Genomic DNA, 288358 nt, shown 5'->3' on the forward strand with positions numbered 1-288358 from the left:
CAGCAGAAGACAGTCCCCTAGGACACTGGGGCCTCCACCGGTGTCCTTCATGTGTATTCTAGTGTCTAAGACGAACCACAGATGCTAACAGTTAAGGAACTAGACCTGCAGCAGCAGGATAAGGAGTTGAAGTAAAATAAAAATAGATGGGAGAAGGGGAGGTGCCTCTGGGAGGAAGGTCCCTCAACACCTAATGCAAAATATGAGAAACGGGTAACTCTCTGCCTGATGATGAGGGAATGAGGGCAAACATGCTGGCTGACATCACCTGCAGGTGATGGGCAGTTTTCAGTGCTGAAATCTAATGAAGTCAGACCTGGCTGGATCTTGCAGGTGTTTGTCCCCTTGAGAGAGGACTGTGTCTTGACAGGAGGACATCAAAGTGTCCCGCAATGGGGATGCCAAGAGTATTCATTAGGGCAGAGGAGCCAGGGCTCCAGCCATCTGTTCCATGCTCTGACAGGAAGGGGTCTGCATTTAATCCATTCTGCCACAGTTTGATAGATTAATGGAACAGAGAATGGGGTGAAGGACTTGCCAAGAAAAACTGAATGCTGAGGCATTCCAACTGCTGGTGTGCCCCCCCCCCCCACTCTTACATGGTGGTTTCCCTGTTTAGGTGGATCACTGTGGGTATATACCACCATCTAACCAATTCACTCCCAAGGGGGAACAGTACAATTTCAACCCCCTCAAGTGGAGCCAAGGTTCATTTCAGAGGGTTTTTTTTTTTTCCAGATGTACTGGGCTTTGTATTTACAAGGGCTCTGAAGGACATAAGGCCAGACATGACAGACTAGTCCTCCTAGATGCAGAGTAATACATACTGCATCAACCAGGGCTGGGATGAGCTCTTGTATATCTAAATTTGTGGCAAGAGACACAAATTCCTGTCTCATTAGAGAGACTGTGGGGAGTCTGGGATTGTCATTGTGACCTGGTCTCTTCTAAGGCTGCACAAAGACAAGAAACTGTCTCAACAGGGAAAGATTTAAGAGTGTGCTTAGACCCTCTGGGGTGGGCATCCACAAGTATTTGGGTGAATTTGGCCTTAAATTCTTGTGTGACTGCAGTAGCGGACACTAACAAAGTGGGGAATTTAGCCAATTTGACAAAGCTAGAGGGGTACTCTGATGAGCTAGACCCTAAAACCATTAAGTAGCTGAATAACAACAGGCACAGAGCAGAGGTCCCTGGAATCATTAGGGGTGTTTGAACTGTGGTCACTGGTTTCTGTAGGACTGCCCCTCAGTATCTAGCTACAGACTTGTTGTGGCGATGCATTTAAGCTCAGGGTACATTACAAAGCCTCAGATATACACAAACCCAGGCCAGGGGTAACCAAGGTCACTGTAGAAAGGCAGTAGGAACATGCCTGAGATTCACATGTCCCTTATGCAAACCATGGGCAGCAATGGGGCTGGGGGGATGCTTAACGGCCGGAAAAAAAGTGCACAATACGCACAAGACATTCCACCCATGGAATGTTGTCAGAGCTCAGTGTATCATCGTTAAATCCTTTCTGTTGTAAAACCAGTGGTGTAAATGAGGGAGCTCCTGGTGGTCAGCCCTCTTTTCACTGATTTGATTCTTCAGAGAAATTGATGGCTCTGGACATACTATATAAATCACTCTGCAACAATTTTGTTACCAGAACAATCTGGATAACTGACATGTTTGAAACCTGCTAAAGTCACTATATTGTAAGGAACCTTGATTAGAAGTTTCTTACTGAAATCAGGCTACCACAAAACAATTAGACTTTCCTTTGAAAAGCTGAAAATGATGTCTGTCCTCGTAGGACACTAGTAAAACAACTGCAGCCTGCGGGGTAGAGGAAGGATTCTCTTAAGGGCTGTACACACCTGACGAAAATCGGACGAAATATCCTACGATTTTTCTCTGTCTTCTCAGCGTTCATAACCGTTTTTAGTTGACAGTGCATAAATGTTCACGATTTTTCTTTTTTTTTGGCACATTTGTTCCTAGACTTCCGGGTTGTCAGCAACTTCAGATCATGCGCAGTCTTTCGTATCCGATTTTTCACAGACATACTGCATACACATTAAATGAAAATCTGTAGTCTGGGGATGGACGAAAAAGTTTTTGGTGTTTGTCCCTCCGTTTTTTTCCGTTCAAAATGTCGGCATCGGCTGCTGAAAGTTGTGTACACACTAGGCGAAAATCGGACGATTTTACCTCGGATGGGAATTTTTGGCCGATTTTCTACTAAGGTGTACCCCACTTTAGGCTGATTTTTTTGTTTGCCAATGTCCAATCCACCTGTAGGCAGCAGTATATGGCTTCCGGTGTTCTTCAATTGACCAGAAAGAAAAAATAATTATTCCACCTGCCAGCATCTATCAAAACTGAAATACATTTTGTGAAGTAAACCTTTAAGTCTCACATGAAATATTGTAAAACATAACAATGGTGCAATAGGAAAAGATAACAGAATAAAATAAAAAACAAAGCAAAGGCCTTTATTTAAAGTATAATGTCACCTTTCTTATGCAGGGCAAAGTGAACATGTGTCTTCAAGGCCCCCCTATATGTACTGTATCTTACTATCTTATCTCTCTCTGGTGCTTCCTCCTTTGCAGCTGGCACTGAAATGAATGGTGTCTGTGACTCCAAAAAGCAATGGTATTATTCTTTCAGTCATGTGGCAGTGCTTGTACCTGTCATATGCTTTTCTATACCCTGAAGTGCAGGGTAAGGTGGAGTCACTAGTAAGAGGAGTATAATGTGATTGCACACTGTAATGTTATACAATAACCAATGAGAAAGATACATAGTAGGCTGACTACAGAGAGCTAGGGAATTGCATCGTCTTGCTTCCCACAGGTTACTGTATTTTAATGCTCTAAGGCTAAGCATCATGCTGTGAGACTAAGGGTTGTTCCTAAAGCAACTATGTATGTAGTTATAAAAAGCAGGAGGGCCTAAAAACATTAACATTTACAACAATGTATGACGCACTTGAATCAGAAAATGTATACAGTTACATTAAATAAATAAATAAGATCTGGGCATTGCCACCTGAGCACCCATTATTACAGCTTAAGTGCATGAGTTGTCAGTCTTTGAATGCTTTTCTGGACCACATTTAAAGTCCTAGTTCCTAGTGTAAGGCACACCATGGCAGTAGAAACAGGCCTAGACTGGCCACATGGCCCTTTGCAGATTTTCACCTTTTGTTATTCATCTTCAGCTGCACCTGTAGAAAGAGATGCAAAGCACCTGTTTAAGTGCAACTCCACTTTCTGAGTACAAACATTTAGAATTGCACCTGGCAACTATATTTAAAGATAGTTAATTACGTTATCAAGTGTTCTCTGAGCCTAGTTTTCTGCCAGCTGAAAAGCAGATTTAAAAGGAAAAGTTAAGGCCCCTATAGATGGCTCAACCTTTGGCCAATCCCTGCTGAATCAGCCAAACTCTGAGCCGTGGGTCGCCCTGCAAGCACCATCTGCCTTGCAAACTGTCAAAATACCTGAACAGCCACTGCATCTGAATGGATGCTGCCGCTATTTGGCCAACAATTTTCCACCAAACTTTTTCAATTAAGGAATTTCAAGTGGGAGGCAGCCGACAGGGAAGCTGGGCATTAGGTAAGTAAGACTGCTGTTCCTGATCCCCTAGGCCTAAACAATCAATTGCAGTTCAGGATCAGACCCACAGTTTGGCAACACTACTGTATTCAAGCAGCCGTGGCTCTTTCTGTGTCACTAACCCAGGGAAAGTATACAGTGAAGTAATAGGTCCTCCTTTGCATCCTTGTTACAAGTCATTGACTTGAGGCAAAAAGCAGTTTAATAAAAATTCTGCACTAGCAGCCTACTTTTTTATTACAAATAAACTAAAGCAATACTGACTCCAAGCCTGGTTAACAAATCAAAACAACTTAATCTTTAGGGTGGAGTCCTTGTGGTGTAAAATAGAAGAGGAAACACCAATTTTAGAGGACCTAATTACAGAACAAATACAACTTAAAGTGGTTGTAAACCTCAGACATGTAACATGAATAAAGAATATCCTTCTATGGTGTGTACTCGTCTCAACAGTACTGTCATTTCTGTCTGTTGCTTTGTTCCTCTGCTATCTGCATGAATCACTTCTGAAAAGTTTTCCTGGCACCAAGAGAAAATCGCTGACAGGGGAGGGATCTCCAGCTGCCTGACAGCCTTAGCTCTGTTCCTGTGTAAAGAGAGGTGTGTCCCTTCCCTCCAATGAGCTGCCAGAGCTTTCCTCTCTGAGCTTTGCAGTGTGTAATTTCAGCTCTCTGCCCCCTATTTTCTTTACAGCGCAGACAAGCTTTAAAAATTCTGCACTTTGAATGGATATAAAGAAGAGAAGACTGCAGAAAAAAATGTACAACTTATGTAGGAGGATTCATTTAATCTCTGTGTAGCATCTGAGGCCAGTCACTTCACTGGGTATGTAAGGGTGCACAACCACTTTAAATCTACAGAAATCTATCTTGAAACGCTTACAGAGTACAAAATATTTTTATTTATTTAAAGTTGAACTTTAGTCAGAAAATTAAGTCTTGCTAGATCACTTCAGGCTAAATAAGTATTTGATCCCCTGCAGATTTTGAAAGTTTGCCCACTTACGAAGAAAGGAAGGGTCTTCCTATGCTTAAGGTGTTCAACGGGATTGGGAAAACCACCGCATTCCATGCCGACTCCCTACTGGCGCACATATCTGTAATCCCTAAGGAGGGTAAGGACCCTGCGGCGTGTGGGAGCTACAGGCCGATATCCCTGTTGAATTCCGACCTCAAGCTGTTTACTAAAATGGTGGCATCTAGGCTGCAGCCTCTTCTCCCTGGCCTGGTCCATTTGGACCAGGTCGGGTTTATATCCACCAGAGAAGCCAGGGACAACACCATCAGAGCCCTGAACTTGATCCATCATGCTAAGGTCTCCGGCGTCCCGACAGTGTTTTTGAGCACGGACGCCGAGAAAGCCTTTGACAGGGTGAGCTGGCCTTTTATGACTGGGGTGCTGGAGCGCCTTGGTGTCGGCCGTCGTATGTTGGCTTGGATCATGAGCGTTTACACTTGCCCGCGTGCGAGGGTTAAGGCGAATGGGGTTTTCTCGACGCCTTTTTCCATCTTCAATGGCACTAGGCAGGGGTGCCCCCTCTCGCCCCTGTTGTTTGCCCTTTCCTTGGAACCCTTTCTTTCCAGGGTTCGCCTTAATGCTGATATTGCTGGGCTGTCCGTGGGTGCAGTCTCCCATAAAATATCGGCCTATGCGGACGACCTCCTCTTTTCCTTAACCAACCCTGTGATATCCCTGCCGAATTTGCTCCGCGAATTCAATCTCTACGGGGTAGTGTCCAATTTTAAAATCAATTACCACAAATCAGAGGCGATGGGGATCTCTTTACCACCTCAGATACTGGACTCTCTCAGCCACAGTTTCTCTTTCAAGTGGACTTCGTCGGCCCTGAAGTATTTAGGGACCCGAATGCCGCCCAATCCAACGGACGTTTTCCGGCTGAACTTTCCACCTCTTCTGGCTACGGTACGGGCCCTCCTGAGTAAATGGTCCGCTGGCTTACATTCTTGGTTTGGCCGCTGTAATATCCTAAAGATGTCAATACTGCCGAAGTTCTTGTTTCTGTTTCAGGCCCTCCCGGTTTTGATCCCTGCCGCCTTTTTTAAGCAAGTGAACGCAGTCTTTACCGAATTCATTTGGGCTGGACGTCGCCCCCGACTCCGGGGATCGATCCTTACAATGCCGAAGTCGTATGGAGGTGTGGCGGCCCCCGACGTCAAAAGATATTATCAGGCAGCTCATCTGACCCGTCTGGTAGACTGGTGCAGACATCCCCACCTGAAACTCTGGGTGACTCTTGAGGCATCCCAATGCTCGATACATCTTCCGGGCGCCCCGTGGCACATAGCGTCAGTGCCGCTTGCCGTCAGCCGTCATCCTGTGATCGGCCCGACTCTCAAGGTCTGTGCCGCGGCTCTCGCGGTGGGAGACTCCCGGAAGATAGCCTCGCCCATGTTCCCGGTTTTGGGTAACCGAGCCTTTCCATCGGGATGTGACGACGGCCGATTCCGGGCCTTGCTGGAGCTGGGGAACTTCCGAGTGTCGCACTTCGGTTCTGGAGGCTCTTGGCCCTCCCTCACCCAGCTGACGGCACCGGGGGGCCGTTTTGAGTTGACCCGGTGGCAGGCTCTACAGTTGTTACACTTCCTCCGGGACCTGGGCCCACGGTCCGCCTTCGAGAGGCCTTTAACGGCTTTGGAGGCCCTTTTTACTCACGACACCCCCCTTCCGCACGCTTTATCCCTGATCTATGCCCTGCTTTCGGAACCCCGGGGTGACTTTGTTCTTCCCGGCATCCTGAAATGGGAGCAGGAGTTGCAGAGGACTTTTACACTGACTCAACGTCGGAATATTGTTCGCTTCTCTCTGAAGTCTTCTATCTGTACGCGTCTCCAGGAGGTGAACTATAAGATTTTGATGCACTGGTATTATACCCCGTCGCGAATAGCGAGTTTCTTCCCGGAAGCATCAGACAGATGCTGGCGATGCCGTGCGGATCGTGGGACGATGTTGCATGTCTTCTGGAGCTGTCCGGTCCTGAACGACTTTTGGAGGCGGGTTAAGGAGATCTCCCAACGCATGACCGACTTTGTACTCAGCGATGACCCTGCGCTCTTCCTCCTCCATTGCTCCTCCATCAAGCCTGAACATTATAAGAAGTCCATCCTCCGCCACCTCTTTAACGCAGCGAAGGCCTGCATTGGGGCCTGTTGGAAATCCGCCGCCCCGTCGTCCATGCGGCTCTGGCTATCCAAAATCAAGCAGATTTGTGACTTTGAGGACCTGGTGCTGACCTCGCAGGGCAGGAGGGAACTCTACTCAGCTACATGGGGATATTGGAACGTGTTTGTCCTGTCGGACGAGGGCAGAGCGCTCCTGGACTCCTACTGATCACTCTTTCTGGCCCTCAGGGCCACTGCCTCGCACGGGGCCCGCTGACCATTGTCCTTCTACCATCCTCCTTTCCCCCCTTTTCTCCCCTCTTCTCCGATCTGTTGTCTATTTCTCTCTGAGGGCTCAGCGATGGACGCTAGGCAGGTCTTACGTTTAAGAGTTTATTATCCCCTTCTATCTCCACCCTGGCCCCTCTTCTTTCTCCTCCCCCTGCTGTCAAGTGTCCCCTTCTCTCTACCCCACCCCATCATTGTCCCCCTTGTATCTTTGTACCCTTTCCTAATGTGTTGTATGCTCACCTTTTCTGACATTGCTTTGAGGCAAGCTACTCTCCACTGTTTACAAAACTGTTGGGATTACGCTACACGTTGGCCGTTTGCTCTAGTAGATCTCTACATGTTCTTATATGTTATGAACGGACCTGCTGTCTATTTACCCTGTTTGAGTAATTCGGGTTTGTTGACATTTTGCATCCACCTTTCTCACCCATACTGTTTTGTGTATTGACTCTGTACGCTACAACACATCTGTATCTGTATAATGATGTATCGCTTGTACTCATGTTTTCTCTTTTACGTTTCATAATAAAAAAGAATTTGAAAAAAAGAAAGGAAGGGTCTATCAATTTTATCATAGGCGTATTTTAAAGTGGTTGTAAACCCCGTTTATGAAATTTGAGCTAAGCACATATATCTGTAGAATTTACTTCTTTCTCTCCAAAGCTCGAACTGCAGTTTCTCTCTGGTGCTTCGTTCTTCTGTTATAAGCATGAGTGACTTCTGACAAGAGTCGTGAGATAACAGTAGCTGAAAAGTTGTGTCAGGGAGGGTGCTTAGAGGGAGATTAGTAGTATTCCTAATACAGCTCTGCGCCTTCCTTCCTCCTCTGCCTACATGGAGGGGGTGTGTCCCTTTCCTCCAATCAGCTCTCACACAGTGTAAGTCCAGTATCCCCACCCACTCCTATGTGCTGCTGAAAGACATGATCTGCACTTTCTAAAGAGTAAAGAAAGGGAAAGACAGCAGATATACAAGTAAAACTTATGTAGGAAGATTTGTTTAATCTGTGTATCATCTGAGGCTATTCACTTCACTGGGTATATGTGAGAGTTTACAACCAATTTATGGACCACCCCACATACATTTACTGCGCCAGGGGGGCCCTTAACCGCAAAATCACGTACCTGTACGTGATTTTGCTTTATTTTTCTAGGAGGCGTGCGCGAGTTGCCGGAGCAACGCTCTTGCTGTGATTGAACACAGTGGGAGCCAATCAGCAGGTTCAGCGGCCGCGATGGCTGCCAGACACCTGCAATTGTTCAGGAGAATGACAGAACAGCGGTCTGCCTATGTAAACAAGGCAGACCACTGTTCTGTCAGACAGGAAGAGAGAGATCTTGTGTTCCTACTTATCAGGAACACAGATCCTCTCTCTTCCTGCAGTCAGTCCATTCCCTCCAGTTACAAAGCACTCCCTGTGAGCACACTTAACCCCTTGATTGCCCTTGTTAACCCCTTCCCTGCCAGTATCATTTATATAGTAACAGTGCATATTTTTAGCACTGATCACTGTATTGTCACCGGTCCCCAAAAAGTGTCAGATTTGTCTGCTGCAATATCAGTCCCACTAAACGTCGCTGGTCACCGCCATTACTAATAAAAATAAAAAGTCCATAAATCTAGACCAAAGTTTGTAAACGCTATAACTTTTGCGCAAACTGATCAATATATGCTTTTTTGGGTTTTTTTTTTACCACAAATATGTAGCAGAATACAAATTGGCCTAAACTGATAAAGAAATTGGATTTTTAAAAAAAAATTTGGGATGTGTTTTATAGCAGAAAGTAAAAAATATTGTTTTTTTTTTTTTCAAAATTATCGGCTTTTTTTGTTTATAGCCCAAAAAATAAAAACCGCAGAGGTTATCAAATACCACCAAAAGAAAGCTCTATTTGTGGGGGAAAAAGGGCATCAATTTTATTTGGGTACACGACCGCGCAATTGTCAGTTAAAGCAACGCAGTGCCGTATGGCACAAAATGGCCTGGTCATTAAGGGGGTAACCCCCTAGTAACCTTCCGGAGCTGTAGTGGTTAAATGTTCGAGACAGAATATCAACCAAAAATCCTGAAAAAACACATGATACAAATTGAGTTGCAGTTCAGTGAGTAAAATAAGAATTTGATCCCCTACCAACCAACAATAATTCTGGCTCCCACAGACTGGCTACTTCTGATCCCTGGTCCCGCCTCCATGGAAAGTATCTGCCTAGGTAGTGTCCAGTAACTTCGCCCCATGATAATTAGAACTAAGGACACGGAAGACATACACCCAGGTACCCGCCTAAGAAGTAGTCTGATGCCTCACACCCTATTTTTCTTCCGTTTAAAAAACGGAACGGATGCAAAATCGGATGTCAGCGGTGTCATCCGCTGACATCCACAATCCCCATAGACATACATTATGTCCGTATATCATCCGCAAACGGATGGGATGATATGCGGACATATGGAGCGGATGACACAAATGTCATCCGTGTCCGTAAAAATAAAAAAAAAAAGTGCCGGAGCGGAAGAAAAAATTCGGAGCGCCCGCGTGAAAGAGGCCTAAGTCTTTTTGGTGCCTGATTTAACAAAATCAAACATCACCAGCAGACCTCCAGTCCAAATCACTATCTTCTGTATTGTCACGGAAGTGAAAATCTGTGAATCAAATGTCCCCTGGCACTTGATGCCTTAATAAAGGGTGTGATAACAAAATGCACACTGAGCAGCAGAAAATGCAGTATGTGTGGTCAATTTAAAGGGTAATTACTTGTGATTACATTACCTTGTCATGCTGTAGTTTGTCTGATGGCTGTTGGTTTAAAGGTTCCTTGGCATAAGGCGATATCGTGTCAGAAGAAACTGGTGACACCGAATCTGGACTGTAACTATCTCCATTACATGGAAAGGCCTTTCCTGACCATACAGCAAAACCATGACTTGCAGATCTAGATATACAAAAAAATACATCTACAAATCTGCCAAATGAGAAGACGGTTCTTCACAGTTTATAAAGGTCTAAATTGGACTGCTAACCTGCTCTTCTTGGGCCATTTGTTCTGTTGCCAAAATGACCAGCGGGTCTTTTCTCTCTGCTCATACTTCTCATGTCGACGAGAATATGCATCATCTGATAAATCTTCCAGCTGGAACAAAAATACAAAATAATCTCCATAGTATAGCAGGTCCCTGCCAATGATGAACCATAACCACACAGCAAATATTAGTTTGTTATACATTGTAAACAATGCTATGACTAGCTAAACCAGTTTTGTTGTACCTGTAGTACACAAAATACATAAACTGGCAAAAGTAAAACAAACTGGCCAATTAAAACTGGGCATATGATGAACAATTGAATATGTAAAAGGAAATTTCCAGTGCAAACTGCATGTCAAAAAACAGCAGATCTAAAGATATAGACAGCTGAAGTTATATGTAAATTTTGATTTACCTTGTAATAAAATTGAAAGGGCAAGTGTCATGTTGAGGTTTTATGAGAAAATTAGAGAACTGCACTTCATTTCAGCTGCTAGTTATTGTGGATCTACTGCTTTCTTTAACATGGGGTTTTACTGAACGTACCCCTGGAACTGGGAAAACCAGACACTATTAGCATCAATTCCACATTTTTAAAATTAAGATTCTCTGGTAAAAGCAAATGCGTGCTTTAAATCTTAAAGACTCTGAATTTCTGTCCTGTTAGTGCAGTTAAACAAATACACAATAGCTGAGCACCTATCTTACATTGGCATGAGACTGAGAAGCTAAAATGTACTCTAATAACATGGTAAACATTGCTAACTGATGAATGAACACTTACCTCTATATCAGGAGGAGCTTCCAGAGGTTGATAGACCATCTCCTTAAAACTACAGGTAAAAAAAAAAAAAAAAGTGGGGCTATATTTGATTTATTTGGTTTCAGTTGATTTCTTTTTTTTTTTAATAATTGACAATTTTTATTAAGTTTTAAATTTCTAAATACAAAAGGAAATACACAAATAGACAGAGAGTAAACACTGAATTACCAAGAGCAGTCTGTCACAGTTAATGTATACTAGTACTCTCCAGTATTGTAGTGAGGCTCCAATTCTACAGCCAAATTCAGCAAACATATCAAGTATAGACTCTTGGGGAGCAGGCAAGTTACATATATATAGGCTTTATAGTCATTATACATGGGAGCAGTTCCAGGGATTGCAGGCCCAAGAGGGTATGTCGGATGCTCATTGGATACACAAAATGGGGATAATCCAATGTGAAAGCAAAAAGAACAAGGAAGAAAGGGGAGTGAAAGGAAGGAAGGAAGAAAGAAAGGCTTCTCACCTCTGGGTCTGCAAAAGGTCAGGCTCTCGAGCCGAGATAGAACTCATACTCCAAGGCAATCTCTCCTGAGATGCCAGGGCTCCCAGACCGCTCGATGGGGATCTGTCTTATTTGCCAGTCACCCCATCATAGACTCCATAATCTCTATATCTTTGATCCTAGCATAAAGCTCTAATTAGGTTGGTGGGTTAGTTCTCTTCCATTGAAGGGCTATCAGGCATCTGGCCACCGTCAATATTTGACTAACCAGTTTTTTAGCTAGGCCAGGAAGTTTAGCAGGAAGTAGTCCTAAAAGGTAAGTTTTTGGGAGGAGGGAGATGTCAACCTCGAAAAGTCAGTGGAGGAGGTCCCGGGCCGAGCGCCAAAAAGTTTGCAAAATTGGGCACTGCCAGTAAATATGGAGTAAGGTACCTAAGTCTCTGTAACACCTCCAGCAGCGACCCGAGGATGACGGGTATATGGCATGTAGACGGGAAGGTATCATGTACCAAAAAAAATAACACTTTATATGTATTTTCTTTGTAAAGAGTGCAGATAGAGCTCTTAGCTGCCTGAGACCATATCATTTGCCATTGGGCAGTGGTAAGTTCCTCCCCAAGAGCTTGTTCCCATTTGCTCATATAGCTATGTTTGCCCTGAATGTCCATGTTGTACGAATTTAATATTTTATAGATGTCTGTTGTTAAACCTTTCTGTGAAGAACCAGAAAGGATTAAATGTTCGAATGGGGATAGTTTAGAGAACTAGAGATTGGGGGGAAAAGTCAATGCATAGTGGCATATTTGGAGATAGCCAAAGAAAGCGATGTGGGGGAGGTCATATTTCTCCCTAAGTTCCTTCAATGTTAGTAGCTTTCTCGACACCGGATTTACCAGATTACCATAGTGGAAGAGATTTCTCTGCAACCATGGAGAAATCATCTGGTGGGTCAAGCTATCTGGAAACTTGGGGTTGTAGAGGAAGGCTGTCAATAAAGAGGCTTCAGATTGCAGGGAGTGAATATTCCTTAGCTGTCGCCAAATATTGCATAATAAAGCCATGGTGTGCAGGAGAGAGGCAGAGGGTATATTGGCTTCAGTATTCCATAATAAATTGTTCGAATGAATCGGGGCTAGCCAAAGTTGATCTTTCTCTATCGCTCATTGACAGACGTAGTCTTCTTGATTCTCAAGAGCTGGGTTATGTTGTCTCCGCAGGAGTAGGACTAGGCAGAAAGACAAAACGTTCTGGCTCCACCTTAGGGGCAGTCCCTGAGGGTATATCCTCCCTCTCTCTGCTACAGGGAATCAGTTTTTTTTCTGTCTAGTCAGGAGTAAGGACCTAAGTTCCTTGCTGGGATCTTTTGGTCCTGGCAAGACTTTTTTCTTTAGAAAAAGACATTTTTTAGGTAGTTTTTCTCCAGTGTTTTTCCTGTGAGATCTTCAAGCAAAAATGCCGGACTGGGCGACACTTGTGGTCACCCCAGCCGGCCTACGAGCGCGCGCAGACCATGGCATTGCGCTTGGTCGGCCGCGACACATTCAAGTAAGTATGCGGGGCCGGGCGACGGGCTGGATGTTGAGATCCAGTGGTCACCCCGGTTTCTGCCTACGAGCGCGTGCAGACCAGAGCTCCGCGCTGGGTCAGCCGCGACGGAGTCCCAGTGGAGGGACTGACCTTGCGAGTTAAAAGTCTCGCTTGGACGCCAGGAACCAGAGAGTCGAGGCGTCCGGAGTGGTCCACAACCCCCCACCCCGGTGGAGAGGGTATTGTGAAGAGAGGGTGCCTGTCGGTTCGGTATGGTGAGTAAACGTTCCCTTTTTTTCTTTCCTCATTATGAGGCAGTATGAATTATGGGCCCCTCCATATATGGTCAGTATATATCTGATACTAATAAGTCCCCCTTGTAATACAGCATGTGTTTGTGGGAAGTGGACTTGGTTTGAGAGCTAACACTCTACCCAGCAGACTGTAACATTACAGCAGACATAGGAGGTATAATCCTACCTTATTTGTAGTGTATCTCCTGTAGATCCATATATCGCCTCTTAGCAGAGATGCAGGTGGATGTGCTGGGAAAACGATTTCGGCGGTCCGCCGCCATTTTGCCGTAGACCAAGTGCATGTATGTCCTCAGGTCACGCCGGCCGCCATGTTTTTGGAGTCTTATGTCTCTTCTATGGGGGCGGCCATGTTTCGTGAGCCCAGCTACCTCGTGGAGAGCTGGGAACGCCGGAAGGCGTACACAGGGGGCGGAGCCACGTCCTTCTACCCGGGAAAAAGCAACAGCTCCTTCCAGTCTGTAAAAGACAGACGCTGACTGCAGTTGGTTGGAAACTTCACTGCATCGGTTGGTGAGCCTTGGGGGTCCCTCTCTCTCTCTCTCTGGGATCGAGAAGCAGGTACTCTGAGGGGCGCTATTGCGCTAGGGGGAGACACACAAAAAAAAAAAAAAAAAGAAAATTTTTTTGTTTTTGCTGGCAAAGGTGTCCTGAATTAACATGGACCCTGCCACTCATGTATCTCCTCCGGATCCCCTCGAGGGGTCTGCAGGATCCTCCAGCACCCCACTGACAATTGAATCATTGTCAGCTATTATGGAAACTTTTGTGTCCCGGGTGGAAGTGGCTTGTCAGGGACAGGGCGCAAGAAAGCGACCCCCGCCTAACCCCTTATTATCTGAAACCTCGGATTCAGACTCTGAGCCTATTTCTGCAGTTGCAGGTACTTCATCTGGGATTGGTGTCTCGGGTCCTGTCTCTTCAGACAGCGAGGAGGATGTTTCGGCATCAGCCATAGCCCGAGAGGAAGCGTTGGTAAACGCACTCATTGTATCTGTTCAAGAAACCTTAAGATTACAGGGTATTCCATCGGAAATAGCTGAAACTGAAATCCCTTTTGGGACTAAAAAACGCATCAAAGTGGCGAAGGTTTTTCCATTGCCCAAATGTTTTGGCAATCCAATCGAAGAAGAATGGCGTCTGCCAAAACGCACTTTTACTATTTCTAAACGCATTAACAGGCGTTATCCGTTTGAGGAAACCCTCATTAAGAAATGGACAGAACCACCTGTGGTGGATTCACCAATTGCTAGATTGAATAAAGCCACGGTTATTCCTCTAGAAGACGCTCCGTCTTTTAAAGATCCAGTGGATCGCAAGATAGAAGCTATGTCTCGCACCATGTTTTCCTTGATTGGATCAGCTTTCAGACCTATAATAGCTATTGGTCTGGTTTCGCAGGCTGTAACTGAATGGACCAAGTGGTTACGCCGGGACTTAGAAGAGGTCCCTCAGGCGGTATCAGATTTGTTGGAACAAATGATACAGGGGTTACAGTTTGTGTGTGATGCGGCGTTAGACGCCACTCCATTATTGGCGCGAGCATCAGTCTCAGCAGTGGTTCTCAGGCGTACACTGTGGCTAAAAGGTTGGTTAGCCGACCAAGGTTCCAAAAAAGCATTGGCTAATATCCCCTTTTTAGGAGAGCGTCTATTTGGAGCCAACCTAGATGAGATCATTAAGGATCTCACGAGTGGAAAGAGCACCTTTTTACCACAAAATTTTAAAGGTAAAGGAACTCGTCAAAGACGAGGGCCTTCTTTTTCTGCTCACAAGAGGTTTTTTCGTCCCGCGGGTGAAAAAATTAAGTCCTCCAAAGCTCCTGCAGGAGGCGTCAGGGGTCGTTGGTCGGGCAAGCAAAAGCCCGCCCCCTCCAGACCTGAAGATAAACCGTCCAAAGCCTGAAGGTGCGCCCCCACCCATAACTGGGGTGGGGGGACGTCTTCGCCGGTTCCCGGATCCATGGCTTTCCAGAATCCCGGACAAATGGGTTTGCGAAGTCATAAGGTCAGGGTACAAGATCGAGTTTCGATCTCTCCCACCGGCGCGATTCTTCCCTTCCAATATCCGACTATCCCCGGATCGTTTAGAAGATCTGCGGAGATCAGATTTACTACAACAAGGAGTGGTAGTCCACGTTCCTTGGACAGAACGTTTTCAAGGGTTTTATTCAAACCTATTTACAATACCCAGGAAAGAGGGCAAAGTGCGTCCAATTCTGGACTTAAGGGCACTCAATTCTTTTGTCAACATAAGAAGATTCAGAATGGAGTCCATTCGCACAGTAGCAGCCTTCCTGCATCCAGGGGATGTCCTAGCGTCCATAGACATCAAGGACGCATATCTTCACATTCCCATTTTCGCAGGACATCAGCGGTTTCTACGCTTTTCCGTAGAAGAGAACCACTATCAGTTTGTGGCGTTACCTTTCGGTCTCGCCACGGCTCCGCGGGTCTTCACGAAGGTGTTGGCCCCAATGTTGGCACTTCTGCGCCAAAGAGGCATATCGATTCTTGGTTACCTAGACGATCTTCTGCTTCATGCAGAGTCTCCTCAGACCTTGCTACAAAACATAGAAATTACTATGATTTCTTTACAGGAATTCGGGTGGCTGGTGAACCAGCAAAAGTCATTTCTGGTTCCCACCCAGAGGCTCGAATATCTGGGTCTAATTCTAGACACAGTCAGGACAAGAGTTTTCCTTCCGGTAGGGAAACTCCGAAAGATTCAATCAGCAGTCCAGTTGTTACTGTCCAACAGCTGGTCTTCCCTTCGGACTTGCATGAGGGTTCTGGGGTTGATGGTGGCTTCCTTCGAAGCAGTCCCATTTGCCCAGTCCCATACCCGAATTCTTCAGCAAGAGATTCTTCTCAGATGGAATCGGAATCCGGAATCCCTGGACAATCAGATCCGATTGAGCAAACAGACCAGAGAGTCTCTGGTCTGGTGGCTTCGGTCTCCGATGCTCAGCCAGGGAAAGTCATTTCTGCCAATATATTGGACGATAGTGACCACGGATGCCAGTCTATCCGGATGGGGAGGAATTCTCGGTCAGTTATCTGTCCAGGGACTTTGGTCCCCGGAAGAATCCAGGTTACCGATAAATGTATTGGAACTGAGAGCGATCAGACTTTGTCTGATTCACTGGACCGAGCAGCTCCAGGGCAGCCCGGTTCGGATCCAGTCGGACAATGCCACGGCCGTGGCTTATGTCAATCACCAGGGGGGCACCAAGAGTGTCCGAGCGGCCAAAGAAGTGGCTTGCATTCTTCGCTGGGCGGAACGATTTGTTCCAGCGATCTCTGCGGTGTTCATTCCGGGGGGTGGAAAATTGGCAGGCAGATTATCTCAGCCGTCAGACTCTGGATCAGGGGGAATGGTCCCTCCATCCAGAAGTTTTCCACCAGTTGTGCCTACGGTGGGGCACCCCGGATGTGGATCTGTTGGCATCACGATTCAACAGGAAAGTTCAGAGATTCGTGGCTCGCTCCCGCGATCCTCTAGCAGAAACCGCAGACGCACTGATCGCCCCGTGGGGGCAATACCAGCTAATGTATGCCTTCCCTCCTCTCGCGTTACTGCCAAGACTTCTTCGCAGGATAGAGGAGGAAGGAATTCCAGTAATTCTGGTAGCTCCGGACTGGCCTCGTCGAGCTTGGTACGCCGACGTGGTCAGACTGGTGGCGGACGTCCCGTGGAGACTTCCTCTCAGGGAGGACCTACTGTCTCAGGGACCGATCTTCCGTCCTGCTTTACGATTGCTGGCTTTAACGGCCTGGCTATTGAGACCCAGGTGCTGAAGGACAAAGGTTTGTCAGCTTCAGTTATTCCTACTCTAGTTGAAGCAAGGAAAGCGACTTCCAGAAAGATTTATCATCGCACATGGAAGTCCTACATTGCATGGTGTGAACCTTTGGGGTTCCGTCCTCGGTCTTATTCGATTAGTCGAATATTAGCTTTTCTGCAACAAGGGGTTGAGCAGAAACTGGCCTTGAGTACTATCAAGGGTCAGGTCTCAGCATTAGCTATCTTCTTTCAGAAGCCTGTGGCTACTCATTCCTTGGTGCGGAATTTCATCCAGGGGGTGCGACATCTGGCTCCGCCAGTGCACGTGCCGTTACCCCCCTGGGATCTTAATTTAGTGTTGTCGGTTCTTCAGAAACCTCCCTTTGAAGATATTAGGGAGATTCCTCTACCTACGTTGTCCCAGAAGGTGGCCTTCTTGGTGGCTATTACTTCTGCACGCAGGGTGTCAGAACTGGCCGCATTATCTTGTCGTTCACCATATCTGGTGGTTCATAGAGATAAGGTGGTTCTTCGTCCGAATCCATCCTTCCTACCAAAAGTGGTTTCAGAATTTCATCTGAATGAAGAAATTGTGTTACCTTCCCTGTGTCCTAAGCCCAGTCATCCTCGGGAGTTTGCTTTACACTCCTTGGATGTGGTCCGGGCGATCAGGGTATACTTGAAAACGACAGACTCGTTTCGCAAGACGGATTCACTTTTTGTGATCCCGGATGGACCCAAAAAGGGGTTGCCTGCATCTGCCGCGACCATTTCCAGATGGATCAGACAGACGGTAGTACAGGCTTATTCTATTAAGGGTCGGGAGCCCCCGTTCCCTGTTAAGGCGCACTCCACTCGGGCGCTTAGTGCGTCATGGGCCTTTCGCCATCAGGCGTCAGTGGTCCAGGTGTGCAAGGCGGCTACCTGGTCGTCGGTGCATACCTTTACAAAACATTATAAAGTTGATGTAATGGCATCGTCTGATGCCTCGTTTGGCCGCAAGGTTTTGCAGGCCGCAATTTGAGGAGACCAGTGGTCTACCTCGAGGGTTTTTTCCGTTGGAAATTTTTCTTTTAGTCTCATTCTTTGTTTATAATGAGCCTTTAAAACTTCTAGTTTGGCACCGGTTGGGCCTTCTAGATTGGATTTGATTTTGTCAATCCCACCCCTCATTTGTGGCACTGCTTCTGGATGTCCCAGCTCTTGAGAATCAAGAAGACTACGTCTGTCAATGAGCGATAGAGAAAAATGGATTTTTGTAAGATCTTACCGTAAAATCCTTTTCTCTTAAGCTCATTGACAGACGTAGTACCCGCCCCTCTATCATTGAGTTGGGTTGGGTTAAATTCTCTGTTACTGCTTTAGAACAGAATTGATTCCCTGTAGCAGAGAGAGGGAGGATATACCCTCAGGGACTGCCCCTAAGGTGGAGCCAGAACGTTTTGTCTTTCTGCCTAGTCCTACTCCTGCGGAGACAACATAACCCAGCTCTTGAGAATCAAGAAGACTACGTCTGTCAATGAGCTTAAGAGAAAAGGATTTTACGGTAAGATCTTACAAAAATCCATTTATTTCCATCGATTATACGCTGGGAGGGTGGTCTATGAGGCTATAGCCCTTAATTGAGCAGTGTGGTAATAGCGCATAAGGTTAGGGAAGGCCAATCCCCCTTCATATCTAGAGGCAAACAAGACAGAGCAAGCTATTCTGTGTTGTTTATACTTCCATACAAAATGTATAAGATCTACCTGAAGCCTCCTGAGCTGAGCCAGGGGAATAGGTGCCAGTATAGTCAGGAAACAGTACAAGATCTTAGGCGAGATTGTCATCTTAATCAAAGCTATCCTACCCAGCCGTGAGATCCGATAATGTCTCCATTTGGCTAGGGAGGATCTAATAGACGTGAATAGGGGATTTAGTTTATAAAAAGAGTCGTATCGGGACGTGATGGAAGTCCCTAGATATTTGATAGCAGTGGTTTTCCAGGTATAAGGAAAGTTGAGTAGCAAGGCCTCCGATTTAGAGGGGTTAACCTTATACCCAGATAAGGATCCAAACTCATCTAATAGCTTATGAAGGTTGGGAAGGGTTATTTGGGGGCGTGTTAAAGTAAGGAGGACATCATCCGCAAATGGAGAGATCTTAAACTTGCGTCCCCTGATCGAGACCCCGCGGACATTGGAATCCTGACAAATCTCAGCTGCCAGGGGTTCGATGCATAACGCAAAAAGTGGAGAGAGCAGACATCCCTGCCGCATACCATTTGAGATAGTAAAGGAGGGAGAAGCTGCTAGCAGGGTTTTAATAGAGGCAGAAGGAGACGCATATAAAGGGTTAATGGCTCTAAGAAATTGCCCCCGAAAGCCAAGCTGCTCAAGGGTTATGAACAACAAAGGCTAGCCGAGCCTATTGAAAGTTCAGTTGATTTGTAAAGGCAATAGACAATACTTTGGTATATGTGTAGTCAAAATGGATACAGAGACTAGTCTAGCTAAGGTAACTATGAATAAATGAACCCAATACTTTTTTTTAAATCAGATTTTATTTTGTTTTTCTTCATAATTACAAAAATTTAGGAAACATAAACCATTACACAATATAATAGATCCATAGAGAGAGAGAGAGAAAGGGAAAAGAAAAAAAAAATCCTAACTAAAAAAAAAAAAGAGCATACCTAAAAACCAACACGATTAACAGAGTAAATGATAAATGGCATAATATAAACTTGCATTGCGCATTAATTTTTAAAACAATTTTTGAACTATTATTATTATTTTTTTTCTTTCTATTTGCTGGCTGATATGCCCCTCCCATTACACACAGGGGGAGGGTGGGAGGAGAAACGGGTGTCGGTTCGCTTGGCAGGTCCAGTATAAAACTAGCCTGGCTAAAAGATGGATTAGGTCTGAAGAAGGGAGCGTGTCTCCCGAAACGCGTTAGCAGTCCAACGATAGGGACTACTACCTCCACATGTGTGGACTCATTCTATGAGATATATGTTTTTAATTTCTGAGAGATACAAATTTCTAAAGGTGTCCAAGAGCAATGCACCAGGTGTTTGCACCTCCTTTTCTCTCTTTCTATGCACTTCTGATTGGAGTCCCCTGCCTGAGGAGAGCAGCACGCCTGTTATTCCCATTGGAGTGAGCGCTTGGGAGTTAAAGTTGTTTGCATTGCGCCGACTTTGGATATGTGCCCTGCACTAAGTGATCAACGTAGCCAAGTAAGCATGAAAAGTTGATCCACTAAAAAGAATAACATCTAGAAGCCCTTTAAGCCCACAACATCCACCCAATACCCAATAGGTGTACCAGAGACCCCCAAATTACCACATCTGGGACAGGCCGGGGTCAGATCTTAACCCAACAGCACACAAAAAGTCTGGGGTCCTGTACAGCCTATGAAGAATAAAAAGCTGGGTTAGCCAGTGAGGAGAGAGTAAGAAAAGGGGCCCCCGAGAATTATCTCCCAAGCATGGTTCGAAACTGGCCCAAAATCCTGTTCACACTTTGCACAACAAGCCAATGTGACTTTATGTAAAAAGTTCCCCAATAGGGCCAAATAGGTGACTGAAATGAGGCCCTTCGTGGAACCCAATACTTAAAGTCTATCTAAACCCCAAAACAAAAATGCAATATATCACAGCTTACAAGATGTGGTGTGGTGCTGCAATATATTTTTTTCCTTTTTCACCAGCTGTTTCTGCCAGTAACACATTTCCTATCCTAGGGTGACAATGCTCACTTTGTGTATTGTATCTGTGGAGGAAAGATGTTGTCAGCCTGGGCAGTTCTCCTGATTTGGACTACAAACTCCTCCTCACTTCCACTAGGGTGTTCTTTGTTGTTCACAGAAGGTAGCTTGGAAAACAGATCACTTGGATTTCTATATGGATTCAAAGCATTTGAAGTTGTGGGGACACTAAGGATAAACAGGTGTTTTTCTGTACAAAAATTGTACTCCACACAGACCCAGCCTCTCCTGAAGCAGTCCCCAGCCTTTGGTCTGCAATGGTGCCTATACTGGTAGGAGCCTCTATCTGTGGATCTTTTTTTGGGCAGAAAGTTTGGTATTAGTGCCACGCCTGTTGTATTTCTTCCCAGCACTTCTCCATTACAGATTTCATATGCAGACTGTTATCCGTTGTTAGCTATGTATTTTGGTTATGCATGTTATCTGGCTGCAACAAGTGCCTCACTTCTGGTTTTAGTGAGTTATTTCTGGCTCATGTTCTGTAGCTTAATACCCTTAAAGTGACCCACATCTGTTTTGTGGGTCACTTTGATGTGGGAGCCTGATGCATACAAGGGAGCGTCATCTTAGATGCCTGTCTGGCTATGCTGTCCTCGGGAGGATTTGTGCGCGCACCCCTGCTGTTATTGATGTAAGAGGGTATATTGATATAAAAGGGGGAACTGATGTAAGGAAGGGCTCTGATATAAAGGGGGAACTGATGTAAAGGAGGATACTAATGAAAGGTAGGGCATTGATATGAGGCAGGATTCTGATGTGAGGGGGAATTTTAAAGTAATGAGTAGGGATGATCGAACGGTTCGGGTCAATCATCGGTTCGACCCGAACATTGGCTGTTCGAAATTCGGCCGAATTCCGAACTTTTTGCGGTAAAAGTTCGGAATTCGGCAACCAGAAGCGCCCAAAATGCAATGGGACAGGAACTGGGCTTTAAAAGCCTGTGATTGGACCAGAAACGTCAGGAAAAGCCAATTGAGGGGGCAGGAGTATGCTAGGAATGTGATTGGAGTGACTAGGGGGTCCAGAGGCCAATCAGTAGTGAATACGCCCCCCAGTATATAACATAGCCCCTCCAAATCTCTAGCACTGTAATACAGGGGTTGTGGAAGAGAGTGGAAGCAGTTCTGTTACTCCTGCTGCAAAAGTGTCATTTAGCAATTATTAGTGTGAGGAAAGGGATATCTAGTGTAGTTAGGGTACTATATACCACTATAGTTAGATTCAAAAATCTAGTTTCTGTAGGGAAAGTGTTAAGTGTCAGGGTGACCGTAATGTAGTTTAGGGTGAACTGACTCTGACTGCTATGCCAGGGTGCCAAACTCATCCATGTCAGGGTGACTGCCAGAAGAGAAAGATCATTTGTCTTAGAATTATTAATATAGCAGGGTTGTGGCTCCGCCTCCTGTCACACCTGGGCGTTTTTGTTTCAGGCGTTTATTGGGCTTTTTTGTGGACGTCTTTGGAGGCAGGCATGACATCTGAACTTCTGTGTAGGGGTATATATACACACACACATATATGTGTATATACAGTGGGTACGGAAAGTATTCAGACCCCCTTACATTTTTCACTCTTTGTTATATTGCAGCCATTTGCTAAAATCATTTAAGTTCATTCTTCTTCCTCATGAATGTACACATAGCACCCCATACTGACAGAAAAACACAGAATTGTTTACATTGTTGCAGATTTATTAAAAAAGAAACTGAAATATCACATGGTCCTAAGTATTCAGACCCTTTGCTCAGTATTTAGTAGAAGCCCCCTTTTGATCTAATACAGCCAGGAGTCTTTTTGGGAAAGATGCAACAAGTCTTTCACACCTGGATTTGGGGATCCTCTGCCATTCCTCCTTGCAGATCCTCTCCAGTTCTGTCAGGTTGGATGGTAAACGTTGGTGGACAGCCATTTTTAGGTCTCTCCAGAGATGCTCAATTGGGTTTAAGTCAGGGCTCTGGCTGGGCCATTCAAGAACAGTCACGGAGTTGTTGTGAAGCCACTCCTTTGTTATTTTAGCTGTGTGCTTAGGGTCATTGTCTTGTTGGAAGGTAAACCTTCGGCCCAGTCTGAGGTCCAGAGCACTCTGGAGAAGGTTTTTGTCCAGGATATCCCTGTACTTGGCCGCATTCATCTTTCCCTCGATTGCAACCAGTTGTCCTGTCCATGCAGCTGAAAAACACCCCCACAGCATGATGCTGCCACCACCATGCTTCACTGTTGGGACTGTATTGGACAGGCGATGAGTAGTGCCTGGTTTTCTCCACACATACCGCTTAGAATTAAGGCCAAAAAGTTCTATTTTGGTCTCATCAGACCAGAGAATTGTATTTCTCACCATCTTGGAGTCCTTCAGGTGTTTTTTAGCAAACTCCATGTGGGCTTTCATGTGTCTTACACTGAGGAGAGGCTTCTGTCTGGCCACTCTGCCATAAAGCCCCGACTGGTGGAGGGCTGCAGTGATGGTTGACTTTCTACAACTTTCTCCCATCTCCTGACTGCATCTCTGGAGCTCAGCCACAGTGATCTTTGGGTTCTTCTTTACCTCTCTCACCAAGGCTCTTCTCCCCCGATAGTTCAGTTTGGCCAGACGGCCAGCTCTAGGAAGGGTTCTGGTCGTCCCAAACGTCTTCCATTTGAGGATTATGGAGGCCACTGTGCTCTTAGGAAACTTAAGTGCAGCAGAAATCTTTTTGTAACCTTGGCCAGATGTGTGCCTTGCCACAATTCTGTCTCTGAGCTCTTCAGGCAGTTCCTTTGACCTCATGATTCTCATTTGCTCTGACATGCATTGTGATCTGGAAGGTCTTATATAGACAGGTGTGTGGCTTTCCTAATCAAGTCCAATCAGTATAATCAAACACAGCTGGACTCAAATGAAGGTGTAGAACCATCTCAAGGATGATCAGAAGAAATGGAAAGCACCTGAGTTAAATATATGAGTGTCACAGCAAAGGGTCTGAATACTTAGGACCACGTGATATTTCAGTTTTTCTTTTTTAATAAATCTGCAACAATGTCAACAATTCTGTGTTTTTCTGTCAGTATGGGGTGCTATGTGTACATTCATGAGGAAGAAGAATGAACTTAAATGATTTTAGCAAATGGCTGCAATATAACAAAGAGTGAAAAATGTAAGGGGGTCTGAATACTTTCCGTACCCACTGTATACACATACACACATATAGGTTTTAAAAGGAGCGGAACCCCATCCATGCGCTAATTAAATAATTTGCAGGGATAGGGTTCCGCTCCTTTCACACCTATATGTGTGCATGTGTATATATATATATATATATATATATACATATATGTGTGTGTGTGTATATATACCCCTACACAGAAGTTCAGATGTCATGCCTGCCTCCAAAGACGCCCAAAAAATGCCCAATAAACGCCTGAAAAAAACACACCTGGGCGTTTTTGTTGCAGGCGTTTATTGGGCATTTTTTGGGCATCTTTGGAGGCAGGCATGACATCTGAACTTCTGTGTAGGGGTATATATACACACACACACATATATATGTATATATACACATACACACATATAGGTGTGAAAGGAGCAGAACCATATCCCTGAAAATTATTTAATTAGCGTATGGATAGGGTTCAGCTCCTTTTAAAACCTATATGTGTGTATCTGTATATATACATATATGTGTGTGTGTATATATACCCCTACACAGAAGTTCAGATGTCATGCCTGCCTCCAAAGACGCCCAAAAAATGCCCAATAAACGCCTCAAACAAAAACGCCCAGGTGTGAAAGGAGCGGAGCCACATCCCTGCTCTACTAAAAATTCTAAGAAAAATTATCTTTATTTTTCTGGTTCTGGACATGCTACAGAGCTGAAACTTCACAGGTGCACTTTTTAGACCCCCCCCCAGACACTAAATCCAAAGAAATCTCTTTTTTTTTTCAATAATTTTTTCAATAATTGGCTCTCTATCAAAAACGACAATTTTTAAGAACTTTTTTTGTGTGATTAATAGTCCCTGGGGCATGACCCAGAACCCTAGGCACTTTTTAGGGGGCAATTATTGGGTTTTAGGGCTTCAAAATGGTGTTTTTTGATTACTGAAGTTCGGGTCCCATTGATTTCAATGGGGTTCTGGAATCCGGACCCGAACTTTCGGGAAGTTCGGGTGTTCTGGTCGAACCAAACTTTTCAAAAGTTTGATCATCCCTAGTAATGAGGTGCTCTGAAGCAGGGGGACATTGATACCATATAATAATATTTTAAAAAAATAAAATTGTAAAAAATCATAAACTACCGACACTGTCCTCCTCTAATAGGTAAGAGGGTAGGATTGTGGGGCTGGTTGCGGGCTTTGAAAGGAAACTTCTTTTGCTACTGCAGGGTAAGAGAGTAAAATTTGGGTAAGTATATAGTTCCTCTTAGAATGCAGTGTTTCAAACAACCTAATTTCTTTTACTCCTTCCTGAGGTGATTGTAGCCATATCACTGCACTTTCAACCAAAACAACTGCTTATTGTCTGTGATACTTTTTTTTTTATATGAACATTCATATTTTCAACACAAACTTTCAGAGTTTACCCCCATCTTCTAAGGTCCAAGCAGTACGAATACACAAAGTTACAGAAGAATGTTAACATTCTCAGTACTCAATTTTGCTATACAGCAGACCAGACCACCCAAGTACTTAGTCTTAAGTAAACTACCTCTAGATTCACATGCATACCCTCCAGATCTGATAGGTCTCAGCACAGGGGTCACATATGTTCCCCCCTCCAAAGGGAAACACTATTATGAGTCTCCTCACTGCCATACACAACCTAGTCACAGGGCTTGTTGGGCGTGCAGTGGAATCCCATTACCAGCCAAACTGGTTTGCGAGGAGTGCTTTGCAAAACTTACTAGAACTCAGGAGACAGAAAGCAGAGAAGTGTTCTCATCTCATTCTCATAGTCATTCACTAGATTGTCAAGGAGTCAGTGGTGGCTTCATCATCAAAACAACCTGCTGACACAACAGGCTTGACCCCTGAATTACAATCTTCAGAGCAGGATAATGATGCATTATCAGATGAGGCAATGGCTACAAATATAGCCTTTTTGGGCTTTGATTTCACCCTAGTAACTGCACTCATTACTGCGATTAAAAAAGCAGTTCGTATGGAAGATCCAGTGAAAGCCCCAGAGAAGAAAACAAACAGCTTCTTTTCCTCTAAAGAATGAAATTAGCGATCTGATGCACAAACAGTACACAAAAGTGGCTAAGAAGTCAGCACTCTGAAATAGCCTGTCTAAACTATATCCTTTGAAGAAGTCAGACATCCTAGACTAATCTCCGATCAAGCAAAAGGGGGCAATTGTAGCCCAGTCATAGCATTGGCCTTTGTTTCAAAATCTCTAAGAGCCTGGACAGAAAACATCAAAGCCACTCTAACCAACCTAGTACATGCCAACCAGATAATTTCTGCTCTTGAGGAACTCAAATTAGCAGAGAACCTTTTGGCATTGGCTTCTATAGACACAATAGGATGGTCAGCTAGAGCAATGTCACACAGGAGTTGTTTCAAGCTTGTTTCAAGCTTGATTACTACACAGATGTGGAAAAAATACACAAAGGACACTATGGGTTGTAGGTATAAAACATTTTTTAGAGCTGGTCTTTCTGTGAAACTGCATGTACAATTATTCTGTGTGACTGGGGACAAATACAAATGCTATTAGACTATTTTCACTCTAGGTCAAATGTTATTCTTCATACAGAACACAAAATAGAGTGAATCCAGAAAATACCACATTATAGCCATTAATAGAGTGGATGGTCATGGTAAATAAGCATTTGTTTAACTCAACTTAAGGCCTAACTCCAGCGTTGCTATCAGTTTGAATACCTTAAGCCAAATTGGCTTAAACACAATATTACCTTTACTAAGAATTGTACTAACTGTTAGTGCTTTATTAACTGTATGTAGCATTAGCTACATACAATATACTGTGCTGTGATCTGACAGCTGCACAGGGACGTCCTGTCCTGTTTCCTGAACAAAATTGAGGCAGACTTTTCTTTTTGTACAATCAATATCAGTTGTATCAATCAGTACCTGGCTTCCTCGGACTGAGGTAGAGAGGCAGGCAGATGGCATCACAATCTTCACCTTAGCCAATCAAAGGAAGACTTGTATTTCTTCATAAATACAAGGCTTCTTGTCAATTGCTAAGCAGAACTTTTGTTCCAGGAGACAGGACGGGAAGTCCTGCTGTCGAAACACAGCATCGTATGCTGTATTTAGATATTGCCAGATACAGTTTAAGACTCCATTCACACTAGCGCGACTTGTCAGGCGACCTGGTCGCCTGACAAGTCGCGGTCGGTCGCCCGCCATTGAATAGTACAGGACCCGTTCTAATAGGAGCGACACAAGTCGCTCCGACTTAGAAAAAGGGTCCTGTACTACTTTGGGGCGACCTGGAGGCGACTTGCATTGACTTCAATTATATGAAGTCCGTGCAAGTTGCGCCGAGGTCGCGGTGCACTTCACAGGTCGCCCCAGCAAGTCGTGTCGCCCCTGTCTGAATGGGGTCTAAACAGCACTAACAGCAGATGCATCTATTAGTAAAGTCAATAGCTTGTTTGAGCCAGGTTGGCCCAAATAAACTATTTAAAATCTGGAGTTAGGCTTTAAAGGAACAAGCTCCAAATGTTTTATTATTTTTCTGCATTTCAAGAATAAAGGGAAAAATCCTTTCCTTTTATTAAAGAAAAACTAAATCCAAGAACAAATGTGTAATATTCAGAAGCTTACTAGTCCACAGATGTGGTATCTGCATTTTCTTTTTTTAGGCAAGTTTTTTTTTTGTTTTTTAGAAAGTAAAGAAAATACCTGCTATTCCTGCTGTTAATACAGTGTGTTTGTTTTGTTTTCTGTTGAGCTGACAGAAATTGACCATTTCTCTTTTTTTTCTGTTAAACTACAAATTCCATCATTCTCCATGGAGATGAACAAAGGTAGACATGTTTAAAGTTTAGCCTCCAAGAACAGGAAGTATGTTATTCACAGTATTACAAAGTAAATATAAAGGAAAAAAAAAATGAATAAAGAAAGCTAATGCAGCCACCAAATCGAAGGAATATATTACAGTTTTGTGTTTAGATATGTTTTCCCTCTTCAGTTGATCCATTGCTACAGATCAGGTACATGGCAACAGGAATTTTGCACACAACACGTCATGAGATTTCAGCTTAACTTTTTTAGCCTGGGTATCAAAATAAATGGAACAAATTAATTGACTTCAATAGGCAAGAACTATACAGTGGGGAAAATAAATATTTGATCCCCTGCAGATTTTGTAAGTTTGCCCACTTACAAAGAAATGAAGGGTCTATCATTTTCATCATAGGTGTATTTTAAATGATAGAGGCAGAACATCAACCAAAAATCCAGAAAAAAACACAATACAAATATTATAAATTGAGTTGCAGTTCAGTGAGTAAAATAAGTATTTGATCCCCCCCCCCCCCCAAAAAAAAAAAAACACTTGGTGGAGAAACCCTTGTTGGAAAGCACAGGGGTAAGTTGTTTCTTGTAGTTGGTTTGCACATGTCTCAGGAGGGATTTTGATCCACTCTCCCTTACAGATCTGTAAATCCTTCAGGTTTCTTGGCTGTCTCTTGGCAACACAAAGTTCCCGCTCCCTTCATTAATTTTCTATAGGATTAAGGTCTAGAGACTGGCTAGGCCACTCCATGACCTTAATGTGATCTTAAGCCACTCTTTTTTTGCCTTGGTGGTATGTTTTGGGTCATTGTCATGCTGAAAGACCCATCCGTGACCCATCTTCAGTGTTCTGGTTAAGGGAAGAAGGTTCTCATCCATGATTTTACAATACATGGCCCCGTCCATTGGCCCCTCAATGTGGCAAAGTCGGCATGTACCTTTAGCAGAGAAACCGCTCCAAAGCATAATGTTTCCATCTCCGTGCTTGACTGTAGGGATAGCATTCTTAGGGTCATAGTCCGCATTTTTCTTACTCCAAACACGGTGAGTCAAGTTAATGCCAAAGAGCTCAATTTTGTTCTCATCTGACTACAGCACTTTCTCCCAATCCTTCCCTGAATCATTTAGATGTTTATTGGCAAGCTTCAGACAGGCCTGTACATGTGCCTTCTTGAGGAGGAGGACCTTGTGGGTGCTGCAGGATTTCAATACATGGTGGCATATTGTCTTGCCAATGGTTTGTTTAGTGACTGTGATCCCAACTGTCTTGAGATCATTCACAAGCTCCTCCCGTACAGTTCTGGGCTTATCCCTAATTTTTCTCTTGATCATCCTTACCCCATGAGGCGAAATCTTGCATGGAAATCCAGACCGAGGGCGATCGATGGGTATTTTGTATTTTTTCTATTTGCAAATAACCACTCCAACAGTTGTCTCCTTCTCACCAAGCTTCTTGATGATGGTCTTGTAGCCCATTCCAGCCTTGTGCAGGTGTATAATCTTTGGTCTTGCCCATGATGGGGAGGTTTGAATGGAGGAAAGGTTCCGTGGACAGGTGTCTTTTATACACGTAACAAGTTGTTGTTAGGAGCACCTTCCTAAATTGACAGGACTAATCTGTGTACCACATGAGCACATACTGTAGCCAGTCTGTTGGAGCCAGAATTATTTTTGGTTGATAGGGAATCAAACACTTTTTTGTACATACCGTACTTATTTTACTCACTGAACTGCAACTCAATTTATAAAATTTGTGTCGTGTTTTTTTTCTGGATATTTGGTTTATATTCTGTCTCTATCATTTAAAATACACCTATGACAACAGTTATAGACTCTTCATTTCTTTGTAAGTGGGCAAACTTACAAAATCTGCGTGAGATTAAATAATTATTTTCGCTACTGTACTTCTGCTTCATGTACATGTAAGCGCTCACACATGGAGCTTTGTCAACAGACAAAGCTCCGCAGGGAAGAAAGAAATGAGGGGAGCGATCAACAATGATAAAATAATTCAATAGAGTATCTAAAGCAGAACACAAATGTAACAAGAGAGACAATATACAAAGAACAGCAAACTATCAAGGTGACCTGACAGAGTTAAAGAAACCACATCTAAACCACTAGTCAGTGGGTCTAAATACAGTTAGCCAGCAATAGGGCCCTGCATCTCCTACTTGAGTGCTAACTCTTCCACACGAGAAAGAAAAAAGTAAAGGGTGCAAGGCCGACTCTCTCCACAGAAACTTTAAACTCCAATACCATCAGCAGGGTCATTATTAAACAAGTGGTCAAAGGGCCTCATCACTACCAATGATCCTGATGCGTCTTCTTAAAGCCTGGCGAGGGGGTAAGGTTATACGCACAGGGGTGTTAGAAAAAAACTGCAGCTTTCTCCCTTCCTGGAGTCCATAGCAGTAGCATCGCAAAGTACCTTTGGTGACGCAGTCTCTGGCAGGCACAATGCAGCAACAGCCACTGATGAGCACAACACAGCAATTTTACTCCTGGTGGTTATATTTTTCCCCTTCTTGCTCTGCCCCCTCACTTTTGGCACCCTGGAAAATTATGTTTTTTGCTCTCCTGCTGCTCCTTCCCAGGAAGCTGTGTCAGTGTGAAGACTACATCTCCTATCAGCCCCAGTTCCTCCCAGTAGGCTGGATTTTGTCATTGCCAAGAGGCACAGAAATCCATATCCTCTTCCTCTGTGTCCCCCAGGTGGTAGGTGGGGCTTAATCTGGCTGTGCACAGGCCTCTAGTGACAGTGAGGGAAGAACAAAGACAATGTAATCAGGACTACACACAGATTGTGATTAACTGTACCTGGGCGTGAGGATTTCTTTGTACTGAAGTTTCTCCAATTTATTAGGTGCCACCAGATTCATGGGAATAACAATGTTATCAATGTCATATGAACTCCCGCTTCTAAGTCTTCGTCTTGTCCCACTGACCACAATACTTGGGTGCCGGGTCTGCAATATAAAGTGCAAAAACAAAACTAGGTTTGTGTTTGTACCTAAAGAGATTTTAGAAAAAATTATTGCTGTGTTTTGAATCATATGCCATACCTCTCAACAGTCTCAGATTGTGCAGGAAAGTCCTGCTTTGCTTTTAACCCTAAATCCTCCAGTCCTATGTACAGAAGTTGTGTTCCGCATCAAACTGCTTTGCGGTTACTTTAATTACTGCAGCAGATCCCTGCCGTTTGAGCTCCACCCACTCTGTGCACTGGGGGGGGGGTAACTATGTGTTACAGCAGTCCTGCCCAGTCATGGCTTGGTGGGAGGAGATACACAGGGTGAGCCAACTGGTCCTGTCTTGCCTGTGACTGGTTCACTGCATACAACTCCTCCCACTAAGCCAGGAACGGGAGGGCCAACTGTAACACAAGTTAGGCTTTATGTACACTACCATGTCCTATCAGCACAGAGCACTGCTGCAGCCAACGCATGCTGAAGTTTGTAACTATGGTGGTCAGTGTTGGGGGTAACCAGTCAAAAAGTAACTGATTACAGTAACTACATTACTTTTTTTGGTAACGAAGTAAAGTAACTAGTTACAATACTAATATTGGTAACTACACTACTTTACTAGGCTATAGGAGGTAACTACACTACTTTATTAGGCTATAGGAACGCGCTTTCCTGCGTTACCCAAGCCGTGCGATACAATCGTTATTTCGAAGAATAGAGAGGGATGAAGTTTAGGACTTTTTGTTGCACTTTATGTTTTATTCTGTTTTTTCAGGTTTTGTTCTCATGTTTCCCAAAGCCTGTGTTTATACAATAAACTCTATGCAGAAAGAGTGTCATGTATCTTCTTCTACACGGTCAATTAAGAAAGAGTAAAGTAAAGTAATAAGTAGTGAAGTTACTTTTCAAATGCAGTAACTAGTAAAGTAATCTCATTACAATTTACAGAAGTAACTAGTAACTAGTTACATTTTTTGAGTAACTACCCCAACACTGATGGTGGTGAATTGAAGCTGAACTCCAGGTATGATCTTTATTGCAAAGTTATATTGTTCCATCTTGGCACAATGTAAGTGTGGATACCCCATTACCGGGGGGCACACAGCCAATTAGGTATGCTGCATGCAAATGCAAATCTATGAAGTGAATTTACTGGCTGAAATGTTTTAGACCTTTTGGTCTCAACATAGAATGGAATGTGAATGTTTTCATCAATAATGGGTAATGTCTATTTATTTTGTTTTTTAAATTGAATATTTATATGGTTTATACCTGTTTCTCATTCTTGAATTTAATTCTGGACATAAATTGTATATTCCCCTTTTTATTTTTTATTTATTTAAATTTTATTTTTTTAAAGTTTTGATCTAATCATTATGTATTATATATATTGAGATCAGTCTTGACTATAGTACAGGTGGTTTCTGGCCACAAGATGTCGCTATTGTGATTTGACTTCCGTTGCTGATGTTTTTTAATATAACTATTTTAATATTCACCTAGATTTGGTCAGCTCTATCAATTATTATATTTTTTGGTGCATATTATTGTCTTTTCATGCAGCCCAATTTGGGTTATGAATTACTCATTATGTTTACATAGCGTGGGCGAATGTGATTTCCCAATCGGTAGTTGTTGGTTCAGCTGCTTTTTCATTTGGAATGCATTTTTCAGGAGGCCGATTCATTTCCGGCCCCAATCATATATAAAGACATTGTACGCATGCAGAACCATGCTCCTGATGATGTCTGTATGATGAAATGCTTTCGGAGGAGTCGGTTTTGCATGCACAGAGGTCGGCCATTTTGTGGGTCTGAAACATTTCCATTGTATTGCGGTTTACAGGCGATATTTGCTGTCCGATTGCTGAGTGTTATTCTGTGATTATCAATAAATTGTGAACTAACTTACTACACTATGAGGCTCTCCTGCGGATTTATTTTGATCCCTATGTGCCAAAACTTTGGATGTGGATGAGCATATATTGATTATGATTGATCCAGATCTAAGGCTGTGTGATCCTTGTTAAATCACACAATGAGCATTTGACCATTATGGAAATAGTGGTCCACCTTATGTGGTAAGGGTCAGTGTGTTCATCAGTGTAGGTGGAGGATTGGATTTGGCACCTTAATGTGAATCATACATCTTGGTGGAGGATCTAGTCTGGCATTTTGATATGAACTTTACACCTTTGGACTTTTTACTTTTCCTATTTTTCCTATATGGATTTCTTTTGAAGCGCTGCATTTTGCAATATATAGTAGGTGTAGACTGCTTTCCCTAGTATAATGGAATCAGAGATTTTCCTGTGTTTAATAAGTTTGGGGTCAGAGTTGTTCTATACTGACCTATTCCGTACAGTGGAATAGAAATGTAAATAGTTCAAGTCTAATTTCTTCCCCCTTTATCAGAGAGATCAACTTTGCCACTTCCTCCCAAAACAGGCAGATCTTAGGGCAAGAACACCATATATGCCCATGTGTTTCTCGATCTCCACAATCTCTCCAGCAGAGGGTTGAGTTTGACGTGAACATCGCATGCAATTTTACTGCTGTATAATACCATAGAGTAAAGAGTTTAAAATTTACCTCCGCTATTCTGCATTAAGTGGCGGACATGTAAGAGAGTTGTATAGCCTTCTCTTTTTGTTTATCTGCAAGTCTAATTTGCAAGTCTGTTTCCCAACGGGCTTTATAATCTGGGAAGCGCGGATTTTGCAGTGGAGCTTTATAAAAAAAAGTGAAATACAGTGCTGTGGTGGGTCTTTATGTTGCATAATTGCTTCGATAGGGTTCAATCCATTTAAGCTGTATACACACTATACAACTTTTATTGTTAGATTTCCTTTAAATTTACCTTCAATTATGTAGTGCAAGGGCCTGCCTGATTGCATACAAATTGAAAGTGTTTAGGTTTGACCTCATATTATATGGTTTGGTAAATCTAAAGGAAAAAATCCCACCCACCGATAATGGGGTACTTTGACGCAGTGGTGGGCTTGAGCACGATATGGCCATATGGTGGAACTAAATCCCCATTTTTATTTATGGATGGTCTCCATATTTGATAGTCATTTCTTTTACATGGTTGCGCTATTCTTTTTTAATATACATGTTGCTTGGTCCATAGCTCCACCGGCTTTAGATATACATGTTCAGGGTTTGTTCCCCCAATTTTTTGCTTGTTTATTATGTAGTGCAAGGGCCTGCCTGATTGCATACAAATTGAAAGTGTTTAGGTTTGACCTCATATTATATGGTTTGGTAAATCTAAAGGAAAAAATCTAAAGACAATTGTATAGTGTGTATGGCCCTTAAGAGAGCGAATAGGTTGCGGAAGACTCTGAATAAACTGAGACAGCTGTGCATATCTCCATTGAGCTATAAATGTTGGCCGATCTACTTTGCATATGGACCTTAATGGTTTAATCTTGCAGTCCTTTATCCACCATCCTAGTTAACCAGTGTTGTTGCTTCAGACCTCTGCTTCCTGACGTCACTTATTTTATAAAGAAGAAAGGAGTGTCTGGGGATGAACTGTAAAAGCCTTATTTGTGTTAGAAGTTGAGCTACTGGACTTGGTATTACACAAGCCATGTTCCAAATAAGCGGCCTTCCATTGAAAATATGTGCAACAGTTTTGGGACAGAAGGGGGGGGTGGTAATTTAAGAACATTTACTAAAACTGGAGAAGACTGAATCTTGAGCAGCTGTGCATTGTATCCAATCTGAGAGAAAGAGGAAAAAAAGTGCTGTAAATTAGGAATGCTTTTTTTTTTTTTTTTTTTTTAGGAATAGAAGTGCTGCTAGTTTATTTTTATCAATTAACAAAATGGAAAGTAAATGAACAGACGGGAATCCAATGGACTGATGAGTTCAAATTTGAATTATTTGGCTGTAGCAAAAGGCAGTTTGTTCATGAAGCGCCGGAGAGTGGCACAATAATGAATGTCTGCAGGAAACAGTGAAGCACGGTGGAGGTTCCTTGCACAGTTGGGACTGCATTTCTGCAAATACAGTTGAAGACTTGGATCAATGATGTCCTCAATGCTGAGAAATACAGGCAGATACTTCCATCACGCCATACCATCAGGGAGGCCTGCGATTTGCCCCAAATCTCTTCTGCAGCAGGGCAACAACCCCAAACATACAGCCAATGTCATTAGGAACTATCTTCAGTGTAAAGAACAAGGAATCATGGAAGTGATGGTTTGGCCCCCACAGAGCCCTGATCTCAACATCATCAAGTCTGTCTGGGATTTCATGAAGAGACAGAAGGATTTGAGGCAGCCTACATCCATAGATGATCTGTGGTTAGTTCTCCAAGATGTTTGGAACAACCTACTTGTGGAGTTCTTTCAAAAACTGTGTGCAAGTGTACTTAGAAGAATTGATGCTGTTTTGAAGGCAAAGGGTGAAATCCAAATCAAACATTAATTTGGTTTGGATTTCTCTTTTGTTCATTTACTTTCCATTTTGTTCATTTATAAAAAATAAACTTAACACGTCTATATTTCTGAAAGCATTCCTAATTTACAGCATTTTTTCACACAGTACTGTGTGTGTATATGTATATATATATATATATATATATATATATACAGTGGGTACGGAAAGTATTCAGACCCCCTTAAATTTTTCACTCTTTGTTATATTGCAGCCATTTGCTAAAATCATTTAAGTTCATTCTTCTTCCTCATGAATGTACACATAGCACCCCATACTGACAGAAAAACACAGAATTGTTGACATTGTTGCAGATTTATTAAAAAAGAAAAACTGAAATATCACATGGTCCTAAGTATTCAGACCCTTTGCTCAGTATTTAGTAGAAGCCCCCTTTTGATCTAATACAGCCAGGAGTCTTTTTGGGAAAGATGCAACAAGTCTTTCACACCTGGATTTGGGGATCCTCTGCCATTCCTCCTTGCAGATCCTCTCCAGTTCTGTCAGGTTGGATGGTAAACGTTGGTGGACAGCCATTTTTAGGTCTCTCCAGAGATGCTCAATTGGGTTTAAGTCAGGGCTCTGGCTGGGCCATTCAAGAACAGTCACGGAGTTGTTGTGAAGCCACTCCTTCGTTATTTTAGCTGTGTGCTTAGGGTCATTGTCTTGTTGGAAGGTAAACCTTCGGCCCAGTCTGAGGTCCAGAGCACTATGGAGAAGGTTTTTGTCCAGGATATCCCTGTACTTGGCCGCATTCATCTTTCCTTCGATTGCAACCAGTCGTCCTGTCCCTGCAGCTGAAAAACACCCCCACAGCATGATGCTGCCACCACCATGCTTCACTGTTGGGACTGTATTGGACAGGTGATGAGCAGTGCCTGGTTTTCTCCACACATACCGCTTAGAATTAAGGCCAAAAAGTTTTATTTTGGTCTCATCAGACCAGAGAATCTTATTTCTCACCATCTTGGAGTCCTTCAGGTGTTTTTTAGCAAACTCCATGCGGCTTTCAAGTGTCTTACACTGAGGAGAGGCTTCCGTCGGGCCACTCTGCCATAAAGCCCCGACTGGTGGAGGGCTGCAGTGATGGTTGACTTTCTACAACTTTCTCCCATCTCCTGACTGCATCTCTGGAGCTCAGCCACAGTGATCTTTGGGTTCTTCTTTACCTCTCTCACCAAGGCTCTTCTCCCCAGATAGCTCAGTTTGGCCGGACGGCCAGCTCTAGGAAGGGTTCTGGTCGTCCCAAACGTCTTCCATTTGAGGATTATGGAGGCCACTGTGCTCTTAGGAACCTTAAGTGCAGCAGAAATCTTTTTGTAACCTTGGCCAGATCTGTGCCTTGCCACAATTCTGTCTCTGAGCTCTTCAGGCAGTTCCTTTGACCTCATGATTCTCATTTGCTCTGACATGCATTGTGATCTGGAAGGTCTTATATAGACAGGTGTGTGGCTTTCCTAATCAAGTCCAATCAGTATAATCAAACACAGCTGGACTCAAGTGGAGGTGTAGAACCATCTCAAGGATGATCAGAAGAAATGGAAAGCACCTGAGTTAAATATATGAGTGTCACAGCAAAGGGTCTGAATACTTAGGACCATGTGATATTTCAGTTTTTCTTTTTTAATAAATCTGCAACAATGTCAACAATTCTGTGTTTTTCTGTCAGTATGGGGTGCTATGTGTACATTCATGAGGAAGAAGAATAAACTTAAATGATTTTAGCAAATGGCTGCAATATAACAAAGAGTGAAAAATGTAAGGGGGTCTGAAAACTTTCCGTACCCACTGTATATATACAGTGGGTACGGAAAGTATTCATACCCCCTTAAATTTTTCACTCTTTGTTATATTGCAGCCATTTGCTAAAATCATTTAAGTTCATTCTTCTTCCTCATGAATGTACACATAGCACCCCATACTGACAGAAAAACACAGAATTGTTGACATTGTTGCAGATTTATTAAAAAAGAAAAACTGAAATATCACATGGTCCTAAGTATTCAGACCCTTTGCTCAGTATTTAGTAGAAGCCCCCTTTTGATCTAATACAGCCAGGAGTCTTTTTGGGAAAGATGCAACAAGTCTTTCACACCTGGATTTGGGGATCCTCTGCCATTCCTTCTTGCAGATCCTCTCCAGTTCTGTCAGGTTGGATGGTAAACGTTGGTGGACAGCCATTTTTAGGTCTCTCCAGAGATGCTCAATTGGGTTTAAGTCAGGGCTCTGGCTGGGCCATTCAAGAACAGTCACGAAGTTGTTGTGAAGCCACTCCTTCGTTATTTTAGCTGTGTCCTTAGGGTCATTGTCTTGTTGGAAGGTAAACCTTCGGCCCAGTCTGAGGTCCAGAGCACTCTGGAGAAGGTTTTTGTCCAGGATATCCCTGTACTTGGCCGCATTCATCTTTCCCTCGATTGCAACCAGTCATCCTGTCCCTGCAGCTGAAAAACACCCCCACAGCATGATGCTGCCACCACCATGCTTCACTGTTGGGACTGTATTGGACAGGTGATGAGCAGTGCCTGGTTTTCTCCACACATACCACTTAGAATTAAGGCCAAAAAGTTCTATTTTGGTCTCATCAGACCAGAGAATCTTATTTCTCACCATCTTGGAGTCCTTCAGGTGTTTTTTAGCAAACTCCATGCGGGCTTTCATGTGTCTTACACTGAGGAGAGGCTTCCGTCGGGCCACTCTGCCATAAAGCCCCGACTGGTGGAGGGCTGCAGTGATGGTTGACTTTCTACAACTTTCTCCCATCTCCTGACTGCATCTCTGGAGCTCAGCCACAGTGATCTTTGGGTTCTTCTTTTCCTCTCTCACCAAGGCTCTTCTCCCCCGATAGCTCAGTTTGGCCGGACGGCCAGCTCTAGGAAGGGTTCTGGTCATCCCAAACATCTTCCATTTGAGGATTATGGAGGCCACTGTGCTCTTAGGAACCTTAAGTGCAGCAGAAATCTTTTTGTAACCTTGGCCAGATCTGTGCCTTGCCACAATTCTGTCTCTGAGCTCTTCAGGCAGTTCCTTTGACCTCATGATTCTCATTTGCTCTGACATGCATTGTGATCTGGAAGGTCTTATATAGACAGGTGTGTGGCTTTCCTAATCAAGTCCAATCAGTATAATCAAACACAGCTGGACTCAAATGAAGGTGTAGAACCATCTCAAGGATGATCAGAAGAAATGGAAAGCACCTGAGTTAAATATACGAGTGTCACAGAAAAGGGTCTGAATACTTAGGACCATGTGATATTTCAGTTTTTCTGTCAGTATGGGGTGCTATGTGTACATTCATGAGGAAGAAAAATGAACTTAAATGATTTTAGCAAATGGCTGCAATATAACAAAGAGTGAAAAATTTAAGGGGGTCTGAATACTTTCCGTACCCACTGTATATATATATATATATATATATATATATATATATATATATATATATATACACACACACACACACACACACACACACACACACACACACACACACACACACACACACACACACACACACACACACACACACACACACACACACACAGAGTGTATGAACATATACACACACACACAGATAAAAAGACTATCTCTATAGGAGGAAATAAAGACTGTATGTGCGTAGGCCCCAATAAAAGATGGTTTCCACTGGGTATAACTTATAGCCCCTCAAATACTAGAATACAAACAATGCCTTAAAGGGGTTTTATACTTTTTACTCTGTTAAAATTTCAGCTTTGGACTCTGCATAACCTATGTAATAAATCCTTTACTACCTGCAATGAAAACACATTCAGTGGTTGTCAAGAGAATTACCTGTGAGGAAGATTTCTGAGACGTTGGTGTCATACTGATATCTTCAGAGGAGGAAAGACTTGTGAAGTCCTTAAACTGGCTAGAAAACCCCTGAAAATAGATAGAGTTGTTCTTTCTTTAAGAATGTGGAGGTATCTTACATAAAACTAGAGTTCTGCTTTAACCTTTTCAATGCCACAAACATAATACATGTGTCCACAGTAGCGGGAGTTGTGCACGTACTACATGTAAATTTCACAAGTTGACTGCTGACTGTACAGGATTGTTTCTACGTATACCCCCAAAGTGGGCATTGTGTTCCATTAGCTTCAGAATGTTCACAGCAAAATGCTATCACATAGGAGGCTTGGCTTTGCCCCCCCCCCAAAAATAAAAACACCTCCACTCCACATCCATGTAAAGAAACGCATCAAGGTTTGGGGGCGCCTAGTAGGGAAAAAAAAAAAAGCTTGTGCTAGCCACTAACACTGGAGTGAGAGCAATAATTCTAGAAACATAACTTATGTTTAAAGTATGGGTAAAGGTAGTTATACCTTTATGTCAGTGACAGGGATAAAGTATAACTGCCCCTACCCTTAGCCTCCCCCCCCCCTATCTCTCTATTCTCCTCTCTCTCCTCCTGTTACTTCTTTCCTCCTCGTTTGCCCCCCCCCCCCTTCGACCTTTCTTTCATCTTTCTTATTTCACCTCCATAAAAGCAAGCGAGGGAAGTGCTGGACCTGTTATTAACATGCTGTTGGTGTATACAATAATGCTTTCTTCTATGTTTCTGTTTGTTTTGACATTTACACTACTTGTGTATTGTTCGAGATGTCTCCCTTTCCCTGCTTCAATAAAAACTTATATTTGAAAAAAAAGTGTAACTGCACCCTTATAGCAGACTACACACCCTATAGAACTGAATAGAGAGAGTATACTTTGCATGCGTGGACCCCATTGGAAGGTGCAACCCACTAGGTATACTTTGGGGTGGTATACTTTTATAATTTTTTTTCTATGGTGATTTCAGCTTTAGACCCTGCGTGAACCGTGTGTTCAACTTTTTATTATTTGCAGTGAAACACTGGTGGTATTGCTGATAATACTCACATTCAAAAACTGTCAAGGGGATTACCTGCAAGGAAGATTTCTGAGAAATTGGTGTTGTCGTACTTGTATGATTATCTTCAGCTTGTGCAGCATTGTTAAAGGTGTTTAAAGTCACTGTGTTATGAAAAAAAATAGACAGCGGTTTAATTTATGAAATGTTCTATATTCAGACTAGACTTTTTGTGCTCCTATACTCCCCACATATTAATTTTCTTTAAATTCTACAAACCCACACAGTCTATAACTATGATAGGCTGTGCTACTGACCAGTAGGAATGGTGGAAAGGGTGGGCAACTTTAAGGTTCTACTGCTCTCTACTGTTAGCTGCTAGTATCACAGTGTTATGTATAATTATGTATTAGCACTTAGCAGAAGAGAATGGACTTGTAAAATCACCAGCCTGCCCATAAGACCCATAAAAAAAAAAAAAAAAAAAAAAAAGAATACAAGTGCAACTGCACCAAACATTATACTTATCCATAGTGAGAAAAATAGGAATTTCAACTTACTGGTAAATTCCTTATCTTGGAGTGTGGTGCAGGATACAGGACTGATATTCATAAACCATTGTTTCGATTCTGCTACCTTCAGGTGATCGGACACTTGCAACAACTTTTGCTAGGGTCAACCCTAGCGCATGTCCATTTAACCCTGCCTACCCTGTGAGGCTCCAGTTTTTTAGAAAACAATAAGGAGTAATCAAAACTCAGAGGGGTGGGACCTATGTCCTGTGCTGTACTCAAAGATAAGGAATTTATAGGTAAGTCAACAATCCTATTATCTTAATTGTACAAGACCGGTATTCATAGACCCTGGGACGTACCCAAGCAATAAAAATGAGGGATGGGCAACAACATAGCAATATAAAACTGCCAACAGGCCCACAAACAACATAAGGGTTTTATAATGTTTAGGATTAAATGTTTAAGGGTTAAGGGTTTAATGTTTGAGTATAACCTCACATCAAACATCCCAGTATATGCTGGAGTGACAATCTTCCATGATACAGATAATCTAAGCCTATGATTTCCAGCCCAAGGTCCAATGTTAAAGATACAATCTGATGGCTATCAGTTCCTGAATGTTCATGGGGGGGATCCTGTAGGGACCATGTCCCCTGAACAGTCAGGGGTCAGTCAAGTTGTAAGCTCTGCAAGACACCCATCTTTTCTGTGAAGGAATGCTTTTCTCAAATCCAGGGCATTACTGGAGATCTGCCATGCTAGGGATATCTTTACTTGCCTGGATATAAGCATTGGGTGACCAAAAAATATATATGCCTATTCCATGTCTTAAGGGTGTTGGCTTGATGGGTTCTAGTGTAAAACTGGGTAGAGGGAACTGCTTCAAAGGCGGTCATTATGAAGCCCAGAACCCTGATGCAGAAGAAAATTGAGGTGTGTTTTCTCCTCAATTTTCTTTACTCAAGATTGAGGAAGGCAATTTTCTCCTGAGGTAGGAAGGTTCTGGATTGGGCTGTGTCCAAGACTAGGCCCAGGTAATCCAGACAATGTGAGGGCTAGAGAGCAGACTTGAAAATGTTGATTATCCAGTCAAAGGTATGAAGGAACTTAATAGTCTTCTGCACTTTGGCAGACAAAGTTGCAACTGAGGATTCCTTCAGTGGGAGGTCATCCTGGTAACCTGTGACATGAATGCACTGAGCAAATAAGGCCTTTACGAGGGCTTCAAAATGCCTGTGAGCCAAATCCTTAAAGGAGGGAACATCCTTAATAGGAACTGTAAGGTGTTCACTGAGAACTGAAATGGTAGAATCCACAACTGGGATAGACTATTTATTTTTTAAATCCTTTTCCAGCTTAGGAGTATAACCCTTTGTAGGATTAAGTCAGTCCCAAAGTGCACTCTGTGCTTGTATTAGAAAAGTCATTTTAGACTTGTCCAGCCTCTTAGTAGCCATAGGGGTTGTTAGGATAGTATGCATCAATTAGTGTGTCCACTTTGGAAAGCATGAGATGCAAAGCCATAACCTGTAGCTTATAAGCTTTTGGGGAACATAAATCCTCCACTGCCACCACAACAGAAACATGTCCTTAGTAATTTCCTCTATATCTTCAGGTAAGGAGGTTCTACCACTGAATCCTAAACGGTCAGAAAAAAAAGGAGGACGTGTAGCATTTCAGACCTATGGAAAACTAAGGTTCTAGAAGTGCCACAAAATACAAATATAGTGACAGAGAAATCTGCTTTTGTCACACAGGCTTCATGGTGTGTAGCTGATAGGGAGCCAGAGTCAGATGACGGGAGTGGTTTCATAATAGGATATTGCTTTGGGATACCGGTGTTCTGTGTTTCCTGTAGGCTGTGGAAAGCAATTTGGCCCTTTTGTCCCAGCTTGCTTGCACCTGTGAGCCTTCATTACTGTTAGGGGATCCCCAGTGTTTTTTTTTATGTTTAGAGAAGAAGCTACTATATGCCAGGCGTTGACCGAGTTCCTGTGGCTGTGTTTCTATAGAAGATGGCTGTGGGAATGCAGCATTTTCCTGCGTGTGTTCACAGCAGAACAGGTGAGAAACACATCATCTGATTTAAGAGGCACGAGGCAATTATCTCATCCTTCTGAGGCTTAGTCCAGATAGGAGGGGGGAAAAAAGCTAATTTTAATAGGGCTTGTTAGTTTAATAGTGTTAGAGACAAAATGTTAGTGGTTGTCACAATAAAGTTAAAAACACAGAAAACCTCTACCTGCTAAACCGCATAGTGTGCTATGCCCTGCAGACAGTGTTGATTAATTCCAGGAAACAGAATCTATAAACAGGGAAACCCTTTCTTACTTTATTCTTGAAGCTGAATCTTTTAGGGTCCAGGCTTTGCTCATCACAGTGGGCATACCCCCGAAGGGGTCTTCGGGGTCTGGGAACCATACAAATGAATTATGGCCCTGGACCTGTATAACACCCTGCAGTTAACTTCAAACATTGCACTTCTTTCTTGCCAAGGTAAAGGACTAACATCCCTATCGCCCAAAGCAAACATTACAGGATGTCCTCACAGAATGAGGTTCAAGTATGGTCCCTGAAGTACACACCAAGGGCGACAGATCTTGAAATGGCTTGGTAGCTCAAGGCAATAAGCAATGAGATTGTTGATAAAAAATTCAGATAAAAAAACTTCAACAGTTAACCTCCCTGGCGGTATGATTGTTTCGGATTTTAGGTGCTGAAAGCAGTACCATTATTTTGCATGTAATTCTTAATGATGAGCAGCCCAAACCAACTATTTATATATGTTTTTTTTTTTTACTGTGCGTTCTTCTTTATAACAACTTGGTTATGATAAAGTTTGAAACACAAAATCATAAATTATAATATAATAAATAAGTTAAAGTATGTATAATAAATAACTATAAATAAGTTAAAGTATGTATGTATATATAGAAATATGTATACATATATTTTATATATATATATATATACACACACATATACATATATATATATATATATATATATACATATATATATATATATATATATATATATATATATATATATATATATATATATATACATACATACATACACACATATATATATATATATATATATATATATATATATATATATATATATATATATATATATATATATATATATATATTATATAAAGTACAGTAAAACTGCAGGAAAGGGCACTTGGGGGCAAACTAATGTCAATTTATTTTATTTTGTATTGTAATCAGTGTGTTTGTGTGTATAACTTTTTGAATTTGTCGCCGGTTCCACCCCCTGCGAGCGTCACGTCGCAGGAGACGGAAGCCGGGGCTCACAAGCATCGGGCGGAAGATCCGGCCGCCGCACACTGCCAGGATACATCGCTGGATCCCAGGGACAAGGTAAGTAACCCCTCTTTCAGGATCCAGCGATGCTCCTGGCGGTACCCCGAGTGTGGCTCGGGGTTACCGCTAATTGCACTGAAATTTAACCCCGAGCCACACTTGGGAATACCGCTAAGGAGGTTAAAAAAAATCCTATTTATAATCACCTAAGGACATTAGAAAAAAACTGTAGCCTCACCGAGTTAGCGTGGTTATATAGGTATGCTCTAGGGGTGGCCTGAGCAAAAGTTTTTTCCAGTGTCCAATCACCTGAAGGTAACAGCATATAACCCATGATCTATGAAGACCAGTTCTGTGTCCTTTACTGTACAATTAAGATAAAAACTTTGCCTTTGGCTCTACTTTAAGAATGAATTATTCCAAAATGTCTGCAGCTACATTAATTAGAGAGAGCTTATTTTATATTTGATATAATAATTTTAAAATTATGCAAACACTTTAATTTCCATAGCCTGGCTACAGATTCTCTTTAACCCCTTCACACTGACCTAACATATACACCCTCATGGAAGTGGGCTTTTTTCTGTGGGGTCACATATATGCGTATCTCCCTTTCAGAGACCAGGGTCTCACTGAGAGCTCCGGGCACCGTACTTACGATCGGGACCCAAAACTCCTGATTTCCAGGTCAACTGATCACTGTGGTAGCCTCTGATTGGCTACCACAGTGGTCAGTCAATGTGAAGCCCGCCCCTGTGTTTCTCTCTCTATGAATAGAGGAGAGAGATACATAGTATCTCTTTCTCCTTGCAGAGAGAAAAAAAAGTTGGTGTAAAATTAATAAATAAATTAAAAAAAAAAAACATAAGGAAAAAATACCTAGTCAAAGTTTGATCTACAGTGGGTCAGTGCCAGGGTTAGTGGTTGGGTCAAAGGTCAGGGTCATTATATTTTTTAATTAGTATCAGTGTCAGTGTGTTTTAGGTAGGACAAAAAAAAGGAAAGAAGCAAAACGCGCACTATTTTTTCTGAGCTATACTACGTGTACAAACCACAAATAACATACACATTTTTGGTATCACTGCGATCATTTGGAGCAGGAGAATTAGGTTTGGATTGTTCTTTGGTGGTAGGTTATGGTAGTAACCAGAAATATACAGCTAAATACATTTTTTTTCTATAATGAGCCAGTTTTCCTTGATTAAAAAAAAAAAAAATCAGGAGCTATCCATAACCATTTACCACCAAAGGAAAGCCCAATTTGTCCTGGAAAAAAATAAACAAGGTATAATCCACCTGGATGTACATATAGTTGTGATGATCTGTACGATTTTACTAACACATGTCAAAGTTGCAAAATTGTGCTTAGGCTTTAAGATTTGTTTTACCCTTAGGCGTGAAGGGGTTAATGTTACATTGCTTATGCTTAGGAAAGTACAAAGTTATTTTTTTTTTTTATTTTTTTTTGGTGCAGTGCTTGTTGAATCCCCTGTGAACAAAGTGAACCGTGAAATCACAGCACACATAAAAGTGCAAAGTATGTAAAAATGGCCAGAGATGTATAGTAACGAAGTAGAACTACTTAAGTACTGTACTTAAGTACCGAAATGCGGTATCTGTACTTTCCTAGAGTAGAATTTTTTTCTCCTACTTCTACTTTACTACATTTTTTCGATGATTTCGATACTTCTACTCCGATATTTTTTTTTTGTGCTGCATCGTTACTTTTCTCTGCCTTTCCCTTTTTCTTTTTTGTTTGGTTTCCCTCCTTACTGCTCTCTCCTACTCTTTCAATTATCCTCCCAATACTGCCTTCCCCCCTCCCCTCCCCTTTTCTATAGGAAGGCAAAGGTAAAGATACCCCCCTTTTTCATGGGTACCTGGTCTCTGGCCATTTGGGTAGCGTTGTTCAGCTCCAGGCTTCTGCTGGGCCAGCGTGGAGTGCTCCCACATGCGCCTCTCGGCGCTCTGACATGTGTGGCGGCCTTTGGCCACTCCGCTCCTCCCCTCCTTGTCTCCATTCGCTGACGTCTCAGCGCTGGGAGGCGGGGATTCTGGTGGCCGCGCAGTAGAGGCACGTGCGCATGCGCAGTGCGATCGAGGCACTGGCGGCCATCTTGGTTAAGGGAAACATGGGGGGGTCTCTGATGTAAGGGGGGGCTTTGTGTGGGCGGTCTCTGATGTAAGGGGGCTCTGTGTGGGGGGTCTCTGATGTAAGGGGGGTCTCTGATGTAAGGGGGGCTCTGTGTGGGAGGGCTCTGATGTAAGGGGGACTCTGTGTGGGAGGGCTCTGATGTGGGAGGCTCTGATGTAAGGGGAGCTCTGTGTGGAGGGGCTCTGATGTAGGGGGAGCTCTGTGGGGGGCTCTATGGGGGGGGCTCTGATGTAAGGGGGCTCTGTGGGGATGGTCTCTGATGTAAGGGGGCTCTGTGTTGGGGTCTCTGGATGTAAGGGGGGCTTTGTGTGAGGGGTCTCTAAAGTAAGGGGGCTTTGTGTGTGGGGTCTCTGATGTAAGGGGGGCTCTGTGTGGGGGGTCTCTGATGTAAAGGGGCTTTGTGTGGGGGGTCTTTGATGTAAGGGGGTTCTGTATGGGGGGTCTCTGATGTAAGGGGGTGCTGTGTGGGGGGTCTTTGATGTAAGGAGGCTCTGTGTGGGGGGTCTCTGGTGTAAGGGGGCTCTGTGTGGGGGTCCTGATGTAAGGGGGCTCTGTGTGGGGGTCTCTGATGTAAGGGGTCTCTGTGTGGGGGATCTCTGATGTGTGGGGGTCTCTGATGTAAGGGGGCTCTGTGTGGGGGGGTCTCTGATGTAAGGGGGACTCTGTGTGGGAGGGCTCTGATGTGGGGGGCTCTGATGTAAGGGTAGCTCTGTGTGGAGGGGCTCTGATGTAAGGGGAGCTCTGTGTGGAGGGGCTCTATGGGGGGGGGGCTCTGATGTAAGGGGGGCTCTGTGGGGATGGTCTCTGATGTAAGGGGGCTCTGTGTTGGGGTCTCTGATGTAAGGGGGGCTTTGTGTGAGGGGTCTCTAAAGTAAGGGGGCTTTGTGTGGGGATGGTCTCTGATATAAGGGGGCTCTGTGTTGGGGTCCCTGATGTAAGGGGGGCTTTGTGTGGGGGGCTCTGATGTAAGGGGGCTCTGTGGGGGGGGGGTCTCTGATGTAAGGGGAGCTCTGTGTGGGGGGGGTCTCTGATGTAAGCGGGCTCTGTGTGGGGGGTCTTTGATGTAAGGGGGGCTCTGTGTGGGGGGTCTCTGATGTAAAGGGGGGCTCTTTGTGGGGGCTGGGGGGTCTCTGCTGTAAGGGTGCTCTGTGTGGGGGGTCTCTGATGTAAGTGGGGCCTCTGTGGGGGGTTTCTGTTGTAAGGGGGCTCCGTTGGGGGTTTTCTGTTGTAAGAGGGGCTCCGTTGGGGGGTCTCTGATGTAAGGGGGGTCTCTAATGTAAGGGGGGCTAAGTTTGTAGTGATCATAAAAAAGAAAAGTCAAATGAAGTGCAAAAAAAGTGCAAGAAAAAATGTGCAGGGCGCTGTTTTGTCACATATATATATTTGCAGATTCACAATATTTTGAACTTTTTATTGACTTAGATTTCATACACTCTTCCTTTATTTCATTATTGGAATATATTGTTGTATATCACATTGGTTTATATATGATTTTGCGCACCAATAAGCTGTGGAGAAAAAAAAAAAAACAGGCAGGGAAGAGAAGGAGGGATGCTTTAAAAGGGGAAGGGAGGGACATACTTTATCTGTTTTTTGTTTACAAAAAGTTACAGCCTAAGGAATTGTGATTGTCCTTTAGGTTAATCATTTGAATAAATCATTTGAAATAATAAAAAACAAAATGATGTTCAAACTTTTGACTTCTTTCTTTAATAACTACATAACACAGTACTTCTACTTCTACTTTCAGTACTTGAGTAGAATTTTTTTGTTTCAAAACTACTGGTACTTTTTACTTTTAGTACTTAAGTAGCAATTTTTTTGAAAAAACTACTTGCAATACTTAAGTAAAAAAAATGTTGAATACTTTAGTACTTCCACTTAAGTAACTTTTTCTGCGAGCACTTCCACTTCTACTTAAGTCACTTTTTGATCGAGCACTTGTACTTTTACTCAGGTAGAAATTTCGAGTACTTTATACAAGTCTGGAAATGGCCTTCTCGCCCTAATCTCGCTGGGGTGCAAGGCTCCTGACAAAGTACTCCATGGTCTCCCTAGCCCTTGTTTGTACTTGTTGAGGGGCTCTTTTGAAGAGAGACCCCTCCAGTTGGGGAGAGGTAAATGACCTGAAGGCCACAGAACTTCGCCCTGGGAACCTGCACTCTCCATGTCTCTATGCATAATATGCATCAACAACAAACGCATACGCAGTATAAAGTGCTCACGATTAATAGTTAAAAGTTGCCTTTACAGATAAATGCTACATCTATGACAACACAGTAATAGAAATATTTACCCAAATCATTCACCCTTGCACTGCTCCTTTCATCCTTAAGCGGGTCATAGAAAGACTCTGGAGTAGCACTAGCTGGAGAACAATTGTTCGTATCTAGAGGCAAAATCAAATAAATAGGAGACAGAAAAGAAGAAAAATTCTGGTACAGGCATGCACCAGGCACATTCTGTATACCGGTATTCCATTGTACACTGGGATAATTCAAATATGCCCTGCAGAAACCAATTAAATGCATCATGTGTAACCTTAACCTACTGCCTTGTGTTTGTCTTTGAACGTCATTACCCAAAGAAATGATACTCCCTTTAAGGTTCAGTGAACCTAGCTAGTAATCATAACTTACAGGCACATGAACTTTAATGGCATCCCAGTCTTAGTCCATAGGTTCAATATTGAGTTGGCCCACCCCTTGCAGCTATAACAGCTTCAACTCTTCTGAGAAGGCTGTCCACAAGGTTTAGGAGTGTGTCTATGGGAATGTTTGACCATTCTTCCAGAAGCGTATTTGTGAGGTCAGGCACTGATGTGGATGAGAAGGCCTGGCTTGCAGTGTCCTCTCTAATACATCTCAAAGGTGTTCTATCAGGTTGAAGTCAGGACACTATGCAGGCCAGTCAGTTCCCCCACCCCAAACTCGCTCATCCATGTCTTTATGGACCTTGCTTTGTGTACGGGTCGAAATTATTTGGTGGAGAGGGGATTATGATGTGGGGTTGTTTTTCAGGGGTTTGGCTTGGACCCCTAGTTCCAGTGAAGGAAACTCTTAAGGTGTCAGCCTACCAAGACATTTTGGACAATTTCATGCTCCCAACTTGTGGGAACAGTTTTGGGATGGCCCCTTCCTTTTTCCACGTGACTGTGCACCAGTGAACAAAGCAAGATCCATAAAGACATGGATGAGCGAGTTTGGGGTGGAGGAACTTGACTGGCCTGTACAGAGTCCTGACCTCAACCCGATAGAACACCTTTGGGATAATATAGTGTGGAGACTGCGAGACAGGCCTTCTCATCCAACATCAGTGCCTGACCTCACAAATGCGCTTCTGGAAGAATAGCCAAACATTCCCGTAGACACACTCCTAAACCTTGTAGACAGCCTTCCCAGATGAGCTGAAGCTTTTATAGCTGCAAAGAGTGGGCCAACTGAATATTGAACCCTACGGACTAAGACTGGGGTGGCTTTAAAGTTCATGTGCGTGTAAAGGCGGGCATCCCGATGCTTTTGACAATATAATGCATACAGATACTATAAAACAATTCACAGAACTGGTTCCAAAATAATTATAATTATTATTCAATATCCTATTGAATTCATTAGTTTAATACACTGGCAAAATGGTTGAACCAGCAGAAGAGTAGTGATAGGTGCCAAGCAAACCAAATCAAAAGTGTATGAAGCAGCTTTGAGGGACCTCATGAAAGATGATTAGAGGGACCTCATGAAAGATTCATGGAAGCTGCCATTGATGAACTCTCCTTTTGAGAATGCTAGTTCCCTGGCAGTTATGGTGTTATTTTGGCTTTGTGGCTGTTTGAGTTGCTTACCCAGAGCAAGGCCAGAGATGAAGATTATTTGATATTTTTCTGACACTTAGTCACAGCATGCTTGCTCTGGGTCTAATGCAAAAGTACTTAAAATTGTATTACACCCAAAACCAAAAATGTTATATATTGCATCTCATCAATCACTAGATGTGGTGGCAGCATTCGTTTTTTATTTATTAGGCTAGGCGCACATATATGCGGGTACAGGAATGTGTAAACATCCCACACATTCCTGCACCCGTAGGCAAAACGCACTGCTATATTTTTCTGGTTGGGTAATGTAGTATGGCACATGAGAGAAGAGGCCCACACTATTATCGGTTGCCGGTTTCCTTCCTCTGCAGACTTGCCAATTAACATCATATGCCTCATATTTCGCATGTGCCATACTGGAGGGGGACACAGAGTGCAGAGATTGGGGAAACTGTGTTAGAAGGAGGTAGGTAAGTCTTTTAATTTTAATAAAGCTCCCCACAACACAAACACAAACGCACGGATCTGATGCACACTGTACAAGAATGACGACACTAACACATATTAGATTCATTCTGGTTATATTCAAGATATTATAAAGTTTAAAGGAGAAATAAGGCCTATAGTATGGGCCCTACTTCCCCTATGGGTCATGGGAGTGTACTTCATTGTGCACTCTGTGACTCGTTTTCAGCAGACAGCAGGCTATCTTCGCTGTCAGCTGACATTACTCAACTGGTCTAGGCTGTGGATCCAACCCAACTTTAATGTCGGGTTCCACCTAGATGCCTGAATCGGAAGTTGGCTCAGCCTTGTCAGCGAGCTGCAGGGAGACTAAGCCAGCTGCCCCTGCCCCCTGCACAGCCCAGTGCTTCAGTCACCGGCTCTCTGCTCATTGAAGATTGAGAACTGAGTGATCAGCAGGGTTCAATCCCTCAGTTCCCTGTATTAGAGGTGGCGGGGGACAGATGCAGCATTGAACCAATGCTAGCTACATCCACCTAGGTGGGTATAATGGTTTGTTTATTTCAATTCCTAAACTAAGTAAAATAAATCTGACTGCACAAACTCCTTAAGATCTATATCAATCATGTACTGCCAGGGCCTGCTTGACTGGAAACGAATTGGATAGTTTAGGAAGTTCCACATATTACACAATTTTGGTAGATCTAAAGAAGATTGCAACATATACGGTAAGCTTTATAGGTGAGGGGATGCGGTTAAGAAGCTCTAACACCAGTCCCACTGCTGTAACATTGTGTGTTACAAAATCTGAGGTTTGGTACTTCACTAAGCAAAGCACTGGTGATGGTACATGTAAATCTTTGGCTTTGAGCTTTTTTTTCTGTGGTTATTGTAAGCCAGCTCCATCCCCTTTGTAATGTGTAGAAGTAAAGCTATGACCTTTCATATAAGCATCTGAGGACACAACCAAAAGCAGCAGGCACCTTACAAGCTTCCCCCAACCAGATGTTTGCCCCTGCAAGATGCAATGATGTCCCCTCCACTTATATTGCCCCACAGGGATGCAGACTGTATACTATATTGACTAATTTGTGGTGACAACTTATCCGGACTCCTGACTGGTCCCTAAAAACAAAACCAATTACCCCAAGGTAACTGACTCTGCAATTGGACCGGTGGCCTGAAGTGGCCTTGTTTGCCATAGAAATGTCAACTAGCCAAACCTTCAGCGTCTTTGCAGGAATATTATTTAGTATGGCAGGTGGCATCTTTACAGAAAAACGCATCAGATTGCTGTTCACAAGCGATGAGAGGCTGACATTCATCAAAATGAAATACTGGATAACCCATGACTTTCTAATGCCGAGCTGAGGCTCTGTGCATTCATTCAGACACGGAACTGCTGTTCTACCCTGCCCCCTCTCTCTCCCGATTGGCTAACTGAGTTTGATTGACAGCAGCAGGAGCCAATGGCGCCGCTGCTGTGTCTCAGCCAATCAGGAGAGAGTCCCAGATGGACATCGCTGGATAGAGAGGGGGGCTCAGGTAAGTATTAAGGGGGCTGAGAGGGGCTTCTGCACACAGAAGGCTTTTTATCTTAATGCATTAAGATAAAAATTATTCTGACTTTACAACCCCTTTAACCGCTTGCCGACCGCCGCAAGTAGATATACTGCGGCGGTCAGCCCCGGCCAGGCAAAGTGACGTATATATACGTCACTAGCCTGTGACCGGCTTGTGAGCCAATAGCAGGCCCGGCTCGTTCACTGAGGAGTCCGTGCGTGTGACCGGCGGACCCGATGTCCGCCGGTCACACTACGATCGTCGGTAGAGAGGGAGAAAGGCGAGCGGCTTATGTAAACAAGCCGCCTGTCATTCTCCCCTGTGTAAAAATGGAGATCAGACGGTTCTACTATGTAGAACCGTTTATCTCTGTTTTTACAATAGTAGACATGTCCCATCACAGTTAGAAGCACGCCCCTAGGACACACTTAACCCCTCCCTCTCCAATACAGTTAACCCCTTCCCTGCCAGTGTAATTTTTACAGTAACAGTGCATATGTATAGCACTGATTACTGCAGTAATCTCACTGGTAACCCCAAAAGTGTCAAAAATGTCAGTCAAGGGTCCGATCTGTCCGCCGCAATGTCGCAGTCCCGCAAAAAAAAAAAAATCGCAGATCGCCGCCATTACTCGTTAAAAAAAAAAACACCAAAAATGACAAAAATCTTTCCCTTTGTTAGTAAACGCAATAACTTTTGCGCAAACAAATCAAAATACGCTTTTTGTGATTTTTTTTACCAAACATATGTAGCATAAAACAAATTGGCCTAAAATGTTAAAAAATTTTGATTTTTACATTTATTTTTTTGGGAATTTCATTTAAAAAAAATGTGAAAAATATTGTTATTTTTGCAAAATTTACGCTCTTTTTTTGTTTATAGCGCATGATCAAAAAATCGCACAGGTGATCAAATACCACCAAAAGAAAGCTCTGTTTGTGGGAAAAAAAGGACGTCAAATTAGTTTAGGTACAGCGTCGCACGACCGCGCAATTGTCCGTTAAAGTCACGCAGTATAAAAACGCAAAAAAAACCCTGGTCAGGAAGGGGGTAAAATCTTCCGGGGCTTAAGTGGTTAAGAAAAAGACAAAAAGACCATAGCCACTACCACCAAATGTTTCTGCAAATGCTCTTACAGCTAAAACACTCCATTACCTTCATTTTATCATCTTCACAATGTACTAGTCTAGGCACAATCCAGAAAACATGCAGAATGTTGAGAGATTGAAAAGTTCTAATCCTTTTCCCACCTACTATGCTCCCCCACACACAGAAATCACAGAAAAGTCTGCAAAACCAAATTTTTGTGAAATCTGCAATTTGTGGGTTGAATATCCTCTTGAGCTAAATGTGTCAGAGCAACTGTTTGCTCTATGGCATTCCTTCAATTATTACTAGTTAATAAAAAATGGGCTTGTCATGTATTCTTCACAGTTTACACTTGTAAAAGGAAATCTGTTAAATTAATTTAATGTAGAAAACCCTTATTCATTGTAGTGCAGGAGGCCATTCACACTAAATTCCCAGAAATCAGCTGAATGACAGTTGCTCAAAGACCAAAGTTTACTGCGATTTACCTTTCTCTTGTTAAACAAAAACCCAACACAGTGCATGCATTGTTTTCTAAGTGGCACAGCTGAGTGCTGGGGAGTTTTCTTGTGTTGTGCACTTACGGTCAAATGGCCCTCTCACATGACATTTCTTGGTTATATATTGACTGAGTCATTTGCCAGCATTTCTCTTTGCAGTGTTTGGTCTTAGCTGTCCTGAGTGAACTTGTACAGAGGACAAGGTTAACGTCCAGACAGTGGCGGAGCTAGACTTTTAAAACAGGGGTGGCAAAGGGGGGGCAAGGTATTATTTTGGGGGGTCAATATATAAAGTGTCGTTTAGTGTCAGATTTGTCCACCGCAATGTCGCAGTCCCTCTAATAATCGCTGATCGCTGCCATTACTAGTAAAAACAAATTTAAAAAATAAAAAGTTCCATAGTTTGTAGATGTAATAACTTTTTTGCAAACCAATCAAAATACACTTTTACAAAAAATATGTGGCAGAATACATATTAGCCTAAATCTATGAAAATAGGGGGAGCTGTAAAGCACTGTGGGGAGCTGAAGAGTCCTGGGGGAGGGGGGGGGGGCTAAAGAGCACTGGTGGGGGGGGGGGGCCTGAAGAGCTCTGGGGGGTACTGGAAAGGGGGGTGTAAAGTATGCATTTATTAGATACAGAGCAGAAAAATACATCCACATCAGCAGTTCTATGGCACATCATTCTTTGTCAGTTAAACACTCTGACCTATACATATCTGTGAACACTTGCAGATTAATATGTGCACAATGTTCTAGGTATATTGGGGACAGTGGCGGCTGGTGCTCAAAAATGTTAGGGGGGCGCAAACAGAAAAATGTAATAGGCATTGCTTTGCGGCAAAAAACGCTGTAAAAAATTGCGTGACTTTGAGGTCGCAAAAGTGAGAAACGGGCCTTCAGTAATTAAGGTATAGTGTGCCCCCTTTCAATGCAGTGACCAGCGTACATGCCCCCTTCAATGCAGTGACCAGCGTACATGCCCCCTTCAATGCAGTGACCAGCGTACATGCCCCCTTCAATGCAGAGACCAGCAGACATGCCCCCTTCAATGCAGAGATCAGCGTATATGCCCCCTTCAATGCAGAGATCAGTGTATATGCCCCCTTCAATGCAGAGATCAGCATACATGCCCTGAATGCAGTGACCAGCATACATGCCCCCAATGCAGAGACCAGCATACATGCCCCCTTCAATGCAGTGACCAGCGTACATGCCCCCTTCAATGCAGTGACCAGCGTACATGCCCCCTTCAATGCAGTGACCAGCGTACATTCCCCCTTCAATGCAGAGATCAGCGTACATGCCCCCTTCAATGCAGAGATCAGCGTACATGCCCCCTTCAATGCAGAGATCAGCGTACATGCCCCCTTCAATGCAGTGACCAGCGTACATTCCCCCTTCAATGCAGTTACCAGCGTACATGCCCCCTTCAATGCAGAGATCAGCGTACATGCCCCCTTCAATGCAGAGATCAGCGTACATGCCCCCTTCAATGCAGTGACCAGCGTACATTCCCCCTTCAATGCAGTGACCAGCGTACATGCCCCCTTCAATGCAGAGATCAGCGTACATGCCTCCTTCAATGCAGAGATCAGCATACATGCCCCCAATGCAGAGACCAGCATACATGCCCCCAATGCAGTGACCAGCATACATGCCCGCAATGCAGTGACCAGCATACATGCCCCCAATGCAGCGACCAGCATACATGCCCCCAATGCAGCGACCAGCATACATGCCCCCAATGCAGCGACCAGCATACATGCCCCCAATGCAGCGACCAGCGTACATGCCCCCAATGCAGTGACCAGCGTACATGCCCCCAATGCAGTGACCAGCGTACATGCCCCCAATGCAGAGATCAGCGTGCGTGCCCCCTTACCTACCTGGAGCGGCAGCGGGCGGCTTCTTCTCAGTCCCGGTGACCGGCGGCGCGTCTCCACGAGTCCTTCCAGCAGCAGCGGCTTCTTCTGAGTACCGGTGACCGGCGGCGCGTCTCCATGAGTCCTTCCGCCTCCTCCTCGGCTAATGGCAAGGGGTTTGTCTTGTGGCCAATCAAGAAGCGCGTATCGGAAGCGCTTCCTGATTGGCCAGGAGTTGGATCGGTGTGAAAATAGCGAATTTTCATTCGCTATTGTCACGCAATGGGTGGGCTCGGGATGCACTGCTCTGCGCCCCGGGTCCACCCTTTGCATCGCCCTATTAGAGCCTCTGGCTCTAATCAGGTGATGCAAAAAAAAAAATCCTATTGAACGCCCCTGCATGCAGATTAGGGGGCTGGACGCATGGATGGGGGGGGGCGGCGCCCCTGCGCCCCCCTCAGGCACTAACCTTCTTCCTCCTCCCCCCTCAGGCACTAACCTTCTTCCTCCTCCTTCCCCCCCCCCTCGGGCACTCACCTTCTTCTTCCCCCCCCTCTCAGGCACTCACCTTCTTCCTCCTCCCCCCCCTCAGGCACTCACCTTCTTACTCCTCCCCCCCCCCCCTCAGGCACTCACCTTCTTCTCCCCCCCCCCTCAGGCACTCACCTTCTTCTCCCCCCCCTCAGGCACTCACCTTCTTCTTCCTCCCCCCTCTCAGGCACTCACCTTCTTCTCCCCCCCCCCTCAGGCACTCACCTTCTTCTCCCCCCCCTCAGGCACTCACCTTCTTCTTCTTCCTCCCCCCCCATCAGGCACTCACCTTCTTCCTCCCCCCCCTCCGGCACTCACCTTCTTCCTCCTCCCTCCCCCTCAGGCACTCACATTCTCCCCCCCCCCTCGGGCACTCACATTCTTCCTCCTCCCTCCCCCTCAGGCACTCACATCCCCCCCCCCTCGGGCACTCACATTCTTCCTTCTTTCCCCCCCTCCCCCCTCAGGCACTCACATTCTTCTTCCTTCGGCTCTCAGCTGAGCTGAGCAGCGCTGCAGCCAGAAGAAGACGGAGGGGGGTGGAGGCGGAGCCAATGCTAGGCGGCAAGGGGAGGAATTTGAAATCCTCCTCCGCTCGTCATGTGACAGCAGAAGAGGTTCTCGGAGCGGAGGAGGATTTCAAATTCCTCTCCTTGCCGCCTAGCATTGGCTCCGCCTCCACCCCCCTCCGTCTTCTTCTGGCTGCAGCGCTGCTCAGCTCAGCTGAGAGCCGAAGGAAGTAGGAGCAATGCAATGGCATATTTGACACTCGGGGCGGGGGCAGGCAAATAACTTAAAACGATGACGATCCACACACGAGACCCGGGACTTTTTGGTTGGCACACTCGGGGCTGAAGCTCCGTTCAGCCCCCCCTGCCGACACCACTGGCTGTGTAAGTGGCAGGAGTCCGGTCTTCCCTGCTCTCCATCCGCCTCCCTCCGCAGCTCCCGGCCGTACGGCGATCCCCTGCCCTGTGATTCCTCCGCTGCCATGCACCCGGCCACCCGCCCAGGATTGGGGTGGCAACAGGGGTGGCAAGGACTTCTTCTGGGGTGACAATTGCCACCCCAGCTAACCCTCTGGCTCCGCCACTGCGTCCAGACAAACATTTTTCTAAATGTAGTCATTTATTCATAGGTACTAGTGTGCCTCTTTCTACCGTTTAGAGTTGGAACCACACTTCCATAGGATAACTTTATACAAGTCAAAAATTGTGACTGTGCTATGCATAATAAATAGAAAGCAGCCTTTATCAACCAGGGTGCCCAAGCACCCTGGGGCCCATTGAGGTATCTTCAGGTGTGCCTTAGCAAAAGGTCTAAAAGTTGCCTAAAAATTGTATAAAAGCCTGCGAGTGGAACAAGCCTGTCTTTTAGTTACACAAAGCCACAGATTTTTATTGTGCACCATTACGAATGTCTAGCAACAGGCGTCCTATCAACCAATGACATAATCAGTAAATAAGCAGAATGATGGTTGCCTGCTCAGCATCCTTGTTTGACCCTCCCCTGCCTCTCTCCATCAGCGCTGGGGTCACATTAGCCGAGTGATGGAGAAAAACCGAGGGAGAAGAGAAACATCGGACTACTAGTTAGTACCAGTGTTCAAAAGTATATTTGCTTTGGTAGAATAAATCACCTCTAAGGCTGGGTGTGCTACGTGTGTGGATGTTGCTGCATTATGTAAAACTATTCGAATTTTTTTTAAATTTTTGAATGGTGTGCCCTGAGACTGTCCATAATTTTAAAAGATGCCTTGACTGAAAAAAAGATTGAGAAACACTGCCCTAAAGAACAGTTCTTACATGATCCAATATAAAAATTCATATACTTTTTAACCGAACCGCCGACCCACACTGTACTTGTGGTCTTCCGTCAGTATACTGCTTCCGTGCAGTCATGAACATATTTCCCAGATTTTCCCAGCCACCCTCATACAAAGCTAGCCAACAACCTAGCTTGTTCAAGTTTTGGAGCCTTCTCCTTTATTGAACAGTTTCACACTCAATTTATACACACATGAGCACACCCACTCCTGATCAAATTACTACACACAGGTCAGGGGTTGCCTGATTACATTATTCTATGCAGATGAAGTTGTATACAGAAACAGAATTAACCTGAACTAATTATCTGGCCATCTGGACAGAACAATGTGAGGTCATTAACATTTAACAATGGGACAGGCAGACTTAACACAATCCACATTCCATCTCAATAGATAGACAATAGGACAAGACTGCCAATGACAGTCTGTCCGTCTACATTGAAACACATGGAATACACATCTAGGTGTCATACACTCCATGGCAACAAACCACAGGTCTCACAGTGCAAAGTGGGATCAAATCTCCACATTTCTTGAGAGACACCGTTGACAAATATCACTCTCCCATCTGAAGACATCTAAACCATTCTCTCAGCGTCCGCCAAGTATCTGTCCCTCACTCCCAGTGACAGCGAACATCGTCACATACTTCATATGTGCTATTTCATCCAAAAACACAGCAGTCATAACAAATATCAATAAGGTGAAAAAAATAAAAATTTGAGGCACAACTGGAATTATTTTATTCACCTTATTTATGGATGTGGGAACACATACTGTCTGCAGCCACCCGCACATTTATTATTTTTAGATTGTAGCGTGGTTTATAGAACTGTTTTCACTTCAATTGAACAAATATCAAAACTCAATATTCCAAAAGAATTAAATAAATAATAATACATTGCGGTCGGTAAAGTGTACGGTGTTATCGAAATTTCATAATATATATTAAAGTGTCCAATGCAGTAAAAGTCCATCCACAAAGCGCTTTAATCAAAGTGTATAATCTTCCCATCCACTTTATATTATTTATTTATTCTTTGGGAATATAGAGTATTGATATTTGTTATTAATTTTGGGGTTTTGGGATGAATAAGCAAATATGTAGCATATAAACTTATTTAATGGATCATGCAAGAGCTGTCCTTTAGGGTTATTAAGCATAGCAGGGTCACAATTTTTCCTTATACGTTTTTGGGAGCACTATTTACTTTTAATGACTCAGCTATGGATTACATTAAGATAAGGTTTTTGATTTTCCATGTGGCACAGACTTAAAGTAGAACTATAGGCAAAACTTTTTTTTTTTTCATTTTAGATAGAACAAGGGAGGGTTATAATCCAGTGCAGAATTTTTTTTCGGCATCTGGGTCCCACTGCGGAGATTTCCCTTCACTTCCTGTCCCACAGCCAAACAGGAAGTAAGAAGAAATCTCTGCAAATTAAGATAATTCCTTGGGGGCCCCCAGGTCACCATAATTAGTGTCCTCATTGGAAGATTTCCCTCTATTACTTTTCTGGGGACAACCTAAAATTTGAGATTTTCTTTTAACTTTCACTTTCAATGATAATGGTAAACAGGACAAATAGAGAGGGGGACACAGACAGCAGTAAAGACTAACAAGTGTTCTAATCCATAAAGTTTTAGTTATACTTTAATTTGAGTATTTGATAACTTTATGTGACTTCCAAATACATTTATCAATGCAGTACCTTTAAAGTGGTAGTAAACTCTGTACTACTACTTGTACCTACAGGTAAGCCTATAATAAGGCTTACCTGTAGGTACTGTGAACGTGCACAGTTTAGGAGATATTCAGTGTGCATGCAGCTGTAGACACCGGTGCCGGACCTTCAGAGCCTGTGCTGGAAACGGCGGTTCCCGCATGCATGTGCGGGTGTGACATCATTACGCCCCTGGCCACTCATGTAGCTGGAGGCTGTAGCTGGAGGCCACGAACCCAGAAGGAAGACAGGGGGAAGATGTCAGCCATCTCATTGTTGACATTTCGGCGCTGGAGAGCTTCGCTCTAAGGTAAGTTTCTCATAATGTGCTAGTATGCTATTTTTTAGATCATTAGTGGTTTACCGCTTTAAGAACAGCTACAGCTAAATGGCAGGCAAAACTTTGGCACTACCACATAGAGCTGAAGCTTGCCTGACGAGGCAACCCATCACACGGATAAGCCAAATGGGAATTGGAGAGAGTGGAACATAGACGCAAGCTTTGACACTACCCGGAAGCAGAGTTTCGACTGTTAGTCCATATCTACAAGCTACATTTTTCTTAAGCCGCTACAGGTGCCTGCACTTTTTATCCATTTCAAAATAACTAAGGAAAGTTGTGAAAGGTTTTAAAAAGTTAAACCATTTTAAAATGAGAAAGAAAATTAGGATCCATCTAAATAAAATGAAATATCTGAGCAGACTTACAGTAAGGGTGGTGAGTGGTGTCCACATCATCTCCTCTAATTTCTCTGTTCTTCAGCAAAGCACCAAGGTATAAATGAAGAGGAAGGTCTGGAAGACAAATTATTTTACTTAAACAAAAAAAATACACATGCATCTTTACCATCACAAAACATAAAAGTAGAACTACGGCCTCCCATTAAAAAGTGTACTTGAGCACCTAAGTATATAGACATTTACAGTTTTCTCTTAGTCCCAGAAATACTTGTTAAGCTCTGCCAATAAAGTCCACCTAACGCAGCTTCCTGTGATGGTGTGGCAACAATGCTGCACTGCTCCTAAATTCAGAGCAGCGTTGTCCCTCTCATGTAGGCTGTTCCTGCTTTTACTACAGTGGGTTTAAAAATTGTTGCAGGGGGCGTAGCCATCAATATGGACACTGCTGATTCACAAGTCTGTAGCTTGTCATTTGCACCTGGCCACACCTAGTCCTGCCCATTGCTTTCTGGATATTGTTCAATAAAGTGGATGTTAACTTCCATCACTGACTTTTACCTATAGGTAAACCTATAATAAGGTTTACCTATAGGTAGTGTTAATATCTTCTAAATGTGCACTGTTTAGGAGATATTTACTGTACATGCAGCCAGTGACATCACTGGAGCATGAGCTCTGAAGGAATGGCCATCCGTGCTGTTCCTTCAGAGCCCTGTGCCATAAATGGCAGCTCCGGTGTGCATGCGCGGCAATGCATACTAGCACATTGCAGATTTATCTTGCAGGATAAAAAAAAAGCATTCAGCAGTTTACATCTGCTTTAAATCCATTCTTATTCCTGAATTTCTCCTTTTTCCCCTATCTTCCATTTGTTTGGAACGAACAGTGCACGTTAGTTGTGGTTATAGGCACTATACACACTATAAATCCCCAAAGTTCATAGTTCTAGTCCATCTCGGGAGTGAAAAAAAAAGAGAGTGGCTACGTTTCTAAATATAGTGGGACCATGGACAACAAACAATGGCACCCTCTAACAGGAAGACCAATCACATTCGCAAAAAAAAAAAAAAAAAAAAAAAGGAATTTGGAGAAGGCTGAAAGAAATAGAAGATACTTTTCTGAGTTAGGAATACAGACTTGAATACAGGTTTGTTTGTTTTTTTTAATTTTAAAGGTGCCCGTGTATCACATAGTAACTGGATTTGTTAGTCGTTTGGACTGTCTGGAGCCTTTAGTTTCATTTTAAACTGGGCATATACAATATCTCACAAACGTGAGTACACCCCTCACATTTTTGTAAATATTTTATTATATCTTTTCATGTGACAACACTGAAGAAATGACACTTTGCTACAATCTAAAGTAGTGAGTGTACAGCTTGTATAACAGTGTAAATTTGCTGTCCCATCAAAATAACTCAACACACAGCCATTAATGTCTAAACCACTGGCAACAAAAGTGAGTACACCCCTAAGTGTCCAAATTGGGCCCAAAGTGTCAATATTTTGTGTGGCCACCATTATTTTCCAGCACTGCCTTAACCCTCTTGGGCATGGAGTTCACCAAAGCTTCACAGGTTGTCACTGGAATCCTCTTCTACTCCTCCATGACAACATCACAGAGCTGGTGGATGTTAGAGACCTTGTGCTCCTCCACTTTCAGTTTGAGGATGCCCCACAGATGCTCAATAGGGTTTAGGTCTGGAGACATGCTTGGCCAATCCATCACCTTTACCCTCAGCTTCTTTAGCAAGGAAGTGGTCGTCTTGGAGGTGTTTTTGGGGTTGTTATTATGTTGAAATACTGCCCTGCGGGCCAGTCTCCGAAGGGAGGGGATCATGCTCTGCTTCAGTATGTCACAGTACATGTTGGCATTCATGGTTCCCTCAATAAACTGTAGCTCCCCAGTCAGGGCCGGACTGGCCTATCGGGATACCGGGAAATTTCCCGATGGGCCGCCGGCCATGGGGCCGCTTTAAGACCCGGCCGCCCGCAGCGCCGCTTTAAGACCAGGCTGCCCGCAGCGCCGCTTTAAGACCCGGCTGCCCGCAGCGCTGCTTTAAGACCCGGCTGCCCGCAGCGCCGCTTTAAGCATTGGCGGCCGCTGCATTGATTGGGGCCGCTCGCCGGTCGCCGGCGCCGCTGACAATGGTTGGCCACTGCAGGCATGCACTGCCCCGCCCCCCGCTGGGCTCCATCTCTCCTACGTCAGCTGCTGTGAGCGGCGTGACGTCACGAGGCGGCTGCCCCTGCGCGGCGGATCGGCGGCGGTGCATGAGCTGAGGCGAGCTGTGGCTGGCGCGGCTGCTGAAGAATGTCTCTCACGGCGCCGACAAGGATGGTCCATCCTCCTGTGAAACAGACGAGACGTCATGCGCCACATGTGATGTGATCGCAGGTGAGGGGGCTTACTAAGGGGTCTGTAGTGGGAGGGGCTTACTAAGGGGTCTGTAGTGGGAGGGGCTTATTAAGGGGTCTGTAGTGGGAGGGGCTTACTAAGGGGTCTGTAGTGGGAGGGGCTTACTGAGGGGTCTGTACTGGGAGGGGGGCTTACTAAGGGGTCTGTAGTGGGAGCGGGGCTTACTAGGGGGTCTGTACTGGTAGGGGGGCTTACTGGGGGGTCTGTACTGGGAGGGGGGCTTACTGGGGGGTCTGTAGTGGGAGGGGGGCATGTACTGGTAGGGGGGCTTACTAAGGGGTCTGTAGTGGGAGGGGGGCTTACTGGGGGGTCTGTAGTGGGAGGGGGGCTTACTGGGGGGTCTGTACTGGGAGGGGGGCTTACTAAGGGGTCTGTTTGTACTGGGAGGGAGGCTTACTAAGGGGTCTGTACTGGGAGGGGGGCTTACTAAGGGGTCTGTAGTGGAGGGGCTTACTAAGGGGTCTGTAGTGGAGGGGCTTACTAAGGGGTCTGTAGTGGGAGGGGGGCTTACTGGGGGGTCTGTACTGGGAGGGGGGCTTACTGAGGGGTCTGTACTGGGAGGGGGGCTTACTGAGGGGTCTGTACTGGGAGGGGGGCTTACTGAGGGGTCTGTACTGGGAGGGGGACTTACTGAGGGGTCTGTACTGGGAGGGGGGCTTACTGGGGGGTCTGTACTGGGAGGGGGCTTACTGAGGGGTCTGTACTGAGAGGGGGGCTTGCTGGGGGGTCTGTACTGAGAGGGGGGCTTGCTGGGGGGTCTGTACTGAGAGGGGGGCTTGCTGGGGGTCTGTAGTGGGAGGGGGGCTTGCTGGGGGGGTCTGTACTGGGAGGGGGACTTACTGAGGGGTCTGTACTGGGAGGGGGGCTTACTGAGGGGTCTGTACTGGGAGGGGGGCTTACTGGGGGGTCTGTACTGGGTGGGGGCTTACTGAGGGGTCTGTACTGGGAGGGGGGCTTGCTGGGGGGTCTGTACTGGGAGGGGGGCTTACTGGGGGGTCTGTACTGGGAGGGGGGCTTGCTGGGGGGTCTGTACTGGGAGGGGGGCTTGCTGGGGGGTCTGTACTGGGAGGGGGGCTTACTGGGGGGTCTGTACTGGGAGGGGGGCTTGCTGACGGGTCTGTATTGTATTAGGGATAGGGGGGAAAGAGCATTGTATTAGGGGGAGGGGGGGGTCAGCATTTTATAAGGGGGAGGGGCCGGGGGAACAGCATTTTATTAGGGGGAGGGAGGGTCAGCATTGTATTAGGGGGAGGGACGTTGCGCTGAAAATGATGTTGCGCTGAAAATGACGTTGCGCTGGTATAATGACGCAATGCTATGGTGCTGGTATGTCTTTTTTTCCAGTGCTGGTTTTCATACCCAGTCCGGCCCTGTCCCCAGTGCCGGCAGCACTCATGCAGCCCCAGACCATGACACTCCCACCCCCATGCTTGACTGTAGGCAAGACACACTTGTGTTTGTGCTCCTCACCTGTTTGCCGGCACATAGGCTTGACACTATCTGAACCAAATAAGTTTATCTTGGTCTCATCAGACCACAGGACATATAGTTCCAGTAATCCATGTCTTTAGTCTGCTTGTCTTCAGCAATCTGTTTGCAGGCTTTCTTGTGCATCATCTTTAGAAGAGGCTTCCTTCTGGGAAGACAGCCATGCAGACCAATTTGATGCACTGTGCAGCGTATGGTCTAAGCACTGACAGGCTAACCCCTCCACCCCTTCAACCTCTGCAGCAATGCTGGCAGCACTCATACATCTATTTCCCAAAGACAACATCTGGATATGGCGAGACATGTTCTGAGTGCAACCTCTCCTGTTAATTCTCTGCATGGTCTTGGCCACTGTGCTGCAGCTCAGTTTCAGGGTCTTGGCAAACTTCTCATAGCCTGGGGCAGTGGTGGCGAACCTTGGCACCCCAGATGTTTTGGAACTACATTTCCCATGATGCTCATGCACTCTGTAGTGTAGTTGAGCATCATGGGGAATTTAGTTTCAAAACATCTGGGGTGCCAATGTTCTCCATCACTGGCCTAGGGCATCTTTATGTAGAGAAAAATGTATTTTTCTTAGATCGTTTAGAGAGTGCTTTGCAATGAGGTGCCATGTTGAACTTCCAGTGACCAGTATGAGAGAGTGAGAGTGATAACACCAAATTTAACACACCTGCTCCCCATTCACACCTGAGACCTTGTAACACTAACGAGTCACATGACACCGGGGAGGAAAAAAAGGCTAAGGTGTACTTACTTTTGTTGCCAGAGGTTTAGACATTAATGGCTGTGTGTTGAGTTATTTTGAGGGGACAGCAAATTTACACTGTTATACAAGCTATAAACTCACTACTTTACATTGTAGCAAAGTGTCATTTCTTCAGTGTTGTCACATGAAAAGATATTATAAAATATTTACAAAAATGTGAGGGGTGTACTCACTTTTGTGAAATACTGTAAATTAGTGAATTATCAGATGAACAGATACTATTCAACTGCCTCGCAATGTATTTTGGTCCTGTTTTCCCCCTAAACAGGAGAGCCTTATCCTAGGTTCACATCTCTACGTTTTGTGCTGGTGCGTTAGTGCAGGTAAAGCAGGCCCTTAATTTACACCGATGGGAAACACGGGAAAAAGCCCTTGACCCTTTTTCCAAAACGCACCAGCAGGGCAGGTGCATGAAACCAAAACACTTTAAGATTTCCAATGTGCGGGGGTGCCTTTTAAAATTAATAGCAGCCCTGCGGGTCAGGAACCTGGCATCCAGTGTTCCTGGGCACATCTCCAGTTTTATTATTTTTAAAGAAGTTTATCATTGTGGGAAGCACACTTACTTGGGACTATGGCTGTCATGTGTTCTTTTCTCAAAGCTTCTTTGTTTCCCTACAAAACTGTGTGAAAGCATTTTTCATACAGAGAACATCCGTGCTTTTCAGAAGCATAACGGTGCCGAAACATCACCTCACATTGTCCTGAGGGGTTTGATAGAACTATATTTCCCATGACCACTTGCAAGGAGGAGCAAGTGAGGTTGAGAAGCAGATAGCCACAACTAAGGGATGAGATTCAATGTCTCTGTCCCACCTAGTCAGGAGCAGTTAGGGAGATGAGAGCACAGTGCTGATTGGCACATTGTTCTGTAGTCCACATGTGGGGCAGCCAGCTGGGACAGCCCATTACTAGTTATTACATTAACCTCCATGGCAGTATGATTATGTCAGGAATTATGTACCAAAAGCGGTACAATTTTTTGATATTTATAATTTATAATATATATATTATAAAATATAAATATTATATTAATAATAAATATATTATAAATTATATTATAAATTATAATTTCTTATAATATATATATAATATATATATAATATATATAATATAATTGACCATTTATAATATTTGATATTTTTCTGATACTAAGGTGATACAGTGTAATCCTCTCAGATTACATTGTATCACCTCCTTTTTATGTGTCTGTGTTGGTTCAACATTTGAATTTCCCTCCCAGTTCCGCTCCCATGCACCATTGCTGCTGCAGGGAACGGAACCAGGAAGTCATCAGAGCGACGGACGGCGCGGTGGGGATCTCGGTGGCGATCACAGCAATGGGAGATCATCGCTGGATCGCCAGGAGAAGGTAAGGAACCCTGCTGCAGGCTCTGCACATCTACCCCGACCGTGACTCGGGGATACCGATCCTAGCATGAAAAAACCACCCCGAGTCACGCTCGGGGTTACCGCTAAGGGAGTTAAGGCTGTATTTATGGCAGGTTCACTAGGTCTTTTTTTAAAACAGGAATATGGCTTCGTTCACATGTGGCACATTACATCATACACTAATGCAAAGCCGCATTTACCCACATATGGTGTACCCGAGATCAGTGCATCCCCATGCAGGCAGTCCTATTCATGTCAATTGAGACGCAACGTCTGTGCAGCCACTGCATTCCAAATGACGTCAACCTGAACTGCCTGCAGAGGGATGCACAGAACACTTGTGTACCCCATGTGGGTAAACATGGCCTTCGCACAGGAATACACCCCATGTGAGCAAGGCCTAACGGTTAGGGAGGAAATTACAGGGGGCATATTGAGGCTGATTTACGAAAACTGGAGAATGCAAAATCTGGTGCAGCTCTGCATAGAAAGCAATTAGCTTCCAGGTCTTTATGTCAAAGCTTAACCACTTTACCGCTGAGTACCGTAGTACTACTGCGGCAAAGTGGCTCTTGTAGGTCTGACGACGTAGACCTATGTCGCCAGACTCCTCCCCCTGTAGGCGGCGCTCGCGCGCCGCCGGAGGCGCGCTCCCACTGTTTTCATTCACAGCGGGAGTCGGGCCAGGGGAGGAGCGGCGGCGATCGCCGCTGCTCTGCCCCGATCGTCGGGGAATCCAGTTTGGAGATCCGCCCGCCTGTGTAAACAGAGCGGGCGGATCTCCTAAGTGACAGGGAGTGACAGATCGGAGTGTTCAGCATAGCTGAACATCCGATCTGTCCCTGGCTCACTCAGTCACCTCCCCCCCCACACGTTAGTAAGCACCAGGCATACATTAACCCCTCCCTCTCCAATAAAATTAACCCCTTCCCTGCCAGTGTCATTTTTACAGTAACAGTGCATATTTATAGCACTGATTACTGCAGTAATGTCACTGGTACCCCCAAAAGTGTCAAAAATGTCAGTCAAGGGTCCGATCTGTCCACCGCAATGTTGCAGTCCCGCAAAAAAAAATCGCAGATCGCCGCCATTACTCGTTAAAAAAAAAAACACCAAAAATGACATAAATCTTTCCCTTAGTTAGTAAACGCAATAACTTTTGCGCAAACCAATCAAAATACGCTTATTGCAATTTTTTTTACCAAACATGGGTAACAGAAAACAAATTGGCCAAAAATTAAAAAAAAAATTGGTTTTTACATCTTTTTTGGGGGGAATTTCATATAAAAAAATGTTAAAAATATTGTTATTTTTTCAAAATAAACGCTATTTTTTTGTTTATAGCGCAAAAAGTAAAAATCGCACAGGTGATCAAACACCACCAAAAGAAAGCTCTGTTTGTGGGAAAAGAAGGACGTAAATTTCGTTTGGGTACGGCGTAGCATGACCGCGCAATTGTCAGTTAAATTCGCACAGCGCCGAATCGCAAAAAGTGGCCCAGACGTAAGACAGCAAAATGCTCTAGTGGTAAAGTGGTTAATTGAACAAGCTGAAGTTAGAAGCTGATTGGCTACAATGCAGAGCTGCACCAGATTTTTCACTCTCCAGTTATAGTGAAACACATATTTTATATAGATGCGTTACACACAGAGTGATATATTTCAAGCATTTCTTTCTTTTATATTTGATGATTATGGCTTACAGCTAGTGAAAACCCAAAATTCAGTATCTCAGAAAATTAGAATATTACATAAGACCAATAGAAAAACGATTTTTAATACAGTTGGCTTTCTAAAAAGTATGTCCATGTACAGTATAGTATGCACTCTTAATAATACTTGGCCAAGGCTCTTTTTGCATGAATTACTGCATCAATGCGGTGTGGCATGGAGGAGATCAGCCTGTGGCACTGCTGAGCTGTTATGGAAGCCCAGGTGGCTTTGATAGTTCGTCTGTATTGTTGGGTCTGGTGTCTCTCATTTTCCTATTGACAATACCCCACAGATTCTCTATGGGGTTTAGGTCAAGCAAGTTTGCTGGCCAGTCAAGCACAGTGATACCATGATCATTAAACCAGGTATTGGTACTTTTGACAGTGTAGGCAGGTGCCAAGTCCTGCTGAAAAATGAAATCAGTATCTCCACAAAGCTGGTCATTTTGCTTTTTAAATGTTTTGCTTTTTAATTCTATTTTAAACTGAATAGGTTGCTTTACAAGGTGAGGGTTTACATATACTTTAAATTAAAGTGGATGTAAACCCTCACATATACCCAGTGAAGTGAATAGCCTCAGATGATACACAGAGATGAAACAAATCTCCCTACATACGTTTTACATGTATATCTGCTGTCTTCAGCTTGCTATATTCTTTAGAAAGTGCACATTGTGTTAGAGATTTTTTCTTTGTGTTCAGCACTGGGTGTGGAGTCTTGACATACACTGTGTGACAGCTGATTGGAGAAAAGAAACACCCCCCTCCATATAGGCAAAGGAAGGAAGGAATGTGCAGAGCTGTGCTGTGAATAGACCAGCTCTCTGCTAATCTTTTTAGAGCGCCATCCCCAACACAAATGTCAGGCTGGTTTTATCTTGGTTGTCGGAGAACTTGTCAGAAGTGATCATGCTCATAACAAAAGAAAGGAGCAGCAGAAAGACACAGGACTTAGGGCTTTGGAGAGAGATAAGAAAACACTAGAGATATATGTGCCCAGGTTAAATTTCATAAAATCAGGTTTATATCTACTTGAAATTAAGTTAATTAAAAAAAACTGACAAGGAAGGCATTTAAAAAAATAAAAAACTGTAAATGGGTAGCAGGGGTGGGAAAATTTTACACGCTCGGAATGCATACAGAATGAATTGCTCATATAAACATCTCTGCTAGTTCTAAACTGAGCTGTTGGCCTTTGTTCTTTTATTTTTACACATCAGTGTTAGATCTCTGACATATACAGTAGATCATTACATTTTCTCCATACTGAAGGGAACAACCTGCAATAGAAATATGAAAGTGTTCTTACCAGATGGCAATGACAAGACGGGATGGAAATGCGGTTCTATCTCACACACATTGCTTTTCACTAATACAGGTTTCTGCAGCTTGTCACAACAGGTCCAGGTAGAGTGGTGGTTTGAGGTTTGCAGTGACTCATTACAACAATAAACAGCTTTGTGGGAGAGCATAGCCTGCAGCAATCAGATCGTAACCACGTTAGCTTCAGGGAAACATGCAACCAACATAATCTAAACAGTCAAAACCACTTAAATGTTTAAACTAAATGGAACATTTTAAAGTATCTCCAGAAGTTAGAAGCAGATAAACAATGTTATACGATACATTCAGCACCACACTCCAAATCTGAGTCGTTAAACATAACTATAAAAAAATAAAGTAAAAGTAATCCGGTCACAATTCTAAGCATAGGATGAAAAAATGCATTCGTGGGGATACCTTTAATAAAAACTGCATTTCAAAATTATCAGTAGATCCAGATATATAGAAAGCTGAACTTTACGCACTTTTCCTGTAAAAGTTTAGGTTGGCCCTGCCTAAGCAAAAAAGAAGATATAACTGGTACCTTCATCATGCTATACAGCATGGATGGATAATTCTCCTGCTGCAGCCATTGTATTTGCACAGCCGGCACCAGTCAGAATGCCCAAACAGCTGCTGTAACTGACTGGATGCAGCCACTGTTCAGCCAAAGTGTTGTTGTTCAGCTCCTTCGATTTTTTATTTCAAAGAATGTTGCACTGGAGGGTGGCAAATGGTCCACCCAAGGAGCTAACTCAGGCTGGTTGATCAGGAACCACGTATAGCTAGCTTAAATTGATTGTAAAGGCACACGCTTTTTTACCTTCATGGATTCCATCCATGAAGGTAAAAAACGTTCTGTTTGCATCAGCCTCACCTAATACTTACCCAAGCCCCCTCTCCATCCAGTGCTGTCCACAAGAGCCTTGCCTCTCTGGGGACTCACACTCCCGATTGGCTATTGGCAGCAGCGGGAGCCAATGGCTGTCAATCAGAAGGAGGGGGTGGGGCCAAACTGCGGCTCTGTGTGTGAATGGACACACAGAGCAGCGTCTTGATGCGGTGCCCCCATAGCAAGCTACTTGCTGTGGGGGCACCCAACAGGAGAGAGGAGCCAGGAGCGCTGGCGTGGGACCCGATAAGACGAGGATCCAGGCTGTTCTGTGCAAAACCACTGCACAGAGCAGGTAAGTATAACATGCTTATGATTTTTTTGGGAAAAAAAAGCGTTACAAATCACTTTAAAGCTGAAATTTAGGTATGGTTTGTTTAGCTTAGTTAAACTGGTCAAGCATGATGGACCTATGTAATTATGCATATACCATACCGGTGGGATTCCCGTGGAAGCTGGAAAAACCTGAAGTGGTGCTGTTACTACAGCGATTGCCACCAAGCAGCTGTACTGCTGCATAGTAACCACAGGGGGTCACCTGGGTTGCATGCATACAGAACGCCTTGCATTTTTCTCAATGAATGTAAGGAGTTCTCTGATTAAATGAGGTGGAGAGGCGGGGAGGTGACCTAACAATCTCCACCTCGTCTATTCAGAGAATGCTTTGCAATCATTGTGAAAAATGCAAGGAGTACTGTGAATGGTTCCCTTGCCAAGCAAGTGACTCCCTGTGTTCACTATGTAGTGGGGCAGTCGCTCAGCAAGGGACCCAAATATGACAACAAACATTGCAGTAGCAGCACCTACTACAATGATCTCCAGTTCCAATAGGCATCTCACAGGTATGGCACATACATACTTACATTGGTCCAAGCTGGAAAATCTAGACATGGGATTTGGCTTTAATTGATCCACTGGCAGGCACCGAGCACAGAATTGGGCTTTAAATCAATTTATTATTTATATTCATATCTAAATAGCTCCTATAACAACTCAAGAAACGTCACATTTTTCACTGCTGAAAAAAACGTGATTGCAGATTTTCAGTTACTGCACAGGAATTGTGATACGTATGTGGCCTCCCGTACTCACAAATTACAGCTAAATATAGAAACAATGAGGGAATTTATAAAGTAGAGTGAATCAGTTATTTGTTCAGGTTAAACTGTGAATCATTTATCAATGTATTTTCAGCATTTCCCGGATCTGCACCATAGGCTCAAGCCTTTTATCCCAAAGTTCAGAACATTGAAGCATTTCTGCATATATCTGCAGTATCACAGCACCTGTCATTTTATTCTCTTTATACTATTTATATCCACCGGGGGGGGGGGGGGGGGGTGCATCTTAAAAACTTAAGACAGTATTACAGAATGTCGTTTATCAGCAACCATATTAATCAACATTTCCCTAAGGGATGGTTGCACATTAAAAAAAAAAGTTCCAACTGTTTTTCTTTACTTCTGCATAAACTGTGTAGAGGTCCTTTATGAACTATACAAGTTGAAGCCAAACTCCTGGAGTTAGAAAAAAAAATACCCTTACAGTTCCCCCCCTGCATTGGAAGGTTTAAAATGCCCTTTAAGTCTAAGGAGGAGATGAAACAGCTCTAATACTTACCATACCCACAGCTCTGGCTGGCTCAAGCGCTGTCCTCTTTCTCTGCCTGGTACTCTGGGTGGTCCCTCAATGTCATCACCTACAATGCAGGGCTATTAACCCTGTATTGTATGTGGTGGGGGCGAGCATGTGTCAACAGCGTAAGCGGCTTAGAGAGGCATCTCCGGGGAACTGATCACAATGCTGAAGCGCAGAATAAAGCAAGTATTTCTCCTTATTCCTGTACCCCCAGACCAGCGTTGCCAACCTACTAGAATTAAATATACTGACATGACACCCAGGTTTCAGTAAATTTTTACTGGCACTGCTACATTTTTACTGCCATTTCTAAAAGTTACAAAAATGGGATTTTTGACTTACCGTAAAATCCATTTCTCTAAAGTTCATTGACAGACACAGCTCCTGATCTTCTTAACCATTGGGTTATACTGCCCCCAACGGGAGTAGGACACTAGGCAGAAAAAAGTCTGACTACGCCTATAGGCAGTCCCAGGGGATATACTCCCTCTCTACTATAGGTAATCAGTTTTGTTACAAGCAGTGTCAGAGGAATTACAACTCCACAGCGTGGTGGGTGCAGTGTCCATTAATAAACATCAGAGAAAGGATTTTACAGTAAATCAAATATCCCATTTTCTCTTTCGTCCATTGACAAGCACAGCTCCTGATCTTCTTAACCACTGGGATGTCCAAAAGCAGTGTTAAACATGCGGGGTGGGAACAACGAAAAAGAAACTCCCAAGGCTGACTATAGCCAACCAGGTAAACAGGTGCTCAACCAAAACAACTGGGGCTCACCTGAAAAAAACAATACATCCTCAAAGAGGACACAATCCTAAACAGCAGCCTGCAAAAACCTTGCGGCCAAAGGAAGCATCCGCAGATGCCAACGCATCCACTTTATAGAACTTTGTGAAAGTGTGCACCGACGACCAGGTGTCTGCCTTGCAAACCTGCGTCATTGACGCCTGATGACGTAAGGCCAGGAGGCACTATGCGCCTAAGTAGAATGTGCCTTGACAGAGAGAGATGAGGAACCTGACACTTGATAGAATAGACCTGAACCACCGTTTGTTCGATTCATCTGGAAATGGTCACAGAGGAAGAGGACAACCCTTTCCAAGGCCCATCTGTGAGCACAAATAGTGAGTCTGACTTCCTAAAAGACTCTGTAGCTGCCGAGTACAACCTAATTGCCCAGACCACATCCAAAGCATGCAAAGCAATTTTCTTCGGATGTTTTGGCCTGGGACACAGAGAAGGCAACACAAAGTTTTTATGCAAATGAAAATAAGAGACAACTTGAGGAAGGAATGATGGACAGTGGCGAAGAACCACCTTTTCTCTGTGAACCACCAAGGTGAACGACAGGATAACACTGCCAATTCCGACACCCTGCGTGCAGAGGTGAAAGCCACCAAAAAGGCCACCTTCAGGGACAATGTAAGCAGGGGAATCGCTGGAAGATTCTCTAAAGGAGGCTTCTGGAAGACAGAGCACCAAATTGAGGTCCCAAGGCAGCAACAGAGTCCGCACTGGAGGGGTCAAGTGCCTAACTCCCTGAACAAAAGTATGTACCAGGGAGTATGTGGCCAAGGACCATTAAAAGAAGACAGCTAAGGCTGAGACCTGACCCTTGATAGTACTTAAGGCCAGTTTCTGCTCAACCCCCCCCCCCCCCCCATTGAAGGAGGGTCAAGATCCGAGCCACCGAAAAAGAGCAAGGATGAACCCCAAGAGCCACACAATGTTCGTCTTCCTTGTACGATGGTAGATCTTCCTAGAAGTAGATTTCTTAGCTTTTACCAGCGTTGGAATCACAGACTCAGTCAAAACCTCTATCCAACAGCACCTGGAGTTCAACAGCCAAGTCGTCAAAGTCAGCCACTGTAAAGAGGATGGAAGATTGGTACTTGGGACAGCAGATTCCCCCTGAGAGGAAGCTTCCAAGGAACGTTGGCGACCAGCCACACAAGATCGGCGTACCAAGCCCGGCGAGGCCAGTCCAGGGCCACTAAGATGACCGGAATACCTTCTGCCTCGATCCTGCCTTGGCAGAAGCTTGGGAGGAGGGAAGGCATAAATCAGATGATACTGACCCCACGGGGCCACCAGCGCATCTGTGGAGTCCACCAGAGAATCCCTTCACGAGCCACTAACCCCTGCACCTTTCTGTTGAGCCAAGACGCCAACAGATCCACCTTGGGGATGCCCCAATGGAGACACAACTGATATAACACCTCTGAATGAAGGGACCACTCCCCTTGCTCCAACGCCTGCCGACTGAGGTAATCCGCCTGCCAGTTTTCCACCTCTGGAATGTGTACAGCGTTGAGGGCTGGAACAAACCAGTCTGCCCACTTTAGAATACCGGCTACCTCCAGAGCGGCCAGGACACTTCTATAACCCCCTGGTTATTGACATAAGCCACGGCCGTGGCATTGTCCGATTGAATGTGCACTGACATCTCTGAAGACAGTCTGATCGCTCAGAGTTCCAAGACATTGTTGAGTAGTCTGGACTCTTCCAGTGTCCAGATCCCCTGAACAGAATTTTTGCAGAGGACACCTTCCCAGCAAGGGAAGAAAGGATTTGCCCAGCCGAAGCGCCGGAGAACTAAGCAACCATATCAAGGACTCTTTTGTTCCTCAAGCTCAGCCAGGTCTGATTGTCCAGAGACTGCAATTTCTTGTCCCATTTAGCCAGAATCTCCCTTGCAGGGGCCTTGTATGGAACTGTGCATACGGAACATCCTTGAAGGTAGACACCATCAGGCCCAGCACCCGCAGGCAAGTCCGGAGGGATGACCATCTGCTGGACAGCAGGAGACAAATTGCAGCCTGCAGTTTCTGGGAGTTTGTCCAGAGGAAGGAGCACTCTGGCTAAGGCCGAGTCCAAAGTCAGACCCAGGTAGTCCAGCTTTGTGGACGGAACCAGAGCAGAATCCTGAAAATTTAGAATCCAGCCAAACGCCCTCAAAGTTCATATGGTGATTTCCAGGTTTTCCACCAGAGCAGGTTACAAGTAAACAGGTTGGAGTAAAAACTCCTGAAAACTTTCCAAAGTCGGAACCGGGACAATCATCCTTTGAAGTAAAAGGTCTTGCACCGCCCCAAAAAGAACCTGTAAGGAGACTGGGGACAGTCGCACGTTTGAAGGAAGAACCTTACCGCAGAGTAAAAACGAAACTCAATCTTGTAGCAGGACCGTATGACCTCGTGGACCTACTTGTCTTGTACCAGGGAAGTCCACGGGTCTGGGAACGAACCAGCGAAGACATCCCCCACCCCATATACGGGTGAGGGCGCACCTTTCAGCTGAAGGGGCCTTGTCCGCTGGTCTGGAGAAGCCCGCTCTTGACTTGCCAGACCAAGTTCACTTGGATCCTGCAGAGGAGGCCCCAAAGAGCTTCGATCCCTTGTCAATCGACCCTGAGGGGCGAAAAAACTTCTTATGACCCGAGAAGGGCCCGCATCTACGACGAAGGTCCTTGCCCTTAGTAAACAGAACAGGATATATGGTAATCCGTAGTGGGCCTCAAAAGTACTGGAACATATTATATGCCTAGTCACCCAATTGTGTATGGTGGCACAGCTAGGACTAGAGAAAAAGCATAGAGTAACCGTTGGTATATATAATAATGCAAAAACAAAAATTGTGGTAGTGATCCAACATGGAGCACTCCCACGGAAAGCCAACTAAGGATACTCGAGCAAGGAAATTAGTGCAAAACGGTAAATTTTATTTAGGCACTTGTGCCAATAAAAAATGAGAAAAAAAGATTAAATACAAGGCAATGGAGAGATACACTGTTTGGACATTGTTAAAAAAAACATGTAATAAAAAGTGGCATAAGACACATGTAACAGTAGAGACTGGAGCCGGTCAATACCGGATGAGGATGATCTAGTAATATTTCTGGACTGGCTAATACACTCAAGGGTGAATAAAGACAAGAAAACCAGATACTAGTATATATCTCATACGTGACCTCACATACCACCAGACATGTATCGAACAATGAGCTCGGTACGGTTGCCAGGTGGTATGTAATGACCTATGGATGCATCGAATAGCACAATGGAAAACGTACTTGGATGGAAATTGATGAAAGTAAATGACCCACTGTTACTGGGTGAAACTCACAGCACATCCATGTGGGTATATACACGGGGCACGGAAGATTGTGCAGTCCTCTCAAAACGGAGATGTGTGTGCCCTTAGTAGCCTGCGGAAGAAAGGTACTCACCCCCCCTGTGAGACCTTTATTGATGTCATCCAGGGTAGCACCAAACAGGCGATCTCCTTGAAAGATTTTTTAGAAGTCTGGTCCGCAGACCAGCATTTGAGCCAAAAGGCATGCCAAAGGACTGCTGCCGAAACAGACAGCCGAGCCACTAGGGGAGCAGCATCCAAAGTGACATCACAGATAAACTGCAGCCCCGAGACCAGCTGGTCCGCCATTTCAGCAAAGGCAGGGGTGAGCTACATCCCCTCTAGGTCACAACGCAAAAGCTTAGCCCATTTGGTCTGCGACACCAGGGCAATGGTGAATATCAGCCTCAATCCTGAACCAGTCAGGGTGTACATATTGTGGGCCACAGCCTCCGCCTTCCTGTCAGCCAGGTCCGTAAAGACCAGGGGCTCTTCAACTGGAATCATGGTTGCCTTGTTTAATCTGGAAACCGGAGGGTCCACCACCGGTGGAACAGTCTACTTCTTAAGAAGGGACTACTCATTGGGGTATCGCCTAGCAACTCACTCAGGGGCCCCAAGGGGATGCTTTGGTCAACCATTCTGTCAAAGTAGGAGGAGAAAGGGAAATCCTTTGCCGCTCTGGATGGCTTTAGAGTGCAAAAGGGAACCTGCACCTCCGTTGCAGCTGCGTCCTCCAACTTTAAGCCTCAAGTACAGATACAATCAATGCGTCCACCAGCGCCTTTTCATGCGCAGTTGCAGAAGTGGAGGATTCAGGGCACGTGGTCGCAGATCCAGCAGGGTGACCCACGTCCATGGCGGCCGAATAAGATTCAGGAGCTGAAGAGACAGATGAAGCAGGGAAAGGCGGGGTGCTTTATGCCAGCCCATCACCCAAAAGCCACCTCTACCCGGGATACAAAAGACTCCAGGAGTCAGCACCAGGGGATGAGGAGGGGCTCCCACGGCCAAAAAAACTCCGCCCAGAAGGCTCCATAGACAGGGCCCCTGCTGTTTTCTATGGCAGACCACCGCAAAATGGGCACTAGACTACACAAACATGGCCGCCGTGCATTGGCATTTTGGCTACTACAAAATGGCGGCCAGACGAGGCACCACAAGCCTCCCAGGGACCCAGGCCTGAAGGACAGGCCCAGGCAGGACGAGGGACCCTGGCAGAACCCCCACCAGGTATAGCCCCCCCCGCACAGCCAATTGTCCGGTCACCGGTGGCGCACCCCCCCACCCCATTGCCAGCATAGAGCCCTGCCTCCACCCCAGAAGGTGGACCAGTCCACCCACACAGCCCCAGCATAAGTGGATTGGGGAACAGATGAAGGGGGTGCCTGACGGGAAGGAGGGGAAGCTGGGGGTCCGACTGTCCCATGGAGGGGCCCACATCCACCCCAAAACCCTCCAGGGGGAGAGGGAGGGACAGCTACTCATCATATCAGGAACCAGGCAGGCAGCGCTCCAGACAGAACCCCTCGCCATCGAAATGGGTGGCTGTTGGCCAGTGTTGGGGCAGTTACTCAAAAAAATGTAACTAGTTACTAGTTGTTAGTTACTTCTGTAAATTGTAACGAGATTACTTTACTAGTTACTGCATTTGAAAAGTAACTTCACTACTTATTACTTTACCTTCCTTTTTCCTAATTGACCGTGTAGAAGAAGATACATGACACTATTTCTGCATAGAGTTTATTGTATAAACACAGGCTTTGAGAAACATGAGAACAAAACCTGAAAAAACAGAATAAAACATAAAGTGCAACATAAAGTCATAAACTTCATCCCTCTCTATTCTTTGAAATAACAATTGTATCGCACGGCTTGGGTAACGCACGAAAGCGCTTTCCTATAGCCTAGTAAAGTAGTGTAGTTACCTCCTATAGCCTAGTAAAGTAGTGTAGTTACCAATATTAATATTGTAACTAGTTACGTTACTTCGTTACCAAAAAAATTATTGTAGCTACTGTAATCCGTTACTTTGTAACTCGTTACCCCAACACTGCTGTTGGCCAGGAGGAACGCTGCGACTCGGGCCAAGACTCGTATGCAACCTCGCACGACATTTAACTCGAGGGCCAGCCCCCGTCCGGTAAGGCTATGACTCAGCCGCATAGCGCGGAGCTGAGGTCTGGGTGCGCTCCCTGGTCAGACTGGGATGACCATTGGATCTAGATTATCCAGCCCATCGCCCAGTCTGGCACTTGATTGTAGATCTCACAGGAAAAAAACAGGAAAAAAAAATCTATCTAAAAAGAAAAAAATTGCCAGGACCAGAGATCCCAGCAAGGAACTAGGTCCTTACTCCTGACTAGGCAGAAAAAAACTGAGTACCTATAGCAGAGAGAGGGAGTATACCCCCTGGGACTGCCCAAAGGCATGGTCAGATTTTTTTTCTGCCTAGTGTCCTACTCCTGTAGGGGGCAGTATAACCCAATGGTTAAGAAGATCAGGAGCGGTGTCCGTCAATGAATGGAAGAGTAATTACAGTTTTAAATGCAAATTTCAGTATGTAGGCTACAAACAAGTATGCAATCAGAATGTGATTTAAGTTAGATATTAACAAAAAAAACTTTTTTTTTTTTTTTTTTTCGATATAGTAAGTAAGAAGCTTAGGCACAAGACTCTGAAGGACAAGAAATTAGAATGGGCAGGCACACACAAATGGCTCCCTTGCACCATGACATCACATGACACCTCCGCCAGACCCACCTCTTGCCGGTGCTGCCTGAACACACTGTAGCAGGCATGAATGGTCTTGGCCGGCTTTGGACTGGAACTGTGTATGTGCAGTTCCGAGCCGAGCATCACACCATATTTTTTTACTGGCAACCTTTTCCTGCTACTGGCATTTACTGGGAAAAAAAGTGCCCTTTTTTACTGGCTGCCAGTAAAAATACTGACGGTTGGCAACACTGCCCTAGACACAATGAGCATTTACACCTGCAATATGAAGGGGCCCACTACCTAACTAGGTATTTTCACTCCTGGTGGGAATGGAGCAGAAAAGGAGTGAAGGGGAGGGGAGTATAAGCTGCTGCAGGGACAGGCACTAAAGTGAACCTGGTGTTTGTCCTGCAGGAGCAAAAGCACAAGCTCATTTTAATGTTAAAACAAGATAATGAACTGTTGGATAGATGAACTAAGGAATGAGCGTTTGTATCTAGAGAAACTACAGTGACAGAATTTAATTTGTATGGTGGAAGAATTTGTAAAGTGGCTAAGCATAGTTGAGGCTTGTAAGTAGGAGACCTGGCAGACATAAAATGTAAAGTGTCCCCGGCATTAGAACAAGAAGATTAAAAAATGTTGGGTTATGAATATTTATACCCTGCACTCAAACCACTAGGAGCTTTATAGCCAGGGGGGTGGGCTGGGAGAGGATATATTTGAGTGTAACCTTGTGAAGCTCTCCTCCCCCCCAGGCCCCTGCCTTGGGGAGGGTATATGTTGGATGTCTAGACCTTTTAGGCCTGCTGCCTAAGGCAACCATGTGCTGCAACAGGCCAGAGTCCAGGGCCTAGGCTCACAATGTCTAACTGAATAAGGTCATGCCTGGGGGAGAGGAACTCTGCCTGAAAAAATTAACCATGGAGTAACTTTGGCTGGGATAGTTGGGACCTCGTCTCCAGTATATTGTCTTGTCTGAGAGTTTTCTACATCAGCTACTCTACAGCCAGGAGTTTGAACTCACAAGATGCCCAGCTGACTTAAAGCTTCTTTACCTGTGAAGGCTGACAGTATGTTTCATCCCTTTTTTTTCCACAATTACCAGAATGTTCTGTGACCTCAGGGGTTTCCTGTGCCCTAACCTTCTCTCCCCCCAAGCTGCTAAAAAAAATTATCTGTGAGCAAAGGATCAATTGTGTCAATTAACTCAATTCATTGGTCACCATAGCTGGGTAGGTAGGTGCTATGGGACAACTAAGGAACTGTTTAAGTCTTGACAGTCTAGGAGGACAGATACAATCAGCAGCTACTTCGAGGGTGAGCACTACACTTAGGAGAGTTCATACCCTTATTATGGCATGTGCAGGCCCATATCAGAAAATTTTGACAATCAGTTCATTGGCTTCATGGGTGATCTCTCACTGGCTTCTTCTTCTAAAAAAACACATCTGCCCTGGAAATCAGCATCATCTGAGCCAGGAAGAAAAGACATCATGGATATGGTAGCCTGGCATTCTAAAAGATGACCGATAGATCACCTCCAATTACGATAAACTCCAGTCTGCACTTAAATTTACTCTGGTTGCACTATAGACTATTCTAGTTGTTCGGTGTGGGTAGAATAGGCTTCTCTGTAGAGGAGGGTTTTAGGGATCGTCTAAAAGCTAATAGAGTAGGAGATAATCAGACAGATCAGGGTAAGGAGTTCCATAGGATTGGGGAGGCTCTGGTAAAGTCCTGGAGGTGAGCATGGGAGGAGGTGACGAGGGAGTAGAGAGCAGGAGGTTTTGAGAGGAACGAAGAGAGCGATTAGCCTGGATCACTTTTAGCAGATGCCAAATAGTCCACAAGAAAAAAACTATATAGGTGGGTTATGGCAGCTAGCTGTGTGCTGTCTCTATGGAAAACCCACAGTGCTCTGGGAATCCTATGTTAATAATGAATGCTGTATTATTCGTAAAACAATTTTATATAAATAGTGTAAAAACAAATGCGAAATACAGATTTAAAATCTTATTTAAAAATAAGCCTAGTTCAGACTTACTGTGCATCCAGAGCCAAGCCTATAAAGATTTCTCTTGTAATACAGTTGTAGAGGTCTGGTACGGGCTGAACTGCCCCCAAAAGTGGAGGGAGCTTTGGCATAGATACTCTTCCTTTCCTTTTTCGCCTGCTTCTGACCGAGTCCATTGAACAAAGATTCTGGCTTGTGCACTGGTGTTCTGAAAGAAAAGAAACCCTTGTGAAAATAAGAATGCAAAAATGCACCTTAAATATGAAGCTTACTTCACGAGATTGTCTTTTTCATACATGATAATTTGTTGAAATAATGCAAACCTGCTAGCTCTTGGAAATGCAGCTGCTCCATATTCACGGTTGGGAGATTTAACACAGGGCTTAGGAGATAGAGTGACTGGGAAAGAGGTCATCAGACTACTAACCATTTCTGTCAGCTGAGCACTCTGCAAGACAAGGAGAAGATAAATAATCATTGGCTGCGTCATTTGCTTGCAAGGGGTCATCATTTTTTTGCTGTTGCGTTAGATACAGTTTAAAAAAATCAGATGGGCTCCACAGGGACACAAGGACTGATAGGAAGAATAAAGCTGATCACACAATAGTGGAATTTCGAAGGAAGGTTCATACAAAAAGTCTTTACACTTGATGACTTGATAAATGTTGTTTGAAAGTTCTTCAACATTCCATTTGCTTTTAATTATTCATTTTCTAATGAATATAATTTGCTTTTAATTATTAATTTTGTAATGAATATAATTTCCCAAACAAAAATCACATTCACTGTTAGAAATTCGTTCAAATTTTTTTTCCTCTTGTTTGTTCCAATATTATTATTTTACTATTATTATACAGGATTTATATAGCGCCAACAGTTTGCGCATCGCTTTACAATATGAAGGAAGACAATACAGTTACAATACAATTCAATACAGGAGGAATTAGAGGGCCCTGCTCGTTAGAGCTTACAATCTAGAAAGGAGGGTCAAGTGAAACAAAAGGCAATAACTGGGGGATGAGCTGATGGAGAAAATGGAAGTACAGTTGTTAGGTGCGGGTAGGATAGGCTTCTCTGAAGAGGAGGGTTTTCAGGGATCATCTAAAAGTTAATAGAGTAGGAGATTATCGGACAGATTGGGGAAAGGAGTTCCAAAGGATTGGAGAGGCTCTGGAAAAGTCCTGGAGGCAAGCATGGGAGGATGTGACGAGGGAGCTAGAGAGCAGGAGGTCTTGAGAGGAACGAAGAGAGTGATTAGGTTGGTATTTTGAGACTATGCTAGTGATGTAGCTGGGGGCTAAATTGTGGACAGCTTTGCAAGTTGTTGTTAGGATTTTGAATTTAATTAGTTGGGTGAGCGGAAGCCAGTGGAGGGATTGACAGAGAGGAGTAGCGGACACTGAGCAATTGGTAAGATGGATGAGTCTGGCGGCAGCATTCATGATGGATTGAAGGGGGGATAGCCTGTGTAGAGGTAAGCCAATGAGAAGGGAATTGCAGTAGTCGAGGCGTGAGATGACCAGGGAGTGAACTAGGAGCTTTGTTGTGTCATTGGTTAGTGCAGAATATTTTCCTCACTGTGGTCGAAAACAGACATTGATTGGACCCCACTAACGATTCGAAAATCGAATGAATGAAGGTTTTTGAACAAAAATTCTTCTAGTGTATGGCTGCTTCTGCTCTGTTGTTACCTTTGAAATTTTTAGGCTAGAACACAGTAGAAAGCGTATTGTGTGCAGGAACCAATAACGTTCAAGTCTCAAATAACCTTTTTTAGCAATCATAGCTAGCATTGACATAACAAATCTCTTTGCACTGCTTCTGAATAAACATGCAAACTATGCAATTCCATATGCAGCAAATTATCTATAACAAGAAAGAAGCAATGTTCTATTTTGGTGAAAATCACAGTCTAAAGCAAAATCTGCTGTGTGACCACTGACGGAGTGAAGTAAATGGAAATACACACACACTAAATATAGCGCAGTAATTGTGACCACACACAAACTCTCTACCCTTTTCCTTGTGCCAACTCCACTTGCCAGCTCTTGTCTGTTATAGAAGTTTTTAACAGGCATGCATTTTTTTTTTCTTTATCTTGACCTTTTTATCTCTCAAAGAAAAAATGCTACATTTGAAATTAGCCGTTTTTGTGTTCTATTATGTTTAAGAGAAAATACTGGGTTTTCCTTTAGCACACATTTCAATGTGAACTTGAGCTTTACCCATGTAGGAACAGTTATCACCTTTAATAGCCAAAAAAAAGCCTCCTCTGTGTGCCTTTCTGGTGTTACTAAACCCAGGAGCCTGCATTCACTATGTCTGGTCTCCCAAAGTACACAGAACATTGAAATGCAATAGATTTAGAAAATACAAACTACTCAATACCTTTTCTTATCAGCAGTTAGAGCAGTCTTGTGACCTCTATTAGTTTCTGATTAAAGCTTGCAGGAGGAGATTTCATTGTCCTGTGATTGTCCTATAAAACTGCAGGACCCCTGACCCTCTGTCGGGACAGTGCTGATTGGCCCTCTGCTGATGCACTCCGCCCAACAAAAAAAAAAAAAACACCAAACTGAGCATGTGCAGCTTATCCCCTGGCCTATGTTCTATCAGGAGATGGTTTAGAGATGTTGAAAGAAGGGGAGGAACAGAGAAGACAGGATTAAACAACCTTTTTGCACAATGCAGTGGATTAAGCCCTTAGGTTCCACATGGAGTATAACAAGCATGCTTTACTGCATATACATATAGACTGATTTAACTGTTGTGGGTTTAGTAACACTTCAACTTTGTTATAATGACTTAATTTAACATACCAGGGCAGTTTGCGGCAGTTCACTACAGTGTGCTATATTGTACGTTTTATTGCTCATGAGCATACATTAAGGCAGCCCTGCGAACCAAAAATCAGACCTGCAGCAAGTTTGGTCAATACAGCTCACTGCAACCTGCAGTATTGTGCTACATTGCAGCAGTATTGGAAATTTGCATTGGGGTGCTAGTCACTATGAGTGGTACCACAGTCCACCAACATATGCAGCACGCGTTTCCATGTGAACCATTTACAAAAACTTGGAGCAACGCTCAAAACACGTCAAGACTGCAGTCCAAAGCACAGGTCAGGTGCCGACGTTCAAACAAACTCATCTATCCTAGCTGAATGCAATTGTAAGGCAGAAGGTGGAAACACCACACACACTGGTAACCCAGCCACTATATATAGAAAGAAAGATATAGCTTAAGCCTAAATTCCTCCTGGCTATGCTCCACTGACATGTCTCGCCCTGCCTACAGGGCTTATTCATAGAGATCTCTTGAAATTTTAAGTGGCTGACTGGTGAAAAGCATCCTTCTAGGATGGCCTCAGTGCTGCCAGTAACTGAAAGATATCCGATTTTTTTTGTGGAACAGTTCAGCTGAGGAGGACAAGGCACAGAGATCTCCAAAGTGCTCATGACTGTAGGTTTAGGTTTCTTCATCAGGCATGGTAAATAAGTGTGGACAGATTAAAAAAAAAACACATTTCATTTATTTTAGATTGTAAGCTCTCATGGCAGGGCCCTCCTAACCCTCTTGTGTTGAATTTTATTGTAAGTATGCTCTCTCTCTTTATTTTGTAAAACGCTGCAAAAACTGTTAGTGCAGTTCTGAATACTAATATTAATATTAAAACATTTGGGTTTATTACAAACTCTTGAATGTAATTTTAAACAGTTCATCAATCTGTCTTTGTACTAACCTCCTGTAATCCCCCCCCCCCACCCATTCAGCATTCAAACTGTGAGAGAAATGGGCATCACTATTAGCCAATCAGACTTTACTACATCGGTGTGAATCCAACAAGCTTAACTTACTGATTGGAGGAAGCATAGAACTGATTTCAACAGTGATCTGTGGGTTTTTCCCTATGAAATCAAAACTCGCGTTGCTCTAATTACAACTACAAAAGCTTGTGTTGCTCTAATTACATTGAGGAAATTTAAATAGTCAACTCCTTGTGTACTGTCTGGAAGCCTGTTTTACAGTGAGTTGAAAAAGTATTCATAACCCTTAAAATGTTCCACGTTTTGTCATGTTACAACCAAAACGTAAATGAATTTTATTGGGATTTTGTGTGTATTCAACCCCCTTACTCTGATACCCCTAACTAAATTCTATATACATATATATATATATATATATATATATATATATATATATATATATATATATATAATATAGTGGAACAATTGCCTTCAGAGGTCACCTAATTAGTAAAAAGGGTCCACCTGTGTGAAGCCCTCAGAGGTTTGTTAGAGAACCTTAGAGAACAAACAGCTTCATGAAGGCCAAGGACCACACCAGACAGGTCAGATAAAGAAGTTTAAAGCAGGGTTAGGTTATAAAAAAAATATCCCAAGGTTTGAACATCTCATGGAGCACTGTTCAATCCATCATCTGAAAATGGAATGATTATGGCACAACTGCAAACCTACCAAGACATGGCCATCCACCTAAACAGGCCAGGCAAGGAGAGCATTAATCAGAGAAGCAGCCAAAAAGGCCCATGGTAACTCTGAAGGCTTTGCAGAGATCCACAGCTCAGGTGGGAGAAACAGTCCACAGGAAACCTATTAGTGGTGCACTCCACAAACTTGGCCTTTATGGAAGAGCGGCAAGAAGAAGGCCATTGTTGAAAGAAAGCCATAAGATGTCCGGTTTGCAGTTTGCGAGAAGCCATGTGGGGGACACAGCAAACATGTTGAAGAAGGTGCTCTGGTACGATGAGACCAAAATTGAACTTTTTGGCCTAATAGCAAAACGCTATGTGTGGTGGAAAACTAACACGGCACATAACCCTAAACACACCACCCCCACCCACCGAGAAACATGGTGGTGACAGCATCATGTTGTGCGGATGCTTTTCTTGAGCAAGGACAGGGAAGCTAATCAAAGTTGGTGGGAAGATGGATGGAGCCAAATACATGGCAATCTTAAAAGAGAACCTGTTAGTGTCTGCAAAAGACTTGAGACTGGGGCGGAGATTCACCTAAAGCAAGACAACTGCCCTAAACACACAGCCAGAGCTACAATGGAATGGTTTAGATCAAAGCATATTCATGTGTTAGAGTGGCCCAGTCAATGTCCAGACCTAAATCCAAGTGAGAATCTGTGGTAAGACTTGAAAATTGCTGTCCGCAGACGCTCTCCATACAATCTTCGGAGCTTGAGCTATTTTGTAAACAAGAATGGGCAAAATTTTCAATCTCCAGATGTGCAAAGCTGATAAAGACATACCCAAAAAGATTTGCAGCTGTAATTGCAGTGAAAGGTGGTTCTACAAAGTATTGACTCAGGTAGGGTGAATACAAATGCACGCCACACTTTTCAGATATTTATTTGTAAAAAATTTCCTTCCACTTCACAATTATGTGCCACTTTGTGTTTTCTATCCCATAAAATCCCAATAAAATACATTTACGTTTTTGGTTGTAACATGACAAAATGTAGAAAATTTCAAGGGGTATAAATACTTTTTCAGGGCACTGTAGCTTATAAAATTGGCTGAACCAAATTACACATTTTTTTTTTCTTTTTAAAAGGAAACCAAAGAAAGAAGGGCAAAAAACGTATAGCGAGAGCACAGAAACCTGCTGGTTGCATCCCTGGGGCAGAATTTTATACATACACTATATTACCAAAAGTATTGGGGCGCCTGCCTTTACACGCACATAAAATGTAATGGCATCCCAGTCTTAGTCCATAGGGTTCAATATTGAGTTTGCCCACCCTTTTCAGTTATAACAGGTTCAGCTCTTCTGGGAAGGCTGTTCACAAAGTTTAGGAGTGTGTCTATGGGAATGTTTGACCATTTTTCCAGAAACGCATTTGTGAGGTCAGGCACTGATGTGGACGAGAAGGCCTGGCTCACAGTCGCCGGTCTAATGCATCCCAAGGTTGTTCTATCAGGTTGAGATCCGGGTGAGGACTGGACTCTGTGCAGGCCAGTCAGGTTTCTCCACCCCAAACTCGCTCATCCATGTCTTAATGGACCTTGCTTTGTGCACTGGTCCAAATCATTTGGTGGAGGAGGGATTATGGTGTGGGATTGTTTTTCAGGGGTTGGGCTTGGCCCCTTAGTTCCAGTGAAGGGAACGCTTAAGGCGTCAGCATACCAAGACATTTTGGACAATTTCATGCTCCCAACTTTGTGGGAACAGTTTGGGGATGGCCCCTTCCTGTTCCAACATGACTGCGCACCAGTGCACAAAGCAAGGTCGATAAAGACATGGTTGAGCGGGTTTGGAGTGGAGGAACTTGACTGGCCTGCACAGAGTCCTGACCTCAACCCAATAGAACACCTTTGAGATGAATTTGAGCAGAGACTGCGAGCCAGGCCTTCTCTGACCTTACAAATTCGCTTCTGGAAAAATGGTCAGAAATTCCCATAGACACACTCCTAAACCTTGTGGACAGCCTTCCCAGAAGAGTTGAAGCTAGTATAGCTGCAAGTGGTGGGCCAACTCAATATTGAACCCCATGGACTAAGACTGGGATGCCATTAAAGTTCATGTGCGTGTAAATGCAGGCGTCCCAATACATTTGGTAATATAGTGTTCATAACACACTCAGAACAAATAACTGGCTGCAAGGTCTTCTTTCTGGACAAGGTGCCTCAAATATTCCTGCTTCTATTATAGCCCCCAACATTATTTTCTTCCTAAGAATTTGTCACTTGGCAATTGACTTTTCTGTTAATTAACAACATAACTTTTGGCATGCATCATATACATTATACCAAAGGAAATGTATAACCGTAGAATTTATGAAGCAGATTTCAAAGCGGAAGAATCCAGTTATGAGTACCAGTTTAACCATTTTGCCCATTAGGAAACCCTGATGTAGATCTATGACCTGTGTAAATAAATGACATTCCTTGGTTCCACAGCATTGACTGGGAACAACTAACTCACTCAGCTCCTATTTGTAAGATCACTCAACTATAGCTACAAAGCTCAGCAAAAGGTCATTAATCTGCAAAACTAGTAATTCAGTGAAAACGCTCTGCTCTTGCCCCGGTAGTCTGCCAACCTGCACTTACTTTGAAACAGAATTTTTAAAAAATCAAAGGGAAATGTGAAATCCCCACACCACACTGCACATAGCAGATGGTTACGGCTCACCTCAAAACCCAGAGGTCACACTTCCAAGAAATATGGGGGAAAATAAAATAATGGTAGGACTGTCCCAATGTTGCACCTGTGTTCTCATTAAGTTGTCCTAAACTGTTTATTGAGCAGGTCACAAAAATACTGTTTCTTGACCACTAAAAAAAAAAAATAAAATAGATGCTTTTGTGTTAAAATGGACAACGTATACCACTGACACAAAATGAAATAGGATTAAAGATTAGCGTAGCCCTGGCCAGCAGCCCTTAAATAAGATGGAGCTACACAGTCTGGGCATTGTACCTGCACCTCATCGTGCCCCTCTGTCTCCCGATGCTGGATAGAACAGTGCTGTCTCGAGAAGCGCGCAGAAGGGAGGATCCCCCCACTGGACCACGGAGAATGGTGGCTGGAGGAGTGCTACAAAAAGGAAAGTGGGGAACTGGACTTTGCTGGTGTGGGGTATGAGGAGTTGAGAGCCTGTGATGAAGGGAACCATAAGGCAGCTGTGAGAGTGGACAGCACAGCTGCATAAAGATAGCACAGGTGAAAGGCAGAGCAACAAAAGACAACCACAAACAGACTGAAATACCACATCACAGAGAACCACAAAGGTTTCAGAAGATCTTGTGTTTTATTTTCAATATCAATATATTGGGACAATGTAAACTTTAAGGGCATTAGATCCCTTGCCATAGAAAGAGTGCCTCCAACTTAGCTATCCATTGGTACTGGCTATCCATTGTTCATTGGATCCATTTATCATCATGGCAACAGCATCAAGTCCAATCCTCGTGTCACTATGGCAATTGGGGAGAGATCCCTCTGTTGACTGCAACTAATCCCTCAATTGCCATGTATAAGGGACAGTGATCTTTCTAAGTTTTTGATCAGCATTGGGAGTTGAGATAATCCCTCCATCACAACAACATTTTGAAGGAAACTGGACCATGACCAGCTTCTTGATCACCAAGGCAAATTTATCAACCTCTCCATCACTATGGCAAGACCATTGACATCTCTTTTTGTCATAGTAATTGAACTAACTTTTTTTTTTTCTCTCCCCTGCCGTTGCCGAGATACAATGTCTTATCCCCACTCTCACTTTTCAGATGGTCCCCCACTTTGCAAGATCCCTGTGAGCATCCTCGGGGAAAAAATAGAGATGGGAGTGCCTGACAATCCCTAGTCACCCTAGATACTTGGAAATAGAGAGATCTTTCAAGTACCTTCACCATTAGAAGCTCCTTTGGTCACCATTCAGAACTGTCTAGACTGGTGCACCTGTGAAAATTCTTGTTTGTTCCTTGTTATGAGATGAAATAGAACACCTTAATTGAGACCGGTGCATACATAATCGTTGGCTGCAATTTTCTTTGGACACAGTCGCGTTGCGGTGAGTATGATGTGCAGTTGCCACTCTCCACATTATTTTAATGCATAATGCTTTTGTAACAATAAGTATGTACATGGATTGTTTGAAATGCACATTCCTCAATTTGATGTTATCTTATATCCATAATCATATCTTGCAGATGTAACTGTGGCTGGTGCATGCTCAATAAAATTACCCTGAAGAAGGAATCATTTCCAGATTCCGAAACATGTTGGGATGTTCTTTGCTGCATTGTTATTCAGTGGTTATACCCCAACACTGTCATACACGCGACAGACCTGAGCACAACCACCTACATTGTGCTATTATGTCACATGCTTTTATATATGTGTGTTGCCACCATATGTATAAAATGTTTGATGTACTATTTTAAAACTTTGTTTAAATAAATTATATATTTTTACCTTACTTTTCTCTCTACGTTTCATACTGACTGATCAGCTCTGTCCACCCAAATTCCCCAGGGACACTTTTCCTTTGTTTTTCCATAGCAATTGAACTAATACCAATCCTTCTATCTCCATGCCAAATGGGGCTAATGCCTCTGCTTCTTTGGCAGCCAAATGGTGACCGGTGCCTTTGCTGCCAAGACAAGGATAAACATCTCCCTTATTGCTATGGGAGTTTGACAAACCCCTCTACTGCTATGGCATCCCTGTTGAAACCTTGGTTTCCATGCCAAAATAGCTATGACCGATCCCTCATTGACCATAGCACTTGAACACTGACCAATCTCTCAATTACCATATCAAACAGAACTAAGACAAATCCCTCTGTTGCCATATCAACAGGGCGGGAGTGAATAACTACACTGCTAATGGCCAAATGCTTGCCTTTTTTTTTTTTTACTATGTTCATGTAATTTGTGCACTAAAAGCATTGTACAGAATATCTGGAGCCATGCTTTTTCTACCTATATCAGCAACCCCCAAAATGGACTTACACATTTCACAGGCATCAGTCACCATGGCAACAAATGAATGATCAATTCCTCTATCACAATTGCAATAGGGGCAGATCCCCTTGTCAAAAAAAAGACCAATCCCTCTATAGCCATGGCAATGAATCTGGGCCAGATTCCTACATCACCAAGGCACATGAACTGCAACTGATCCCTCTATTGGTGTGGAAATGGTGCTAATTTCTCTGTCACCATGGCAACAGTGCCATGACAAAGCCCTCTATCATCATGGCAATCATATGTATCCCATTCCATTACCATGGCAACCCTTCCATTCCTATAACAAAAGATGCAGCTTTCCCAATCACCATGTAGTTGTGCAAACACATCCATCCCTAAATTGAAGATCCCTCCATTGCCATAGCATGGGTCTAATCTGCTTTATTATCTTGTTGACAGAGGGACTAGTGGCAGTTCAACAGCCATGACAACAAAATAATTGTTCATGGTTTTGTTGGTATAGTAACAGAAGGCACAAACCCCTTCATTGGCATAGGCCCCATCACTCTGACGTTACTGCAAAGGCACTGTCACCATGCCAGGATAACACCACCATTCTATCACCACCAGTCTATCAGTTTCTCCATGTATATTATTATTAATAACCTACATCAAAATATATTAATACTGATCAAGAATAAAATAACCTGTAGGTATAAAGGTAGTTGTGAAAAAAAGAGAAACACAACAATTGTATATCTTATTCTTTTCTTCCTACATATTATTTAAACAAGATTGGAACTTCTTAGACTCTGAGACCACATAAAGCTACATCCTGTTTCCTAAGAGTGTTCAGTACACAAATCATAGCCCAGATCTGAGTGATTAGCCCTGACCTGTTGCTCACAGCTTAATTTATTTTACTGTTTTCTACCACTATTCCTATTTCTAATCGCTAGTCCACTTCCTGTGTGCTATAAAAAGAGATTGTGACTTCCATTTTAACGACTGAAGGATTCTGCTGTCAGGACTGAACATAGTGAGCTGCTGTATGCTCAACTTCCCAGATCTGGAATTTTGCACTGCATCTCTGACAGGTACCCAGCAAACACATGGTTCCTTTAGCAGTGCCCACATTGCTACACATTCTCTGCAGCCCTGTGTTGCAGTTTTCCTTTTCGATCCACAACCCGGCTATACTCACTGTTCCCTTGGTAGTGTCCACATCATTACATCAGTGTTAATTTTGGCAGCAAATTTCAATTTAGTTTTAGTCTTAGTCTTAGGATTAAAATGGCATTTTAGTTTTAGTCCCATTTTAGTCTTCTGCAAGTGTTTTCGTTTTAGTCGTATTTAGTCTACTAAAACTCGAGTACATTTTAGTCGACTAAAACATCTTACATTATAGTCGACTAAAACTCATTTTAGTCATCTAAATGGTCATGGTCAGGTCAGAGAGGAGGCATGTAATGCTGCTGCCTGCAGTCAGTGCAGTGAGTGCACACAGTGCTGCTCAGAGTGCTGGATGGGGGTCTCAGGTTTAAGGGTGGTCTCTGGTCTGACTCTGAACTGAAGTTGTTGAACAGGATGGGCCGGGCGGGCCTCAGCGGCCTATATGCACGCACACAGTCCTGGATGGATGGCGGAATCGGATGCCAGTGGTGACTGGTAAGTGGTCTGAGGGGACTCAGGGAGGCAGTAATAGCAGGCCAGACGCCACACAGGCGGAGCTCTGTGAAAACCGGAAGTTGGGTAAACGTCCCTGCCTCACATTCTCGTTTAGTTTTCGTTCATTAACGAAAACGGATTTGATTTTCGTCATAGTTGTCGTCATTTGACGAAAATGTGCTATACTTTGCGTCTCGTTTTCGTCAGTTGAAAAATGCCAGTGACGAAAGCGGTGACGAAAACGTTTTCGTTGACGAAATTAACACTGCTGTAAACACCATTGGCTGTAATGTCATTGCACATATTACCTGAATATATTACCAATATTAAATATTAGGGAAAAATATAAGAAAAGCCTTTTTCTTAATTGTTTAGTTTTCAGCAGCTTAGTAGATGCTCCTCACTTATGCGTATGCGGTGGTGCAATACATGTTTAAACTTTAATGTGCTGTTATTACATGCTTTGGATGAAATTGTGTTGCTGATATAGAAATGGCCAGCAGAGGAGTGTTAATTTTGATGATGTCAATTTCTTATTTAGTCGTATAGTTTAGTTTTAGTCGTATTTTAGTCTTAAGACTAAAATGCCATTTTAGTTTTAGTCGTATTTTAGTCATCTGAATTGTTTTAGTTTTAGTCGTATTTTAGTCGACTAAAATTGTGTTAATTTAGTTGACGAAAACGTATTAGTCGGTTTTAGTCGATGAAATTAACACTGCATTACATACTCTGTGCACCCCTAGATCTCAGCCGTCCCCATACAGTTTACACTGGCATCTGTTGTAGCTCTCTTAACACTATCTACAATTCCTTCTCTCAAAAGGTCCTAACCCACTGTCTATACTTTTTTCTTTGACAGCTTTTTACATACTGTTCACACCTTCTATTGCTCAGCCACCTCCTGGGTCTATAATATAGACTCCAAATGCCAGCACCGGTTCACATCCACCTCCACCCTAAACTCTCTCTAAAATAATTGTTTTCCACTTACTGTAAAATATTTTTCCTGAAATCTATTGAGGGACATAGGACATTTGGGTTATGCTGGCCCTTTAGGAGGTGTGGACAAAAAAAAAGGTTATGCCAGCACAACTCGCTTCCACACATTATGCTTCAGTTTTGCAGTTTAGCAGTACACAAGGCCATAACACAAAGAGACAGGACCTGTGTCCTCAATGGACGCCAAGACAAAGATTTTATATAAAGTACAAAAATCTTTTTTTTAATTGTCTATTGAAGAAGGTGGGAATTCTCAGACAAGGATGTGGAAATCCTACCACAAAGAGATATGAAGGAATCAATGCCTGCTAGAAAAAAAAAGTGAGAAAGCAAATATAAAAATGACCATGACCAGAAAACACACCGAGGCATAACCTGGTGTTCTCGATCAGGACAGTACCACTAAGAGAAAACTGCTACCTGAAAGGATGGTGGAAATTAACTAATACCATAGAGCACAACGAATCATCTACCATTCAGAAAACAGGTGCAGCAACAAACAAGAGAAAACATAGACCAACAGCTTTAGGTGGTCAACAAAATAGGATGTATACTGCCGTTTTGGGTTCTTTTTTTTATAATTTGGTTTTGTTTTGTTTTTTGATTTCTGTTTCATGTTATTTTGCCTTGTCTCAATTTATTTATAATTTTTGGTTTGTTCTGTTCTGCTGGCAGACTATGCAGTTTCTGGACATCCCCTCAATGACGTCATGTCTGGTTAGACCATTATATGGCTTCTGGATGTAGCATCAATCTTACAGGCTGACACATCTTCCAGACCTGGGCTGTCCGTGTCCAAGTGCCATCTTGGTGCCCCCTTGGGTGCTGATTGTTTAGACAATGGCAGTTGGAAAGGAAATGACCATGGGGAACGCTGTGGACATATTTTTTCTGGAACTAATTTCCGGCTCCGCCCACGGAATCAGGACGGTCCTCAAAAACACCCCAGGCACCATATTTAAACCCTATTCTGGAATTATTGGCATTTCAATGCCCTCAGTTCAAGGGGGACCACATTTTATCTGGTGATATATGACCCTAGGTGAGATATTTTTATAGGACATCTACTTTTGGGACTTATCTTGGGTAAAAATTTGGGGTTATCTGCATGAGACACATACTTTTTTTCTTTTGGTCGCTTCTTTCTAGATTTATTTTTTTATGCCCTGGATTGAATACATATATGCATTGTATATATTAATAGACATTTCTTAACCACTCTTTCTTTACAGGAGTGGATATTTATTGCCTCCAATCTTTTTGGATTTTTTTTTCTGAGTTAATAGGCGAAGTTTAGAGATATATACTGTATCTTTAGCTATTCCCCCATGTAGATCTTTATCATAAATTTAAGGGCGTATTAGTAAATATATATCCCATTATTTGTTTGAATTTATTGCAGTTACGCTTGGTGATTAGGCTCTCCAGGGGTACCTTTACCATGGGCTGCCAGGCGACAATGTCCTACCAGGACTGGATGGGGCATTTGCCACATTACGAAACGGTAAGGGATGGCTCGTGGTTTTTTTTTTCTTTTTTTTTTTTTTCTATGAGGACAGCAATTTTTTATGATTGTTATGGTTTTATTGGTTTATGTGTATGTATTAATGGCTGTAATTTTTTCCTTGTTCTTTTTTCTCTTTATAGTATGTATCATAATTTATTAGACAAATCTGATAATACATTTTTCTGATGAAGTGGGGTTCTGCGGAAAATCTACATTATGGCGGATGTATATCGCTGAATAAATTTTCAATCCCGTGCTTCTTAATGTGCGCTGACACTCGTGCATGAATACTTGAAGTTCCGGTTCCTATAAGGTTAGGGGTTGGAGCAGGGCAGGAGTGCAGAGAGCGGGAGCAGAAGAAGGAGGTGTCTTCTTTATGCATATGTCAGCACTGACCAGGCAGGAACACGTGGCTGAATCAAAAGGTGAGCACTTACAGCAGCTCTCTGCCTCCCCTCTGCACTGTGCTTCGGCGGCTCTATGTGAGTCTTGTAGCTGCAGCATTGCAGAGTGCTGGAGGGGCAGAGAGCTGCCAGAGCACGTGGCTGGAGGTCAGAGATGTGGCGGGTAAGGGGGGGGGGGGTGAACAGAGCTGGCGAGCTGGCAGGGGCACATGGCTCTATTCGGGCATGAGAGCTGCAGGAGGCACAGAGCTGGCATGGACATATAGCACATGGCTGAATCAGGAGGTGAGAGCTGCCAGCCAAAGCACATGGAGTTATGTCATGCCTGATAGCTGGATGGCTTGAGAGGGGAGACTTTTGAAGAGCACATGGCTGGATTAGGAGGGAAATGCCTTACAGCTGCAGTGAGATCCTCTGTATGTGTAAGGCAGCAGTGAATAATACAGATGGGGGGGAGGGGTTAAGAAGAGAGATGGAGCATGTGTCTGAAGCGACAGGTGGTGATGCAGAGAGGGGGGGGGGCACACAGCTGGATCAGACTGAATTTTGATCCCCCTTTTTGCATTCAGCACTGTCATACACACTCATACAGGATGTCACCTCCTGATCCAGCCACATGCTCCCCCTCTCTTCACTCCTCTCTGGTGCTGCCCTCTGATTTCACAGAAGCCACAACTACAGAGGAAGTATCAGGTTTCAATGGTTGCTGTCAGTGCATATTGAAAACTACATTGGGAAGATATGTAACCACCACAATAATGATTTGCGACGGAACCCCTGGGGACTTTTGCTAATGCTGTCAATTAGTGCACTGTTCCCCACTGGTCCTCGTCGCCTGTCTGAGTGCACGCAGTGGACAGAACAGCAACAACTCTTGCAAGTACTATGTTGACGTCAACCTCTTCTGCCCTGTACTGATTCCCTGTGCTCTGCCCTGGTGACCCCCCAAACAAAATGGCTCAAGGTCCAATGTGGCGTTTTGTGAGGAGAAGGAGTGAGGTACAAGAGGATAGTATACCTTCATCCACTACAGAAAATTCTGATAAGGCTACTGAGGAAGAATTACAACATTTTGAGTACTTTGCATGCACCAGCACAGTGCTTGACAACCCAAAAAGTCAGCCTTTACAGTGAAAGTTACCTAACTATGGGTTTACCATGGACAGGTGATCCATATTGTCCCATTCCATTGTGCATTATCTGTGGCAAACAACTTACAAATACAGCAATGGCTCCAACAAAACTGAAAATACACTTTACTACAAACCATGGCCATTTGGTATCTAAAGGTGCCGATTATTTCAAACAGCTATTGGAATCTCAAAACAAGCACAGATTTTGTTAAAAAAAAGTCTCTATTAGTAAAAAAGCACAGGAAGCAAGCTATTTGGTGGCAGAAATGATTGCCCAGAAAAGAAAAAAATCACACAGTTGGTAAAAATATAATAATGCCAGGACGTAACATTATTGTAAATCACATGCTAGGAGCAGCTGCAGTAAAGGAAATTGAAAAGGTTCCAGTCTCAGACAGTACAATAAGTTGGCATATTGATGACTTCACATGATGTTGACGAGGTCTTGTGTGATATCCTTAAAAAAAAAAAAACATCTTCTCTATCCAGGCTGATGAGTCCACTGATATCACCAATGCATGCCATCTTGTAGCATTTGTACGATTTAAAAATAGCGGTGAAATACTTTTTCTGCTGCAAAGAGCTGCCTGAAACAACCAAGGGTCAAGATATATTTCATATTTTGTCTGCCTATCTGGAATCACAAGGCCTGCCCTGGAATGGTTGTGTTGGAATCTGTACTGATGGTGCCCCATCAATGGTTGGCTCCATGAAAGGTGAACTTTATTAAACAAAGACTAGTTCACTCAAGAATGTTTCAAAAGCTTTGTGAAAGCATTAAGAAGGACCACGTAAATCTCCTGCTACATACAAAAATCAGGTGGCTTAGCAGAGGGCGAGTTCTCCACAGAGTGAGCTGAAAGAAGAACTAAAGGAGTACTTTCAAGAAAATAGGCCAGATTTTGCAGAGTGCTTTGAAGATAAAAAATGGCTGCAGAAACCGGCATACTTAGCTGACATTTTTAATCACATGAACCTGCTGAACAAGTCTCTGCAAGGTTCTGGAGAAAATATCCTGACTTCAAGTGACAAGATACTTGGATTCAAAAGTAAACTGAATCTTTGGAAAAGCCATGTTGCTAAAGGAAATCTGGAAATGTTTCCTCTGTTGCTTGGCCTTGGAAGTGAGGAAGGATACCAGCAAGTTTCAAGTCTAATTGAAAGCCACCTGGATGTACTGCAGAGCAAAATGGAATATCATTTTCCTTCTCTTTCAACACAAATTTATGATTGGGGGAGGAAACCTTTCTCTGAGTCTTCTATTCAGTTCGAGAACTTACATTTAAAAGAACAGGAAGAAATTTGTGATTTGCAGGCTGATCGTAGCCTGAGCATGAGGTTTGATAATGTATCCAAATCAAATTCTGGATTTTAGCCAAAGAAGAGTATCCTACCCTTTACAGAAAGGCATTGAATGTTTTGCTGCATCTTTCTACTTCCTACACGTGTGAGAAAACTATTTCCTGTTTAACAAGCATCAAGAGCAAGGAATGAAATTTTTTAATTTTAATTGAAGACGAAATTTCTGTGTGCTTATCTCAAGTTTGACCCAGAATTGAGCATCTGTGCAGAAAACAGCAAGCCCAGATTTTTTTTTTTTTTTTACAATATTTACTCTTTCAAATTATTTAATAGAATCTATTATTTGATACTGTTTTTTTTTTTTCTTAATTTTTTTTAGGGGTTCCCCGAGATCTCAAACTTTTTGCAAAGGGTTCCCCGAAGGCAAAAATGTTGAGAAACACTGCACAAGCAATGCAGCCCACTCCATCCCTCCTCCTCCATGCCCACTTACCCGCTAAACACAATGGGGGTGGATATTACATGTAGCCCAATGGAGGCTTCACCTCCCTCTTATTTTAAGACACCGGCTGGAGGGGCATGACACAGCCTCTAACTGGCCGAAATCCACCCACACCATGGTATTGCCAAAAAATAATACAGATTTTATTTTAAATATATATTTGTATGACAATTTAAAACAGTTTATTGAGAATTTATTTTTACTCTGCATTTTAAAGGCAGTTTTTTTATTTTGAACATGTGACCAGCAGCAGGGGACTAGAAGCTCCTCCTGCTTAGGTTTCCCTATAGAAAGGCTGTGAAAGATCTGGGTCATGTGACAGCTGTATATCAATTATGAAAACGGTACCTGATGTTTTTTTTTTTTATTAAAGAATTACAATGCCATCATCCATATACCAAAATAGAAAGGACAATGCAAATTAACAATTTGTGTTTAGTATCACTTTAACACTGCTTAGCAGAGGAAAAGTTTTGGAGTTTTAAGAAAAAGGCAAGTAAAATATAAGCAGCATTATTTTAGTTCTGCTATTTAAATGAGAACATGTAACAATTTTAAAGTAGGTGTGATGCCAATTTGGCTGCAAAAGTGAAAACACACTCTAAATGGAACTCCTTTAACCCTTAGTGCCGGTTCACACTACGTCGCTCCGACTTAGGGGGCGACCTGTGAAGTCGCGTGCAGCGCGACTTCGGCGCGACTTGCATGGACTTCATGAAATGAATGTCTATGCAAGTCGCCTCCAGGTCGCCCCGAAGTAGTACAGGACCCTTTTTCTAAGTCGGAGCGACTTGTGTCGCTCCTATTAGAACCGGTCCTGTACTACACTATGGGAGCGACGGTGCACGACTTGTCAGGCTGACCAAGTCGCCTGACAAGTTGTACCAGTGTGAATGGACACTAAGGAAAAGAAGATTAGATAAACAAGAAATGTTTAAGCAAAAGTATTCTGTTTACAATTGGAGGCTTAAGGAAACATCCTTAACCCTTGAGTCCAGGGAGAGGTCAGTCCATAATGTGAAGGGTTTACCTGGGGAAAAAGTCATCTCCCAAGATATATACAGGCATACGACAGTCCTCCAGCAGCATATGTATATGGAGAAGAGGAAGGAAGGTAGCAAACCTAAACCCCTATAAAGCCCCTTTCACACATACGGTCTGAAATGATGCCCCATGCAACTCTATGGGGCAGCGGATGTCAGTAGAGACATGTCAGCTGACATCCGATCCGATCCTGTCTGTCCAATCTGGACGGATGGAAACCCTATTTTCCATCCGTCTGGCGGATCGGATGAGAACGGACAGGTGGTCCGTTCTCATCCGATTCCCCCATAGAGAACAGCGGGGATCTGACACGTCCGTCTCTGCACACAGAGCGGAGATGGAGCTGTCATCCGCCTGCTCAGCGGGGATCGGCGGATCAATCCCCCGCTGAGCAGAACGGCTCCGTCGACGGAACGGAGCCATGTGAAAGGGGCCTAAAAGTTTAACTAAAGACAAAACCTTTTTTTTTTTTTTTTTTTTCGTTTTGGATACAACAGAGAGGGATTAGAACACCTGCCAGTTTGTTTACTTAACGCGTTTGTTACTCCAACACTTTATATTCCTGATATGTGGCTGCTGTACCATGTATGTGTATGAGAAAGTATCCTGTTCTCTTTATGTGAAATCCCTGATGTTCCTACCAGTCCCTCTGCTTTCCTGTTAAAAAACTAACCACACTAAGCAGGAGAACACACCATGGTCAGTTCTCTAGCTATGCTGGGAACTCTGTGTGCTCTCCAATGATCAGACTTGTCCTGACATCCCCCTACTACACAGTAATTCACTGGGAAGCTCGGTGTGCTGCTGCTTCTCCTGCTCCCAACTCTTATGCAGCTGAGAACAGAGGGAATGTGATCATTTTAAAAAAAATAAAAAAGGTATTTATAATGTATTTTTATATCAATTCAAAATAATGTTTTGCCTTTTATTTCTATTTTAAAATGAATGGGTTGTTTTACAAGGTGATCGTTTACAATCACTTTAAAGAATAAGAGTTTATTAGTTTTCAAATATAAAATACAGACACAGAGAGTGCTGGTTCACACTGCCGCTACCACTAAAGTAGCGTCGCTTCCAGCGCGACTTTGACGCGATTTTGACGCGACTTTGGCGCGACTTTGACGCGACTTTGGCGCGACTTAGCGCGACTTTGACGCGACCTAATCGCGAGGCAACTTTTTATTTGGCCAATCACAATCTGATGTCTTGTGACCTAATTTCCTTTTCCTGTGTTTTTTTTTTTACATATTTCCTTTTTCCCATGTGTGCAGTGTTGTGTGTCTCACATAGCTTTGTTTGTCTGTCCAGAAACGTAAAAAAAAAAAAAGAGCTTTTTTCCTATAATTTTTAAGAAGCACATGCCTCCAAAGACACCCAAAAAATGCCCGTAAAATGTCTGCAAGAAAAAAAGCCAGCCGCAGAGAAGCCGTATTCCTGAAAATATAGTAAAAATGCTGTTTTTTAGGGGTTCTGGACATGCTACAGAGCTGAAAATTGACAGGTACACTTTTTAGACCCCCCAGACACTAAATAAAAAAAATGACATGCCTGCCTAAAAAAATGCCCGCTAAATGCCTGCAAGAAAAAAAGACAGCTGGTAAGACACTACAAAAAATTATAAGAAAAATGATTTTTTTTTAGGGGTTCTGGACATGCTACATAGCTGAAACTTGACAGGGACACTTTTTTGACCCCCCAGACACTAAATCCAGAAAATGACATGCCTGCCTAAAAAAATGCCCGCTAAATGTCTGCAAGAAAAAAAGCCAGCCGCAGAGAAGCCGTATTCCTGAAAATATAGTAAAAATGCTGTTTTTTAGGGGTTCTGGACATGCTACAGAGCTGAAAATTGACAGGTACACTTTTTAGACCCCCCAGACACTAAATAAAAAAAATGACATGCCTGCCTAAAAAAATGCCCGCTAAATGCCTGCAAGAAAAAAAGACAGCTGGTAAGACACTACAAAAAATTAAAAGAAAAATGATTTTTTTTAAGGGTTCTGGACATGCTACAGAGCTGAAACTTGACAGGGACACTTTGTAGACCCCCCAGAAACGAAATCCAAAAAATGACATGCCTGCCTAAAAAAATGCCCGCTAAATGCCTGCAAGAAAAAAAGCCAGCCGCAGAGAAGCCGTATTCCTGAAAATATAGTAAAAATGCTGTTTTTTAGGGGTTCTGGACATGCTACAGAGCTGAAAATTGACAGGTACACTTTTTAGACCCCCCAGACACTAAATAAAAAAAATGACATGCCTGCCTAAAAAAATGCCCGCTAAATGCCTGCAAGAAAAAAAGACAGCTGGTAAGACACTACAAAAAATTAAAAGAAAAATGATTTTTTTTAAGGGTTCTGGACATGCTACAGAGCTGAAACTTGACAGGGACACTTTGTAGACCCCCCAGAAACGAAATCCAAAAAATGACATGCCTGCCTAAAAAAATGCCCGCTAAATGCCTGCAAGAAAAAAAGCCAGCCGCAGAGAAGCCGTATTCCTGAAAATATAGTAAAAATGCTGTTTTTTAGGGGTTCTGGACATGCTACAGAGCTGAAACTTGACAGGGACACTTTTTAGACCCCCCAGAAACGAAATCCCAAAAATGACATGCCTGCTTAAAAAAATGCCCGCTAAATGCCTGCAAGAAAAAAAGACAGCTGGTAAGACACTACAAAAAATTAAAAGAAAAATGTTTTTTTTTTAGGGGTTCTGGACATGCTACAGAGCTGAAACTTGACAGGGACACTTTTTAGACCCCCCAGAAACGAAATCCAAAAAATGACATGCCTGCCTAAAAAAATGACCGCTAATGCCTGCAAGAAAATTATGCTCTTTTCTTGTTCACTGCCATTTTTTAGCAAAGTCGGATGACAAGTCGGATTACAGGTCGCTTCAATTAAGATAAGGAGGCGACTCCCATTGAAGTATATGGGACAGGTCGGATCACTGGTCGCCTGAAAGTAGTACAGGACCCTTTTCTGAAGTCGGAGCGACCTTAATAGCGGCAATTAAGACGGCACTGATTCATTTACATTGGTTTGGTCATGTCAAGCGACCTGGGGCGACCTGGGGCGACACAAGTCGCCTCGTGAGTCGCCCTAGTGTGAATGGGGGCAGAAAGCTTCATATTGTCATAAATCCAGATAACATTCCCAGTTTGAAAAACAAAAGTGGTGAACTTGCTCCATGTTGGAATAAGACAGAAGGATAAAAAACCTGAAATTACATGACATAAATCTTCTGTCAAGGACCCGTGGCGGGTAAGCATGTTAGAGCTTGAGGTCTAGGCATATACTGGGTGTGTCACAGGGGTCTCCACCTGGGTCTTCGAGTGGGTGACAAACCCAATTCAATGGAATTGGGTTTGTCACCCATCCAGCTAGGCCTTTCCCATCCATTCAATGGATGGGAAAGGCCTAGCTGGAACCTCGTGCTGAAAGTTTCCGAAGTCAGGAGAACCGAGGAGAGTTTGGAACCAAGGAGAGTCCGAAAAGAATATCCAAGTACACCAGTTAGCCATGCATGTAGAAAATGTATCATGTTGTGCCAACAGCTCTTCCAGATGTATGCAAGCGAGAGAACACCTGTCAATTTTTATTTCTGTCTGTTTCCCTGTTAGGAAGATTTACTCTCTATTTGTGCTGTTTAACATTGTCATCAAAAGTTAAAGTAAAAACATCCCAAATTTTGGGTTGACATCAGAACAGCAACAGAGGAGAAATCTTCTAGTGGGGACACTAGTTTGGGTTGGTGACCCTGGTGATACCAGGATTCCCTCACTTTGAATAGATTTCCTCTTGCATCCTGTTTTGACTATGTGACTGGAAGTGAAGAGAAATCCCCCCATTGGAACACAGCTTGCACAAAAAATCCTGGCAGGAGTTATCTCTCCTTTACTCTCTCAAAAATAAAAAAATAAAAAATGGTGGTAGAATACGTGGCACAGTTTTGCATCTTCCTCCTGGGAACTGGATAGTTTTGTCCCAGTACCGCCTTAGCCTTACACTGTGGAGCTGTAAAGAACTCTGATGAAGATGACCCTATAGTAACAGGGGTCCCAGGGTCTATGTTGCAAGTGTCTGTCATTCTGGAAATACAGAGAACTCCATGTCAGCAATGGAGGAGTATGGGCTGAGGTAGCCTGATACAGCGGTATTGCCTTTTATGCGTCCACAAAAAGAGACATGTTGCACCTCGCACAAGGCCCAAAATGAGGCAAAGCCTTGCATACTCAAACTCAGGCAGCTGGTGCTGATGAAAGTCTCAGTGGGCTGGAGGTGACAAAGTCATTGTAGGTGGGCAGCAGAACTGAACCAGAGACTGGAAGGTCCACAAAGCTCTTCAAAAGTAGGAGCAGCAATGACAAGATGCTTCCTCTAGGTTGAGTGGAGAAAGTTCATGCGTGCGCAACACTCCACCTATTGAGTATTAAGCACACAGCTGGCCTTACAGTACTTCGGTCTGCAGAGACTGGTTGACACCAACATTTTTTACTACTGTTCTATACCTGGAGAACACTCTGCAGCTAACACAATACACTGAGTTATGTGAACAGTCCAGTGCCCATGTTACAGACAGCCAGGCGTGGTCGCCGTTATGTACCTGACATGGGATTTGAAGCTGTGTACTTTAACATTCTGTTCTGTTATCCTACCTCTGAGCCACACTTCAGCTCATATGGATCTAGTCCTGTTAATCTGGTATTGCCTGCTGCACTAGGGGGCTGGACTTCACCTGAGTATACTCCTGTCTCTCATTGTCCACCTGAAGCTAATTGCTCAATTAAGCAAGCTATTAAACACTGCCTCTCGCTTAGAGCAGTGTCAGTTCATTGCTGATCTTTGTTCCAGATTGTTCCTGTTTGACAGCCTTTGTTCCCGTGTTCCTGTTTCCCGAGCGTGTGTTCCAGACTGACTCCGGCTTCCATCCTTACCTTCGCTCCATGTTGTTTCTGCCACCTTACCTTCCTCTCATCTCCTGATCCTTATCCGGACTCGTGTCATCCAGTGACTACAGTTATCCCTGGACTTCCCTTCCCATTGTATTCCTGCCAGTCCTGCTTATTGAAGCACCTTCCCTGCCAAGCCCCCGTGCACAGATTCACAGCCCAGGTGGCTTTCTTACCTGGTCACCTTGGACTGTGGATATCTGCAAGGGTGAGCGTACATCTCTGCGTTACAGACTCCAACAAAGGTAAGCCCCATGACATAATGAACTGACCATATGGAGTCTGCAGATATGTGCAAGAAGCTCACCCAGCAGGTGTCCAGCCTGGCCCAGACTGTGTCAGAGTTGCAGCAAGAGGTGCTGATACTTAAAGGCACAGAACTCCCAGCCCTGGAACCTGCACATCCAGAACCCTATGTCTTGTTACCTGACAGATTTGATGGTTCCCGTTCCTCATTTACAACCTTCCGGATGGATTTTGAGCTCCTGTTTGTCCTTAAGCCCAGGACCTATTACAGTGACTTTATCAAAGATCATTCTGCTGTTAATCTGCTTTCTGGAAGGATGAAGACATGGGCATACCAGAAGCTGCAGGAGAAAAGTCCTATCTTGGACAATTGGGAATTTATTTATAACTGCCATGGACTCGCAGTGTCTCACCTCCCAGAAAGCTACTTCCAAGCCTGCTCCAGGTCCCCGCAGACCTCGGATACCTAGGGAAAAAGCAAACCCATACAAATATGACTCTGCCTAGTCACGGTACAAGCCTGCCTGCACCAGCCAGCCTGGTCACCCTGACACCACTCCAATATGCCTTGATCCTCCAGAGGTTAAAGAGGAGCCCATGGAGATCGGCGCCGTGCGCACCAGGCTGTCTTCCAAAGAAAGAGACCATAGGAGAAACAGTGGCCTTTGTTTCTATTGTGGAGAGGGAGGACATTTTATCACATTTTGCCCAACTCGTCCATCCAGGCCTGAGGCTCTTCCAGTGGATACCATGCAGATCCATCCTGTCTTCCCAGAAACACAGCCTGGAAACTGCCAAGGTTGCTGCCAGCCCTGTCCCCGTTCTGTGTCTGAAAAGGGCACCCAGACTATGGCAATCGTTGAAACCAATACCTCTGTGGAAGTCCCTCCTCCAGCTCCAGTATTGTCTGTACCTCTTTCCAAAGAAACTCCTGTTCTAGCAAGCACCTTCATTACTTCCTGCCCTGACAACGAAGTTCTTTCACCTGACTGCACATATGCTTCTAATGGTACTGTGGTACGTAAGGAGGACCTGAAGTTGTTTGAGGAAGTATTAAAAGCTGCGATTGCCTATCCTGTAAAAGACCTCTGCAAAGAACCTGTTCCTGTCCGGAGGGTGTCCTTAAAGGGGGGGTACTGTCACGGTTCTCGCCATGGCTTACAGACAGCCAGGCGTGGTCACCGTTAAGTACCTGACATGGGATTTGAACCTGTGTACTTTAACATTCTGTCCTGTTATCCTACCTCTGAGCCACACTTCAGCTCATATGGATCCAGTCCTGTTAATCTGGTATTGCCTGCTGCACTAGGGGGCTGGACTTCACCTGAGTATACTCCTGTCTCTCATTGTCCACCTGAAGCTAATTGCTCAATTAAGCAAGCTATTAAACACTGCCTCTCGCTTAGAGCAGTGTCAGTTCATTGCTGATCTTTGTTCCAGATTGTTCCTGTTTGACAGACTTTGTTCCTGTGTTCCTGTTTCCTGAGCGTGTGTTCCAGACTGACTCCGGCTTCCATCCTTACCTTCGCTCCATGTTGTTCCTGCGACCTTACCTTCCTCTCATCTCCTGATCCTTATCCGGACTCGTGTCATCCAGTGACTACAGTTATTCCTGGACTTCCCTTCCCATTGTATTCCTGCAGGTCCTGCTTATTGGAGCACCTTCCCTGCCAAGCCCCCACAGATTCACAGCCCAGGTGGCTTTCTAACCTGGTCACCTTGGACTGTGGATATCTGCAAGGGTGAGCGTACATCTCTGCGTTACAGACTCCAACAAAGGTAAGCCCTGTGACAGCCCAAAGGTCACATTATAGGCAAAATCCCACAATCTTCTAAACACCAGTCTAGTTCAGGCAGGATGGCCTTACTCCCAAAGAAGTCTTTAGAGGCTGGGTCACACCAGAAGCTGTGCCACAGCTCTGGATCTGGAGAGCACTCTGCAGCTAAGTAACAAAGTGCAACAAGGTTTGGAAAGAGCCACAACACAGAGCTCAGAAATAGGCATTTATCCTCCTAGGATACAAGCCCAAAATTTGAGGCATTACAGTTGGAGGTAGATTATACAAGGAGTTGATTTACAGATTTTTTTTTTGTGAGTGTCCAAACCTCCTGATGATGGAAGTATAACCCAAACATCTAAGAATGATTGCCTTACTCTGTCTCTCAGACAAAAACAAAATAATGTTTGCCGAATCCAGCACAGTACCTTTTCCACGCCCCTACGTTTTGTACCACAATGTAAATTAAAGTCCTTTGGCTGCTGCTATGTCACCATGTTTGTGCTCTGTTGTCTCCTACACTTTCTGCCTCATCTCCACAATGCTGTCCATTTTATAGTATGTTGTGCCATAGCAGAATCAAACCCCAAAAGTATATATTAAGTGGAAACTACTCCCCCCCCCCCCCCAACCTTTCTGCTATAACCACTACCACTATGCCTGCTCCATCCCTGGGTTATAATCAGGTCCAGACATACCTCCCATTTACAGACTGGCCTTAACGAGGCAACGTGGCTTTCATATATATCTGTAAACATGTGTAACCAAAAACTGTTTTTAATACAAATTGTTAGACAATGCCATTTTTGTTTTTTTGAAGGTTAGCTGGTAAGCATGCTGGGAAAATGTTTGTTTGTCCTGTGCATAAAAATTAGGTATCAATTGGGATGGTTGCCATTTTTGTATAGCTTGCTCCCTGGAACTGGCATAGGGATAAATTGAAGACCACTTCAGCTGCCACCATGCTCTTGCTTGGCTTCTTATGTCTCCCTGCTCACTTAAAGGGTAATGGCCTGCCTCCAGGCAACGCTAATTTATCCATTGCTATATACGCTTTAATATAGAGACTCCTAAATAGAACAGTTAGGACTAGGAATACATATGTGAATAAGTGAGCTTGCTAAGCCCAGGCAAATTACAGTCTCTGATAAAGGAAGCCAACTGGCTTCGAAATGCATCCCATGTCTACAACGCATGTCTCTACAATGACGTCGGAAATTCCAGTACTGAACTTCCATGCAGTCACAGCAGCTTCCGCCATCTTTAGCACACTTTATCCCCAGCCGATGGCCAAGACTGGTGGTTCTCTGGCTGCCCCTTGGACATTTCTGCCTCCCAAGTCACCTTCATGCCATGCCCTTCACAAATACTGTAGTTTTAAGAGTTTGGACAGCACCTTACAGTGGGGCATTGATGAGGCAGTGCAGCTTCCACATATATTTGCAAATGTGTGCAACTAAAACCTCTATTTTTAATGCAAATTGATAGACAGTGCTATTTATTTTTTTGCAGGCTAGCTGCTAAATGTGCTGGGAAAATGTTATGCAGCCTCCTATGTATCTGCAGACCATGAACAGCTACCTCTTTGCCTCTTTTTCCCCAGAGTGTAATCAGCTTTATCTCTTCCTCAATGTCTATAACCAGCTGCCACTCTGGGCAGGAGAGGAGGCATACTCCCCACTGTCCATAATCAGCTCTGCCACTCTGCCTCCTCCCTGTCTACAATCAGCTGCCCCTCTGCGCCCCCCCAATCTTCACCAATAGGTTATGAATTAGTCCAAAAACAGTCTAACCAAAATGAATACATGCACATGTATACATAGATATCTGCTAGACACTTTAAGCTTAAATTTCTTGTTACAGTATGCTAAACATAGCAGTACTTCAATCCTTTTCATTAGATAAAAAAAAAAAAAAAAAAACACGTTTCAGAGCAACTAGCAAGTTCATTTTAACATGATTTAAGTCATCCTAATAAAACTGTCTTACGTGTTCTCCAACAAGATACTGAAAGCAAAATACCTTCATGGTTCAGTGCAGTGCAGTCATTTAGCTGGATAAAACCCCTCATCATAGAGGTTTATTGACCTTATTGTGGTGGTTTACCTGCTTTTCTATATTTCTCAGTAACTTAGTCGGGCTGCTTGGAGACATTTCTAAATCCATGGTGGAAGATCGATTTAGGTCTTCTGGGGGTGTTGCCACCCTCTCTGCAGGCCTCAAAGAAAAGCTTGGATCTGGCAGATGTTTTTTCTTGTGGAGAATAGAATCTGAGGGTTCCTCAAACTGCAGTGTTCCCTAGGATACAGACATAAATAAAGCAATCAATAAAAACCTTTACATATTTTTTTTTTTCAAATATTTTTTATTTTATGGTTTTGGAAGATACGGCTCATGTGAACATCTCCAGCACTTGGATGGGGAGGTGGGTGTGAAGTCTCGATGGTGTTTGGAAAATTTGATGTAGAAACTTGCATAGTCTGTCTCACATTGAAACAAGGTAAGCAAAATACTTTACATACTTGTTTCCAAAGAGGCCACCTACCTTTCAGACATTTTTTTTTAAAAAAGGAAGCAATTAACTATAACTATAGTTTCTGTAGAAGTAATCTAGTAAAATGAAAGCATTGCGATTTCAGGCGTTCCTACCTCACACATTTAATACACACTGCAGATCTTCAACGTGCTCATTATATGTGGAGGTAGCCTAATTAAGCACCTGTTTCAGTTTGAGTTTCTCAAATGTCTAGTTTAACCACCCTGTCAATATTATACTAGATACTGTAAAACAAGCCTGGAAAGTGAATGAACATGAGGTGGTTATTTAATAAAGTCACCCCTAACTGAAATTTTTGACACTTTTGGGGGTACCAGTGACATTACTACAGTAATCAGTGCTATAAAAATGCACTGTTACTGTAAAAATGACACTGGCAGGGAAGGGGTTAACTTTATTGGTGATCAATGGGTTAAGTGTGTCCCTAGGGGCGTGATTCAAACTGTTAGGGGGCATGGCTAGTGAAGTAATCACAGAGATCTACGATCCTACATAGCAGGAACGCATAGCCTCTGTCATTACTTCAGGGAGAATGACAGACGGCTGTGTTTACATCAGCCGTCTGTCTTTCTCCCTCTCCTGTGGGAGATCGCGAGTGGCCGGCGGACATTGGAGCCGCCGGTCACTCGCGCTGGCTAGGCAGGGAACGAGCGGGGGCGAGAGCACGCCGGCGGCGGTGCGCGCTCGCTCGCCCCCTACAGGCTCACGGGGGAGCGACGTACCCATACATCACTTTGCCCAGGAGAGGCTGACTGCCGCAGTATATAGTCGTGCGGCAGTCGCAAGTGGTTAAGCCTTTACAGGAAAAAAAAATTACCATTTTAAAATGTCTCTAAATGCTAAACATTTTTTTTTTTTTTTTACTTAAATGCATTCTATGCATTAGGGTTAAAAAGTTCCACTGCCCGTTTCCCCTCCTCATCCCTAAACATCAGACTCCCATCGATCCAGCGCTGTGCCTGTTTGCAACCCTGCTCTCCTCTTTTCCTCTTCTCACAAAGCACACAGAGTAGCGGGTGAGCGATACGTAAACACTACAAATATATGTGCTTAGCTCAAATTTCATGAATGAGGTTTACAACCACTTAATATTCGAAAATGTTGTAAACCTGACATCTACATGTCTGCAGTTGGAACTCTCATTTTTATGTTATGTGACTTACCTTCATAAAAAAAAAAGAAATAAAAAAAAAAGGAAGCTAAAAAATAAAATGATGCTGGCCTATAAAAGGAATGCAGCCACCACACCTAGGAATTGGTAAGATGGAATATCTAAAACATTTTCTTTTGGGTTTAACTACCTCCCACCCGGGCCATAGTACATATACGGCCGGGCGGGAGTCTCGTCCTTCTGAATGGACGTTCCGGAACATCCTTCAGAAGGAGAGAGATCGCGCCGCCCCGGGCACGCGCAGCGGCGCGATCTCGATGTGCCTGTGTCCCTCGGACACACGGCAACAACATTCGGCAGGAGGGCCCTGTGATTGGCCCTCCTGATCACATGACGGCTGTGTCCAATCACAGCCGTCATGTAATGTAAATAGAGCCGTTGTAACGGCTTCGATCTCTTCTCCTCCTCACAGATCCTGTCAGTGAGGAGAAGATCAGAGGATCGGTGATGCTGCGGGGGTGATCAGTGAGTATTTCTAATTACTCACTGATCACAGGGGGGGTCTGTGCTGGTAATCAGAACATTGATTACCAGTGCAGCCCTGGGGGGAGGGGTGCCACTAAGCCACCAGGGATGCCCACCCATGACCACCAGGGATGCCCACTATGGCCACCAGGGATGGCAAGCAGGGCTCAGAGAGCCCCCCAGTGCCCTCCCTATCAGTGTTGCCCATCAATGGCATCTATCAGTGCTGCCCACCAGTGCCATTATTGCCATCTATCAGTGCCGCCCACCAGTGCCCATTATTGCCCACCAGTGCTGCCTATCAGTGCCCATCAGTGCCCCCCATCAGTGCAGATCAGTGCCACCCATCAGTGCCGATCATTGCCGCCCAACAGTGCCACTATCAGTGCCCATCAGTGCCGCCAATCAGTGCCCATCAGTGCTGCCTATCAGTGCCCATCAGCGCTGCCTATCAGTGCCCACCAATGCTGCATATCAGTGCTATCTATCAGTGCCACATATCAGTGCCCATCAGTGCTGCATATCAGTGCTACCTATCAGTGCCCATCAGTGCTGCATATCAGTGCCACCCCATCAGTGCCACCCCATCAGTGCCACCCCATCAGTGCCACCCCATCAGTGCCTGTCAGTGCGGCATCATCAGTGCTCATTAGTGCAGGTAAAAACATATCTATTTACAAAATTTTATAACCTAAACAAGAAACTTTTTTTTTTTTTTTCAAATTTTTCAGTCTTTTTTTATTTGTGCACCAAAAAAGAAAAAAACTGGTGGTGATCAAATACCACCAAAAGAAAGCTCTATTTGTGGGGAAAAAATGACACAAATTTGGTTTAGGTACAGTGTTGCATGACCGCGCAATTGTCATTCAAATTGCAACAGCGCTAAAAGCTGAAAATTGGTCTGGGAAGGAAGGGGGTTTAAGTGCCCAGTATTGAGGTGGTTAATACCACTTTAATAGTTCTGCTATTACCGTATATACTCGAGTATAAGCCGACCCGAGTATAAGCCGAGGACCCTACTTTTACCACAAAAAGATGGGAAAAATGATTGACTCGAGTCTAGGGTGAGAATGCAGGGTGGCGGGCATGGTACAGGAGAATGCAGGGTGGCAGGCATGGTACAGGAGAATGCAGGGTGGCAGGCATGGTACAGGAGAATTCAGGTTGGCAAGCATGGTACAGGAGAATGCAGTGTGGCTGGCATGTACAGGAAAATTCAGGATGGCAAGCATGGTACAGGAGAATGCAGTGTGGCTGGCATGTACAGGAGAATTCAGGGTGGCAAGCATGGTACAAGAGGATGCGGGGTTGCGGGCATACTAGTGCGGCTGTGTTTCACTTACCTGTTCCAGAGGCGACTTCATTTTAAAAATGGTGCCGCCCGGCGCGACACGTCATTGCGCACGTGCCGCCGCCACTCGGGAAAGCTGGTATACGTTCGGCTATTCCCGGCCTGTCCAGAGCGGTAGCGGCGCATACGCGGTGACATGTATACACCGGGCGGCGCCATTTTTAAATCTTAAACACGTCGGAGAGGCCGGGAACTTTTTTTTTTGTTGTTGACTCGAGTATAAGCCGAGAGGAAAGGTTTTCAGCACAAAAAAATGTGCTAAAAAACTCGGCTTATACTCGAGTATATACGGTATATAAATCTTTATTAACCACTTTACCACCGGAGGATTTTGCTGTCTTACGTCCAGGCCACTTTTTGCGATTCGGCGCTGTGCGACTTTAACTGACAATTGCGCGGTCGTGCGACGCCGTACCCAAACAAAATTTACGTCCTTTTTTTCCCACAAATAGAGCTTTCTTTTGGTGGTATTCGATCACCTGTGCGATTTTTACTTTTTGCGCTATAAACAAAAAAAGAGCGTTTATTTTGAAAAAATAACAATATTTTTAACATTTTTTTATATGAAATTCCTCCCAAAAAATATGTAAAAATAAATTTTTTTTTAAATTTTTGGCCAATTTGTTTTCTGCTTCCTATGTTTGGTAAAAAAAAAATCGCAATAAACGTATTTTGATTGGTTTGCGCAAAAGTTATTGCGTTTACTAACTAAGGGAAAGATTTCTGTAATTTTTGGTGTTTTTTTTTTTAACGAGTAATGGCGGCGATCTGCGATTTTTTTTTTTTGCGGGACTGCGACATTGCGGCGGACAAATCGGACCCTTGACTGACATTTTTTACACTTTTGGGGGTACCAGTGACATTACTGCAGTAATCAGTGCTATATATATGCACTGTTACTGTAAAAATGACACTGGCAGGGAAGGGGTTAATTTTATTGGAGAGGGAGGGGTTAATGTATGCCTGGTGCTTACTAACGTGTGGGGGGGGGGGGAGGTGACTGAGTGAGCCAGGGACAGATCGGATGTTCAGCTATGCTGAACACTCCGATCTGTCACTCCCTGTCACTTAGGAGATCCACCCGCTCTGTTTACACAGGCGGGCGGATCTCCAAACTAGATTCCCCAACGATCGGGGAAGAGCGGCGGCGATCGCCGCCGCTCCTCCCCTGGCCCGACTCCCGCTGTGAATGAAAACAGCGGGAGCGCCGCCTACAGGGGGAGGAGTCCAGCGACGATAACGAGCCACTGTGCCGCAGTAGCAGCACAGTGGCTAGAGGTAAAGTGGTTAATATAGCGGAACACATAAATAGCTCATGGTAAACATATAATAAACAAGCAAAAAGTTGGGGGAGCAAACCCTGAACATGTATTTCTAAAGCTGGTGCAGCTATGAACCAAGCGACATGCATATTAAAAAAGAATAGCGCACACATGCAAAAGAAATGACTATCAAATATGGAGACAATCCATAAATAAAAATGGGAATTTGGTCCCACCATATGGCCATATCGTGCTCAAGCCCACCACTACGTCAAAGTACCCCATTGTCAGGGGGTCCTACACTATACATAAAAAAGGATGAATCCATAAAACATATAATACCTTTAGGCTTCGTAGCTGACTCTGAAGATGACCTAGTTGCTGGATTTGGTACTCCAGTTCTGAGATCCTAGCCTGAAGCCATGTCCAGCGGCTCCCTATATTCGCTCTCATTGACAGCCAGTAACATTTTGCTTTACTGTAAACAGAAGCAAGAAAAAAGGTAACCGAGATTAATCAGAATAAAACCCAGAAGAATAAAAATCAATAAACTGCTAATTCCGTTGAGGAACATTAAAATACCGCTAAAGTCAGAAAGTCCTCTAAATTTACCTTACTTTGCAACAGCATGTGCTCTGTTAATATAACCATTTTGTGATTACAAGCGGTCAGGGATCAGTTATTTAGCAACAGTAGTACTACAGGTCTCCACCAGCTTCAAGTAGAAGTGTAGGCAATTTTGGATAGAGCAAGGGAGGGTTAAATCCCCTGTCAGATTTCTCTTCACTTCCTGTTCCATAGCCAAACAGGAAGAGAGCAGAAATCCCTGAAAAATAAGGGAATCCCTTAATTGAGGACTAGTGTCCTCATTGGGAGAGATTTCCTCTCTGTTTTTTTTTCTGGGGACAACCCAACATTTGGGATTGCCTTTTACTTTCAGTGCCGGTTCACATTTCTGCGATGCGGGAACGCTGCGAATATACAGCGTGTTCCCGCATTGCATCCGCACCCCTGGCCGTTCACACTGCCATATGCGATATGCTGGGGGTGTCAATTAAAAGTTAACGACACCCCCAGATCAGATCGCATATCGCAGTGCGATCTGAAAGTTCGCACAGAATCGGATCGCACTAGTGTGAACCACCATGCGATCCGATTCTGCTGTGGACCAAAAAAAGGGTCCTGTGCGAGTTAGGTGCGATTGCGGTGCGAATTCAGCCATACAAACTGTATGGCTGAATTTGCACCGCACAGACATCGCATGTAATTTTACAGTGCGCTCCGAATTACATGCGATCCCTGTGATCGCAGAAATGTGAACCGGCACTGAATGATAATGGTAAACAGGACAAATGGAGAGGGTAAATCTCCATAACAAAGAGCGCAGAAAGCAAAAAAACTGACAAGCATTCTCTTTTTTTTTTTTTTTTTTTACATTTCCTTTATTTATTTTTTCATAAACAATAAAAAAATCGTAAACAACACATAAATTACTGTTCAAAATATTCGTATACACAATTCCCAATTCCCCTCTCCTTCCCTCCCCCTTTCCATATTTAGCCATTTTATATCTTTTTTCTTCTCTACTCTCTATCTCTCCCCCCCCCCCCCCCTTATTCTTAAATTCTACCCATTTTTCCAATATAGTGGAAAATTTCTCTATTTGATCTTCTCCGCTACTGCTCAGAAATTCCATATTTTATTATATCTTTTCATGTGACAACACTGAAGAAATGACACTTTGCTACAATGTAAAGTAGTGAGTGTACAGCTTGTATAACAGTGTCAATTTGCTGTCCCCTCAAAACAACTCAACACACAGCCATTGATATATAAACCGCTGGCAACAAAGGTGAGTACACCCCTAAGTGAAAATGTCCAAATCGGGCCAATTAGACATTTTCCCTCCCCGGTGTCATTTGACTCGTTACTAGTCGTTAGTGTTACAAGGTCTCAGGTGTGAATGGGGAGCAGGTGTGTTAAATTTGGTGTTATCACTCTCACTCTTTCATACTCGTCTCTCTGGAAGTTCAACATGGCACCTCGTGGCAAAGAACTCTCTGAGGATCTGAAAAAAAGAATTTCTCTACATAAGGATGGCCTAGGCTATAGGAAGATTGCCAAGACCCAGAAACTGAGCTGCAGCACGGTGGCCAAGACCATACAGCAGTTTAACAGGACAGGTTCCACTCAGAACAGACCTCGCCATGGTTGACCAAAGAAGTTTAATGCACATGCTCAGCATCATATCCAGAGGTTGTCTTTGGGAAATAGACGTATGAGTGCTGCCAGCTGTGCTGCAGAGGTTGAAGGGGTGGGGGGTCAGCCTGTCAGAGCTCAGACCATACGTCGCACACTGCATCAAATTGGTCTGTATGGCTGTCATCCCAGAAGGAAGCCTCTTCTAAAGCTAATGCATAAGAAAGCCCGCAAACAGTTTGCTGAAGACAAGCAGACTAAGGACATGGATTACTGGAACAATGTCCTGTGGTCTGATGAGACCAAGATAAACTTATTTGGTTCAGATGGTGTCAAATGTGTGTGGCGGAAACCAGATGAGGAGTACAAAGACAAGTGTGTCTTTCCTACAGTCAAGCATGGTGGTGGGAGTGTCATGGTCTGGGGCTGCATGAGTGCTGCCGGCACTGGGGAGCTACAGTTCATTGAGTGAACCATCAAAATTTTGCATACTACTGAAGTTAGGCTGACCGGCCTATAGTTACCGAGATATATCCCGGGTAACTATAGGCCGATCAGCCTAACTTCAGTAGTATGCAAAATTTTGGAGGGGATGTTAAGGGACCACATACAAGACTTTAGTAATGAAAATTATATTATTAGTAGTAATCAGCATGGATTCATGAAAAATCGTTCGTGCCAAACCAATCTATTAACCTTCTACGATGAAGTGAGCTGCCACCTAGATAAAGGTAAGCCGGTGGATGTGGTGTATCTGGACTTTGCAAAGGCCTTTGACACCGTTCCCCACAAACGCTTACTGTACAAACTAAGGAAGGTAGGTATGGACCATAAGGTGAGTACCTGGATAGAGAACTGGCTCCAGGGGAGAGTACAGAGGGTGGTGATTAATGGGGAGTACTCGGATTGGGCGGGGGTGGAAAGTGGGGTACCCCAGGGTTCTGTCCTGGGACCAATCCTGTTTAATTTATTCATAAATGATCTAGAGGAGGGGATATCTAGTACAATCTCAGTATTTGCGGACGATACTAAACTAAGCATGCCAATATCTTCTATGCAGGATGTGGAAACCTTACAAGCGGACCTGAACAAAATAACGGGGTGGGCAACTACATGGCAGATGAGATTTAATGTTGAAAAATGTAAAGTAATGCACTTGGGGGCCAGAAACCAGAAAGCAAGCTACTCACTAGGGGGGGAAGCCTCTGGGTGAGTCTAGGATGGAAAAGGACTTGGGGGTACTGGTAGACAACAAACTTGGCAGTGGCATGCAATGCCAAGCCGCTGCAAGCAAAGCCAACAGAATACTGGGATGTATAAAAAAGGGGATTCACTCCAGAAATAAAGAGATTATTCTCCCACTCTACAAGACTCTGGTCCAGCCACATCTGGAGTATGCTGTCCAGTTCTGGGCACCGGTCCTCAGGAAGGATGTGCTGGAACTGGAGAAAGTCCAGAGAAGGGCAACAAAAATAATTAGGGGAATGGAGGATATCAGCTATGAGGAAAGACTACAAGCACTGAACTTATTCTCTCTGGAGAAGAGACGATTGAGGGGGGATATGATATCAATGTACAAATACTGTACTGGTGACCCTAGCATAAGGAACAAACTATTCAGAGAAAGGAGATACAATAAGACACGTGGCCACTCACTAAAACTAGAGGAAAGGCGGTTTAACCTTAAAGTGCGTAAGGGGTTCTTCACTGTAAGAGCGGTAAGGATGTGGAATTCTCTTCCACAAGCAGTAGTATCAGCAGGGAGCATTGGTAGTTTCAAAAAACTATTAGATGGACACCTTAAAGACCACAACATACAGGGGTATACAATGTACGGTTAAAAGCGGACACACACATCATAGGTTGAACTGGATGGACTGATGTCTTTTTTCAACCTCACTAACTATGTAACTATGTAACTATATGAATGCCAACATGTACTGTGACATACTGAAGCAGAGCATGATCCCCTCCCTTCAGAGACTGGGCCACAGGGCAGTTTTCCAAATGATAACTCCAAACTCCCTTCTAAGTAGCTTCAGCCACCATGTCTGAGAAGTTTTCGGGCACTATCTTACATCCTTATACTGGATAAGGGCTCCTGGCGTTCCTAGCATGAGCTCAGTACAGGCGCCATCATTAGCCTTCTCCCCCCATCATCTCCTGACAAGCATTCTAATCGCTCCCTACTCTATCCAAAACTAAAAAAAGTTGTGCCTTCAGTTATACTTTCAGCTTGTACACAAGCTGGCAGAAATGCTAGATGACATCGCTGACAAATATGGTCATGAGCATATGTGGTCAATGACATCACCCACAATCGCCAAAGGGATCTGTCATTTTGGTTGGGAATAGCTGCAGGTAAAAATTATCAGGCTTGGCGAGTCATTGTTGTGGCAGTTCTACATTGCTGGGCATTGCTCTTAAATTATTATGGGATTTACAGTGTGAGACACTATTCTAAAAAAAATAAATAAAAAAAGAGCTGCTTTTTCAGGGCAGGGCAGGTACATAATACAAAGTAGAATTTGGTGGTGGGGCAGAACCTATGGGGGGGGGGGTTCAAAATGAAGGTGGAGACATCCATGACCTGCTGACCCTCTCCTAAGTATCACACTGTATCTATGCATGTATGTGTTACAGCTAAGATAGAGTTGGTTGGTCATAATAAGAGGGGTGCTGCCTTTCTGCTTTCCCCCTGAGCTCTCCCCCGCTCAGCACATACACTGATCCAGATCTACTGACCCCCCCAATGATATCACAACACTGTATTTACAGATCACGGAAATGTGCATGTAGAAGAATATTTTGATAAAATTTCCACCAGGCCTTAGAAATGTGTGTATATATATATATATATATATATATATATATATATATATATATATTTTTTTTTTTTTTTTTTACGGTTTTTATTGAAGGCAAAAGAAACATGGTACAGTAACATGCAGTAGAAAGATTAGGTACATGCCGTGATATAACTAGTCACAGTAAAATATAGAACTACAGCATATAACATTCAGGTAACAGGTAACAATGTGATGCGCATAAGAGATCGACCCGGTGTCCCGACTGAGAAGCAGTAAGGGCACGTACAAACTGTAGGTGTGGCCGAGGTCACAATGCGTGGATGGGCCCCCACATAGAAGGGGTCTCAACCAAAAGAAAGGTATAACACTTAATGAGATATGCCGGGAGCCGAGTGGGGAGGGGGGGGCTGGGTAGGCAGGGTTGGGATGAAATCAGGGTAGGTAGGAGAGGGTCATGGGGGGGAGGTACCAGCCGGTAACCGGAGGAAGCCTCGAACCCCCCAGGGGCCCAAGTGGGGAAAGAGGGCCGGTAAGGAGGACTTCCCAATCAGGTGAGTACAAGGCTGTCGTCAAGGCCTGGTGGTAGGCAATGGTCAATCCAGGGCCGCCAGGGCGTCAATTTATCCAACAAAATTGCTTCCGTTTTAGCATGTAGCATGGCTTGGGTAACTCTGTGTACCATAGCCAGATGACAGAGCGTGGGGGTTTTCCATGCTTACGCGATGGTTTGCTTAGCAGCAGTCGTGACATAGAGAGGTAGAGTTTGAATTGACGGTGGGTGAGGTTAGGTGGCTTGCGATTCAGGAGAGCTGATGCCGGGTCAGGGGCAAGAGAGGTGCCAAACATGGTAGACAGGGTATCGTGTACTTTGGACCAGAAGGCTCGCACCACAGGGCATTCCCACCAGATATGTGCGTGGGTACCTGGGGAGTCGCATCCCCAGAAGCAACGGGGGGGAGTAAGAAATGTGTATATATTACGTAAACCTACAACACTGTGCAAAAGTTTTAGGCAGCTGTGACATATAGCGAGATACTGATCCCAAACATACAGTCAAAACATGTTATTAAGAATTATCATCAGTGTACAGTGGGTGCCGCTCTATTGCACATCAAAATGTAAGTGCACTAGCAACTGTTTTAAGTAGAAACTTTTAAATAAACATACAGCACGATTATTGCGCTATTGCTTTTTCATTCTGTGACATCCCCGCTGATGACATTGGATTTAGAAGCAAAGGAGATTCACGCCGAGTATACACCCACCTAGAGATATACCATAAAAGCTGTGAGGGACCTGGTGGCCCAAAGTCATCTGGTGAGTGGCCCCACTTTTAACTGAGAAGAGCACGAATCACTAATGCACAGGTGGTGACAGAAGCGGATTGGAAGATTGTTTATCTGTTTAATAATCTAAGGACTTTTATTGGTTATTAATTTTATGCACTGATCTGATGTTTTTTTTTTAATTTTTTCAGTTTTTTTCTGTTTTTTGTATAGTATTTTGTATTGTATTTCTGCATTTAAGTTAGCACCTCAACACAGGGGATTCTATATGTTTTTGGCATTACAACAATTGATGACAGCTGCTTATCACCTATCATTATAGGAGGTGCCATTTCATTTTTCCTATTAAGAATTAACTTCTGCATAAAGAACAACAAGGAGTCCTGGAAGTGACGGTTAGGCCCCCACAGAGCCCAGATCTCAACATCATCAAAATTGTTTTTTGTGATTACAAGAAGAGGCAGAAGGATTAGAGGCAGCCTACATCCACAGAAGATCTGTGGTTAGTGCTCCAAGATGTTTGGAACAACCTACTTGCTGAGTTCCTTAAAAAACTGTGTGCAAGTGTCTGCCCTTACCTGTATTCATTAAAGAAGTACAGCCAAAGCTTGTTTGGCTCTACTTCACCTGTGGATCACAGGAATGCAGTTCGTTTTGCACTCCTGTGACCTGTTTTCAGCAACCAGCAGGCTGAAGTCCACTATCTGCTGATGTCACAGAGCTGGTCCAGGCTCTGGTGTCATCAAGACCATAGATTCGGGACCCGCCCACATGCCTGGACCGGCACCCGACTCAGTCTCTCAGGGAGCCGCCGAGAGCCTTAGCCTGCCGCTCCCACTCCCTCATCAGCCCAGCGTTCCAGTGAGCAAGGAGGGGGCGAGCAGAGAGCTGATTGACAGTCACCAGCTCTCTGCTCAGGGAGTCGGGAGAACCAAATGATCGGCGGTTTTCGATCGCTCCGTTCTCAGTAATAGAGGTGCTGGGGGACACATGCAGCATCAGACCAATGTTGCATCCACCTAAGTAGGTCATTTTCATGAGTTTTATTTGGAAAACATGATCCTTAACCACTTAAGCCCCGGAAGATTTTACCTCCTTCCTCACCAGGGCCTATTTTGCAATTCGGCACTGCGTGACTTTAACGGACAATTGCGCTGTCATGCGACGCTGTACCCAAACTAATTTGACGTCCTTTTTTCCCACAAACAGAGCTTTCTTTTAGTGGTATTTGATCACCTGTGCGATTTTTTGATCATGCGCATTTTAGGCCAATTTGTTTTATGCTACATATTTTTGGTAAAAAAAAAAAAAAAAAAAAAAAATCGCAAAAAGCTTATTTTGATTGGTTTGCGCAAAAGTTGTTGCGTTTACTAACTAAGGGAAAGATTTTTGTCATTTTTGTTGTTTTTTTTTTTTAACGCGTAATGACGGCGATCTGCGATTTTTTTTTTTTTGCGGGACTTTGACATTGCAGAGGACAGATCGGACCCTTGACTGACATTTTTGACACTTTTGGGGTTACCAGTGACATTACTACAGTAATCAGTGCTATACATATGCACTGTTACTGTAAAAATGACACTGGCAGTGAAGGGGTTAACTTTTTTTGAGAGGGAGGGGTTAAGTGTGTCCCTAGGGGCGTGCTTCTAACTGTGATTGGCTGTGGCTTGAGGTGTAAGAACAGTGATCAACGGTCCTACATAGCAGAACCGTATGATCACCATTCTTACACAGGGGAGAATGACAGGCGGCTTTGTTAACATTAGCCACCTGCCTTTCTCCCGGTGTAACAGACGATCGTGAGTGCCCGGCGGACATCGGGTCCACCGGGCACACACGCGGGGGGGGGGGTCCGTGACCGAGCGGGAGCGCGCATCCGGCGGCGCGCGCTCGCTCCCCAGAGCCTCACAGGCTAGTGACGTACCCCTACGTCACTTTGCCTGTGAGGGGCTGACTGCCGCCGTATATAGTCGGGCGGCAGTCGGCAAGTGGTTAATCTCCAGACTCAACAGTCTGACTTTTGAATTCCAAATTCATGTATCTGCCAGCAGATAAGGAGGGTGAAACAGGTTTTTAAATTGTGCAGATTCCATGCCGCTGCCAGGTGTCTGCACTCTTAGTGAAAATGACCACTATGTAACCACTAAGCCAATATTTTTTCTTCATACAATACAAGCACACCAAAGTACAAGTCCTTCATGTTCACACACACACACACACAATATATATATATATAATTTTTACTAAGTGTCAGTAACAACCCATGCCATCCATACATACAAAGAAACCAAAACAAATATGTTAAGAAATTAAGTTATGTGTAATAAAATGGAATGACACAGGAAAAAAGTATTAAAAACGCTAACTGAAATTTATTTAATACTTCATACAAAATTCTTTGTTGGTAATGACAGCTTCAAGATGCCTCCTGTATGGAGAAACTAGGCGCATGCATTGCTCAGAATGAATGATTTAGCCCATTCTTCCACAGTCTTCAAATCTTGAAGGTTCTGTAGGCCTCTTCTACGAACTCTAATCTAAGATGACCAGGTTTTTAAAATTAAATCCGGGGACATATTTTTTTTTATTGGAAAATGGTAAACTATTTTATAAGCATATTTTCCTCAAATTATATATGCAGTGTATGTGGAATGTGTTTATGGAATGATATATACATTATTTCTCACATTTTACCCACGGGATTTAAAAAAGTAAAAAGGTACTTCTTAGATTTTTTTGGGATAAAACTACCAAATGTTAAGAACATAAGATTGAGAAAAAACTTGGAGGGAGGGATGGGGCGTCAAAATTCAAAATCCAATCCGGGCAGGATTAGCACCCTCACTTTTACCTCAAGCATCACCAGACAATTTCTTTGAGGGTGCTATGGTGATGCTTGAGGTAAAAGTAAGGGTGCTAAAGCGGCGCATGAAGCACTACCGAACACCTGTGGGTGTGTAATGAAGTGGGTGGCCAGAAAGTGGGCGTGGTCATGGCGTACAATAGTGATCAGTATGTCCTGGCCTATGTATGCCAATAAAAAGCCCAAAAAATGCAGCACAACCCTACACTTTCTTTATACATTTATACAAATGAATGCAACAGTGCAATGATAAAACCTATAAATGAATATCCAGTGCAAATCAACCAATGTACTGCAATATAGTAGTGATGGTGCCACCCCCTCTGCAAAAATATTTTGAGAAATTGCAGAGTTTCAATGTGCAATGTGCAAATAATGGTGAAACCCCCACATGCGATAATAATAACAGAGATGCAAATCAACCAGTGTGTTAGAACATAGTAGTGATGGTGTCACCCTTTCTGCAAAAGGTAAGAAATATTGCAGTTTCAATGTGCAAATAGTGGTGAAACCCCCTATATATAATCACAATAAAATGTGAGGGTGCTTAAGCACCCCAAGCTCCTATCTGGCGCTGCCCCTAAATCCGGGGACAAACCCGGGGACAGGCTTGGTCCAGGGACAGTGTCCTCAGTCTGGGGACTGTCCCCAGAAATGGGGGACGTCTGGTCACCCTACTCTAATCTTTAGATTCTTTCCATAGATTTTCTATTGGATTCAAGTCAGGTGATTGGCTGGATAATTCTAGCAGCTTTATTTTCTCTTTCTTTGAAACCAACTTTTCTTTGGCTTTGTGTTTGGGATAATTGTTTTGCTGAAATGTCCACCCTCATTCCATTTTCATCATCCTGGTAGATGGCAGCAGATTTGTATCAAGAAGTTTTGGTACATTTTTTCCTTCATCACAAATTTAGTTTGCCAGTACCCTATGCTGAAAAACAGCCCCACACCATGATGTTCCCACCTCCAAACTTCACTGTTGGTATGGTGTTTTTACCTCCAAATATGGTGTGTGTTATGGCATTCAAAGAGTTCAATTTTGGTCCTATCTGACCAGACTATAGTCTCCCAGTATTTCACATGCTTGTCTAAATGTGTTGCAGATCTCAACATGCTTTTTCTTCAGCATTGGAGTCTTGCATGGTGAGTGAGCATACAGGCCATAGCGGTTGAGTGCATTACTTTTTGTTTTCTTTGAAACAACTGTACCTGCTAATTCCAGGTCTTTCTGAATCTCTCCACAAGTAGTCCTTGGCTCTTGGACAACTCTTCCGATAATTTTTTTCACTCCTCTGTCAGAAATCTTGTGAGTAGCACCTGGTCGTGGCCGGTTTATAATGAAATTATGTTCTTTCCACTTTGGGATTCTGGCCCCCAACAGTGCTCACTGGAACATTCCGAAGTTTAGAAATCCTTCTGTAGTCAACGCCAGCAATATGTTTTGCAACAATAAGGTTGCAAAGGTCTTGAGATAGCTCTTTGCTTTCACCCATCGTGAGATGTTTCTTGTGTGACACCTAGGTAATGAGACACTTTTTTTATAGTCCATCAGTTGAGATTGAACCAGCTGATATTAATTTTCACTGACAAGGGGCAGGATTGCTTTATAATTACTCACAGATTTCAGCTGGTGTCTTGGCTTTCCGTGCCTTTTTTTGCACCTCCCTTTCTTCATGTGTTTGAAATTTATTTCATTTTCAATTTCAATTTATGTCATTCTATTTTATTACACATAACTTAATTTCTGAACTTTTTTGTTTTGTATGTATGGATTGAATGGGTTATAACCAACATGTGGTGAAAATGTAATATCAAAAAGCACCTTTAGAAATATATTTATCTAGAAAAACATGTTCAATGCTTATTTTACCCGCTGTATATAAAGATTTTAGCTGAATTAAAACATTTTTATGACATTCAAGGAAGCACATAAGTCAAATAAAGCATGCAGTTATAAATGTTACAAGTACAAACACAACAGATGCAGCATTTTCCTATGTTGTTGACTCTTCTCTGATCAAGAGCAAGGGTTTTAAATTCCAAAAATCAGGGAATAAAACACAAACATTGCTACACAGTTAAGAAGACCATAATAAATATTGGGCATTTGCCTAGTGGTATAGTAAGGTATAACATTACATGCTTGTGTAACTTGATTATAGCATTTACCATCTGCTACCATGACTAAAGTTGTGCTGAGATGCTGCCTACAGCATCTATTCCAGACCACAGTCTGCTAAAATGCTTGTCTTCATCATGTCCATAGATCCAAAGTTCATGGGGGGGGGAAAAAGGGAACTTTGGTGAAGTTTAAGAAGTCATCAATCTGAAATTGCTCTGATACCTGCTATTGCTATGCTGACTGCAGAAAGCTGAGACATATGCAATCATGGTATAATAAGGTCTTCAAATAAGCCCTATTTTCTATTTGTAGCACAACCATAGGTGTGCGCAGGGGGTGTGCTGGGGGGTGCCTGGGCACACTCTAATCACCCCGTGCGGTGCAGATTCCCCCTGCTATTTCACCAAAGCCCCCAATGGGGATCCTAAAAAAAATTGTAATAAAAAAATAAAATAATACATATAAAAACTTACTGACATCGTCCACTGCCCTATTGACACTAACCTCTGCCCTACTAACAAGTCCACTGCTCTACTGACATCATCCACTGCCCTACTAAAACCGTCCATGTTTTAATACATTTGGGGTGCACACTCTAATGCAATAAGCTGGGCACACCTATGAGCACAACCTCTGTACAATGCAACACCTAATTTACTCCAGCTGGTTTGGAAACCTCAGCACTAAAGTTTAAATTCCATAGCGCTGTATGTGCAGCGCACCTTCTGGAGGTGCAATGTGCCATAATCCTGCATTCTGTCATTCTATCGAAAGGCTTTGCCCATAATCTATTGAACACTGGTATAAATAACTCCTACTCAGGGCTTTTTTTCTTCCGAAAATAGGTGCAGGAACTTAACCACGACCCCCACCCCAATACACATACACCCTCCAAACTGCGTCAAATAGTGGGTGTGGTCACATTTTACTAACAGTGAGAGGGTCATACTAGGAGTGCATAATGTGCAAAGTTTGTGGGGGTTGGTGTGTGTTACACACTGAGTGCAGAGTTCAGGGTGCTCTACACACAGAGCCACCTACTTCTGCATCCCCCATCCGGATCCCACCTTCCCCCCTCTTCAACTCGGACCTCTGCATGCAACCCCCCCTCCAATGCCCCCATCTCCCCCCTCCCCTCTTTAAAATCTCCACCATCTTCCATATGTTTTGCTTTTGTTTTTGCTTCCAGCCGGCTACAGTAGAACCTCCCCATACACAGCAGGTGGTTCCTCCTCTTTCACTTGTAGGGAGATCATGCAATGGGGGTGTCAGCATCCACACTCCACCCTGGGCACCTGAATCTCCCTTGTCCCCATCCTGAACCCAGTAGGAGATGCTGAGGAGATCAGATCTACGAGAGTCGTTGGGAGACAAGCTGTCACTTGTAAACACAGAAGCCGTACGTCTGTCTTTACAAGTGATAGTGGTGAGCAGGGAGCAGAGGACCTGAGCCAGAGGTGGTGGAACTGAGTTCCACCAAGTTCCAGCTGAAAAAAAGCCCTGCTCTTACTTATGTTGGTAAAAAAAATGCACACAGTGTGTTCTTACAAATTTAGGCCTCGTGCACACTGAATATTATCAAAACGTCAGTAGAATGCTGTAGTTTTTCAGATTTTTTGCAGTAGCGTTTTTTTAGCAAGACTATACTTATAACGTATGGCTCAAAAACGTAGATAAAAGCAGAATAGCCACGTTTTTCTGCATTTTTTGGCATTTTTCAGCTTTTATCAGAGTTAGAGCGTTTTTTACAGCTGAAAAACTCCTGCCAAAAACTGCTGACAACAGCCTATGTGTGCATGGACACATAGGATAACATGCTAGGGAGTTTATTGGCTGCAGAAAAAAACATCTGACGCCAAAAACAGCAGCTGTAAAAACAGCCAGTGTGCATGAGGCCACTGTTAAAGGGGATAACTGCAGCCAAAACTGGTACTTCACTGGTATTTTTGAGCACAAGTAATATGTGTCTTTGGGGCCAGTTCAGACCACATGCAGTCCAGTGAGTTTTTTTTTGCATGAAAAAACGCATTGGAAAGTAGGTTATATGGTTTCCAATTGCATAGTTCACACCGATGCTTGCAGTTCCACTTCCAGAAGAAAAAGTAGAACATGCTGCATTTTTCCTGCACTGGACTGTACTGGAACATTGTGAAATGCATCGAAAACACAGCAAAAAGACATCAAAATTGCACTGGAACGCATTAAAAATGCGCATGCAGAAAAGCATCTGGAGCGCATCCAAACTGCGTTTCTATGCTGTGAACTGACCCTTAAAAGTGGAAATAAACCATTATTTAACGTTTCCAAAAAATATTTACACTCCTGGCATGCCGAGAACTTTAAGAGCCCATTCACACTAGCACGACTTGTGAGGCGACTTGTGTAGCCCCAGGTCGCTTGACATAACAAAAGCAATGTTAATCAATCAGTGCCGTCTTAATTGGCACTACTGAAGTTGCTCCGACTTCAGAAAAGGGTCCTGTACTACTCTGAGGCGACCTGTGATCCGACTGTCCCATATACTTCAATGGGAGTCGCCTCCTTATCTTAATTGAAGCGACTTGTTATCAGACTTTCCAGGAAGAAGAAAGAGATTAGCCAGGCATTCCCCACAGACAAAGTCGCCTGTCTCTTCAAAGTAGTACACAAGTCTCTTCCAAGTCTCTTCCAAGTCTCTAAACAAGTCTCTTCAAGTCACGGGGCGACTTTCTGGTCGTGGTAGTGTGAACCGGCTCTAACTGTCACATTTGCTTGTGCGTTCAACCAAACTGTCAAATTATCAAATGGCTGGAGTTAAATCTGATCACGTGCAGCACTATGGCAGTTGCAGATCAAACAGAGGCCAAGATGGCAGCTTCCTTGGCTGAAAAGGATAGGAGGGTTCCGCCCCCAGAAAAAAAAAATGAAAAGTCAGCAGTTACACATACTGTGGCTGCTGACTTTTAATATTAGGACACTTACCTGTCTTGGAATCCAATGATGTCGGCACCCAAGCCGATGTTTTCATCGGTTGTCGGGTGCTGCCGCTGCCATTGCTGATAAGGGAACCCGGCAGTACCGGTAAGCCGGTACCCTACTGCGCAGGCACGAAGCGCGCTATTAATATTGATGACAATATTATACTCAATCTGCATTGGGATTTTGGATCTTTATTCCATTTTTCATTGTGGGAATTATAACAAAATGGGCTTTGCTATTCCTGCTATAAAGGAGGAGCTCCCTGACTGGCAAAACACATGAGACTTCACAGGAACATGTATATTTTAAATGCAAGTTGTCGAATAAAGAATTATTTTTTTGTTTTGGCAGGCTATCTAATATATGTAAACTCTTGTTTTGTTTGCTGTGTGCATAGCCCTTCCATGTGCACCTTGCCTTACAGGCCAGTTGGGCTGCCATTTTTGCTTAGCTTGCTGGATCTGGTGTGTGGACACATTGGATGCCTTCTGCTTTTATTGTGCTCTTGCTGGCTTGGTGTGTCCCTGCGTCTTTTAGGAGTAATGGGCTGTCTTCGGGCATACCTACCCATAAGTTACCCATTGCTATACAGTATATGCTCCAACATGGAGGCTCTTAAAGTTTAGCATTAGGACGGCGCTTTACAGAGGGTCCTTGGTGAGGCAATGCGGCTTTCACTTATGTATGGAAATATTTTTTTTTTTGCAGGCTTGCTGGTAAGCGTGCCGGGAAAACTCATCAATTTGTTTGTGCTGTGCAAAGCCTCTCTATGTGCACCTTGCTTTAAAGGTGAATTGTAAATTGGGGTGGTTGCTATTGTTATTTAATCTGAAGAACCACTCAAGAATGGGACATAGGACCCAAAATGCTTGAGATGTACCAGAATTCAACAGGTGATGCTAACCACCAGAGCAGATATATTAGTAGGAGTTATAAACAAACAAAAAGGACTGCACTCGGTGCCCACGGTGGTCACTATGATGGGAGTGAAATGCAGGACAGAATCATATTAATAGGAAGGTAAAAATGTCAGCAGTTCATGGTCATATAGAACATAAAACCTAGGGTAAGGTAAAACAGCCAACTATACTGCTGCATGGAATCCTTGGGCACAGAAGAGAGGGTCATCCAACGCCGGGGATTGGGCTGACGGAGGGGTACCAATACAAAAGCCCTGGTGGTTGTGGTGTGGCCTTTTAGGAGGCCAGACAAAGCATGGCGCGCTCGGGTGACATCACACCTGGCCAGCCAAGGACTTGATAAATCGTATGCGCACTAAACATATCATCACGGCAACTGACCTAGCCTGTGGTCCACGCTGGTCCCTCGAGTCTTCTCTTGGCTTTTCTGGCTTCCACCTGCTAGCCGGCTGTGACGTCACCTGAGTGGGCCACGCTCCCTCTTGGCCTCCTGAGTGACTACACATAATCCACCGTGGGTTTTGTATTGGCATCCCACCATCAGCCCTATCCACGGCATTGGATGACCCTGTCTTCCATCCCTAGAGATTCCATGCAGTGGTATCGTTGGCAGTTTTACCTTCCCTCAGGTTTTATCAAATATATGATAATAAACTGCTGACAATTTTACCTTCTATAGACTTACTGATGTGATTCTGTCCTGCATTTCACTCCCATCATAGTGACCACCGTGGGCACCGAGCGCTGTCTTTTTTGTTTGTTTATGTTCACATTTTGCACCACCCAAATTGCATGCTGACAGCTGCATAGGTTAGCCCCGATCACTCCATTGCCGATCTGTGCCTCTAGCACTCAGTATAAATGTGTTATTAGTATGAGTTAACTGATCCTTTTTAGCTGAATTGCAAACAATACACAGTTGATATACACAAATGTGAATTGTCTTTTCTGCCAAGAACTTGTATTTCTGTCAAGGAATTTGTGATTCATACACCTCCTGCAGATAGCTAGAAGGGTAGACCCACTTTCTCTGTTAGGAGGTAAAGTCTAACTAATTGTCCTCCAGCGGATGAAAAATATAATGCGATTTTTGGCTGGGATATGATCTAATACAGATGCACACAGATCTTAATCCACACTTACTAAAGTCTTCCTCTTTGACTGTTAAAATTGTGGGGACTGGTTCATCAAAGCCTCCCTTCTTATCGATCTCCATTCGGTCAGTCGTCCATGCTCAACTCCTCCCTCCCTTCCCACTTTCACTGTAACTAATTAAAGTGATGTTTTTTTTTTTTTTTAAATAACATACATGTTATACTTACCTGCTCTGTACACTAGTTTTGCACACAGCAGCCCCGATCCTCCTCTTCTTGGGTCCCTTGCCAGCACTCCTTGCTCCACCCTCCTGCCAAGTGCCCCCACAGCAAACAGCATGCTGTGGGGGCACCCAAGCAGGCTCACTCATGAGCCGCTGCTCTGCATGTCCATTCAGACAGGGAGCCACGGCTCGGCCCCAACCCCTCTCTGTTCTCATTGGCTCACTGGCTGTGATTGCCACAGTGGGAGCAAATGGCTGCTGTCTCAGCCAATGAAGAGGGAGAGTCCCCAGAGAGCCAAGACTTTCACGCACATTGCTGGATCGTGATGGGGCTCAAGTAAGTCTTCGGGGGGGGGGGATGGTGCACACAGAAAGTAAAAATCCTTTAGCCTCTATAACCACTTTAACTATGCTAGACCAGGGGCAACTGGATTGTACATGATGATACAAGAGTGCCTGCATAGCGCTGGAGAAATGAGGACTAGAGCATCAGCTGCTGCCGGACTATAGGTCAAGGCAAGTATTCCTTTTTATTTGGTTACCCATTGGTAAAATGTGCATTATTTCGTCAAGCAGGGAGGAAGAGCATAGTACTTCCTTTAATTAATGCCAGGGTTCCACTTAAGGTTGCTAATGTTGCTGGTGTTGCTATCTCTCCACTTTCAGACTGCTGATTGGACAGTGATGTATAAAGTCATTTTCATGTCACTTTTTTCTAAAATTTGTAAAGGCTACTGTTTTATTCATTCCCTTGGGTATCATAATCGCAAGGGGTTAAGGCATGATTCAAGGCCTCCTGCTGAATGGACCAGTAACTCATTACATAAGATATGTTCTATCACAACATTAGGTCTTAGAAGCAGCTTAGGCATGCGGGTGGCTGTTTGCTTAATAGATTCTGCTTTGCTAAGTGAACTTTGTTTAATAAACCATGACTTCATGCAGGCTAAGACTTGCCATGATGGTTTAATTTAACAGACTCGAAAATAGTGCTGCATACATAGTGAATGGTGAGCTGTACGGCAGCCAGCTTCTACATCCATGTATCTGCATACCTCCCAACTTTCTTAGATAGGAGGAAGGAACACAATATAGCTAGCACAAAGTATGTGGACCAGTATGTGTGCCTGCGGCATCATTTTTTCACTTTGGTTTTCAGGGTGTCTTTGAATTCAGCCCTCTGTAGGTTTAAAATTTTAATTTCCATCAAAGGATGTGACATTCTTTCATTCCTAACACATTACACAGTCCATATCAGTATAGATATCCAGCATGATATTTTTCCCCATTGAGATCTGATGTGTTTCCAAAGTGTTTTTTTAATGTTTTTGAGTTTTAAGCAGCGTATATAAAACTTGGATGCAGTACAATTCCATCTCCCAATTACAATTGCCTAACTCCCTGAAGAAAAGTATGCACCTGAGGAGTATGTGGCCAAGGGTCCTTAAAAGAAGACTGCTAAGGCACCTCACCCTTGATAGTACTCAAGGCCAGTTATTGCTCAACCCCCCCCATTGAAGAAAGGTCAAGATCCAAGCCACCGAAAAAAGAGCGAGGATGAACCCTAAGAGACTCACACCATGCAATGTACGTCTTCCACGTATGATGGTAGATCTTCCTAGAAGTAGATTTCCTAGCTTTCAACATGGTAGGAATCACCGACTCAGACAAACCCCTATCCATCAGCACCTGGCATTCAACAGCCAAGCCAACAAAGCCAGCGACTGTAAAGCAGGATGGAAGATTGGTCCTTGGGACAGTCGAACCTCCCTGAGAGGACGCTTCCAAGGAACGTCAGCGACCAGCCGCACCAGATCGGCATACCAAGCCCGACAAGGCCAGTCCCAGGCCACTAAGATGACTGGAATACCTTCTGCCTCGATCCTGCGTAGAAGTCTTGGCAGAAGCTTGAGAGGAGTGAAGGCATAAATCAGATGATACTGACCCCACAGGGGCCACCAGCACAGCCGTGGCATCCGCTAGAGGATCCTGTGACCGAGCCACAAACATCTGCACCTTTCTGTTGAGGCAGGACACCGACAGATCCACCTCGGGGATGCTCCACTGGAGACACAACTGATGAAACACCTCCAGATGAAGGGACCACTTCCCTTGGTCCAACGGCTGCCGACTGAGGTAATCCGCTTACCAGTTTTCCACCCCGGGAATGTGTACGGCGGAGAGGGCCTTGAACGAACCGTTCTGCCCACATTAGAATGCTGGCTACCTCCAGAGCCGCCAGGACACTTCTTTTTTTTTCATAGTTGTATTTTTATTGAATGAATAAAGGAAAAACAAAGTAGAACTTACACACAAGGGGTGAGTGTCCCCAAAAAACAGAACATATCAGAGTTACTGATATGAAGTATAAAATGAACACTGAAACATCAAAAGATCAACCAGATCGTAAGTCTGAGTGAAAAGCTTAAAGAGCATAAAGGGAAATGAAGAAATACCTCAAAACAACAGTGTCAGGAGCATGCAAGGTACATTCACGTCAAGTCCAAAACGTGTAGGTCCCAAGCAGCCCAAATAGCATTGAAACGGGTAACGTCATCATGGACGGTAGCAGTCAAGAATTCCATTCTCCGTATCTCCATCACCAAGCGCTGAAAGAGCGCCTTATCAGGAGGTCCTGGCTTAAGCCAGCACAACAGGATAGCCCTCCTGGCCGCCAATAGGAGATAGGCGATCAAACGCCTGGTGAGTTTTGAGACCCCAAGGAATGGAAGACCCAGAAGGTAATTAATAGGGTCAAGTAGGAGAGACAGGCCAGTTACTGACTGAATCATTGACCCTAACATTTCCCAAAAAGGTTGTAGGAGAGTACATTGCCAGAAAATGGGATACAATGTGCCCAGAGCGTTGTCACATTGCCAGTACGTGGCAGGACAAGTTGGGTCAATTTTGTGTAACCTAGCAGGTGTCCTATACCAGAACAGCAAAATCTTCAATGTACTCTCTCTCTGCACCACGCATCTGCATGATTTAAAGGCAGAAGTCCAAATTTTATCCCACATCAACAAGGAGATGGGCCTCTGCAATAACTCTGACCACTTACGGATGTAGAGGTGGGAATCCTCAGCCATGGGAAGAGCGTCATGTAGGATGTTATAAATAGTGGAGACCAGATGTCGCTGATGAGGCCCCTGTGCCGACAATTGTTCAAAAGCAGTGGGCCTCTCCAGGGACAATGTTTTAGCCATGGAGTGAAAAAGGTGACGTATTTGTAAATAAAAAATAAAAGGTATGCTTTGGGATATTGAATTTCTCCCTCAAGGTCCAGGACACTTCTTGTGCCCCCCCTGGAGATTGACATAAGCCACAGCCGTGGCATTGTCCGATTGAATGCGCACTGGATATTCCTGAAAACAATTCGTCCAATGTTCCAGGCATAGTCTGATCGCTCAGAGTACCAATACATTGATCAGTAGTCTGAAGTGTTCAGAGCCCCTGAGCAGAAATTTTGCAGAGGACACCTCCCCAGCCAGACAGGCTGGCATCTGCAGTGAGCACTGTCCAATACAAGGGGAGGAAGGATTTGCCCAGCCGAAGCACGAAGCCACCATATCAGGGGCTCAGCCGGATCTGATTGTCCAGAGACTGCAGATTTTTGTCCCATTTGGCCAGAATCTCCCTTGCAAGCACCTCATATGGAACTGTGCAAATGGAACCCCCTCGAAGGTAGACACCATCAGGCCCAGCATTTGCATGCAAGTCCGGAGGGATTACCATCTGCTGGACAGGCGGAGATGAATTAGAGCCTGCAGTTTCTGGAGTTTGTCCAAAGGAGTACTCTGGCTAGAGTACAAGACTTTGTGGGCGGAATCAGAGAAGATTTCTAAAAATTCAGAATCCAGCTAAACACCCTCAAGCTCGTATGGTGATTTCCAGGTTTTCCACCAGAGCAGTAGGAAACTCCGCTCACAGAAGGAGGTCATCCAAGTGGCCCAGTACCACGATCCCTCATTGGCGTAACAATGCTAGCACCGGGGCCAACACTTTCGTGAAGACCAAAGGAGAAGAAGCGAGACCAAAGGGTAACACTACAAACTGATAATGCTCCTCTCCCACGGCAAAGTGAAGGAAGCGCTGGAGACCGACACATATTGTAATGTGAAGGTAAGCGTCCTTGATATCGATGGAGGCAAGAAAAATCCCACCTGATGTCGGGAAGTAACCACCGTGCGAGCAGACTCCATTCTGAACTTCTGCACCCGCACAAAGCAGTTCAGCGCCTTGAGGTCCAGAATTGGATGCACCTTGCCTTCCTTCCTGAGGACTGTAAACAGGTATGAGTAAAGCCCCTGAAAACGCTCCAAAGTAGGAACCCGGACCATCACCCTTTGAAGTAAAAGGTCTTGCACCGCCCCAAAAAGAGCCTGTAAGCGGAACAGGGACAGTCGCACGTTGGAAGAAAAAACCTTACTAGAGGGGAAGTACGAGTCCACGGGTCCGGGAACCAGCAAAGATGTTCCTCCACCCTAGATACAGGTAAGGGCACACCTTCATGCTGAAGGGGCCTTGTCCATGGGTCTGGAGAAGCCCGTTCTTGACTTGCCAGACCAAGTTCGCTAAGATCCTCCAGAGGAGGTCCCGAAGGGCTCCGATCCCTTGTCAGTTGACCCTAAGGGAACGAAAAAACTTTTTATGAGCCGAGAAGGAGGGCCCACATCTACGACGAGGGTCCTTGCCCTTAGTAGCCTGCGGAAGAAAGGTACTCTCCCCCCCCCATGAGACCTTTAATGAGGTCATCCAGGGTAGCACCAAATAGGCGACCTCCTTGAAAGGGAAGATCAGTCAAGGCCTTTTTAGAAGTCTGGTCCGCAGACCAGCATTTGAGCCAAAAGACACGCCGAAGGACCAATGCTGAAAAAGAGAGTAGAGCAACTAGGGAAGCCGCATCCAAAGAGACATAACAGATAAACTGCAACCCCTGGACCAGCTGGTCCACCAGGTCACGGCACAAAAGCTTAGCCCATTTGGTTAGAGTTTGCGACACCAGGGCAATGGTGAATATCGACCTCAGTGCCGAACCATCCAGGGTGTACATATTGCGGGCCACAGTCTCCGCCTTTCTGTCAGCCAGGTCCTTAAAGGCGGGACTCTTCAACCGCAATCATGGTTGCCTTGTTCAATCTGGAAACCGGAGGTTCCACCACTGGTGGAACAGTCCACCTCTTAAGAAGGGACTCCTCATAGGGGTATCACCTAGCAAAAGGGGTTCTTTGGTCATCCCCACTATTTAGTGACAATTCTGTCAAAATAGGAGGGGAAAGGGAACACAATTTCCACTCTGGATGGCTTGTGAATGCCAAAGGGAACCCGCACCTCTGCCGCAGCTTCAGCTGCGTCCTCCATCTTTAAGGTGTCACGCACATCTACAATCATTGTGTCCACCAGAGTCTTTTCGTACGCGGTTGCAGAAGAGGAGGAATCCTCCTTACTATCTGAGGATTCAGAGTGCGTGGTCGTAGACCCAGCAGGGTGACCCACGTCTGCGGCGGTCAAATCAGGTTCAGGATCTGATGAGATAGATGAGGCAAAGGAAGATGGGGGCACTTTTTGCCAGCCTGTTGCCCAAAAGACACCTCCACCCAGGACACCAAAGAGTCCTGGACCACCGTCAGTGAATCGATGGATGGATGGGACCCGGAGGGCCCCGCAGCCTCAGAGAAGAGATCAGGTGGGGAGTTGTGCTCCAAAGACTCCATAAGTCACCAGAGGAACCCCACAAAAAATTCTAAAACACTGGTAAGGGACAACCCTCCATCGCTCTGGCAGCCCACCCAGTTGCCAGCTGCAGAGCACCAATTGATCCTCAGTAGAGAGGGAGAGGACCCCACCAGACTCACCAACCCGTAAAAACCAGGCATCGCAGCCACCAGGAGACTCTGCACTGCAGGAACAGTGGTCAGGAAAAGAAAAAATCTAGGAGTCAGCACCAGGGGATGAGGAGTGGCCCTCACCGCCTAAATCGTCAAACAGAGGGCTCCATTGTCATGGCCGTCACTATTTTCAATGGCAAACCACTGAAAAATGGCAGAAGGACTACACAAACATGGCTGCTGTGAATTAAGCACACAGGCTACAAGAAAATGGGGGCCCCGTCTGGCACCACGAGGCTCCTAGGGACCCAGGAGGGATCCTCAAGCCTCAGAAAATGGGACAGGCAGGAAGTGGGGCCCCTGGCAGGAACCTCCACCAGGTACAGCCCCCCCCCACAGCCAATCGCCCGTTCCCTGGTGGTGCACCCCCTCTCCCCATCGTGAGCACAGCACCCTGCCCTCACCCCAGGCAGTGGACCAGGCCACCCCACAGCCCCAGCATCAGTGAAGGGGGGTAGGCGGATGGGGGAGGCGTGATATGGCTCACAGGGACCACCAGACTGATGAGGGGGGTTCCTAAAGGGAAGGATGGGAACCCAGGGGTCCGACAGTCCCATGGAGGGGCCCATGTCCACCCCAAAACCCTCCAGGGGGAGAAAAATCTATCTAAAAAAAAAAAAATTGCCAGGACCAGAGATCCCAGCAAGGAACTAGGTCCTTACTCCCAAGTACCTATAGCAGAGAGAGGGAGTATAGCCCCTGGGACTGCCCATAGGCGTAGCCAGACTTTTTTTCTGCCTAGTGCCCTACTCATGTAGGGGGCAGTATAACCCAATGGTTAAGAGGAAAAGGAGCTGTCTGTCAATGAACGAAAAAGAAAGTATTATTCCTCTTTCACATGGGCGATTACATATATACACACCAGACTCCAGTTGAAAGAATTAATTTGATTTTGGGATGGCAGGTGTATGCAAACAGCTGTGGCCACTCGGTACTGAGGGGCTCAGAGGAGCGGTCACTGTTCGCATGTATCCTAAAACCAAATGCTTACCTGTGATTAGGGACAGATGTCCGAGCCTGGACTCATCTGTCTGTGTCCAAGGTTGCTCATTCATCCCTAACCACGAGCAACCACTTGTGTGGATAGGTGCAAATAGGGATGGCTCCTCTCAGGCCTGTCATTCCTTTGTACAGGCTGAGCGCCTGGGGCTGTTCGCATACAACGGTCATTCCAGCCACAAGAATCCACTGATTCTTACAGCTGCAATCTGGAATATGTATGTAAATTGACCATGTGAAGGAGTCTTTATACTCATCTCTCTGGTGGCCTGTGTTGCCTGCCTTCTCTCTTTTGCAGTACTACAGCTTACATAAGACTCTTTGGTAATTTAAACATCTGGATGTGTGGGTGTCCCACGGTGTGCACTGTGGCTCCATCCTCCAACCCCTATGTAACTGCTGTATCCTGTAGAGAGGTAGGGGTTGGAAGAAGGAACAATTACATGTGGGGGGGACACAGGTATCCAACACTTCCGAAATTCCTAAGAGAATCTTACTACTTCTATTATAAAGACCTGCCACTGGGAACTTTTTTAAACACCTGCTAGAGTCTCTTTAAAGAAACCTGTGCCAAGAAGAATATAAAATTCTCTTATTGCTGACCTCTCCCTAAAAATACTGATTGCCCGGATGTCTCTGTCTTCAGAGCTTTCTGAAAATAACCAACTGGAACATGCACAGAAATCATAAAAAGCCATATTAAAGTCAGCACCTCTAATCTGCAAACATGTTTCAGACTGGAGTCAGAAACCACTAGATAAGCAATGCAGGACAGTATCTGGTATTTTCCAAAGGAAAAGGTCAACAAAGGCAGCTTTCATATTCCCCAGCACAGGTTTCCTTTACATTATCGTAGAAAATAATCAACAGATGGCAAGACTGGTAAACAAAATGTTATAAATAGGATCAAGCCGCAGTAGCTGGCACAAGCTGTGCCCGACACTCTTGTTCCAGTGAAACCAGGAAGCAAGCTTTTCACTGTTATCAACTCCATTCTTGCATTTACACCCAAAAATACTGAAAATGTACTCTTCAAAAATAAGTCAATACTTCTTAATCAACAACAGCATCAACAGAGTCCTGCATAACATGGAAACACTTCCATCCACCTCCACATTCCCCGAATCTCCGCATTCTTTTACCGGGTTGAAATGAGTCTGTACAAGTCTCCATTAAAGGATCTAAAACAGCTCTGCCTGCTTTCTTTCCACTAATAAAAAACAAAAAAAAAAGTACCAGGGCAAATGGAAATAGAGCCTTGAAAAGACACAGGAAACCTGTAAACATTTTTAGATGCTACAATTACAACCCAATGCTATTTTCATTTGTAATTAACCCGCATATCCGAGAAAAAAAAAAAGGTGCAAAGCACAGTATATGTTTTCTGATTATTTTCTATGGGATTAACCACTTCTCACCCAGCCATTATATAAAAACAGCTGGGTGGGCCACAAATCGGGGTACCGGGCCACAACCAAACATTAAGAAAGTGATTGCTTATACAGTTACCACGACATTTGAGGTATCCGATGAGTATAAGCAATCACAGTGTAAAATAAATAAATAATTAAATAAAAGAAACAGCATCTAAAAATAAAAAATAAAAAAATCAGAAAACAAGTCTGGGGAACAAAAAGTGTCCATTATCACAGCACCAGTCACAGTGGGGTTGATCTACTAAAACTGGAGCATTCAGAATCTGGTGCAGCTGTGCATGGTAGCCAATCTTCTAATTCCATCTTGTTCAATTAGGCTTTGGTAATAAAACCTGGAAGCTGATTTGTTTCTATGCAAAGTTGCACCAGATTTTGCACTCTCCAGTTTTAGTAAATAAACTCAAGTGTCTCTGATCTCCACTACACCAGTCACAGTGTCCCTGATCACTGCCACACCAGTCACAGTGTCACCATAAGGACACTTTCACATGTGTTATGCTCTCTGAAGAGCCATCTGTATTTGGATGGCTCTTCAGAAAGCATTTGGCAGACACTGATGCCACACGAGCCCCCCCCCCCCCCCCTCACTTGAATGGGTCATGATTGGCATCGGGTACAGAGGGTATACTTCCTGCCAATGTAGAAGCTGGCCGGCTATAGGGCTGAAGCAATGGGGGGGGGGGGGGGGGGGAGAAGCCGCTCAGGTGTGTGTTCCAAAACCTGGTGCAGGTCAGATCAGTAATCCAAGAACTGTAGAAATCCAAAATTTGAGACCGCACTCGAGGTATATGTTGAAATCAAAAGATATCCTTTATTCTTCATAAATGAAATAGACAGACAGTGTGCAGACAGACGTGCCAGGTTGACGCATTTCACGACGCTGTAGGTCGCTTACTCATAACCACACGTCGTGAAACGCGTCAACCTGGCACGTCTGTCTGCACACTGTCTGTCTATTTCATTTATGAAGAATAAAGGATATCTTTTGATTTCAACATATACCTCGAGTGCGGTCTCAAATTTTGGATTTCTACAGTTCTTGGCTATAGGGCTGCCACCTCATCCCTTTAAACCAGGACACACATTAATTACACAGGTTCTGTGGCTGATTATGGTGGTAATTAAACTTGCTTAGTGCCTTATGTGCATTATATTAGCCTCAGAACCTCTGTAATCAATATGTGTCCTGGTTTAAAGGGATGAGGTGGCAACCCTAGCTGGCTACCATGTACAGCTGCACGAGATTTTGTACTCTCCAGTTTTATTAAATAAACCCCAGTGTTTCCGATTACCACCGCACCAGTCAGTGTAGCCAGAAACAGTGCTCCTGACTGCAACCACACCTGACCAGTGCAGCCAGCTCTTGGGAGACATAGCAGAATTTATTTTGGGGTGTAATTGTAAGTATGCCTATGCTGTATGGGAGAAATAACTTGTTAAAATTACACGTTTGCGGGGGAAAAAAAAAGTGTGACAAAAAATTGCAACTTCAAAAATCTCACCATGCCTCCTACTAAATACCTTTGCCTACTTTCCAAAAAAGGGGTCATTTGGGATGTATTAGTACTGTCCTGGCATATTAGGGCCTCAAGAGATCAGTACATCAGGACTGATCAATTTTAAAATATACTGTATATACCATAGATTGCAGACTAACTTTCACGCCTAAATTTATGAAGATAGTTTTTGTTATAAAATTTAGCAAATTAGAAATTTAAGAAAAACTTTTTCCCAAAATGATTAGTCTTTTTTCCCTTATATAGCAGAAAAATGAAAAAACCCAATGGTGATTAAATACAACCAGAAGAAAGTCCTGTCTCAAAAAATGTATATAAAATTAGTTTGGGTACAGTTTTGCATCACTAGGTAATTGCTATTCAAAGAGTGAGAGCGCTGAAATCTAAAAAATGTCTTGGGCAGGAAGGGGGTGAAACAACCCAATCCTGAAATGGTTACTATGGGAAATTCTATAGTTATTCTTCATAACCTTTTTCTGGAATTAGGTATTTGCAGCCCTTGGTAGACATAATACAGCCCCCTTAAAGATTTAGTCCTCTCAACTTGGCAAAACTATTTCTTCTGAGTTTGACATACGTGCTGTAAGAGAAGAGGAAGTAGACCTACTACTGTGCACTACCTATACTTTGTTCCAGCACTGCAGCTTTTGCCAGTCTTTTTTTAGCATTCAACATTTCTGGAAGTGTGGGAATCCTGTATCCCAAGCTCCATGTTGTGGTTCCTTATTCTGACCACCACTTACTACTAGTTACTCTAGGACTCAGCAGTGACCTAGGGGTCAGAGAATGGAACCACAATCTGAGACAGTAGACACAGGCTTCCAACTGTGACAGGAAGTCAGGAAAATCTGTGGGTGTGGTCACAGACGGGAGATACATTTCTGCTTTGTTTAGACAATTACTATCAGGTGTCGGCTGCAGAGATAGCCAGAAAGGTTTAAGGACGTTGGAAAGCTTCAGCTATTCAGAATGAGGTAATTAAGGCCTCTATAAGTTATCCAGAGGATGACTACTGATTGCTGCATCCTGAGGCTTTGTGCATTAAGGAGAGCAGTGAGCTGAGAGACTTCTGAAGGTGAGGTGGTGTTGACTTTTTCTGTGTGAAAAGAAAACAAATAGACTATTGGTCTTCTGCTGTATGACCAGCAGTTTCTGCCCAGCAGTAGGTTGGGACAGACTCCATAGGTAGGTTCCTGTGTTGTGAAGGTAGACGCCCCAAGTGGCCAGGGTTTATTTTATGTTTGTTTGATTTATGCTGTTTGGATGCTGGCACTTGTTTCCAGCAAATTGGAAGAATGAACCATAGACAGTTGTTTTCAACCACTCCTCGGCTGTCTCTCTGTGTAACGAACCCACCCAAGGGGTCACCCACACCCACTACCGAGCTTACCCCTTACACAACACTCTCAGAAATTAGAGGCTTCAGTGATAAAACAGAGTGGCTGTACAGCACTTTGCTTGTGTAATGTAACAAAAGCACCCATCTCCACACAAATGTCAACACCCAGCAGATTGGGGCAATAGGAAGCAGATCTAGGCTGCATTTGAGGTCTCCGATGAGACAAGTGGTTTTCTCTAGCCTTCTCTATAGTTCTGAAGTTCATGGACCGATTTTCTCTAGGGCATGTGGCTGGCTGTTTGAAACCAACCTTAGACTTTTTCACTCTCTCAGCCAATTGGAAGTTGGTATTGATTAGTCACATTGCCTGAGTAAGAGTCTACCCATTCAATTTTTTGGGACGGAAGCTTGGCATAAAGACCCCTCTTTACTGTCAGAGCGGTAGGGGTATAAGATGTACGGTTAACAGTAAACACACACAAACACATTATAGGTTGAAGTGGATGGACTGATGTCTTTTTTTTCAACCTCACCAACTATGTAACACAATCTACAGCTATCAAACATGTTGGTCAGTGATGAGAAAGGAGCAGGGGCAATGGAGAGCAGGGATGATGAGGTGGGTAGGTCAGCTACAGAACACTTTTTGTTTCAAATATTTATTTGCTCCAGTTATCGGGAGGACATGCTCATTCTAGCAGAGAACTTGGCACCGAAAAGCCACCCTTGCACAATGGAGCCATCCTGATCACACTAGCCACTACATACTTTATAAGCTTAGCAAAATAAAGATAAATGTACCCAATTTTTTTTATGGCAATCAGTGCAGCTGCAAGAAACAGTGCTGATATTTCACGCTTTAAACAGCCACTTTTGAAGCTAGAATTTTAGTAAAAGTTTTATTTCAGAATATCTGCTGCTAGTTAGGGTACTATTCTATGTTATCTAAAGGGAGTCACTTGGGCCCTCTCACAGTGTGTAGTGCTTTCCAAATCTACACTTTGTCAAGATTAGTCAGTTAAATGTTACTGAAGCTTTGCAAAAGCATTTCACTAAACAGCGTCTTTCAGCCAGAGTTCGTCCAGAGGTTGCTAGGAATTCCTTGAGCAATTTCTTCATCTTAGATAGCTAGAAAGAGCACTGATGTCAGTGGTTATTTATCTTTAAGGGGAAGATTCACTCCAATGACCACCAATTTAAGGAGAATTTTTCACACTGACCATCATGCTAATGTACCATGAGCTGTATACTGTATATTACTAGCAGGGGCTTATTAAGATTAAGACATAAAATTATTTCAAGAGTTCCTCTGTGTTAAAAAGGTTGAAAAAGGCTGAACTTAAAGGTTAGATGTGGTGTTAAAATTCCTCTGACCTTGCCCTTGGTGGTGAGGTTCCTAACCAGCTTGGCACCATTCCACAAAAAGATTACTGCTCCCATTATGTAGGTGGCCAGTTCTGACCTCAACTTCTGGAAATTCTAGTTACTTAGCTATCGTGCTAATCCATTGGTTTCATTATTATCTGTCTCTGGCCTAGATAATGAGTTCTGCCTTTACTGGCTGCTTACTGCGCCAGTGCCTAAACATTACCAAAACCATTGCATTAGCATAACAGCCTGACAACTACCATCTTTAGAAGGATGCTCAGCAACAAAATTACATAGCCTGAACTTCCACTTTAACATTTAACAAAAGTGGAGTTTTCTTTTAAAGTGGAAGTTCAGTCAACATCTAACTAAGTGTAATTCTACTCCCACTCCCATTCGAAGACTATTTTATCTACCCTGTGAGAGAAAAGATGCCTATATTTACCTATTCTGAAGCCGCTCTGGTCCAGTCACATCATCGGGTCCCAGCGGCAGTTTCGATGTAGAGGAGGGGCAGCCGACAACAGACGCCCTATAGTAAGCCTATGGGTGATGTCATCGCATGGGCATTTGCAGCCATTGTCGGCTATCTCTCCTGTTCACTGAACCCACCACTGGAGAGATCATGTGACCGGAATGTAACAACTTCAAAACAGGTATAGTATAAGCATCTTTTTTTTCCCCAGGGTAGATAGAAAAGTCTTAGAATAGGGGTGAAAGTAGGTTTAGCCTTACATTTTGAGTGAACTTCCACTTTATAGGTCCCTATAGATGTATTTCTGGAATAAACCTCCTCCCACAACCTTTACTTCACTGGGACTAAAAGTTGCAAACCTAAATTTCTCCTTCAGTGCCCCCACGGGTAAAAAGTGGCATTAAGGTTTAAATCTTCAACATTTCACCACGTACTCACCAGTTATTAATTTTTCCAGACTTCTCATCCCAGTCTTCATCAGAACTGCTTCCTGTAGCATCAGAATCCAACTGCCGCTCAAAATAGGTCAAAATCTTTGGCATAAATACAGAAAATTTTCCCATCTTAGATGGACTTTGAAGGTACTCAAAGTTTTGTTTATTCTGATTGACGCAGGGATTACTGGTTACTTTGGATGGATCAGAAGCCATGTGATTTATCTTTGCATTATTACCTAGTGGACTTACAGAATTGCTGCTCAATTTTCCTTTTCTCGTCTGATAACTCACAAAGTTACTTATCTGTTGCCTGCAACGTTCCGCAACATGGTTTGTCAATATCATCTGCAAGCGCTTCTTATTTCTTTTGGCACGGTTTATAAGGACTTGCTGTCGATTTAGACATCTCATAAAACATGATTTGGCTTTACTTTCCTTTTTTGGTAGCATCTGGGGTGTAGTTTCCAGGTGTGGTAAATCTGGTAAAGAATAATTACTAGTAAGTGGTATGGAAAGACATTCCCCCTCTATTCTTCCATTCAACCTATATTTTGGACCAAGCGATCCATGCATGCCTTCAGCCTCAGTCACAGATAGGTCCCAAAGTTTGTTCACATCTGCTAAAACCTGGCTTACAGTTCCTGGGAAAAGTTCCCTCTTAACTTTCCTTTCTGCATTTGGAAAAAAAGTCTGCCTGCAGTTGTCGCTCTCCAGCTTAGTTTTGAAACATTCTTTATTTTGAGCATTTAACCCAGAATTCAACAGAAAAAAGTGAGACTTATATGGTGGTGAGGAAGGACAATCAGCTTGTGAATTAGTATAGCTTTTCTGAAGGCACCATTTACTTCTGGTACGCAATGCAACTGAGCTATTGTCTTTAGGCAGATTGGTTTTCTCCATGGGTTTAGAATTACTTGAGCACAAATTAGCACTAACACCCAGGCTCTTTAAGTCCTGAGAAGGAGAGAAGTGAGCCCCCGCCTCTTGAGTCAATGTTTCTGTAGGAGCTGGGGACATTGCTGCTTCCACAATCGATTTTAGGCAGCTCTGTGAACAAAGAAAAAGCATGTTAAAGTGATTGTAAATGTATATATTTTTAAGAAAATACCAAACATGTCCCAATTACCCACTCTGTGCAATGGTTTTGCACAGAGCAGCTCAGAACCTCCTTTTCTTGGGTCTCCCGCCAACGCTCCTGGCTACTCCCTCCCGTCCAGTGCCAACCACAGCAAACAGCTTTCTAAGGGGGCACTCATGTAGGCTCACTCCCAAGCTGTATTCTGTGTGTGTCCATTGACACAGAGAGCGGCTCGGCTCCACCCCCCACTCTCTTCTCACTGGTTATGATTGACAGCAGTGGGAGCCAATGGCTTCTGCTGTTGCCTTGATCTCTAGTAAGGGACGATAGAGAGAGGGGGGAGAGAGAGAGAGAGAGAGAGAGAGAGAGAGGGGGGGGGAGAGAGAGGGGGGAGAGAGAGGGGGGAGGGAGAGATGGGAGGGAGAGGGGAGAGAGGGAGAGAGGGAGAGAGGGAGAGAGGGAGAGAGGGAGAGAGGGAGAGAGGGAGAGAGGGAGAGGGAGAGAGGGAGAGGGAGAGGGAGAGGGAGAGGGAGAGAGAGAGAGAGACTGCTCTCCAGCACATCACTGGATCGCTGTCAGACTCAGTTAAGTATAAGGGGGAGCTGGAAGGCAAACTGCACGCAAAGGTTTTTTACCTTCATTCAACTCTTCAGCCTTTAGAACCACTTTAAAGAAAACTCACATATGAAAGGGTTCTAAAGCGAAGTGTCCCAAGCCATAGCAACCAATTTCTAAATACCAATTTGCAAAACAAGTTTGAACATTAAATGTAGAAACTGCCACATATTCCAATAGAACATTCTTCAATCATAAAGGTCTACACCATACACCAGGTACACCATAATCTAATCCAGGTAGCAAAATTTAAGAATAAAGTCACCTTACATCTATCAAACTTTATCCCTCAGTGAGGGGTTGCAGTCATAAACACAAAGCATTTCTGGTAAATCTCGTAAATACTCTGGAGCTGTGATACTGCAGAAGCAGGCAGCCTGTCTAAAAGTAAACACGTTTTTGGTGTCACACTCCCCTGCTATTGATAGGACTTTAGATTTTTGATTTCACATTCATGCGTTGTGGTGCTCTGCATTAATAGAAAAGTCCGTTTTTTGCTTCATTGCTTTGTGTGTGCAGCTTATTCTGCAGGAATGGGCTACCTTTACATAACACACTAGAACATCAAGTAGGCAGGTGTGAAGGGCCCCTTTAAGTATAACGAAAAACCAAACTTTTAATTTTTTTTAATTTTCAGATAGAATGGAGAGGGATTAGAACACTTGTCAGGTTTTTATTGCTATCTGTTCCCCCACTAGGGAAGTAAACCCTCTCTATTTGTCATGTTTACTACTCTCATCGAAAGTCAAAGAAGATCCAACATTTTGGGTTGTCCCCACAACAGTAATAGAGGGGATATTTTCTGATGGAGACATTGGTTCTGGTGACAACCAGGGATTCCCTCACCTTGGAGAGATTTTCATTCACTTTCCATTTTGGCTATTAGAAAGGGAAGTAAAGGGAAATCTCCCCAATGGGACACAGATGGCAAAAAAACTTACAGGGGTTATAACCCTCCCTTACTCTATCCAAATGAAAGAACAAAAAAAAAAAAAAAAACTTTTGCCTATAGTTCTAATTTAAAGTGAATCTGTGCTCAGACTATGCACACTAAAGTGGTGTGAAAGCAGTTCCAAGTTTCTAAATGTAAAATAATGCACATTAGAGTCCCATGACAAAAGTATAACATTGGGGGTACAGGGTTAGACAGCAATACAGGAGGATAAATATTTGGGAGTACTTATTACAGATGATTGCAAAATGAACAAACAGTGTGGCCACTTAGTGGACAAGCAAACACAGTTCTAGGATGCATTACTAGAGGGGTCACCGGCATGAGGAAGGAGGTCTTGGTTCCCTTATATACAGCCGATCTTTAGTTAGACTTCATTTAGAATAATGAGATCACCTCCAGAGACCTCACTTACAAAAAGATATTGATAAGACAGAAAGAGTCAAGAGATGGGCAACAAAAATGGTGAAAGGTTCAAGAGATAAAACATATCAGGAGAGACTTCAAGAACTTAATATGAACAGCTTAGAGGAAAGAAGGGAAACAGGAGACCTGAATGAAAGCTTTAAATATATCAAAAGGCGTGAATAAAGTTCAGGAGGGTGGTATTTTCAATATAAATCTAAGATCAAGAACACAGGGACAAGATCTCAAACTAGCAGGAGGAAAGCTCAAAGCCAATCTTAGGAAGTATTTTTTTATTGAAAGAATAATTGATGCTTGGAATAGATTTCCAGCAGAGGTAGTAAGTCAGTCAACAGTAAGTGGATTCAAACATGCTCGAAGCAAACATAGAGCTATACTCAGAAAAGAAAGCTAAAAGCAAAAAATCAAATACGGGCACACGATGGACCACCTGGTCTTTTTTCTGCCGTAACTCTATGTTTCTTTACAGTAAATAAGCAGTAAAAGCATTTTAAACAATCCTTCATTCACTTATGTAGCTATAAGTATTTTGGAAAAATGTATCTTCACATTCACAATTAAGCAGTTAAATCTGATCTCTACTCTATTACTTTCTTTTGCAGCAGAATCTTAGTAGGCCTCCTAATATAAACACACAGCAGGTGCTGTTAAACCTGACTTTAGAGTCTATGTTGTGATCTTTGAGAATTACTCCACAGTACACACAGCTAGAGGTGTCATGAAAGACTTGTTTTAAAGCTATTCTACTGCTTGCTAGGGATATGTAAGTACTTATATGCCAATAGTCTAGGCCAGCATTTCTCAACCTTTTAAACACAGAGGAACCCTTGAAATACATTTCTGGTCTCGGGGAACCCCTACTAAAAATTAAAAATCTACAACTCATGACACGTTAATGTGACAGTCAGTGGGAGGAATGCTCCTTACCAAGGAACAATGGTGTCAATGGGAACTTATTGGAGAGGCAGAAATTGCCCATTGCTCAAGGAACCCCTAGCAACCTCAGGAGGAACCCTAGTTGAGAAACTATGGTCTAGGCACAGGTGCACACTAAAACTTTAGTTTTGCTTAAGGGCAGAAAGAAAGATGTATTCAATATTCACCATTTGCCAGAAAAATCTCCTCTGTGCACCTCTTTTACTCCTCTTTCTATTGACGCCAGATTCATCTAATGGCAACGCCTTTGCATCCAAAACAGGTTTACTCAATGATCAGGTAATGCCAGTTGAAAGGGTTTAGCCCGGAAGTAAGGCCCTAGAAATAAAGTGAACCTAAATCACACAGGCACACAGCTGAGGGTCAATAAAAGGAACCATCGGCATGTTTTGGGAAGTACTTAGCAAGCCCTTCTAGTTTTAAAATGACTCAAGGGATTATTTTAATGGTGTGCAAGATTTTAATAGCCATGGCTCAAAAAAGGGGTTCTTGCCGATGCAATCCCCAAGAAGAAAAAAAAAAAAAATTATATTATATATATATATATATATATATATATATATATATATATATATATATATATATATATATATATATATATATATATATATATATATGGTAATTCAAGTGGTAGGGGTTACTGAAAACTAAACCGTTTTGGGTGGATTTGGAGAGTATATGGACACAGCAGAGAGAGAAGAAATGGTTTTATAGATATATTAATTTAAAAAAAAAATCTTCGAGTTACTTACTTGAAAGTTATTCCTGTCTGTATGCAACAAAAGCCAGATTCATTCTCTTTTAATACTGTGATCCCATCATTACATCATTCTGCAACCTAGTAATTTAGTAGAGTAAATCACTACACTTATGGCTGATTATTAACAGCACGGTCAACCGAACATCCTACCACATACGAAATGTTCAAACAAATGGCTATTCATTAAAATTGGAAAAAACCTTTGTTCTACACTGCGGCAGCCAAACTGAAAAGGAAAGGAACGTGTTGGATGAAATCACAATAAGGCTAACTTATAAAACTTAAGGAACAAAGTCTTTGTGTTACCAATAAGAACCAATCCAGCTGTCGGGTTTCTTGGAGCATAAAATAGAGAATCCAGTTAGTTGCTGTAGACAGGAAAAAAGTGCTAATTCAGAAGGATTTGTAAGCACTTACAGCCATGAGAAAAAATAAGTACACCTATTGGCAATTGTTCACTTTTTCAACATATTTGAATGGGCAAACCATAGATCTTTATTAAAACAGCACCTATAGATAAAGCTGATATACTTGAACAAATGACAAGAAAAACTGATTTGTCACATGGAAAAAATAAGAAGACCTCTACATTTACAACCACTTAAAACCAATTAAATTAGATTTAGGTTTTTCAGATTAGGTGCCAAATACTAGAACCTATTTAGGGAGTACCTGTGGTACCTAAGGGTGTTTTCACACCGTGCGATTGCGATTGCCTGGTCCGAAACCGAGTTCGATTGCTCCCCCCTCCCCTGCCCCCGATTGACTGTGTGTTCACATTTGATTTTTGTATCCGAACCGCGGTACACTTGTGTAATCAAGCTGCAGTCGGCGCGTACTCATGTTGCTTGGCAACCGCTGTAAACGAGAAGGTGCCAAAATGGATAGAATTGCTTGCTCTGGTACGATTGCGTTCTCATCAGAAGCGAACCGTACTGGAGTTCACATGAACCGTACCCCAGACCACCCTTTTTAAGTAGACTCGGGTACGGTTCGCGGGTGCGCAGCCGAGTTCAAAGACGGTGTTCACATCATCAAAAAGAACTGAATTCTGACGTCAATCGAGCCCGGGTGCGCACCAAAAGTGCTAGTGTGAAAGCACCCTTAACCTCAGACATCTAAGGTTTGGTGTCCAATTTGCTATTGATGTGTCATCATGGCAAAATCAAAAGATCTGTAATGCCCTCAGAAATAAAGTTGTGAATGCCTATAATGGCAGGAATACACGATAAGTAAATCGGCCGAAAATTTCCGTTCAGCGAGCGATTGGCCGATATTCTACTGGTTAATGCCCAGCCATCAATGAGCGATATCGATATTGTGAACAAAAAATACCGTTTGAAAAACCCGAAAAATTCTGTCGTCTCGTTTGCGAATGAACGATATTCTATACGTTGGTGTTGAGGTCGTTCAGTTTAAATCTGTATAACCTCATCACGCACGAACACTGTTTCGATGGTCGGCGGGCAATGGTCGGGTGATATTCGGGCCATGTATGTTGGCAACGTTTTCGACCGACAAATACTTTTTCAAAAGTCGGTGGTCGAATGATCGGGCAATATTCTAATCGTGTATTCACACCATAAGTCTGGCAAGGTTTTAAAAATAAACGTCACTGTAAGTAAAAAAGGGGCATAGATTTCAGGTGACAGCTTGTCTAGGACTGGCTGGTCAAGCAAATTCAGCCCAAAAGCTGACCATTTGATGCAGAAAGAAGTTTCCCAGAACGCCAAAATGTAATTGCAGAATCTGTAGGTAACTCTTGCAATAGCAGGTGACAAAGTGCATCAGAACGGCATTGCACCAATTTAATAAACATTGAAGGTGTGCCAGGAAAAAGCCTTTGCTGTGAAAAAAAGAACATTAAAGCAAGACTACAGTTTACTATTGAACATATAGGCAAAGATAGGGCCTTCTGGAACAATGTGCTGTGGACCGATAAATCAGAAGACAGTTGTTTGGTTACAGTAACAGTAGACATGTTTGAAGCAAAGTAAAGACTGCATTTCAATAGAAAAATCTTATATTAAAGTGGTTGTAAAGGTTTTTTTTTTTTTTTTTACCTTAATGCATTAATGTAAACCCCCCCCCCCCCACCAAAATACCTACTCAAGTCCCACCTCGATCCAGCGTTGTGCCCATCTGCAGTCTCTCTCTCCTTCCTCTCTCTCCCTCTCTCTCTGCTCACAAAGGCAGCAGGGGGAGCCACTATCTTCTGCTGCTGTCAATACTGTGAGAAGAGAGAGTGGGAAAAAGCCTCTGCTTACAGGTTTTAACTCACAAGCTTAGTGTGAAAAGTCCAAGTTTGGAAGGTTTACTTCAAATTACTGTCTTTTTTATATATATTTGGGGTCAATTCACTAACGTTTACCGCATGCGATAACACAATCACTTAACTCATTTGCATAAATGATTGCATGGGGTAAAAAAAAATTAAATTCCCCCAAAAAATTATGATTATGGGGTATTTACCGCAAAATGAAAAATACTGCCAAAATACCATGCGGCAAGCTCTGAAGTCCGATTCACAAAAGAATCAGAGTAAAAAAGCACGCAATATTTATCACCAAGGTTTTGCTGGTGGTTTAGCATGTGGTATTTGTCAGAAACAGTGTGGGGGTCCCCCCTCCCCCAAAAGCTGCTTGCTAAGAAGCGGGCCTCGCTGACAGCTGAATGTAAAGAAAACATGCCAGCAAATAAAATTGATGAAAAAAAACAGCGTGGGGTCTGTGAATTTGAATAGTCATTTACATTGGGGAGGGGGGCAGGATCTGGGGGCCCCCATGTTACAGAGGAAGAGGCTCTTGCCACCATCAATATGTCCACCCCAAAGCATCCCCGCTATGTTGAGAGCATGTGGCCTGGTATGGTTTAGTAGGGGGGGGGATAAGGGTTTGGATTTTGAGGGGGACCCCACACTATTTTTTTTTTTAATTGGTGCGGGGTTCCCCTTAAAATTTTTGCCATACCCAAGGGGCCTGTGGCATGTATTGGGGGGGACCCCACGCTGTTTGTTTTTTATTAATTTTAATTGCCAGCATGTTTTCTTTACATTCAGCTGTCAGCAGGGAGCCCGCTGACAGCTGATGAGTCATCTGTTAAGGACCTGGCAGCCAGGTCCTGGCCCACTCCTTAGCAACCAGCTCAATGCAATAAATGAACCCCATGAAAATGTAAAAAATGACCGCATTATCAATGCTTTACAGCAGTAGTTATTTACCGCACAATTCTTAGTGAATTGCACTTTCAACCAAGAGCTATTTAACCCTATTTTAGTTGCCATTTGGGTGTACTTCTCCTGTGGATCACAGGAGTGCAGTTCGTTCTGAAATCCTGTAACCTGTTTTCAGCAGACAGCAGGCTGAAGCCCAGTGTTGGCTGACGTCACATGCTCGGGCAAGATCATGACCATATGGTCAGGATCCGCCCACATGCCTGGACCGGCACCCAGCTCAGCCTCTCAGCTAGCCACTAAGAGCCTGAGCCGGCTGCTCCCGCCCCCTCCACAGCCCAGCGCTCTAGTGTGTGCGTGCGGGGGGTGGATTAGAGCAGAGAGCTGCTGACTGACAGTCACCAGCTCTCTGCTTAGGGAGCTGTGAGAACCAAGTGATCGGTGATGTTTGATCGCTCAGTTCTCAGTGTTGGAGCCGGCAGGGACAGATGCAGCATTCACCTAGGTAAGTATGATTCAAATTTAAAAAATGTTTCCCATACTTCTCTTTGAGGCTGGGTTCACACTAATGCGATGCAGGAACCAGTGTGATTCTAGTACGGGTTCCACATCACAATGGCAAGTTAATGACACCCCCAAATCAGTTTGCAGATCGCAGTGCAAATGGTCAGATGCTGCAGGAATCGGATTGCATTTTGGTCCAAATGTGATGTGAATTTTGCCATATAATGTGCATGGCTAAGTGCCGATTCACACTTCTGCGTTTGCAGAGATCGCATGTAATTTAGAGCGCACTGCTCCTAATTACATGCGATCTGATGTGCAGATGCGAGTTCAGCCATACACTTTGTATGGCTGAATTCGCACTGTATTCGCACCAAACACGCACATGAGGCTTTTTTCGAGCCGCAGTAGAATCGGATCGCATGGTGGTTCACACTTGTGCGATCGGATTCTTTGCGTACTTGCAGATCGCACTGCGATATGCGATCGCAACTGGGGGTGTCGTAAACATTTAATTGACACCTTCTGCGTATCGTATATGGCAGTATGAACTGCCAGATGTGCGGATGCGATGCGGGAACACGCTGCATATTCGCAGCGTTCCTGCATCGCAGAAGTGTGAACCGGCACTAAATTTGCATCGCATGGACATCGCAGGTGATCTGCACAGCAATGCGGTGTGAATCACATGCAATGTCTGGCATCGCAAAAGTGTGAACCCAGCCTAAGGGCTCTTTCACATGGAGCGGTCCGCATTGCGATCCGCTCCGATGCTTTTTTTTTTTTTTTTTTCACGGAGCGGATGACACTTGTGTCATCCGCTCCGTATGTCCGCATATCATCCCATCCGTTTGTGGATGATATACGGACATAATGTATGTCTATGGGCATTGCGGATGTCAGCGGATGACACCGCTGACATCCGATTTTCCTTCCTTTCCGTTTTTTACACGGATGAAAAAATAGGGTTCTGTTCCGTTCCAAAAAACGGAACAGAACTGAAACGAATAAAATCGGATGTCAGCAGATGGTATTCCGCTGACATCCGCAATGCTATTGACTTACATTATGTCCGCAAATCATCCGCAAAAAAATAGGATGATTTGCGGACATACGGAGCGCCCGTGTGAAAGGGCCCTTAAACCCAACAGTATTTGTATCTTTTTTTTTTTTTTCAAAACAGGTTGGGCTTTATCTTATACTGTAGCAAATCAATTCTAATGTTTTTATTTTCTCTGTCCTTGCTGAATGCTGATGCTACATTGTATCGCTTTCTGCTACAAACACTGCCCAAATACCAGAATAAACTTCTCCATCCATAACGGTCATCTTACTAAGGCCCCTTTCACACAGGCTTTCCAATCAGGTCCGTCTGTGAGTTTTTTCAGGCGGACCTGATCTGATGCTTCATGTACCTCTATGGAGCAGCGGATGTCAGTGGTGACATGTCCGCTGACACCCGCTGCTATCCGATCCGATCCTGTCCGTGAAATCCGGATGGATGGAAACCCTATTTTCCATCCGTCTGGAGGATCGGAAAGGATCGGATGAAAATGGACAGGCTGTCCGTTATCATCCGATCTCCCATAGAGGAGAGTGGGACTCTGACAGGTCTGTCTCTGCAAAGTAAGCAAAGACGAACCGGTCATCTGCCTGCTCAGCGGGGATTGGCGGATCGATCACTGATGAGCAAAACGGAGTCCGCCGGGTGGACTGCCCATGCAGAAGTGCCCTATGAGGGTTTAAATCTGATCAAAATATAGCTCTCATCTGACAGGCTTTTTAAAATGATTCCTGCAGATATTTAGGGTTAATTCCCATTTTCTGCAGCCCTTATTGCCCTTTTGAAAAGTAATCTGCAATAGATTTCTTTTCAGGGGTCATTTGACAGGTTATGAGAAAGCGATAATGTCACCTTCTCACGACCCGTTTTACCACTAAAAAGGCTGATCCACCGAGTGCATGAGTTGGAGTGATGGAATAGCACTATACACTTAAATGGGTTGCGTTTGATGGCGGTACTATCTGCCGACCGTGACATGTAGTTTCATTTTTGGGAAGGCAAAGCATTGCGCCCATGACGTGTGTACAGCCTGGGTGGATGCATGCCCTTCTTTAGGTGGGTAGTTGGGGGATTGTAAATTACCGGGTTAAAATAAAAGGGAAAAAAAAGTGAGAACAATGAAAACGAAAGCAGCCACCACATGAAAGGACCAGTAATTTGCAATACGTTTAATTTTTTGTTCTCAGGTTTTCATATGCTTAAATGGAAGTCTTACAGTGGGTATAGAAAAGAATCACCCCATCTTAAAATAATTACATTTTGTTGCTTTGCAGCTTGAAATGAAGAAACACACACTTTTTGTTTTATATAGCTGCATTTACTCTACTATTAGAGCAACTAAAATCATCCAAGGAAAAATAAATAAATAAATCAAAAACAGTGATTAATCACTGAGTTGCAAAAAGGATCACCCCCTTGTGTCAGTATTTTGTTAAACTGCCTTTTCCTTAAATTACAGCTTTTAGTCTGTTGGGATATGTTTCTACTAACTTTGCACATCTAGACTTTGCAATATTTGCCCACTCTTCTTTGCTCAAGTTCAGTTAAATTTGATAGTGATAGTTTGTGGATTGCAGTCTTCAAGTCATTCCACAGAATTTCATTGGGGTTCAAAGTAGGGATAGACCGATTATCGGCAAGACCGATATATCGGGGGCCGATATGCACTTTCCCCGATATATCGATATTGGCCCCGGAACTGGCCGATATTGCCGATATTTCTGTGACATCATTCTGCCTTCTTAGGCCGCCTCCCTTGCCTTGGACAGCCTCGTATGGAGTCCGGACTAGTCTCGTGGGAAACCTCAGCGCGAGTGACCGGCGGACCAGATGTCCGCCGGTCACTCGCGATCGTCAGTTACAGAGGGAGAAAGGCAGGCGGCTAGTGTAAACAAAGCCGCCTGTCATTCTCCCCTGTGTAACAGCAGAGATCATACAGTCCTGCTATGTAGGACCGTAGATCTCTGCTGTTACATAAAAAGTCACATCCCTGCACAGTAAGAAGCACGCCCCTAGGGACACACTTAACCCCTCCTTCCCCAATAAAGTTAACCCCTTCATTGCCAGTGTCATTTTTACAGTAACAGTGCATATGTATAGCACTGATTACTGTCGTAATGTCATTGGTACCCCCAAAAGTGTCAAAAATGTCAGTCAAGGGTCCGATCTGTCCGCAGCAATGTCGCAGTCCCGCAAAAAAAAAAAAAAATATTGCTGATCGCCGCCATTACTTGTTAAAAAAAAAAAAAAAAACAACAAAAACGACAAAAATCTTTCCCTTAGTTAGTAAACGCAATAACTTTTGCGCAAACCAATCAAAATAAGCTTAGTGTGATTTTTTTACCAAAAACATATGTAGCAGAAAACAAATTGGCCAAAAATGTTAAAAAATTTTGATTTTTACATTTCTTTTGGGGAATTTCATATAAAAAAAATTTGAAAAATATTGTTATTTTTGCAAAATTGTCGCTCTTTTTTTGTTTATAGCGCGTGATCAAAAAAATCACAGAGGTGATCAAATACCACCAAAAGAAAGCTTGTTTTGTGGGAAAAAAAGGACGTCAAATTCCTTTAGGTACAGCGTCACACGACCGCGCAATTGTCCGTTAAAGTCACGCAGTGCCGAATCGCAAAATAGGACCTGGTCAGGAAGGGGCTAAAATCTTCCGGGGCTTAAGTGGTTAAATGTACAAAATATCGGTCCATATCGGCCGATACCGATACATTGTGACCAAAATATTGGTATCAGCCCTGAAAAAAACATATCGGTCTATCCCTAGTTCAAAGTGTTTGTAACCTTTAAAAAATGTGTCACTGCCAGTCCCCCTCTTTTTTTGCAGCCATAATGCTCAGTGTAAGAGTTTACTAAATACGAAGCATGTAAATACCTTTTTTTCAGATCTCTTCAGACCAGTCACGTGACTCATCACATATCGGGAAAATTTTGTTTTCTATAAAAGTCTAGGGAAAAAGAAAAACTTGCAGTGATGTGAACACTGGACTGTGATTTTAATCCGGTTCCATAAAAATCTATGGAGCTGAAATTCGCACCACACTAAACTGGCACAGGACCCTTTTTTGAACCGGATCAAAATTCGCACCGCATATATGTGAACAGCCTTCAGCCTGGGTTCACACTGCTGTGGTTCAGACACTGCATATAATTCGCCCAGGAATCACAGCAAATTCCTGTGCGAATAACATGCTGTGTCTCTAGGGTGCGATTTGAGCCATGGATTTGTATGGCTGAAATTGCACCGCATTTGCACCAACCTAGGGCAGGACCCTTTTTCTGTCTGCATCAGAATCGAATCACATGGGTATTCACACCCATGCGATCCGATTCAGCAAGTTGCGCTGTGTTTTGCTAACCAGTTGCGCAATTGCGACATTCTGCAATCGGTTTGCATTGACGGGATGTGATTTAGATGCGGTGCTGAATTTGCACCGCATATAGTGTGAACATAGGCTCATTGGAAATAATGTTTTTTTTTATTTTTTTTTTTACATGACATGCAAACCTATGCTTTTTGGATCACATCTGATCCGCATAGAATTCACATAAGTGTGAACCGGTGTTCTGTAGAATAGTGCATCCTGACGGATACTGCACAGATCATCGGAGGCATTATCTGACGATCTGCAAAGCGCGGAAGGAGAATCTAATTGTCAAATTCTGCTTCACCCTCTCTGTGCATGCGTGAGACTTGAGCAACATCATAGGCCTCCGGAGTGATAGGCGTTATACTATTGTTGTTGGGCAGATTTGGGTGTGTTGCAGGACGGATTCAGTTGCTCAAGTCTCGCGCATGTGCAGAGAGAGCGAGGCAGAATCTGACAGTTAGATTCTCCTTCCATGCTTTGCACATTGTCCGGTGTTCTGTTAGATAATGCCTCTGACGATCTGCGATTGCGCAGTGTTGATATCACGGAGTGAGGTTGCTTACTGCGCATGGGCAGATTGTCCGCGACATTATCCGACGGGATGCGCTATTTGACAGAACACCGGACGATATGCAAAGCGCGGAGGGAGAATCTAATTGTCAAATTCTGCTTCACTCTCTCTGCGCATGCACACAGTCTCCGCTCTACTTCATCCCAGAGGTTTTCTGCCGGGTTGAGCTCAGGACTCTGCGCAGACCAGTCAAGTTCCTCCACTCCAAACTCGCTCATCCATGTCTTTATGGACTTAGCTTTGTGCACTGGTCCAAATTATTTTATAAGTGATCACATAATCTCTGTTCTAAGCTACACAAAGGGTTTGAAGAAGTGGGGGTGGAGAAGCAGCAGCACACTGGTCTTACTACTGAATGGCTGTGTACAAGTCTGATGATTGGAGGACAGGCAGGCTGTGCTCCCAGCACAACCAAAAAACTGACCACACTGGCATGGAGGTGCTTGTGTTACGCATGCCGTGCCACGATTTATTAGCACTGTAAATGTGGGTAGCAGTCATGTGTTTAAAAAAAAAAAAAAATCACTCACAAACACGCTGGGCTCATTGCTAAAATTTGATACTCGAGCTTCTGTGGCGCGTTTTTTGGGTGACAGGCAGCGCATGAACATCAATGACGTCTACTTGTTAAAAAAAAGAAGAGGTGACGCATCACTACTCTCAGACGTGTAACACATCCTTGTTATATACAGGGGGTCATAAATAGCAGATCCGTCGCTTACTGATGAAAAAAAAAAATACATTTTCCCAACTCCTTCCAAACAAAAAAAGTTTTTTTTTTTTCCCATAGACTTTTAATATTGTGTCTGTGTGCTCCAATGTCACTACATCCTCATGAGAGCCAGGAAAGTGGCATTGTGATCAGACGTCACACTCTCTCTTAGCCCCGCCCCCACCCCCTCAGGCAATACGTATTTACTAATATCGGCACCTCAGTAAACTTTTGCTAAGCTCCGCCCACGCGCAATCCTAGGACAAGTCATCGCTCACCGGTACCGCGATCGGTAGATAGAACCATCGCAGCTCTTTACCTGGGAACCTCCCGCGATGGGTCCGGAGTGGTGAGTCGCTCTTCCTCTGAAGAAGTCCGGGGAAAGTTGTACGGAGATCACTCCATTCGTTCCAAGATGTGCGCGCCTCTCACCCTCCGTCACCAGACACCCCGATTACCCTCCGCCGCGAGCTGCCTCTGACATAACGGGAGGACCGGAGACTTCACACTACAACAGAGCGCAGCCCGCTCCACCAATCAGACGCCTTCTGCTTAAAAGTAGGCGAGAAACGTCAAGTGGGAGCCAATCGCCATCTAGGAGGGCTCATTTCACTCGCGTCCAATAGCAGGAGGGATAGGCGTGTTTAATCAAATGAAGCGAACGATAGGCCAATGAAATCCGAGCAGTGGGCGTTCCAGGGGTAGAATAGACGAGTGTTGTATTGGGGGCGGGGAGCGGAGTAGCAGTCTACGTCATGGTGTAAATATTATGAATGAGAAGGTGGCGGAGGGGCGGGGCGGGCTGTGTGTGAGCTCACCGCCAGATGTGTACAGCAGAACTCACCCACTATAAGATCGCACAATGTTACATTGAAAAAAAGTGTACATTCTAGAAACAAAGTATATGTATGGCCAAAACTTTTTTTTTTTTTTTTTTTTTAGTTTTCGAGAGCATAGAGCGGGAATAGAGATCTGGATTTTATTTTTATTTATTTCAGGTACTTATATAGCGCCATCAATTTACACAGATGAGCGAGTTTGAGGTGGAGGAACTTGAATGGCCTGCACAGAGTCCTGAGCTCAACCCGATAGAACACCTTTTTGATGAACTAGAGCGGAGACTGCAAGTCAGGCCTTCTCGTCCAACATCAGTGCCTGACCTCACAAACGCACTTCTGGAAGAATGGTCAAACATTCCCATAGACACACTCCTAAACCCTTCCCAGAAGAGTTGAAGCTGTTATAGCTGCAAAGGGTGGGCCAATCCAATATTGAACCCTCCAGACTAAGACTGGGATGCCATTACAGTTCAGGTCTATGTAAAGGCAGGCATCCCAATACTTTTAGTAATATAGTGTAGGTGTGCACCCCAAAGTTGAGCTTGTGTGTGTATATATATATATATATATATATATATATATATATATAAATAATCTCGGCACATTGATCTCCCTGCAGGCGCAGTGGAAGAGAAGTGCGTAAGCACTTCCCTGATGATAGAGCTGATAAGAGGGAGATCTTTCCCCTCTCCCCGTCTGCACACAGTTGATATAATAAAGGCAAATAGACTGTGCACTTTGCAAAGTGCAGTTGCTCCAGAGCTTAGTAAATGAGCAGAAGCTCTGCTGACTTTTATCATCCAATCATGTGCAAGCAAAAATGCTGTTTTTTAAAATTTCCCTTGCTCATGATTGGGTATTCTTTGCAAAATGAAGATTTACTAAGCGCTGGAGGAACTGCCCTTTGCAAAGTGCACAGTCTATTTGCCTTTAGTAAATCAACCCCAGAGTGATAATGCAAATTACGCATATTAGGGTGTGCTCAGGCAAAGCTGGCACGCCTATGAGTACACACTATAGAGGGATGTGCTTTGCTCATATTTCATGTCTGAGGTTTACAACCACTTTAAATCGATTGGAAGGGCGTTATGGCTATTCAGTTGATTTCTAATTTGGTTGAATTGCAAGCAATCACAAAATAAAGTGATGTGTATATGACCACTAACACCGTTGGTGTTATAGAGTTTAGGAGAGTGCCTGATTGGATACTAAAATACATCCAATATGCACAAAAAAAAGCAATCTGAAAGCACGTGCAAATGGGGGTCTAAAAAAAGCATTTTTTTTTTGCACTATAATAGATTGATCAAGGGCATTTCTTAAAAAAGGATCAGTTCTGATTCACCATTTTACTTTTATTATCTCCAGGGCAGCCATCAGAAATTTTGGGGCCCCTTACACAGCTTTAGGTCTGGGCACCCAGTACCTGACCACCAGGTTACGTCCTCCTCCTCTGCGGGGGCCTGTGAATGCATATGATTGCCTGCTAGGATGCCAGGTGGTCCTAGCAACCAATAATTTTGATAGCGGTGGCCAGCGGCAGGATGGGAGTCAGGAGCAAGTGCAGTGGGTGGCACCAGCGGAAGTCAGTGTAGGGGTGAAAAGGAACAAAAGGGGAGACCTAGGCCCCCTACATATGTATGGGCTGTACCCCCCTGATGGCAGCCCTAATTATCTCCATAACATCCGTGTGTCCCTGGAATTCTCCCTCCACTGATACAGACAGTCCGATTCCACAAATGGCAGTTTGTATAAGGATGCAGCAATTGAAAACAGGCAGAAGCTCCTCCGCCTTTTCCGAGGCACTCTCATGACTTGTAAGGGTCTTTTTGACACAGGCTTTCCACCCCACAGACTCCATTTTGCTCAGTGGAGATCGATCGGCCGATCCCCGCTGAGCAGGCAGATGACAGCTCCTTCTCCTCTTACTTTGGAGACACAGACCTGTCAGATCTCTGCTCTCCTCTATGGGAGATCAGATGAAAACAGGGCGCCTGTCTGTTTTCATCCGATCCTATCTGATCCAATCCGATCCTCCAAACGGATGGAAAATAGGGTTTCCAGCCGTCTGGATTTCAAGGACAGGATCAGATAGCAGCGGGTGTCAGTGGACATGGCTCCGCTGACATCCGCTGCTACATAGGTGTGCATGGAGCATCCGATCAGGTCCGCCTGAAAAACTGACACGAACCTGATTGGAAAGCCCATGTGAAAAGGCCCTTACAGTTATGTTTTTTTTTTTTTTAACAAAGTCCAAAATTTTGTTTGGAATATTTGTCTTCATTCATTCATGTTTATAAATACTCATCTGTCCTCTTGCTTTCTGCCACACTGTATAGAAAGCATGTGGGGGAAGGAAAAAAAAAAAAAAAATGGAGGTGCAGAACTGTCTTAGGCCCATTCACATTGGAGCGAATCAGAATCACAGGGAGAATTGCGCAATTCTGGCTGTATTTATAGAATCTCTTTATTGTGCAAGCCGGGAAGTTGCTTCCGATATGGTCCCCTTTCTGACCTCTGTAGATATGGGAGTTTTATGCAAATTCCTATTTAAATTCCACATTAAGATCTCGATCTGTGTCACCAGTAATGAACGGATGTGGATAAGTTGCTCTGTGGTGTCACGAGCGAGACTTCCTGTATTGTAGGTTCGCTCCTTCCTCACAGGTCTGATTTACAATGGTGTAATATTATCGGCATCTGAAGCGACACACGTGACCATGGCGGTGACGCTCATGATGAGGTCACATCCGGTGGAGGTTCATGGTTTTGTTTGTAACTCCGGAGGTGAGGCAGGACATGAGGTCACTCCCTGCGCTTCGGACCGGATGATTGGTTGGGCTGGATTTACACCTCCCACAGAGTTAAACTCGGGTATACCTACGGGCTGCGTTAGCGGCCGCATTTAGGTTAACTTTTGGCACTTTTCCACTGCAAATACCGGCTCGGCTCGGTTTGCTTTTCCACTGCTGGTACCGCATGTTGGAACGGTTCGGTAAGGTATGGTTTGCTTTTCCACTAAAGTAGTACTAAAGTTAAGTGGGTGGGATAACAACGGGGTGGGTGGGATTCTCTGACCAATCAGTGGCTAGTAGTGACTGCATGCAAAGGAACTCTTGGAACCACAATCGAGGTGGTACTGTTTTTGAGAGCCGTACCGTTTGGTTCCATGCAGTGGAAAAGCGCTGCCGTACTGTACCGTACCGAACCGTTCCTACACCGTACCATGCGGTACCAGCAGTGGAAAAGCACAAAAGCGAGCCGAACCGTTCGGTTCCATGCAGTGGAAAAGCGCCTTTTGTTCCATCCACATTGTCTAAGTACCTGGATGGTTTTGGTATTTTCAATTTTAAAGTTGTTTACATGTTTTATATTATATGCCCTTAATGGAGTTACTTCCTGGAATGATATGGAGGCTTGGACCGCACGCCGCCGCCATCTTGGATGGCGAGACGGAAGTGCTTGTGAAGTTAACTTCCTGGCTGCAGTATATTTAAAGCATATGGTTATGATACGCAATGCTCCTATGAATATGTCCTTTCGGATGAAATGCGTCAGCAATATTGTACTGCCATTCTCCAGTTACATGTGCTGTTATACAGGATGTTTGTAAGTGTATTCCTTTTTTTTTTATTAAATTTATGAAGCGGTTTTACACTATGTCTGCACTATTTGGCCTTATTTCCATATATGTGACAACGAATTGGATGTCTGGGTATCTGCTTTGCTGAAAGTCCTGGTTTTCCTGGCTATATCATCTGGCAATTTTGTGGCTGTATGGCGAAACCAGTTTTCATAATCTGCTTTACATGACCCATCTTCTATAAGGAAGTTTGGGTCTATGTCCTCTGGTGAACGCATTCATATTTTTTTTTGTCGGTGTTGGGTCACCATCACCCCGTTTTGATTTGGATTATCATCTTCGTCACAGTTTTTTGGACTTTATCCCCCTTTGTTGCAACTATATTGATTGTGTTCCCACAATTATTATCTTTTTATTTTTATTCTTATCATTTATCAGTTTATCACTGTAATTGGTATATACACTGTGTTTTAGCACTCCACTTATAGTTATTCAATTTTTTACAACTTATGTCTAGTTGAAGTGCTGGCAGCCTTTTTACTATATTTTTGAGTTAGAGTGGTTTGTACACACATATTCATTTATAGAATCGCAGCAAAATGCACAATGTGCCTGTGGTGCCATTATTTAGCACCCCAAACAGTGCGATTTTGCAGCAATTATCGCACAAAAATTGTGGCAAAAGGTGATGCCAAACTTGCCTGGCTCAGTGCCAAAAACTGGTTCATGAGCTTCTTTGGCACACTTTTGAAGCAAAGGGAGGCTCATTCAATGGTGAATGGTGCCACTCCAAATCCCCCCCCAAAAAAAAAAAATGTGATGCAGCAGTATTGCTGAAGTGTGAATGGTGCCCAAGGCCTCGTACACAATAGGTTACTAAAGTTATGAAAATCCTCACTAGACAGAATACAACTTCCCGCAATGTTGTAATGTGTTGCATTATATTCTATAGTTTCTGAGCAGCCCTGGTCACTTAATTTTTTTATGAAAGAACTGATTAATGGAAAATCATTTGTTCTGTTATTATCAATCTATTTTCGTACTTGTCGATTCGGAAATGTATGCATGAACTGTCGCGATCGGCTCTTCAAAAGCTGTGTACAAACAATCAGATTATTGGAAGCAGGATTTTTCATCAATTTTCTCACTGTGTGTACTTGGCATTAGGCAGCATTCACACCTGAACTGAGCAATTGTCAGGTGTTTCTATTTGAGAGTTTTGCGAGCTTATGTGAGATTTTAGAAGCGTATTACAAGTGTATTCAAGCTTCAAGTGTTTTTATTTTAGCCAACAGAAAGCACTAGGGGAAGGAGATCAGGGGCGGAGAGCTGCTGTTTGGCCAGAAAAAAAAAAAAAAAAAAAAAAAAAGCAACAAAATGCGCACAAATTGCTCATATCGCAGGTTTTGCAGTCATTTTCAGTAAAGTCTATGGGGCTAAAAACACTGCAATCCACCTCTAAAAAGTTTATGTACTTTTTTGAGCGATAGCCGGTTTGCTACAGGTGACAAAAGGCTCAGGGAATGGAGTCTATTAAAATGAATTGGGTCTTGATTGTTAAGTCTTGGAGCTTCAGTGTTGGTCCACACTATACAGTGCGGGAACCGCATGCAACTTTGAACAGCGCATTCCTGTTCAAAACACATGCAATTCTTCAGCAGTACGATTTGAGCCAACATTCTGTATGGCTAAAATCACACCAAATCCACACCAAAAACTGGCGTAACTATAAAGAAAAAAGTTAGATTCTAAGATTACCTTATCCCAGTCGTCTGACTTCAGTGCCTAGACGAAGGGGATGTCATGTTTTTTATCCTAAAGAATAGAGAGCGCACCAAACCCTGTGAGAAGATGCTTATGCAATGAACTGGGAGTGTCTTCTTACCGTGACGTACTATGTACTTCAGTGAAGATTTTTTTGGGCATAGAAAGCATTCCTAGGTGCATCTTGTCTGGTAAATATCTTTTATCCTCCGTTTTAATGACATTAGCTACTACCCACCCACCCACCCATAGAACATTTACTGCGGGTGGGTGGCATGGGTAGGCTAAGACATGTACATGGACTTCATGTAGCCTGTTCCAGGTTAGGGGCACGCACGCATCCCTCGCTGTCACTGGCTACAGCAGGATTTTGACAGCAGGCCCCAGCCAATGATTAATGGCCAAGACCTGCTGACTGGCTATAACCAATCACAGCACCGAGCCCTGTGTTTACACACATAGTGATCTGGCTGTTTCTTCCCCTGCAAAGTAAAAAAACCAGCCAGAACAGTTCGTAAAAAAGCAGCACATAATACACATGGTTAGGCACACAGTTAACCCCTTGATGTTAACCCCTTCCCATGGATAGGCTGCACTGATGAGGTAGCACTGATGGGCACGGATAGGCAGCCCCAATGGGCACTGATGAGGAGGCCGTAATATGCAGCACTGATGGACAGGAATAGACATCACTTATGAGCACTGATAGGTGGCACTGACTGGCATCACTGATAATAAGGGCATTGATGATCAGTGCCCCCATTATCTGTACAGGTCTCCCCTGTGAAGAGATGCCACTGATTGGCTCTCCTCTCTTCACACTCTGTCAGTGTGAGGTGAGGAGAGCTGATAAACAGCATATCCGTGTTTAAATGCGAAATAAATATTGGGTGGTTTTGGATCTCCCCTATTTATTATAAATATGTATGGTCTTGTCTATTCCTATAGTTAGCTAGTCTATCAAAGCTCTGACAAGGTAAATGGTGATGATAATAACAATGTTAGCTATAAAAATAAACACACTGCTTAAATAAATAGAAAGTAGAAAATGAACATAAAAAATTCTAAAAGAAAACTACAGAGCATAGAAAAACAAGCATAGATGATACTTTACATATGGTGGTTCTCTGTGTTCTGTAGGTTAGCTGGGCTCCAGGAGAAAGAGAACAATTTAAATCGCACTAAGACACCACTCACACAAACACCCTCTGCCCGCCTGCCTCGTCCTATGTCCAATGAAAATCCATAAGAGGCCGTCCTTCCTTAATCACGAGGAAATATATTCTTCTCCTGCCCATCTTCCAGGAAACATGCTGTAGTCTCCACTAGGGGCACCATTAGCCAATGAATCACTGCTTTTGACCCGGGTCATTTTCCAAAAACAGCTGGCCTTTGATGTGGTTTTAACTCAGTCATTTTAATTTGCACCTTCCCAAGAGGTCTTAGCCTACCCCCATACCTTACATCAGGAGGCCTATGCGAGAACATCTTTTGGGGATGAATTCCCATTTATGACTCCTTGTTACCATCACCCTGCTGGGTGAACTTGCTCTGCTGGCATTCCAGGCCAGGTGTAATCAGGTTTCAACCATCCATAAACATCGGATATAAAAAACAAAGAAGAAGAAAAAGAAAAAAAAGTTGCCTTCCAACAACATGTGACCGACTGTGATTGGAAACTGTTGATCACATGGGTAAAGAGCTGCGTCCCAGGGACACGGCACACCCTGTGATCGCAGTGAGACGGGGCGACGTCATATGCCATCATCCTGGAACGAGAGAGGATCCTGCCAGCCGTCATTTGTCCATAAGGCAGGCAGGAGGTAGTCTAACTAAAAGCATAAATGTTTTCAATTTTGTTTTGGACAGAGAGGAGAGGGATTTTGATTGCCATTTGTGTCCCCATTAGGGAAATTAATCCTCTGTGTCCTGTTTATTATGGTCATCAAAAGTGAAAGTAAAAGAAAATCAAAAAGTTTTGGGTTGTCCTCAGAACAGGAACAGAAGGGAAATCTTTCAATAGGGACACTAGTTCTGGTGACAACCATGGATTCCTTCATTTTGCAGGGATTTCTTTTCACTTTCTCTTTTGGTTATAATACACGGGAAGTGAAAGGAAATCTTTCAAATGGAACACAGATGGCAAAAGAACATAACCGGGGTAATAACCCTCACTCTATCCAAAGTGAATAAAAGTTTTGCCTTCAGTTCTACTGCTAAGTGGCTGTAAAGATTCAAGGATTTTTACCTTCTTGCATTCTATGCATGAAGGTAAAAAACCTTCTGTGTGCAGCAGTCCACCCAGCCCCCCCCCCCCAATACTTACCCCAGTCCCATCTTGATCCAGCGATGTGCACAAGAGCAGCGGTTCTCCAAAGTCTCTTCCTCCTCATTGACTGAGACAGTAGCGGAAGCCATTGGCTGCCGGTACTGTCAATCACAGCCAATGAGGAGAGAGCAGGGGGCGTGGCCGAGCCAGGATCCACCTGTGAATTGTGTAAAGTGGTTACCAATAAGGACCCATGTGGTTTAACTTTATCAACATTTATTGGAAAATGTAGCTTAATTTAGACAAAGTGTACATTCAAAAAAACAATTAAACCTTCACCAAAAAAATTATAAATGTCATAAAACACAAACTTGATCCAGCGATGTGCACGAGAGCAGCGGTTCTCCCAAGTCTCTTCCTCCTCATTGACTGAGACAATAGCGGGAGCCATTGGCTGCCGGTACTGTCAATCACAGCCAATGAGGAGAGAGCAGGGGGCGTGGCCGAGCCAGGATCCACCTGTGAATTGTGTAAAGTGGTTACCAATAAGGACCCATGTGGTTTAACTTTATCAACATTTATTGGAAAATGTAGCTTAATTTAGACAAAGTGTACATTCAAAAAAACAATTAAACCTTCACCAAAAAAATTATAAATGTCATAAAACACAAACTTACAGTCTGGACATGAGTTAGACACTTAGGCAGGTCATAAATTATGCAATTTTCTTTCCTATTGTGACAGCGGGAGGTTTCCCAGCGGTCAGAATACAATGATCACTGCTGGTGGCTATAGCCACTGGCAGGAAATTGTGATGTGTAGAAAAAGTGCGCTGGAAAATAAATAGAAAAGCTGCGACCTTAGAAAATAAATGCAGAATGAATAGTGTGTATCAGGTGCGCTAATCTATTATCTAATATCTAATAATATAGTGATATATCAATAGTAAAATTGATGATAAAATGAACAAGTACATCCACATCAAAAACTAAACAGTAGATGACATGTGTTTCAGCAATGAGTGAACAAAGAGTGAACAATAATAAGACTAGGTACAATAGTAAATTCAAAAATTAAGTCCATAAATAAATATGAAAGTCCATATGAATCCAACATGCAAGTGAACTACAAGAGTGAAATGCAAGAGTACACTTGCATGTTGGATTCATATGGACTTTCATATTTATTTATGGACTTAATTTTTGAATTTACTATTGTACTAGATTTTCTTTAGTACGAGTACAACCAGCCTGCACATAGATGGATTGAAACTTGGCTGAATCGGCAGAATTTTGAACTGTCTATGGCTGGCTTTAAATTAATAAAGCCCCACACAATTAACAATGGTGATAAGATAAACAGATCATGGTAACAAAAATAAGGCCGTGGTTAGCCAACCTTAAGGTCTGAGGTTACTCCCATGCATAACCATCAAATAGTCCCAAATGGGACATGTAGTACAATCATAGCAACGTGAGGGAGACCAAACAGAAGCATCTGGGGGTCTCCAAGGCCACATGAATTAATCACAAGACCCTATAGCTAAAACAAGGTCCTCACACGGGTGTACACCTAAATGCGCCCATGTGAATGAGGCCTTATACACAAGTAAGGATATCTCAATTCTGTAAGTAGCAAAAAAGTTGGCAATTGGACAAAACATTTCACATATGTTATAGGCATTGGGTGTTATCTACAAAGGAAGCTCATTATTTGTCTTTTACAATATCTCTTGCAATAAGCTCCTTCATAATCTCATTGGTGCCACCATAGATTGGCTGTACTCGAGAATCCACGTAGGCTCTGCAAAAGAAAGAAAGAATGCAAGCGGTGCTCCCATTACTAAAAGCAACTTTCAAATAAAGAAAGACTTTCATAGAAAACTATACAAAGCAACATTTGCATGCAGTAGATTTAAGCCGATTCTCCCATCTTATTCTTCTTTTGAACCATGAAGTATAGGTGTTAGACGCAGGGAGGTGGAAACTGTGGCCCTCCAGCTGTTGCAAAACTACAAATCCCATCATGCCTCTGCCTTTGGGTGTTATGCTTCTAGCTGTCAGAATCTTGCTATGCCTCATGGGACTTGTAGTTCTGCAACAGCTGGAGGGCCATAATTTGCATCTCCCTGTGTTAGAAGGTGTAGCCCCAGGGTTTTCTATAGACACAGTCGGTGCACTGGATACAGTAAATTACACTGCTGAATGCATACAGCAGGGATCGTCAAACTACGGCCCTCCAGCTGTTGCAGAACTACAAGTCCCATGAGGCATTTTAAAACTCTGACATTCACAGACATGACTAGGCATGATGGGAATTGTAGTTCCTGAACAACTGGAGGGCCCTAGTTTGAAGACCCCTTGCATACAGGATACTCCTCTACAGAATGTCAGTTTAATGGGGCAGTCACCTATTTTGTCCTTCATTGTTTAAAACAATTTTGAATACACTCCTAATAAAATTACTTTGGGATAATAAATGATTAAGGTGACACTTCAGACAAATGTTTTGTTACAATTACATAGAGCATGGACGGATTGGAACCTAATCTCCATTACAGGATGATAGGATTATTAGTTTACACCAACATCATAACATTGTTTTATGCTTTTAAAGTGAAGGAAGGGACAAGGCCACTGTATTTCTAGCAAGACCAATATTTCCTGTTCCTGCTGAAAATGTTGTTCGATTTGGTGGCTGCATTCGTTTTCATTTTCAACCTAAGGACTGGTGGTAAACTGCAATTAAATATTTTTTTCTTAAAGTGGTTGGAAAGGATGAAGGTTTTTTACCTTTATGCATTCTATGCATGGAGGTTAAAAAAAAAAAAAAAAAAAAAAAACACACCTTCAGTGTGCAGCTCCACCTCCCCCTTTAGCCCCCTAAAATACTTACCCAAGCCTGATCTTGATCCAGCAATGTGCACGAGACCCAAGGCTCTCCCTTCTGATTGGCTGAGATGCAGCAGCAGGAGCTATTGGCTCCCGCTGCTGTCAATCACAGCCAGTGAGGCAGAAACAGGGGGTGGGGCTGAGCGGTGCACTTTGTGTCTTATGAACGCAGAGAGCCAGCGTGGGAGCGAGCACACACGAGTGCCCCCCACAGCAAGCGGATTGCTATGGGGGCACTCAGCAAGGGGGGAGGGTCCCAGAGCGCCAGCGTGGGACCCGAGAAGAGGAGGATTGGGGCTGCTCTGTGCAAAACCACTGCACAGACCAGGTAAGTATGATGATATGTTTGTTATTTCCCCCCCCCCCCCTTTACAATTACTTTGTTCATTTTTGCTTTAAATTTAGGCAAACATTATTTTGCAAATATTGAACTGTACTGAAGTAATACAAGCCTGTGTTAACATTTCTAAAAAAGTTATAAAAATTGAAGTGGGGGGGGGGAGGGAGAAATGTAAACCATTGATTTTAGGTATGGCTTTAATAAAATGAGTTACAGACCGGGAACAAGTACAAATTAAAACATTTTCTCCTACTTAAGTCGGCCACAGATGGTTTGAATCCATTAGAGGAGAAGCGTTTTAACCTCAGGCAACGTGGGGGGGTCTTTACTGTTAGGGCTACAAGATTGTGGAATTCTCTACCACAAGAGGTGGTTTCTGTGGGAAGTATGGTGGCTTTCAAAAGACTCTTAGACGTACATCTCAAGGATCAGGACATTCAGGGCTATGTGAGACGATTACAGCCACACACACACCTACACAGGATGAACTAGATGGACTATTGTCTTTATTCAACCTCACCTACTATGTAACTATGAATCCCAGACGGTTCAACAGGGACTGGCGGAGATTCAAAATCATCTATGGGAATGCTGAATGTTCCAAAGTTGATCTATCTATTGAGACTTGGGTACACAATCAGCATATTGGCATTAGCCGTTGGCATGCGACTACTGCCAGCGGCTAAAATCGCTAGCAAAAGTGACTGTTCTAGCAGGGAAAGCTCCCTGCTCACCCACACCCGCCAGGAGAACATATTGGTTCCGTGGGAGGTATTCCCCCATTAACACTGACGGGTTGAAGGAAAGAAAATTGCTCGATTCCCCCATCAACACTAAGATTGAAGGAAAGAAAATCACACCAGCCCTCTTTCCAGCATGCTTATTCCAGGTTAGTAAATCAAATGTATTGAAGCCAGACAAGTCCAACAACCAGCATTTTCAGGAGCCCTGCAAGGTCAGCCCACATACATATTTTAAAGAGCAGACAATAGGTAAAGTCAACAAGTGTGCATCATACTGCAGCTGTACAATAAAACAACCCCCCCCCCCCCCCAATGATATGTTCCCTTCACTGATCCCTACCTCACTACAGGACAAAGTAGCAACATAGGGGTTGGTGGGAGGAACCACAACACACAAGCACAGTATTAGGTTTACAGCTCACCTAGAAATATTGGATTGTAGCAATGTTTTTTTATTATTATTTAGTTTGAGGATTAGAGTCTTCCACCGCATTCACACTGCAGCGGCACGACTTCAGGGGCGACCTGTGAAGTCATGTGCAGCGCGACTTTGGCGCGACTTGCACGGACTTCATAAAATGAATGTCTATGCAAATCGCTCCAGGTAGCCCCGAAGTAGTACAGGACCCTTTTCCTAAGTCGGATCGACTTGTGTCGCTCCTATTAGAACCGTTCCCGTAGCACACAATGGACCGCGACAGTCCGCGACTTGTCAGGCTGACCAAGTCGCCTGACAAGTCGTATTAGTGTGAATGGAGTCTTAACCAGGTTTTTATTCTTGATTCATTGTATTGGTTTGATTTACACTGGTGACTTCTCCTCTTGTATTTTGGTAAGAGAGGGGACTTTGAGGACCTTTTTATTAGTTTGATACAAGCAATAGTTGTAACTCTTTAAGACAGTGGATATTTATTGAAGTCACCGCCTGCTAAAAAAAAAAAAAAAAAAAAAAAAGGAGAGTCTAACCCTTCTTCTAAAGAATTACTGCAGCAATCAAGTACAGCAGCAAATAACAGGGTCACTTTAACATTTATTAAAAAAAAATAAATAAAAAACACACAAAAAAGCATATTACAGCGAGAATGAAACAAAAAAATAAATAAACTTACTTTGCAATAGGATATTCCCACATGTAGCCCCAACCTCCATGGAGCTGAACCCCTTGAGTGGCTATGCTGTTTTGGAGGTCAGATGCCCTGTAAGAGAAGATTTTCGCCATCAAATACTAGTTCAGTATGAGGCTTACCAGAATTCATAAGATTGAGCTGTGGCTCATAGTGAAGTGGTGTATTTAAACAGGAAAATGGGACATCGCATTTTTTGCGGTAATTCATGCAAAAGGAGCCCTGACCAAGTATTGAGTGCATACTATACTGTACATGGACATACTTTTCAGTAAGCAAACATTTCTGTAATAAAAATCTTTTTTTATTGGTCTCATGTAATATTCTAATTTTCTGAGCTACTGAAATTTTGAGTTTTCACTAGCTGTAAGCCATGATCATCAAAATTAAAAGAAAAATGCTTGAAATATATATCAATCTATATGTAATGCATTTAAATAAAAAAAGGAGTTTCACTTTTTGAATTAAATTACTGAAATAAATTCACTTTGAGGATGTTCTAATTTTTGAGTTGCAGCTGTAGGTGTGATTGCTCACTAAAAACAGGAGTATGATCTTGAAAACCTGACTGCCAGAGTTACCCATGCAGCAGCAGAGGATGAACAAGGGCAAGAGGCTTGTTTGGCAATATTGAGGCCTTTGTAAGAAAGTAGGAACCCACTGACCCAACAGGGAGGGAAATGTAGATTCTACTGACAGGATATAGGAACATCAGAACCAGGCAGCTGTGTCTTCAACCACAATGACCAGACTGTGTTGAACTAATGCCCCGTACACACGCGTCGATAGTTGGCCGTGAATTTTCGGCCAACGTCCGATTTTCGGCTTGTTAGTATGATGCTTTTCGACAACCGACTCCGACTTTTCGGCCGAATAAAATCTGGTGTGCAGGCTATAAAATTTTTGTTGGCCGTCAACACAACGGCCGATTTTCGGTCAGTCAGTACAGATTTCGGCAGACAAAAATCTGATGAGCAAGACTGGGCATGCTCAGGGAAGAAAAAACACACAGAAAGTAAACCAGCACATGACATCACTTCTGAAGTTGGTTGTTGTTGGCCGACAAAATTTGTGTGCAAGTCTAGAGCACATTTCAACCAACACAACAACACTGGACAAAAGTCGGCCGATCAGTCGGCCAACAATCGGTGCGTGTGTACGAGGCATTAGTGGGACATCCTTTGCTGCTGTAGGAGGCTTTATACAATGGGAGTGCAGAATTAACAATTACTTTCCACCTTTCTAAACTCGGAGGGGCAGCAGATTTCCAAAGAAGCACAATTGCAATCCTAGCATAATACAGTAATATAGTTAAAAGTGTTCTAATAGGCTGTTCTATTAGCCAGAGATTCTACAAGACCCAACAAGCTCCTCTAACGCGTAAGACCAATACCGGTCTATCTCTGGGCAAGTCTAAAAAGATGTGGAGACATTCCACATGGGCATCAGAACATCGCCAGCACACACGAGAACCGTTAGTCACAAATTTCCCCACTCTGTTTCATCAAAAACTACTTTGATTTGACCAGAATTGCTAATATTAGTAAGTCTGTTTAGGATACAGATGGAAAACATTTGTGTCCCAAAAAACAAAAATGGAGATACGACTGATCAAGTGGTAAATAAAAGGATTTTATTTTTAAACTAAACAAACTAAATACTATTAAAAGAAAGAGTGCCTTTCCCAAAAGTTCTTTTCTGGCAGTCCCACAGTGGTTTAGGCTCGGATTCCACTAGTGCGACTTGCTGTGTGACTTGACACATGTCAAGTCGCACAGCAAGTCAAAAGTCATTGATTTCTATCTGGTCCGTTTCCACTGCCGCGGCTTCAGTTGCGGCGACTTCAAAAGTAGTTCGTGCATTACTTTTGAGCCGTCTTCAGTGCGACTTCCCTCTATAATGAGGGACAAGTCTCACTGAAAGCCGCAAACAACTTAAGCTACGAAGTCGCGCTAGAAGTAGCACGACTTCGTAGCCGCACTAGTGGAAACCTAGCCTTTCACTCATCTTCCCTTTGCTCCGCATTAACCTGTTCAGGTGCTGGGAGCGAAGACAAATATTGCGAGCATAAACCTCAATGTCCTTCCTCTCGTTATGTATGCACCATATACTATACATACAGTATCTCGCAAAAGTGAGTACACCCCCCACATTTTTGTAATTATTTTATTATAACTTTTCATGTGACAACACTGAAGAAATTACACTTTGACAAGGTGTACACTCACTACTTTACATTGTAGCAAACAGTGTAAATTTGCTTTCCCCTCAAAATAACTCAACGCACAGCCATTAATGTCTAAACTGCTGGCAACAAAAGTGAGTACACCCCTAAGTGAAAATGTCCAAATTGGGCCCAATTAGCCATTTTCCCTCCCCGGTGTCATGTGACTCGTTAGTGTTACAAGGTCTCAGGTGTGAATGGGGAGCAGGTGTGTTAAATTTGGTGGTATCGTTTTCACTCTCCCATACTGGTTACTTGGAAGTTCAACATGGCCCTCATGGCAAAGAACTCTGAGGATCTGAAAAAAAAAAAAAGAATTGCTCTACATAAGGATGGCCTAGGCTATAAGAGGATTGCCAAGACCCTGAAACTGAGCCCCAGCATGGTGGCCAATACCATACAGTGGTTTAACAGGGCAGGTTCCACTCAGAACAGGCGTCGCCATGGTCGACCAAAGAAGTTGAGTGCACGTGCTCAGCGTCATATCCAGAGGTTGTCTTTGGGAAATAGATGGCCAAACACACCTCCAAGATGACCACTGCCTTGCTAAAGAAGCTGAGGGTAAATGTGATGGACAGGCCAAGCATATCTCCAGACCTAAACCCTATTGATAATCTGTGGGGCATTCTCAAAACGGAAGGTGGAGGAGCACAAGGTCTCTAACATTCACCAGCTCTGTGATGTCGTCCTGGAAGAGGACTCCAGTGGAAACATGTGAAGCTCTGGTGAACTCCATGCCCAAGAGGGTTAAGGCAGTGCTGGAAAATAATGGTGGCCACACAAAATATTGACACTTTGGGCCCGATTTGGACATTTTCACTTAAGGGTGTACTCACTTTTATTGCCAGCCATTTAGATTAATTAATGGCTGTGTTGAGTTATTTTGAGGGGACAGCAAATTTACTCTGTTATACAAGCTGTACACTCACTACTTTATATTGTAGCAAAGTGTCATTTCTTCAGTGTTGTCACATGAAAAGAAATAATAAAATACCGTAGTTTAAAAAATGTGAGGTGTACTCACTTTCATGAGATACTGTACATACGCATGCATATATATGTTAGGTGATTTAATTGCAAACATATCCTGACTGTACCAATTTATAGGATATCCAGCAGAGTATAGTTTTGATGCAATTTTTTTTTTTCATAGGATAAATCCAGTCAAAAACAAACTAACCAAAAAAACTCAATCATAAGAAAATGGTATAATGAAATAGGTGCAAAATCCAGTGTTAGGGGGAACATAAAAAAGTCCTTTCAATTAAAAAGTCTAAAAGGCATTTTGCGACATTCGGCCTGCTCCTGAGAAGGAGTCACCGATGATGAAACGCGCCAGAAAGGGCTGTTACTGAAGACATCATGCTTGCTTACCCGTTACTCTCAGCATTCCTTTCTCATGAGCTGACAGTCTGCTGGTTTTTGATTAGTTTGTGCCTGTTTACAACTCATCAAAAGTACTTATACATTTTGAATATATTTTGAATAAAACGACTTAAGATGTTAGCAGGCTTCACTATGCTTGTTCATTTTTTTTTTATTTTTTATTCCCGATCCATTTGGAGCTGCTGCTGAGCAGCCACCGCTGATCTCAGATGCCGGGTTACTTTCTGCTTTTAGGACCATTATAATTTATGGTCCATGTTATCTGATAAGAAATGTATGCTAAGCGTTGGTGCAGTTCATCAATCAACGTTACTTGTACACTTTATGGACACTTTTGTTTAATATTGAAAAGGACTTTTTCATTGAAAGGACTTTATGTTCACCTAACCCTGGATTTTGCACCCATTTCATTACAGTAAACCCCCGCTCCATCGTGGTTGAGTTTTTGCGGTCCAGGTATATTGCGTATTTTTTGTAATGTTATTTTACTATATAAATCATTAAAAATGAAATATTTTAGTGTTTTCCATAGCTCTTGCTATGTCTCTCAGTATCTTTTATGTGTTTAAATGAGTTTCTATTGTTTTAAAAGTGTGTTTAAAGACCTTAAAATGCTTTTACACGTACAGTGACGGTAAAACAAACATGCCTACAATGCATTTTAATAGGGTTTTTCTATTTCGCGGATTTTCACTTTTCGTGGCTGGGTCCGGAACGTAACCCCCGCAATGGAGGGGGGGTTTACTGTATATCACTTTCTTCCGATTAATTTTTTTCAGTTATACATTTTTGCTTAAAATTTATTCACTGCATGTTTAGTTGTTTCCATGCCACATTATTTACCATATGATTATTCATGATTGCACTATTATGATTTAGCGCTGCTTCTTATTTATATTGATCATTTACAGTTGGTATCATAGTTGGTTAGGTGGCTGCTTACCTTTTTGTTCTTTTTGCTTGACCTAGCGTGGATTGTTTCTTGTTTTTAAAAACTAACGCTAAACCTGCTCTTTGCCACATTCTAAGAATGCTAACCAACCCTGTAAAGCAAAAATCACTGTACTTACCTTTCCGGTCCGGATCAGGTGTAACACATCCATATAAAATATAAGAGTTTCACTTTTTGAATTGAATTACTGAAATAAAATTAACTTTGTAATAATATTCTAATTTTATGCAATGCATCTGTATATCCTTAGCAGCTGTCAGCTCGTAGTGCTCAATGAACTACCATGGCGCTCTAGAGCACTGTGGTAGTTCAATGAGTCTTCCTGTCAGGGAGTATCGGTTTACCCGTACAGGATGCACACTGCCAGTGTGCAGGAGACCTGCATGGCATCAGTGACCTGCTGATTGCTGGTGCAATGCTTTCCAGGCCCCTGCAACAAAAAATAAATGCTAGTTTTTTACCTGCAAAAAAAAGTGCATTTAATTCATTTTTTTGAAGTGTGAACTTATCCTTTAACTGACAGACTGCTGGAATCTGTATCTCCACAACAGCTGAACAGATACAGGTTGACTGAGAACACTTGATGTAACAGATGGTCAGTCTGTGCGCAATCTTTACGTAAGAAACGAAAAAGCTTTTTGGAGGCTATTGATGAGAAGTCTACAAAAAGCATTATAAAATGCAAGAATGCAGCCAGGAAAGCGTATGTAGTCTAATTTGTCAGTTCACATAGCTCAGTGTTAAAAAAGACCTGCACTTTATGTGCTTGTAAATAGGGGGAATTTTATGCCCACTTTTACTTAGTCAGACAATGCTGTGAAAAGATCAAGTGGGAACAAATGCCAAGTTTGTGAAAGAACTCAAAAGGACAGCACCATGGAGACCAGGATCATGGTCAACCAGTTTAACCCCTTTAAGTGGTTTTACATTACTCAGCAATGCTGGGAAACCAATTCAGCAAAACATGGCAATCTAAAGTCTGCATCAGTAAGCCAATCTACAGTATAGGCCATTCCTCTACATGCCAGAGTACTGCAATACAAATACAATTGTTAAAGATGGAACACAGGGCTGTGTATTTGTTCTGGTTATACAGTAAGGGCTTCATGTTCTCATGCATACCAGTATTTTGCCATGGAAGCAGTGCCAGAGTCCAGGCGCTTTTCTGCATGAAGCTGGAGACAGCTGTCTAAGAAGGTGCGACCCACACAGATCTGCGTTTTCATCTCTGCCAGCTTGTGTTGCACGGTCTTAGGAGGCAAGATATGGAAAGTATTCAGTGAACAAATTCATTTTCTTACTTTTGTAAAAATCATAAAATATTGAAATGGTTTCATTTTAGAAAAGCTGACGGCACGATAATAATGCTGCGTAACTAATTCACAGATTCTTTTCACTTTTGCAACATTTACACAGTATGCAATTGCTAAATAAGATTTGCCGAGTGTGCATTTTAGGCATGCTTTGAAGGACCACCCACAAATGACTTGAACAGGAAAATGAGAGGCAATAGTGCTGTATGGACTTTTTTTGTAAATGAAATGTGTCAATTCTGTATAAAACGGTATTCTATTATGTAGGTTTGCCTATGTACTGCAAACTGCGCTCATTGCGCACAGCACTAATAAGGTTACCTAGGTTACCCCACATTACCATAACAGTACAATTGTAATATTATTGGGATATCATGATATCACAATAATATTACGCATGATATGTAATCATGCGTAAAAGAAAAAAAAAATTTCGCTGAATAAACAGAACAGTTATTTGGAAAGATGCAGGTTGTATCTTTTATCTGTCTGTAACCAACTGCAGTAGTTATTATGGATTTTGAGCCACTAATCAGTATGAGGATAGAAGTTGCCTATCTATAAAATTTCCAGAACCGTGTGATAGTCCAAGTGAGACCCTTGAGATTATAACATTTATTCGGTGAGTCAAACCTTTAAGCCAGTCAGTTTAAATTTGCCAGATCTGGACAACAAATATGCAAATACTCAGTGAGTGAACAGTAATCTATATATATTTGTTAGAGTGATTGTAAACCCTTACCTTGTAAAACAACCCATTCAGTTTAAAATAGAAATCAAAAGGTAAAATACATTTGTGTATGGATATAAAATACATTATAAATGCTTTATTAGACAGATATAAGAGATGGTGAGGAGAAACAGCAGTACACATGTCTTCCCAGTGAAAGGCTGTGCAGGAAGGGAGGATATCAGGACAAGTCTGATCATTGGAGGAGAGCACACAGATTTCCCAGCACAGCCAGAGAACTGACCACAATGTGCTCTCCTGCTTAGTGTGGTTGGTTTTTAATAGGAAATCAGAGGGACTGGCAGGAGGCACCAGGGATTTCACACAAAGCAGTAGAAGCAGTACAAGGAGAGAAGGATACTTTTTCCTACAAGTACATGGTACAGCAGGCACATATCAGCACATATCAGGAGTATATGTGAATTATTGATTTAGAAATGGCGCCCCCTTCTAGTGAAGAAAATATATGTCATAAAGAAGAGCTGCCACCAATTTTGGTGGTTACTAAATAATGAATGTGTATTATTTGTGAGGCGCTATTACAAACTATATAAAACCAAATAATATGCACAATGTAAATTATATGAATACAATAACAGTCCATTTTCTCTTGTGTTCTTCCAATCACCACGTAAAACGAATGCTTATAAATCTTAAATACCAATTGGTGCTCTTGATTAGTGATCAGCCACCTTAATGTAAATGGGCCACTCGCTTAGAAATTTTTTTCCCCAAAACCGATTTGAAAATCTTCCAGTCAAGATCTGCCAGCTCCCTGGACTCCCAATGAGGAGGTAAAGATCTCACATCCACAGCAGGGTATTCACATTCTCTAGTGCCTTAAAGCGGCACCCACTCAATAGGCCTGGACAATTATTATTATTATCATTTCAGGTACTTATATAGCGCTGTCAATTTACACAGTGCTTTACATATACATTACACATTCACATCAGTCCCTGCCCTCAAGGAGCTTACAATCTAAGGTCCCTAACTCACATACATACACAGTAGGGCCAATTTTTTTTTTTATACTGGATCCAATTAACCTACCAGCATGTCTATGGAGTATGGCAGGAAACCAAAGTACCCGGAGGAAACCCACGCAGGCACAGGGAGAACATGCAAACTCCAGGCAGGTAGTGTCATGGTTGGGATTCTAACCAGTGACCCTCTTGCTGCTAGGCGAAAGTGCTAACCACTACACCACTGTGCCGCCCAATTGGAAAAGTCGCTCTGGTTCCGTGTGCGTTCCACCAAGTCGGACGTGACGAAACCGGAAGGGATGTCACTGTACTAGACCTCAATGCATTTCGCGGTTATGCGTCATCAGCAAGTCGTACAGCGGCCATTTTCCCTGAAGTCCTAAATACCCCTCTCTCTGTTCCAATTGGTTATCTTTATATATACAAGTGTCAGCTACAGTTTTCCTTTACAAATCTAGTATTTCTTCTACTTGTTAACACTAGTAAATATTTACTATGGGCCAATAGAGATGTGATGTTATTTTAGAATTAGGCTTGACAGCCTCCTACAGATAATCTTTCCCGTTTGTCACCGTCCCACATCCGTGGTCCGTTTTAACTATCTAAAAAATTAAAACAATATAAAAGCAAAATTAAATATTATTTACTCGTTATTTATTTGGTACTAATAAAACGGAATCCTGTTATTGACATATGCACCAGTTAACCTACAGACAATTAAGTAGAAGTTGTCCATCTTGTGGAACCTAGGGGGTACTACAACCGAGTTATTTATTGAACTTGTATCCTATACGGGGTACTACAACCTTGTTATATATTGAACTTATATCCTATATTCCATTAACATGTCGTTTAAATTAAATACTATTTCTTTATTAGGTTATAATTCCCTCATTTTAATTTTGTATTTTTCTAAATACTTAGACAACCCATCAATAACTCTCCCCTCTATTCTTATATTGAGGGTTCATATCTTGTTTGTAGACCAGAGGCCACCTAGGGATCTTTTGACCACTAGTTCATAGGCAAGGGAATGATAAATAACAAATGATGAATAATAAAGTTCCTAACTCCTTCATGTTTGTGGTTTCATCAACATATTTTGGGGTATGTAATTTATAGGTATTAACAGAACTGACATTAAGACTAAGATTTGTAGATAAAGAATTTATGGATGTCCTGATATGGAATGGAGAGGCTATATTTTGGGACCTTTTATTTACTTCCGGTTTCATTACGTCCAACTTGGTGGAATGCACGTGGAAGCAGAGCTGCGTTTACAATAGTCCAGGCCTATTGAGTGGGTGCCGCTTTGATGCACTAGAGGATGTGATTTTTATACATTTATTTTATACTATTTTATCAATAAAAACGTTACTGCACGATTATCCTGCTTCACATTTTATATTCTGGGGAAACCTCGGCCATTAAATACCCTGCTGTGGATGAGAGATCTTTACCTCCTGATTGGGAGTCCAGGGAGCTGGTCCAAAGATTTTGGCAGATCTAGATGGGAAAACTTTCAAAATCAATTTTGGGGTACAAGGAAAATTATTCTAAGCGATTTGGGAGGCCCGTAGTTATCTGGTGAGTGGCCCATTCACACTAAGGTAACGGATCACTAATCAAGAGCACCAATTGTTATTTGTTAAGAAGGTTTATAAGCACTCATTTCAAGTGGTGATTGGAAGAACACAAGAGAAAATGGACTATGTTATTGTATTCATATAATTAACATTGTGCATAATAACGGAATTTTTGTAAAATCTTACCTGTAAAATTCCTTTCTCTGAGTCCTCCGACAGTCGCCGCCTCTTCATATTCGTCACAAATGGGGTATTAGACTTTGCTCCGAAGGAGTAGCTAGGCAACAGAATATGTTAACATTAAAGCTTTTAACATATCCCACCCTCAAGGGGTGGTCCCCTCAGTCAATACCCTCCTACTTCCTGCAACCATATCTCAGTTTTAGTGGAATAGCAGTAGAGTATACAACCAAACCCCAAAAGAGGGGCGGGGGCGGCGACTGTCGGAGGACTCAGAGAAAGGAATTTTACAGGTAAGATTTTACAAAAATTCTGTTTTCTCTTACGTCCTCCGACAGTCGCCGCCTCTTCATATTCGTCACAAATGGGGACGTCCCAAAGCAGTGCAAACATGAGGGGTGGGAAACGCATCCGCGCCGAAAAGGCAACGCAGTCTCCGCATCAAAGGAAGGAACCTTACCAAAGGAAGGAAACCAGCTGGGCAACAGAAAAAAACAAGTGCTCAACAGGAGCAACAACCCAGGAAAAGACAAAAAACCAGGGGATACAAAACTTATCCCAACAGCCAGAGGTCCCCAACAAGGGACCCTAGGGAATTGCCGCACTAAGAACCTTGCGGCCAAAGGAAGCATCCGCCGATGCCTGAACATCTACTTTGTAGAATTTTGTGAACGTGTGTACGGTCGACCAGGTCGCCGCCTTACACACCTGGGCTACAGAAGCCCCATGGCGACAGGCCCAAGACGTACTCAAAGATCTAGTAGAGTGCGCCTTCACAGGCACAGGGGGAACCTTCCCCTGCAAAGCATAGGCCTGTTCAATGGTCTGCCTGATCCATTTGGCGATGGTAGAGGCCGAAGCCGCCATGCCCTTCCGAGGACCCTCTGGAAGAACAAACAAGGAGTCCGTCTTTCGAAAAGACTCAGTCGATTTAAGGTAAACCCTTATCGCCCGAACAACATCCAGAGAATGCAATCTCACCTCCTTTGGATGTTTAGGCTTCGCGCACAGCGAAGGTAAGACAATATCCTCATTAAGATGGAATTCCGAAACTCGTTTTGGAAGAAAAGAAGGATTAGGTCGTAAGACCACCTTATCCAAATGAACAACCAGGTACGGAGACTTGCAGGACAAAGCTGCCAGCTCCGACACTCTGCGAGCCGAAGTGATCGCCACCAAAAAGGCGACCTTTTTGGACAACATAGACAACGAGATCTCCCTGATCTGTTCAAAAGGAGCACGTTGCAACACAGACAGCACGAGATTCAAGTCCCAAGGGGGCAAAGGATCCCTCCTAGGAGGAACCAGATGCCACACACCCTGAACAAAAGTGCCAACCAAGGAGTTGGAAGCCACGGGACGTTGAAACAGAACGGCCAGCGCAGACACCTGACCCTTGATCGTAGCCAGCGCCAAACGCTGATCAACACCCGTTTGAAGGAAAGACAGCACACGGGAAACCGAGTACGTGCGAGGTGAAAACCCCTTGGACTCACACCAGGCAAAATAGGCCTTCCAAGTACGGTAATAAACCTTCCCCGAGGAAGACTTCCTCGCGTTGATCAAAGTATGAACGACCTCTGGAGAGAGACCCCTCTCCTTCAGGACCTCGGTCTCAACAGCCAGGCCGTCAAAGCCAGCGACTGTAAAGCAGGATGGTATATCGGTCCTTGAGACAGTAGATCGTCTCGAAGAGGCAGACGCCACGGGGCGTCGACCGCCAGATTCACGAGGTCTGCGTACCAGGACCGGCGAGGCCAGTCCGGTGCCACAAGAATCACCGTGCTGCGTTCCGAGTGTAACCTGGACAGCAACTGAATCGGTGGAAACGCGTACATCAGCCTGTACTGATGCCACGGGCCACTAACGCGTCCGACGCGTCTGCCCGAGGGTCGCGCGTCCTTGCCACGAACCTTTTCACCTTGTTGTTGAGACGAGACGCGAACAGGTCCACATCTGGAAGACCCCACTTCGCGCACAACATCTGGAAGACAGCCGGGTGGAGAGACCATTCCCCCTGATCCAGGGTCTGGCGACTCAGATAGTCCGCCTGCCAGTTCTCCACCCCCGGAAAGTGAACCGCCGTTATCGCCGGGACATGAGTCTCGGCCCAAGACAGAATGTCGGCCACTTCTCGAGCCGCTCGGGCACTCCTGGTGCCCCCTTGGTGGTTGATGTAGGCCACCGCCGTGGCATTGTCCGTCTGCACCCGAACCGGGCAGCCCTGCAGCCGGTCCGTCCAGCGATGAAGACAGAGACTTATCGCACGCAATTCCAGAATGTTGATCGGAAGGGAAGACTCCCCCTCCGACCAAGTTCCCTGGGCGGATAGAACGCCCAGAACACCACCCCAGCCCGACAGGCTGGCATCCGTGGTGATCACCGTCCACGAGACAGGACGAAACGACTTGCCCCCGGACACCATCGGGGACTGGAGCCACCACAGAAGGTTTCTTCTGGTGCGATGACTCAACGAGATTTGAAGATCCAGAGATTGAGGTCGCCCGTCCCACCTGGACAGGATCTCCGCTTGGAGACCCCGCGTGTGAAACTGGGCGAAGGGAATCGCCTCGAAGGCCGAGACCATCAATCCCAGACATCTCATGCACGTCCGCAGAGACGAGTGCGGAACGTCCCTGAGGGACCTGACTTCCTCCTGAAGAGTTCTGAGTTTGTCTTCCGGCAGGAAGACCTTCGCCTGCACCGAGTCCAGAATCATTCCCAGGTAGGGAAGACGAACCGACGGACTCAGTGTCGACTTTGGAAAATTTATCGTCCAACCAAACTCCTGCAGAGTTTGCATCGTGACAGACAGGTCCTTCTCCAGACCCTGGCTGGTCGCAGACCGAACCAGAATGTCGTCCAGATACCCCAGGACAGAAATGCCCTGGGCCCTCAATAATGCCAGAACCGGTGCAAGCACCTTGGTGAAGACCCGCGGAGCCGAGGCGAGACCAAAAGGCAACGCCACGAACTGGTAGTGATCCTCCGCAATGGCAAATCGAAGGAACCTCTGGTGACCCTCGAAAATGGGGATGTGAAGATACGCATCCTTCAAATCGATGGAGGCCATGAATTCCCCCGGAACCAGGGCAGCCACCACCGACCGCAGGGATTCCATGCGGAACTTGCGAACCCGCACAGAGCGGTTCAGAGCCTTCAAGTCCAGAATTGGACGAACCTTGCCCTCCTTTCTGGGCACGGTGAACAGATTGGAATAAAACCCCCGAAATCTGTCCCGATGAGGCACCGGAACCACCACTCCCTGAGCCCTCAGGTCCCGCACCGCCAGGTGCAGGTCCCGCAAACGCTCTGGAGACAGTTGAAGATTTGAGGGAAAAAATCTGCTCTCCGGCCGAGAGAGAAACTCGATCTTGTAACCAGATCGAACGATCTCCTGAACCCATCTGTCCCGCACACGGGCCAACCAGGGTTGAAGAAAACCGAGCAAGCGTCCCCCCACCCCAAAACTGGGTGAGGGCGCCCCTTCAGGCCGAACTGTTATGGGCCGCAGATCCGGATTGGCCGGACTTCTGTTTCCCAGACCAGGGCTTCTTCTGAGAGCCTTGACCTTTGAACGGCTTGCCCTTGTAGTGCGGCCGAAAGGCACGAAAGGACCCCTGAGGGGGCCGAAAATTAGCATGCTTCTTCCCAGAAGCCCCCTTAGCCTTGGGGAAATGGGGCAAGAGAGTGCTCTTACCCCCGGTGATCCCCTTAATCAACACATCCAAGGACTCCCCAAAAAGGCGAGACCCATCATAAGGCAGATTGGCTAAGGTCTTACGTGAAGATTGGTCCACCGACCAACATTTTAACCAAACCAGGCGGCGAGACAACACCGCCACGCTGTGCACACGTGCAGCCAATGGAACCAGGTCCAGGTCCGCATCACACAGATACATGACACCCTGGTGGATTTGATCCACCATATCCAGGGTCGCCGGCGAGGCCGAGTCGGCCACTAGGACGCGCCTAAGCATCTGCGTCCAACTTGCGATCGCCTGGGCCGCCATGAGAGAAGCAAACAGAGCTTTAAGCATAGAACCCGTAACAGAATAAGTATGACGGGCAAGAGACTCCAATCTCCTATCCGTGGCATCACGGAACACAGGGGAATCCTCTGCAGGAATCGCAGTGGCCTTGTTTAAAACCGCAATTGCGTGATCCACTGGGGGAGGCACACACCACCTTTCATCAGTGGAAGGCGAGAAAGGATAACGCAGCTTGAACCTACTTGGTACAGCAAAAGGTTTGCGCAGATTGCGCCATTGTTCCTTAACAGCGCGCTGAAAATCATCATTGCAGGGAAAAACCTGCGGCGTCCTGCGTTTTCTCTGCGTCCCATAGGCCGCCAAGGCAGCGAGGGGACACACTTCATCCTGCAAACGCAGTGTTTGCTTTATGGAAGCAATCAATTCATCCATGATTGCAAGCTCTTCAGGCGAGCCAGGGGGAGAATTATCAACCCCCTCAACTTCAGCCTCCACCTCGGACCCCACTAGATCTAGGGAGGAGCGGGACCCCGATAAGGAGGCCCCCGCCATAACAACCCCATCTCCTTCACCCTCAGAATCAGAGGAAAGAGCAATTCTGGGTCTTTTAGTAGATTGAGCAGCCACCAGCATCTGCACCTGAGCAGCAAGGCCAGCCACAATAGTGGCTAAATCCCCCCCTGGGGGGGAAACAGCAGTCCCCTGGCTTTCCACCAAGGCGGTAGGAAATTTGCCCTCCTGAGAATCCATTGCCCCTGTAATGCCAGACAATAAAGGGTTAACTGCCCCTTTAGGCAAGCGCAGCCCACCGCACCACACTCAAGCACAATGAGACCCCCACAGGGAATATGCAAACTGAACACAGGCAATGGATAGCAAGAACAGAAGGATAAAACCTGAGGAGACCCTCGCCGCTGCTGCTGCCTCGATCGGTGTTCCTGGAAAGAGGAAGTGATGCTGCCAGGGCGCTCTATGAAAGCCTATGGAGGCTACAAGAAAATGGCCGCCATGCATGTAAAACATGCGGCCGGAGCGAGTGTAGGCAAAATGGCGCCGTTTGGCGCCGAAACCGCCGCTCCACAGTGCAGTACTGCACACGTGACATCCCTGTACAGGAATACATGTCAGATCGCCGCAGCGATCGCTGTATATGCCCAAACATGCCAAAAAAACATGCCCCACAGCACACAGCTTCTCACACTGACCAGACTGACACACACAGTGTCACACAGCTCCCCCCCCCCCCCCCCCTTGCAGCCCACAGCATGCAGCCGAGAGATAGGGAGACAAGCAGTGTGAATAGAGGCAGGTTACACAGTCCCAGACTGACACCCCCCCAGACAGACAGGTCCCCACATAGATACACTTACCTCTCAATGGCGTGGGGGACCCGCACAGGCGAACAAGCCGCTGCACATGAGGCAGGGAGAGTCGCAATTCAAGACGCACAAAATGGGGGTTAAGAAACCGCACAGCGTCCAGTGAGGTAGCCACCTCACCAATCATCCCTGCACCGAACAGGGATGGGTCGTTCACTGTGCCAGGAGCGTTACCTGGCTGAACGCTCGATGGCAGGCTGGGAAGCCACTGACCCACGACCTGCGACCAGGGGGATCAGCCCGAGACCCAGCCCGCATGATCCTCTTCATCAGAAGAACTAACTAACGCTGACAAAAATAACAGCTAAGTAAAGGTAGAGAGAAAACTCAAACAAAATTATAAAAAGAAGAAAGAGTCTGGGGCACAAAGCCCCAGCACAGAAAAAGCCAGCCACTCCTGACAAGCTAGACATTAAAACTGAGATATGGTTGCAGGAAGTAGGAGGGTATTGACTGAGGGGACCACCCCTTGAGGGTGGGATATGTTAAAAGCTTTAATGTTAACATATTCTGTTGCCTAGCTACTCCTTCGGAGCAAAGTCTAATACCCCATTTGTGACGAATATGAAGAGGCGGCGACTGTCGGAGGACGCAAGAGAAATTTGGTTTTATATAGTTTCTAATAGCGCCTCACAAATAACACACATATCAGGAGTATAAAATGTTGGGTTTACATATTCTTTAAGATATAATATAGATGACCAATATGGGCCTGCTAAATGCACAAAGTTTGCATTGATTTCATAATGAATTGCTTAAAAATGTCCTTTTATTTCCTCAAACAACTGATTATACTATGCGCTATATCATGTCCTATCTGTTCATAATTTTTATACGTAAATAGGTACACCAGTTCTCTATTGTGAGTTAAAGTATATGCACAGTCATAAAGTTGTTGTTTTTTTGATAGACTATGGACGGTGTAAAACCCCAGCCAGTTTATTTTTTGCTGTCTGTGTACCATTATGGAAATTTCTTTTCACTTCCTGACTCAGATACGCAACAGGAAGTTAAATGAAATCTCTCAAAGTAAAGAAAATTCTCCATCTTAGACAGTTGTCCCCAGAAAAGTTGTCCCCATTAAAAATTTTCCCCCTTGCCTTTCATTTTGGAGACAACTGTTATTTTTTGATCTTCCTCACTTTGTTTCCGACAACGGTCACCAGTACAAAAAAAAGGGAATCATCTCCCCAATGGGATAAAATTGTGACAGATGGTCTAACCTTTTTTCCCTACTCTATCCGAAACAAAACTAAAAAGAAAAAAGTTCTGCCAAGAAATACACTTTAATCTGTTAAAGAAAACAAAAATGCATTTCTTTCCCCTCAGAGTCCCTACAGGATGCCAGTCGGTTGACTGATGTAAATAAGATATTAAGGTTACCACCATCATTCTGATGTGGATGCAGGAAATGGAGACACTTTCATAATATAGAGAATGGTTCAAGTCATTTGCAGGTGGTGAGGACCAATAACATATCAAATCAGCGCAACCAAAGGTTCTTAAAGTAGATACTGCACCATATTCCTTCTTGATTAACAACTTTTATCATAGGTGTGGACAAAATAAATACCTGTAAGTGTGCCACAGTCTTTCCAAATGCCTTCCTTTGCCTGACATAGTTACGCGTTTCCTCAAACATGAACTCACAGCTAGCAATGGCCATATCTGCAATCAATAACCGCTCCTACAATTTACAGACAAGTCATCAGTGTTAATACAGAATTTGCATCTTAAAAGTTCAAATTTATAAATAGCATATAGATAGAGTTCTGCTCAACCAGCAGAGTAAGGAACAAGCTGAAAATTTTCAAGCCAAAATAATGAGTTAACAGCCATACATTCAGAACACTAAAATATTGTTGGGCTGCCCCAACAAGATAATTATGCAAATCTTCACAAATGCCCAATACATATAATGTGCAAACATAATACATGTGCAAATATGCAAATTCATAGATAAATAATTCAATCAAAGTTCATAGATGTGGTTTTTTTTTTTGTTTTTTTGTTTTTTTATTAAGTACATTGTGCAATACATTTCAAACCCACAACAATATATCAAAAACTAAATTCCAGCAATTATTTCTTTCCTAAGAAGAGAAAAAAGAATAATAAACTGGGAAATAATTGGCAGAGCCCTTTTGGTTAGGCCTAACTAGGAAAAATAAAAGGAAAAGGAAAAATAAATAAAAAGGATAAAGAAAAACACAATATTAGGGAAGTGTTACAGCCCATTCAGACTAGCGCGTCAGGATTTTGTGGGGCGACCTGTGAAGTCGCGGTGCACGCCTCGGCGCGACTTGCACGGACTTCATATAATTGAAGTCAATGCAAGTCGCCTCCAGGTCGCCCCAAAGTAGTACAGGACCCTTTTTCTAAGTCGGAGCGACTTGTGTCGCTCCTATTAGAACGGGTCCTGTACTATTCAATGGCGAGCGAGCAACCGCGACTTGTCAGGCGACCAAGTCGCCTGACAAGTCGCGCTAGTGTGAATGGACCCTTAGGATCAGATAGAAAAGTGAAGAAATCGACAGGACGAAAAACTTTGCCATGTCCATAATTGTCCCTTCTCCTCCTAACCCCCCCCCACCAGAAAACAGAAAAAGATCATGGTATATCCTCATACTTCAGGGACTGTTGAACTATCCGTGAATGAAAGCCGTCCATGGCGACCAGGTATCCCTAAACTGATCCTCTCCTTCAGAGACATGCGGTCATGTTTTCCATTGTCCTGATTTCATCTATTCTGGAAAACCAGCATTTTAAGTTCAGGATGCATGCCTGGGGAGCATTCAACAGGTGTGGTGACAAATATTTTTTATAACGGTATAAGGGCACTGAATTTAGATGAAAAGATATCCCAAGGGGTCCATACCAAAATCAACAGATGTCACTTGTTTGATCACGGTTCCCACCTCCCTCCAACACCAGGTAAGCAGCGAACACTGCCAGAATATATGTAGGAGAGTGCCAGACTTTTTGCAGCGCCAGCAAAACTTAGAAACTTGGGGATAAAGTTTGTGTAGAGCCGGGACCCTATACTACCTGGATAAAAGCTTATAGCCCTGTTCCTGGATGCGGCTGGCTATGGAAGATTTATGGGCCTGAGAGATAATCCTGGTGATTTTCTGTCCTGAAAAGGAAGTTTGTAAATCAGATGCCCAACAGTGAATTAATGGAGGGATATAGCCTTTTCAAAGGAGCAATGAGCTGTTTATACAAGACTGACAGCAAATGCAGTACATAATTGCCATCTGTGCAAAAATTCTCAAAAGGCTGTCAACGGCCTAGCGTATAGCCCTGCATCTGGTATAGACTGCAAAAAATGAGGCAATTGGAAGGCTGACCAAGAACTCAAAAGGAGGCTGTGTGAGAGCATAAATATCTTGGGTAGACAGGGGTGGCAAAATGCATACATAAATGATTGATTTTTATTTATTCATGGCTTTGCATGTTTGTACGTTATATGAATTGGTCTAAGTATTAGGCATCTGTGAAGATTTGCACATTAATCTTGTTGACGCAGCGCAACAATATTTAGTGTTACAATTACTGTCACATTTGGTATTTGGATATGTATTTGAGTGCAGCTGCATTTATTATTTGCTATAGGACTTTTAGTTACCAAGCGCAGCTATATAACAGACATATATTACCTGTTGTAATCAAGTACATTTTATATAGGCTGTAAAACTCAACCAACATTGTTTGCAATAAGTAACAGTTTTACAGCATGCATATGTAGTGGTGTTGTGGGGTCACATTACGATATATTTATGCCTTGCTACAATACCCACCAAGTATGACCTGCTGGTTGCCATAAACCAGCCTTTGGACTGAGAAGGTCACCAGATGCAGGGGTTTGTTATAGTAAATTAGAGGAAGCTGCAGAGTTGAAGTGAAGTGAGTTGTGGTCGCTGGAACACAGAGCATAGCAGGACCAAGAAAGAGTGGAGTGATCGTCTGCCCGACAGTGACCGCACAATCCCGGTCGTGACGTCTTTACAAAAAGTGTTATAGTACACAAAGCCTACACAAAAGGTAAGTGCCACTAAACATCAATGTTGGGGCATTCCTTCTCCCATTGATACCAACAATGGGGCATTTATTAATCCAGCTTCCAGTTGATGCAGGGTCAGTAATTGCCCTCAGTGATGCTGGGGCATTTTTAAAGTTTATATTACTCCAGTTGATATTAGGAAAGTTTGCACGTCCACTGAGAACTGAGGAAGCGGCAGGTTTTACTCCCTCTGACAGCCAGCATCAGGACAACTTTTATTCCTACTGATCACTGATGCCACAACAATTTTCCACTCTGACCACCAACACCAGGGAATATTTTACTCCCACTGACCATCTGCGCTGGAGCATTTTGCACTCTCCCTGGCCACCAACTCCAGGGCATAAATTTTACCCCCCACTGTCCATTGGCACCAGGGCAATATTTAATTCTATTGACTAGAGTTGCACCGATACTGGGTTTTTATCAGCGAGTACCAATACTTGTGCTCAAGTACTCACCCATACCGTGTACCGATACCTTTGCGCTGCAATTTGAGCCCATACAAAATGAAAGGGCTCAAATCAAACTGCAAAGACTGAAGTCATTAGGACACACAGGAGCGGCGGGGGAAACCACATGCAATACAGACAGGAAAACGCACCGCATTCCTGTTCAAATCACATGCGATTCTTTGCTGTGATTTGAACCAATTTATCTTGTATGGGCTCAAATCGCACCACAAGGGTATTCGTTTAGGCATCGGAGCATTTGCAGGAGTACAAGTACTCCTGCAAATGCTCAATATCGGCACCAATACCGACACCGGTATTGGCATCAGTGCAACCCTACGACTGATCACCAATGCTAGGGTTCTCCCCACCCCCAACCAACAGCACCAGGGCAGGTTTTACTCCCACTTACCACCAGCACATTTTTCACTTGTCTGATCAACGGTGCCAGGGCATTTTGAACACTCCCTGACCACCAGTGCCAGGGCAATTTCTACTTCCACCATCGGTGCTGGGGTAGCTCTTTGACCACTGACACTAAGGCATGATTTACTACCATTGGTGCAGTACACAAGAGCCTTTTTTATTCTCAAATATCTCAGATGGCAGGGCATTTTGTTTTTCATTCTGACCACACCATCCAACAGCCTGACAGACAGTGACCTAGCCCTTTGTTTAAAAATCTTTGTGACCCCCTGCTGTAAAGAGTCACATGTAGGTGCACATTCTACTAACCAGTAACCTCACTCTCTGCGATATTGTTGTATTCTGTTCGTAGATCTATTCAGAGATAGCCATTTTGGTGGTTTTCACATTTTAAGCCCTTAGGACTCTACACATAGGTGTACTTTTATGAACGGTGAATTTTTTTCTCTGTTGGCTTCTCTGCAGTTCGCCGGGGAAAATGATCACCTCTGGCACCCTTTTTATGAAGCGGAGAACTTCAGTTCTCCCAGGGTGATCAGAGGAGAACAGTTTTCTCGGAGATCTGTGTAGAGGTCAATGGAGTGCCTGTAATCTCGTGAGACAAAGCGAGATTACAGTAGTATGAAAATCCCTGGCGCTCTTTAACAAGCAGTGATAAATTAGCACTGCTGAGTACACAATCCCCACTAAGGTTAATAACTAATAGTCCCCTTACATAAATATTATATATACACACACACACATTATATATATATATATATATATATATAAATATTATATATACACACACACATATACATTATATAATATATATATATATATATATATATATATATATATATATATATATATATATATATATATATATATATATATACACACATACATACATACACACACACACACGTGTGTATATATGGCAGGGGGACATGATTACTGTGTTTGGGGGTCTGAACGAGGAAGAAGGAAGTCCATAATCTTCTTTTTCCCCCTCAGTTCTCCCCCGATTCTGTCTTCACTCCCCGCTTCACAAGCTCCAGGCTGGTGAACCCGGGAGTGTGAATTCTGGCACAGATCGCCAGTGAAGTGCGGGGATCGCAGCTTCATAGCCTGGCTGTTTCTGTGTCTGTCAATGACAGATTCCCGTGTGAAGAGATGCTCAGCGAAGAACATGTTCTCCGCTGATCATTTCTGTTTCATAAACTGAGAAGGATCGGAAATGAGCTGTGATCAGCAGGATCACTGCTCATCTCCATTTCATAAAAATTAAAAAGGACACCATATTGTACAATATAGTTTGTCACTGCTATATGTATATTTATATATAATTAAATTGCACAGAGTCACCCTCCTCTTCTGGGTCCCCCACTGGCAATCATGGTTCAGCTACTTTTGGGTCTACCCTCATAGCAAGCCACACAGTGTGACTCAGCCCTGCCGCTCGCTCTCTGAATTTGACCAACAGCAGCAGGAGTCAATCCCACTGTTCTCAGCAAAGTCCATGAGACCAGGAAGAGAAAACCTGCAGCGTTGAATCGATACAGGAGTCATGCAAGTGCTGGGGAGGGGGGAGAGCACACAGTGGAAGTTTTTTTTTTACCTTAATACAGAGAATACATTAAGGTAAAAACCTTTATACAGAGAATGCATTAAGGTAAAAACCTTTATACAGAGAATGCATTAAGGTAAAAACCTTTATACAGAGAATGCATTAAGGTAAAAACCTTTATACAGAGAATGCATTAAGGTAAAAACCTTTATACAGAGAATGCATTAAGGTAAAAACCTTTATACAGAGAATGCATTAAGGTAAAAAACCTTTAGATTTTGAAACCACTTTAAACCACTTAAAAAGACACACCTGAGGAAGTTCTGCCATTAGGTAGTAGAAACCTCTATTTTCTTCTCCCAATAAGGCATCAGCAGGAAGCCGAACATCTTCAAAGAACAATTCGGCTGTGTCCTGAAAATAAAGGCAATTCAAAATAGAATAAACAGTTTTCTGTAAAAGACAACAAATCTGTAGGCAATAAAAGGTCTTCAATGAAGTAAAAGAAACGACACTCCTTATCCTACACTCTAGGATGGATCGGTTCATACCTATGAAGCATTGTACACAGCTGAGAACACTAAACTATTCAAGAAACTATAGTCTCATCATTTTACTGCTACACAAAAGGCATAAATCTAGGATAATTTAAACGATACAAAGACATTTTAGACAATTGTGTGCTTTCAACCATGTGGCAACAGTTGAAGGAGGCTCTTTTCTGTTTCAGCATGACTGTGCCCCTGTGCACAATGCCAGGTCCTTAAAAAATTGGTTTGATATGTCTGATGTGGAGGAACCCCAGCAGTTTGCACAGAGCCCTGATCTCGACGCTATAGAACAGTTTTCGGATGAACTGTAATGCTACCTACAAGACAATACTTCTTGTCCAACATCAGTACTTGACCTCACCTGACCTCTTATTGTCCAACATTAATACTTGAAGAGTAAATCAATTCCAAAATCAGGCAAAATTGCATACAGGCGGTCCCCGGGTTACAAACAAGATCAGGACTGTAGGTTTGTTCTTAAGTCGAATTTGTAAGTCTGAACAGGTACATTTTTTAAGTTGATCTCCGGCCAAAAGAATAGTTTTTAGTTTGTTTGGATAGAATAGGGAAGGGTTAACACCCCTGTACCATTTGTTGTGCTGTCTGTACCCCTGTTCAGAAGATTTCACCTCACTTTTTGTCCCCATGAGACAACTGTATTTTGAAAATTTTGGGTTGTCGTGGAAACAAAGATTGGTGATAAAGCTTCAGAACTTTTATAGGAGTGAATTTCCCTTCCTAGGGCTAGATTTCCTCTCACTTCCTGTTGTTTCTCTCCGTTTGTAGGTTGAATGTTTGTAACCCGGGGACCGCCTGTATATATATTTTTTTTTAACCATAGTAAATGCAAGCCGATTTTTACCCATTAAAGCGTGTCAAAAAACTCAAAAGCAAAAAAAACAAAAAAAAACAAAAAAAAAACGTAGATACTGCAGCTTACCAGTCATTTAAATGGTAGTTGCAAAAGTTTAATTTTCAGGCGTTTTATTTCTTTACCCGTTAATCCTACAAACACCACATTTCCTCTTCTAGGCGATGTCACTATGTTCACTCCTACACTTTATCTATCTATGGATGGAGCCACAGTCACCCAGTCTTCTCTGCTGGATCAGATTATAAACTGCACACTGTGGTTCCGCTTGCCGCAAAAAAAGTGTACATTAACCAAGGGCTCAAAATTTTGAGTCCTGAGCTACTAGCCAGGCCTTAAGGGTTACTCGCATCAGTTGCCCCACCCAACCCCTACCATGCCCTGCCCCTAAACACACCCTCCTGAAATAACACGGTTAAATGTTTTTGCATGAATGCAGAAGGTACAAAAATAAATATTAACAACAACTTTATCAGTGCCCATTAGTGCAGCCTCACCCGTACCGGGGAATAGAGGGGAGAGGAAGAGGAAAGCCAGCTGGATAATCATAGCCCGGCACATCACTCGGCAATTCAAATGAAAGCGGTTACAGCGGGGCGACCCCCGCTCTGATTACCAGGCCAGCTTTCCTCTTCCTCTCTCTTCCCCTGGACGATCGCTAGTAGAATGGCCCAAGAGGCAGCCCCACACTCCACTTGCAAAATGGGAGCAGGCGAGTGGAAAATTTGAGGGGTGCATTAACCCACGCTAAAATCACTTCTCTCAACAAAATAAAAATTGCAGACTCTGGTTAGAGTTCAGTTATCTGTGTTTCCCTGGGGCTTTAAACATTTGGAAAATGCCATCTTGCATATAACAAGTGAGCAGATTTTTGACAGTGAAGGCGCTGAATTATAGCCAGAAGCCTCAGACCTATTAAGATTCCTAAGCAGGAGGTGTGAGGAAAGGCTTATTCGTATATATAGTACAGATCAGGAAAGATCCAGTCATTAGTTATGTCACCATAGCTCATATACATTTACTTTTCTCTTCTTTGGAGACCTGAAATGGAAAACATGGCTGCTTATTTGCTCGCTCCACATATGTGTCCTGGGTGTCACTCGCTTCTTTTGTATATGATGAGAAATTAAATTGTAATAAGATTAGTTATGACCTTTTAAAGAAATTATTTTACCTGTGCCTTCAAGCCAATTTTTTCTAGTTTCCGTCCTTTAACAAAGCCTTTAGTGCCATCGTCCACGAGGAAGAGGCTGATGCCATGAGCAGGGGTACGAGCCTCGCGGTTTGTGACAGCAACAACAATTACTACATCGCTCATCCATCCATTTGTAATAAATACCTGTGCAGACAGGACATAGTTTATTAAAAAAAAAAAGCTTTGTGAAAAAAATAGATTAAAAAAATGTATAATAATAAATGTATCTGTCACCAAAATCATGAGTATATTTTTACACAACATGATATTCAAATATTAAAAACACATATGTTGTTAAGTGACCACACACTTACATTAAGTTTTATTGCAGTTCAAGTCAAATCATAAACAGCAACAGCACCACCTACTGTACATGATCAGCACATGCCTGGAAGATGCAGGGTTTGAAACGGCAGCTCTTACAATGAAATTTGAGGCTCGGTTCACACTGATGCGATGCGGGAAGGCTGCGAATTCGCAGCCTGTTCCCGCATTGCACACGCACCCCCGGCAGTTCACACTGACATATGCGATCCGCTGGGGGTGTCAATGTAATCTTAACGACACCCCCAGTTTGATCGCATATCGCAGTGCGATCGTGCAGTTCGCACAGGATCGGATCGCACAAGTGTGAACCGCTGTGCGATCCGATCCGGATGCGGCAGCAAAAATGCCTCCTGTGCGTGTTTGCTGCGGGTGCGATGCGAATTTAGCCATACAAACTGTGTGGCTAAACTCGCACCGCACAGCTGATCGCATGTCATGTCGGAGCAGTGCGCTCCGACATGACATGCGAACCCCGCACACGCAGTAGTGTGAACCAGGGCTAACTCCCAGCTTAAACCAGAAACATTACAATAGATATTTGCTTCAACTTGCTTTCAACTTTTAACCACCATAAAACTGAAATAAAGTATACAAAACACAGCTCCTTTACTGAACCCTGTACTTCTTTCTGGTTAGGGAGTCAAGTTAGGGCACAAAAAGTATTTTTCCTACTAGATGTAAAAAGATGCCCATATGGTGAAACAGAATACTGTACATCACAAATGCTGATATCCATGTCTAAAGCAATTTCCACCTTTGTCAGCAAATGCTAAGTTGTTACGTGCTTCCTATACAGCCCAATCTATTCAGCTTTAAAGGTGGACATGATGGTCAAAGATGGCAATGCAGGGAGAGGTTACTGCCACTCTGACTCAGGAATCAACACTTGGAGAAAGTTCTTTTAGAGCCTAGATCCAGACAAAACTTCTCTTTTTCCGGACAGGGTAGAAAAGAAATAAATGTGTCCCAGGAGGCGGCAAAAATCTCTTTAGTGGGGATGTAGACTGAAATAAAAAATTTTTTTTTCAGTAATTTGGGACAGAGTTATCAGTGTGTGCAAAAAACAAAAACCGCTGTTCATATACACTATATTTTCAAAAGTGTTTATGTGTGTAAATGTTTTAGGTGTGTTTAGGAGAGTTTGGGGTTTTCTGCCAGAAAGCTCCAATCAAAAAACAAACTAGAAGGCTTCCCCCCCCCCCCCCCCACCTTTAAACACTGAGCTTAAAATGCGCCTCTAAATGTCCTAATGTGCATGGACACATAGGATAACATTGAGCTGCTTCTACAGGCAAAACACAAAACTCCAGTGTAGAAGCAGCAATTTTAAAGCCAGTGTGCATGGATCCTTAGGCTACATTCACACCAGTAAGATTTCAGATATGACAATGGAAATCACATGGTTTTCAATGGTGCCCGTTCACATCAATGCAACACAGCATGGGCGGATTTTGAAAAAGGGTTCCTCTACTACTTTGGTGCGATTCCAGCATGATTTTGGCCCCACTAACCACATCCAAGTTACATTACATAATTGCACTGAAAATGGTATTGCAGCAGTGTAAACCCAGCCTTATATATACAGATGACCCCGACGTGGAGAAAAAAAAAAAAAAAAGTGCATTATGAAATGAATTTGAACACACAAATCTTATATAACAGTTCAAAGGGCGATGAGTTGTAACCTACCGCAATCAATAGCAAAAGCTTTTGAGATTAGTGAAACTTTAATCCGTTTGATTTGTTAGGCAATCTCCTTCAGACTACTTTATTAAAGGAAACTTGTATTGAGGGAAACATGGAGGTTATCATGGCTGACTTCTTAAGATGCTGGAGTTCTGGCTGTCACAGCAAACCTTTGGCAGTAATAACACTGACTTCATGACTTAGAACAAGTATGTAGATAACGACTTGATTCTCTGATGTCTCTAATCTACATACATGTTCTGTGTCAGTGACTCAGGAGGTTATTGAAGCTAGGGAGTCAGTATAACAGCCAGGCATCTAGCATTTTTAAAGTATTTGAGAATTGGCATTTTTTCTCATAAAAAGGTTTTGAAGAGTAAAAAAAATAAAAACTGTGTTTGAAGTCTTCACAGGTAACCTGTAAAAAGAAAAATGAAGGCTTTGCTTTCATTAGGAATCTTCTTAAAATGCTAGTTGACTGGCTGGCATGTTGATAAAGTGTATTTAGCGCTTTCTGAATAACTGACCTGCAACAAGTATAAAGATCAGGAGTTATCCTGGGCTGGCCTAAAGTTTGTTTTTTGCCAGTGTGCATTCTTCCTATACATGGCGGTAAAACCAGAATGTTTAGGATTTGCTGTGTGCGCCAATCGATGAGAAAAAAAAAAATGAATAAAATCATAAAAGTAGTAAGTTGTGAGTAGAGATAGAAAAGCCAACTGGAGAAAAAAAAAAAATGAATTTTTCCCTATTTTTTTCAAAGTGTTTTATCCCAGAAAAACTGAAAAAGGAAGTGTGGAATATGTTTGTTTAAAATGATAGGTTCTATATCAATGAAATGTATTTCAAACTATATAATATATATATATTTTTTTTGTTTTATGACTTCTTGTGACTCTCTCAATATGATCGCTAACAGGGTTTTGTTATTTGCGCTATTTGTGTCATTTATGATATGCTCTATTTATCTATTTTTCTATATTCAAAGTCTGAAAGTTTATTTGGGTTACCCACTCCCTATTGGGATTGGATATCCCAGGATATACCAGATATTTATTATTGCATTATATATATTTATTTGCCCTTCTTTTAAAAGGTCATATCCTCACTTCATTGTAATGGGTCCTCCAGTACACACACATGGCTTGAATGTCCATATCCTCCGTGTCTGATTATATCATTTCATTATTCTTTGATTTTTTGCCAATCTGCTCTGCCAGTTTATTGTCAGGGATTTAATTTCCCCACACCCTGGACCGGCACAGGTAAACCTATCCACTGCCAGTGGGAGGCGATTTGGACAAAGGTTTTTGTCTACTTGGTGTTGGCCGTCCAACCTGTGTTGGCAGCTATTGGTTCTCATAGGGTCTCCACACCGCACTGTGGAAGGATCGGCATCACGCGGTGACGCGGATCTTGCTGACTTCCGGTTTGTTGTCTCCATCAGGCTGTCGCCTACTGACGACAACATCCGGTCATCACCCTAGGGGGAGTTGTCTGATCGACTTTCCCGTCGCGCATGCGCACCATATGAGGACACCGAGGTCCGCTATCGGCACCATTTCCCTTTGCTCTCACGGTGAGAGGGAGTGATTTCCTCCTCTCCCGTGAGGATTACCATCTCATCTACAACCATCAGGTCATACATAGATCTACTTGGAAAGCTTTGTGGAAACCGTAGCTTTGACTGGGATGCTCCAGTCACCAAGTGTATTCACCATTGGACTCGTGGTGTAAGTACAAATATATATGGGATTTCAAATGACTCTCTCTTTTCCACTAGTGAATCCTGTTTGGATGTATCTTCTTTGTGGATACTGATATATATATTTTTTTTCTATTATAAGGGCACCGGTTAATACTGGGTGAAAAATTCCCACCTTGCGGTCCTGCTGGGATGTGGTGATATTCCTTGAGGGGCTGACTCCCTCTGTTATCCCTTACTTTGGCAAAATTGGACTTCTAGAATCCTTTGAACATTTAGCAAAACCCAGGAGGGTTCTTTTCCCCCTATACTGCCTATGGATTTTTCTATTATATGGTTAGTGGCAATATAGCTCTATGTGTGTGTACTTCTGGGGGGACCCAAGAGATGAGGATGTATGTGACAAACATAAATGTTTTTTTTCCTATTACAGAAATGGGACAACAATATTTTCCCTGGGGACAACAATATTTTCCCTGAAGAATTGAACTGCAAGTTATTTTAATATTCGAAACGCGTTGGTCACTCCCTCCTCATGGAGGTATATTGGGTCCCTTTCAAATTTGGTCCAAACTTTTGTCATGCCTTTGATTGTAATGTAATTGGTGTTTTTGCACTGTTTTTATCATCTTTGTGATTTATGTGATTTTGTAATTTTTATGAATAACCTTAATAAATGCTTAATTTTTATTTCATGTGTAATAATTGCCCTTAAAATCCTAATTTAGAGGAGAAAAATATTCTTGTATATGTAGTTTCAAACTATATAACATGGAGAGCTTAATGAAAGATTTCTGAGACTTTATGTAAAGTCCTAAATTATTAGTTCTCTCAGCTGAAGACAAGCAAATCCTGGAATACAGTTCAAGTAACACTGTACTTCTGTATCTGCATTTCAGACACTAGGGGACACTGGGGAGGGAAAAGCTCCAATTTAGTTTGCTTGTACCTCCTACAGTTGGTTAGATTATAGTTTGTCCTTTCAGGCTAGCTTAATTGATAAATAAGAGGGTACATTTGTTGGTAAACTACTCAGTAAATTGTTTTTTTCTTTTCCTCCTCTCAGTGAAATGGTGAGAACAAACATGTAGAGTTTGGAAATAATTTCCACAGTGCAATTTCTGCTGAGAGCAAAGTTGCAATTTACAAATATTGTTAGAAAAATTATTCTTTTCAAAATGCTACAAAAAGGATGACAATAAAACACATCCTGGAGTGCCAGAGGTCCCTAGGGACATTAAAATATACTTTATTGAATGCTGTAAAGTGCTGCGCAAACTGTTGGCGCTATATAAATCCTGTATAATAATAATAGCAATAATGATGATGAAATAATGAGGACCATAATGAAAGTGTAAGTCACTTTTCCCCTCCTGAGTTCTCATTCCAGAAACACGTTCTGCTGTTGGATAATCACAAAGTGTTTCAACACCAGCAGCATCTACAAGTAAGGAGGTATTGCAAATCAATGCCTCCCAAAAATATACAATACCCTTTATATAGAAAACGACACCTGAAAATCAGGGGAACATTCATCAAGCTCATCCTAGAGCAATATATGCTTCTGGATCAGCATGGTCAATAACTGAAAATGCATATTGGCAGGTTTTACATTATTATGAGGGAAAGGGAGTGGTTACCTGTTTTCATGCATAGGTAAAATATTTTTAAAGTGATTGTAAAGTCTGTTTTTTTTGGTTAAAAATAACAAACAGGTTATACTTACCTGCCCTGTGAAGTGGTTTTGCTAAGATCCTCCTCTTCTCGGGTCCCTCTTTGGTGCTCCTGGCCCCTCCCTCCTGGCAAGTGCCCCCACAGTAAGCAGTTTGCTATGGGGGCAACCGAGCCGAGCCACAGCTCTGTGTGTCTATTCATACATGATGCTGTGTCCTGGCCCCGCCCCCTCTCTCTCCCAATTGACCAACTGACTGATTGACAGCAGTGGGAGCCAATGACGCCGCTGCTGTGTCTCAGCCAATCAGGAGGGATTCCCGGACAGCCAAGGCAGTCATAGATGGATAGAGATGGGGCTCAGGTAAGTATATGGGGAGCTGCTACACAAGGTTTTTTTTATTTTCATGCAAAGAATGCATGAAGATAAAAAAAAAAAAAAAAAAAAACACCTTCTGACTTTACAACCACTTTAACATATACAGTCCTTGTTATTCTATCTGTAATGAAAGTACAGCTTATTCAGTAAATAAACTAAACTTGCTTTTTAAAATGTATTTTTTATTTTTTTTTTAAATTTCAAGCATAATACTTTTGTTACACTGAAAAGGTGAAATGCAATGTATATAAAGCAACTTTTAATTTGTAAAACTACACCATACAGAATTTTTGCTTTTTTTTTTTTTTTTTTTTTTCTTGAAAACTTTTTTTTTTTTTTGCGGCTTTAAAATGTCCAGATATTTTACATCTCTAGATGTGAGACTGCATTTAGGGGATTCCTATTGTTTGTGGTTTTCCCTTTTACAGGTATTTGTGGAATGGCATGTGGATAATCTCTTTTATAGAGCGCTTATTTACCATAAAAAAAAAAAAAAGGCACACACACCAACGAATGCACCATTAGGCCCCGTTCACACTGGGGCGATCCGCCTTCCAGGGGCGACCTCCGAGGTCACGGTGCGAGCAGCGCGCCGCAACCTCGGAGCGGCCGCCACGGACTTCATAACATTGAAGTCTATGACGGTCGCTCCGGGTCGCCCCAAAGAAGCTCCGGACCCTTTTTCTAAGTCGGAGCGACTTGTGTCGCTCCTATTAGAACGGGTCCGCAGCTTCCCTATGGAAGGCCCCAGTGTGAACGGGGACTAATACCTTGCAACATATACAAGACCCAGAACACAGCAGGCCTAGTGTAAAACGCCATACCGAATGATATTTTCCAATAACTCACCTTGCTACCATTCAAAATCCAATCGCTTCCATCTTTCTTGGCATTAGTCCGCACGCCCTGCAGATCACTGCAATAAGCAACAAGTTATTTTGTTAATCAGAAACAGTAACTGGAGGGACTTGGTGACATTTCTAAATAAGTGCAGCATACCTTCCAGCTCCTGGCTCTGTCATTGCAATGGCTCCTATACAATTCCCAGCCGCCATCTCTGGAATATATTTCTGTATCTGGCTCTTGCTGCCATAACGTGAGATATAAGGCATGACGATATCGGAGTGAAGACTGAAGCCAGGTCCTGTACAATTCACATACATCCTTGGAAAGAGCACACAGGGAATTACAGAGATGACAAAGACAGACAAAGCACATCAGAATGATTGAGTTCAGTCACTTACTGTTCCTCCCACACGACAGCAGAGGAAAGGATATCACCACCAACACCACCATGCTCTTCTGGAATAGCAGCACCAAGAAGACCGTGCTGGCCAGCCTTCTCCCACAATTCCCGGCTCACCTGTCCAGCTTTCTCCCACCTAAGAGAAATGGAATAAGAAATGATCATTCTGTGGTACAATTAGGGCTTCTCTGCAGACCCTATAAATCAGGGGTCTCCAAACTTTCTGAACAAAAAGGGCCAGTTTCAGATTTTAGGGGGGCAATACTGTGACCAGTAGAAGAAAGAAAATATCCTGGTGTTGGTAACAGCACCCCGCTGTTGGTGTCATGGGGAGGCAGTGTGTCCCAATGGCCAGATAAAGGCACGTAAAGGGCCACATCTGGGTCCCAGGTCACAGTTTGGAGACCACTACGAAAAACAATAGCGTGGGCGACCCTTTAACAAGTAAAGTCTGGACTTGGTAGCACGGTGTTTGAGGTTTGCATCTTATGAAATAAAATCATTTTTATCGCGGTCTGTAATCAAGGTTAAAAAAACTGCTGTGGTTTACAGGCCAAATGCAAAATGGCCTAAAATATAACCTTAGGTGGGCACAAGACACTACTGCCAACATAGAGCAACGTTTCTTATCCAATGTATTCAGAAATGTAATCTTGACATATTCAGTGGGTACTTTTACCAGTTGTAGAGAAATTTGTTTCCCCTCCCCCCTCATGTTGGGCTCTAGGTGACTTCCTACCCAGCACTGCAGTGAGTGGGGCAAAGCTCTACCATGAGCCTTCTCATGTAGGCCAGAACCAGCAGCCTGTACTGATGAAACCCACACAATGACACAGTACTGGGTAGGTGTTCTGGTTCAGCAGAATAAGAGTCCCTTCACTCTTAAAGTATGCAGTTGGAGGGGTTCCCTGGCCTGCTACCCATCGGTCCATTCATTAGCTTATGAACAGGCAGCCATAGAAGTTTATGTAGTGCAGTGGTTCTCAAATCCGGTCCTCGGGACCCACTAACAGGCCAGATTTTAAGTATTACCTTGGGGGATGCAGACTAGAATACTGCAATCACTGAGAAGCAAATGAGATCACCTGTGATGTAATTTAGTTATCTTGCAAACCTGGCCTGTTGGTGGGTCCCGAGGACCGGATTTGAGAACCACTGATGTAGTGGACTAGTGGTTGGGACAAGTATGCTCAGCAGTTCAGGAAAAGAATACTAAAGAATGTGGGTGGTCAGAGTTTGCCAGCTGCCACCATGGAAATGTCTGATCCAAGCTCTTCATTTTTACTGAGGAAAGGGACTTTTAAAAAAAAAAAAAAAAAAATAAAAAAAAAAAAAAAAAAAAAGGAGGTTAGATAGAATTTCAGTTAAAGCTTTAAAGAGTCAGTTTTCTACAAACTAATATTCAAGCTTTGGATGGACTCTCAATTTTTCATATTTACCTTCATCACTGAAACTGAAAAACCCCGAATTTTGGTTTCTGTCCAAAATAGAAATAGAGGGGAAATCTTTCAGTGGTGACAACTAGGAATTCTCCCACTTTTTAAGGATTTCCCCTCACTTCCTGTTTTGGCTATGGCACAGGAAGTAAAGGGAAATCTCCAGAATAAGACACAGATCGCCAAAAAACAACCCGAAAGGTTCTATTCGAAACGAGAAAGCGAGTTATGTTTTTAATTGCGTCCTGCCAACTTGATACATCTACTTGCTTGTACTCCGTTTACTAACTTTGCTTTTTTTTTAGTTCCATATTGCTACTTCTATGATTTCTCTCAATTCTTCCTCATTTAATTAACTTTCACCTGTAGCTTGATTTCATATGCCATCTTCTCTCATCTTTTCTTTTTTTTTTTTTTTTTTTTTTATCTTTTCTTGTTTGAACACTATTTTCTATTGCTATTTGGTGTTATCTATTTTGCTTATTTTTAGATCATCTTTGCATCTTTGCAGTTATCGAATTCTGTCTGTCCAACTAAAAATGTATTGCACCAGCCCATCATTACTGATATTTGTAGAATTGCTTTAGTGCTTCACCTATTCCCTAAAAGTTCAAGTGCTAATCTTGCTGGACACAAACGAACGTATATAGACTTGGCATTTGGTGCCCAGTTATAAGAAACCGAACGCCAGAGATACATAAACAGATTTGGTTTATGAATTGCCAAATTGCAAATCTTTGGAAATCTTTTGCCGTTGAATTTGCCATTTGCTATGCTTCATATTCCAATGCCGTCTCTAAAACATTCATATTTAGGCAAATCCAAAGATTTGCAATTTGGCAATTCATAAACCAAATCGGTTTATTTCTGTACCTCTGGCACTCAGTTTCTTATAACTGGGCACCAAATGCCAAGTCAATATACATTCTTTTGTCCTAAAATAAATGGATCTCTTTAAGGGCTGGTTCACACCAGATGTAGCTTGGTGCAGTATTAATCTGCATCAAAAATGCATGCACAGTGGTTTCCATGTATTTCAATGGCCCTAGTTCACAGCAGGGCAGAGCGTTCCAGCGCAGTCAATAAAAGTAGAATGCTACATTTGTTTCTATATGGAACGCGGCAAAACGCATCAAAACGCACATGTCCTTAATTGAAATTTTAAAAAAAACCTTGTGGTGTAAATCGGCCCTAATACCTTAGCGATATAAATAGCACGCTAGCCCAAAAATTCTATTTTGGGATACTCACCCATCAGTTTGAACACCTGTGTTTCAGAAGACTCCCCACAACAATCATTGCCACTGATCCTCTCTCCCACCCAAACCCAGGCTCTGCTACTCCCCACTGTAGACAATCACTTAACCTAATTAATTCTGTACACTTAGCAATTAATGAAAATATAAAGTAAAATAGACCCCATCATGTCCACAGAAACAGAATATGGGCATTTAAATATAGAAATTTCAGAACTAGAGATTTATATGGGCACAAAAAGCATATAGGCAACCCAACACATCAGAAAATACTGGAAAGTCAAGGTTTAATGCAGTGGTCCTCAACTCCGGTCCTCGGGGCCCACTAACAGGCCAGATTTTAAGTATTACCTAGGGGAGATGCAGACTAGAGTACTGCAATCACTGAGCAGCACATGATATCGCCTGTGATGTATTTCAGTTATCTTGCAAACCTGGCCTGTTAGTGGGCCCTGAGGACCAGGGTGGAGGACCACTGGTTTGATGGACCCTATATTTTTAATCAACATTTTCATTTGGAGGACATGGTGAGGAGAACCCAGTTGTGCCTCCCTGAACATAGATTTAACTCACTCAGCATGGTAGGGCGCCACCTCCTGTTGGAAAAATCTTCTAACGCTCTCTCTGAAAATGTCATGATCCGCACTGAAGACACGTCTGGTGCCAATATCCATTAAGGTCCTGGCTTGGGATGTCTCTGGTCGCAGATTCTCCTCATTGTGGCTGGCCTCAGTGTGCTGGCATCTATAGAACAAAAAAACATCCAGAATAAAAAAAATGGTTTTCTGTATTAGTTGTAAGTGAAATTCCTATCACCAACAGACCAAACAAAAACAAGCCTGTTATTTGAATGGGAAAAATACAGAAGTGTGCGTGCTGTGGGGGGGGGGGGCAAACAAGTGTGCGTGGGTGCTGTGGGGGGGGCGAGCAAACAAGTGTGCGTGGGTGCTGTGGGGGGGGGGGCAAACAAGTGTGCGTGGGTGCTGTGGGGGGGCGAACAAACAAGTGTGCGTGGGTGCTGTGGGGGGGGGGGGGCGGGCAAACAAGTGTGCGTGGGGGTGCTGTGGGGGGGGCTAGCAAACAAGTGTGTGTGGGTGCTGTGGGGGGGGGGGGGTCAGGTGAGCAAACAAGTGTGTGTGGGTGCTGTGGTGACTCCAAAGCTGCGCCAACTTTGGTGCAACTTTGGATAGGTACAACTTGGATACGACTTTGGCTTTGACCAGTGATAATGGAGAACTGTTGCACACAAGTTGCATTGTATGACATTCAGGTACAACCGACGTTAATGCAACTTCTGAGGGTTAAAATTGAAGTCTATGGCCCTCAAGGTGCATGAAAGTTGGACCAAAGTAATGCATGAACTACTTTGAACTTGCTGTAACTTTAACCCCTTCGGCTTCAGCGGATTGTACCGGGTGTTGCCTGCAGCTAGAGGCATCACTCTGGTACCGTTGTTTAGAGCCGACGGTCAGCTTTCTTGTAATAGCAAATGATGCGGCTGAGTAGCCGCTCGGTTGTTATTACCAGGATCGGGAGGGGACGTTCCCCCCTCTTCACTGGCTGGCCGAAGACCCGAACAAAGCCAGATTCATGACATCACTTTTGGGTACTGGAGCCTAAAAGGAGCCAGATTTAAAAAAAAAAAAAAAAAAAAAATTACAGTATTCAAAAAAATGCCAAATTTGGCATTTTAAATGCCGAGGAGGGATTTGGGGTCTTTTAGATCCTTCCCTAAAGTGTACCTGTCACCGCCTATGTTTACATTCTTTGTGACAGCAATAAAAGTGATCAAAAAAATTTTTTTTTTTTTTTTTTAAAGGACAGTGTAAAAAAAAAAAAAAAAAAAAAAAAAAAAAAAAAAACGGAATTTTTGTAAAATCTTACCTGTAAAATTCCTTTCTCTGAGTCCTCCGACAGTCGCCGCCTCTTCATATTCGTCACATATGGGGTATTAGACTTTGCTCCGAAGGAGTAGCTAGGCAACAGAATATGTTAACAATAAAGCTTTAACATATCCCACCCTCAAGGGGTGGTCCCCTCAGTCAATACCCTCCTACTTCCTGCAACCATATCTCAGTTTTAGTGGAATAGCAGTAGAGTATACATTCAAACCCCAAAAGAGGGGCGGGGGCGGCGACTGTCGGAGGACTCAGAGAAAGGAATTTTACTGGTAAGATTTTACAAAAATTCCGTTTTCTCTTACGTCCTCCGACAGTCGCCGCCTCTTCATATTCGTCACATATGGGGACGTCCCAAAGCAGTGCAAACATGAGGGGTGGGAAACGCATCCGCGCCGAAAGGCAACGCAGTCTCCACATCAAAGAAAGGAACCTTACCAAAGGAAGGAAACCAGCTGGGCAACAGCAAAAATAAGTGCTCAACAGGAGCAACAACCCAGGAAAAGACAAAAAACCAGGGGATACAAAACTTATCCCAACAGCCAGGAGTCCCCAACAAGGGACCCTAGGGAACAGCCGCACTAAGAACCTTGCGGCCAAAGGAAGCATCCGCCGATGCCTGAACATCTACTTTGTAGAATTTTGTGAAAGTGTGTACGGTCGACCAAGTCGCCGCCTTACACACCTGGGCTACAGAAGCCCCATGACGACAGGCCCAAGACGTACTCAGAGATCTAGTAGAGTGCGCCTTCACAGGCACAGGGGGAACCTTCCCCTGCAAGGCATAGGCCTGTTCAATGGTCTGCCTGATCCATTTGGCAATGGTAGAGGCGGAAGCCGCCATGCCCTTCCGAGGACCCTCTGGAAGAACAAACAAGGAGTCCGTCTTTCGACAAGACTCAGTCAATCTAAGGTAAACCCTAATCGCCCGAACAACATCCAGAGAATGCAATCTCACCTCCTTTGGATGTTTAGGCTTCGTGCACAACGAAGGCAAAACAATATCCTCGTTAAGGTGGAATTCCGAAACTCGTTTCGGCAGAAAAGAAGGATTAGGTCGCAAGACCACCTTATCCAAATGAACAACCAGGTACGGAGACTTGCAGGACAAAGCCGCCAGTTCCGACACTCTGCGAGCCGAAGTGATCGCCACCAAAAAGGCGACCTTTTTGGACAACATAGACAACGAGATCTCCCTGATCTGTTCAAAAGGAGCACGTTGTAACACAGATAGGACTAGATTCAAGTCCCAAGGGGGCAAAGGATCCCTCCTAGGAGGAACCAGATGCCGCACACCCTGAATAAAAGTGCCAACCAAGGAGTTGGAAGCCACGGGACGTTGAAACAGAACGGCCAGCGCAGACACCTGACCCTTTATCGTAGCCAGCGCCAAACGCTGATCGACACCCGTCTGAAGGAAAGACAGCACACGGGAAACCGAGTACGTGCGGGGTGAAAACCCCCTGGACTCACACCAGGCAAAATAGGCCTTCCAAGTACGGTAATAAACCTTTCCCGAGGAAGACTTCCTCGCGTTGATCAAGGTATGAACAACCTCTGGAGAGAGACCCTTCTCCTTCAGGACCTCGGTCTCAACAGCCAGGCCGTCAAAGCCAGCGACTGTAAAGCAGGATGGTAAATCGGTCCTTGAGACAGTAGATCGTCCCGAAGAGGCAGACGCCAGGGGGCGTCGACCGCCAGATTCACGAGGTCTGCGTACCAGGACCGGCGAGGCCAGTCCGGTGCCACAAGAATCACCGTGCTGCGTTCCGAGTGTAACCTGCGAAGGAACCGGGACAGCAACTGAATCGGTGGAAACGCGTACATCAGCCTGTACTGATGCCACGGGGCCACTAACGCGTCCGACGCGTCTGCCCGAGGGTCGCGCGTCCTTGCCACGAACCTCTTCACCTTGTAGTTGAGGCGAGACGCGAACAGGTCCACATCTGGAAGACCCCACTTCGCGCACAACATCTGGAAGACAGCCGGATGGAGAGACCATTCCCCCTGATCCAGGGTCTGGCGACTCAGATAGTCCGCCTGCCAGTTCTCCACTCCCGGAATGTGAACCGCCGTTATCGCCGGGACATGAGTCTCGGCCCAAGACAGAATGTCGGCCACTTCTCGAGCCGCTCGGGCACTCCTGGTGCCCCCTTGGTGGTTGATGTAGGCCACCGCCGTGGCATTGTCCGTCTGCACCCGAACCGGGCAGCCCTGCAGCCGGTCCGTCCAGCGATGAAGACAGAGCCTTATCGCACGCAATTCCAGAATGTTGATCGGGAGGGAAGACTCCCCCTCCGACCAGGTCCCCTGGGCGGACAGAACGCCCAGAACACCACCCCAGCCCGACAGGCTGGCATCCGTGGTGATTATCGTCCACGAGATCGGACGAAACGACTTGCCCCCGGACACCAACGGGGACTGGAGCCACCACAGAAGGTTTTCCCTGGTGCGATGACTCAACGAGATCTGAAGATCCAGAGATTGAGGTCGCCCGTCCCACTTGGACAAGATCTCCGCCTGGAGACCCCGCGTGTGAAACTGCGCGAAAGGAATCGCCTCGAAAGCCGAGACCATCAATCCCAGACATCTCATACACGTCCGCAGAGACGAGTTCGGAACGTCCCTGAGGGACCTGACTTCCTCCTGAAGAGTCCTGAGTTTGTCTTCCGGCAGGAAGACCTTCGCCTGCACCGAGTCCAGTATCATTCCCAGATAGGGAAGACGAACCGACGGACTCAGTGTCGACTTTGGAACATTTATCGTCCAACCGAACTCCTGCAGAGTTTGCATCGTGACAGACAGGTCCTTTTCCAGACCCTGACTGGTCGCAGACCGAATCAGAATGTCGTCCAGATACCCCAGGACAGAAATGCCCTGGGCCCTCAATAATGCCAGAACCGGTGCAAGCACCTTGGTGAAGACCCGCGGAGCCGAGGCAAGCCCAAAGGGCAACGCCACGAACTGGTAGTGATCCTCCGCAATGGCAAATCGAAGGTATCTCTGATGACCCTCGAATATGGGGATGTGAAGATACGCATCCTTCAAATCGATGGAGGCCATGAATTCCCCCGGAACCAGGGCAGCCACCACCGAGCGCAGGGATTCCATGCGGAACTTGCGAACCCGCACAGAGCGGTTCAGAGCTTTCAAGTCCAGAATTGGACGAACCTTGCCCTCCTTTCTGGGCACGGTGAACAGATTGGAATAAAACCCCCGAAATCTGTCCCGATGAGGCACCGGAACCACCACTCCCTGAGCCCTCAGGTCCCGCACCGCCAGGTGCAGATCCCGCAGGCGCTCTTGAGACAGTTGTAGATTTGAGGGAAAAAATCTGCTCTCTGGCCGAGAGAGAAACTCGATCTTGTAACCAGATCGAACGATTTCCAGAACCCATCTGTCCCGCACACGGGCCAACCAGGGCTGAAGAAAACCGAGCAAGCGTCCCCCCACCCCAAAACTGGGTGAGGGCGCCCCTTCAGGCCGAACTGTTATGGGCCGCAGGTCCGGATTGGCCGGACTTCTGTTTCCCAGACCAGGGTTTCCTCTGAGAGCCCTGGCCTTTGAACGGTTTGCCCTTGTAGTGCGGCCGAAAGGCACGAAAGGACCCCTGAGGGGGCCGAAAATTCGCATGCTTCTTCCCAGAAGCCCCCTTAGCCTTGGGGAAATGGGGCAAGAGAGTGCTCTTACCCCCGGTGATCCCCTTAATCAACACATCCAGGGACTCCCCAAAAAGGCGAGACCCATCATAAGGCAGATTGGCTAAGGTTTTACGTGAAGATTGGTCCACCGACCAACATTTCAACCAAACCAGGCGGCGAGACAACACCGCCACGCTGTGCACACGTGCAGCCAACGGAATCAGGTCCAGGTCCGCATCACACAGATACATGACACCCTGGTGGATCTGATCCACCATGTCCAGGGTCGCCGCCGAGGCCGAATCGGCCACTAGGACGCGCCTAAGCATCTGCGTCCAACTTGCGATCGCCTGGGCCGCCATGAGAGAAGCAAATAGAGCCTTAAGCATAGAACCCGTAACAGAATAAGTATGACGGGCAAGAGACTCCAGTCTCCTATCCGTGGCATCACGGAAAACAGGGGATCCCTCTGCAGGAATCGCAGTGGCTTTGTTCAAAACCGCAATTGCATGATCCACTGGTGGAGGCACACACCACCGTTCATCAGTGGCAGGGGAGAAAGGATAACGCAGCTTGAATTTACTTGGTACCGCAAAAGGTTTGCGCAGATCGCGCCATTGATCCTTTACAGCGCGCTGAAAATCAGCATTGCAGGGAAAAACCTGCGGCGTCCTGCGTTTTCTCTGCGTCCCATAAGCCGCCAAGGCAGCGGGGGGACACACTTCGTCCTGCAAACGTAGCGTCTGCTTAATGGAAGCAATCAACTCATCCATGATTGCAAGCTCTTCAGGCGAGCCAGGGGGAGAATTATCAACCCCCTCAACCTCAGCCTCTACCTCAGACCCCACTAGATCAAGAGAGGAGCGGGACCCCGATAGGGGGGTCCCTGCCAGAACAGCCCCATCACCTTCACCCTCAGAATCGGAGGACAGAGTAACTCTGGGCCGTTTAGTAGATTGAGCAGCCACCAGCATTTGCACCTGGGCAGCAAGGCCAGCCACAATAGTGGCTAAATCCCCCCCTGGGGGGGAAACAGCGGTCCCCTGGCTTTCCACCAATACTGTGGGAAACTTGCCCTCCTGAGAATCCATTGCCCCTGTACGCCAGACAACCAAGGGTTAACTGCCCCCTTTCAGCAAGCGCGGTAAGCGCAGCCCACCGCACACACTCAGGCACAATGAGACCCCCACAGGGAATATACAGACTGAATACAGGCAATGGACAACAGGAATAGAAGGATAAAACCTGAGGAGACCCCGCTGCTGCTGCTGCCTCGACCGGTGTTCCAGGAAAAAGGAAGTGATGCTGCCAGGGCGCTCTATGTAAGCCTATGGAGGCTACAAGAAAATGGCCGCCGTGCATGTAAACCATGCGGCCGGAGCGGGCGCCGGTAAAATGGCGTCGTTTGGCGCCGAAACCGCCGCTCCACAGTGCATAAAAACACACACAATTTCATCCCATTATGTGGATACATGTTAGATCGCCGCAGCGATCGCTGTATATGCCCCAACATGCCATTAAAAACATGCCCCACAGCACACAGCTTCCCACACTGCCCAGCCTGACACACACAGTGTCATACAGCTCCCCCCCCTTGCAGCCCACAGCATGCAGCCGAGAGATAGGGAGACAAGCAGTGTGATTTAAAGGCAGGTTACACAGTCCCAGACTGAGACCCCCCCCAGACAGACAGGTCCCCACATAGACACACTTACCTCATATGGCGTGGGGAACCCGCACAGGCGAACAAGCCGCTGCACATGAGGCAGGGAGAGTCGCAATTCAAGACGCACACAATGGCGGTTAAGAAACCGCACAGCGTCCGGTGAGGTAGCCACCTCACCAAACATCCCTGCACCGAACAGGGATGGGTCGTTCACCGTGCCAGGAGCGTTACCTGGCTGAACGCTCGATGGCAGACTGGGAAGCCACTGACCCACGACCTGCGATCAGGGGGATCAGCCCGAGACCCAGTCCGCATGATCCTCTTCGTCCGAAGAACTAACTAATGCTGACAAAAACAACAGCTAAGTAAAGGTAGAGAAAAAACTCAAATAAAATATTAAAAAGAAGAAAGAGTCTGGGACAAAAAGTCCCAGCACAGAGAGAGCCAGCCACTCCTGACAAGCTAGACATTAAAACTGGGATATGGTTGCAGGAAGTAGGAGGGTATTGACTGAGGGGACCACCCCTTGAGGGTGGGATATGTTAAAGCTTTATTGTTAACATATTCTGTTGCCTAGCTACTCCTTCGGAGCAAAGTCTAATACCCCATATGTGACGAATATGAAGAGGCGGCGACTGTCGGAGGACGTAAGAGAAAGAAAGAATTTAAAGTGCCCTGTCCCTCAGTTCTCGTGTGCAGAAGTGAACGCATATGCAAGATGCGCCCGCATATGCAAACGGTGTTCAAATCACACGTGAGGTATCGCCACGATTGTTTGAGCAAGAGCAATAATTCTAGCACAAGACCTCCTCCAACTCTAAATCGGTAACCGTTAAACATTTTTTAAAGCTTTGCCTATGGAGATTTTTAAAGTGGAGCTCCAGTCCTCAATCAATTTTTTTTTTTTTTAAATGCTCTGCTGGGATCGTTAGAGCTTCTAATTTACAATTTTAAAAAAGGTTATTTGTTCCTTCTGCCTTTCTTTTAAAATTAATAAAATCTTACCTGATCGCGGAAGCAGGAAGCCATTGAGATTGTGGGCATCTGAAGCCCAATGGTGTTTAATTCCGGGATTCAGTGCAGCTGGCTACCCAGCAAACACCTCCCGATCTCGTGCCTGCGCTGTGCAGTGTCAATACTGCGCAGTTTCTTCATTAGGCGATTCCCATGGACTCCAGGGATAGATGACGCAGATATCCCAGGAGCCCATGGGAATCATCTGATGACGACATTGCCTAGGCGGCCGGGACCGGAGGTGCCGCGTACACAGATTAAATAACTTTTTTTTAACTAAAATTAAAAAGAAAAATGTATATGTATATGTATATATATATATATATAATCTATTTCGAAATGCACTGCGGATGGCCAAAAGTAAATAAAAAAAAAAATGGGTGAAACTCCACTTTAAGTACCGTAGTTTGTCGCTATTCCACAAGTGTGCGCAATTTTAAAGCATGATATGTTCAGTATCTATTTACTCGGCGTAACATCTTTCACATTATACAAAAAAAGTTTGGCTTATTTTGCAGTTTTATTTTTATTCACGAAAGTGTATTTCTTCCAAAAAAAATTGCATTTGAAAGACCACTGCGCAAATACCGTGTGACATAAAATATTGCAAAGATCGCCATTTTATTCTCCAGGGTCTTTGCTAAAAAAAATATATACAAATGTTTGGGGGTTCTAAGCAAATTTCTAGCAACAAATACTGATTTTAACTTCTAAGCAGCACATGTCAGAAAAAGGCTTAGGCACGAAGGGGTTAAGGTCCCTTTTACACTTGTGCGACTTGTCCTGCGACTTGGGACTGCAAATTCGCATGACAAGTCGTTCTACATAATTTTCAATGGAGTACCCTTCATTTCTGTGGGACTTCAAGTTGCAGCGACTACAAAGTAGTCCCTTGACCTACTTTGGTCCGACTTTGATGCATTTTGAGGTTCATAAACCTTAAGATTAAATAGGGATTGCTTCAAGTCCAGTCAAAAAAAAATTTAAAATCATGCGACTTTTAGGTCACACAAGTATGAAAGGGGCCTTCGTCGTGCATATATGAATGGGTATCATTGCAAAACATGGGGAACGACTTGTCATTCAACTTTGATGTCCAAAGTCACACAAGTGTGAATGGAGCCTTACTCAATGCTTTGCGGCTGTTCAATGCTCCTTTATGATTTGTTTGCTTGACATTACGTACTGCTTTCATCTGCTCAGGTTAAGTCATATGAGCCTCAGTTTGTCCATTGACAGTCATTTTATTTACTAGGTAAGAAGTCTTTACAAGGTGAGAAAATCTTAAGGATGAAGTGACATTTTAGCAGCTGGGTGGGCTTTATCTGTCTGAGCAGATACCAGCTTTACTGTACTATGCTGTCTGCACTAATTGCTCTGGTATGTAAATGTTGCCTGTGGACATTTGAGGTACATAGTCCAAAAGGCACTATAATATCAATGATTAGATAAAAGGCAATAAGCAGGCAGTGTCAGAATGTATAACCATTGGTCTCTCTTTTTGATGTTTAGAAGAAGCCATATTGGAATAATCAATAGGGCAATATGCTATCGTGGCCCCATTTGGGAAAGTTTTTGTTTGAGACTATTTTTGACACTCTCAGAGTCCATTCACACTGCCGCGACTTGTCAGGTGACTTGTCAGCCTGACAAGTCTCGGTCCTCCCGCTCCCACTGTGTAGTACAGGAGCCGTTCTAATAGGAGCGACACAAGTCGCTCCGACTTAGAATAAGGGTCCTGTACTACTTCAGGGCGACCTGAAGGCGACTTGCATTGACTTCTATTATGTGAAGTCCGTGCAAGTCGCGCTGCACATGACTTCACAGGTCACCCCTGAAGTCGAAGCGACCTAATGTGAACGGGGGCTCAGTACCGTGTTTAGGCTTGGGCAGCCCTATACTAATTTTCTTGTTTATGGTTAACTACTTAAAAAGGACCAGGCCTTTTTCTGACAATTACAAGTAAAAAATCTGTATTTTTTGCTAGAAAATTACTTAGAATGCCCAAATTATATATATATATATACACACACATACTTTTTTTTTTTTTTTTTTTAGCAGAGGCCCTAGAGAATAAAATGGATGTCATTGCAGTTTTTTTCATGTCACACGTTTTTTGCTCATCGGTTTTTTAAACGCATTTTTTTTGTTTTGGACAAAACGCCACACTTTAAATGAATTCAAAAAATACAATACACAATAAATACGCCAATATTTTAGTCAAATATAAAAGATGATGTTACGCCAAATAGATACCCAACATGTCATGCTTTAAAATTGCATACGCTCGTGGAATGGCGCCAAACTACAGTACTTAAAATCTCTATAGGCGACACTTTAAACATTTTTACAGGATACCAGTTTAGAATAAAGGCCCGTACACACGTACCGATCGTCGTCATACAAACGTCGGCGGACGAAAGATCTGCCGATTGTACGCGTGTTAGTATGGTGCCTCCGACAGCTGTCTGCGCACAATCCGCGGACAAAAGTCTTTCTTGCAAACATGAAAATTTTTGTCTGCGGACACCAGAACGGACGATTGTTCGCCTGTCAGTACAGAATTCGGCCGACAGACCGCAGATTTGCAAGACTGGGCATGCTCAGAAAATTAAAAACACAGGGAAAGTTAACCATTACATGACATCACTTCTGCAGTCAGCTGAAGTCTGCAGACAAAATTCTTGTGCTGTCCTTGTGCTGTCTTTGCACTTTTCAACAGACACCGACATCCCGGGGAGAAAAGACGAACATTTGTATGACGACGATCTGCGTGTGTGTACGGGGCTTTAGAGGAGGTCTAGTCCTAGAATTAGAGCTCTCACTCACACATTCGCGGCGATACCTCGTGTAATTTGAACACGGTTTACATAAATGGGGGCGTGACCTATAACCATTGCACGTGAGCGCTTTAAACTTTTAAAAACTTTAAATTTATTACACTTTTCCTTTCATTTTTTTTTTTTGAATCACCTTTATTGCTAATCGCAAGAAATGTAAACATCGCTTGCAATAGCAATACAGCATGACAGGTCCTCCTTATGAAGAGATATGGGGTCAATAAGACCCCAAATTTCTCCTCTACCTTTGAAAGCAAAAGATCAAAACACGTTTTTTGATCTTTTGTTTTAAGAAAAAAAAAAAAGCCTTGTTCACATGGCCCAATAACCGGAAGTTACATCATGAGGGCATAGAGCTAAGCGGCGGCCATCTTGCCATCGCTCATCTCTTTGCCAAGCCACAACTGGTGGCTGATTGGTTCCTGGGCACACTGATCCGTAAGGTAAGCCCTTGTTTTGGACTGTTTCTTACTGCTGCAAGGGAATCTTCTTTTGCAGTCATTCTGACTAATAAAACTTAAAAACAGGCAGAAAGCCCTTAAACCTACTTGCTGGCATCACCTTCTAACAATGCATCTTAACCTCACTTCCGGTTCAGTGTGAGGACATCATTGACTCCGCCCCAACGAGTTTCCTATCTAGTCATGTGACTTCCTTGATGCATGGTTAGAAGGTGATGTCGATTACACACTGTATACCTACAAGCCATATAGCCATGTGCACTGTTTAAATCACACTGTTACCCGTGGGAGTGTATTATATGGGTTTTAATAAAAATTTTAATGTAAATATGGTAAAGTGCAAGGACGGCCTATTTTTGATTTAATTTGAGCTCTGAATGTCTGGGGATCCAATTTCCTTGGAGCAGAAGCAGCTGGTGAATCACAAGATATCCCATACCCGTGGATTTAACCCCTGTGTGGGAAAGGTGCGCAGTGACCTTATTTAGGTCTATTATAGAGATAAGCGCATAATACTACTGGTGGTGGAGATCACATGGTGCAGTGCTTTGGGATACGTATTACTAGTACAAGCAGCATACTAACAAGCAGACAGTGTTGACACAGACTTTTGAATAATTATTTTGTTTGTACTGAACTTTAGTCCAGTATTCATATAAACAGAGGTTCTCACCACTACTCACTACATACACTATATGTTGAGGAAACTACTTGCAAAATGCAGATTTACTTACCACATTGTGTAATAGTTTAACTTGTGGTTGTTTCAGGACACAGGTTTATTTAAACAGGGTCACGTTCTTTTAATAACTTGAGTTCAATGCTTAATATTGAGACGGTAAATGAGAAGTAATGACTTAAATGTGTAGGAAGTCTGCACTACTATTCACATTCGCATAGGGGTATCCACCACTATTCACATTCGCATAGGGGTATCCACCACTATTCACATTCGCATAGGGGTATCCACCACTATTCACATTCGCATAGGGGTATCCACCACTATTCACATTCGCATAGGGGTATCCACCACTATTCACATTCGCATAGGGGTATCCACCACTATTCACATTCGCATAGGGGTATCCACCACTATTCACATTCGCATAGGGGTATCCACCACTATTCACATTCGCATAGGGGTATCCACCACTATTCACATTCGCATAGGGGTATCCACCACTATTCACATTCGCATAGGGGTATCCACCACTATTCACATTCGCATAGGGGTATCCACCACTATTCACATTCGCATAGGGGTATCCACCACTATTCACATTCGCATAGGGGTATCCACCACTATTCACATTCGCATAGGGGTATCCACCACTATTCACACAGCTACTATTATATAAGGGGGCAACACTAAACATCTTTGCTAATCAGTTTGTAAATGTAAAATGCATCCAAACAATCCCTCTGCACAGTCCATGTACTCCAGACTCCTTCTTAGCTTGACCACTTGCAAGGAAACTGCAGCTCACACAATGGCTTCAATATGCTTATGCTTAACTAAATAATGAACGTTTAGCATAACTTAGGGTCCTTTCACACGGTCCGCCTTCATAGGCGGATCCGTGCTGCTCAGCAGGGGATCGTAAACACAGATCCCCGCTGAGCAGGAAGGTGACAGCTCCCTCTCCGATCTGCGAGTGGAGAGGGAGATGTAAGAGCCCCATGCATCTCTATGGGGCATTCGGATGGAAAATATGGGACATCCGTCCGGATTTCACGGACAGGATCGGATGCGGATGGCAGCGGGTGTCAGCGGACATGTCTCCGCTGACATCCGCTGCCCCATAGGGATGCATGGAGGATCTGATCCGCCTAAAAAACTGACAGGCGAATCTGATCAGAGCGGTCTTGTGAAAGAACCCTTAGGCCCCTTTCACACGTGCGGTCTGTTTGTCCGTTTTTCATCCATCTGTTGACGGATGAAAAACAAACAGACATCAATGCATCTCTATTTAAAAACGTATGACAATGGATGATCATCCGTTAACATCCGTTTTCATCCGATTCCATCAATGTCCATTTTTTGGAACGGATGAATGCCCTATTTCATCCGTCAAAACGGATGTAAAACGGACAAACAGTCCGTTTTTCATCTGTTTTTGCATTGGTAGTGGATGTAAAAAAAAAAACTGATGAAAAACTGATACATTTTGACGTGACTAAACTGATGAACTGAACGGACCGTATGTGTGAAAGGGGCCTAAGGGCTCTTTCACACGGCCGCTCCGTATGTCCGTATATCACCCCACCCGTTTGCGGGTGATATACGGACATAATGCTTGTCAATTGGATTGCGATTTTCGTCCTTTCAGTTCTGTTCCGTTTTTTGGAAGAACAGAACCCTATTTTTCTTCCGTTAAAAAAAACTGAAAGGAAGCAAAATCGGATGGCAGCGGTGTCATCCGCTGACCCACAATCCCCATAGACATACATTATGTCCGTATATCATCCGCAAACGGATGGGATGATATGCGGACATGCGGAGCGGATGACACAAGTGTCATCCGTGTCCGTCAAAAAAAAAAAAAAAGTGCTGCAGCGGAAGAAGAAATCGGAACAGCCACGTGAAAGAGCCCTAAATCTCCTCCTCACTGGGTGCCACCTGGCAATGTAAGGGATACATGTTTGGTATGTCTAGGTGTGTGGGAAGAAGGAGAGGGTACAGGGTAAGTAATACTGCCCCTTCCTCTACCCCCTGGACAGAAAGAGCATTTAGGTAAAATTTTTTGATCAGCTTTAAACCGGTCACTTCATTAGCCCATCAACACAGACCCTAAGGCAGGTGTCATGGGGACAGGTGTCACCATTAGAGGATTTCTCCTCTATTCCTATTCCAATGACAACTTTAAGATGTGGCCACAGTCAAAAAAAAAAAAAAAAAAAACCACACCCCCAACACTTGTGGCTTTAGATATACTATAAAAAACAAATATAGTAGGTAGAATATAGAGGTGAAACCCAATATAGGGCATTCCCAAGGTCACCGTAGAAGGCAGCCAGGTCAGCCCTAGAGATCTCAGCCTGCTCATTCACTATGGCAGCCGGCCAGCTCTAGACATCACATGGTCTCTCTAATATAAGCCGTGAATGGAAATTGAGGGTAAACAAACCTACTTAAAAGGGAAACTTCACATTTGCCCAAAAAACTGTATTGCTCTGTTCCTGTTGGGGGAGAAAATAAATTCAAAGTGCAACCATGGATGCAAAAATGCGTAGTGCTTCCTGAGCTTGTTCCTCTGCTGTTACAATCATGACAGGGAAAGTTGTGGACATCTTCAAAGAGGTGATGTGACATCCACTATACTGTACACATAAAAGGAAAAACTGAATTTTTGTAAAATCTTACCTGTAAAATTCCTTTCTCTGAGTCCTCCGACAGTCGCCGCCTCCTCTAAGTCATCACAATTGGGTATTGTCCACCTATCCGTAGGAATAGCTAGGCATATAGACTTAGTCAAAAGACAAAAGGCATTAGCATATACACACCCACGGTGGCTGTCCCATCTGGTCAATACCCCCCCTGCATCACCACTCCCAACTCAGTTTGGTAGCATAGCAGTAGGTAATAAGAACCCCAAAAGAGGGGCGGGGACTGTCGGAGGACTCAGAGAAAGGAATTTACAGGTAAGATTTTACAAAAATTCCGTTTTCTCTTGTGTCCTCCGACAGTCGCCGCCTCCTCTAAGTCATCACTATTGGGATGTCCCAAAGCAGTATAGACATGAGGGGTGGGAGACGCAACCGTAGAAAAGGCAACGCAGTACCCACATCAGAGAAAGGAATCTTACATGCACCGTAAGAACCAACTGGGCAACAGAAAAAAACAATGCTCAACAGGAGCAACAGCCCAGGAAAGCAAATGCCAACAGCCAGGGACCCAGAGAAAAAAATTCAAGGGTCCATCATGGCACAGCCGCACTGAGAACTTTGCGGCCAAAAGAAGCATCAGCTGATGCCAGAACGTCTACTTTGTAGAACTTGGAAAATGTGTGCACCGACGACCAAGTCGCCGCCTTGCACACCTGGGTCACCGAGGTCCGATGCCAACAGGCCCAGGAAGTACTCAAAGACCTGGTAGAATGCGCCTTAACAGGGAAGGGCGGAACCCGTTCCTTCAAGGCATAGGCCTGCTCAATGGTCTGTCTGATCCACTTGGCAATAGTCGCTGCTGATTATTCCTGATTGCTAGGCAAACTAAAACTGAGTTGGGAGTGGTGATGCAGGGGGGGTATTGACCAGATGGGACAGCCCCCGTGGGTGTGTATATGCTAATGCCTTTTGTCTTTTGACTAAGTCTATAGGCCTAGCTATTCCTACGGATAGGTGGACAATACCCAATTGTGATGACTTAGAGGAGGCGGCGACTGTCGGAGGACGTAAGAGAAATCCCATTTTAAAATATTAACCACATTAATTTCATTGTATGCTCAGACTGAAAGTCACAAAAAAAAAAAATGTATTGGATGCACTTAAAAGCAGAAACTATTCTTCGATATTTAGATTTCATTTGGAAAGTAACATATATCCTAGGACTTTCGCTTTGGATAGAATTGGGGTGGATGAGAACCCCCTTCAGGTTTTTATTGCTGTTCCTGTTAGGTAAAGTCACCCTCTCTATTTGCTTTGGTGACCACTGTCATCAGGACAATAAGTGATGGAAAATCCAAAATCTTACAGTTGTCACCAGAACAAGACACACAGGTACATCTTCCGATGAAGACATCTGTTCTGGTGACAATTGTGTAAGGAGGGATTTCCCTTCACTTAGAGAGATTGTCTCCTACTTTGGGCCCATTCACTCTTTGCCATTCTGCCCTGCTTTATTAATGTGCATTGTGTTAAGGCAAGCCTATGCAAGGGAATGGTCTGCCAACACATCAGAACAGACAAAAAACAAAAAATGAATCAAAAACAGCTTTTTTCTAATGCAGATCCTTCAGAAAACATGTGAAATGGAGTGCTATGGCACCACCATTAACTGACGCATTTATGGAGTACTAAAGCCCAACACTGGGCAAAATCTATAATTTCCCCATCCATCCCTCCCCCCTTAATCAATCCTGCCAGCTGTTTCTTATAGAACCCCAATTCTAAAAAGTTGGGACGCTATATAAAAAGCGACATAAACAGAATGCAATGATTTGCAAATCTTATAGACCCAGATTTTATTTACAATAGAAAACATATTAAATGTTTAAACTGAGAAAAATTTACTATTTTAGGTAACAAAATAAAAAAAAGTAGGGACAGGGCCAGATTTACCACATAGGAGTTGGTAGTGTGTTGTGCTAAAGAATTAAGCAGCATGTGGCTTTCATGAGGCATCGACGCTGCTCAGTCACCTCCATTGATTTCATTGGTAATGCTCTGTAACAGCACCTTTATGTTGTGTTAGTGAAGCATTTTTAAAACGTGTTAGCTAGGCATCGGGGGAGAACCGTGGAGGTTCCTGTATCCCAGAATGCACCAGGAAATAAAGAACTAGGACAGCTCCCGTCACTTCCTGTTTGAGCAGAGCAGCTGTGTAGTAACAATTTGCTTCTGTGCGTGGGCAAAAACATCAAAGCAAGCAATACTGACAGTGCCAGGTAGGAGCAGAGGGATTCAGCATTCGTGCCAGTGGTAAGGCATCTTGTTTAGGCAAAGTTGAGCTGGACCAAGTCAAGTGTAAAGAGATCAAAGCATACAAATCCATCTTCCAGAGAGTTCACAAAAATGTGTCTGCTATCACACTACCTAAAGCCTAATACGCACGATCAGGTTTTTTCTTTTTTTTCCCCTTTCGATTAACCCAGTGGGCTGAACGAAAATTTAGCTCGCTGTACTAACTATGCAATGTAAGTACAGCTATCTCCTCGCTAAGCTATTGTGTTCTGACTGCCCCGCGCATCTCTTCTCCGCGCTGCCAGCACTAATAGAATGCTGGTTTTCCAGCATGCCCATTCGGCCGGCTTTTGTTGAACAGACTGGTGTACACAGGGGCCGAATGTCGATCGTTTTCTGTTGAACCTGCCGATACTCAGCCTGTGTGCACCAGGCTTAACTATGCCTCAAAGCAGATGGCTTCCTCCCCATCACTTCCCCTTTAAGCAGTTCCAACTAGAAAAGCAATGCTTCCATGTGCATTTATCAAGCAGTCTTGAAGCTTTTTCAACGCTTCATAAAACACAATGAAAACCCATCATTAAAAATGCTTCAGGTGTAATCAACACGTGTTAACGAGTCCTTACCGCTAAGCAGTTCTGGGTCTTCTTTGTCATATTTTTTTCCATTTCAAATATTTTTTAGTTGTTGAAAGGTATGGACTGCAGGCAGGCCAGTTAAGCACTTGGACTCTACTAAGCCATGCTGTTGCCAGATGCAGTATGCAGTTTAGAACGGTCCTGCTGAAATATGCAAGCCCTTCCCTGAAAAATACGTCATCAGGATGGGAGCATATGCTGCTCAAAAACCTGGATATATATCTTTCAGTATTGATGGTGCCATTTCAGATGTGCAAGGTGCACATTCCATACGCACGAATGCACCCCTATACCATCAGAGATGCACGCCTTTGAACTGAGATCTATAGTTGAGGTTGAATAAAGACAACAGTCCATCATGTTCAACCTGTGCAGGTGTGTGTGTGTCAATGACGTATTCATTTCCCATAACCCTGAATGTGGTGATCTTTGAGATGCATGTCCAAGAGTCTTTTAAAAGTAGCCATATTTCCTGCAGTTACCACCAATTGTGGAAGAGTTCCACAATCTTACCGCCCTTACAGTGAAAAACCCTTACGTAGCTTAAGGTTAAACCGCTACTCCTCTAATCTCATTGTATGGCCTCGTGTCTTCTTACACTCCTTGAGACTAAATCGTTTTTTTCCTATGCTGAGATCACCATTGACGTATTTGTAAATCGCTATCATGTCCCCTCTCAGGCGTCTCTTCTCCAGGGAGAAAAAAAATTAAGTACTTGTAAACTCTCCTCATAATTAAGGTCCTCCAATCCCCCCAATTAGTTTAATTGCCCTTCTTTGGACTCTTTCCAGTTCCAGCACATCCCTTCTGAGGATTGGCGACCAGAACTGGACAGAATACTCCAGATGTGGGTGGACCAGGGTTTTATAAAGTGGCAGGATAATAGCTTTATCTCTGGAATATATCCCCTTCCTTATGCATGCTAATATTCTGCCGGCTTTGGCAGCTGCAGCTTAACATTGCATGCCATTGCTTAGTCTATCTTCCACTAAGACCCCCAGATCTTTCTCCATTCTTGATTCCCCCAGAGGTTCCCCCCCCCCCCCCAGCATATTTTGCGTTTATGTTTTTAGCCCCCAAGTGCAATACCTAACATTTCTCCACATTTAACCTCATATGCCATGTAGTTGCCCACTCTATTTTTTCAGGTCATTCTGTAAGATTTCTATATCTTGATGAGAAGTTATTGCCCTGCCTATTTTTGTGTCATCTGCAAAAACAGATTGAGCTAATGATCCTGTCCTCTGTCATTTCTGAATACATTGAACAAAATTGGTCCCAGGACTGAGCCTTGGGGGACCCCACTTACCACCCCAGACCAGTCTGAGTACACACTGTTTACCACCACTCTGTGGACATGCCCCTGTACCCAGTTTTATATCCAAGAACAAACCTTGTGGTCGATGCCTGCAGACCTTAGTTTGTAGATAAAGGGTTTGTGGGAAACTGTATCGAATGCCTTAGCAAAATCCAGATGCACCGCATCCACAAGTCTCCCCCTATCTAGCTCACAGCTCATCACCTCCTTGTAAAAGGTTAACAGATTGGTTTGGCAAGAACGTCATTTTGAAAACCCGTGCTGGATTACTGCTGATGATAAAGTTGTCCTTAGCCAATTCTTGGATATAGACCCTTATCATCCCTTCCAGTAATTTACATACTATTGGACGTCAGGCTGACTGGCCTACAGTTTCCCGGAATATGTCTCTGCCCTTTTTTGAATATTGGTATCACATTGGCTTTCCTCCAGTCACCTGGTACAGTTCCTGTCAAAATACTGTCTGCAAAGATCACGAACAACGGTCTAGATCGGTGGTTCTCAACTCCTGTCCACAGGACCCACTAACAGGCCAGATTTTATATATTACCTTGGGGAGATGCAGACTAGAATACTGCAATCACTGAGCAGCAAATTATATCACCTGTGATGTATTTCAGTTATCTTGTAAACCTGACCTGTTAGTGGGTTCTGAGGACAGGAATTGAGAAGCACTGGTCTAGATAGAACTCTACTGAGTTCCTTGAGTACTCTCGGGTGCAAGCCATCCGATCCTGGTGATTTATTTGTGTTAATGTTATCAAGCCTTTCCTTGATTTCACCCTCTGTTAGCCACAGCAGCAAGTCCTGTGACGTGCTGCTAACCATACAGCCATGGTCAGTATACCCCTCCTTTTTCTGTGTAAAAACTGAGAAGAAAGCATTTAGTACAGTTGCCTTCTCTTCTGATAAACCTAAAGGTTCTTCTCTTTAGTTCGGAGGATGCAGCGCCTGTGGTTTCTAAAAAAGAATGTCAAATTTAAATTCGTCTGACCTCAGAACAGTTTTCCACTTTGTAACAGACCATTTTAAATGAGCTTTGGTCCGGAGAAGACTGCGGCGTTTCTGGATCACGTTCAGATATGGCTTGTTCTCTGCATGCATGATAGAGCTTCAACTTGCATTTTTACAATGCTGTGCCATCTGTGTTCATAGAGAGGGATTTTTTTTTTTTTTTTTAAGTATTCCTGACTGAGCCCATGCAGTGATGTCCATCACAGAATCATGTCTGTTTTTATTGTAGTGCCATCTGAAGGTCCGAAGATCACGAGCATCCAATATGGAGTTTCAGCCTGGTCGCTTGTGCACAGAGATTTCTCCAGATTCTCTGAATCTTTTGATATTATGTACTATAGATTATATATTTAAAAGTCTTTGCAACTTGAGGAACATTATTCTGAAATAGTTTGATAAGTTTTAGGCTTCATGCACACTGGATGTTATAAAAATGCCAGTAGCTTTAGCTGTAGAATGCTGCCTTAAAAACTTTGAGTTTTGCTTTAGGGTTTCCACAAATCATCATGGACTGTGGAAAATTTTGCATTTTATTTGGAAATCAAGGTCTCAGAGTTTGGAGGAAGAGTGGAGAGGCACAGAATCCAAGTTGCATAAGGTCCAGTACAAAGTTTCCACAGTCAGTGATGATTTGGGAGCCATGTCATCTGCTGGTGTTGGTCCACTGCGTTTTATCAAGTCCAAAGTCAGCACCGCCCTCTACCAGGAAATTCTAGAGCACTTCATGCTTCCCTCTGATGACCAGCTTTATGGAGCTGTGTTAATTTTGTTTTAGTTTTAGTCGTATTTAGTCGACTAAAACGTCAATACATTTTAGTCGACTAAAACGTCAATACATTTTAGTCGACTAAAACGTCAATACATTTTAGTCGACTAAAACGTCAATACATTTTAGTCGACTAAAACGTCAATACATTTTAGTCGACTAAAACGTCAATACATTTTAGTCGACTAAAACGTCAATACATTTTAGTCGACTAAAACGTCAATACATTTTAGTCGACTAAAACGTCAATACATTTTAGTCGACTAAAACGTCAATACATTTTAGTCGACTAAATGGTCATGGTCAGGTCAGAGAGGAGGCCTGTAATGCTGCTGCCTGCAGTCAGTGCAGTGAATGCACACAGTGCTGCTCAGAGTGCTGGATGGGGGTCTCAGGTTTAAGGGTGGTCTCTGGTCTGACTCTGAACTGAAGTTGTTGAACAGGATGGGCCGGGCGGGCCTCAGCGGCCTATATGCACGCACACAGTCCTGGATGGATGGCGGAATCGGATGCCAGTAGCGAGTGGTCTGAGGGGACTCAGGGAGGCAGTAATAGCTGGCCTGGCTGTTAACTCACAGTGGGTGCTCTGCTCTGGATGTGGTGGTGGCCGGGTGGCAGTGCCGTGTGAGGAGTTGGGCGTGGCGCCAGTGGCGTAGTGTGGGGGGTGCAGGGGGGGCCGGCCGCACCGGGCACAACATCTGGGGGGGGGCGCATCCGCAGTGTCACTCTGTCTGTCTGACTCTGACATACACAGTTCACACACTGTCTGCGGCTGCCTTCATATTTAGGCTGGGAGATGTCCAGCGCGGCCGCCCTATGGCTGAAAATGGCAAGTTGGGGCGGGGCTGGACTGTGCCTCACCTGTACATTGGTGTAGGGTGGGGTGGCGTTGCAAGCTAAGCCCCACCTATACCGCCTCTCCTCACTGCTCAGTCAGTTTAACAGCGAGTGAGCCAGCAGCCTGGCGCGGTCAGAGTGTGTTTTTTTTTTTAATCACCTAATTAGAGCCAGAGGTTCTAATAGGCTTCAAAAAAGGGTAGACCCGCTTCCTGATTGGCCGAGGAGGAGGTGGGTGGACTCAAAGAGACGCGGGGAACTGAGGAGAAACCGCAGCTGCAGTTAGTCTCTCTGCATTGAAGGGGGCACGCTGGTCTTTCTGCATTGAAAGGGGGCACGCTGGTCACTCTGCATTGAAAGGGGGCACGCCGGTCACTCTGCATTGAAAGGGGGCACGCCGGTCACTCTGCATTGAAAGGGGGCACGCCGGTCACTCTGCATTGAAAGGGGGCACGCCGGTCACTCTGCATTGAAAGGGGGCACGCCGGTCACTCTGCATTGAAAGGGGGCACGCCGGTCACTCTGCATTGAAAGGGGGCACGCCGGTCACTCTGCATTGAAAGGGGGCACGCCGGTCACTCTGCATTGAAAGGGGGCACGCCGGTCACTCTGCATTGAAAGGGGGCACGCCGGTCACTCTGCATTGAAAGGGGGCACGCCGGTCACTCTGCATTGAAAGGGGGCACGCCGGTCACTCTGCATTGAAAGGGGGCACGCCGGTCACTCTGCATTGAAAGGGGGCACGCCGGTCACTCTGCATTGAAAGGGGGCACGCCGGTCACTCTGCATTGAAAGGGGGCACGCCGGTCACTCTGCATTGAAAGGGGGCACGCCGGTCACTCTGCATTGAAAGGGGGCACGCCGGTCACTCTGCATTGAAAGGGGGCACGCCGGTCACTCTGCATTGAAAGGGGGCACGCCGGTCACTCTGCATTGAATGGGGGCACGCCGGTCATTCTGCATTGAATGGGGGCACCCTGGTCTCTCTGCATTGAAAGGGGGGCACGCTGTGGTCATTCTGCATTGAAAGGGGGGCACGCTGGTCACTCTGCATTGAAAGGGGGCACGCTGGTCTCTCTGCATTGAAAGGGGGCACGCTGGTCTCTCTGCATTGAAAGGGGGCACGCTGGTCTCTCTGCATTGAAAGGGGGCACGCTGGTCTCTCTGCATTGAAAGGGGGCACGCTGGTCTCTCTGCATTGAAAGGGGGCATGCTGGTCATTCTGCATTGAAAGGGGGCACGCTGGTCACTCAAACTTGTATTTAGATGCCTTTTACTTTAATTACATCAGTATTTTCATAACAAACAATACATGTGCTTAGGGGGTAAGGGTTCTTTAACTAATCTAGTGGAAGAGACTCGAGTGCTAAAATCCCACGGGTTAGGGGGCGCAAATTACTTGCCTTGCCCTGGGTGCTGACAACCCACGCTACGCCACTGCGTGGCGCGTCTGGCTGTAGTGCTGCAGTACTCTTGTGAGATCAGGTTACTGGTCTCGAGTCGACTCTCTTGTAGTCGTCTACTCCTCACGTCGGACGTCACCGGGCACGCCACGCCACGCCAGACGCCACACAGGCGGAGCTCCGTGAAAACCGGAAGTTGGGTAAACGTCCCTGCCTCACATTCTCGCTTGGTTTTCGTTCGTTAACGAAAACGATTTGATTTTCGTCATTTGACGAAAATGTGCTATACTTTGCGTCTCGTTTTCATCAGTTGAAAATTGTCAGTGACGAAAGCGGTGACGAAAACGTTTTCGTTGACGAAATTAACACTGTTATGGAGATGCTGATTTCATTTTCCAGCAGAACTTGGCACCTGCCCACACTGCCAAAAGTACCAATACCTGGTTTATTGATCATGGTATCACTGTGCTGGATAGGCCAGCAAACTCACCTGACCTAAACCCCATAGAGAATCTGTGAGGGATCGTCAAGAGGAAGATGAAAGACACCAGACCCAACAATGCAGATGAGCTCAAAGAAACCTGGGCTTCCATAACACCTCAGCAGTGCCACAGGCTGATCGCCTCCATGTCACTCTGCATTAATGCAGGAATTCATGCAAAAAGAGCCCCGACCAAGTATTGAGAGTATACTATACTGCTAATACATTTCAGTAAGCCAACATTTCTGTATTAAAAATCTTTTTTTTTTTTTTATTGTTCTTATGTAATATTCTAATTTTCGAAGACACTCAATTTTGGGTTGTCACTAGCTGCAAGCTATAATCATCAAAAATTAAAAGAAAGAAATGCTTGAAATATATCAGTCTGTGTGTAACGCATCTATATAAAATATGAGTTTCACTTTTTGAATTAAATCACTGAAATAAATTAACTTTTTGATGATATTCTAATTTTATGAGACGCACCTGTATATGATTAGATGTCTGGGCAGAGCACATTATACTATATATATATATATATATATATATATATATGTGTGTGATGTATGATTATACATCTTATACAATCATGGTATTATGATATTATGGGATGTGTGGTAGGATATTGCAGTGTGTGATGGGGTTAATGAGTGGTGGGAGGGGCAGACAGAGAAGTGGGATAAAGGTCACAGATGAGTGGAGGGTACACAGATGTCACAGTGACTTTCCCCGATCACAGAGAATAATGACAGTGTAATCCAATAGAGAGAATTAGGATTGGATCCTTGTAGAGATCAGAAGATCAGGATTCCACTGTATAGTGACAGATCGCACAGTCTGCAGACAAGTCCTCCTATACACCGATCACTGTCAGTACATCGCTCAGCCCCGATATTCACTTACCGCACGGCAGCACAGCCCGGGGCGCTGGAGGGAAGTCTGGCGGAGCTGCTCAGCCGCTGCAGCGATCTCCCTAGAAGTCCGAACCGAGCAGCCATTGCCGACTATTGAAGATCTATGATTGCGATGGCGACAGGAACTAAGAGCAGGAGGGAGGGGTCACTCCGCTCTACTCTCCTATAGACTTTGCACACAGTAGACGTGAGCCATACAGCGCCCTCTTGTGGCTGATCTCGGATTATGTTTTTAACCAATTGACTCCTAGAAGCTGAGCTTCTGATTCAATGTAGATATTAACCACTCCAAGCCTGGAAAGTTTTACCCCCCTTAATGAACCAAGTACAGTAATCTCTGCTAAATACACATACAATGATTGCTGCAAACACAGGTGAATAGATAAAACCTCATTGCAATATAAGAATAAATTGCTGCGCAAATTTAAATAGTTAAATCACAATCGAATGAAAAATAAATTACATATTGTGACCAAACAGTCACAATAAAAAGGTGTGCGTGTCACACAAGTGAAATCCGCAAACCTCCCATCTTTTTGAGATGGGAATGATGGAAACCTATTAGCAAAAGTTTGTAGCAGGGGCGTAACTACAGGGGTTGCAACTGCAACTGGGCCCCATGCTCCAGAAAAATGTAGGCAATTGGTTCCTCTGTACGCTGCCCCCGCCACTGCTCCTGTTTGTCCCTCCCCCCCCACCCCCCACTGTGCCCCCTTCCCTTTCCTGCCAGCTGCTGCAGGGAATGTGTCACAATAGAGAACCAGGAAGGGGTCGGTAAATATATAATTTACCAGCTCCTTCCTTTTCTGAATGGACAGAGTCATAGTCAGTGACATTGTAAAAAATAAAGTAAAATGCTAAAAAATAATACAATTAAGGTACCAAAAAATAAAAACTACTGACACCAGTGGATGAACTTCTAGGATCGCGATGGTCACACTTGCGACCAGGCCCTGGCTTTCCACCACCGTGGGGAGGCCCCAAAATGGCAGAAAGGGGGCCCACTGCAGAATTTGTGAAAGGGTCCTGCTGCAGGACCATAATAAAGGGCCCTGCAACGGGAGTAAAGTGCCCCAAGATCAGTGGAAAGAGACCCAGGCTGGAAGGGAAGGGCCCCCGGCCAGGGTTCCGGGGGGTCCTCCATGGTTTCTTGCCCCGGGGCCCTGAAGGATCTAGTTACGCCTCTGGTTTGTAGAAATAAGACACACACCCATGCCACGCCTTAACCACTTCTGAATCTGGCCTTTTCCTTATAAGTTAAAATCATTTTTTTTTTGCTAAAAAATTACTTAGAACCCCCAAACATTATATATATATAAATATATATATATATTTTTTTTTTTTTAGCAGAGACCCTGGAGAATAAAATGGAGATCGTTACAATATTTTTTATCACACCGTATTTGGGCAGCGGTCTTACAGACGCAAATTTTTGGAAAAAATACACTTTTTTGAATTAGAAAATAAAAAAACAGTAAAGTTATCCCAATTTTTTTCTATAATATGAAAGATAATGTTACGCCGAGTAAACAGATACCCAACATATTTTGCTTTAAAATTGTGCAGGCTTGTGAAATGGCGACAAACATTGGTACTTAAAAATCCCCATAGGCGACACTTTAAAAATGTATACAGGTTACCAGTTTAGAGTTTCAGAGGAGGTCTAGGGCTCAAATTATTGCTCTCACTCTAACGATCGCGGGATGTTTTAAATGTGTGATTTGAGCACCGTTTACAAATGTGGGCGCGACTTGCTTATGCGTTCGCTTCTGCGCGCAAGCTAATGGGGATGGGGTGCATTAATTTTAATTTTTTTTCCTATTTATTTTATCTTTTATTTTTACACTGCCCTTTAAAAAAAAAAAAAAGGAATGTACGGTAAACATCCCATTAATAGAAATAAGCAGGCCAGGACCTCTTTAATGTGAGATCTGGGGTCATTTATTTTTCATGCTGGAATGGGCTCTTTAAATCTGTTCCTAGGAAGCGACGTATGACGTCGCTCCGGTCCTCCAAGGCCATAGAGTCGAGTGAGGGCCATCTGGCTCTCAGTCGACAGCGGACAGAATCCGGTAAGCGGGTCCGGCAAGCGAGGAAAACAACCATGAAGCGGCAGGAGGGGGGAGGCACCTCTCCCACCACCCATAAAGGTGATCCCACGGCACATCTGCCAATGGGACCACCCTTATGTTAAAGTGGACCGGCGGCCGTTTAAAAAAACATTGGGGTTATGACAGCTATTTGCTGCCATAACCCCAGTGTTTAACGTCAACCTACCGACGTAAATACACGGTAGGCAGTCCTTAAGTGGTTAAAGGAGAATTATATAAAAAGAATATTAGTTAAACCCATACGTTTTTTTTTTTTTTGTGACTACTATTCCTTTATCCTGGCTTTTGAAATTTACAAATGCAGCAATTTAGAATTTGAATGAAAGGTTTAGCACTGGGAAACACTTTCTGAAAGATACAGTAAATAGTGCATTTTATATATACAACTATATAGACCAGACCAAAATGAGGGACAAATGAAGAGGAAAGAGGGACAGAGGGACTTTGTTCCAAATCAGGGACAGTCCCTCGAAATTTGGGACAGTTGGGAGCTATGCATATAGTGTTCAAAATAGTGTAGCACCCTCCTAGATAGGTGCTAGGTAGGAAGAATAGTTTTGCCCTGCCTACTTATCAGGAGAGTAACAGGCAAAATATAGTTGCTCTCTCTGCCTTTCAGGGGAGCATGATTAACCACTTGCCGACTGCTCACAGTATATTTACTGCGGCAGTCAGCCCCTCAGGGGCAGAGCGACGTAGGTCTACGTCGCTAGCCTGTGAGGCTTTGGGGAGCGAGCGTGCGCCGCCGGAGGCGCGCTCCCGCTCCGGCTCGGTCATGGACCCCCCCGGGTGTGTGACCGGTGGACCCGATGTCCGCCGGTCACTCGGCGATCGTCGGGGGAGAGGGAGAAAGGCAGGCGACTAATGTAAACAAGCCGCCTGTCATTCTCCCCAGTGTAGAAACGATGATCACACGGTTCTACTATGTAGGACCGTTGATCATTGTTCTTACACTTCAAGCCACAGCCAATCACAGTTAGAATCACACCCCTTCACTGCCAGTGTATTTTTACAGTAACAGTGCATATGTATAGCACTGATTACTGTAGAAATGTCACTGGTAACGCCAAAAGTGTCAAAAATGTCAGTCAAGGGTCCGATCTGTCCGCCGCAATGTCGCAGTACCGCAAAAAAAAACCTTTGTTAGTAAACGCGATAACTTTTGCGCAAACCAATCAAAATACGCTTTTTGCGATTTTTTTTACCAAACATATGTAGCATAAAACAAATTGGCTGAAAATGTTAAAAAATTTTGATTTTTACATTTTTTTGGGGGGGAATTTCATTTAAAAAAATGTGAAAAATATTGTTATTTTTGCAAAATTGTCGCTCTTTTTTTGTTTATAGCGCATGATCAAAAAAATCACACAGGTGATCAAATACCACCAAAAGAAAACTCTGTTTGTGGGAAAAAAAGGACGTCAAATTCGTTTAGGTACAGCGTCGCACGACCGCGCAATGGTCCGTTAAAGTCACGCAGTGCCGAATCGAAAAATACCCCCTGGTCAGGAAGGGGGTAAAATCTTCCGGGGCTTAAGTGGTTAATAGTTAGGCCTGCTCTCAATGTGCGATTCATGTGGGCTGAGGGAGTGTCCCCACTGTCTCCAATGAGGAGGTTTGTTGGACAGTGAAGGAAACCTGGCCAATGACGCACAGGCTTTTGTAACTATCCCAGTGGGTTGGCACAGTGAGAGGTGCATCATGGGATAGGGTATAAAAGCCAAGGGCACATGAGGCAGGGGGTCTTTGGGTGTGAAGCCAAGTCCCAGAAAGAGGGTGACGGCTATCTCCTCTTCTGAAGCTGTGGAAGGTGGTCACAGGCAGTCAGCCTGGTGAACGAGAAAGTGTGGCTGAACCTAGAGGTCTAGTGGAGGCTGACTGGTGGAGTTTGGAGGCAATGGAGACTATAGAAAAACAGTGCCTGTGAGTACAGAGGAACTTGCCCAGGGGTTTGCCAGGAAGGGGGGAACAATCCAAAGGCTAGAGTCAGCCGACGGTGTCAGCACACAGGCAGTGAGAGTAAAGGGGGTGCCAAGTTTAGAACCCTAAAGAGAATATCCAAGCAGGAACATTTAAAGCAACTTCACTTTGGCAGAGTAAAGCAGCGGACTTGCCGCATTCTACAGTTAGCTGTCCTCAAGACTGTGAATAGTTAATAGTTGGAGTATCCCCCTTCTCCTATCCAATTTCTCAATAAAACCACAAAAACAACATTCCCTGGACTAATGATTGACTGAGCCAAGAACTTTCATTGCTGTTTATCTGCTGTCAGTTGCTAAGGGTAACCCAGGGGAATCCAAAAAGTGTAATTCTCAGCAGTCCTCTAGGAGGCAGTGCTACAATAGCATATAAAAATATAAAAATGAAAAAAAATTCCATATACAAATAAAAGTTCCATAGTGAAGGTATATGTGTAATTAATCTAAGGTGATTAATAAAATACGAAAAAGTCCAAAGAGCATGCAATAAAATGCCAACTCCCAACAATGTACTGTGAGTCCACACTAGTAGAGAAATTGCAGCTTACCAGAAGATATTGGCCTCCAAATTAATGGAAAAGCCAAAGAAAGCCTCGGGGAAGTTATCCTATAACAACACTAAAGGAATGATGCAGGTCTCCACGCACTCCTGGACAGGCTGTCACTCTCAATAGTAACCATACATGCGGATAGGAAAAACTCATAGAATAATTCTGCATGAATGGCTTTATTCAAAAAAGCAAGTGCATTTACATATGAAGACGATAAAAATAAACAAATCTGTAAAAAGCTGCAGCAATAGTCCTGGAATTCAACCATACAAACACAGGACAGAGCTGCCGAAGAGCGTGGTGACGTCACGTCTAGATTTTTTAATATTTTTATGCTATTTTGGACACTACGTATTGCGGAATTCACTTGTGTGATACACACAGCTTTTTATTTTGATTGTTTGGTTACTATATTTAATTTATTTCACCCTCTTGATGACCAGGCCATTTTTTGCGATACGGCACTGGGTTGCTTTAACGTGAAAATTGCGTGGCGGTGCGACGCTGTACCCAAATGAACTTGATATCCTTTTTTTTCCCACAAATAGAGGTTTCTTTTGATGGTATTTGATCACCTCTGCGGTTTTTATTTTTTGCTCTATAAACAAAAAAATAGCGACAATTTTGAAAATAAAATTTTTACTTTCTGCTATAAAACATTCAAATTTTTTTTTTTTTAACCACTTTACCACTAAGTACTGTAATAGTACTGCGGCAAAGTGGCTCTTGTAGGTCTGACGACGTAGACCTACGTCGCCAGACTCCTCCCCTGTAGGCGGCGCTCGCGCGCCGCCGGAGGCGCGCTCCCGCTGTTTTCATTCACAGCGGGAGTCGGGCCAGGGGAGGAGCAGCGGCGATCGCCGCTGCTCTGCCCCGATCGTCTGGGATCTAGTGTGGAGATCCGCCCGCCTGTGTAAACACAAGCGGGCGGATCTCCTCAGTGACAAGGAGTGACAGATCGGAGTGTTCAGCATAGCTGGACATCCGATCTGTCCCTGTCTCACACAGTCACTTCCCCCCCCACACGTCAGTAAGCACCAGGCATACATTAACCCCTCCCTCTCCAATAAAGTTAACCCCTTCCCTGCCAGTGTCATTTTTACAGTAACAGTGCATATTTATAGCACTGATTACTGCAGTAATGTCACTGGTCCCCCTAAAAGTGTCAAAAATGTCAGTCAAGGGTCCGATCTGTCCGCCGCAATGTCGCAGTCCCGCAAAAAAAATCGCAGATCGCCGCCATTACTCGTTAAAAAAAAAAACCACAAATAATGACATAAATCTTTCCCTTAGTTAGTAAACGCAATAACTTTTGCGCAAACCAATCAAAATACGCTTATTGCGATTTTTTTTTACCAAACATGGGCAGCAGAAAACAAATTGGCCAAAAATTTAAAAAAAATTGGTTTTTACATCTTTTTTGGGGGGGAATTTCATATATAAAAATGTGAAAAATATTGTTATTTTCTCAAAATAAACGCTCTTTTTTTGTTTATAGCGCAAAAAGTAAAAATCGCACAGGTGATCAAATACCACCAAAAGAAAGCTCTGTTTGTGGGGAAAAAAGGACATCAATTTTGTTTGGGTACGGCGTCGCACGACCACGCAATTGTCAGTTAAAGTCGCACAGCGCCGAATCGCAAAAAGTGGCCCAGACGTAAGACAGCAAAATGCTCTAGTGGTAAAGTGGTTAATCTAATTTCTTTATCAGTTTAGGCCAATTTGTATTCTGCTACATATTTTATTTATTTTTTTAAATCCCAAAAAGCATATATTAATTGGTTTGCGCAAAAGTTATAGGGTTTACAAACTATGGGATAGATTTATGGACTTTTTTTGAATGTTTTTATTAGTAATGGCGGTGACCAGCTATTTTTAGCGGGACTTCGACATTGCGGCGGAGAAATCTGATAGTAAGTGAAACCAATACAGTGCTAAATAATATGCACTGTTACAGTATAAATGACACTGGCAAGGAAGGGGTTAACATTAGGGGCGATCAAGGGGTTAAATGTGCTCCTAAGGAATGTTTTCTAGCTGTGTGGGGGACTGGACTGACTGCAGTAAGAGAGAGATCTGTGTTCCTGATTACTAGGAACACAGATCTCTCCCTTCCTCTCTGACAGAACAGCCGTCTGGCTTGTTTACATAGGCAGACGGTCGTTCTGTCAGTCTCCTTGACAATTGCGAGAGGCCACCGGCGATCGCGGCCACCGGTCCTGCGGACTGGCTCCCGCTGTGTCTAATCACAGCAGGAGCGCCCCTAGAGCCTTAAAGAAAATCACGTACATATACGTGATTTTGCACTTAAGGGCCGCCCTGCCACAGTATATGTAAGGTGGGCAGTCCTTAAGTGGTTAAAGCGCCCTCTTGTGGCTAATCTGGTAGATGTAGAGATTAACCACTTGACCTCCGGAAGATTTACCACCCTTCATGACCAGGTCATTTTTTTTTTTTTTTGCGATACAGCACTGCGTTGTTTTAACAGACAATTGCACAGTCATGTGACTTTGTGCAATCATGAATAATAATATGTTAAATAATGTGGCATGAAAACAACTAAACATGCAGTGGATAGATTATGAGCAAAATATATCATTGAAAAAAATCTATCTTATAAAAATTATATAATGAAATAGGTGCAAAATCCAGTGTTATGTGAACATAAAAAAGTCCTCTCAATAAAAAAGTCTTTAGGGTATCTGACGTTCGGCCTGCCCCTGGGAAGACATCACCCATGATGAAATGCATCAGCATTGGCTGTTACTCAAGACATCACGCTTGCTTAGCTGTTGCTCACGGCGTTCCTTTCTCATAAGCTGACAGTCTGCTGGTTTTTGACTCATTTGTGCCTGTTTACAACAGCCAGTGAAAGCGGCCAGCATTCGGTACCCAAAAGCCAGCTGCATAATGATGCCAGCGGCTTCCAGGAGCTCCAGGACATTGCATCCCTGGAGCCTAGGAGAATATAGTTCAGCTTTACCCAATTCACCTCTTGCACCTGTTCATCCCCTGTGGACCAGAGCAATTTTTACATTTCTGCTATAGAGCCGTTCCTGATGGTTAGAGCAGCCTTTTTCAACCAGGGTGCCTTTAGGTGTCTTCAGGGGTGCCAAAAACTGTATACAAGCCAGCGGGTGGATCAAGCCTGCTGATTAGTTACACAAAGCCACAGGTTTTCATTGTGCACCATTACAGCCTTCCAGACGCCAGTGTCCTTACTACCAATGATGTTGTTAGAGGCTGTGCTGGTCTCTGTTTGCATTGCTTTTGACATACAGTAGCTTCCACATTTCCAGTTGTATTACTGACAGTTGATAAGGAGGACGTTGGGCACCTGCCCCTCTCCTTCAGTACCAGGGTCACATTAGCTGAGTGAGGGAGAGAAACCGAGGGAGAAGAGAAACATTGGAATACTAATCAGTACCAGTATGCAAAGATGTATTTGCTTTGGAAGAATAAATCGCCACTAATGTTGGTTGTCCTATGCATGTGGATGTTGCTATATTATGCTAAACTATTAGTTGAGTTTTTTAACATTGAAAAATTGGGTGCCTTGAGATTGTGCGGAATTTTAAAGGGTGCCTGACTGAAAAAAGGTTGAGAAACACGGGAGTAAGGGCCCTTTCACACTTGGAGTCTGTCAGGCGGACTCCGTTTTTCTCAGCGGGGGATCGATCCGCTGATCCCCCGCTGAGCAGGAGGATGACAGCTGTGTCTCCGCGCTGTATGCGGAGACACAGCTGTCAGGTCCCCATGCATCTCTATGGGGGAATCAGATGGGAGCGGACCGTCTGTCCGCTGGACGGATGAAAAATAGGGTTTCCATCCGTCCAGAGTTCGTCCGCTGACATCCGGATCGGATTGGATGTTAGAGGACATGTCTCCGCTGACATCCGATGCCCCATAGAGATGCATGGGGTGACCGCTCAGATCCGCCAAAAAAAACTGACAGGCGGATCTGAACGGTAGAGAAATATTTTTTAAAAATAAACCATAAAACAAATTTTTCAGGTTGCTTTAACTGACATAATTTGCAGATCTAAGTTCATCTCCTTGATCTGCAGATAATTAATCAGAAAGATACAAAAGTAATGTTTTGTTACACTGTATCTTTATTTTGTTTAAAAATACTGATTCAAACTGCCTATTTGACAGCTGAAACTATAGACATCTGATTATACAGTGATCCCGACCTATGATTAATCAAAGCTGACAAATACTATATACTGGGAAGAGGGTGTGGGGGGGTCCTAGAAGCAGGGCAGAGACTGGATATGCTACACACACCATGTGAACAATGATGTTGTTTTTTTGTGCTTATGTAGCATGCCCAAAGTTAGGAACTAGTTAAAACGGTATTAAAGCAGTAGTAAACCACCAGAAAAATAAAAAAAATTGGGCCCCCCTGCAGGTTTAGGTCATATTGTACTAGTAGGCACCGCATGCTAGCACATTATGATAGACTTACCTGGGCACGGAGCCCTCCAGCAAAGCACTGTATGGCTCCTCGGTGTTCCCATCTTCACCCTCTATTCCTTCCAGGTTTGTGGATTCTCCCTCTATGAGTGGCTAGGGCCACAATAACATCACTCGTGCGCATGTGTGCTGGAGCTCCGGCTTCAACACAAAGCTCTGAAGGTATGGCACGAGAATGCCATCCCTTCAGAGCGAATGCCCCAGTGAGGTCACCAGCTGAATGCTGTGTGAATATCTCTTAAACTGTGCAAGTTTAGGAGATATTCATAGTACCTGCAGTTAAGCCTTATTATAGGCTTACCTGTAGGTACAAGTTCGAAAGTGGACTTTACTTCCACTTTAAACTTCTGAAGTAAATATTTGTCATATTGAAATTCACTAATCGGTAGATGTGATGGCTGCATTCGTTTAATTCTTTAGCCCTCTTTTGTGGTTGGTTATGAAAAATGACCATCACCAAACAGGATATTGCACTAAATCTGTACGTAAATAAGAGAACCAGAGAGTAGGTTTGATAATAAAGTTGGCAGTGCCTCTACCCAGGACAGGGCCTCTGTGAAGAGAGGGAATTTCCTTCCTAAGAAATAACCAGTAATCTAAAAAATGTATTAGGGAATAGAGGAACCACAAGTATGGAAATAATATAAGCTTTGTAGATTTATCTTTAGAAAAGTTTATTAATAGTATATACATCCAATATACAAACAGGTATTATCAGCAAACAGCCCAATAGAAGTCCTGGTGGAATTGTACAAATACACCTGGGTATATATATATATATATATATATATATATATATATATATATATATATTTAGTTAATAGTAGAGATACTTTTTGAAGAATGTTGCAGAGAAGTCAAATTGCAGGGAACCCTGAGGATGATGCATCTGTCTTTGTGTCAGAGACATGAACACAAGATTAGCAGTCATGGAGGTATCATCGAACTGTTGTCCAACAAGCCTGGAATGGTCCCTCCCTAGTAGTTTATAATAGTCTCCTTTTGCTTGGAGCGTGTACAGGGCATGTGTCTGTGTCTTTCTCTCCCAACTTCCTCCTCCTAGGGTTTCAAAGCCAACAACAAAGGGACAGGAAGTACATACATAATTTTACATAACACCATGATGTTAGCAATAAAAAATTCAAACATTGCGCTAGGACAAAGAAAACAAAAAAAAAAAAATGTAAACAGTAAATATGAGTCCGATGAAAGAGTCTTGAGCAGCTAACACAAAGTCCTATTGGTAAAGGATGATGCAGTAGATTCAGATAGACAGCAGCGCTCAAAGTGTATTCCAAACAATCCTCCAGTGAAATAAGCACAAGCACTGTGAGAGGAAGACGATAGATCCACCACCAAAGGGAAAGAAACATACAACCTCTTACCAGATTCCAATGACTACTGGGTTGAGCAGCAGTCAAAGTGAGCACATATGAATCAGTTGGTCAATGAATACAGATCCTTTAGCAGCATAAAGACAGACTCCAAAGCATATATGTGGAGAAATGAAAAGCAATCATTGAGCAGACATCTTTAAAACGGTTTATTAAACATATGAAATCTGCACACAGGGTACTCACACTTTCTCCAAAAAATATGCATAAAAAACAACAGAGTAGTGGTGTAGATCCGTTTCAAACAAAAAAAAGGGGCAGGGGTCTGAGCAGAGATTGGTGACTGTCAGACTGCTCTGTCTGTCCAGCACTCCCATGATACCATGATATTAGCACCTAACAGTAAAGGCCAGCAGATCCCTACACTTTTAGGATTTTTTTCCTTTATTTTCACCTGATGATCTGACCAGTATGTCTGTTGTTTTTCAACAGAACAAGCTCTTCTCTAGATGTTTTAGTTAGAGGGTTGAGACAAACCATTTACCACTGACTGGGGTAACTACTAGAAGTGTGCAGAATGGAAACATTTATTTCGTTTCGGATAGATTTGTTAGGTTACTAATTTTGTTTTATTATAGAATCTGTTTATTTTGATTTTGGAATTTGTTTAGTTTAGTTTTTTTTTTTGTTTAGCAAGAGCCCCCCCAACCATACCAGGCCACATGCCTTTAACATTTGGGTGGTGGGTGTTTTAGGGCAGGAGGGCCTTTGCGCCCCCACCCCAAAGCACCTTGTCCCCATGTTGATGGGGACAGGGGCCTCTTCCCAGCAACCCTGAGTTGTGGTTGTCAGGGTTTGTGTGTGGGGTGGATCAGATTCCGCCACCCCCCCATGTGAATGGGTATCGGGTACATTGTATTCACATTCCAGATTCCGATAAGCCCCCTACCGGCGCACCCCGACAGCCACAGCCCAAGATTGTCGGGAAGGGGCCCTTGTCCCCATCAACATGGGGACAAGGTGCTTTGGAGTGGGGGGCCCAGAGCCCCCCTTGTTCCAAATCACCCATCCCTCCATGTTGAGGGCATGTGGCCTGGTATGGTTCGGGGGCACTTACTCGCCCCCCCCCTTTCCTGACCTGCAATGCTGCATGCTCGAATAAGGGTCTGGTATGGATTTTAGGGGGAAACCCACACTATTTTTTTAAACATTTTGGAGTCATATGGACTGGGGGGAGGGGGGGTGGGGGGAGACCCTACGTGTTTTTATTAAACAATTTTCAATTGCCAGGCAATTGCTGGCACTCTTTATTTTTTTAATAAATTGATGGATTTCTGCGCTAAAAGTATTAAAAAATGCGATTCGATTTGTCTAAATTAAGAAGGGGGAAGCTGCACACATGGACCTATAGAAAATCCAAAGAATTGCATATGGAGATATGTGTTGCGCTTAACCCAATCAATAATAAAAAATATAGTGAGATAATGTCAGCAAGTGATGCTCAAAAAAAATTATATAAAACGTATTAAATGGATAAACAGTTATTGTGGATTGTGAGTCCTTAATAAATCAATGTAAAATTCCAAATAATCGTGCCAATCCAAAATAAGTGAAATATGGATATGAAGAACTACAAGTCCCAGCACATATGCGTCACTTTGTTTGCTAGAAGAAAAACACTCTAGGATATGTTCCAAAGGCTGCTTACCAGATGTAAATGGTCATCCAATTTAATGGATAGACCTAGGTTCGCTTTTTTGATGATAATGAGATCCACCAGGTGTGATTCAATACAATATACGGTAGAGGGTGTTCAGTGGCAGAAGCTCAGAGACCATATGTAAAAAAGGAATGCAAGGACATAGTGTGATACCGTACACACAGTTGCAAAATAAAACAAAAAATATTGCACTCACATACAAATATCAATGTTGAACGTGTAAAACAAAAGGGCAGAGAGAGGAACCACAAATCCCAGCAGGCAAGATACCACTCCGTATGTAGATATAGACGATGTGAAACACCCACGATCAGGTCACCACAAAATATCCAAAATGGCTGCTTACCAAATCAATCTGGTCACCCAATTTAATGGATAAACCTCAAAGTCAATAGAAAAATCTGCCAGGTATGGTTCACTTGTTGTATATTACATATGTATAGGGACACTCATGATAGAAGCTTAGAGTCTTTGCTATGCAACCACATTTTACCCTAATGGGGTCATAGAGACATTGGTGTGTGGAGGTGAAGAGTCCATGTGTGTGCTGCTCTCATTATTCTGTTATTTACACATATTGTCCCATCCTGACCCTGTTTTTTATTATTCCTTCTAACTTTGCATCTTTTTAGTAAACTGCAAGTCACAAATACTCCGATTCTGATAATTTATCTGATTGTGTTACTGCATTACAAGTTGTGTGAATGGGTCCTTTTCAAGTTTTTAGATGCTTGTATCTGATGCTGGCCATTTACATTATGCACATAATGCACATATCGTTTGATACAACAATCATTTTGATAAAAGAATTGTATCTTTTGTAAACAATTTCTCGAACTATGCAGTTTTATCGATAAACCATTTTCATGAGAAAGCAAAAGTCCATTCTGGTGGAAAATCCAATTAAATTTATCCAAACCAATAATATTCTTTGTTGTGTCTAACAGTGTTTTTTTGGTGAAGGAAAGCAGTTGAAACAATTGTTTTTATTTACACCTATGATGAGAGTATGTCTTCAAACCTTTTTTTGTAATTGCGTAGTAGTTGCTATGCAAGTGATGGGATGGAGGAACTGAAAATTGCAGACAACGCTATTGACCACAAGAGGGCGCAGAATGACTTCATAAAAGAATGCAAATATCTTTTCCGATAGATAGATAGATAGATAGATAGATAGATAGATAGATAGATAGATAGATAGATAGATAGATAGATAGATAGATAGATAGATAGATAGATAGATAGATAGATAGATAGATAGATAGATAGATAGATAGATAGATAGATAGATAGATAGATAATCTGTATATGTATCTACATTATTTATTTATTTATTGTCTATCTATCTATTATTATTATTATTATTATTATTATACAGGATTTATATAGCGCCAACAGTTTGCGCAGCGCTTTACAGTGTGGGGGAAGACAATACAGTTACAGTACAATTCAATACAGGAGGAATCAGAGGGCCCTGCTCGTTAGAGCTTACAATCTAGAAGGGAGGGTTAAGTGAAACAAAAGGCAGTAACCGGGGGGGATGGGCAGATGGATAAAATGGAGGTAGAGTTGTTAGGTGTCGGTAGGATAGGCTTCTCTGAAAAGGAGGGTTTTCAGAGATCGCCTAAAAGCTGATAGAGTAGGAGATAATCGCACAGATAAGGGTAAGGAGTTCCATAGGATTGGAGAGGCTCTGGTAAAGTCCTGGAGGCGAGCATGGGAGGAGGTGATGAGGGAGCTAGAGAGCAGGAGGTTTTGAGAGGAACGAAGAGAGCAATTAGGTTGGTATTTTGAGACTAGGCTAGTGATGTAGTTGGGGGACTAAGCTGTGGATGGCTTTGTAAGATGTTGTTAGTATTTTGAATTTGATTCGTTGGGTGAGCGGAAGCCAGTGGAGGGCTTGACAGAGAGGAGCGGCGGACACTGAGTGATTGGTAAGATGGATGAGTCTGGCGGCAGCATTCATGATGGATTGAAGGGGGGATAGCCTGTGTCGAGGTAAGCCAATGAGAAGGGAATTGCAGTAGTCAAGGTGCGAGATGACCAGGGAGTGAACTAGAAGCTTTGTTGTGTCTTTGGTTAGAAAGGGGTGTATTTTGGAGATGTTGCGGAGGATAAGGGGGCAAGATTTGGACAGCGATTGGATGTGGGCCTTGAAGGAGTGTTTAGAGTCCAGGACAACACCTAGGACCTTGGCATGCGGGGATGGGCTGATATTAATTCCATCAATATTGACAGAGAGATCAGGGGAAGGGGCATGTGGTGGAGGGAAAATTATTAGATTGGTTTTGGAGGGATTGAGTTTGAGGAAGTGGTGTGACATCCAGACCGATATATCAGATAATAAATTAGTGATACGTGAGGAGACTGAGGGAGAGAGCTGAGGGGTGGATAAATAGATTTGTGTATCGTCAGCGAGGGGATGGTATTGGAATTCGTGGGAGGCTATCAGCTGACCCAGAGAGGAGGTGTAGATTGAAAATAGGAGGGGTCCAAGAACAGAGCCTTGGGGGGACCCCAACAGAGAAGGGAAGAGGAGAGGAGGAAGTGGAATTGTAAGTAACGCTAAAGGTGCGGTTGGATAAGTAGGAAGATAACCAGTGAAGAGTACAGTCACGGAGACCAAAGGTATGGAGTTTTTTAGGAGGAGGGGATGGTCAACCGTATCAAAGGCAGCAGAAAGGTCCAGGAGGAGGAGTACAGAATAGTGTCCATTGGTTTTGGCCGTTAGTAGATCGTTTGTCAGTTTTAGGAGAGCAGGTTCAGTTGAGTGTTGAGGCTGAAATCCAGACTGAAGGGGATCAAGGAGGCTATTCTCGGCAAGGTGGTCGCACAGTCGGTTGTAGACCAAACGTTCAAGGAGTTTGGATAAAAAGGGGAGCAAGGAAATAGGACGTAGGTTGTTAAGATCGGTTGGGTCCAGTGAGGGCTTTTTAAGTATGGGGCTGACTAGTGCATGTTTTAGAGAGTTGGGGAAGATGCCAGAAGAGAGGGAGAGATTGAAGATGTGGGTTAGAGAGCGTAGAATAGGACCAGAGGGTGAACGTAGCATTTGCAAGGGAACAGGATCCAGAGGGCAGGTGGTTAAGTGGACATTAGCAAGTAGTTTAGAAACCTCGTCTATAGTGGTGGGGTTGAATGAGGTAAGTAGTGATTGCACCTGTGGGCATAAAGCGTAAAGCACGGTAGGTATCCGAACAGCAATGATCTCCTTATGGAGGTATCAATATTTTGTTTGAAGTGGTTGGCAAGCTCTTGGGCAGTGAGTGAATCAGTGGGTGGAGGCAGTGGAGGAAGGAGTAGAGAATTAAAGGTAGCGAAGAGTTGCCGGGGGTGAGATGACAAGTTGTTAATGAGAGTGATAAAATAGGTCTGCTTGGCAATGTGGAGACTGGAATTGTATTTTTAGAGGGCAGATTTATATTGGTTGAAATCTTTCTGAGACTTAGTCTTACGCCATAGACGCTCAATCGCGCGGCTATGCTTTTTCAGACTTCTAGTGTTATCTGTTTGCCAAGGTTGAAGGGGTCGGGGTCTGATTCGGTGTGTAGTGAGGGGGGCCAGAGTGTCCAGGGAGGCTAATAGTGAAGCGTTGTAGACAGAAGTGGCTAGGTTGGTGCAGGACAGGGGTGCAATTTTGTCATAGAGGTGGTCGGTAGCAGAGTAGAGAAGAGAAGGGTTGAGATGGCGTAGGTTTCTGCGGGTAACTGTAAGGTAGCTTGCGGGAGAGGAGGTGGAGGAGGGGGAGAGAGTGAAACTAATAAGGTAGTGATCAGAGAGAGGGAAAGGATTGTTTGAAAGGTTGTGCGGAGTGCATAGGTGGGAGAAAACTAGGTCAAGGATATTGCCTTCAGAGTGAGTAGAAGCATGTATCCATTGCTTCAGGTCAAAGGAGGAGGTTAGACTGAGAAGTTTGGAAGTGGCAGGAGTGTTAGTATTAACAGGGATGTTGAAGTCACCGAGAATGATTGGGGGGATTTCCGAAGAGAGAAAGTAGGGTAGCCAGGCGGAGAAGTCGTCTAGAAAGGTCGATACTGGTCCAGGTGGGCGGTAGATCACAGCTATCCTTAGAGAAACAGGGGAGAAAAGACAAATGCAATGTACCTCAAATGAGGAGAGTGACAGAGAGGGAGGTGGGTGAAGTACTTGAAAGGTGCTATGTGGGGCTAGAAGGATCCCAACACCCCCTCCCTTGTGTCCATTGGGTCTGGGGGAGTGAGTCCACAGAAGACCACCTTGGGATAGGGCAGCAGGAAACGTAGTGTCAGAATAATGAAGCCAGGTTTCACTGATGGCGAGTAGATTAAAAGAGTTAGCAATAAAAAGGTCATGGAGAGAGGTGAGTTTATTACAGACAGAGCGGGCGTTCCAAAGGGCGCAAGAGAAAGGGAGTCTGGTCTTGGGAAAAAGAGAGATGGGAACTAGATTTTGCTGAGGGTGCAGGGTAGTGGGTGTGTTGAGTACAGGTAAATGATGGAGGGCCAGGGTTTGGGGATATGTCTCCAGAGGTTAGGAGAAGCAGAAAGGTGAGGGTGGTAATATGAGAGTGTGATTTATATGAAGGGACATGCTCCAGTGTCCTGGAGGTTTTGTGTGCGTGTGGATTTAGAAATAGCAGGAGATGGTATGTGCATATCTATCTATCTATCTATCTATCTATCTATCTATCTATCTATCTATCTATCTATCTATCTATCTATCTATCTATCTATCTATCTATCTATCTATCTATCTATCTATCTATCTATCTATCTATCTTGGATATAAAAAGTCTACACACCCCTGTTAAAATGTCAGGTATCTGTGATGGATAGATAGATAGATAGATAGATAGATAGATAGATAGATAGATAGATAGATAGATAGATATTTAAATTGTCTATCTATCTATCTATCTATCTATCTATCTATCTATCTATCTATCTATCTATCTATCTATCTATCTTGGATAAAAAAAAGTCTACACACCCCTGTTAAAATGTCAGGTTTCTGTGGTGTAAAAAAATGAGACAAAGATAAATAATTTCAGAACTTTTTCCACCTTTAATGTGACCTATAAACTGTACAACTCTGTTGAACAACAAACTGAAATCTTTTAGGTGGAGGGAAGTAAAAAATAAAAAAATAAAATAATATGGTTGCATAAGTGTGCACACCCTTAAACTAATACTTTGTTGAAGCACCCTTTTGATTTTATTACAGCACTCAGTATTTTTGGGTATGAGTCTATTAGCATGGCTCATCTTAACTTGGCAACATTTGCCCACTCTTCTTTGCAAAAACACTTCAAATCTGTCAGATTGCATCTCCTGTGCACAGCCCTCTTCAGATCACCCTACAGATTTTCAATTTGATTCAGGTCTGGGCTCTGGTTGGGTTATTCCAAAACGTTATTCTTCTTCTGGTGAAGCCATTTCTTTGTTGATTTGGGTGTATGCTTTGGGTTGTTGTCATGCTAAAAGATGAAGTTCCTCTTCATGTTCATCGTTCGAGCAGAATCCTGAAGGTTTTGTGTCAATATTGACTGGTATTTGTAACTGTTCCTAATTCCCTCTACCTTAACTAGCGCCCCTGTTCCAGCTGAAGAAAAACAGCCCCAAAGCATGATGCTGCCACCACCATGCTTCGCTGTGGGTATGGTGTTCTTTATGTGCAGTGTTTTTTTTTGTTGCACCAAACATATCTTTTTAAATTATGGCCAAAAAGTCCAACCTTGGTTTCATCAGACCATAACACATTTTCTGACATGCTTTTTTTGGCGGGCTTTAGATGTGTTTTTGCAAAATGTAGCCGGCCTTGGATGTTTTTCTTTGTAAAATAGGCTTCTGTCTTGCCACTTTACCCCACAGCCCAGACATATGAAGCATACAGGAGATTGGTGTCTCATGCACCACACAGCCAGTACTTGCCAGATATTACTGCAACTTCTTTAGACCCGGTTCACACTTCTGCGTGTGCCGGGTTCGCATGTCATGTCGGAGCGCACTGCTCCGACATGACCTGCGATCAGCTGTGCGGTGCGAGTTTAGCCATACAGTTTGTATGGCTAAATTCGCACCGCACCCGCAGCAAAGACGCACAGGAGGCATTTTTGCTGCCGCATCAGGATCGGATCGCACAGCGGTTCACACTTGTGCGATCCGATCCTGTGCGAACTGCACGATCGCACTGCGATATGCGATCAAACTGGGGGTGTCGTTAAGATTACATTGACACCCCCAGCGGATCGCATATGGCAGTGTGAACTGCCGGGGGTGCGTGTGCGATGCGGGAACAGGCTGCGAATTCGCAGCCTTCCCGCATCGCAATAGTGTGAACCGAGCCTTAATGGCAGCCTCCCTGACCAGTTTTCCTCTCGTCTTTTCATCAATTTTGGAGGAACGTCCAGTTCTTGTCACTGTTGTGCCATATTTTCTACACTTGATGATGACGGTCTTCACTATGTTCCATGGTATATCTAATGCCTTGGAAATTCTTTTGTACCCATCTCCTGACTGATACCTTTTAACAATGAGATCCCTCTGATGCTTTGGAAGCTCTCTGTGGACCATGGCTTTTGTCAAGAAAGACCTACTAGAACAACTGAACTTTATTTGGGGTAATCAGAGACATTTACACTTTAAATGATGGCAGGTGTTTACTGAGTCTAATTTAACATGGGTTTGAATGCGATCGCCTCATTCTGAACACAGGTACATCCCCAGTTATAAGAGGGTGTGCACACGTATGCAACCACATTATTTTAGTTTTTTATATTTTTACCCCCCCCCCCCAAAAAAAAAAAAAAAAAAAGATTTCAGTTTGGTTTTCAATTGAGTTCTACGGTTTATAGGTCACAATAAAGGTGGAAAAAGTTCTGAAATTATTTATCTTTGTCTCATGTATTTACATCACAGAAACCTGACATTTTACCAGGGGTGTGCAGACTTTTTATATCATAGATAGATAGATAGATAGATAGATAGATAGATAGATAGATAGATAGATAGATAGATAGATAGATAGATAGATAGATAGATAGATAGATAGATATATGATATCTATTTAAATATTTAAATTTTCTATCTATCTATCTATCTATCTATCTATCTATCTATCTATCTATCTATCTATCTATCTATCTATCTATCTATCTATCTATCTATCTATCTATCTATCTATCCAGGGCTGCTGTTAGAAATTGCGGGGCCCCGTACAGACTACCTGGCAGGCCCCCCCCAACAAAATCACTATTAGCAGACACAAATATAACATAACTCACATAATTCCTGCTGAATCTAAAAAAAAAAAACTATGTTAAATAAAAAAGAAGATGAGATGAGAAAATATACAGGCTGTGCAGTTGGAGCTCAGTGATCAGAGAGACAGAGAGATAGAAACAAAGTTACAATTTACAAATAAACTCCTGAGCAGAGATAAGTGCTGGGAGGGGGATTAGTGAGGGAGGAAGATTTCTGTATTTGTTGTCCATCACTAATCCCCCTCTCTGTGTGGGCCCCCCTGCGTGCTCAGGCCCCCTACAAGAGGGCTGGTGGTCCCCCCCTATCAGTGGCCCTGTATCTATCTATCTATCTATCTATCTATCTATCTATCTATCTATCTATCTATCTATCTATCTATCTATCTATCTATCTATCTATCTATCTATCTATCTATCTATCTATCTATCTATCTATCTAATCTATCTATCTAATCTATCTATCTAATCTATCTATCTAATCTATCTATCTAATCTATCTATCTAATCTATCTAATCTATCTATCTAATCTATCTATCTAATCTATCTATCTAATCTATCTATCTAATCTATCTATCTAATCTATCTAATCTATCTATCTAATCTATCTATCTAATCTATCTATCTAATCTATCTATCTAATCTATCTATCTATCTATCTAATCTATCTATCTAATCTATCTATCTAATCTATCTGTACTATAGTTTCCCCTGCTGACCCAATCTTATCACTGTGTCCTGTAGTAACAAAAGGTCTTCTATAGTGCTAAGCAGGGAACACACTACCCTACACACTTGAAAGTATCAGACTGCAGCAGTCTGAGCTGTTCAACAAAAAATAAATTTGACACACTTCCCACCAGAAAGCTAAGCACCAAACATATTCTTTTACAGCATACGCATTGCTTATTTTATTTCATTTGTCCATGGGTCACTTTAACCAGTTCTGGACCGGAAGGATTTGCCCCCTTAATGACCAGGCCATTTTTTGCAATTCAGCACTGTGTTACTTTAACAGACAATTGCGCGGCCATGCGATGTTGTACCTAAATAAAACTGATGTCCTTTTTTTCCCACAAATAGAGCTTTGTTTTGGTGGTATATGATCCCCTCTGCGATTTTCATTTTTTATGCAATACAAACAAAAAACAAAAAAAGAGCGACAATTTTGAAAATAAAACAATATTTTTCACATTCTGCTATATAAAATTGAATTTAAAAAAATTGGAAATCCAGTTTTTTAAAAAAAGAATACAATAAAATAGAATATAAAATGATAAAGTAATAGAATAAAAATGAAAGAATAGTAAAGAATAGAATATAAGTAACTCATTAATAAGTAATTAATAAAAAAATAATTAATAGCAATTAAATGCTTGAAAAATATTATAACGCATGCATAAACTTCAAATGTATCTCTAATATAAAACAGTGCTATATTTTAAAATTAATTCATCAAAATCTCTTATGCATACAATCGTGCTTATATATCTATAATGTGCAGTGAAAAAGAGTCCATAAATATAAGGTGCTGTCACAAACGATCCACTCTCAAAAGGTGCCAATAGTGCTGTAAACATGCAGATGTAGGACCCCAAAAAAAACGCTTCAAAGTAACGATGTGCTTGGGGGGAGCTTGCCAGCGTCACCACGTCACAAGTCGTGGTCGGCCATATTTTTGGTGGAAACCGAGGAGCGTTGCCTTTTCAATGTTTTATATGTTCCTGCACATTGTACTTTTTTCTATGGTGAGTGCAAACCTTAGATTTTATTAAATAAAGGTTTTAATATACTTCACTATTGGCGCATCCTACTTGGTATTTTCCCCCCATGCATGAGGTTGGTTGCTAACCTGGACTTTAAGGCGGATCGTTTCTGTGTATAATCCTATGTGAATATTGACATCTAAGGATTGCTGGTGTGTAGCGGTCTGAAATGTGGATGTCCCCAGGGAGAAGGGTTTAGTGGTCCCATAATCACTTACTGTTGGTTACATCTTCACCTGTCGGTGTGTGGTGGATGGTCTGTGTCACTTCTCTGCCGTGTCAAGCACTTAGGTGAAGAGTACATAATTCAGCATTTATCTTATTTTATAACTATCTTCCAAAAATCCCATTTGAATAAAATGAATTTGAATAGAAAAGATTAAAATAGAATAGAAAAGAATAGAATAGAAAATAATACAAAAGAATAGAACAGAAAAGAATACAATAGAAATGCAATAGAATATAATAGAAAGACTATAACAGTTATGCCTCATCAACATCTGTCACAGGGTACTACCAGTGCTCAATACACATCTGTTACAGTGTACCAGTGCCCCATCAACATTGGTTGCAGTGTACCAGTGCCCCATCTACATCTGTCACAGTGTGCCAATCCGCCATCAACATCTGTCACAATGTACCATTGTTCCATCAACATCTGTCACAGGGTAGCACCAGTGCTCCATGCACATCTGTCACATTGCACTAGTGCCCCATCTATATCTGTCACAGTGTACCAATGCGCCATCAACAGCTGTCACAGTGTACCACCAGTGCCCCATCAACTTCTGCCACAGTGTACCATTGTCCCATTAACATTTTTTCACAGGGTACCGCAGTGCTCCATGCACATCTGTCACAGTTCACCAATGCCCCATCAACATCTGTCATAGTATACCAGTGCCCCATTAATATCTGCCACGGGGTACCAGTGCCCCATCAACATCTGTCACAATGCACCAGTGCCCCATCAACATCTGTCACAGTTTACCTGGGCACCACCAACATCTGTCACAGTGTGCCACCAGTGCCCCATCAACATCGGCCACAGTGTACCATTTTCCCATCAACATCTGTCACAGGGTACCACCAGTGCTCCATGCACATCTGTCACAGTGCAGAATAAAGAGAAAAGGGGCTGAATAGCCCCTTTTATTTATGGGGTAGTGGCAGGTAAGGTCAGTATAGGCAAGCAATAGGCAGAGTTGAGTTGTTAGGCAGATTCTGAGCTGTCAGCTAGCACTTTAAGCTGATTGGTCATTAAAATTCATAAGTTAGAGGTCCGAGTATCTAGGGAGAATAAGCCCCTTACTTGTTTCAGCCGGTTCTTTCCCGCCGTAGATACAGGATGATGATTGTCTCAAGGGTCATCAGCGGTCCTATTTAATGGGTCCCCTCACGGACGAGTCGTCACTTCGCCTGTCAAGAAAGAAGAGTGAAGATAGCCCAGCGGTTCCCCTTCCAACCCCCCCCCCCCCTTGTTTGTCGCGGTCAGTTTGTTATTTTAGGTCACCTTTGCTCATTGCAAAGGGGGACGTTTGTGTTTAATATGTGAGTTGGATGAGTTTTTGATGTATTTATTTCAGCTAATGGCAACCTGGGTCGTGGTGATCGGGTTGTTTTATCTTGATGTTTATTAAAGTTTAAAAGATTTATCGATCTTTAATGTGTTAAATAATAAACGGCCGCGGCCTCTTTTATTCCAAACTTTAATTGAGTCTGATGGTGTCTTATTTAAATAGTTTTAGTGTTAAATTAAGGAAATTCTGCCTACTGCCCCATAGAATCCAAAACAATGGAATCTAAAATAATAGAAAATAATAGAAAAACAATAGACTGGAATAGAATTGAATAGCATAGAATATAAAAGCAATAGAATCGCGAGCCTCCTCCCCCATATCCTCCTATCATACAGCTAAATCCGCATACTCTAAACCGCCTTACACTGTAAATTGTATAACTCCATATACCATCTCCCCCCTATCAGTGACTACCGATTAACTTGACTCCACATACCTATACCACCAAGACAAGAAGACTTATACTTCACCCCTTCAGATTCTATCCTCAGACACCCACTTAATATATATCTTTATCCATATATGCTGAAATCACTCTATATCAGTTTACCTTGGATGTTGATGTTCAGTTCACTAGTTACTCATGTTATCACAGAAGACACAGCGCTTTATTAGCACTGAATTTACATACCTGTGTTTACGTTCGATACATTGTACTTGGTAGTTGATTATTGTGCTAGTAAAAGTACGCCTTTCTTTCTTTTCCTATTATCAAATGTAAGAAGCCAACAATGTATAAGCTGTATGTTTTTCTTTGAATATTCAATAAAAAAATTTTGGAAGGAAAAAAAAAAAAAGCAATAGAATAAAATTGAAAGAATACGTGTAGCACCCTCCTAGGTAGGTGCTAGGAAAAGGATAGTTTTTGCTCTGCCTGCTTATCAGGAGAGTCTGATCATTGTTAGGCCTGTTACATGTGTCCATGTGTGATTCACTTGGTCTGAGAGAGTGTCCCCACTGTATCCAATAGGGAAGCCTGTTGGACAGTGGAGGAAACCCAGACAATGACACACAGGCTTTTGTGGCTGTCCCAGTGGGTTGGCACAAGAGAAGTGCATGCTGGCATAGGTCAAAGCCAAGGGCACATGTGACAGGGCGTCTTTGGGCGGGAAACCAGGTCCCAGGAGGAGGGTGACGGCTGTCTCTCCTCCTGTCAGTGTGGAAAGTGGTCACAGGCAGTAGGCCTAGAGGACCAGGAGTATGGTGCTGAGCCTGGAGGTCCAGAGGGTACTGACTGTGGAGCAAGTGGCAGAGCAACCTGAGGAAAATCAGTGTCCATGAGTACCAGGAAGCTTGCCAGGGGTCTGCCCAGGAAGAGGACCACTCCGGTGAGAGTCAGTGGACAGGGGCTAGCGCACACAGCTAGAGAGAAAGTGGGTGCCAAGTTGAGACCCTGAAGAGTAATTTGAACAGGAGCCTTTTCATCTATCTTCACTACTGTGGCAAAGTGAAGCAGTGGCCTTGCCGCATACACTGCAGCTAATTGTCCTCAGAATTGTGCATAGTTCATAGTTGGAGTGTCCCACTCATCCCTTCTCCCATCCCAGTTCAAAATAAAGCACAAAAAAACAAATCCCCTGGACTGGTCATTGTCTGAGCCAAGAGTTAAAGTGATATGTTTTAATGGACTGTTGCTATGGGTAACCCAGGGGAATCCAATCTCAGCAGCTCCCTAGGGGCAGTGCTACATATGAATACATTCAAATTTGAATATAATAGATTAGAATAGGATCCAAAACAATGGAATCCAAAATAATATAAAATAACGGAAAATAAGAGAATAAATAAATAAAAATAAAAAGAATATAAGCATCTTCAGAAATTAAACTTTTGAATAGAATGAATTTGAATAGAAAAGATTAGAATAGAAAATAAGGGAATAGAATAGAAAAGCAATTAGTATAGATTAATATAAAATAGAAATAATATAACTGTTATTTTCTTTCTATTTTATTTTATTATATTCTATTGATTTTCTATTCTATTATTTTCTATTTTCTATTCTGTTCTTTTCTATTATTTTTGGAAGATGGTTATATATTCTATTTTATTATATTCCTATTCTATTTTTTTCTATTCTTTTCTATTCTATTCTCTTATTTTCCATTCTATTATTTTCTATTATATTCTAATCTTTTCTATTTGAATTCAAATTTATTCTTTTTGAAATTAAAATTTTGGAAGATGGTTATATATTTTTTCTATTTTATTCTATTTTGTTTTAATTTTCAAATTGTCAGACAGTCAGTATCAATAGCCTAATGCAACAGCTGCATTTAAATGGAAGAAAATTTGAATGCGTTTTCGAACATGAATACCGATTCAATAATTTCTATTGCATTTTTTTCTAATGCGGCCAGTTTTGTTCGAATCGGCTGCATTTTGCGAATTCGAATGCATAACTAGCGAAACAAATTCCGAAAAGGAACAAATGTAATGAATTTAACTAAACAAAATTATTTAAATATCAAAACGAAACAAAAAAAACTTTTTACGTCCTGCTCATGTCTAAAAATGAACGTTGTGCAGTAATATGTTTCTTTTCACACACAAAAAGGCACATCAAATTGTGTAGTTAAAAACATATAGAGCTCGAATCTCAAAACAGCACATGAGTTTCTTTGTCACTTACACGTAGGAAATGTTATTGAAATGAATGGACTGCCTTGTGTGTAAAGCGTGACAACATTGAAAAAACCCCACACAATTTCAGTGTACATTACGGCACTACTCTGTGCCATTATGATGTGATTCCCGTTTGCATACGCAGTGGTGTATTTAGGTTTTGTGCTGCCCTAGGCCTGACTAAACTCGTGCAACCCCTAATTTAAATATGACCCACCCCTTCCTTCTAAGGCCACACCCCTTCCTGTTTAAGACCCCCCCTGTCGTCTGCAAACCACACCCCTTCCTCTTTGGGCTTCAAAAACGCAGCGGCTGGTGTGAATGAACCCTAAGCTGTGTTGAGAGGCTTTTGCTTGCTTCAAGTAGGTTTTCCATACCTATGCAAGTCTATTGGAATGCAAAACATGCATTAAGCACAGGTAAATGCAGGTCAGAAGGAGGTCAAATGCATCTGTCAATTAATTCTGATCACTGAAACATCTCAAACTAATGTCAGAACAAATGCCAGTGCTAATTGATAACAAAAGCACTTCCAGTGGTGAAAGTGCTCATATTCACCTGCTAAAATACCCCTAAATTAAATCACATTGGGCCAGCAGATAGGCTTGGGCCAAATCCATATTTGTTGATTATTGGACATTCAATGCTGATCTGACAACACAGGTACCGCTCTTGGCTGTCAGTGCCACTTATCTCAGAAGGAACACTGTCAAAAATGGCCCCAAAATATGTCAATGCACAGACTGAAAGATCTTTTACCTGTGTATGTTTAATTACGATACATTTTAAAATAAAAAATTAAATAAAACAGGATTACCTGGCATTAGGTTGCAGGTTGCAAAAACCATTAATAAAACAATATATGTTCCAGCTTTGCATCTCATCCATAAAACTACAAAAGCCCAGTATGCCACAGGGGAGGGTAGGCAGAGCATTAGGCTGCTAAGACTTGCTGCCAGTGCCACACTTACTACAGTGCCACCCGGCCCAGTCTGGCCCATAAGAGAGGTGCGGACTCTTTTCGTGCAGGAGCCAGGAGGAGGCAGTTTTTTTCATGCAGGGGTGGCTTTTTTGTCACCCCCCCCCCCCCGCAAAGTGCCACCCTAGGCCTGGGCCTTGTTGGCTTAGGCCAAGATACAGCATTGCATATGGGTGTGACATCATCAAGGCTCGGCCATTCAAGTGGCTGAATAGACCAAACCCAGGAGGAAGACTGGGAAAAGATGGAAGCACCTGTGAGCAGTAGGAGCACTGGAAGTGCAGTGTTGGAGGGCATTGTTTGAAAGGTAAGTCTGCCAGTGCATACTGGCACATTATGGCTAACAACTCCGGGGGGCATTTATTTGAAAAAAAGTGGAGTTTAATTCTGCTGTAGGCTTGGTTCACACTAGTGTGAATTGGATGCGGGTTTCCGTATTCAAGTGTAAACCCAGCCTAAAACTGTCCCAAAACAGAGGCTTTTGTTTTTTTCAAATTCATTTGAAGCCACACTTATGTACCAGGGGAACTATCCGAGTCCCCAATTATTGGACATGTATAAAAAGCACATACTAAGGCTTGTATAGGGGTAAGCTTTGCAGTGGTGCTGGCATTTAGGGGTTAAACGAAGACATGAATAGGTAATCACTTCTCAGCCTTTTGGCTAAGATCAACTATATTATCCACTCTTATCTGTATCTGGTAGGGGTGCCCTGCTGTCATTCTGTCATTTTGGCTGAGATAACTGGCTGTGTAGCATCCCTGCTAGTATGACGGGGAACCTTAGGGCCCTCCTTGTGAGTAAGAAAAATAATTAGGCACCCACTGGGTGAGATGGAGGTTGGGAGTATTTCATTGGTATGAGGGTCCAGTGTCTCCTGATTTGAACTATGCTACCTCCTCTGACTAAGTGCTGGGAAGGCAGAGGGCCCATGGTGTCAAGTGCCCTCTGGGAGTGACAACCCATAGCTGCCGGAAAAACACTATGGGTTTGGGACCCCACTATGTGAAACAGCACCTTGGCCACAGCACCAGCTGCTTTTTTTTTTTTTTTGCACTTTACCTCATGGGCTAGGCCTTTTGGTTGGGGCTATTTATGGTACCAAACCACAAGGCCTAACCATTGTCATGCACTTATCATTTATCTTTTTTCAGTGTTTATCACAGCATATTTTTTTGTCACTTGTTTACTCAAGGATTGTAGGGTGTGGAACTTAGGGCCCACCCTGAATTATAGGGGGGACGATGTGTGGCCTTAGGGTTTCTTCTTCTCCTGCCTTTTGAGGTGAGTTCTCTCTTCAGTAGAGCCCCTCACCTAGTACTCCCACACCTAGGTTAGCTTCAACTGATCATGAGGAGAGGAGAGAGGTCCACCAGGCCTTTCAGCTAGGTGGGCCTGAGTGTGCCTTGTTCCATCAGGGGTCCTTCTTCTTCAGGAGGGACCATATAACACACCCTATTGCATATATTTGTGTGTGTTTTCGTACGTATAGGTATGTGCCATACCTAAACTTCAGCTATAATAAATGCCTATGTTTTCTTCATTTAGCATTTAACAGCCCTTTTCTTGCTTGAAAACAACAGCTAATATTCTTGATCAGAGTGACAACAGCTGCGCCCAGGACGGAGGAACTCCAGGGAAGCAACAGTCATGTCTTCCACTTGCTATGAAGGAGCAGCTGTTTAGTCTTATTTAAACCCGACGGAAATTCACATCAGTCTCTGAATTCCACTCACAGATTTTATTGCGTTGGTGTATGCAGATAAAAGGAGCCAGCACCTAATTATCATTAAATAACATACGTGTACACAAATGAAGCAAACACCAGACATTGACTGACTTAAGCATGTTTACACGCAAAGTTCAAAGCGGCTCATTTCTATGTTCGGTTATTGTGTCTAAACAAGATGTAATTATATGTACTGACAGGCTCCATTACTCTGTTAATAACTAATTCACCTTCAACACTGAAAAAATGCTGTTATCTGAGTAATGTACAAGGTACATTACTTGGGTACAAGAGCTGAAGTGAGAGAGAGAGAGAGAGAGACGGGGGAGGGGAGAGAGGGAGAAAGAGAGAGAGAAGGGGGTATAGTATATATATATATATATATATATATATATATGTACACATCTGTACACACAGGTATTATAAATACTAAGGGGTGTATTCATGAAAAACATTTACAGAGATATTCATCCTGTAAAACTACATTTACATTAATTCTGTATAAATGTGGGTAAATTGTATGTTATTAGGATATTTTCTCTCCAGGTCGAGTGTTATTCATTTATACGGAATAGATTGAATAAGGAAAAGACCACATTATGGTCATAATGGCTTTAAAATGTGCCATATTATTATTATTATTACATATTAAGAATATATTTAACATGTGAGATTATTATCTCTTAAAATAAATCCACCACCTTTTTACATCAAGACCATCAGCTAATTCTCTACCAGACTGTCTTCCCGTAGAGCTGAGCTTGACTCTCAATGCTCTAACCTAGTGGTCTTCAAACTGCCCCTTACCTGCGGCCCTTTGCCTGCCTACATCCAGCCCTTGGGGCAGTAATACTCCCAGTGACACCAACAAGGGGGCAGAATTCCTCCCACTGACACCAATGATGGTGCACTATTCTTTCCCCTAAAAACAACTATAGGGCACTTTTCTTCCCACTGACACTAATGATGTGGCACTATTTCTTCCCCTGATACCCATGATGGGGCATAAGTTCTCGCACTGACACCAACAGTGGGGCAAAATTGCTCCCACTGACACCATTGAACCAACAACTGTGCATTATTCCTTCCCCTGATACCAATAATGGGTCATTGTTTACTCCCATTGATGCCAGGGCATTTTCCACTCACACTGACAGACCCCCCCCCCCCCCAAGAAAAAAAGTTTAGAAAACAGTAAATTGGCCCTTTTAGAAATTTTAGAGGCCCTTACTCAAACCTATGCCAACCTGTGCTTTTACAATTTAGTTAAAATGGTTCTAAAGGCAGAATGTTTTTTTATCTTAACTACTTAAGCCCCGGAAGATTTTACCCCCTTCCTGACCAGGGCCTATTTTGCGATTTGGCACTGCTTTAATTTAATGGACAATTGCGCGGTCATGCGGCGCTGTACCCAAACGAATTGGACATCCTTTTTTTCCAACAAACAGAGTTTTCTTTTGGTGGTATTTGATCATCTGTGCGATTTTTTGATCATGCGCTATAAACAAAAAAAGAGCGTCAATTTTGCAAAAATAACAATATTTTTCACATTTTTTTACATGAAATTCCCCCCCAAAAAATGTAAAAATCAAATTTTTTTAACATTTTAGGCCTGCAGTTTTCTGCTACATATGTTTGGTAAAAAAAATCGCAAAAAAGCGTATTTTGATTGGTTTGCGCAAAAGTTATTGTGTTTACTAACTAAGGGAAAGATTTTTGTTGTTATTTTTATTGTTTTTTTTTTAACGAGTAATGGCGGCGATCTGTGATTTTTTTTAGCGGGACTGCGACATTGCGGCGGACAGATCGGACCCTTGACTGACATTTTTGACACTTTTGGGGTTACCAGTGACATTACTACAGTAATCAGTGCTATACATATGCACTGTTACTGTAAAAATGACACTGACGGGAAGGGGTTAACTTTATTTGAGAAGGAGGGGTTATGTGTGTCCTTAGGGGCGTGATTCTAACTGTGATTGGATGTGGCTGTGTGTGGAACAGCACAGATCTACAGTCCTACATAGCAGGACTGTATGATCTGTGTTGTTACACAGGGGAGAAAGACAGACGGCTTTGTTTACATTAGCCGCCTGCCTTTCTCCCAGTGTAACCGACGATTGTGAGTGACCGGCGGACATCGGGTCCGCCGGTCACTCGCGCAGGGGGGGGGCGTTAGCGAGCGGGAGCGCGCCTCCAGTGGCACGCGCTCGCTCCCTAGAGCCTTACAGGCTAGCGACGTAGTACTACGTCGCTTTGCCTGTGAGGGGCTGACTGCCGACGTAGATAGACGTTAGGCAGTCGGCAAGTGGTTAATGCATTCTATGCATTAGGATAAAAAACCTTCTGTGTGCAGCAGCCCTCTCAGCCCTTCTAATACTTACCCGAGCCCCATCTCAATCCAGTGATGTTGCCGTTGGTGTGCGCAGACTATTGCATTAGGGTGTGCACCCAAAAGATCAAACACAAAGATGTATATATATATATAGAAGAGGAGAATTGGGGCTGCTCTGTGCAAAACCAACTGCATAGAGCAGGTAAGTATGACATGTTTGCTATTTTTAAACAACAAAAAAACAAGACTTTTATATCACTTTAAATGAACAGGTTTGTATTATTGTAGTCCTCCCCAACTATTTATACTCCCCTTTGCTTAACTGCTCTATCATTCCATTCAGCACCATAGAAAATACCCATTTCTTACAGGTGCAGAGGGGCATTAAGCTTACTCCATGTATTAGTGTTGGGTCACGCACAGTGTTGGTCATGTCACTTAAAAAAAGTAATTTGTTATAGTTACTAGTTACTTCTCACAAAAAGTAATTTTTACATCAGTAAAAAAGTAACTAATTACCAGGGAAAGTAACTATTGCATTACTTTAAAAAAATAATCAAATATGTCAAATAACTTGGATGCCCCCAATATTAAATATGTTAAATTAAGGAAATGAACAATAAATAGAAGCAATTATTATTATAAAACATTGTACAGTAATCTACACTGTTTTAATGTTGCTGTGCGACAATGAGACACCTATGTGGTGAATCCTGATTCCTGAGTGGTACCTGCGTGGTACACTGGTATGGTACCTGAGTGGTATTTGCTGAGTGGCACTGGTGGTACCTGAGTGGTATTTGCTGAGTGGCACTGGTGGTAACTGAGTGGTATTTGCTGAGTGGTACTGGCTGACTGCATGGTACACTGGTACCTGAGTGGTATTTGCTGAGTGGCACTGGTACCTGCGTGGTACACTGGTACCTGAGTCATATTTGCTGAGTGTTTCCGGCTGCGTGGTACACTGGCAGTGGGTACCTTAGTGGTATTTGCTGAGTGGTACCAGCTGGCTGCGTCGTGGTACATTGGTACACTGGACTCCTGACTGAGTGGTACCAAGGAGAAGCCGATGCCGGGACACTGATGAGAAGCCGCCCGCCGCCGCTGCTGCTCCAGGTAAGTAAGGGGGCATGCACGCTGATCTCTGCATTAGGGGAATGGTAGTGGTCACTGCATTGAAGGGGGCACGCACGCTGATCTCTGCATTGGGGGCATGTATGCTGGTCACTGCATTGGGGGAATGTATGCTGGTCACTGCATTGGGGGAATGTATGCTGGTCACTACATTGGGGGAATGTATGCTGGTCACTGCATTGGGGGCATGTATGCTGGTCACTGCATTGGGGGAATGTATGATGGTCACTGCATTGGGGGAATGTATGATGGTCACTGCATTGGGGGAATGTATGCTGGTCACTGCATTGGGGGAATGTATGCTGGTCACTGCATTGAAGGGGGCATGTACGCTGGTCTCTGCATTGAAAGGGGCATGTACGTTGGTCACTGCATTGAAGGGGGCATGTACGCTGGTCACTGCATTGAAGGGGGCATGTACGCTGGTCACTGCATTGAAAGGGGGCATGTACGCTGGTCACTGCATTGAAAGGGGGCATGTATGCGGGTCACTGCATTGAAAGTGGGCACGCTGGTCACTGTGCATTGAAAGGGGGCACGCTGGTCACTGTGCATTGAAAGGGGGCACGCTGGTCACTGTGCATTGAAAGGGGGCACGCTGGTCACTGTGCATTAAAAGGGGGCACGCTGGTCACTCTGCATTGAAAGGGGGCACGCTGGTCTCTTTGCATTGAAAGGGGGCATGCTGGTCTCTGTGCATTGAAAGGGGGCACATTATACCTTAATTACAAAGGCCCCTTTCACACTTTTGCGACCTCAAAGTCACGCAATTTTTTACAGCGTTTTTTGCCGCAAAGCAATGCCTAAATTTTTCTGTTTCCGCCCCCCCAAAAATTTTGAGCACCAGCCGCCACTGTTTGCTAGGAAAAATGAGAACTGCTGATCATCATAAAGCATGCTACTTTTCAGGCTCATCGCTGTTCTCTCCCTGTGCTGTAATACTCTATGTACCGCGCTGAGCCAATAACGGCAAGGTGTGTATTCTATTAATGCATACAAAGCCTGCTTGGATTGGCTGAGTCAGAGAGGCCAGCTTATACAACCTTTGCCAATCCGAGCAGGCTTTGTATGCATTATTAGAATACACCGCTACGTATATACACTACGTATATACCATTGATTTATCTACAGAGAGCCATAAACACATTATACAGCCCCTTTATTGTATATTTTAGGCACCCATATGTGCATGACACCTTTTTTCTAATTGCTGGATTATTTATTATTTATGTTTAATTATCGCACAAATTTGGACCTCGCACTGTTTTGATTAAGCGCACGGTCCGTCACTAGCACTATAGCACTAATTTTTAACTGTTATTCGTTGATACCTATTTTGGCCATATTTAAGTGAACAGTCACAGCCACCCCAAACACGGGAGTTGGAGTCACCTGGTTTAAAAAATTGCATGAAGTGTATATCCTGCATATGTACCTTTATTTTAATAAAATTGCATGAAGTGTATAACCTGCTTATTTACCTATACATAACACTATCCAGTAGCAGCACCTTACTACTTCTCATGTTCCACATTTAAGTACTACCATTTAAACTGAAGGCAGCTCTACCCAATATATTGTTAGTCTACCAGGGGAGGCGCCATACCCCTTATACTATCCTACTAATGCCCTATTTTTGGTGTCAGTGGGACTAATTGTGCCTCACTGTTGGTGTCACTGGGTCCCATTGTTGGTGTCATTGGGAGGAATTGTGCCCCTTCATTGGGTCAGTGGTGGGGGGGGGGGGGGTTACATTATCTCACAAAAGTGAGTACACCCCTCACATTTTTGTAAATATTTTATTATATCTTTTCATGTGACAACACTGAAGAAATTACACCTTGCCACAATGTAAAGTAGTGTGTGTACAGCTTGCATAACAGTGTACATTTGCTGTCCCCTCAAAATAACTCAACGCACAGCCATTAATGTCTAAACCTCTGGTAATAAAAGTGAGTAAACCGCTAATTCAAAATGTCCAAATTGGGCCCAAAGTGTCAATATTTTGTGTGTCCACCATTATTTTCCAGCACTGCTTTAAAACTCTTGGGCATGGAGTTCACAAAGGCTCCACTCCTCCATGACGACGTCACCGAGTTGGTGGATGTTAGAGACCTTGCGCTCCTCCACCTTCTGTTTGAGGATGCCCCACAGATGCTCAATAGGGTTTAGGTCTGGAGACATGCTTGGCCTGTCCATCGCCTTTACCCTCAGCTTCTTTAGCAAGGCAGTGGTCATCTCAGAGGTGTGTTTGGGGTCATTATCATGTTGAAATACTGCCCTGTGGCGCGTCTCTGAAGGGAGGGGAACATGCTCTGCTTCAGTATGTCACAGTACATGTTGGCATTTATGGTTCCCTCAATGAACTGTAGCTACCCAGTGCCAGCAGCACTCATACAGCCCCAGACCATGACACTCAGACCACCATGCTTGACTGTTGGCAAGACACACTTGTTTTTGTACTCCTCACCTGGTTGCCACCACACACCGTGGACACCAACTGAACCAAATAAGTTTATCTTGGTCTCATATGACCACAGGACATGGTCTCAGTAATCCATGTCCTTAGTCTGCTTGTCTTTAGCAAACTGCGAGCTTTCTTGTTCATCATCTTTAGAAGAGGCTTTCTTCTGGGATGACAGCCATGCAGACCAATTTGATGCAGTGTGCGGCGTATTGTCTAAGCACTGACAGGCTGATTCCCCTTACCCCTTCAACCTCTGCAGCAATGTTGGCAGCACTCATACATCTATTTAATGCAATAGCAAGATATTAGTAAATGAATAACCTTACCTGGGAACTTTCACACTTTGGAGTGTGGGAGGAAATCAGAATATCCAGGAGCATACCCAATCAGCCACAGGGAGAACATGCAAACTCTGCGCAGGTAATGCTGTGGTTGGGATTCAAGCCAATGGCCCTAGTGCTGCCAGGAGAAAGTGCTAACCACTTAGCCACATTATTAATATTATTAACTTTCATACCCGGAAAATCCTAATTCCTAAAAATGAGTGCGTAAGTAGGGAGGGCAGGTCAGTAGGCAGAGCATGTGGTAAAATTTAAAAACAAAAATGAGAGGGACATGAAGAATAGCTCCAGAGTCTACAGTAAAATACAAAGAAATAAAAAAATATATCACTGTTTTATATATATGTATACTGTTTATAGGCTAGACCCATTTTCTCTTACCCCAAAATAACTTACTTTGTTCTTGCTTACGTTGCCACAGATTCTTCCTCCAGTATTTTCTGCTGCCCTCCTCTTAGGCCAAACCCCCCCCCCCCCCCCAGTGACCCTCCTGTTGCCTGTGCACCTACCTCTGGGGGGGCCTCAGCTAGTGGCAGAACGGGTGCAATTTGGGACACCCATCCTCTTCCCCCCTTGGGAGCAGGTATCAAAATATGTACTGCAAAATGTGTTTTTAGATCACTTTAAGTATTGCCTTCTAAAATGCATGATAAAAGTGAATCTATTGGCTAAGGCACGAAATTGGATTTTCACAGCAAGAAATCTCTATATTCACAGCTACTAGAAAAATAACTGTTGCCATAGACAATGCTCTACATTGGATACATGTATTCGGTTGTTGATTATTAAGATTTGTCTTAACTGTTAAAAAAGCACTTAACTGTGTATTGAGTTTCCCAACAGATCTTTTTTTGACATTTGAAAACCCATTTACAAAATGAATTGCATTTAATTAATCTTGTCAATAATATTAATTTTCATATCAGCATCTGAAATATGAAAGCAAACAATGGAATGCAAAGACTTAGGTCCCTTTCACACAGTCAGACCAGCCATTGCTCTCTATCGAGCGGCGGATGTCAAACCAACATGTGTCCAATGAAACCCGCAGACATCCAATCCGATCCTATTCTGCTAAAAACAGACAGATAGGGGATCCATTCTCCATCCATCTGGTAGATTGGATAACAGTCAGATGTAGATGGACAGGCAGCCCGTTTCCATCCAACTGCCCATAAAGTAAAGCAGGATGTGTCCGTGTCAGCTCGGCATAAGTGGAGCGGACATGGACCTGTCATCCGCTTGCTCAGTGGGGATCAGCAGACAGATTGCCCGCTGAGCAGGCAGATCTGCTGGTGGAGTCTGCCCGCCTGAAAGTAGACTTACTTTTACTTCAAATGTTGCAGTAACACAACTGAAGATAGCAGCATGGAAGGAACAATACAATGAGTATGTACTTATTCATTTTTGTAACCAATCAGAGGTTTTGTATTTGCAGCCAATCAGGGAAGGTCTGACACTGTCCAATGGCAGCATCAGAAACTTCCAACTGGGTGAAGTTACAGAAACTCTGATCGGTTAGATACTTAATGAATTCATTTGTTACTTGTTTTTTAAAGATTTAACCAATTCTGGTAAGGACCTGCTATGCTGATCAAAATGCTGGCATTGGCAGGTCAATACCAGCAAGTTCCCATGTATGTGGAAAACTGAGTTGCATATTCACTCAATTTATTTATAGATTCTCAACTTAGTAAATCAGTTCAAGAACAGTGGTACCTTCATAATCTGCTCCATCAGCTGTTTTAATCCTTATACTGACGCTTCCAATGGCAGGGGCAGTAATGGGAAGTAACCGCACTTAGCAAAAAGTGTAACTGCATCTTTGGTGTATTAGGCCTCATGCACATGTGCAGAAAAAAAAAATCCACTTGTAAAGGAAAGGCATTTTTCATTTTTTGTATGCCTCTGAACACAGTTCCATTTCTGCCAATGTATGCATGCAAATTGTGGCACTTAGATTCATATTTTAGAGCAGCATTCAGGAGCATACAGGAAAAATGCCCCAAACCTGCATTCAGGGAGTTCTGGGAGGATCTTACAGACAATATTTTTTTTTTGCACATACTGTATGTGACTACATTTATTCCAGTGGCTAGAATACAGTGCCTTGAAAAAGTATTCATACCCCTTGAAATTTTCCACATTTTGTCATGTTACAACCAAAAACGTAAATGTATTTGTTTTGGGATTTTATGTGATAGACCAACACAAAGTGGCACATAATTGTGAAGTAGAAGGAAAATGATAAATGGTTTTTAACATTTTTTACAAATAAATATCTGAAAAGTGTGGCATGCATTTGTATTCAGCCCTCTTTACTCTGATAACCCTAACTAAAATTTAGTGGAACCAATTGCCTTCAGAAGTCACCGAATTAGTAAATAGAGTCCACCTGTGTGTCATTTAATCTCATTATAAATACAGCTGTTCTGTGAAGCCCTTAGAGGTTTGTTAGAGAACCTTAGTGAACAAACCGCTTCATGAAGGCCAAGAAACACACCAGGCAGGTCAGGGATAAAATTGTGGAGAAGTTTAAAGCAGGGTTAGGTTATAAAAAAATATCCAAAGCTTTGAACATCTCATGGAGCACTGTTCAATCCATCATCAGAAAATGGAAAGAGTATGGCACAACCGCAAACCTACCAAGACATGGCCGTCCACCTAAACTGACAGGCTGGGCAAGGAGAGCATTAATCAGAAAAGCAGCCAAGAGGCCCTTGGTAGTTCTAGAGGAGCTGCTGAGATCCACAGCTCAGGTGGGAGAATCTGTCCACACAACTATCAGTCGTGCACTCCACAAATCTAGTCTTTATGGAAGAGTGGCAAGAAGAAAGCCATTGTTGAAAGAAAGCCATAAGAAGTCCTGTTTGCAGTTTGCGAGAAGTCTTGTGGGGGACACAGCAAACATGTGGAAGAAGGTGCTCTGGTCAGATGAAACCAAAATTGAACTTTTTGGCCTAAAAGCAAAACGCTATGTATGGCGGAAAATTACCACTGCACATCATCCTGAATGAACCATCCCCACTGTAAAACATGGTGGTGGCAGCATTATGTCCTGGGAAAGTTTTTCTTCAACAGGGACAGGGAAGCTGCTCAGAATTGATGGGAAGATGAATAGAGCCAAATACAGGGCAGTCCTAAAAGAAAACCTGTTAGAGTCTGCAAAAGACTTAAGACTGGGACGGAGGTTCACCTTCCAGCATGACAATGATCCTAAAAATGCAGCCAGAGCTCAATAGAATGGTTTAGATAAAAGCATTTTCAAGTGTTATGGGCCATACACACTATAAGATTTTCTAAAGAATTTTTCCTTTAGACTTACCAAAACCATATAATATGAGGTCAAACCTAAACACTTTCAATTTGCATGCAATCTGGCAGGCCCTTGCACTACATAGAAAAGGTAAATTTGAAGGAAAAAGTCTTCAGAAACCTTACAGTGTGTATGGCCCTTTAGAATGGCCCAGTCAAAGTCCAGACCTATTACTTTTTCGAGGCACTGTAAATTAATATTCTGGCAGTAGATTGAGTTTATGCTCATATGTTTCTAAAAACTATTTTCCTGTAAACATACATCAACAAATATACAGTAATTATATGCCAAACTAGCATTTTTTTATGCTTTTGCTGACAAAGAATGTAGCATGATCAAAGCCTGATTCAATCCAATTGTAATTCTCCTATTCAATTTCTCACGTTATTTTATTTCTATCTGGAATGGCTTCATTTTCACATAACCAGTCTGCATGGTGAAATTGCAGGCTAATTACAATAAAGGTTTTAGTTATGGTAAAATCAATTTTTTTTTTTTTGTAAATTGACATTTGCACACACATACTATACAAATATTAGTACTCATAAAAAATATAGTTTCTGGTACATAGACTTGACCCATGCAATAAAACCTTTTTATGTGCTAAAAAAATTAGATAATTATGGTTTACAAAAAACTCAGAGGTGAAATTAGGGAACACATTATTGTTTAGCCAATTGATTCCATTGTACTCAAGGGAACTACTAAGTAAATTCATTTGGATTGGCAGAGGTTAAAAAGAAACTCATTCTTCACTGGTGTGAATGGAATAGTGTCAGCTGTCATCCTTCATTACTGGGGAATGGAGAACAGCTGAGACAAGACAGGTGGGCTCCTTCCTCATCCAGGATCCTGACAGTGTCTTCTACTGCTTTTATTACCATCAATAAACAGCCCCAATGTAAACAGTATACTGCAATTGTGCAACTGGAGGTCAGCATACATTTATAACTAAAGCTGGTCATACACTAGTAGATTTTGGAACAAACGTTCGTACAAATATTCACACGAAAACTCTCTGTATGCTTGACAACTTGACAAATGTAGTTCGACAGTACTTCAAAATTTCATTTGATCCTAACTTTGATTTTTTAATGAATGCATGCCATTTCGCAAATGAAAACCACATGCACATGCCACTGTTTGTCCTGCTCCTTCTAAATTTCTTGCCACTCCTGGCAAAAACGATCGTGTATTTTACCCCACTAACCATGAGAAAACAAAATGGACATTTTTAACCACTAAATTGTGCTCCCCCGGGGGCGTGCGGCAATCACGTGTAAACAAGGAAGGAAAGGGGGAAAAAGGTCGGGAATTTAAATGAGGTTACAAAATATTGTATCTCCATCCCTAATATCAATTGGAACAAGAGGGGATTTTGTGGGACTTTAAATGAGGCGTGTGGTTAGAGATGACCATCCAAATTATATGTAAAAAAGAGTATATGTGCATACACGTCCAAGCAAAGAACATGAAAGGTTACACATGTAATCCGATTTATTTTGTATGCACAATGGTAACATAATAAATGCAATAATGACATGCAATGGATCCCAATAGACATAGCATATCACAAACAATTACATATCATAATAGGTATAAATTAGATTCTAAAAAATTCCGTAACAAAGTAGTAGATACTCCATAGTAATTGCATCATGTGTGCTCGACGCATTTCGTGTATGTATAACACTTCCTCAGGAGCTGGTGCAATGGATTAACTATAAGAGGGAGAATATAATGGAAATATCACATGTAAACAAGGAAGTGTCATTTGTAGGCTCTCCTCGCCTCACTCTGAGAGAGTGTGAGGAAAGGAGAGCCAATCAGCGGCATCTCCTCACAGGGGAGACATGTACTGTAAAGGTAATCAGTGCCCTGATTACAATGCAGCCCCAAAAGTGCTCATCAGTAATGCCACTCTGTGCCCATCTAAGACACCAGTCTGTGCAAATCAGTGACATCGGTCTGTGCCCATAAGTGAGGCCAATCTGTGCCAATCAGTTATGCCAATCAGTGCTGCCTTTCAGTGCCCATCAGTGCCTGCTCATCAGTGCGGCCCATCATAGCCGCCCATTTGTTCCCATCAGTGCCGCCCATCATTGCTACCCATCTGTGCTGCCCATCAGTGCCATCTATCATTGCCCATAAGTGCCGCCTATCAATGCCGATCAGTTCCGTCTATCAGTGTCCATCAGTGCCGCCTATTAGTGCTCATCAGTGCTGCATATCAGTGCCACCTATCAGTGCCCATCAGTGCTGCATTTTAGTGCCTCCTCATCAGTGCCACCCCATCAGTGCCCTTCAGTGCCCATCAGTGCCACCTCATCAGTGTTCATCAGTGCAGCCTATCAGTGCCCATCAGTGCAGCCTCATCAGCGCACACCAGTGAAGGAGCAAAATTATTTATTTACAACAGACCAAAAAATTGCAGAAATTGTACCTTAAATACTTAGCACTTTTTTTTTGGAAGTCTCTACTTTATTTTTTTATTATAATACAGGTGCATATATAAAACCAAGTCTCATACATACACTAGCTGCGCTAGTACACTCTTATTGAAAAAAGTTTCAGATACGTAAAACAATCACGATACAACTCATATAACATGAATATGATTATAGAATTGCTACATAACATCCATATGGTTATTAATAAGTCTCTTTTGCTAACAAAAAATGAGTGAGTGATGTCCCCAAAAGTCCTGTTCAAATGCCCAGAAGCAGCAAAAAGAACCTTCACCACCGTGCATCCCCTAGGTAATGGGAACGTACCCTTATTACAAGGTCAAGGGCTTTTGGACACAAGGTAAATCTCCACTTCCAACTGCCAACTCACACCCCGGTCCTGGAACAGGCTGGTCAAATGGGATCACCAGTTTGCCTTAGTCCTCATATCCCAGATCACATGCAATGAAACAGGGGACCTATAGCGTAATATGTAACAACCAATCCTTATTTATTGTTAGCCAAAAGAAATACACTCACATTCAAATAAAAGAACAATAGCATGTAGATATTGTACCAGGAATACCCGCTGATCTCCCCGCCCGAGCCGCTCATTCGCTGTAACCGCTGTTGGACGGAGGACCGGACACCTCCGCCACGGACTTCCGGGTTCAGATCGTATGGACGGCGTGACGTAGGACACTAGCAGGGTTGCTTTGGTAGCCGGGTGCTCACGCACTGACGCGTTTCATCATCACGGACTTCAACTGAGGCCCTCAGTTGAAGTCAGTGATGACAAAACGCGTCAGAGCGTGAGCACGCGGCTACCAAAGCAACCCTGCTAGCGTCCTACATCACGACGTCCATACGATGAGCTTCAAGAGCTTTGAGATAAGTTTATTGATTTTTGAGATCAGTTTATTGATTTAACTGGTAATTTTAATCTGGTGAGTTATTTCCACTGGGGTGTGTGCACAACTTTATGGATAATCGGAGGTGTTTGTTTATGGAAGAAGAATCACTGATTAAAGCGGAGTTCTGGCCTCGGGGTGAAATTTTGATAAAAATACCCCCAGGACAATCAGGGCTAGTACATTGCATAATGGATAGCCTCTGAACTGTCCCGGGTCGCACTTACCTTTTAGAAGAAATACTTACCTTGAAAATTTCTTCTCCAGCGCTGCCATCTCGGATGTGGGAAGCTGAAGCCAGCGCGTTCTCTTCTGCGTCCTCTTCCGTATCCTCTTCTCCCAGAATGCGCCTGCACCGGCCTCGCTCGTCAGTTCCGGTGCGTCATTCCTCCACAGCTTCTGGGCATTTTGTTGATTTTAAGGCCGGAAGGCCGGAACTCCGCTTTAACTACATCCTGAATTTTGAGCACTGGAAGATTTTAGTTTATGGATTGAAGTTTGAGAAAACAAAGAAGATTTTTTCCTGGACATTTCAGTAAATGTTTGTTGCACATTATATGCACAGTAAGCATTTTAGTGGGGCACAGCTTCTATATTTCCGTAATAATAATATATATTTGCACATTAAAGTATAATTGGCACATTAATATCCAAGTTTTTAGGAGGATACATATATTTTATATAACCGCCTGAAAACATGACAGCTGAATTTCATCAGTGGATCATTGGTAAGTACACCCCTTAGCCTCATTATTCCTATGGAACCCCCTGTACTCTGCAGCTTTTCTTGGGAACTCCTATGAGCCTCATCAAAGTGTCCCCTAGCCCACCTCTGTTCTCCTCGTAACTGCAAACCTGTGGCATCACGTTACAAATCGACTGTGTGCAATATTTCCGTGGAGCATTGCACACTGCAATGCATTTTATTGCCTACAAATAATGATGAATAACCAATGTGATGGCAAGGTACATATACTGTATATATATCTCTAACGACTAAGGAATCACAGGGGAGGCAAAAATTCCACTTCCTATAGCAATACCATAAATTGTAATTTGCAGATAGTGTGATGACCAGTTTTCCAACTCTCTGTCAGGGACAGGCTGGCCATAGCACAGCCAAAGTTCCAAGGCAAAGGCAGATACGCATGCACAGGCACGGCCCTGAAGGAGCCCAATTTGCTGAGCACAGGTGCACGAATATGTGCATGGGCACAAATATTTGCACGCACATGCAAATGTCTATGCGCATGTGCGCATGTGTTGGCCATTAACGCTGGCGCCAAATGGCCTATACAAGGGCTGCAGCTGCCCTAGTGGATTGCTGTCTGATCTGCAGCTTCACCCGTGTTCCTGTTCATGTGTCCTGTATATTGATTCCTGTGTTTGACCAGGCTTATCCTGACAATGCTTGCATTCCACCTGTGCTGACCTTGGCATGCCTTAAGACTTTGTTTATATCTTCTCATCTGCCTGTTATCCTGTTGCCAACCTCTGCCTGCATTTTGACCATTCTCTGCCTGCCGTTTCTGCTTATATCTGATCATCAGTTGCTGACCTGGCTTGTCTGACCCTGAATCCAGTCATTCATCTGTCCTGATCTGCATAGTGCCTGGTGACGATGGTCCTCTATCTGCTGTCTGTCTGCATCTGCTGTCCCTGCTGCCATCCGCTGCTTCAGATATCCAGTCCAACTCTGGTGACGCACCTGCCACACACCTCTGTGACCAACTGAAGATCTTGCAGGCACTCTTTTTTTTTTTTTTTTTTAAATTCAACGTTTATTAGGAGAAGGAAAGGCATACAGATCAAGCAGAAACAATGGTAATGGTCCACGTACAAAATCACAGGCAAAGCAAATACAAAAAACAAACAAACAGTTCTAGTGAATACCAGTAATCATAGCACGTAAGACCACACAGCAAAACTCAACTCCCGAAAAGTCAGAGAAAATTACTATGGGGAGCCCGGCCCCCGAAGAGGCCCCGCCCTCCCCCGGCATCTTCACATGGCCGAGGTACTGTGAGGGAGAGACCCACTCCGGGCATGCCAAGTCCCACCAGGCAATCAGTATGAACAAGTGTACGTATGCCCAAGGGGAGTGACAATCACAAGAAAAACAAAAAGTGACTGACTATCCCCTTCGTCTCCTTTTCACTTCTTTCACATGAAGGTGGGGAGGAACCCACCACGGGAGGGGAAAGGACATGACAAACAGAGAGAAAAAAGAAAAAAAAAGAGAGAGGGGGGGGGGACAAGAAGAAAGGGGGGAGGAAAGAGAGGAGGGATGAATGGAGGGGGGAAAGCGGGGAAGAGACGGCCCCCTGGTCCGCATATGCCTAACTAGGCAACCAATGCTTTGTATTCATCGGAGAAACTGAACTCATGCCAGTAGAACCACCTTTTGAGGAACTTCTCCCTATTGCCCCGGTCAGCGGCCACCAGATCTTCCATTTCGTTGATGCAGGCCACCTTCCGCAGCCACATAGCTACTGTGGGAGGCTGCGACTGCTTCCAGAGAAGAGGAATACAGCTCTTGGCCGCAGTGAAAAGGAGCGGCAGGATTGATTTTTTATAGGATGCTCGCGGAAAATCGTTGTGGTGGAGAAGAAAAAGGCCAGGGCACAGAGTGAGGGCATGGTCCGTGAACTTTTGCGCAATGCGTAGTATTTCAGCCTAAAAGGGTTGAAGACGGCTACAAGACCAAAAGGAGGAGAAGGGATCCCACCTCCTCTCCACACCTCCAGCAAAGATCGGAGCAGGAAGGGAACATTTTGCGCAACCGGGCCGGAGTGTAATACCACCTGGTCAATAACTTATACCCCGCCTCCTGATATTTGGAACAGGTGGAGGTTTTGTAAGTGAAGAAGAAAATCCGTTCCACTTGGTGATGCGAAAAAGAAAGGCCCAAGTCCTGCTCCCAGCGGGTGATATACAGTGGTTTGGAGGAGGGATCAGGCCCCGCCAGAAGACGATAGATCAGAGATATGGTATGGCGTAAAGGAGCGTCCGAGACACACAGCTCCTCAAAAGGCAAAAGGCGTCTAGCAAAAGAGGTCGCAGGCGGCAGGGACTGCAGAAAGTGAGCCAGCTGCACCTTTTGCCAGAAGGACAGCGCCTCGTAGGGAGTACTGGAGAAAAGGGTTTGCCTTGCAGGCACTCTTACCTCATTGCGCTCTCGCGGCCACTGTCACAACACCAGTGGTTCTTGAGCTGGGGCTGTACGAGAGGTCTCCCTCTACACGTCAGGCTCTGCCTTATGCTACGTGACACTCTCATTCTCATCATATATAGTTTCTTGCCTGAAGTCATCATAACTTTATGGGTATATATATATATATTATATGTATTTCTTGTTCTTTTTCTAATATTATGTATGTTCACATACAATATATGACATTTCTGAAAGGTGACTGAAACATCAACCAATGAAAACACTTCTGTCACTTGGAGAAATAACGTGTATAATCACATGGTGGGTTCATTGCATTAGGAGCTGTCTCCTCTGTATGAATTTTCAAACTTCTCTCTGCAGTCCGCCTCCATTTTGACTGTATCCTTCTACCAGCATTGGGTTATGATTTGAAGTCAGTTCACTAAAAAAAACTTTTTTTTTTAAATACATTGTTGTGTGTATACCACAAGACATGCAATAAGGGCCATGATCACAATGCAGGCTAGCATGATGTATGTGTGTTGCAAAGCACCTTCTTGATGGTAATATAAATGATTAAATCAATAAAAAAAGAGCTGGACAGCGGGGCTCTCCCTTACCTGGGAATTCATTTAACACCAATGATAGACACACTATACCAAGCCAATTATCCTCCTTTGTTTAGGACTATGCTACAGGACATTCAGAGGTGGGAAAGGAATTACCCTTCATGGTTTGGCAGACTGTACACATTAAAAATTATTCTGTTGCCGAGATTGCTTTACTTGTTCCGAACCCTTCCTATTGCAGTCAGGCTGTCTGACTTCTAAACTGTTATGCTTTGTGTGGGGGAAAAAGAGACCGAGGGTGAACAGGAGCACGTTGTTCGCGCCTAAATTAAGAGGTGGCCTGGGAGCTCCCCATTTGGTGAAATATTTTTATGCAGCACAACTAGTCCAACTGATTAATTTCCATTCTTCTCATTGGTCCACGTGGATGCACACCAAACCAGTCTACACCCATTAGCCATCTGATGTGGCTTAAGCAGAAGGATAGGCCGCCTATGTTGTGCCCCACCACTTCCTTTTTCCTCTTCTTCTATGGGATAGGCTATCAAAAACCCAGGGCTTCAAATGGCCCCATACCCCTTTGGCTCCTATAGCGGGTAATCCTGCTTTCGCCCCTGGTCTCCAACCCCATAATTTTGCTTGGTGGACTAATAAAGGGCTCATTCATATTGCTGATTGCTGTGACAACAGGGGCATCATGTCTAAGGCTTGTTTGAAATACCATCTTCCTAACTCTGAATTTTATTGCTTTGTAAAGCTTACGCATTATCTACAATCTTTACAATCAGTCTCTGATCCTGCCACGTCTACTCCCATGGAATTTCTATGCAGATCCTATGACAAACACACTGGGCATATCTCGAAAATATATGGAATCCTCACCTCCTCTTTGACCAAATTGTTCTATATGCGGAAGTGGGAACAAGACCTCCTTTCCGATCATGCTCTTGAGGATTGGTACCAGATGGCCCAGTGTGCTTCCAGGTCATACATTAATACGTCATTGATAGAGGCCAACTATAAGGTGTTGATGAGAAGGTATATGGTGCCAACAAGGATAGCCGCTTATGTTCAGGGGGCTCCAGCTACTTGTTTTTGGGGTTGTGGCATGCAGGGCACAATGTTGCATACATGGTGGTCTTGCCCCAAGATTAAGAGATTCTGAATCCGGGTTTATAATTTTATTTATTCTCTCACACAAGTCAATCTACCTAAATCCCCCGAACTAGCCTTACTTGGACATTCTTCGGTGAAGGACCCACGTAGGGCCAGGAAACTGGTAAGGTTTATATTCACAGCGGCTAGACTAGCTGTGGCTAGGTCTTGGAGGTCCCCGACCATACCGTTTAAGCTCGTAAAACATAAACTTATCTGGATTATGAACGCCTCTCAGCTACTCTCTTAGATAGACAACCTCAATTTGACAAAACGTGGGAACCTTGGATACAATATCTGTCTGCTTCATTGTAGTCTGGATGTAGCTGAGCCCCTTCAGCATAGCAATGCTTGAATAGAGGTGCTCACTCCTGGACTTCTTTCTCTTCTATCTCTACTTCTCTCTCTCTTCTCTGCTGTATCTTCTCTCTCTTACTTTCCTTTTCTGTCTTCTTCCAGATTTGTTATGACTTTGTGATTTAGCCATGTTGGGGTCAGGGGGTCAATGACCCCATGGTAGCTCCGGCTGTGGCGTTCTCCCTTCCACCCTATGACCCTGAAGTGACTGAAGTCGGGTGGGGGCGGCACACACCTTTCTGAGGTGCCTGGGCACCAATCGCCATGTTGGTGACAGGGCGCTCTGAGCTTTGTGGCAACCTATGGGTGGGGTATGGTTTTCTTGGTTAATCTTCTGAAACTGATTTTGATGTGTACTCCATTACGTGATTTTCCTCTCATGGGCTCCATGTGCTTCATATTCTTTCTTGTGAATTGTATTGTTGTACTGTTTGACTCATTCTGTTTCATTTGTTTATGTTTGATTTGATTTGAAAACAAAAACTCAATAAAAATTATTGGAAATAAAAAAAAGAACTGGACTATAGTGCACAATAAGGCACATGTACTGTATAGACCAGGCATGTCCAACCTGCGGCCCGGGGGCCGCATGCGGCCCAGAACCACAGGCAATGCGGCCCACTGCCCCCTGAATTTTTAAAAATTTTTTTTTTGCTGGGTAGGAAGGAAGTCGAGTCGGGGAGACAGCCACAGAGGTTTCCAACTAACTGTAGGCAGAGGCTGCCTCGGAGGGGATCATCCACTAGTTGTGTTAAATTAGTGATGGGGGGCGCCAGCGCAGGAAGGGCGCAGCAGCGTTTTATTACTTATATGCCTTAACTATAGTATATATTTTATTTGCGGCCCGAGAAAATTTCTCTACACTCAATGTGGCCCAGAGAAGCCAAAAGGTTGGACACCCATGGTATAGACGGTAATCATTTATTGGGCAGCACATATTAGATATTGCCACACAACTAAGTGAAAGGAACAATTCTAGACCCTTATTTTGGGTAACTTTAATCTGATGGGATCTACATTTTTTAAAGTGCTGACTATGGATGATTTTGGATATTGTCGTTTTTATCATTTTACAAAGTTTTAAGCCTTGACAAATTTTCTACTCAACATAGTATCATCTTTTATATTTTACAAAATAAAATGCAACTACCTTTTTATCCTTTCAGAAAATATATAACACTTTCTAAGAAGATTTCAGTCCACAAACATGTCAAAGGGGAAGTCAGTTGTATACATCAGACCCTAGCTGCGACCTTACATACCGGGGTTGATTTATTAAAGGCAAATAAATTGTGTATTTAGCAAAGTGCAGTTGCACTTAACAAGTGCAGTTGCTCCAGAGCTTAGTAAATGAGGTATAACTTTATTTTGAAAGTAAATGCCCGAACACATGCAAGGAAAATGAAAAAAATATATATATTTTTGCTTGCACTTGATTGGATGATGGAAGTCAGCAGAACTTCTGCTCATTTACTAAGCTCTGGAGCAACTGCTCTTGCAGAGTGCAACTGAGTGCACAGTCTTTTTGCCTTTATTATATCAACCCCCACAGTCTTAGCACTTACTAGAAGGTGGCTTTGATGGTCGGCTCAGAGGTCTGTTCCTTTCTCACATTGCTGTGGTGTCATGACAGACACTGCATACTTCCCTCATGCTTGAGCCAACCCAGGAGATTAAGGCAGTTCTCCATGTGACAAGGGGTAGGGCGTGCTCCTAATCATAATTAACATTTTTATTTATAATTTAGCATGTCCTAGTGACAGAAGAACAACTTTTAGGCAGCTGTGCTGACAATGTAGAGACTGAGTGGAATGTACCGGACAGTAACGTATTACCCATCCTTTGTATCAGTCTTTCAACAAGTTGATTGTAATTGGGTACAGAATGTGCTAGGTACTTTTTGAATCCCTTCAGACTGTGTGTAGTTCTTTAACCGACAATTTATTTTCCTGTTATATTATTAACCAGTGACTCCCTTACCAAATGTTGAGGTAGGATTAGCGTTGTATACCTTTAATAAATTTTATTGTGAATTTTTAAAGTCTGGTTTAAACTGGCTCCACACCTATGTACTGATGGTAAAAAGTCTATGGGAATGCACTGTAAATGTACATTGCCCTTTTTTTCTGCTTTGAACTTCAATACACATATACAATATAAAATTTGAACCTACGCTACAGCACACATAAACACACGGATGTGATTGGTCGCTGCTGGGTGTGCTGGGTTGCCCAAAAATAGGAAAGCTGTGTTTCATGCATTAGGGCTCATTAGAGATCCATTAAAAGATAATGCGCTGCCCTTACCTAATGTCCTTCAATACACAAAAATGACATTTTAACACACTGGTGGGTATAAAGCATTCCCATAATTCAAGGCCTTTTATATGGATATGTGCTAGTACAGGGGTCTTCAAACTACGGCCCTCCAGCTGTTGCGGAACTACACATCCCATGAGTCATTGTAAAACTCTGACATTCACAGACATGACTAGGCATGATGGGAATTGTAGTTCCCCAACAGCTGGAGGGCTGTAGTTTGAAGACCCCTGTGCTATACTCTCATATACAAGCAGCTTGCAAATTGAACAATATTTGTAGTCTTTGGTAAAATGGAAATGCAAATTGCAGTGCTAGGTGTGAGGCTACCCTGTTGCAAACTAAACTTCAACCCATGCTGTCCACACTCCAACAATTAGCGGTATAATTGCAACTATTGTTTAGACAATTAAAATGAAGACAGGGCACCACCACCACCCAAAAACTCCAGATGAATATGTGAATACTCATCAGTTAGTAGGACCTCACAGCATAAAAGGTCATCATGTATGTGTTAGATCCACGTGTAAAGATCCTGAGTTATCTATCCTACATTGTTCCACTAGAATGGTTGTTGTGGATACTAGATTCATGGGGCAGTGTTCCCCAACTCATCTTTTTAACTTCAGATACTTCCAGCAGAACCTCAAATTTACTATCTTGGGACAATCTGCATCAATACCCAACACTAAAAAGTAGATGATGGGAAAGAATAGATAGTAACACCAAGGGTTTAATGGAATTATACATCCTGTGTAATATCCAGGAGCCCCTTGTGAGACTGCACTGACTGCCGTCTGCCTCTAAGAAATGTTTCCACCTTTCTGGCCCTGTGTTACTATCTATTCCTTTCTCTTACTTTTCAATGTTGGGGATTAAAACATTTTCAGTAAGTACATGATTCAAGTAAGTTTTTAGTAATTACACAACATAGGTTTGCCTCAAAGTAAAGCTTGACTTCATTTCTGCTTTTAAATGTTATGATTTCATTTAATTCAGAGATGTTTATATACTGCTGTGAATGAACATATGTTTTTTTTAAGAATGTTATTAGTATTTCTATTTAAACACTGCTGAGATAAACTTAGTTAGCCTTAAAGCAAACCTTTGCTTTGCCCTCTCAGGGAAACTAACAGGTCTGCTTTAATTCCCCCCCCCCCCCCATCCCATTACCCCAGAAGCACATACTGACCTTCCTTTCACTCATCCATTGCTGTTCAACGGGGGAGTGAAAGAAAGATTATGCATCTGTCAAGATCTACATTACAGTGAACATACGGCTTGCCTTGTGTGAGTATAGCACATGTTTTTAATTTTAGTTAACAAAACAGAAGAAACAAAACTGGATAGTTGAAATATATTCTATTGTTATTAAATGTCTCGTCTGCACTATTCTATGTGCTTTGTTCTTCTGGTTTGTTTTTATGGTGTAAGACGCCACGTGTGTGGAGCTCCAAGGGTTAAGGGGACTGTTTCATTCATCTTTGAATTGTCACTTGCCCTGACTATATCTAGTATCTCCCGGTAAATATTTTTGTTTTTTTGGGGTCATCTACCTGATGAACACACCCTGGTTTCCTTTGTCTGTATTTACATTAATTTGAACATATTCATCTATGTAAGTTGCCAACATAAATCAATTGGTCAGACGTTCAGTATTGGCACAATTCACTTTAGATATCTTATGGGCAAACTTGCTGTTTAAACATAGGCATAAGGCCAAAAATGTGTATGGATTCTATAGCGAGGAGAGGGGAAGGCACACAGACAACCCTTGGCTGGTTTACTTCCAAAAATACAGCCATTAGGAAATGTTTTCCAACATGGGTACCTATATACTGTCCTATAGAAAGTCAATAGTTTTTATTCCTGTAATAGTTGACCAATAGGCATGTACACTTCTACTAAGCGAAAACCAGCGTAATGAAACCAAAAAGGTTGCCCCATTAACTTTTTTTTATTACAAACATTATGCCAAATGGTAACATTAAGTACATAATGTGAAATGCATTCACACATGGGGCTGAAAAAAATGTTAAAGACCAATGTTTCTCTTTAAAGTGTATGTCCATCTCATACTTTGGGACAAAGTGCAGAAGAATTTGATTTTCACTGCTATCCAAGGCCCTGGGAGAGAGGTTTCCCTTCATTTCCTATACTCCTGGTTTCAACAGTTTTATCAGACAGGTGGTGAAGACAAACTTCTATCAACAACACAGACAGAAATAAAAATGCTTTTTTTTTGTACAGTAGGGGAGGGTTAGAACACCTGCCAGCTTTTTACTACTGTGTTATAGATGTAGTATGTTTGCTTGCATGATTTTTGGTGTCACAATTGCAACATGATCTCATTAATAAATGTTTGTGGTTCATTTCAGTGAGTGCCGTCCTTTTACATGATGTGCTTTTTATTGCTGTCTGTGTCTTTGTTGCAGATTTTCCTTCACTTACTGTTTGTGAAAAATGTCACCGGGACAGAAAAATATCCCTAACGAAGCCCAGACTAGCAGTAGGACCCAACATCTAATACAATTTTGGTTGGACATTCAGTTTAAGGTAATGATCCTTCTAAATATAGGTTTATAGATAACCTTAGGTTAGAGCAGGATCATCTCCAAGGCAATCTAGACAGGAGTCAAAGGCTTGCTGGATGTTCAAGGGGTACAATCTTTATACTCCTGCCATAAAACAGGGGGGTAGTGCAATTGGTTAAAGCTGTGCACCTGCCTGTCACTTCACAGGGAAGGATACACTTGTAGGCAGTTGACTTTAGAAGGGGCTATGCTAGTACAAAAAATAAAGTGGCTTTCCTGTACCTATTGTAATTCTTACCAATGCCAATTGAGGGTTCGGGGGCCAAAGCTACTATTTTGTTTGCCTGCCGTACTAACTCTCTGCCTTAGGTGATTTCGAAACTTGACATCCTTGAATGAATATGTTGACAAATCCCCAATAGGTATATTTACTGGCCAGTAACATTGCTCCCAAATAAGGAAACATACCTACAGTAGATGGGTTTCAGTAAAACTTTATTGTTTTGACAGAATGGAATACAGGAAGACAATAAATTAACCACTCTACTGTCAGAGATTCCAGCTTCACCTTAGGTGAGTGAGACCTCTGGTAGTGAATGATGCGGTGTTCTTTGGTGCATTGGCCCATAACTTTGGACAGATAAATTAGGAGAGACTCTGTAGCCACCATTTTAGCAAAGGGTATTTTATTCTCATGTCTTTCATGTTACAATAATCCATGGCACGTTACACAGATGTGCTTGATGGAATTCTCCGCCAGCTTTGCCAGGGTGATAGCTCCTCTGTGATCTTTTGGTTTCCTTGAAATAATACCAGGGTTCATGGAAAGAAATGTCCCAATGATGGAAAATTAAAAAAAATGGTGGTTGTATTGTACAGTATATATCCATAAGGTTGGTAATGGTGACCAGTTACTGGTCTATGTACAGTTTCTATGCCTCCAGATCTTCTGAGACATATGTAGAACAGTGCTAAAAAGGGAAAATAAAGCAGAATATTAGTTGGATTCTTATTAAAACACTCAGCTGTAATATTGATATACAGAAGCTTACTCTATGTAACTATATACAAAAGAATCCAATAGCTTGCAAAACACAAGTTGTGAGTGCCATCGAAGACTGAATTAAACATTTCAAGTAAACGATCTTAAACAGTGAACTTATTAGTTGTAAAGGATGACTGACAAACTTTTAAAAATCATCCTATAATGGATTAGTATGATATTTTTTTTGTGTAGGAAATACATGTAAGAATTGAATTATTATAGGTAGTGACTTTATTATTGATGCATTGAATAATATAGCCATTTAATGTAAAAAGCTGTTTGCAAAAAATAATTCCATATATGAACATATTCCTGTATAATAATTGAATCAGCAGATTATCTCATTCCCTTTGTATAATTTTGTACAGCTGTTGTGTTATCTTCCATCCCTGGCTTGAGAAGCGGACTGCAATATGGAACTGGATTAGATGTAAGCAGTGCTACCATAACCAGGAAAATAATAAATAAGGCCATTTGTACTTCACTTTTAAAACTGATTAACGCATATCTATGTAAATCTTTTTAATATCTTAATGCAAACCTCTACTGACAGAACATGTAGGTTTCCACTGCTGACCTCCTAAAAGTGCTAACTGCCTGGCACCTCTAGTTTCTAAATCACCAACCCAGAACAGGGACTTTCCAACCTGCATACTTATTCTGGATCAGGGACTTGGAAAGTATTGAAGACTTTTTTGCATGACTGACAGAAAACTAGCATTGTCAGCAAAGGCATTCTTTTTTAGTACAGGTTTTTTTTTCTTATAAATGGAATGTATACCGATGGATTACCAGATCTTCAAAGTATATGACGACAAACCTTCATCCTGTATAATATTAGGTTCTTTTGATAAATGTGATTATTGTAAGTCGATTATCTACATTAGCAGTTATTTCAAATAAAAATTGGAAATCTTGAAGAAAAAAATCAGACTGGCTTTAAGCTTTTAGGCTGGGTTCACATATGTCCGGCTGTTGGTTGCAGTCCAGAGTCCGGTGTGTTTGTGTTTACCGGTTCAGATGCAATTCAAGGCCAAAATTTTCCCTGAATTTGCATATGAATCGGACACAAAAATGCACAGGACCCTTTTCAGATTCGCACCGCAGCCGGCCCGGACATGTGTGAACTGGGTCCATTGAAAGCCGATCACACTCACATGTTATGTGAACTGGATGTGGTGTAAAATGCATCCAATTCAGATATATGTGAACCCAGCCTTCCCAAACATTCCACCATTTGTCAATGTTTTTCTAACTGAGCTTTATTTTAGGGAGGTCACATATATGTAGCTGTTTTAGATAACAATTATGACTGTTTTAGCAAAATGTCTACTTACCAGAAAGGTTTTAGATGGACATGATGTGCTTTACAAAGGCTGTAAATGAAAAAAATATATATATAGTTATATCAAGCACCAATAGTGCAGAATGCGATGAAAACTACATTTTGTTTATATAAAAAATAACTATTCCTAGATGTACCTTCATAGTTGATGGCGCCGTTGGAGTCTTCCTGTCCTGCTAGGAGGGCTTCTACTTCTTCCTCCTTCATCTTCTCACCTGTTGATGAATCAGAGATTGGTTGTAAATTTCTACTCTCTATTGTCCAGCAATCACCTCTGAGCACCTATAGCCAAGACAATGCACATGTGTCTTACCGAGTGTGGCCAGCACGTGACGAAGCTCAGCCCCCATGACTGTGCCATTGCCTTCCTTGTCAAAGACACGCAGACCCTCAACAAAGTCCTCAAAGGTGCCCTGGTCCTTGTTGTTGGCAACAGCCTGCAGCATAGGCAAGAACTGATCAAAGTCAATCTTCTTGGCATTCATCTCTGCAAAAAAACAAAAGAAATGGGCATGAGTTTAGTTTGGAGACCTATGAAACAAAGGGTGATTGATTGATACATTACAGGGCTGCATGAGGTTAAAAGGTGATTTATTTACATAGCTAAATACTTTGTATCTTACCACTGCTTTTAATCTATGTTTTTAGTAGCGTAAAGTTATACTCCCAACTTTAACAAATCAACTGGAGCAAATACAGTTTGGGGCATTGCCCAAAGCAACACGCCCACCTCCCATGCTTTCGTTTTTTTTTTTTTGGTGTAAGTTACGTAATTAAATTAAAAAATGTTATCGGTTGCTGTGGTAGAGCCTTTTTTCATTACATCATTCTTCTCCTATAATAGTGCCTCGTAAAATCAAAGCAAGAAGAATTTGTATAATCCCTATTTGTAATCCTCTAAAACAGCACCTACCCTCAGCAGATGGGTTGCCAAGGACTTTCTTGACCTCAGCATTTGTGGGGTTCTGTCCAAGAGCTCTCATGATATCAGCAACCTGGTTGTAGGCGATCTTGCTTTCACCTGTCCTGTCAAAGAGCAGGAAAGCCTCTTTGAAGTCTGTGAAAAGAAAAAAAACATTTTTTTTTCAGTATGACCTTAAAAAATGAATCCCCAACTTTGCAATATAAGGTAATAATGTAAATGGCCTAAATAGATCCTGTGTAATGGAATAGAATCTACACAAACGGACTTCAGGCAAGCCTCAACAATTTAAACAACAAATAGGTGCGGTAACCAACCAAATACTATAAGTTACGGAATATAATTGGTTCGTAACTCATCAGTGTTTCCTCAAATTCAAAATTTGGAAATGGTATGCAATCTTTCACGATTTGAATTTTCTGGGAAATATAGTAGTATGCAGGATTATGGAATTATGGAAATGATGCAATGGGGCAAAGATAGTATACAGCGGTGAAGAGGGCATGTTATCAGAATCTGTATTTTCAGGGCACAGGAGTCCCTAGCTATACTTCTATACTTCTGATCTCTGATACGACAGCTGTATGTATTATATAATAAAATGAGGTAAAGATTGACCAATACCTAAAAGGGGATTAAAGAATGGGTTACAGTACATGAAAGCCATGTCCAGCAGTGAATTCGAAATTTGTGCCAGTTCAGCTCCTTTTCTGCCTTGGACACTTGAAACTCAGTTATTTTGAGTAACACAGAGGGGTTTCCAAATCAAGTCAGAGATGATTTTACAGGCAGACTGTAAAAAGCTGCTAATGTTAGCGAGAGGTCAGCACACTTGTAACAGGATACCCCATGCCCTGCACTAATCCCATGGATGCACAACCCTGTAACCCCTTCATTGCCAACGTATCCAGTAATTAGCATTCCTTCCATGAGCACCTGTCACTAGAGAACATTTTGACACTGTCAGCATTTCCTTTCACAAGTACAACAAGCTCTACCAAAAGCTGCACCTGGTCAGCTTACTTTCAAAGAGCCCTATATACTACAATGTGGTGCCATTTATCTTCTGTGTGGCATCCAGCCTACTGATAGAAGACTGGTTCTAATTAACGGAAGGTACATTTAAGGATCTCTATATAAATGTTGTGAAGCAAAACACAACAGGTTAATATTACATATATTGGACTTAAAGGTTAGAGGGCAGGACTTTCGTGTGATTGCTAATGGGTATAGAGTGACTGCAACATCGTTATCAGATATGAGGATTGATTTACTAAAACTGAAGAGTGTAAAATCTGGTGTAGCTCTGCATTAAACCAATCAGCTTCCAGTTTTTTTGCCAAAGCTTAATTGAACAAGCTGAGAGTTAAAAGCTGATTGGCTATCATGCACAGCTGCGCCAGATTTTGTATTCTCCAGTTTTATTGAATCAACCCCATAGATTTCTGAATGGCTTAAACATTTTGATAGAATGAAAATTATCATAAAAGATTGTGATTTTATCAAGACAGAGTTGCTGAAGAAACTATTGGTGATATAAATGTAATGCAGCACGAGGAAATAAGCAGTTGTCACCAATTTTCATGCTAAATCTCCAACAACCCTCTGCTTTAACAACAGGAGAAATGTCGCTCAACTGCTGCATCACAAACATTTTTTCTTATGGGGTTAGAAATATCACACTTTAAATGTCATAGTAGTTTATTCCACTGCAGTATCTTATATTTCTAGTTTATAATATACTAACTGAGGGCTAGGGAAAAATAATATTCATACAAATATATGACATAATAGAAAATACAGTGCTATTAACTAATGTATAAAATGAATCACTCTTGTTGACTTACTAGTAGCCCAAGAATAACCTCTGTGACTCAACCTGCCATGATGTGACCAGCTATCTATGGAGTACTCCTTCAGTTACAATCAATTGACCAAACTTGGAAAACCATTGCTGGAATCCATTTTTGTACTACTGCCTTACTCTACATGCTATAAAATATAAATAGGATTTTGAGGGTGCTAGACTTTCATCAACAGGGATTCAACAGTGTTAAAGCCCTTTTCTTCCTCTTGAAATATTTTTACATGGATTTTTGGGATAGAGTTGTTGGTGCACATAAATACTAATATAATTTTTTTTTTTTTTTTAGTAGGTGAGTACTGTCTAAAAATCTGACATTATTGATTTTAATAGGACTATCTAATGTTTTTTGAAAACTTGTTTTGTTTCCTATTAGGCAATGTCTTCATTGTGCACAAAGAAAGTAAATAAGCCCAAAGCTTCTGACTGACTTTCCAATGATTATCTTTTGACAATAAAATTAAATGAAAACCCTTAAACCTGCTAACTTTTTAATGTACCCAGAAACTAAGGTACTAAAACTGGAGAGTGCAAAATCTGGTGCAGCTGTGCGTGGAAACCAATCAGCTTCTAACTTCAGCTTGTTCAATTAAGCTTTGACAAAAAAATCTGGAAGCTGATTGAGCTGCACCAAATTTTGCACACTCCAGTTCTAGTAAATCAACCACACTGTGTAGGGTTGCCATGTTATCAAGTTGCGAAGTATTTTAGAAAATTGGTTAATACATTTCTGAACTGGGAAATGTGATTCTTGCTCAGAACAGATGACAACCCAAAACACGTGCCTAGTAAGCCGATGGGATAAAGCACTACTGTAAAAAAAGCCTTAGAGAGACGAAATATCTATACATACGTATTACATTTATGTATTATCATTCTGCAAAAGCAAGTATGCAGGAGATTTACATCCTAATAAACATTTTATTATTAATTTTTAATAGGCATCTACATCGTAACATCCTTTGTAAAATCAACACTATTGTATATATTTTACAACACATATAAAATTCAAGTTTTAAGCTCCGGTTATCCCTCAGCCTTTCTCTCAACTTACCATCCTGCTGATCCTTACTGAACTCGATCTGTCAAAAAAAAATCAGCCACAAAAAGTGTTGTTAAAGGCCTGCTAATTTTTGAGATTCACAGCTTTCTGAGGTCCAAATAACCAATCCATGCACATGGGACTTGCAGGAAGCTGAGAACACAACAAGGCCGGTAATGAAGGATATGCCTGAATGCTATTCTCTTATTTATAATCCTTCTATGCAACTGTAAGTGGCCAATGTAGATCTTCCTCTCACAGATGGAAAAAAATACTACTAGACCTATCCATGTGGGCTTCATAGGCGTTACTTCATTTCCAGCTTAATCTCACTTACCAGCAACCTCTTCTGCGGAGAAAGACTGCAAGGTAGAAAAGAGAAAGAACAAAACTAGTATGGAAGCATATGCATTGACAGACATAACAACTATAGCAACTGTAGCAATGTAAAGATCTAAATAACTATAGCTGTATGCTATTACTATACTATTACTAGGTATATCAAATAATGCTCATTCCTTTTTTTGCCTATCTATATTATATTATGTTCTACTTTGGCATGTAAACTCCATAAATAACTGTAAAAGTTAATTACTTATAGTAAAGACATTTATACTTATATAGTGGTTTTCTTCTATAGGCCTCCCCACAGGATTGGGTGTGAAACATAACTCAAAGACAGGCTATGGATCTATGGAAAATGGGGAAGTGGGATTGTGCCCAGAATTTGCAGTAGCTTTTTTTTAATATTATTATTATTATTATTATTTTTTTTTAAATAATGAGTTTAATTTCCACATCCGAAGTAAGGAGGGACTTTGGAATTGATATATTATTATATTTCTATCTATTATAAATGTTTTCTGTCATATAAAATAACAGATTTTCAATTTGCTGTAGCTTGATTAGCAAAGGGGTTTAAAATTATTGCCATAGACACTGGGGAAGAAGTGTTGCTTTTTTACAAAAGTTTTTTCCCAAGATACTACTGCATAAAAGTAAAACAAGGAGCATAGTCTTTCAAGAAATGTCATCAAGTGTTTATAGGGTCCTAGTTGAAGTTACAAAATACTAAATTGCAAAACGTGCTATGACACCCACCATTTTGAGCTTTGGACAGGGCGACGAGCAGGGAGCTGAGACGATGTCCTGAGGAGGGCTCGAGAGCTTGTGGTCCTTCTACTGTGGCCAAGCTCTTCTTATTTATCTAGGGGCAGTGACACGACGGCCCAGCTCAGATGTCACAGGGGCTAGTAACCCCACCCTCTGGTGAGCTTTTGGCTTTCTTAGGGCAAAGGGAAAGGAGGGATCTCTTTCCAGTGTCACCAATTTGGAGGGCTATTTTTAGTAGGAAGTGGGTTAGACACGCTTTAATGAGTTTAAAACTTGTCAGCAGTTTTTCTGCAAGAAGGAGGAGATTTGTACACGCTGGATATGTCAGTTTTGGGCTGTCTTTTTTTTTTTTCAGAGTAATACGTCTAACCTATTTCTTCCTTATATCCTACAACTGTGTAAATAAAGCACGGACTCTAAAAATACCCCACACACTTGCTGCAAATTCCTGCCAAAGATAGCCCGGCTTTTAGGGTCTGTATTGCCTATTAACACCTACAATACAGAGATTTAAATACAATTTACATTCTAGTAAGCTTTGGAAAGCACACAAGAATAAATATATGGTTTTGCAATCCTCTTCCCATGCTTAGTGATATGAATAGACTGTTAAAAGCTGAATTTTGTATTTAGAATGTGCACTCCAATGGGGCAAGAACTTATACAAATAGTTCTGTTTTTTTATAATTCCAATATGTTTGTGCTATATATATATATATATATAAAGATTACCTGCTTTTGAACTTTTGAATGAGCTTTTGAGCACAATCATTTCAGTGGCCTGTTCCTATGCATTTACATAATTTAAAAATATTATGGGACATGGCTCGGTTGGGTGCTGCTAAGTAATACAAAATAGCTCTAGTCACTTGCCAAATATGAACAACTATAATCCTTTGTCATGTAAGGACTTTAGAAATTTTTGGAAAAGTCAGTAAGTAAGGGCATCATTTATGCATCTATTATACAATAGTGTGTCAAATTCCTTATAATGAAACTTAATTTACAAATGTGATGTTAAGTATGCTTTTTTCCCTGAAGGTGGAGTTACACTTTGATATCAGCAAAGGATGTCTCATAGTTCTTACAGCTTGCAAAGGTTCCTGAACAGTTGTCTTTGTGTTTGGCGACATCTAGCGGTCGTCTTGCGTAGAAAATCATATTACAAAGCCAAAGGTCTTAAAGGCTTTACTGTGTAACCATTGGAATTTGTCAGGGATAACCAAAGTCTGCTTATAATTCCAGAGTTTTTTTCTGTTACAGCAGTTATCTATTGTTATTGTTATTTTGTTATGTAATCTATAAACATATATTTTATATATATATATATATATATATATATATATATATATATATATATATATATATATATATATATATATAAGAAGGAAATTGACAAAAGCTGTGCAGTCTGCAAACATGCTACAAATACAAAGTTGGGGAGATTTACTAAAACTGGGGCACCCAAAATCTGGAGAAGCTGTGCATAGTAACCAATGAACTTCTAACATCAGCTTGTTCAATTAAGTTTTCACAATAAGCCCCCATTCACATTGACGCAATTTGACATGCGATTTGACAGGTCAAATCGCATGTCAAATCGTAGCCTATTGTAGACTTTGCGGCGCAGCACCGATTTCTAAAAGTAGTTCCTGCACTGTAATATATCAGTGCTGCTATTATCTATGTACTGAATGAGTATTGTTGTTACCTATCTGTTTTACTCCACATACAGATATGGTTTAAAACCCTGGACGAATATACCCCCAGAAGAAGACCCTTGGTCGAAACACGTAGGGGTTCCTTGGAGTCCATATATCTTGCTATATGAGTGAATAAGTCCTATTCATGTGTTTTGTACCATGTCCAATTTTGTGTACTTTTTGAATCAATTGTTACAATTTTTG

The 288358-nt window shown here is 43.3% G+C and overlaps 3 protein-coding genes across 5 annotated transcripts in view; all 3 read right to left on the reverse strand.

Moving 5' to 3' along the window:
- Positions 1-9762: 9762 nt before the first annotated feature.
- Positions 9763-156790, reverse strand: KANSL1L (KAT8 regulatory NSL complex subunit 1 like). Of its 2 annotated transcripts, none has more exons than XM_082261898.1 (15): positions 156704-156790; positions 142213-143258; positions 112619-112754; positions 107577-107768; positions 80815-80939; positions 80522-80699; positions 69076-69241; positions 60016-60102; positions 48225-48317; positions 39999-40087; positions 38885-38974; positions 30481-30629; positions 10831-10879; positions 10044-10153; positions 9763-9955 (listed from the first exon to the last, which is right to left on the reverse strand). In XM_082261898.1, exons 2-15 carry the CDS (start codon positions 143226-143228, stop codon positions 9784-9786), a joined length of 2652 nt encoding a protein of 883 aa, XP_082118024.1. In that variant the 5' UTR covers positions 143229-143258; positions 156704-156790; the 3' UTR covers positions 9763-9783. The 2 variants fall into 2 exon arrangements, with proteins under 2 accessions (XP_082118024.1, XP_082118025.1); XM_082261899.1 differs by lacking the exon at positions 156704-156790 and adding an exon at positions 146971-146997.
- A 9667-nt stretch (positions 156791-166457) lies between these two features.
- ACADL (acyl-CoA dehydrogenase long chain) lies at positions 166458-228088 on the reverse strand. Its single transcript, XM_082260157.1, has 11 exons — positions 227981-228088; positions 204052-204222; positions 200785-200922; positions 200540-200704; positions 200390-200456; positions 193752-193916; positions 191468-191569; positions 186239-186352; positions 175622-175749; positions 169923-170009; positions 166458-166642 (listed from the first exon to the last, which is right to left on the reverse strand). The coding sequence occupies exons 1-11, from the start codon at positions 228073-228075 to the stop codon at positions 166549-166551; spliced, it is 1326 nt and encodes a 441-aa protein (XP_082116283.1). The 5' UTR covers positions 228076-228088; the 3' UTR covers positions 166458-166548.
- A 51510-nt stretch (positions 228089-279598) lies between these two features.
- The window catches only part of MYL1 (myosin light chain 1), a 21430-nt gene continuing 12670 nt past the window's right edge, over positions 279599-288358 (reverse strand). The window contains exons 1-7 of one of the 2 annotated variants that reach the window (XM_082261902.1): positions 286440-286573; positions 285676-285700; positions 282424-282567; positions 281824-281997; positions 281648-281725; positions 281503-281541; positions 279599-280091 (exon numbers count right to left, since the gene is read on the reverse strand). In XM_082261902.1, coding sequence (XP_082118028.1) covers positions 281513-281541; positions 281648-281725; positions 281824-281997; positions 282424-282567; positions 285676-285700; positions 286440-286442 — 453 coding nt within the window. In that variant the 5' untranslated portion in view covers positions 286443-286573 and the 3' untranslated portion in view covers positions 279599-280091; positions 281503-281512. Of the gene's footprint in view, positions 280092-281502; positions 281542-281647; positions 281726-281823; positions 281998-282423; positions 282568-285350; positions 285379-285675; positions 285701-286439; positions 286574-288358 lie in introns of those variants that run through there. The other variant, XM_082261901.1, reaches the window with a different exon arrangement.

Source organism: Pelophylax lessonae (assembly GCF_965119305.1).
Source record: "Pelophylax lessonae genome assembly, chromosome: 6".
Classification (NCBI taxonomy): domain Eukaryota; kingdom Metazoa; phylum Chordata; class Amphibia; order Anura; family Ranidae; genus Pelophylax; species Pelophylax lessonae.

Bases quoted from the DNA above. Each gene is read 5' to 3' on its own strand.
- KANSL1L (XM_082261898.1), bottom strand. From the start codon at position 143,228: ATGTCCCCAGCTCCTACAGAAACATTGACTCAAGAGGCGGGGGCTCAC. The intron at 80,700-80,814 runs GTTTGCATTATT...CTTTTCTTTCAG, and splicing joins GCATTTCCAAGAGCTAGCAG to AACACCAGTGCACAAGCCAG. The intron at 10,880-30,480 runs GTACAGTTAATC...TTTTACCTGTAG, and splicing joins AAAGAAATCCTCACGCCCAG to TTTTAAGGAGATGGTCTATC.
- ACADL (XM_082260157.1), bottom strand. From the start codon at position 228,075: ATGGCTGCTCGGTTCGGACTTCTAGGGAGATCGCTGCAGCGGCTGAGC. The intron at 200,705-200,784 runs GTAAGTGACTGA...GCTCTTTCCAAG, and splicing joins GCTGTCGTGTGGGAGGAACA to GATGTATGTGAATTGTACAG. The intron at 175,750-186,238 runs GTATTTATTTTG...TTGCCTCCTAAG, and splicing joins AGACTGTGGCACACTTACAG to ACCGTGCAACACAAGCTGGC.